Below are 201,923 nucleotides of genomic sequence, written 5' to 3' on the forward strand. Positions count from 1 at the left end.
AAAACAACCAAAATGTATCCTCTTACATTTCTGGAGGCCAGAAGTCTGAGATCAAGGTGTTGGCAGGGCCATGCTCCCTCTGAAGCCTCTGGGGAAGGATTCTTTCTTGCCTCTTGCAGCTTCTGGTGGCTCCTGGCAATCCTTGGCATTCCTTGATTTCATCTCACCAATCTCTATCTCCATCTTTACATGGCCTTCTCCTCTGTATATGTGTCTGTGTGTCCCTTCTCATAAGGACACCAGTCACTGGATTTAGAGCCCACTCTAATCCAGTATTATCTCATCTTGATCCTTACCTTAATTACTTCTGCAAAGACCCTATTTCCAAAATAAGGCCACATGCTAAGGTTCCAGGCAGATATGAATTTTGGGGGGACATTATTCAACCCACTACAGACCCTTCCCACTCTAACTCGAAATAAAAACTCAGGCTGAAAAGGGCCCTCGATGTTCCCATAGAAAATGTGGGGCAGGGAGATCTGACCTCGGATCAGTTATAGAGATCACTCAGCAACCCAACAAACCAAAGGAGAATGAACATAACAACCCTGCCTCTAGTACTTCCACAAAGCCCTGGGCTAGACCTACCTAAGGCTGTTCCTATTGATTTTTCAGAAACCAACCAAAGAACCATTTATTTAGGCTTTCACAGAAAAGCAGAAGAAAGTAGTAATTCAAGAAGCTCCCGGATCATCAGGGCCACCTGCAAAGCAAGGAAACTACAAGCTGTGGGGTCCTGTACACCTAGACTTGTTCCTTCTGGAAGCCATAGGGAGGGTGATAACAGGAATCACATGTATCATTGCAGCTTATCACTGTGCACTGAACAGTGTACACATATCCCTTCGCTTGCTCACATCAGCTGGATAAGGCAGATGCTATTACTCCTTCCACTTTCCAGATGAGGAAGTGGCAGTAAGTCCATTGCCTACGGTCCCATGGATGGTTAGCGGTAGTCATCATTCATCCCTTCCTCTCTCGTCTAGCCTCAATAGTCCTTTCTTGTCCCAGCATTTAAATACATCTTTCCCATCTTAAAAAACCAAACACAAACAAAAACCCTCCATCCCATCTTCCCTTGCAGCTGTCACCTTTGCTTACTTCTTTAGAATTGACCATAGTCTTGCTATCTCCATTTTCCTGATCTCCGGATCCCTCCTGAATCTATTTTCACCTGCGAAGTTTTTGTCTCTCCTTGCAACTGACCCCTTTCATGAGGAATGCAACCATTTGGTGACACCCCGTTGGTGCACTTCAGCCTAGCTGAAGTGTGTGCTGCCCTAGCTCTGCAGCATGTGATACAGACATACATATGATTGACTGTCATGATGCTCCATTCTCTGGGTGTAATTCCCGCTGCTCAAGAGGACCTCCCTCCAGTCTCCCTGAACTCTTCCTCGTCCTCAGGGCCTGGCTCTCTGCATTTTGCTCTTTTCTCTCTCCTGATCTCATCCACTCCTTGAACATCTTGGATGGCCATCCATACTCTGATACTTCTCCAATTCTCTCTTCAGCCTAGACCTTTCTCCTAAGCTCAGATGCATTTCTCCAACTGCTTTCTGAGGATCTCCACTTGAATCCAGAGAAGGCACATCTACTAGAATGCATCCAAAACCAGGTATTGGCCAACTACAGCTTGAGGGCCAAATTCCACCTGCCTTCTGTTTTTGTAAATGAAGTTTTATTGGAACACAGTCACGATCATTCATTCATGTATCATCTATGGCTGATTTTATGCTACAAAAGCAGAGTGTTTTTGTGACTGGGAACATATGGCCCACAAATCCTAAAATATTTACTCTCAGGCCCTTTAAGAAAAGGTGACCAAGCCTTGTCCTAAATGGCGCTCAGCTTCTCCTGTGTTTTTCATCTCAGGAACGGATACTGCTGGGTTGCCCAAGGTTATCCTAAGACTTGTCCTTCACTCCTTGCATCAGGTCAATTGCCAATTCTTTAGCTTCTATCTCCTCAGTTTCTCTAGAATCTGGCCGCATCCCCAGGGTACCACCATCATCTTTTGCTTGGTCAGCTGCAGTAGTTTCTTAACTGGCCTCCTTAGCACTGGTCTCTCTCTCCTTAATTCATTCTTCACACACCAGTCAGGTGATTTTCTGAATAATACAAATCTAATTGTCATTCCCCTCTTTAAGACTGTTTCCACGGCTGAGGATGAAATCCATGTTCTTCCATGTGGTTTAAAAGTCCTCTCTGACCTGGCCCCTTGTCCATCCTGGGCCTCATCTCACCTGCTCTCCTGGACCCCTCTTTACGCGGGGGCCACTGAAGGCTTCTCTGCATTCTTTGCTTCTTCCTGCCATGCTCTCTGCTGGCGCCTCTCCTGGTCTTTCACACCAGGAAAGGGTTATTCCCTCTGCCAAGAACTTCTCAGATCCCCTGCCAGCCCTTCTCCTCATTGTCTTCTGTCTAGTCTACCCATGTGTCTCTCTGAAGCCAAAATGATCTTCTTAAAGGGCAGATCTCACCAGGTGTGTTGCTCCCCAGCTTACCACTCTCCTGTGGCTTCCCACTGTCCTCGGAGGAAAGTCTAGGGTCTCAGGTCTGGTTTCCAAAGCCTGTTGGCCCTTCCCCTCCCTTCTCATGCCCCCTCAAGCTTTGCACCTTTGTTCATGCCAACACTTAAGGGAACAGAAGACAAACTGGGCAGGAGCAGTCAGGGAGGGAGAAGGGAAACCAGGCAGAGTGAAGTATCAAGGGAAGTGTATTCCGTAGTATCCAAATACCCAGAGGTCTTGGGACTTTAAGGGCTTTATTTAAAATGCCCAAGCATTTTGTAATAGGATGTGGTTGGTATGAGCAGTTTCAGCAAAGCCTTTGTAAGGCAGCCAGATGCATCATTCAGCATCCTATTGGAGGTGGATAGGGATCATCACCCTCATTTGGCAAATGGGGAAACAGGCTCAGAGAGGGGAGGTGATTAGCTCAAAGTCACACAGCACGTAAGTGGTGGAGCAGAGGCCTTGGGCTGCCTGAGGAACAGAGTCAGCCAGGCCTCGGTGTTTATTTCACATCTAATCCCAGCAGCTGTGATGCTGAGCTGAGATGGACAGAGGTCCATGGCCATGGCAGCAGCAGCCAAGCCTCTTATAAACCTTTGCGTTCTCAGTGGCCGGATGGCTCTGAGCTGCGGGGGCTCAACAGCTCAACTCATCTACAGCTGGAGAAGCAGCAGTTCCAAACGTGCCCGAGGCCACCCACAGGGCAGCTGGGCGAGCATCATGGACAAAACACTCAGGAAAGCCAGCTTGAGGGACAAATGTCAGGTCATGTTTCCACTAGGAATGTGCTAATTCTACTGGCTAATGCAGCACTTGGCAGGGCTTAGGGAGCACAGAGATTCCTGTCTGAGTGTCACTTGCATTTTCACGGAGGAGACAGAGCAAAGAGGAGGGAGGGGAGGACTCTTTGCCAGTGTTAAATTGGAACCAAACTCAGAGATCAGCGGGAGTAGCGAAGGGGAAAGCAATCTAGAAAGTGACTAGGGGCGGCAGCTTGGAGCCAGACTGTCTGGGTTAAAATCCCCACTGGGCTCCCCTGTGGGAGCCTCTGTGCACCTCCACGTCCATACCTGTAACATGCAGAGAACACAGGAGGAAGTGACAGGAAAACAGAACAATGCACATAGCAACATCACTTATGATCAGCAAAGTCTGAAGGTAGAAGATGTGAGATCTGAAGGCTGTGCAAGCCTGCAGATCGTGGAGGGCCTGGGCTAGACCATCAGACAGATCCGGGTCCTACCCTCTGAACAGACACTGCTGTGAGGCAAAAAGTTCATGCAACTCAATGTCAGCTGAAGCCCCAAGATTTCCACCCCTTCCCCAGGGCTTCCGCTCCAACGATCGCAATGGACCCTAACTGCCCGCCCCCCTGCACACGTCCCTCACTAGTCCCTTCCCAGACCAGCCCCTCCCCCTCCTCCCACCAAGTCCAACATGGAGCTTGGGCCCCACTTTTCTACTCACTGCAGAAACCAGGCTGCACAAGGCCCCAGGATGTGAAGCCAACCTTTTAGAATGTTGATGGAGGTGGGAGGGAGTTTCCATCACAGCTCTCCAAACAAGTGAAAATCGAACAGTAGTTTCCTGTTTTCACCAGCTCTGCCACCTGCCACCACGTCGCTCTCCTCTGTCCTCAGTCCCTTCACCCTAAACTCCCCTCCTGTTTTATTAGAACAATTCTGCTCCCTCTGGCCTTTGTGGGCACCTCAACTCCAGGAGCCTTTTCATGCTGAGAGAGAGCTCCCTCCCTCCAACCCCACCGGAATCTGCAGGGAAAGGGAGAGTACAGAGATTTTTTTCTCTACTGATAACAGACACGTGGCTCTGTGCTCTCCCTGCCACGTGAAAAGCAGCCCCATCAGGTTTGGGTTGTGATGAATAATTGCTGCTTTCCTCTGACTCCCTAGGGAAAGCGGTAAGCCCAGAGGCTGTGGGGACATGGAAAGGGCACCTTAACAGAGTCTGGGGTCAGGGAAGACTTCCTGAGGAGGGACACATCTCAGCAACAAGACACTGGCAAGGACAGGCGCAGGGGAAGGTGAAGCTGGGGGTGACGCGGGTGCAGGAGAGGGACTCTTTGCATTAGAATCATTTTGGTTATAAGTGACCAAAACTAAAGCCAAACAGGCAAAAAATAAAGAAGGCATGTCCTGGCTCCAGGCTAGGATGTCCCAAGATCAGGGTAGCATTGGGTCCAGGGGTTCAAACAACATCACCTGAACTTGGTGTCTCTCTCTGCCTCTCCACCCTGCCACCTTTGTCCTGGTTCTGTCCCCTGGAAGTCACGTTGTGTTGTGTGGGCTATAGCCACAGCTTACTTTCTCCTAGAGGAACAATCAGTGGTTCCAACAAAAATCCCAGCGTGGAGTCTCCCGTGCCCAGCCCTGGGTCACTTGCTGGGCCAGAGGGGTGCAGTTTTCTGCCTAGCTGTGCTGGAGTCCTCAGACCGACCCTGAGGCCTCTTGTGCCAGAATAGGAGAGAATGGATTTGGGGCAGTTAAAAACAAGTGTCCACTGCCTTTCAAAGAATAAGAAACAAGATTTCAGAGATGGGCAGGGACTTGCCTGAGGTCATACAATGAGCCTACTTGAAAGCCAGGACAGAATTCAAACCCCACAGACTGGTTCAGTGCTCCGAAGCCCCTTCTCTCTCTCTGACACCCAGCCCCATCTCCACGGGAAGATCTCCAAGCCTACCCAAAAGGCATGGAGCAGGAGCTCAGACTACAGTCTCCTGTGGGTCCCTTGACTTGGGTCACTCAAGAGCTGTTTGTTCAGGTTCCAACAGCAACTGTTTACTCATGTGAACCACAACCCAGCAGTGTTTGTGGAAGCATATCCCTGAGCTTGCCCCGCTCAACAATTTAAATTTTTTTTTTTTTTTTTACTATGAAATAGTTTTGAACTTATAGAAGAGTTGTAATTAAAACAGTACAAAGAGGGCCGGCCTGTGGCTCACTCGGGAGAGTGTGGTGCTGATAACACCAAGGCCACGGGTTCGGATCCCATATAGGGATGGCCGGTTTGCTCACTGGGTGAGCGTGGTGCTGACAACACCAAATCAAGGGTTAAGATCCCCTTACCGGTCATCTTTGAAAAAAAAAAAAAAAAAAAAAAACAGTAAAAGAATTCTTTCCACTCAGATTCACTGATTGTTAGCAGTTTGCTACATCTTCTTGATCACTCCCTCTCTACATGCCTGTTTGTTTTTTTCCAGAATGATCTTAGTTGCAGACATACTGTCACTTTACCCTTAAAACCTTCAGCACGTATTAAAGTACAAGAGCATTCCCTTTCATAATTACAGAACAGTTATCAAATCCCATTGATAAAATACAATTAGCTGGTACTCGTCTTAGCAATGTCCCAATATTTTCCATCAGGGCAATTCTATTCTCCTCCATCCAGGAAAGAGGCCTCTTGTCTGAGCTGCCTGCAGAGAGTCCCAGAGTCCTGCTGCTATCAGCGAAGCAGAAAGGCACGGCTGGGCCCAGGTCTTGCTCATTGGGGTCCCCCACACCTGGCTTGCACCTGATACCCAGTACAGGCTCAGTAAGAACTGGACTTGGGGGCTATGTACACCAAGGCTCCCAGGCCCGCTGTGCCACTGAGTGATGTGGGCATGGCTTAACCTGGCCAGCCTCATTTTCCCCATCCATAAACCTCTGTGTGGGAGTGGAGAGTGGGTTGGACTAGTTGGCCTTTAATGTCCCTTGTAGCTTTGAAGCTCAGTTGTTGACCCTCAAAAAGTTTAGGCCAAGACCCCTTTCCTCCCACTCTGGGAGCTGGATTGGATGTCTTAGGCCTTGTAAATCAATCACTCGCTTATCAAATATTTATGGATCATCTACAAGCAGAAACTTCAACTTGCTTCTAACTAATGCAATATGACAATGATGATGGGAGGACCCTCCCTTGAGTAGGTGACTTTATGAGTCTAAGGCTCACTCTTAGCAGACGGGAAAGAGATTCTCCTCACTGGATGAATTAAGCCGGCTTTATGAGGAAGCTGAGCGGGCAGGGAACTAACTGTGGGCTACTGCAGCTGATGGCCAGTGGGGCCACAGTCATTTAGCCTCAAGAAAATGAATTCAGCGCACACCTTAACGAGCTTGGAAGTGGGTTCTGCCCCAGTCAAGCCTCCACATGTGAACACAGCTCACTGGACATCCTGATTGCACCCTTGTGACTCCCTGGAATAAAGGAACCAGCTAAGCCAAATGCAGACTTCTGAGTCACAGAAACTGGGAGGTTATAATTGCATGTAGTTGGTGGTAATTTGTTACACAGCAAAAGAAAACTAACACAATCTATGAATACTTTAAGCCAGACCCTAGGTCCTGGGGATACACTAGTGCATTAAAAATTGGACCGTCCCTGCCTTCATGAACCTCACTTCTCCGTTGGGGGAAAAAATTGAATAACTACGCACATACATATCCAATGTTAAACTGTGATTATTCTTTTTTACATGTTCTGAAGGAAAAGTATACTCTTTGATACCCCAAAGAGTGGAGTTAGGGCTGATGTTGAAAAGTGGGGGCATTTGCCTAGTTTAGGGACAGAAGAGGGGGTGGGAGGAAGTTTCTCGGAGATAAACAATGTTTGAGCTAGGACCTGAGTGACGAGGGGAGAATTAACTAGGTAAAGGTAAGTGCAGAAAACCACCGTAACAACTAATATCTGCAGAAGTACCAGGCCCTTTGGGTCCTTCTGTAAGTGTGTCACTTGTAGTAGCTCACACGAGACATAAAATATGTCATGAGGGAGGTGGTCTTATTATCCCTACTTATAGGTGAGGAAAGAGGCATCAAATACTTAATTCATCCCAGGTCACAGCACCAGTGAGCAGTCGGGGAGAGATTCAAACCCAGGCCTCTGACTTCAGAGCCTGTGTTCTCAGCCACACCAGGCCATCCAGTCCCAGGGACACCATGTACGGGGCTCCGCTGCAGAAACCAAGAAGCCGAAAGAAGTGGTGGGAGCCAGGTCGGTGGTGGGGGGTGGGGAAGGGGAGGACTTAGCAGGGGTCAGGCCTCAGCCCAAGTGCAAGACCTCAGCGGCCTCCCTACACACAGAAGCAAAATAGGGATTCTACTGTACAACAGGGATTTCTTTACCAAAATTTCTTTCCTGGTTCCCAGACACACCAGACTCAGGGGCTGCTGCCCACACCAAGGGCAGAGGCCCCATAGTCCGTGGGTGGATTTGTCTGCACTGGCTGGGACATCAGAAACTCTGTGAAGGGGAGAAAGGGTGGGTTGTGGGAGAGGGGTGCCCCTGTGCCCAGGCCCTGCACCTGGGAGAGTTTATGGGTAGAGGTGGGAGAGGCCTTCATGTGGAGCTGCCTGAGGCAGAAGGAAGCGATAGCACCAAGTGAGTCCCGAGATGTTCCCTGCCAGCTCTGGCGTCCCCCACCCCTGTGATGCTCCTGGCTGGTTCACCACCTCGCTGTGGAACGAGGAGCCAGGCAGCCAGTTACTCACAGCATTTGCTCCAAGCATGACCTTTCCCACCCTGCAGTGGATTTCCCCCTTGTTCCTCCTCTGTGCCCTAAGCTTTCCACTTCCAAAGCCTTCCTTCCCCCAACATGTGAATTCTCTTCATCTTGCAGAGGAAAGTTCTAGCTCCCGATCCTCTGGCTTGGGATTTTCTAAGCCCCATGGTCTACACACCTGGGAAATGAAGGGTTTTCCCTTTCCTGCTAGTTCTATGATCCGATGACTCTGTCCCAAAGGCAACATGGTTTCCTCCTATTCCAACCTGAGCTGTTCCCAAGGGCTGCCAACCTCCCAGGGAGAGGCCAGAACTCTCCTGGGAAGGAGATTCACCACTCTGCTCTGGAAGTATTAATTCAAATAGGCAAATGGGATCAGTCTTCTCTGCCTCCCTCTCCAGTTAGACAAGGCGGACGCTATCATCATCACAGCAGCTGGGACGCTGGCCAGCGAGTCTAACAGCCTGAAGTAGAGCCATGCAGGAGAGTGCACAATGGGCACCACACCAACCTCTGGCTTGCAGGACAGTGAGCTGGGGTTACCGCTCTTGCCCCATCCCCAGAGCCAACATGTAACCTGTCTCAATCCACAGACCAAACGAAAGTGAGGGGTACTGGAATATGTCACTGCAAAATATGGCTCTTTGATATATGGATTATTTTGAGCTGAAGGCTATTAAGAAATGGCAGATGCAGGAAGGACTCTCCAACCTCCTGCATCTCCCCTGAGGAAGGTCATGAGACCCTCATGTGAAGAGGTGCCCCCTCTATACTGGGAAGAAAGGAGCATTCTTATCTCCAAGGGAGGATGGAGGGATGCCTGGAAGGAATCCAGCCAAACAGGCCTGGTGAAGTTTCCCCCTGTTTACCCTTCTTAGTTCATACCCTTTATTCCTATTACATTTTTCCATGACTTTCCACTCTTCATCAAACCTACTGTAGAAACGCTCAGGCTTAACCATTTCTTCAGGTCATTTCCTTATGAAGGCTCCTGTGTCATATAAAACTTACATTAAATAAATGTGTATACTTTTCTCTTGTTAATGTGTCTGTCAGTTTAAGGCCCAGCCAGGGACTCTAAGACGGTGGAGGAAAATTTCTTCTCCTGCTCCCAACAAAGGCCACAGCAGGTCAGTGGTGAGCAGAGGCAGAAGGGGACTTCTGAGCCATGATTCATCCTTTGCCCACAGGAAGCAGCTAGAAACCTGGGTAGAGAAATCCCAAAGCCTGATCCTCCTCCTGGTCAGGGGAACAGAGGGGGTTAAGTGAAGGCCTTCCAGAGTCAGCTCCCAGAGATCAGGCCTACCTTGGCCTCTGCTATGGAGAGGGCTGCTTTCACTAATCCGTCATCTCCAAACCGCCTTTCAAGATGGGCAACGCACAAAGATAAATGCAAAGCCATATTTCTAACCCCAATCTCAAACTAACAAAACCTCCTTACCCTGCTTCTAAAAGGGCATGGTGGCAGCTCGACCTTTCTGCAAAATTTTGCTACCAAGAGAGATGTTTTGTAAAAGCTTGCCAAAGGTCTTTAAGAGCTTTTAACGTTGAACTTTAAAAAACCTGTTTAAAAAAACCAGCACTTCATCAAGAAGCAATTTACTCAAGTCTTTTCTAGGTCTTTTCAAATTCTTTCCGGGGGTGGAGGTGGTGGTGGGGGTTGCAATGGTGGTCTCAGGAGAAGGGCTTCACAACTGAATCTGTGAAAGAAATATTTTCTGAACTGGCTCATTCAAAAAACATGCTTAGCTGTGATACAAGAGAGCAGGCAAAGTGGATTTCTTTCACAAGGAGACAGAGATCCCAGGATTTTTCTAACCGAAGGGTTAGAAAACCGAAGGGTTTCTGTGGTTGCCGTATTTGCTCCACACATGATTATAGGCTGGAACTAAGGCTGGAAACTCAGACTGTGCTGACCACGAAGGGCCAATGGTCTGGTCACCTGCTTGGGGTGCACGTTAAGTCCAAAAGGCCTCTAAGATGTCAGACCGATTGGCTCTCCACATGTTATATTTTCAGAAGGGGTGAGAAATTGAGGGACCCAAAATGAAAGAAGACCGAACTGGACTGGTTCATAATCCCTCCCCACAAACAGATAAAACCACTCACTTGGGAAACTCAAAATTAGATGCTTGCTTGTAAAATTTATTGACAACTGTTTGGTCCCAACACACAAAACAGCACTTGAACCACAAAAAAAGTGTTCAAACAAAGTAGACAAGAAAAACATCTCTTCCCCCAAGCCCCATCCAAAACAAACAGTGCAAGATAGGAAAGGGTTTTTGGTGATAACTTTTGTGTTGTTTTTTTTAAAACAGATAAATCTAATCTGGTACATCTTTCCAGCCAGAAATAACGAATTCCATCGTCTTAATGCTCATACATCATTTTGTCACATCATTTAATTAAGCCTCTGGGTAAAAAAAGACAGCAGTTGGACTGGCCATGGTGGAGGACATCACAAACACCATGTGCTTTCGCTGCACTCTCACATTTTTAAACAGCGGTTGTTAGAGTCACACACACATCCCAAACTTGCACCTCCAGTGAATGGCACGAAGACACATTCACGTGATAGCGCAGAACTTGTTTCTTCTTTATCTGTTGCCCAAAGAACCCGTTCTTTGAGACAGTCCCAAGTGACTTGTAAGGATACCTCTTCCATGTTTAAAGTCCACAATTCTTTACATGCCAGCAAAACTGACGTCCAAGTGTGCAAAGTCAGCCTTATGAAATCTCAGAATGAGGCAACTGATGCTCTCAACACCAACTTCATTTTAAAAAGCTTCTTAAAAAAAAGTGCACATTTGCATTTTACTTCCTGTAACACTATGTCTGCAGAGGAAATGCCTTCAGAAGGATTCACAGAGTGCCATAATACTTAGAAGGTTTTCCCAGTGTTGTGCCATCTTGATTGGGCCATGTGTTGAGAACTGGGAATCACTGGCTTCATTTAAAAGATTTGGGGAACAAAAATCTAACTTGTAGAAATCTCTCTCTAGCCCTTATTTTGTGGCATTTTATCAAAATGCTGGCTATGAAATCAGAGCCCATTTTCTGGCTTTCTAGAAATAAAATATAAACATTTCCCCAAAAGAAACCAACTAACTAGTGGAAGACCGTGAGCCAACAGGTTCTTTCTGCTCTATGAATGACTCTGCCTTTTTGCCCAACAAATACAATCCATTGTAAATGTCAGGTTTCTCTAGGAGGGGTGAGAGGCCACCCATCAGCGGACACCTCAGGCACCTAGAGAGGAAGGCCATTCCACAGGGCAGTGCCTTCAAAGGCTGGCTTTTCCCAAATGCCAACATCAGACACCACAAAAAATCCAAACATGCTTCCATAAGTGAGAAGTAACAATAGTAAAAACAGACGCTATTAAAAGATGCTGAGCTAACATACACACATATATACTCACATGTAAAGCTTCCCAGCTACCCAAACCAGCTTTAAAATTACAAAAAGAAGGTTAAGTTGATCACCCTTGGCCTTCATATGTACAGATAGAATTCCTGTCTCTTCCTAAAGGAAACAACAATATCGCTCCTGTTAAAGCACCTCACCACTCAGCTGATTTGTAATTTATGCATTTGATGCATATTTTAGAAAATCAGACTCTCTTCCCAATATTGCCTCTCAACACACAATAATGTGTGCTGTAATACAAACGCTGACTTTAAATTCATGACTACAAGACCATCTCCTTTTCCTTAACCTAATCTGTATCAAACTGGAACTCAACATAGAAGGGAAGCTTAAAACATCCTCAACTTTCTAGAAAGCTCCTAAATGGAACCCTGAAGTGGAAACATTTAAAAAAAATTTGTGATGAAGCCACATTTGTCAACTACAGACATAGTCAATAAAAAACAAGGCACGCTTACAAGTCACATGGAAGTCAGGAACCTTCATATTCTGACCTGAAAATATGCCCTCAACTCCTCGCCTACCCTTCTCCTTCAGTGTGTGTGACCTGTGGGCTCGTGGAACAGGCTTTGTTTCAGAGACACATCATGTGTTTGATTAATACCATCAGGAACTTATCAGTAAGCAAAGGCTGAGGGACTGCGTTATGCTACATGTAGGATTAACACCAACGACGTGGCTCAATGGAAGTGGAACTACTTCCTGCTAGCTGCGTTCTCATTGCTTTCTCCTTCTGGAACACCCCATATTTCGTAATAGTTAAGAAAAATTTGGTAAAATATATTAAGGATTCTTTAACAAGTGCCAGAAGTTCTTTCAAATATTTGGGAAAAAGAATGAATGAATGAAAAACTTCAGCTCAAAGCTGTGTTAAATGTGAAAGAAACAAAAACATTATGGGATACACATCTAAAGATGAAATAAGTTGAAGTAAGTGGCTTCTGGGGGTTTTCATAAAAACAGAAAAGGATGTTTTTAAACCTACTTTTGTGTGCAGAATCAGACAGTTTTTCCCATCCTACTTCTATGTTCACATGGGAGTTAAAGCTTGGTTACAGGTGCGAAGGAAAAGTTGGCTGCCAATTTTACTCTGTTTTTGGGCTGCTTTTTGGCTGGGCTTTCCACAGGGTCCTTGATGAGCAGTGACTCTGGGGCTTCCGAGGAGGGGCCGGGAGGCACTGGGACAGCTGTTGAGATGCAAGATGATCGGGGATCACAGGTCAGTTTTTCCTTCTTCACTGGTACTGGAATTTCAATTTTTTCTTCTTGGTTTAAAATCATAATTTCTGTAAACACATAAAAGCAAACAGTTTCAGTTCCAGGACCTGCAAGAAGTGTTGGTTTTAAGTTTCTTGCTTGTATTTTCTCAAAAAGAAAAAAACTTTAAAAATAATGTCCAAATGTCACTCCCATGCTACAATTAACATATTAGCTGTGTGACCAATATTATGTATCACATAAATCAAATGTTTATAAACTGCATCCTACCTCTTGCCTGGACTTTAAAATTTTAGAGATCTCCATTTTTGTTTGTTTTTAAAAGATGACGGGTAAGGGGATCCCGACCCTTGACTTGGTGCTGTCAGCACCACACTCTCCCAAGTGAGCTAACTGGTCATCCCTATATAGGGATATGAACCCATGGCCTTGGTGTTACCAGCACCACACTCTCCCACATGAGCCACGGGCTGGCCCAAGATCTCCATTTTGGGCTTCAAATCAATGGGCAATGGCTTAAAAAATTTTTTTTCCACTTTGGATTCTCTGCCTACTCACTCTCTGTCAGGTAGTCAAGGACTCAAAAGCCACATGTGACTTTAAGACTATCTGAGTCAGGAGGGGCCCTAGTGTCAGGGAGGCCCTGGCCCATTCCATTTTCAAAGGACCCACACTCTGCATGGATCTAATAGCATGGGGCTGGGGGGTAGTGGGCAAGAGAAGAATTACACAGAGTTAAAATTGCCCTTAAAAATCTAGGAAGTCAAACACAGCCAGTTTTCCTGCAGTGTTTGTAGACTGCTATTTCTCTAAGCTACAATTTACCTGCTGTATATACAGAGCCATGTTGCTTAAAAAAGATGCATCATTATACCTTAGATTCCCACTGCATAAGACTACCCCTGGCACATAAGAGATAAGAGTGACAGAAGGGACAGCAGAGTCCCAGCTCCCCTCTCAGGCTGACATCCACTGAGAATGGGAGACAGAACTGCCCACACTATTCAAATTATTTTCCTTGTCACATGCATATGGTTGAAACTGTGTATACTAAATGTACAAAAGCCACAACACCACAGAAGAGTCAATATCGATCTGCCACCAACTCTAGTTATAAGTTCCAGAGGAACAACTGTAGGTCTACCCTGCTCTCAAGGGCTAGTTCTTCCTGTTATCAGGATTCAGTGACATGTTCCCCTGCCTCCTGTTGTTCAGGTAAATAACCTCGGTTCATTCACTGAGCAACAGCGCCAAGGGCTGCCAAAGACTAAGGATGGTGAAAACCCACCAGTGCTTGGTAGGCTGTCCCTGGCCATCTCCTAGAAAACAAAGTCAGCAGAGTGAGGAGGAACTGGCTTACAGCAGATGAAGAAAGGAAAGGAGGGAACACCTCCACAAAGCAGGCCGGGCTCCTCTCCGGAGGCCAGGTGACAGCAGAAAGACAACAAGCCTTAGGCTCAAATCCTGGCTCTGCCGCTTCCTGGCCACGTAACCCGGGGCCAGTTGCGTCTCTGGTCACGGCACAAGCTATGGCTTAGTCACCTAACCTGTACAGTGGGCCGACTCCAGAGTTGTGGTGAGAACTGTGATCGTCAGCCCCGAGTACAAGGTTGGCACACAGTGAGAATTATGTGGCACCTAACACAATGCCAGCACTAAGTCAGGCCTCAGTGTGATCAGCTTCCTCTCCCTTCTCAGATCACTGGGCAGAGTCTGGGGTTCAAGTCACAGCTGCCTTCCTCCTCTATTCATACTCTCATAAAGCCCCTGTGCCCTCTGGAGCCATTCAACTCTGGGCCTGGACTGGAAGGGATGTTTCTGCTTGGTGACAGGTGTGCCCAAGAGTAGCTGGACATTTGAAAAGGCGGGCAGCCCAGAAGCCTGGAGGGCACTTCACATTCTCCTCCATGGGCTCTCCACAGTCAGTGACACTGTTCCTCAAGACCCACATTGTCCCCAAGCATCCTCAGGCTAAAAATCCAATCAAAACAGGAGTCTTGACAGGGAAAAAGGGTACTGAATAATCCGCTCAGGTACTTTTATACCTGAAAAGTTATAGTCTCACCACACCTCCATCAGACATTTAATATACTGGTATCAAGGTTTTATTTTTTTAAACCCACAATGAAAACCCCCACAATACCACAGTGTATCCTACCAGAAGGCTCTTGAGGGTGTTCCTCAAACTGAATGAGATCAGCAGATTGGAGGATGACAGGATCTGGCCTCAGCTGAGGGGATGGCAAGCACGAAGGGACAGGTGCACACAGGAGGTCAACAGGGGAGTCGTTGGTCAGGCGGAGAAGCTCCTGCTCCGTGTGACTGGACCCTGGACAGAGAAGGCAGGCTGTGACTCTAATCAGTCTCTACAGCAGTCTACCACAGGTGTAAACACGGAGTCTGTGCCTAGTGTTTTCTTTCTAAGCATTAAAGATTAAAGAGGTTAGGAAGTACTTAAGTACTCAAGGTTAGGAAAAAAAAAAGCCATTAACAGAAAGACCCTTGGTAAATGAAATGCCACAAGCCAGTATCTCCCAAAGATGTGTGTTCTTAGGAACACCAATCCCTCAAGAGGCCCCAATCCAGAAAAAGGGTTCTGTTGTCAGTTTCCAAAGAGGAGAAGGGGTATGCTGGTTCTGTCACTTCCTAGCTGAGAGATCTTGGGTAAACTATTTCACCTTCGAGAATTTGTTCTTCAGTTGTAAACACACGGAACTACTGCTAAAGGCTGTGGGGACAACTTGAGATGATTTGTAACAAGATGCTTTGTACAGTATAAAATGCTGTATTACTGAGTTATCCTATGAACACACAGTACAGCAACACTTCTAACTATCTTGAAGAATAGTACAAAGATAAAATTCTCATATGTAACAGTGGATTCAAAAACCCTTCAGTAAAGTTAAAATAAAATTCAAGAGTTGATTTCTATCTACTACAGAGATAGTTTTACATAAAATCCATGTGACTCAACATTATTTGGAGTAATATTTATGACAGTAAATATTTATGTACTATCAAGTCCTTCCTAGGAGCAGCCTGTGTCAAAGACTCCTTAACTGAGCATTAGTGAAGCTCCACTGAGCCCTCTTTTCCACTAGGCCTTGACCTTGGCCTTCTGGGTCCATTCTGTTCTTAACAAGTCCAGTCTTAGCAAGAATCCCCCCAGTCTTGAGGTCTCCTTTTAGTAATTTTCCATCCACTGATCCCCTCACTCTGCATCTTGGCTATAAATCCCCACTTGTTCTTGTGGTGTTCAGAGTGGAGCTCTCTCTCACGTAGCAATAAAGTTGACCTTTATTGCAACAGTCTTGCATTACCATTTTAACAAGTGTCAGAATGATTTTTTTCTTTAACACCTGAAGTGAGTTGACATATTGTCATTATGGGGACTCCATCCTTTGAGGACCTTAACTAGTCAACCTGCAATTCTACCATCCGCAGGCTAGTTTTTCTCTCTGTTCACTAAACACTACAACTGCTTTGAAAAATGCATGAATATTTAACTTTAATGAGAAGGACCTGCTGTAGCCCTTTCCTCCACTCACCCCCTCCGCCCCCTGAGCCATTTCTCCCATAATTTCACGAGGTTTACTTCATGCGCTTTTCCTCTCTTACCACCGCCACCTGCTCCAGGCTTGAGTTCAGAGGCTGTGCAAGATTCAGGCACCTCCAGGATCCGCTCACTATCTGAAGGCTGGTTTTCATGACTGGCAGGAGAAAGACTGAATGAACTCAAACAACCTGGAGGACAAAGAGCACCCGTCAGAGAGAAAAGTCAGTGAGGGAACAGTGATTTTTTAAGTGGGGAGGGGATGGGTGCTTACTTACTTTTCATGTCATTTTTTAACACTACAATTCTCTTATGACCATGTCCTTTTATCCAGACCACCTGCACACAAGACATACTATGGGTTAAGCAGTGGAAAAGGAGGGGACATAAGTCCTAACATTCAGGAACAGTGTGACCTATTGTGCCTGCCTTAAACATACTGGAATTTAGAAACTGAATTAATGCCAAGGACAATTTTTCTGTACTTTTCCTTTAGGTTATGAAGCAATAGAAGACAACAGAAATATGCCCCTTATAAAAAGTTGAGTGGTCAAAAAATCATGAGACACAGCTTTAAAATATTCCTTACGACTCTTAAAAAGACTGTCTTCTGAACACCAGCTTTAGTATGTAAATTAATATAGCTCTCACATAAGACTCTTGCCATTTTTTCCATAAACTAAATTCAACTTAAAAGAACTAATAGCAATCTCCTAGACCCCTAAGCTAAGCTCATGATCAAAATCCTACAACAACGTCCTCTACCTATTGGTGCTGTTGTCCCCCCCCACCACCAAGTCACAGTGCTGATGTGCTGATCCTTGGCTCCCAGGGCTCCCCCACAGACAATCTGTCACCAAGTCTCTGGTCTCAGCTCCTAAGCACTCTTGCCTGTGTCCTCACTACTCTCTCTCTATTACTTCCACTCTGGCTCAATCCCTTCATCCATCACTGACCCAGACCTCTGCAGTGGCCAAGATCCTAGCCAAGTGCCTTCCTCCACTCCTATTTCTCTCAAACCTACTATGGACAGTTGTCACTGTGATGCTTTTCAAGTGCAAACCTGGGGCTCCTCCAGGCGTTCTCTATGGCATAAGCCATGCTCTTTACCTGGAGGAGCCAAGCCCTCTGTAACTGAGCTCTTACTTCACTGTCAGTCTCCAGCACAGTTTTCAACGCCCTCGACACTCCATGCTACTTCTCACTGTTCTGTGTTTGCTCACACTGTCCCCTTTATCCTGACTGCCTTTTCCCCTCTGTGTCACATGGTGAACTTGTACACACCCTTGACCACTCAGCTCTGGGACAACCCCCCCCCCACGCCTGGAAGGGGACCTCACCACCCATGGCACTCCTCGGTGTGCCTGCTGAGCACGGAAGGCTCACTGCTGCTGCTGCACTGACCACACTGACTAACCACCTGCTCAGGTGTCCTTACCCTCCCACTACCTAATAGCTTCCTGAGGGCACAGTATGGTTCTTACTCACCTGACATATAGGAATTTAATAAAGGTTTGCAGAATGAATGTGAAATGCTGAAATCATTTATGAATGCCAACAGTACGTTTTCAAAGAATCAGTTCGAAATGCTTGACATTTTATCATTCTGGCAATGTTTTATTTTCTGTTCAGGAGAGTAAGCCTGTGGCTCTTCAGGAAGACACTCTGCAAGAAGCTCAGAAGAACACCCACCTGTGGGATTGCTCCCAAGAGCTCCTCCACACTATTGTAGCCATATGTCTTGGGCTGCAGTGTTTCTCCAACATACTTGGTATAGGCCATGGAAAATTCATGAAGGAAAATCTGATGGTAATGATACGTATGAAGTAAAGACCGCACATTCTTTGCAAACAAATACAGACTTGTGAGTTTCACACATTCTTCTGTGTTATCATTAGTGAAAACCTAGTCCAAAAGAAAAAGCAGTGTTAGAAACTTCATGAGTGACTGGCCCTACCCTCTCAGAAGGGAGGGCATCTAGATGAGAGTGAAAAGGCCCAAAGTCAATTTGAAAATGGGCAATACCCTGAGGAGGAGGAGCAGGAGGAGAAGATGATCTACTCAAGTATCTCCTCCTCCTATGAACATTAGTTCTATTTGCAAGTCTAAGCCTGAAGAGGAAGAAATAGTGTGAGTAGGGAAGGAAACTGGGTAACCTGAGGTCTCAAACAAAGGTGGCAGCGAAGAGGGGAGGCAAAGCCCGGTGGAGACAGCTGCAGACACAGCAGTGGGGACTGAGGCCATCATACCTCATCGCCTAAACTGGTTTTCCAAGAAACACTGGGAAGCAGGACGGCATCAGCATTCTTTAAAAACCCAACAAAAGCAAAAAGTAACAAACTAACAAACACAAAACCCTTACGTCTTAGGGGTAAGTAAGCAAGCAGATTAAGCAAGTAATTAAACAGATTTCCTTACCGTAAACCTTTTCAGAGTTTTTAATATGCACTGGAATCTCTTAAGAGAAGGGATATTTCCCAGCCTTAGCTGGCCATGGAAAGTCTTTTGTCCTGGAACATCCATTAGCATTATCTAGAACTAGTGTTCATAGAACTGATAATTAACAGACTTTGGAAGATGGTGGATTTGCTATCTTTTCATTATTTCGTTTTCCATCACATAGTTACATGATAACAGTGGAATATCATTCTTTTCTTACACTGCAGGATTTTACTTGTTAATATCTTATTTAGAATACTTTTCTTTTAAGGGACCATGTTAGTTTTTTGGTATTAAAGTTATTTTGGCTTCATAAAAATAAGCAGTAAGTTTTCCATTTCTTTCTTTCTTTTTTTGTTTTTTTAGTGGCCTGCAATGGCTTTCAAAAAGTCAGAGTGATAGGCTGGCCAGTTAGCTCAGGTGGTTAGATCGTGGTACTGGTAACACCAAGGTCCAGGGTTCAATCTCTGTTTTTGGCCAACCGCCCAAAAACCAAAAACGTTGGAGTCATCTGTTCCTTAAGGGTTAGTTAAAACTCACTTGTTAATCCATTAGGTCCTGGTGCCTTTTTCAGAGGTAAAATTTCAATGATCTTTATGGTCTCTTTTATAGTAACTGGTTTAATTTTTAACAACTTGAGTCAATTCTCATTATTTTTTCTAAGATCTCTTCTGTTTGCTCTAGGTTTTTATATTTGTTGCCCAAGAATTGCATGTAATATTTTCCTAAGATTCTCCTAATCTTGAAGTGAGATTTTTGAAAGGCTGCCTTCCTTTCTGACCCTTATCTCTCTGATAAGTCACTGAAAGCCATGACATAAACCATCTAATCCAGAAATATCTAACAGTGGCAAAATACAGCTGGAGCAGGACCCAGTCCAAGTATCAGGAGGCCGAGGCTTTTGTGCTGACTTTGGCACTCATTGAGGCAGGGTTCCTTTACCTCCTCTGCCTCAGTTTGTTCATCTATAAAATGACAAATCTCGGAGTTCTTCAGGTTACTTTCCAGCTCTACACACACTCATGTAGACAAATAGGTAGTTGAGAAATACCCAATTCACCAATTTCAATATGATGGTTCTAAGGAATCAATACACGTACCTCAACTAAGTATGGCAGACTCTTCAGAAGTTCAGTCAAGGTCACGAATCCATATTCACAGGGGTTAAGAGAAGTACTGTGGGTAGTTTCATAATGTCTCTTTAGTTCATCAACAGAAAGATAGGTGGTTCCTTCCCAAGACATCAACAATACCAGCAACTGGGCAGTCAGAGATCGTAGAGACTTCCGGTTGATCAGCTGAATCTGTTTCCCAGATTCCATATCGGCAACCTGAGGAAAATGAGAATTCAAACTTTTCAGAACTTGAGAGAGATAACTTTGGTCATATCCAACTCAGCTAATTTCATTTTGGTTAAGGAGACTAATAGAGGAAAAATCTCTAATTTTTTCTCTTAAACTGAAATAAAGTGAGTGGGTCTGTCTTTAGTCTCTTTGGAACACCAGACCAACACTTTACATGAGACTGGTGCAAAATTGTTCTCTCCCTCTGCTGGTCCGTAACCCAACACTTCCATCATTACCATCCCTCTCGGGCAACAGGGGGGGAAGCAACTGCTACTGTTCTCTTTATTCTTCATCATTCTTTCCATTCCCCCCATGGGGGCTTCTCAGCCACTCCATTGTGGCCTCTGTCCCCATATCACAGTGACGCTGCCATTGCTCTGACCAGCAACACCAACTTTCTTCACTTAGCTTGACCCAAAGGTCAAGTCAGTCCCTATCTGACTTGGCCTCCCTGTAGCACGTGATGCTGCCGGACTTTTCTCCTCCTCGGCTTTGGGATATTCCACCTCTCCTAGTATGCCTCCTATTTTCTAGCAGCTCCTTCTCTGTCTCCTGTGAGGGTTCTTCCTCCTCCTCTAACAGACCACTAATAACCAGACTCCTTCTGGACCTGTGACTGGGGGTGCACCCCTTCAGGTCTCCATTTCCATTTCTTCCTCCTTGTAGTGAATTCTCCTGGTCCTGTTGGGGAGAAGACCAGTAAACTGTCAGCTGCTCTGCCTATGACTGGCCTCCCAGTCAGTCCAGGGCAGGGAAGAGGAGGAAGTTGCCCTCTCTGATACAGCTTTGCTAGCTACAAAGGCAATTTTGAGCCCTTGCTCCTAAATCTTCTCCTAAGTGAATCAGAATCTGGTGGGGAGAACAGATATATAAGTACAGTTGCCCAAAAACGTTGGAGACAAAGGTATGTCTGGAAGGATTCAACTACAGATCAGCAGCGCTGAGACTGATGTACCTGAGAATAAATACCTCATCAGTTCAAAAAGGCATTACTGGTTTCAGTAAAGATGGTGGAATAGACGGTCCCCAGCATCACTCTCTCCCACAAATCAACTAATTTACAACTATAAAAATGTAACATCAGCCAAGCTGGGGCTGCTGGAGCTCAGGGGAAGAGGAGGAGAGACCTATGGAGTTCATGAAAGCGGGAGAAACTACGATGAGAGAAAGAAAAAACTGCTCGGAGTGTTTTGTGCTGTAGCCGCTTTAATGCTGGAGTTGCTGAGTGCATGGAGCAGGAGCCAGCAGAAGCCGCAGCTGTGCCCTTCGGATGGAGTTACCTGGATGCCGAGGGGAGAAGAGGGCCTTGGTGGCCCCCAGGACAGCAAGACGACTAACAGGGTTCCCGTGGACCCATGCAGGAGCAAGGAGCCAGAACAGCTGACAAAGGGGAGCTATTCAGAGGCTGGTGAGTCACTCCAAGGGACCGGTGCAGGGCTTGTCTCATGGGAAGTGTTTGGAGCATGGGTGGTGGGGGAGACAGGTCCACCGGGAGAACACTAGGACACAGCAAGGACAGCCAATCCGCTCCCCAATCAGCACAGGACCACTCAGAGGAGACTGGTCGGGAATGCAGAATTGCATGGGGTGCAGTTTGATGAAAAACTCAGGCCCAGATCAGAGTTTCTACACAACGCTGGTGCATTGGTTCTCTGGAGAGCCAGAAGTACCTATAAGGTCAACCATTTAAACCCTGAGCTGCACGAAAGCCTTCCCTAGGGAAACAGCAGCAAAGCAGCAATTTAGCTAAACCACACAGCTCCAGTACTGGTTCCCACAGGAAGTTTCCCAGTTTTAGAAGTAAGCAAAGGACAAAAAATTAGCTCTGGCCCAGGCATACTGCCAGCACCTTGGGTCCCACCAGGGGAACTGAGGCATGGAGTCAGGGACCAGACTCCTGCCCACAACCAGGCATACTGCCAGTGCCTCAGGGCCCCACCTGGGGGCCGGACACCCCAGCCCACAACCACACACATCACCAGTGCCAAGGAGCATGCCAAAAATATCACCTCCATGTGGGTGGCCCACCACAGCCACCACAGTAATCACGGCTGCTGCGAGTGGCTAGACGTCACAACCACCATGCAGATGGTCCACCAGCCACTGGAGTGCATCGACACAGCAGAGACCAAAGAAAAGAGGATGTCTCTCTCCATAAAGCCCATTCTAGAGTGACAGAAGAAGCATCTGCTCTATGATAATATTGTAGGACCTGATCACACCTCTCAGCATTGGACAGATCATCTAGGCAACAAATCAGCAGAGTAACCATTACTCTTTCAGAGGGAGAGAAGAAATCTAGGGTTATCAGTGGTGGGAGGGGGGAAGGAGAGGGGGATGTGGAGAGACTGGACAAGAGGTATAAAGAGTAAGTACAATTTGTAACAATATACATACTAGTAATATTGATTTGATCAACATATGTCAACATTGAACCCCCCAAATATGTATAATCAATTATGATTCAATTAAAAAAAAAAAAAAAAAAAAAGACCAAAAAGGCATTACTTTGGCAAGGTCATTAATAAACACACAACAGGAAGATGAAAAATCTAAACTATCGAACCAAGTTATGTCCTATTTCCTAATACGGTATTAATTACACAGAAAGCAAGTTGTGGAGTAACAATAAGTAAGTAGTATAAGGTGCAAATATAGAAATGCTAAAGGACATATAAATGCCACAGTGAGGATCATGCCATCACAAGTTTTATTCCATGAAAAGAAAATCTGTTTACCTTTACAACATGGCAGAGTTTCTGTGTTAAAGCTGAAATTGAACTGACATCATAGTCTTGGAGATGAAATGTGTAACCAAAAGTTTTAGCATATTCTGTCAGTAGATCTGTCATCATAAGGCAGTTATCTTTTTGAGATCGAAGGAGTTTAACAAACTGGGCAGCTAGAGCTTTGAACCGTTCTACCTCTGTCAAAGTAAGGATCTTTTCTTCTCCACATTCCAATACCTTGGAAAACACACAGGAAAGAGGAAAGGAAGATTGAGCAAATCATGATTGTTCATGAAATTAAATGGCATGAAAATATATACAACTAGTAACTAAAAAGCATGTCAGTGTTGTTTAATAGATATAGAGTTTCGGTTTTGCAAGATGAAAAAATTCTGGAGATTGGCTGCATAACAGTGTAAATGTACTTATTAACACTACTGAACTGTATACTTAAAAATGGTTAAGACGGTAAATTCTATGTTATGTTTATTTTACAACCACAATAAAAAATTTTTTAAAAGCATGTTAGGAGTCAAAAATAACATCAATAAAATCAACAGAACTATGGTTTAACTTAGCAACAGCTTAATAGCTTAGCACTGATATTACCTCATGTATTCATCCCCACCTCCAACATACGGAATTTGAAAAGTATGGAGCCAATGAAAGAACATTCAGTTTAAGAAATCAAGCCATATTGTCCTTTTTTCAATAACTACCCTAAACCAAGTTTGGAGAATAATTCTTTATTTAAGGGGAAAAACCACATTTACCTAAAAATATTAATGAGTCAACAACATAGCTTCTCTGATTGGAACATTTCAGATTTTCATCCTCTTTTGTAACTACTTACTTCCCAGGAAAATAGGTCCTGAAAATGAAAAAATTTTCCCTATACATTGTTCAGGAAAATACTTATGTAATTAGAATTTCTTCACTCACTTGTAAAATATCAGGTATGGCTTCGAAAAGTTCAAGTAGTTTGGTAAACCCATAGTATGCGAGTTTGCACTGCCGGCCAAAGTGGTGATGGTAAGAGGGGATGAACTTATTGAAGGGCATCCGGAAGTGGGGTTGGTGACGCAGCAAATCAACAACATCCTTGGAGAACTGTTTTGTCCTTTCTATTTCATCCTGAGTACGTTCTTTAAAAAACAAAACAAAACAAAACATAAATCATGATTTTTTCCTACCCACTTGTGTTTTGCATTCACGCTGCAGTAAGTCCTATTCAGAGTTTACAAGAGATATCATCTTTGCCTTACAAACACACACAACTTAAGCCAAACACATATACTCTTCCCTCTTTGCCAGTGGTTCTCAAGCATGTTCAAGGGCAGAAGGCCAGGAAGTCATGATACCATTATGATATACTACAGAATACATATATGCTCATCTTCTAAGTGAGAACAATTTTCTAGCCACCACTCCTCTCCCACCCCGTATACATAAACATGACACATATACAGGTCTCTGTACTTAAAAAAGTAATCTAGAAATTATTTCTACAAAACCACACTTCTGAAAATTCACATGCTTTGTGTTTATTCATTTAATCTTCAATGAAAACTTGCTAGCGGAAAAGAGTATCAGGCATCAAAATTTAACAAAAATAAACAAGAGAAAAAGATTAAACTTAGATTTTTGTTTCTATTAATTTTAAAATTACAATCGGAAAGACTGACATTACTAACTTTAGCTCAGGAATACCATAATTTCATAGACATCAATGTTCCATAGGAGCACAATTTAAGAACGCTGATTAGTAACAGTGGGAGAACATGACAATATGTAGACTTACTTTTCACTATCATATCTCCCAGACCCCAACTGAAAACTGCTAAAATTTGAAAGACAAAATAAAACATTCATTCAAATTTTCTTCTCTTCTCAAGTGTGCATGGTAAAGTAGCTCAGAGTTAAAAAGAAGGGACAAACAACTGCCATGGTTAATGGATTTTCAACTGGACAACCATGGCTTAAATGGCCACAGACAAGCTGAAAGTGCTGGTTATGCCCTTTTCCCCACTTAGAGTGAATTCTAAAAAACTAGCATGGTTTTCTTCTTGACAAGCGCCTTTACCTACTCTGAAGAACACAGGATCCATTGTGTACAAATAGTAATTTTCAAACTGCACTTTCCATGATATCCTCAGGAACCATGGGAGGGGGAGGGAAAAACACATCCCCTATACAAGGGTACTTCAAAAAGTTCATGGAAAGATTCCTATTATCTTCTAATTCCATTTTCCCACAAACTTTTTGAAGTACCCTCCATTTTAAAATAACAACGGAGATAGCATTTTCCCAGCAAAAGTAAGTCACATACCTCTTTTGGGGATACAAATCACCATTTCATTATTTTGTTGGGACAAGCAGATGGTTGTGTCTGGAATCTCTGACACAATATCAATTAACTCACAAACACCATATTTGGTGACATCCCAGTCCTTTGAGAAACACCTAGATTTTAACAATGGAAATGGGTGAAGAATGAGTAATATTGCTAAAATAAACAACAAGTTTTCCAAAAATATGCTTCATAGAAAAGTTAGACAACTGTTTAATATTTGGGGGAAGAAAAAGTATTTTAAAATATTTACTTTTTTTTCTTCTCGACTCACCAATGATAGGCCTGTGAGAACTCTCTTGCAATAACCTGCTTGCTGGCCTGGGATTTGAGGAGCTTCAGTAAGTCTTGAGTAAAGCGCTTCACCTGGGCCCTGTGGGTAAGCGTCAGCAAACGTTTGGAGCCCATTCCGAGAATCTGCAAATCAAACATTTAAATTATTCATACTCTAAGACCTCAACAGATACTGACTTTCTTGCTGGCTCTCTTCTGTTACTACCCTCAGAGAATAACTCCCTCTACATATGATACCTGCAATTTGAACACATGTAAATCAACAAAATGTAGATAGTCAAAAGGAACAGATGCCCAACTGCCTGGGACCCTTTTCTGGCCCTGCACACCCTCTCCCAAATAGTTGTGAGTACAGAAATGAAAAGTGTATCATCAGTCCAGACAACTAACTTTATTAAAGTTTTTCAAGCCATTTTTACAAGTAGGCAGCTATTATAACACTGTAAGTTGGTAGACAAATCCTTGATAGGATCCACTGCTATGCTCCAGCCCAGTAGCTCATCTCCAACTCATTCATAAGAGAGGTTAAACCCTTGACTCTCATGTAGGCACCAACATACAAGCATGTGGATGTTCAGGCAGCACCTTTATAACAACGAACAATTCTGGAGAGAATGATGCTAGATGGAAAAAGGTCAGTCTATAGAGATTAGAGGTAAAATACTCCTCAGCCCTCTAAAGAGCTCCTTTAAGTTGGAAACTTGAGGCCTTCTGAAAAACTGAGAAGCCACCTTGTCTAGATTCCCTACAATATGAAGAAAGCCTCTACAGGATGTTTTGTTCAGAACTCATTTCTTAGGAATTAGGTTACTACTGTCCTGTTTCTTTGGCTGAGCAGCCAAAGCCATGGAGGAGTATTCCTATCTTTAAACAAATAATCCCTCAGCATTCCTTACCTGCAACACATGAGGCACTGCTTCTAATAATTCAATCAGCTTGGAATATCCGTAGTCTGATACTCGGCACTGCTTTGCAAAATGATGGTGATAGGATGGGATGAAATTACTAATTGGTATGACACAAGATGGCTGGCTCTTCAACAAGTCGATCACTTCTCTACTGAACTGGATCAGCTGGGGGTTACCTACAGGGCTTTTGGAACGCAGAAGCCAAGGGTCTAGAGAGAAAAAACAAAAAACCAAAAAAACATGCCTAAGACATAAAGCATATTTCACCAGCTGAAAGAAAGGTAGGTAGGTACTAACCTTGTAGTCCCTAGCCTGAGTTCAATCATGGGTAGACGAAACCACATAGCTGCTTAACATCTCAGCTTCTACATTCAGGTCCTCAGGTCCCATATAATCAACTGGCTAGTCCATCTTATTTATGGGCTGGCAAATGCTTTCCCACTAATTCTCGAAGTAGCCAAAGTAAGAGCACAGTTCACTGTAGTGTTAATTACAGTAAAAGTGAAAATACACAGGAAGTTTCCAGTGCAGAAACTGGCTGTATTTCAAAGATCCCTTTGTAACTTGGTCATGTGGAACACACTTCCCCACAGAAAAGAAGGTATGAATGGTCATTAGGCGGGTAGCCCAGAAGACCGTAATTAACCCATAGTAGAGCTGAAAATGTTACCCAGAAAACCATGGAAATCAATTAATGTTATGAAACGAGCATGACATAAAACTGAGCAAGAAGCAGGTTTTTGCATTATCTTAAATGCTCATACTTAACAAAATTAAATTAATTTAAAAAGTATAAGAAAACCAGATAGAAAACTTATAGAAAGGTGGAAGAGGTTTGTGGGCTCATGGCACAGAAGAGAGCAAGGAGGGCACAGCACAATGTGTGGGCCCCTGCGGAGTCTAAGTCTAGGGGGAAAGGAAGGAGGGGCTTGGTAAGAGGTTTTGGTACAACTATGGTATAACTATGGTATAATTTGGAATAATTAAATTTTATTCAATCATGTTTCAAATAAATAAATAAACAAACAAACAAACAGAAAGTAACTTCAGTACAAATATTTCTCTTCTAAGGGCCACCCGACTCAGGCACAGCTCCCTGCTTATCCTTACCTTTTTTCCTGTAGGGTACGGGGATGTGAGAGGAGAAGGTGAGGAAGTGTTGGGGGCCAAAGAGAAGAAAGTGTGTGTGTATATATATTAGGGGTCTTCAAAAAGCTCGTGGAAAGATTCATATTACCTTTTCATTGTATTTTTCCACAAACTTTTTGAAGTGCCCTCGTACAGGAGGCAACAATTTAAAGTGCTGTTCACAGGTAGCAGCATTAAACACTTGCAACCTGAGGCATGCCCATAACTCAGAAACACCCAAATCTAGGTCTAAATTCTCCAGTCCTTTACATTTAAAGTTAAGTTTATTTTCACATTTATCAAAGTCAGAAACGTTGACCAAAATGAATCTGCACTGAGCTATTCCCTTTAAATTCTTGAAACTTTTTAAAAGGCTAGTCAACTGACAAGCCAAAAGCATCACAAAATTAGATAGCTAAAGAGATTTGTAACTGTGAAACTTGGGTTTTAAGTTTTTTACATAAATCATGCTGGTACTTTCAAAAAGTCTAGTTCTGCCAAACCCTCAGCATTTTACACAGAGTTTTTAAAAGATCAAAGGAGACACCCATGGTGCTTTCACACTTGACAAATAGTGCTACTGTTTAAGATGAAAGCCAACAGTCTCCTCTGAGTCTCACAGTAGACAGGAGGGAACTGAGGAGGACTAAACACCTGACACCTACCTGTGTTGGGAGGTGGGGGCTTGTTGTGAATCCATTTAACTACCTTGATGCCATTCTGAGCAGTGGCAATGTTTACACCTGGAACGCAGGTGATGACGTGTTCTAAGGGAACACCCCCTTGGTTTTCCTCCACTACTTCTAGATCACCAAACTCTGCAGCATAACAATCTGGAAAGCTGAAGTGCGGGGGGGAAAAAAAGGTTAAATTAAAGTAATGGAAAAGCAAAGCACCTGCTAAACAGAAGGCTTTAATGTATCTGTTAATAATTTCTGCTTCAATGCCCACAATCTAGGTTTGAAAGTTAAAATTAAGCTCCCGGAAAGGCAATCACCATGGCATTGGTCTCTTTGAGATGTTCTGATGGTACTAGAAATTCCTGGGCAGTTTTCCAGATGTTGTTAAAAATAAGGCTGGATTCCAAGTCAGTTACTCATCTGCTTTAACGTATCAGGGGAATTAAGGCCACTTATTCCTGTGTTGGCCTTTGCACTGTCTACCATCATGGCCCACAGAATGGTTAAATGGACTTTTGAAGAATATTTTTCTCTCTCAGGTCTTGAAATTTACAAGTCTTTGAGGTTGTGTGCACTCTTGTAGCACTCGTCCAGATTTCTATTATAGCACTTATATCTTTTCTTTGTGGAAAAGAAACTGTTCTATTCATGTTTATGTTTTTAAAATTTAGCACAAACTTTCTTGTTGAAATATTGATTGAATAGATGCTATTTCAGATATACTTTCACTGCAAGGTTAAAACATTAGGAAGAATTCCACAATACTTGTTTAGGTAGAGATGTGGGCAGAGAGGGCAGACTTTCTATAAAAAGGGGAACTAAGGCATTATATTTCGAGTGGCTTTGATATGGTTCACCTTAATAAAGGCACAGTGCCCTCATGGGTCTGGAGAAGACTGTGAACCTGGGGCGCAAATGTCTTCAAAGAGAGAATCACAAAAGGAATCTTGTAAGAGTCTGGATCAAATTCGTGTTCACTGCAAAAAAGAGAATGAACAGTCAGCTGACATTCCTTGGGGGCCTAAAACGTTCACAAGGTAATTCTAACAGCTGCTCCAGGATCTTACACAAAAGGGTTATTGCTAAAGGAAAACAGGTGGCATACCTGAAATCCTTATCAGAACAATGCTGTCTGCAGACAGGCTCGTGATATTCTAACTCTTCAAATATAATTGGGCTGCAATTTGTGGAGGAGCCATCATGTGACTGGGAAGACCCCAAGGGGCTCTGGCGGGCTTGACTGCTGGGTAAGAGACGCACCAGCCGTCCATTTCCTTGTTCACGGATTGTGACCGTGTCTGTTAATTTATATAGATCTGACACATTCAGCTTGTGTCCAAACCTAAAAGCAAGAGGAGAGAGAGAGAGATGCTGACTTAGAATGTTTTCCTTGGATTATACAGAAACGCCTGTCCTGTTTAAATGAAGGGCTATAACCAAGAACAATTCCTCCATCTCTTCAAAAGTAAAACTAGAATAATTCTACCACAAATTCATTCACTACCAAACCAGTGGTGCTTAGTACTCCTGTGAGTCACCTCTGGCCCACTGCCGATTACAATGATTATATCATTTGGAAGCCACCCCACACCCTTGCCCAGTTTCTGTAAGTGACCTAGTTTCCTGAGATGGACAGCTATCTGATATGACCTCTCTCAACTTGGATCTCCCCCACTTCCAAATCCCTCTGCATGACCTGTCACCATCCCTGCTCTCCACCCTCAGAAGTGTACTCCTTTCCAGTCACCTTCTCACCGCCCCTGTGCCTCAACTGCATGACCCACACATCCTCGGAGACAGACTTCCTCATTCATCCCACTGATTGGTAGTTTTCACACTCAGAGCAGGCTCTGGAGGCAGATAGATGCGAGTTCACATCCTGACTCAACTTCAACCTGTATGACCTTAGTCAACTTACACAACAAATCTGGTCCTCAGTTTTTCCATCTGTAAAATGGGATGATGATAATATCTATCTCATAGGGTTGATGTGAGGAATAAATTTAATTAAGTATGGACAGGATGTTGGCTTATAGTAAGTGCTCAACAAATATTACCTGCTCATCTTACTGTCTGCCCAGTGGTTCCATCTCAATGCCCTACATGCATGCTCAGACTCCCCTCTACCAAAACCAGTCTCCGTGCTGTCCCTGCACTGTGTCCATTCTCCCTTGTGCCCTCATCTCAGCCCTGCTCTCCTGCCTCCCCTATAAGGCAGACAGCTGGGCTCTCAGGAGCTGCTTCTGCTGCTTTGCCCCAGTCTCTCAGCCCTTTCCCTCCTGTGTTGTACCCACAGGACTCTGTGGCGATGGCTGTAGTGTCACAGCAGTCTCCACCTCATCCCCAAACCTCCCACCATTTCCTCAGTCCCCTTGAATCCCCACACTCCTGATGTGCTCTTTCCACACATCATTGAATAACACCCTCACCTCTGAGTTCTTGCCCACTTCCCTGGCCTGGTGGGATTCCATCCATTCCGTCCTTCTCTGTTTCTCCTCTGATCTTATCTGCTCCTACGTCTTTCACCATCACCTGTAGGCAAATAACTGCCTTATCTTCAGAGCTGACTTCCCTCCAGAGGGAGTCTCCAAATGTGCAGAAGACCATGAGAACTCTCTACTCTGCTACTCCAATGGCCCCCTAAAACTTGTATGTCCAAAAGAATGATCAAATACTCACTGTACCTCCTAATCACACTTTATTTCCCTATTTCCAGTTTAACTATGCAACCATCCTCCCAGTCATCCAAGGAAAAAACAACTCACAATCAAACTGACTTCTACTTTTTACCTTGCCTGCTACTGAAAATAGTTACCCAGTCCTGTTTCACTGACATCCGAAGTGTCTGTGGCATCCAGCTGTTCCAAGAGCATCTGCTTAGAACCAGGACTGGAGCAGCACTGTCCCTTCTTCATCTCCTTCCCTCTGCTGTTCATGCCATCTCAGACACTACTGCCACCAGAGGGTCTTTCTGAAGCGCTGTTCCCTTCACCACACCTCTCGCCCCACCATTCACCCATCAGTGGCTCCCATTATTCATGGAATAACAATCCAACTCCTCATCCTTCCCCTCCTCTGTCTCCTCAAAGCCTCTTCTCCTCCCTGTCCCTCCTTTTCAATGAGTTTTCTTCCTTTTATAAGAATCTGTGAGCACCTTCTCTTCCCTTCTAGACATAAACTCCTAAGAACGAGGGCTGTGTCTTGCCCAGCTTTGTACTCCCCACAGTGCCTCAGTCTTTCATTCTGCTAATACCTGTTGCACACCTACTATGTGCTGGGTACTGAGGATACACTGTTAGGTCAGATCCAGTCCCTACCAACCTGGAGCTTACAGTCTAGAAGGTGCTCAAAAATGTTCACTCAATGAGTAATAAAACTAATCAGTCAACTGGGGTGGGGGGGTGGGGTGTGTGTGTGTGTGTGTGTGTGTGTGTGTGTGTGTGTGTGTGTGTGTGTGTGTGTGTGTGTGTGTGTGTGTGTGTGTGTGTGTGTGTGTGTGTGTGTGTGTGTGTGTGTGTGTGTGTGTGTGTGTAAATACAGCTTTGGGGACTGAAGGTCTAAGTCTGTTAAAAATGAAAGAAGTTTTAAAAATTTGTTAAACTCAAAATCTAAATCTGAACACCACAGTCTGTCTCATTTCCTTTACCAGGCTGGAAGTTCCTTAACAGTAGCTACCATGGTTTTGTGCATGGAAATCACTAATCAGTACTGACTGTATCAATGAAAAATAAACCTAACTTACTTCTTTTCATAGATATCTGTAAATTTAAAAAGAGGCAGACAGCAGGCAGGAGCATCCTGAAGAATAGATATTGTTTCTGCACTGTAAGACAAAGTTTCAATTAATTAGAAACATACCATTTCTTCTACATTAGTTATATTTTCAAAAATGAGTTCATAACATTAACACAATGTGTATACAAAATAAATTTACTGGTTTCTGATATGTCAGAATTTATTTTCCAGAAAAATTTAAAGAAAGGATTTTAGGGACAAGCCAATGAAAGATATTAAGTCACACACTAGGATTTTTCTCAGACTCAATCATAGGGCTTTCCACAGTTGTGTAGCAAAAAGACACTTTTAGTTCAGAGCAAAAGGCAGAATAGCTTGAATATCTCCTGCCGTACTGTGCTTAATATGTTAAATATGTGTGACTGGAACTCTGGTAGTTGAGGATACACAACTCAATAGAATATAATCTCAACTATGGTTTTAAAAAACAAAAAGGCACCAAAAACACTTAAAGGGGGAAAAAACCCACAAAACAAATAGCCAAACTGTTATAAGTGATTAGCTTTGAACCACAGGATTATAAATTTTTCCCCTGCTTCTTTTATGTTTCTGAACTTTCCAAATTTTCTTCAATGAATATTATTTTTATGCTGAGAAAAACACCATAATTTAAAATAATGGAGAAATACAGGTTAAAGAAAAGATCTTTGATCATCCAAACATTCAGAAGAGAGTCTTGTTTTACTTGTTCTCCCCAAAACAGGGAGAGCAAAAGAAGAATCAAATCTTATTATGAATAAAATCATTACCAGATTCCTAATACTGATGTAGCTGTAATGTAGACTTATGAGGCTGGGTGTCTATTTGACATTAAGGCTGTATCTGCAAGCTGAGAGCTCGGAGCTTTGCAGATCTAGTCTCTGTGGACAAATCTACCTTCTACTAAGACTTGAAGGGAATGTTTTAGACTTTTTTAGGCTTATAAACTTTTACTATAGAGGTCTACTATTTTTAGAACCTGTTCTGGATGTGGCATATTATTTTATTCCCAAGTGCCTGTCAAGTTTAAGCTGTACTTCACCTTTAAGGGCTTGAACAGGAGTCAAATGGCTTATTTCTAACTCTATCAATTGAGAATAAATATTATCGTATATGTAATCATCACAAGAGGGCTGGGAATGTGATAAAATCTATTTTTATTATTTCTAAAGTTGTTTCCAGGTTAAATGTTATTTCTTGGAATAAATGGCGTGTTTTTTTTACCTCAGTAAAGACAGTGATTTATTAGCAGCTCCTGTGGCAAGTGAGACCAGGATCTTCTTGCTACCAATTTTATATCTGTGGAGGCTATTCACTGCACTGATTGCTTCTTGTAAGTTTTCCATCTGAACAACAGCCTTGAGCTGATAATCTGTATGGGGGCTGAGATCAACACTCCTCACCTACAATAGTAAAAAAGGAAAAGAGAATGTGATGTGTACCCAGAATTGTGTCATCTTAAAACTGAAGGTGAATCATTACGGACCACGCTTGTAGATTTCAGTGCTTTCATGAGGGAACTTGTCTGAACTCTGCACTTCTGCCAACCAGAACATAAGTAAACTAGCGTAAGGTGATATTTGGAGACATGAAACCGGCCTGGTCTGCCTCTGTGCTCTGGCATGCACAGGTCTCCAAGGCAGAGTTGGAGGACAACACATGGGAGGAGTCTTCGGGGTCTTTTCCAGACCCTGCAAAAAAAACCTGGGGCATAGCCATTTTAAGAATCTATAAAAGGTGCATTTTTAGCCAACTGCACCTAAAAACTGAGTCAGATACAATAAGATATAAACAAAACCACCAACATTTAAAAATTCTATTCTGTATTGTAGCAGGCAAAGCTAACTAAAACCCATCAATGTTTTTTTTCTCAAAGTGCCATTTAAACCCGTACTTATAACAAATGTTTCTCCCTGCTAGGTTTCTTGCTCTCTGGGGCTATATCCTAAAAACCGGATTTGTAGCACGACCCCAAGCAGACCAGAGGGAAAAGGAAAGAGTTCAAACCCACTTGAGTCACCCTAATATCCTGGCTGTGGTTATGTGTGTCAAATTAAGTTCCTTTGACATGAAATTCCAAAGGGTAAAACAAAAGGAAGAACAAGAGGGAAGAGGATACCTTGCCATGCCTAGAAAATGCTTCATGCACGAGCTGCTGCAGCTCCTTCCGGGATAATCTGTAGTCTATGTTGCTGACCTGAATGTCAGCACCATTTGCATATGGGTCTAGGCAGTCGGCTCCGCTGCTCGAGCTTGCAACGTTGAAAGCAAGTGGTGAGGCTCTGTTTAAAAGGTTTGGAGACACGCTCCTGCTAAAAACACATGTATTGAGGTTATTTTTAAAAAACTGTTCTGTGTATTTAGGTTTTATCATTTAGGCTCTGTTTGAAGCTATATAAAGAAACAGAGCTTTCCCACAATGCAACCAAACTAAACATCCGGTTTCCAAATGTGTTTTTAATCTTAAATATACAACTGACATAGATTTATTGCCAAAAGTACTATCTGTTGACCCCTTATAATAACCAATAAATTATTTAATGTCAGATACTCTTGCATTAGATTATTTAAAGCTAAAGGTGGAAATTACAGGCAGCCCTGATGAATTAACTTTCTGCTCTGGGCATCTATTCTTAGGAAATTAACCTATAATACCAACTTAAGTCATTTAACCTCCCTTGTGGCTCTGAAAAAGCTATATATTCTTGCTCATATGCTGCAGTCCTTCTGCACATGAGGAAAACTTTTATATGAATTTTTAGATGTAATTTTTCAGGTCCACAGTCACTTTCTATAGTGATTCTTCACTGAGTCAGCAAAACAAATGCAAAGTGAGAAGGAGCTCACGGCAATGCAACAAGGCTTATGGCTCCTCTGTCTCCCGAGCCTAAATAATTAGCTAGCATGAGCTTACAAAGCTTGGATAAGGTAAGTGACAGATAATTACAGTAGTTTACAGAGAACCCAGCTTCTCAAACAGCTTCCTATAAAGTATCATATTAATAAGAATAACCAATCTGTGCCTAGTGTGGGCTTTTCCCTCAACCTGATGAATGTAAGGACATCTGAACATGCCTCCCATCACCGGCCAGGTACTCCAGGACAGGCTTCTCTCCCTGACTTCTGCTTACCAAGATTTCCATATGGAGGAGGGAAAAATGGTGAGAAGCACTGCCCCTAAATGTTAGCTATGATAACCTGCAGAAAAGGGGATTGGTGGAGGAGAGATGTAAGGGATGAAGACTTAATCTTTTACTCTGTGCATTTCTGTATTGTTTGAACTCTTTTCAACAACCATACTATTTTGTAATCCTTCCTACTGCAGGTAACCACTCCCATGGGTCAAGAAGATGGACTTACCTAGAAGACCAAGACTGAGATGTGAGCAGAGGACTGACTTGCCTTGATGCAATCAACCTGCTGAAAGCAGATGGGTAACTCACTTGGAATACAGTCTCTTTATCTTTTTTCTCTACTGGAGAACTGGTAACACTTCGAGCACTGAGGTTCTCTTTACTAACAGAAGAGAAAAATTGAAGGGCAAAGGTCATATGTCTGCCTTCACATTAAAGAAGCAACTATGAGAAAGAGCAACGTAACATACTTCTGATTGGTTTTGTAAACTGATTCTGCCATCCCCGAGTTTTTAGACGTCAGCACTGCAGCATTTGAGTTACTGTGAGGAGATGCTACCGGCCTCATGCCTCCTTGCTGGTGCTCACTGGTTCTATTACCTGCCTTTGACTCCATGCGGCACAGCTCCTTAAAAGACACAAGTGCAGTGGGGTTTAAAATTTAAGTACTCAAGATGTGTTACATCCTGTACAGAAAATAACTGCCTTTAAGTATCATCAAAAACTGAAATAAAAAAAAGGACATACCCAAAGCAAGCAGGCACATAAAACAGAAACAAAGAAACCAAACCCGCCGTAAACTTCAGAAAGTAAGAGGTATCAAAATTACCTGTAAACTTTTAACACTTGTACTTCTTGCAGTAGATCCAGAATTTGCCTGCAACCCTTTTCCAGGCATGGCTTTGGCACTGGAAGATTGTTCATTTGTATCTTTGATGAGGCACAGTTTTGAATTCTTAAGTTTTTTGGGGGACTTCACTTTATCAGCAATTGCACTTGAACTCTTTGTTTCACAGAGTTCTCTATTTTTTGGAGTAAATGACACGATGATCCGATTACCAAAGACATCTTCATTTTCCATTCGCTTCTGAGCCCGTTCTGCACTGTCTTGGTTTATGAAGCGGAGAATTGCACTGCAGCCCGTGATACTCAGCACTTTTCCACCACAGTTATCAGATAGGCGTCTGAGCCTGTTGCTGATGCTCTTGCCGTCTTTATTTGCTGGTAGATTATAGACATAGAGCAGAGTGTGGCACTGCTAATACAGAGGGAAAAAATGTTACATCCGGTTAACCCAAGGGCAGACATTCAATCTCAAAATAAGAACAGTGAGTGATCTCTAAACTTCAGCTAACACCCTTGGAGGGGAGTGATAGTGATTTAGTTGGGAGAGGGTAAACTTATCTAGTGTTGACAAAGGAACAATGTTGTTTTGAGGAATATGCTAAGCATGGAAGTCTGCATATTGTATGATTCCATTTCTATGAAACAGCCAGAAAAGAAAAATATGCAGAGACAGAAAGATTAAAAGCTTCCAGGGGGTAGGAATGGGGATTAACTATAAACTAGCATAAGAGACCTCACTGAGGTGATGGAACTATTCTAAAACTGGTTGCACAACTTAGTAAACTTACTAAAAAGAAATGAATTTTATACTTAAGAGGTGAATATTGTTAAGCATAAATCATATCTCAATAAAGTTGCTTTTAAGAAGTCTATTTTATTTATTCAGCAGGGCTGTTGAATATATAAAGTTAGAGCCTGTCCAGCTACAATAGCAGGTTGCCAGTAGTCAGCCTGGAAGTTCTATTTGGCAGTGGGTGTTCAAAACCCTTCCAGATGAATTGAAATCTATGTATTAAGAAATAGAACCATTAAAGTACCACAAGAAAAGATAATTATAGAAAGGGTTAAATCCAGAAGCCATAAAAGAAATCACTAAAAATGGGCAAAGGATGTGAATAATTTACAGGAGAAATATCAAGAGCCAATAACGACAATAATAAAAGGATATATTACACCTTGCTAATGATTAATAAAATGGCCATTTTTCACCTATCGGACTGGCAAATATTTAAAATAGACATTCTCATTTATTGTTGATAAGTATAAATTAGTACCACCTTCCTGGAGGACAACTTGGATCTTGTTAGTAAAACTCTTACCCAGAACTTTCACCCCTTGGAACTTACCCTGTGGACTATTACCCCAGGAACCCATATTGATATGGAAAGACATCTAAGCTATGACATTAAGTAAAAAAGAAGTCATACAATCCTGAATATGTGACACTTTTTTTTTTTTTAACTACATTTAAAAAATTTATCACATTTTTAAAATTTGGAGGACAATACCAAACTGTTAAGACCGGTTACCTCTGGAGGGTTGGATAGTGGAGTTTTCACCTTCCGCATTTCTGAATATTGTTTTTTGTTTTTGTTTTTACAATGAATACATTACTCTTCTAATCAGAGGCTTTTCTTTTTATTTGAAGGGTGCTGACAAACCATCAAAAAAATCTACACTCTTCCTATTATACCTGGGATTTAAAACCCAGGCAGTATTAATATGTTTAATTTATTAAAATTAAATGGACAGACTAAAGAACATAAAAGAAAAAGAAACGTATCTTACTTTAGTGAATGGGAAAAAAACATCCAGCAAGACTGAATGTTTTGAATAATCTTTTTATTTATTTTGTCACCATAAGGAATAAGAATCTCCAAAGTGGACAAGCTCTCACCTAAAATACTGCATTTGACTTAAAGGCCTTCAGGTTAGAAAAGTTAGTGCCAAACAAAAACAGGAGGGAGGAAATATAGCTGTAGCCAAAAGACTAAAAACAATGAATAACAACAAAGGCGAGTTAGGCAAGAGGCTCAAATGACTGAGGTAGAGCCTGTGTATGTTACTCCTTGGGCAAGACTCTGGTATTCCCAACTGTGGATTGTCCATAGCACGTGTTTCATTGTGGCCCAGAGTCTGGGCTTGCTGGGTATCAGGTAATATAGTGGGACTAGCTGGGCAAGTGCTTAACTCAGAGACCAGGGGTCAGGGTGCCGCTCTGCTGCAATTGCTAATGACTTGCTTACTTTTTCTAAGCACTGACTTCTTCCTCCTTTACTTAAGGATGTTGGATGAATAATTTCTAAGGTACTTCTGTAACTCTAAAATTATTAAATTATACCTTAAAACTGCATTTAATGTATAGGATTGCCCATTCTTCTCGACCACCCACACGATAGTTCCTCTCCACTATTATTACTATTTCTGTAAGAGTTCTCCCAACAGCTTAAACACAACTCAGCAATACAGCAAACATTCTTATCCCAAATCATCCTCTTATGCTCACATTCTCCTAGCACGTGGCTATGTTTAGCAGTAACCACTAGTCCTAATTGTTCATGTGCATGACACAGAATGCAAGTATAAAAAGCATAAGTTCAGAAGCCTGTTGGAGCTTAAGTATTAAATGCCTAAAAACTGCACAAAATTCTGACACCAACCACACGAGTATGTACAAGACCTCACCATATTCTCTACCATAATACTTGGATGCAAAAAGAGTAATGACTTTTTCTTATTCCATTATTTCCATCCATTTGGCACGAAATACTGCTAGCTTTGGAAATACTGGCAAGTGGCTGTTGGTAAGGTAAATCTACAAGTCAATTTTCTATGATATTTTGAAAAAAATAAAAGCAAAATCTATATGTATCAATTCTCTGTATATTTGTTAAAAAAAAAAAAAAAAAAAAAAAAACCTGAAGGTTTCCAAGTTTTATGTCAAAATTTGACCAGCCTCCTACAAAGAACAACCCCTCCTGGGAGTGGCAACCCCCTGGCTAAGGGCTGTCTTTCAGCCTACGTAATCTAATACTGGAAAATGGCAAAAATAATGCAAACCCACTTACTGGCATTTTTAGTGGTAACCTGGGGGGCAAGTCAGAAATGAACTCTTCAAATCGGATCAGCTCATTAGCATGATGCAGCAGTGCTTCTGAGGCTTGGTTTTTATGGACCAAAATTATGTGGAAACCATGCCTGTGTCTCAGGTCACTAAGTTCCAATGCAAAATTGACATCAGCTGAAAGAAAAGGTACAGACCAACCCCATTCCCAAATATTAGAAACACTTGACAGACGACTCTATTGACACCCCCTGAAAAGTAAAAAAAAAAAAAAAAAAAAAAAAAAAAAAAATGGCTGGATTATATTCAAAGCTGCTTCCCCCCACTTTTAGAACAAGAACACATTTCATATCAGAGGAATTAACATGGTAAGACAATTCTACCACATACTTATATTAAATTCCAAGACACATGTTATTTCCAGTATTAAAAGGGAGCATATATTAATATGTTGGGGAGACTCAAATTTGGAAATTTTGAATTTTTCAAATTAGTAACAGTGGGTCCAGGGTTAAAAAAAAACAAAAAACCCCCACATTTTCTTTCATAAACCTGGCTCCACAAGAACTCAAGTTCCGAACAGAAAATACAGAAATCCACATAGACCCAATTTTTTTCCTAAATAGTTCTCAACAATAAACTTAAAATGCCCCGTGTGTTTCAGACTTTTTAGGGGCACACTTTATGTTTCTGGCTTCTATCATAATTCCCACAAAATGAGTTTAGCTGAGATTAGCAGACGCTTCTACACTTACTTGACACAAGAACCACAGTGGCTGGAGCAGTGTGAGTATTTGCAAACCTTCGGAGACTCTGTCGGAGTTTATCATCAGCAGCGTTCTTTGCAGTAGCATTGATGTGGGCGACGGTTACCTGCATTAAATTATAAAAAAGGTGAAGAGAAATAGCTGAGGTTAGAAAACTGCCACATATTCAGTCCTAGATAATTCTGGAGGAAAGAAACTCTTTTATTATTGTTATTATTAGGAATGGAAAGAAATTACAACCAGATCTCAATAATTTCAGAACTGGTTCTCCACATGAATTAACTGGGTCTGTTGTTACCTCTACTTTCATCTACAATCTTCTGCTTTTGCACTTCATTTATCCCCTTTTCAGGAATAAGTAGAAAAAAAGTGATATTTGAAGTCATTAAGTTTGCTCTAATAGCTTTTGCCAACAATTTGGAGGTGGTAGAGATTAGATAAAGGACTAAAGAAAGGTTTGGGGTTGTATTTTATGGTACTTGTCTATGCTACCCATTGTCTGTGGCTTTCAGGATTTGGAGTCAGGTGGTAGAGAGAGGAGGGGGTATGCCCCTAAGGGAGCTAAGATGCATTTATTCCTGTTAAAAACTACCAGGCTCACATATAACTGTCTCTAAAGCAAGGAAGGATGTATTTTGGGAGGTGCCTCAACCACATGCAATACACAACAGGAATGTATCAGTTTTTGTAAAGAACATAAATATATAATTTTAGACAGCCATATGGAATTAACTGTCTAAGAGTCAAAAGACCTGGATTCTAGTTCCCGTTTAAGAACACAGACTTTGGGGTCAGACAACAAGTAGTTAAATCCTAGCTCTTCCACTTACTAGCCATGTGATCTTAAAGCTGCATCACTCTTAGGGTCTTAGTTTATTTGTAAATTGCAAATACTAAATCCTATGTGCCTGGTTCACAGAGCAGTTATGATAATCAAAGAAAACAGCAGATATGTCATTATTATGCTAGTATAGAACTAAAGTATAAGTAGCATTATGGAAAGATCAAACATGATTAAATGATTTCTAGTACTTTAGAAATAATGTTTTGTTAATTTTTACTTGAAAACTCAGCTTAATTGCAGTATCATTAATCAAATTTTGAATCAGAATTCTTTAAAACAAACGTGCTTATTCTTCTACCATGGCTTAAAATTCTTTAAATTTTTTTTTTTTTACCTGGCAATTATTCAGCTCTTGAATAACTTCTTTGTTTTCTTTACTGATGTCACACACACAGATGAATTCTGCTTCTCTGTGGCCCTTAAAAAACTTCTCACGGATTCTTTGTACAACAGCAGTAGCTGACCGGCCAGAGGGGACTGAGCAGTTTTCAATATCCCAAAAAACTCCAATGGGGGGTAAATTTTCTAGCACCTGTCCAGCTACTGCAACTTCTGGTGACCCTTAAGAAATGTTAATACTTTCAATTACATACAGTAAAAAAGAAATGACAAGTTAAAATAATAGGCAGCTAGTTATCACTCTTAGGGGCAGAAAAACTAAATTACTGATCAATGTTAAGTTTAAGGATACGAACCTCACAGGTTGACCTAATAAACAACCAAGTTGCCACTGTATCACTCTAAGACATTATTCCTGTGTTTTAGGAGTGAACAAATCTGAAGGTCAAGTAACTTAAAGCACATAATAAATTCATCTCAAACATGAGCCATTCTCATGTTGAACAGTGAGTCTTCTCTGAGCACTAACATATAACTAAATAGATGCAGAAGCTCCAGGACCTGATTTTCATGCTCACCCATGGAAGAACAGTGAAGAGATAACACAGGGTGAAGCTGTTACTGTTGCTGATTTTAAATTATTCTTAACACTGCATTAATATCTGACTTAACACTTTTTAAATGTTTTCAAAAGATAAAACATCACATTAACTACCTTTGGGGAAAATGATTGTAATTGAGAACTCTTAGCTTTCCAAATCAGCCTTTACTAAATCGTTCTAAATACTAAATGCATCCTTCTAGGGAGTATACAATCAACACGTGTGATTATGAACCTAATTTGACCCCAAGTCTCTTCCAGCACTTTATTTCTCCTAATATAGTCCTGATTTTTATATAAACAGCTTTTGATCTCAAACAGCTTCAGTCCAACATAAAGGACAAATTACCTACTGATCTATAACAAAAAGATTTTTACCAAGGGATGGAAAATGGTAGCTTCAGAACCACAGGGAATCTTTTAAAGGTGATTAAAATGCAATGTTAGTACCAGATAGTGAAAACTATTTAAATATGCACATTTTAGGCCATACTGTCATTTACCAAATTTCGAAGCCGCTTTGCCTAGACTGGTCGCCAATAACAACGCGGTCTCCTTCCCTGTTCCTTTGGTTCCACAGCCATTACACAGAGGGATAGCAAGAGGTGCTGGTTGAGTATTTGGAGGTGGTATATTTGGCCAGACTTTAGCAGCATCAATTACACTATTTCTTGCCGGCTGTTTTAAAATTTTTTCAAAAAAGGAGGAGGTTTCAGATACATCATTTCAGAACTTAGAGTTATACACAACTGAAAACACATTCTAAGTGTTTCACCTTTCCACCTGCTAACCTCTGATAAATGTATTTCCAAATAATCTTTCCCAGAACTATTAGCTATCAATTCATAAACTCCTTCCAAGAAGTGACTTGAAATGAACAGGGAAGACATTCGCATAATCAGACCTTTATATTCTGGGGCATATGTCTATCTGCTGCAATGGAGACCTCACCCACACTCTGCATAAAGGGTAGTAAGGGCTTTGCTTGAACACTAGAGTGAATGAAGCCAAGTTTCAAGGTCCCCATATTATTACAAAAAGACAACATGCAGTTACATGAATGAACCCATGTATAAGTTGAACCTAAGTTATAAAATTGCGCTTTAGCCTTTAAAGATAAAAATAAAACATTGAGGCTTTGTCAAACAGGTTTACATCTAGGAAATAGATTTATTGTAAAAAAAAAAAAAAAAGGCTCTAAAAGCATAAACTACATAAATAATTACTCTGTACTTTTTTTGAATGGTCTCCCATTTTATTTTACCCTTTGCTTCTTTCAGGACCAGAAGTTATGCTGATGGGGAGAGACCTACACCACAGAAGGATCAGCCCCATGCACAATAAAGACTTTTCAAGATAAACCAACTTCAAAAAAGTCATTCCTCAAACCTCAGCTTCATCCAACATAAAATATGAAAAGATACAAACCTTGTTTAGACAGTCTTCGCAGTAAAGTGAGCCCTTTAAACAAACCGGAGGTACCACATTTAGGTGCAAAGAGTTGTTGCACAAGTGAGGCGTGAGCTCCGACTGTGAAATGTGCTCTTCCAAATGCCCCGGAGCCCCACTTGTGAAATCAGAACAGGGGAAATAGCCAGCGGAGGTGCAGCCCTGGAGAGTCGGAAACTGATGCAGCTTGTGCATGTTACCATGACATGACTGGAAATGGAGTTTTCCACAACAGGGCAGGTGTTTGTAGGAAGACAGATTACTCTCTAGACACATGCTGGGAAAGTCACTTGCAATGCCTGCCAAACTGTTTCTAGCTGAGGCATTCTGGAGTGAAGATGCAGACTGGAAAGCAAACCCTGACCCTACCTGACATGTGATTGTCCTGGTGCTTTGCGAGTCTAACAGTGTGCCCGTGTGAATCAAGCTACTAGTACCTCCACTAACACCACCACCACCACCACCACCACCAAGATGCATTGGCGAAGTGGAGGGTTCATTAGGGCAATGAGCACAGCAGCTTACTTTGGGGACAGTTAAAAGCTGTATTTTAGGTTGCTGAAGAGAATGAATATCAGGAAGTGGGACTGCTGGAAAAAGTTTAGAGCCAGCATGAAGGGGAGATGGTACGTCCTTTAATTCCACAGCAACTTTCTTGTTCTCCATGTACTCTTTCTGAGAAAAGAAAATCAGAACACAAGTTAATTTTATGAGGCCAGTGATTTTTGGTTACTCATATCCTAGTGCATTAAAAAACAGAAATAGTATTCAATTCCGTTTATATCACTCAATCATAACTGAACGAAATGGAATAGCAGCTAGCTAAAACCAGCGGCATTCTTCAGAGAGGTCTGCAGGAAGTGCACAGTGAAACACACAACTAAAATAAAAACTGTGTTCTTCCTGAATCTTCAGAGACTGGGGGGGGGGGGGCTGTTTACATCTTCAGCAAGCCAGGTTAACCATCTATGCCTTAGTGATTTCTCTTTGAAAACTTCCCCTTGCCTGACAGGACCTTCTAAAGACAAAACAGGTGAAATGTAAATAACAGTCACAAACAGGATTCAATAAAGATAGCTTATTGGCAAAGTAGTTTAAAGAAAACACTTAACAGTTCCTGCAGTCAGTCCACAAGAGGTTTCAGTAAGGTCCCCCAAAGAAGAGTTAAGATTCCAAATATGATGTATGAAATCAACCATCTACCCAAATGGCCCATCCGTGTTGCTGATGACATTTAGCAAACCCTAGCATATCACGACCTAAAGCCAAGAATAGTAATTATATTGTAGCCAGTGAAAAGAATTACAGCAATTAGAAAACTATCTGGGAAAAAGATATAAGACAAATAGTTTGTCACATGACTCCAAGAAAGACACAGGAGGCCGGTATATTACAAAGGTTACAAGCATGGCATTATTGTCAGAGACCTGGGTTTGAATGTGATGCTCAATAGCTGTATCACCTGGGGTACGCTGCTTAACCTCTCTATGCTTTGGTTTCCTCATCCATAAATCAGGAATGATAGAATGCACATCCTACAGCTGTTAAAATGATAAAAGTAGATAAAACACAAAAAGCACTTAGCACAGTACCTGGCCACTGAAAAGGGATCTAACTAATCAATAGCCTTATGGACTGACTGCAAGAACCATTAAGACAAAGAGGGTGCCCTGACACAGTACAGAAACATGATCATTCCTTAGAGCATAAAAGGGTGCATATGACTGCTACAATTTCATTCCTTTTGCTGTGATTCCACACTCACCTGGGAAAAATCTGGATTTTCATTCAGACCTTTCCTAAAAGAGAGGTAATGACAATGGGCTGACCAGCCAATGAGCAGTGTGTTCTGCCCTCTTGGTAATTACAGTACAGACTAGAAATTAATATACTGGCATTCTGATTTATATATTTCAGGCTTTTATGGGGATGGTTATGGTGAGCTGGTCCCCTGAACCGACCCCATTCTGCATGCCACTGACAAAATTGAGTTTCAAGATCTGTAAAGGTGAGAGTGCAATTCTGAACTGTGTGATTCCATGAAGACCAGCTAGATCCATCATCCTATCCCGGGAAGCTCTGCTTGAGATGCCAACCCTCACTGTCTACTATCCCTAAAGTAAAACACTTCCAAAACGACCCAAATTACTTGATGCCTTCCAACAAAGACAACTATATAGTAAAACCTAGAGAAGACAGAGAATTAAATTGATTTTTAAAAACTTTATTAATACCCTTATAAAAAATTATAGTAAAGTCTCATTTGAATCCCAAGTATAATACAAAAAAAGAAACAGAAAGGTAGTAACATGAGTGCATGAAACGAAATCAGAAAATGTCAAAATCACTATGAAAAGGTAAAGCAAGAAGTTAGAGATGTATTTAAATATTCAAGAGAAACCTTGAACAAAAAAGAGACTGTCAAGAAAGTCTTGTCAATCTTTCCTACATTATAATACTGAAAACTCAGAAGGCTACTGTAAAGTACAATTTATTTTTGCACTTTTCTCTGATTTTATTATACAACATGGATTTTTATCTTTGGAATCTGTGACTTTAACGAGAAACAAATCTTCCTCAAATTGTAACATTAAGTATTTAAAGCATCTACCATACTTAGAGTGGAATACAGTAGGTAAAAAGTTATTCTCTCACTGAGTTAGGAATCATAATATACTCCAAGGGGCAATACAAGCAGGATATACAGGAAAACCTGGCAAAGACTCAAGGGAGAGAGACTGTGTCCCATACCAAATGAACCTCTCATCTATTTGCATAAGGAATTTGCTGTCCTTAGTCTTGTACATAGTTACCGTTTGGGGACTAAGTGGCAACGTCTGCTCAGAACGAGAAAAGCAATTTGAAAATTTCCAAAGCCATGGCTTAGCATCATTATCTTGTTGAAGCCATCCAAGTGTTCTACTGCAGGAGTTCTCAGTTCTGTTTCCTTCCATCATACAGCCAAACAAAGTGGTTCAACATTCTTTCATCTCTCTTTTCTTTCATTCTTCCACCCTGTTAAAACGAATGAGATTTTAATGTTGTTTCTTTGCATAAGAACAAATTTTATATTATATCAAAATGTGAGACTGTAACTATATTTATAGTGCAATGTCTCCCAACAATTCAAATCTTAAGGAACAAAAGGATGGATAATAGAACATATTACAGATTACTAAAATCTGGTAAACTTGGTTGCCTCAATTTATGATTAAAATCTAACTCTATCAATCTGATTTTTCTTTTTTCATCTATAATTTTCCATTCCTCACATTCCACAGCTCTTCAAATGAACTCTGGACGAGTCCGATTTCCTTGCTATACACAGCCATGCTTGAGAAGCAGTCAAATCTTGGACACCATATCCCTGAGTGACATTTCTCCTCCTCACTTGGCTGGAGTCAACTTCCTTGGGCTCTAAGTAGGCTTTTTTTAAAAAAATTTTTTTTTACAGTTTTTTTTTTAATTAGTCTCAGCGATCTCTCTCTAAAGACTGCTTAGCAGAGTCAAAAAAAGAGAGCATTTAATCTCAATAAAAGAACAGACACTATATCCTCATTGCCAATTACACAAGATTTTAAAATTGATTTAAGAGCAACCTATCCCACTGTGTCTTTGATATGAGTATGGAAGGTCCAAAACAAGGGCCTCTATGAACTTTGAGTTTGATTTTTGCTACAGAACAAATTGAACCATTTTCTTAGTTTACTTATGATGAAAGTGCAATCTGATATACCATCAAAAATCTAACAATTAGAGAAATCTCAAGCCACAGATGTGCTATATCTACTCCAGTGCAACAATACTCCTACCAGTCTTAAACAGCAAAGGCAGATCAAATCAATCCATACCCACTGGGCACGGAGGCAGGTGGCCAATGATGAGGAACACTGAATCTCATTTCCAAGTCCTTGCCACAATATCCCAACCACCACGTAACTCTTACCTACAGTGGCCACTATAAAATCATTAATTTTATTATCTCTCAGAAATTTCATCTGGGCATAGGAAAGGATTTATTTTAGCTATATCTCTGATAAGATGCTCTTTTCAAGAGATTTTTTTTAAACATCTACAAGGCAGGGGGAGGGGAGAGATGATTATACATATACTGCATCTAACTTATAGAAGAACTAATCACATAAAGCAGGGGCAAACTATGGCCTACCAGCCGAAACCAGTCCAATGCCTCTGTTTAAATGGCCTGCTAACTAATCATGTATTTTACATTTTTAAATTCTTGAAAAAAAATCAAAAGAATAGTTTGTGACACATAAAATTATATGAAATTCAAATTTCAGTGTCCAAAATAAGACTGTATTGGGACACAGCTACGCTCATTCACTTAAATACTCTCTATGGCTGCTTCTGCACTGCAACTGAAGAGTTATGTGGAGTATACATAAAGCAAATGTATTTCACAGGGCCTAGTTTTCCAAAGCCTTGCAGTTTCAAAAGTTAACCTTGCAAAGGACAGGAAATTTTCCCCAGGCTATAGTCTCTGTTGTAAGATAAAGAATTGTAACATAGCAAGGTTGCTGGCTCAAAGACAGACAGGTTACTGATTGATATGTAAAGATACTGGGACATTGCTGTAAGAAGAGAATGTTTGCTAAGATCAAGCTTTTGTTGGTGGATCAACTTAACTTCTTGCAAATTGCATTATGGAATGCCACCTTGCTTGTTGTAATGAATGTTACCAGCTTCTATTGTTAAACTTGTTGAACTACACTTAGCAAAACCCCCACCTATGTTCTCTTGCTGTAACTTCCTGGTCTGGAGAATAAATGCAGGAAGAGAACTCCAATTCGTGGTTAATTTCCCAAATGGAAGGAATGCCTCTATCTTGAGGGTTTTGGGAGATTAATCCCTTTTCAGGGCTTCTCACTGCTCAGAAGAGATGGGCTTTGAGTAATCTTTGGACTCTGTCACCCAGGGTAAAAGGGGTGACAAATCCGTGGGAGGCAAAGCAACAAATGGTGACCCCAACGTGATGAACTCTGGGTCCACGGATCGGAGACCGACCTGCCAAGCCTTGGAAAGGAAAGGAAAAAGACTTCTGCCACTCGTCTTCACAAAAGGGGGAAAAGAAAAAGGACATCTGCCACTCATCCTGACAAAAGGGAGGCCCTGACAAAAGGGGGGGAAAAGAAAAAGGATGTCTGCCACTCATCCAGACAAAAGGGAGGCCCCGACAAAAGGGGGGGGGGAGAAAAAGGATGCCCAGAAAAACGAAGAGGACGTCTACTCATCCCATCAAGAGGGAAATCCCGGTAAGGGGGACTCATGCCGGTAAAGGGGATCACAGAGATGGCTTTTGATTAAGCAATTGCACGCCTGTGGTAGTGTCTAGCTAGGGCTTTGCCTGGAAGGTTTGCTTTTCTTACTCTCTCAATTCTCTATCTGTTCTTGCAGTTATGGGTAGTTTACTGCCTAAGAGAGAAGTTCAACATAATCCACTGCTTCTACATCTCCTTAAGGCAATAGGTTATAAAGTAACTAACTGTCATCTAACTAAATTATTATTGATTATAGTAGTTTGGAAATTTTGTCGAATTGCTTTAAAAATTATTCAGAATCATGGGCCGCGCCCGTGGCGCACTGAGGAGAGTGAGGCGCTGGGAGCGCAGCGACGGTCCCGCCGCGGGTTCAGATCCTATATGGGAATGGCTGGTGCACTCACTGGCTGAGCACCGGTCATGAAAAAGACAAAAAAAAAAAAAAAAAAAAAAATTTTCAGAATCTTAACAAAAGGATAAAACGTGTTTATGCCATTAAAGAGAATGAAAAACAATCCTCGCCTCCTCCTCCTCTCCCCCCCACCTCTGCCTTTGGAGACAAATAACTCATTTATTCCCTTGATACAGTCCTGTCTTAAAGAAGGGATAATACAGGAGTTGATGCTCATCATGTCTTTCCCACTGTAAGAACTGGGACTGAGTTGAGACATGAAAACCTCCCATTCTCCTTGTTTGAAAGGTTTAAAAAGAGCATAACAGAAAATGGCTTACATAGTATTTCTACTAAGGAATACTTAGAATCAATTGCTAATGGGTATAATATGACCCCTTGGGATTGGAAAACACTTGGAAAAACTGTTTTAACTCCTGCTCAATATACTGTATGGCTACAAGAATATCAGGAAGCCTTACACGCTATTTCACTCAAAAATTTACGAAATGAGGTTTAAATTAGCATGGACATGTTACTTGACCAAACAACTAGAGCAGCCATAAGGGCTTGTAACAAAATTCCTGAAACAAAATCTAAAGTTCAACCTCTTGCTTCCCCTGATGTGTTTTTAATATACATATAAGACTCAGCCACTGTTGACATTATCTGTTGAACAAAAATCACAGATTCGGGGGCTGATCTTACCATAATTGCTAAAAAGGATTGGACTTCATCATGGAAAATAACTTCTTCACCAGTTACACTTACTGGATTAGGCAGGTTCAAAATCCCTTATCAAAGTAAAAATCCTTTGTTGTGTACCGGTCCCAAGGGACAAACTGCCTCCATTATGTCTTATGTTCCAGATCTCCCTTGAACAATATGAGGCCAAGACCTCCTTGCTCAATGGGATATTTATAATATTGGGACATCTTCAAAATTTATCATGATGGCGATGGCCACATTCCCACCATTCAAGTTACAATGGACCCCTGGTCCTCTGGTTCAGGTGGAACAGTGGCCTCTTAAGGGGGAGAAATTAAGTCAAGCTACTTTACTTGTTAAACAACAGTTACAAATGGGACATTTAGAGCCATTGCATAGTCCCTGGAATGCTCCCACTAAATCTTTTGCTACTGTTAGACAGGCACCGACTGAGCCTTATATAGATTTTTATTAATCATCTTCAAGATACTATATAACTAGACAAATTGACAATGCTCATGACAATCCAGAACTGCTATCACAAGTTTATTTACATTTAGTCAAACAAGTTAATAACGCTGGTTTACAAATAGCTCCAGATAAATTTTTTTTTAAAAAGGAGCCTTGGAAATACCTTGGTTTTTTAATCACTCAGAAAAATATAAGGCCACAAAATATATCTTTCCATATTCAGGAGCCTGTTACTCTAAATGATTTACAAAAATTACTTGGCCACATTAACCAGCTCCGCCCTTCTATGGGTATCCTACTTATCAATTACAACATTTGTTTAATACTCTAAAGGGAGACCCTGATCTGTCCTCCCCTCATTACTTATCTGAAGAAGCAAAATTAGAATTAAAACAGATTGAATCCTTTTTACATTCCAGACAATTAACATGTATTATTAAATCTCAAGTCATTCATTTCATTATTTTAAACACCCTACATAGTCCCACAGGTTTGCTTTGCCAATTTCTTCCTCAAATAGGAGTCACTGAATGGATTTTCTTAACCCATCAGCAAAAAAAGAAATTAAATACTAAATTAGAACAACATATGCATTTACTCACTAGAAGAAGACACTGTTGTCAAGTACTCACTGGGTATGATCCTGATATTATTAATCCTGGTCTTTCTAAAACTGATTTTTACACTGCCTTTGAACAATCAGAGTCTTTACAGATAACTATGGCTGATTTTGTTGGTAAGATACAATTCTCATTACCCCATGATAAAATTTTATAAGGACTCCAAATACTGCCCATATAATTAAAATCCTGTTTATCCCCTATTCCCGTCCCTCAAGCACTAACTGTGTTTATCAACCTTTCTGGCCGATCAGGAAAGGGATCTATAACATGGCAGGAACAGGGAATCTGGAAACATTTTGTTACTATCCATCATAAGTCCACTCAAAGAGCTTAATTGGCAGCTGCCATTGCAGCTTTACAACATTTTTACAATCAGCCACTTAATTTAGTAGCTGACTCTGCCTACGTAGTTGGAGTCTTACAGGTAATTCAAGATGAATCTATCCATGAGGGAAATGATTTTCTGTTATTTGAAATGTTTTGACATTTACAAAAACTTATTCAAAAAAGACATCATCCTTTCTATGTAACTCTCATGTGTTCTCATTTTGGCTTCCTTGCCCTTTATCAATTGGAAATGATATGGCTGATTACTTTGTTATGCATAATAATGTTTTACAAAAAGCTATTATTCTCATCAGCTTTTTCATCAGGGTGCACGAGCTTCGGCTAACATGCATCAGATCTCTTACAGGCAAGCTCAAGATGTTGTTCGTGCTTGTCCTGATTGTCAGAGGTTTTCTAAACCTAATTTCCCTGGAGGAGTTAATCCTCAGGGAATAAAAGGTAATGAAATTTTGCATATGGAAGTCACTCATTATTCCACTTTTGGACATCTTAAATATTTACATGTTACTGTTGGTACTTACTCTGGTCTTATTCATGCCACTGCCCAAACAGGAGAAACTGCTAAACATGTTAAAAAACACTGTCTTTCTGCCTTTCCTGCCATGGGGATTCCAAATCAAATTATGACAGATAATGGACTGGCATACACCTCCAAAGTCTTTCAAGTATTCTGTGACAACTGGAACATTAAACATGTCACAGGAATCCCATTTATCCCCACTGGCCAGGCAATTGTTGAAAGAGCGGCCTTCTTAAATCTCAAATAAGTAAACAAAGGAGAGGTAATATAGATATGGGACTGACCCCTCATGAACAGGTCTTTAAAGCTCTGTTTACACTGAATTTTTAAAATTGTAATTCCCCAAAATTAACGGCCACAGAACAACACTTTATACCTCCTAAAAATAGACTTAGACCCTTGGTTTTATTCCGCCACCTGCTGATGGGACCACAGTTGTTGGGACCTGTTGAATTGTTAACATGGGGGAGAGGGTATGCATCTGTTTTCTCACCCACAGGCCCGCTATGGATTCCTGCTAAGGCTGTTAAACCTTATGTGGAAACCCGAACCAGACAAGGAATTGAATCTAATCCCAAAATCTCAACACCTTGCCATCACACCTCAATCCATCTCACCAGGGATGGTACACATCAGACCACCAGTAATGAAAATAATGACAACAAGCTCCAAATTGACCCAGGGTAAATTAAAAAACTTCAACAGTCAAATAGCTTTCAATAGCTCAGGCCTTGAGCTCAGTAACTATTTGAGAAACCAAAACTAAACTAAAACCTACCTGTTTAACTATTAACTAGATGGTCTCAAATTTTCTGGTATCCAGCTGATTATCTTAAACAGACTTCTAAATTCTCTTCTAGTCTCATCTATGTATTTCTTCACAAAATCCTATGACAGAATTCTATGCTCTTTTTTAAAAGGAAGAAAATCCTCTCTGCATCTTCTTGAAAAGGCTTGCATACTTTGCTTTACAAGGTAAATTTGTTACCTTGCTTTCTTTAAAACAGGGTGAGGCCTCACTGGTAAGTCTTTTAAAAAAACAATCTAAACCTGACTGTCCTTTTTACTAGTGAGCTTTTTTTTTACATCTTGAAAACCTATAAGATCCTTGTTTGTTCTTGTTGTTTATGTCTGCATACATGCATGTGTAAGCTCTATGTTATGTCTATATCTTCATGTCTGTATGTGTAATTGCGTTGTCTGCAAGGTACCAAATTGGCTTATAATTAATGCATGCTCATTAAATAACTAAGTATAATTTTCAAGTTCACATGACTTACATTTTCTAAAGTTTTGATAAATATATTTTCAAAATTTGATTTAAACCTTTTACCTAAATTTGTCTCTAGGTCAATATGTCTCCTTGTTATCTCAGCTCTGCCTCCTGGCCATGCTGGGAGAAACAATATCTTTTAGACATTATCTTTGTGAATACTGCCCTCTGCCTCTCTGGATTCCACTCGGCTCTAAATGCCACATGGAAACCTGGGACCCAAAATGCCTAGTGACAGGAGACCTATGCCCAATATCGCATAGGCCCTAGTTAACATTAACTGATAAGGGTATAGACCTAATACACCAAGTTTTTGGCTGGGAAACCATAAATATGTATTTGGTAAAAACAGCTAAAACTCAAACTGGGCTTTGTATAATTTGCTCTGATAAATGGACACCTATTTGCTAACCTAAATGTATAAAAATGTTCTTACCAGCACACATCATTGCCTGGGTTTACTAATGAAACAGAATTACTAGAGGTCTTTTCACTTGACGGCTCTTAATACAAAATTGTAAAAGGTTTTCTTTGTCCCTTAGATAATGTGTTTAAGAAACTTATTTCATGATAATTTCTTGTGCTCTCTGCGTTTGAAACCCTTTGTCACTTTGGTTTTATTTTTGTAATAATTTGTGATTTTATTCAAATATTTTAAGCCTTTTGTTATTTGACAAAGCTTTCCAAAACTAAATTCTAAAAGCTCAACCTTTTGGTTTAAACTAACTTTGAGGAGTTCCAAGGGCCCTGGAGCTTCTCAAAGGATATATAAAAAATGTATCAAAACTAATTGGCTTATTTAATAAATTAGACTATATGGGAAAGCATTATCAGTACTGAAGGTGTTATGGATGTGTTCCAAAATCTTGTAAGGTTCTTGAAAATCTGGGTCTTGATATAAATGCTACCGTTCATAATCTTGGCTCAATTATAATTTTAAAATGTTATGTCCTCAAATATTTCATGAAAAAACTCTGATAGGTACAGTTTCCTGACAAACTTTGAGTCCATAGCTTTAAACTAAAGTTCCAAAATCCTAATGAAGAAACTGATGAGTTTGTGAAATTGTTCACAAAGGTCAAAACAACAAAAGTTAATTAGTGAACTAATTAAAAAAAATTATGGGTTTTTACAATTTCCTTATTTTAAACACTGCTGGTTCTCCTAATGTTTTTCCAAATGTATGAAAACTCTCCCTCTCTCTTAAGCTATCTATAACTAACAACAGTTTGGTAAAATGTCATTTAAAACAGAAGTAAAAGCATTTGTTTTCTCCCTATTTGATCCCCCCAAAACTTAATAACTTTAAGTATCTTCATGATTATTATGGCAATGTGGCTATTTTTATAAGTTCAATGAAAATTAACTCTCTCTCTTTATAACAGGATGTAATTTAAAACTTTGGATATAAGATAGCATGTCTCACTTCTAGGTTCCGACCCCTCTTTCATGTTGCCTTAATTTGGCCTAACTGCTGCTTCATCTTGCTGTTCATCTTTCCCCCTTCGACGTGGGACAGAACACAACCTGGAGATGAGCCTTCCCAGCACAGTGGGATTTATACAAAGAAAAGTAAGACCTTTTCAATCAAGATATCGATCATCAATGCTTTTATGAGGAATGCCTTCATCATAAAGGGGGAAATAACATCTTCTCTACAAAAGCAGTTCTCTAAATTTTCCTGGCCTTGAAGAGGGTGTTTGTAACTTGGATGAGACATCCTGTTCTTAAACAAAAGATTTATAATTGATCAAAAAATTTTACAAAGACTAGATGCTTTGAAAGCAGTGATATCCTGGACAGTTTAGCATCAACAAACTCTCTGGACTCAAAATCAACTACTATATGGAGCAGAATCCCATTCTGGAGTTTCCACAACTGGTAATTACACCCAATTCACAGCACCTGGAATGATGCCAATGCAGCCATTCCAACGATGACATCATCACCCCTCACCTGAAGTAAATTAAAAGGACTTGCTATGCTAAATGATACTAACTTTGCTTTAAATGCTTTTGTCTTAACTGTGAAAACCTGATCTATAGCTTTTGCTTTTTCTTTTAAATAAATAAAATGGGGGAGAGATGTGGAGTATGCATAAAGCAAATGTACTTCACAGTGCCTGGAAGTTTTAAATACTGACCTTGCAAAGGACAGGAAATTCTCCCCAGGCTATAGTCTCTGTTGTAAGATAAAGAATTGTAACATAGCAAGGTTGCTGGCTCAAAGACAGACAGGTTACTGATTGATATGTAAAGATACTGGGACATTGCTGTAAGAAGAGAATGTTTGCTAAGATCAAGCTTTTGTTGGAGGATCAACTTAACTTCTGGCAAATTGCATTATGGAATGTCACCTTGCTTCTTGTAATGAATGTTACCAGCTTCTATTGTTAAACTACACTTAGCAAAACTCCCACCTATGTTCTCTTGCTGTAACTTCCTGGTCTGGAGAATAAATGCAGGAAGAGAACCCCAATTCATGCTTAATTTCCCAAATGGAAGGAATGCCTCTATCTTGAGAGTTCCGGGAGATTAACCCCTTTTGGGGGCTTCTCACTGCTCAAAAGAGATGGGCTTTGAGAAATCTTTGGCAGCTCAGTCACCCAGGGTAAAAGGGGTGACAAATCCGTGGGAGGCAAAGCAACAGAGTTAAATCTCTGCAAGAGACTGTACCGCACACAGAGCCTAAAATATTTACCATTTGGCCACTTTGTTGAAGCCACAAAACTTCTTTCAGTTTCTGTTTCCTCTTTCATAAAGTGTGGCTAATTTCTCCAGTCTACCTCAGGCATTACAGAAGAAGAAATTAAACAGACCATACTGTTTATTCTCAACAATGTATCTCTTGTGCCAATCACAGCGCCTGCTACACAGTATATACAAGGTAAATATTTGTTGAACAAAATTAATAAAGTACACCATTTACCTACTATAAACTATTGAGAGTGGCTAACTCAGAGATGGAGTTAACTGCCATCCCTGAGAGTAAATTACATGTACTTGTTTTTCCTATTATATATGGGTCTTAGGTCCACAAACAAGCTCCTCCCTAGATCATAAGAATTTGTAATAGTCATGGTATACACAATTTCAACACACTTTCTCAAATCTCTTCAAGGCCAAATCTTAAAAGTGATTTAACACTCCTATAAAATGGTTTACAAAGCATTTTCATTTTTTCATTTAACATTACTTCCCCATTCTGCAAATATTTACTGAGTATCTACTATGTAGCAGTCTTTTGCTTGGCTCAAGGGATACAATGATGGGGGAAAAAATAGACAAAGGGATCCATGTAATTTTTTTTTCTTAATAATTCTGCGAGGTAGAAAAGGGAGAAATTAGCCACATTTTGCAGAGGGGGAAACAGAAGCTTAATGAAGTTTTGTACCTTGCCAAAATTCACACAATTAGAAACTGGGCAAGACTAATTTTGCCTACCTCTTTCCACCACATCAAAGTGCCTACAACATTGCTCAATAAAATCAATTAAAAGCAAAAATTCAGCCTGGCCTGTTAGCTTGACCACAGTTCACTTGGTTAAAGTGCCAAACTGATAACAACAAGGTCGAGGGTTCAGATTCCCACCATACTGGCCCCCCAAAAAGTAAAAACTTGTTAGTGATCTGCACCCTGAAATTTTCCCAAATATTCCTGGGAATGCCGCTAAACATGTTCTGTTTGATTTGAGTGGGAGTTTCCCTTCTGCCACTCTCTCTCAGAGTCAGAAAGTGGTTGAGAACTCAGGCTCTGATGTCAGACTGTCTGCTTATTAATCCCCCAATCTACTACTTCCTATCTGTGCAGCACTGGACAACTCAAAACCACTCTGAACTTCATATCCCATCTCTAAAACTGGTATGATGATAACGGTAACCCCCTAATAGGACTGTTGTTTGGATTAAATGAGATAACCCATGCAGAGCACTTAGCAAACGGCATTCTCTTAACACCCAATCTAGTCCTTAGCCCCCACTGGACCCCATCACACTACCTTTTTCAAAAATAGCTCTTTCACCTAAAATAATCTCATTTGCTTGCTTTTTTTTTTTTTTTTTTTTTTTTTTATCTATCTCCCCTACTAGAATATAAACTCCATGATAGCAGAGACCACGTTTTCTTATTCACTATTGTATCTCTTGCAACTCACAGTGCCTGGAACATATCAATAAATAACTGTTGAAGGAATGAAGAGCTCACTCAGTAAATGTCTAGTAAGACCGTTTAGGTTTCAATTTCCCGGTATACAAACCAGAAGAATATTTACAGTTCAGAGATGCTGGGAAGTCCAAAAGATACAAATGTAACTGGAAAGCTCTTGGTAATACCAGAAAGATGCTTGGGAAACTCTAAAGGGTGTATCACGAGGTCGCGTTACAATTAGTAGCGGGAATAGTTGAAGCCCTAAGATAGCTGAAAAAGTTCATGGAAAAATAGAATTAAAAGAATATAAATCTTTCCATGAAGTACCCTCGTATCTGTCAAGGCTGAAGCTACACTCTGGGTTGCTGAAAGACCAGGGAGAATGCAAGACGCACAGGGGGGTTGCTCCCCACACCTGGAGGGCCCATAAAGAACAGAGACAGGTAAGGGCGGGGAGCCAAATACCTCCAAAGGGGACAGCGGCGCAATAGTGACAGCAGCGAATAGACCTGAAACTGAGACAAGCCTGCTCTTTACTGGGGGCCCGACCGGCTGGTCCCAGTCCTTCTTGGACTAGCCCCCCCCCCCCCCCCCCCGCGCCCCACCGCAGCAATAGGCGGGGGGAAGGGAGGCACTGTCTCCCGTCCAGCTACGGAGGCTGCAGAAGAGTGGGCCCGTCAGGGTCTAGTCCCAGCGCTGACAGCAAACTCACCTCAGCCGTCACCTCCACCTCGCCTCACATTCCGGCCCCGCCGCCTTCCCCCCACCCCCCCAAACCCTTTGTTTTGATTCCCGACTCCACAGCTCCCGCCGCCGCCGCCAAGCGCACCCTCCACTTCCGCTTCCGCACCACACCGCCCCTGTCGCAAAACCGACGCCCTTCTCTCCCCCCTAGCCCTGCCCCTCCCCCGCCGCCCGTCCTCCTCGCGCGGGGCATGCTGGGAACCCGGGGGGGGCGGGGCCTCGCGGCCCTGCAGCCTCGTCAGGCTCAGTCCCCTCCCGATAAACCCCTAAATGGGCACCTTCCCGGAGGGCGACCCTGGCTTTTTTGGCGAAAACCCGCAGTTGAAAGAGGCCTTCCCCTAGGCGTAACTTTGCGAAGTCGGAAGGAACCTCTAAGCGGAAAATGAGGGAGCTTGTTAGATGGACCCGAGGAAAAACCTGCTAAGCGGGATTTAATACAATTCAGCTCTTTGGGTCTTTCGAGGGAAGGTGACTTAGACGGGATATCAATGAAAAACCCGATTGCTTCGGGTTTTTTTCTTTTTTTCTCTCGTCACGTGATGGTCCTACTTTGTTGTAAAAAATTAAATGACGCATATTCCTCAGCATCTTAATATAGTGCAACCTAGTGGCGAGTGGAGAAAAAAATAACTTGTCAACTGGGCTTCCTGTGGGACCTCCGTGCTTCTCGTAGTTACGAGCCAGCTGGTAAATTAAGTGTGTGCAAAGACTAAGCTGGATATTGTCACCAACAGTTAAGAGATCCTCAGTGACATTAGTAAGAAAACGTAATTTTTAAAAGTCCTGGTCCAGAGCTTGTTACAAATGAATATAACTTCTCTAGTGACAGGTTGAGCGAGTGAAAAGGAGCCCTTGTAGTTGCAAAAGCTTTGTGAAGCCAGTAACATTTTGTGCTTTAGGTGGATAGATAGACCACGAGTTTGGCTTTTTTTTTTTTTTTTTTTTTTTTTTTTATAGCGCCTCACAAATCTTCACTTTTACCTGAAATATTTTTTTTTAAGACTCTGTATGCAAAATGGTGATTTCTGAAACTGCCAGCTGCTCACTATTTCCTGTTGCGAATTAGGAGAAAGACAAAGCACATATCTAAATCTAGACAGTTTAACTCGGTAGAGTGCGGTGCTGATAAATCTAGACAGTTTAGGATGCGCTAGCTGAATATTACTTTAAAAGTTTATTTTTAAAGTTTGCCAAGAAACAAATTAACTTTGCAAAAGAACCAGTAAGTAGAAGTTGCCAAACAGGAACATCTTTTTTTCTCTGAAGTCTCTGGTATGAGGTGATTTTATTAGGCAATCTGCGTTAAGTGGTCATTAATACATCTCTGTAAACATCCTTGTAGGCATGCATGATAGGGGGCAAGATCAAACATGTAGCCGAAAAATCCTTTGTGCCTGCATTTAATTTTCCGGAAGGCAGATGACAACTACACATTATCTGCCTGCTTAGGTATTTATTATTGCCAAATAAATCTTCATTGTGTTTGTGTGTGGGTAGTATTTTCTAAGTGGGAATTACAGCAGATGAAAAACAACCCTGTTTCTTTTTGTGTTTTTCATATTACCAAATATGCTACTCTTTATGGGTGTCTTTTTCTTTCTCCTTTTTGTTCTGGTTGGGTATCTCTGAACACAGACCATATTAACTGAAAATACAAAAAAGGAAACAAAGTAATTGTGGGTTTTTAATTGATTTTTTAAAAAAAGGTTTTGGCCACAAAACATAACGAGAGCAGAAACATTTTGTGTGACTTTGCTTGGCATTCTTTCAAGTTCAAAACTGTGCCTAGTTTCAACAGGTAAATGCAGTGAATAAAAATGAACCAGTCATACTAAATGGAAGGGCAATGAAAGTCTGAACTATACATACTTTTAAAAGAAATGCAATTTGATTGCTTTCTTAGAAAACTAGCCTAAGCAGAGTACACCAGCCTTTAGAAGACAATTTTATATTTGTGAAAGAGTGCTTTAAGATTTCTCTTAAGAATTCTCATAAGTCTCCTGCGAAAAAAGAAAAAAAATCTTAAAATATGTTTTCTTAAGTATAGTTTCTGTTAGCTTTATTTCTATTTCTCTGCCGGGCAAACTCTTATCAGAGAGTAAAAGTAACTTCCAGTTTTTTCCTTGTTCAAATCATAATCTTCACATTTACGAAACCAGTATGAAGATTTATTTTTGTGCTATTTAAGTGGCTACTTTACATTTGATTCAGCTCCTCAATTAACCAAGCCGCTACTGAGGGAGTTTCTCCCCAGCAACTTCTCTTCTGCCTATGTTAGGTTCAGTATTCTGAATTGATAAATTATAATGGAAGGACCTAAGGAAGAGAAAGCAAGCTCTGCTCAGTCATATTGCAAAGCTACAAGGAAAACAAATTGAATACAAAGAGAGAGGAAAAGTTTTAAAGTACACCAAAAATTTCCTTTCGTTTTCAAGATTTTACCCAATGACAAACCCAGTTACCTAAACTGTCGTTCTTGTGAATAAGACTTTAATTATAATCATTTCAATGCTTTCCCCCTTTTCTTTATGGAATATTTGAGAAACTAGAACCAACTAGTTTAAATGACTTCATCGATGCTATTTAGGCAGGACCAATACCTCAAGTTTCAGTTTATTTGTAAACTGGGATCATTACTCCTTGCCCAGAGGGGCAAGGGTCAAATAAAAGGGTAAAAGCATCAGACCAAGTAAAATGTCAAGCAGGATGCAAATGATTTATTAGAGTCTGGGACCAGAACAGAAGTTTCCTGGAAGACATTTTGGACAAATGGAAGACATTTAAGACTTTCCTTAACCCTGTTGATACAAGTGGTGGGGTTCCCTTTTATGTGTCTGAGCTTTTCTAGGAACTAGCAAAGAGTCAAAACAAAGTAGAATTAAAGAGAAAGGTCAGTCTAACCATCGCAGGGAGGCAGGGGAGATCCTATGAGTATGATGGGAGGCCTCCAGGTAGCTCAGATCTCTTTGCCTCTAGCATAGTGCTGTAGAACAGGGGTATGGTGGTCAAACAGAGTCAGCTTTGAAGCCTGGTTTATTTTCCAATTGTAAGACCTTGGGCAACTCATTTAACTTCCTGAACATTTGTTTTCTCACCTTTAAAACGGGTACAGTAAAAGTGCTTTCCTGTGGTTCTCATCATCTGGGGCTCAGCTGCGTTGTCATCTCCTTAAAGTGGCCTCCCTGACCATTCTATCTGAAGCGACCCCTCCCCAGATCCTTTCTATCACATGTGCTTGCTTTAGTCATACAGCTTAAGAACATCTGCAATTATTTTGCTTTTTCTGCTTTTTGGTTTAGTATCTCTCTTTCAATATTATAAGCCCTTTGAGGACAGGTACTTTGACTTATTCACGGTGCTGTAAGAGTGCTTTATACGGAAGAGTGCCCAATAAATATTTGTTGGTACACAATTAGGTTGCTGTGAGAATAAAATGAAAAAACCCATACTCTTGTGCTCTAAATCCTCCACTCTCTGAAGATGATGATGTTGAAGATTCTGTTTTGGGTATAAAGGAGTGGGAAGGACATGGGGCACTGGCAGCCTCAGCGGGCCTGGATCTTTGTCCTTCCCGCTGATTGGGGGAGAGTGCAAAAACGAGAAAATGCAATCGGCGTGAAAGAGACGCCAGCGTTAGTTTCCTAAAGAGCATGGCCCGCAAGCCCAAGCCCGTTCCTGGGTGTCCAGGGAGCAGCATCCCCAAGGCCGGCCAGTCCCGGCCCAGCAGCCAGAGCCTCCCAGGACCTCCTCGCCCCCGCGCTCAGGGCGGCAGCGGCCGCCGCGTGGCCCTGCCACGCCCAGGCCTGGGAAAAAAGTTTCCAAACGGCGCTGCTCGGCGCTGATTGGCCGACGCGGACGCGGTCCCTCGCCGCGGCAGCCAATGGGCGGCGCCTGCCGGGAGCGCCCGGCAGGGGGGGCGGGCGCCGAAAGTCCGGGCCGCGCCGCCCCTCGCAGCCGCGCCGCTACTGCCTTGTCCTCGCCGCCCGAGCCGGGTAAGTGCGGGGCTGTAGCCGGGCCGGGCGTGGTGGCCACCCCGGCACCACCGCCGGGACACCCTTCTGCCCCGCCCTGGCGCCCGCCTTCGCTCTCGGAGTCCCCCGCCCCTCGCCTTGCAGGGACCCTGCGCGCCCCTCGCTGGCGCGTCGTTTCCCGGGCACTGGGCTCGAAAATCGCGCCTCCCTGGAGCCTCGCCTCCTAACTTTGTGCCTCTCCACCCTGGCGCCCGGCTCCTCGCCCTTGCCAACTTTCTCTTTCTGCCCTGGTCTCTTGCACACCCGGCTGCCCTCTCCTCCCTTCTGCACTTCCTGGGTCGTTGTGCCGTCCTTGTCCCCAGACCCCGCTGCCCGGCTCCGTCCTCCTTCCTCCGTGCCCTCCCTCCTTCATCTCCCCTCCTGGGCGCCCCTCTTTTCTCTCTCTCTCTTTTCTGCCCCCCTATCTCGCCACCCCTTCTTTCCAGCGCCCCCTTTCCTCCTGTCGCCCCCCATCCCATGTCCCTTCATTCTTTTGCTGCCTGCGCTGCCCCGGCCTTCATGCCCACTTCCCCACCCCAAGTACAGGCCTCTTTCCAAAAACCTCCCCTGCCTTTGCACCGCCCTCACTTCGGGAACGTGTTTGGAGCAGTCTGCTTTTCTCAGATCTCTGCTGCAGGACGGTTTAGATTTCTCCTGACAGCACTTTGGGGCAGGACTGGATACAGGATGGAAACGCTCATTATACAGCTTGAGTGTTGGCTGGCCGTATCCGCCTCTGAGGTCATGGGAAACCCCGCCATCACGTTGACACCGCTTTGGGGGGAGCTGCTTTATCTAGTGCAAGTCATCTCAGGTTTTCTGCCTCCTGAGGGCTTGAGCTTCCCTGGTTTCTTTGTCCAGGGTTTGTACCAGGTTGTGTCTCTTTCTTTCTACTTTTAGCCTGAGGCCGCTTTGAACTTCCTTTCTAAAGAAATGGCCTTTGCAGCGTGTGCTGGGCCAAGGTTTGCCTTTTCCATGCTAGTTTTGTTTCATTGTATTCTAGGATGGCATTTAGGACATAGGTAGGGTGCTTTGCAGGGTAATTGGATCCCAGATATACCCAGAGCTTCTTGTTACCTGACCTCCACCCCCCACCCCCGCATTGATAGTTAACCAATTGTGAAACTTAAGTCTTTCCTTTTATTGTGGCTTTTGTGTAGGATTAGATGCAGATGATCTACGCCCCTGACTCCTGTATATTTTATCCCATTTTGGAACATAGTTTCCTAACTTGGCTTATTCCGTTAGGATGTTATTTTTATTTCGTTTGCCATAGGACGTGTGAGCCCAGAGAGATTACATTCTCTTTCTTTGGTAGATAATTTGCTAAAATGAGCGTGCCTCTGTTCAGAAGTGTGTGCCTGCGGCTAGTACTATGTTTGCATTCAGTACTACGGATGTAGGTGCTTTGTGTCTGCCTCTCCCAGCAGTGCACTTAGTAGGGGTTTGAGAAATGTTTGAAAAGAGATGGAGGAGAGGGAAACCACAGTAGGAAAATTCTTTCTCTGGCATCTTGGTTCAATAGAATAAAATTATCCTGGATCAATATCTACTCTATTTTTTTGTCCAAGTTTATGCTTTTTAAAATTTCAAAAGCAACATATGCTTAAAGTAAAAGAAGAAATGCCTACTGTAAGGAAGTGTGTTGAATGAGTACTCATGTCAGTGTCTGCTTTTCCTCCACTCTGCTCCATTCTTCCAGACCTTTTTTGTGTATGCAGAGGGAGGGAGGTAAACAAAAATGGCACCCTTTCTTAGCAGTACCATGAACTTTCTTCCATATTAGTACACACAGTTCTTAACAACTGTGTAGTTCTCCAGTCAGTCCTTTGTTGACATTTAGGTTTCTCCAGTTTTCTACATTAGCAAATGAGAGTGCATTCTTGAGCATATGTGCTTGCATGCCTAAGCATTTGGGGAGGAAGATCATTATAGACTTGGAAAGCACAAAGACAGAAGCCAGGCTTGCTGACTCTTGACTGATTTTGCCCCAGTGATGTCACTTCTGCAAAATGCAAAGCCTGCATCACAAGTAGAAGCTGCTGGAGCATGTACTGACATTTGGCAACTTCTTTCTCTTCCCTCTCTTTCCCTTCACTCTTCCATTTGTTTTGATTGTGAAGGATGTGGAGTTGGGTGGAGAAGGGTGTTAACTCATGATGATTTGTAAGTGTGTATTGCTTCTGACCAGCTGTGCTGGTTTTCTTCATTCAGAAGAAAGTGGACAGAGATTGCTTTGTTTATTCTAGAGTTTTGAAATCAGGTGTGTGTTTCAAGTGTGTTTTCTGTAAGGCTTAATCATGCAAAACATGCAAAAAAGAAAAAGAAAAAAGCATGTTGAAACATTTTTGTAGGAGGCAAAGATCTAAGTTGTGCAAAATAGATACTTTTTGTACCACTGGATCCCAGTTTGTTCTTCTTACATGCTGTACCATATATATTTGAGGCTCCCATCAGATTTGTCCACAGAGCTTCGGGGGCATGATGGCCTGGTGGTGTATTGAGAATGCAAGTTAGTGGCATACAGATGAGATAAATGCAGTATAGTATCTATTATTAAGATAGCAGGTACAAAGTTGTGTATATTGTGACCAGGCGTTGACACCTGCCTATTGTAGTGCCTTTTTAAAAAACTGTGTGGGCCAAATGAAAGGAATGACTCTGACCTCCAGTTAGTCTGTTTGCAATTCCTGGGAGACCTTGGACTTGAATTCAAACACGCCTTGTACTTGGATCTGGTTTGCCTCTGCTGCTCACTTGTGCATTTAGAGATGGCCAAGGCATACAGTGTTTTTGCTCCAGCGTCTGCTTCTGAGAAACAGAGCGAGTGCCTTGCCTACTACCTCTTAGAGTAGAATGGCTTAAAGAAGATGATGTTTGAAAAGAATGTATTAAATGCCCAGCACACAACAAATAGAAGGTGATTCAGTAAAATAATTCAGTAAAATTCAGTAAATAATCCTGGAAGAGGAAAACCTTTGCAAGTTACCTTGACTGCTTTCTGCTTCAGAGAGTAGTGCAATAGAACTTTCTGAGACATATTCAAATGGCAAAAGAAAAAAATCTTATTTTTAAGATTTCTGTTTCATAACAAAGTGTAGTGCAGCTGTTACTTCTCTCTTTGCCTGTAGTATATTTTTTCTCTTCCCTAAAGAGTGTTTTTCAAATGCAAGCATTTTTGGTTAAAATGCCATTCCTGTGTTTTTTGTCCTATAGTTGGAGTAAAAGATTGTGCAGACTGTGATATAAGACCAGGTCTCTGCTTAGTTTCTGTTTAGTTTCTAAAGTTCACAACCAGATCCTTCCTGTCAGCCAGCTTGTAGTTAGAGTCTCCCCCACAATGGAAGCACCTCCTAAAACATCTCAGATTCATTTCTTTCCTGAGAATTAAGTTTTAAGCCTTACTGGCCAAGATAACAGTGTTTTAAGAAGCCCTTTTCAAAAATTCATCTTTTTTTTTTTTTTTTTTTTTTTTGTCTTTTTCGTGACCGGCACTCAGCCAGTGAGTACACCGGCCATTCCTATATAGGATCCGAACCCGCGGCGGGAGCGTCGCTGCGCTCCCAGCGCCGCACTCTCCCGAGTGTGCCACGGGCTCGGCCCAAAAATTCATCTTCTTAAGTGTGCAGGATGAGGGTCATTAAACTTTATTAACTGTATCAGATACGCCTATCATTCATGTAAACCAGGGGGGATAGTCTCCAACAGGGTGTCCTCTCCCCCGACCCTACCCTTTAACATCACTAAGGTGCTGGGAGAGAGTTAGGTTTTTCCCATCAGTTCCCTCTCATAAGCTTCTTAAGGACTTACAGCTTTCAGAGGGTCTCTTTCCCCGTTGCTTCCTGCCTTTCCTTGACTTCGCATCCCCTTTCAGCTAGTGATCAATCTCTGTCTTTCCCTATTTTCATTCATTGAATGCCTTTTATATGCCAAGCACTGTTTAGGCATTGGAGATACAAAAGCAAGGAGGGAAGATCCCTATACTCAGAAACTGGCTTTCTAATGGGGAAGATGAACAAAAGCGAAACTCAGAAAGTGATGAAATAAGACAAAGCAGAGGTGAATATGATAGGGAAAGCTGGAGGGGGTATTAATGGGATATCCAAATAAGGTCCTTTTGGGGAGGACATTTCAGCTGAGATCTGAATGGTGAGAAGACAGCCTTCTGGGCAGAGACGAGATGGAAAAGCATTCCAGGCCAAGAGAACAGCAAGTGCAAAGGCCCTGGGGTGGGAGTGAGCTTGGTGCATTTAAGGAAGAGAAAGAAGGCGGCGGGGCAAGGGCATAAGCGGGTGAGAGGTAGAGGGGTAGGAAGTGTGTAGAGAAGTAGGCAGAGGCTGATTACATTGGATCTTGTACATGATCTTTTCCCAAACTGCAGGAAAAGTCAGTCTACATTCGTTGTTCCTAGTTCCTCACTTCCCCACCCTCTCATGTGGAATTCCTTCGGTGCCGTGCAACTGAGACTGTCCTTAATAATATCAACAATGTCTTAATGGCCACACCGTGCTCATTTTATATATAAGACATGGGCTCAGGGCTCTTGACACTATAGAATTGGTTAGGTGACTACATATTAGATGAGATCTGGGCTTGTTAGTACTTCTGGCTTGAGCAGGAAGTACTAGGCTTAGATTTACCCCTTCTCCTTGCCATGTTAATTACTGTTATCAACACTATCCGTTTTACTTTCAGCAAATAAGATCATTCAGTCCATATATTAATCAGGACTCGCTTGTGGCAGAAATCCAACCCTAACTGGAATAATCAAGACAGGAAATTGATTCTCTCATAACGTTAAGTCATGTATGACTTGACCTAGGTGTTCGAATGATACTGTCAGGACCCAGTCTCTCCATCTCTTTGTCCTATTTTCCTCTGTTTTGGCTCCATCCTCAGGCAGGCACTCCCCTAGTGATAGCAAGATGACCACTGGCAGTTCTAGGCTTCCTTCTTACACCTTACCAACCCTGATGGAAAGAGAGTTTCTGTTTTGATATCTGCAAAAGGCCTGTACCTGGACACTCATTGGCTTGCCTTTCTTAAATCGGCTCAGTGTGGGTTAGACCCATCCCTGTCGTTGGCCCAGCATGGGTTTGGCCTGACTCCAGAGCCAGTCATTAGCTCAGCTCAGGTTGGATCCATCTCTGTCATTGGCTCAGTGTGAGTTAGGCCCATCCCTGCTATTGGCTCAGTGTGGGTTGGGCCTACCCTTGTTATTGATACAGCTTTAGTTAGGCTCACCCCAGAGCCAGTCACTGATGCTAGAGGCAAGAGTAGGCATTTACCGTCTCCTGGATGCAGAAAATCCACCTGAACCATATGAGATGAGAGTAGGGTTGGTTTCCCCTGGGGAATAGTGGGGTTCTGTCACAGAAAGATGGAAGAATGAATACAGGACTGGAAAAAAATCTACAAATCAGGAGCTTTCTACTACATCTAGCTTCTGTGCCTTGATGAAGCTTTCAGAGAAACTGTTCCCCAGAAGGGCGTGGTGGGTGGGGAAATGGGAAGTTTTCTCTGAATTAGGGAAGGGAAAAAAATTAGGAGGGAGAGAAGATGTGAATATGGGTATTAACAAATGTAGAGTTATCAATAAGTTCTATGCTGGAATATAGGTATGTATAATTGTGCATTTCCCATCAAAGATCCAGAACCTGGTGATTGTGTCTATGTGGACACTGATATATTTAGCCTATCAATGTATCACTTAATACTGATATATTTATATTTGTATTTTTAACCCAAAGTACAGCTTATTGGTTATTTCTTGCAAAGTGATGGGATTTGTTCATTCTTTTGTCCCCAAGGACACACACCAGCCTGTGAGCTCCCTTGAGGGAAGGAAGGAAGTTTAGAGACATGTTATTTGGATTCCTAATGACCTTTTGACAAGCTCAGAGCCTCAAATAAACTCAGAAACTGTGCTCTTACATCAGAGCTCTTACATCAGCTCTCGCTTTACATCAGAGAGGCTGTAGCAGCAGGGAGTCTACAAACTGTTAGCCCAACTGTTAATGGAAATTTGCTTCCCTGGTCTCTGTTCTGAAGTCTCAAAATTCACAGAGCCAAGGCCCTTAACCACTCACACCCTCTAGTTACTGGCTAATTTGTCTTCTCATACATACTTCTCCAAAATTCCATCTGCTTCCTCTTCTTCACCTCCAAGTTACTCCTCCACAGTGTTGAAACTCTTGCTGACACCACCAGTGACCGACGTTTCGCTTAGTCTTGTGCATCTTTTCCTGTCCTTATCTCACCAGCTTCTCCATTGCATCCTCGTTACTGTGAAATATTTCCTTGTTTCCCTGGTTTCCACTCCCAGTACAGCTCCCTCTTCCTGGTTCTCATTACTCTCACCTTTTCATCTCTGTCTCCTTCAGTTATTGTGTCTTTTTCTGCTCACCTTTCAAATATTGGCGTTTCCCCAGAGTTCCATGAGATTCTCTAGTCGTTCTATCCCAGGAAAGAGGGAAGAACCAACTACAGATGCATGCCTCTCAAGTTTATATCATTGGCTCGGACTCTACCCCTGAGTGTCAGATCCAGGGTTGCATCTAGATGTGTCACAGAAATGTCAGATTAAAAATGTTCAAAATTGGGTTTATCTCCCTCAACCCGCCCACCTAGGAGTTTTCCTTCTGGTATGCTTTATCTCTTGTGTTGGAGATGGTAGTGGCACCCGGTTGCCTAAGCTAGAGCCCCAGGAGATGTCCCCACTCTGTTTTTTCCTCCCCCACTCCCAAATGTAATAAATCATCAAATCTTTGTGGGTTTGCATTCTAAATATTTTTGGAATCCATTTCTCTCTCCTCCACCTTCATTCCTATGTCCTTATTCAGGCCCTCTTCCTTTCTCTTCTGGATTGCTACAACAGCTCCCCATCTTAGGCCTTGTCTCTCCGCAGCTCATTCATAGCCAACAGGATGAGCAGCAGCAGCAGAAGAGCCCAGCATGCCATTCTCCTCCTCAAAATCCTCCAGTGGCTCCCTATTGCCCTTAAGTTTCTTAACATGTTTTAAAAGCCCTCTGTGATTTAGCCCCTCTGTTATTTTAATCTGCTCAGATTCCCCTCCTATCCCCAACTTTCAACCCAGGCTTACTAGACTTCCTCCAGCTTTCCGTGCAACCCGGGCTGTTTCTCCAGTTTCCCGCGTTTTTCATCATCCTTCTTCTCCTCAGTTCGCCTGCCAGTGCCTTCCTATTCTTTCATATTCTTCCCGTGTACCTCGTGCCTCACCTCTTCCAGGAAGCCTTCCATTGACTCAGATTTGCGACTTCCTAAATATCCTGTGCACTGATAGAAATGTTTATTATCTCGATTGTGGTGATGGTTTCTCAGGTGCATACATATGCCAAAACGCACCAAAGTGTCTACTCTAAATATACGCAGTTTATGTATGTCAATATCCTGTGTGTATTTCTGTCGCTGCACTCACCAGAGTTTTATAATAATTTACATGTGATTCCATCTCTTTGCCCCACAAGACTGTGAGGCCCCTTGAAGGAAAACAGGAATCTTGGAGACTTCTTATTTGGATACTTGGGTCCTATAATACTTGCTCCATAAATATTCATGGGGTGATATACATGGTCCTTGATATTAATCTGTGAAATGTAACAGGTGGGTGGGCTGCCTTTTGTTTGGGTTTAGTTAAAGTTCTTGGTAGTATTTTATCATTTAAATCCATCATAAAGTTCATGGATTTTTTTTTTCTACCCAGTTTAAAATCAGCTGTTTCACCAGATGGGGGTAATAATTTTAAAACCTCTCTCCTAGACGCCATGCCCCGAGAAGAGTGATCTCTTCCCCTGTTTTCACAATGGAGGACTCGGGAAAGACTTTCAGCTCTGAGGAGGAAGAAGCTACCTATTGGAAAGATCTGGCAATGACCTACAAGCAGAGGTCAGTCCTCCAAAGTTCACCTGCTTTGTCTTCCTGTAAGAATCACAGCAACTGTTTATTGCAGGCCTCTTATGTGCCAGGCACTGTGAAGGGCTTAACTTACACTATCTCAAAACTGCCCCATGAAGAAACTGTTATCATCCTATTTTACAGATGAAGAAACTGAATCTCAGGGAAGGTAAATAACCTAACCAAAGTCACACAACCCATAGGTAGCAGAGCTCAAATTTGTACTGCAGTCCTAACCATCATGCTGTGCTACTTTCCATCTTACTTTCTGGAAGGGTTTTTATTGGTTCCTAGATACCGTATCTGGTCAGTTCTTTGTGACGGGGGAGGGAATTTCGCCCTATGCCTAGCAAAATATGTTGTTGCAGAATTTTAAAATCTGAAACCAGTGTTTTAGTGCCCGTATGTGGAAGCAGTGGTTGTGTGTGTGTGTTTGTTTGTGGTTCAGCTTTTGTTTCTTTTTATTTCTCCTGAACTCCTACAGTCTCCACATGGAGGTCCTATCCCAGTTCCTCTAGTTTCTTTATTCTTGCTTTGACTTAAGGATAATTCAGGCTTGGTATTAAAAAAAAAAAAAAAAAAAGTCCTTTGAATTTTAAAGATTGAGAAGCCAGAAATGGGTGTTTTGGATGGGGCAGGGACAGATTATAGTGGCAGGTTAAAAGAACATTTATAGTATGTCCAATACTATAGTATTGATAGTATTCATAGTATGTGTTTCTGTAGACACATAAATATATCTGCAAAGGGTACAAAGTATATTTACTACATGTTGGGCTCAAAAAATCTATGTTGAATGAATGAGTGAGTAATGAATCAGTTAAGAGATGGTTTTGGAGTCAGGCATACCCGGGTTCAGGTCCAAGTTCTGACTTCTTGTGTGACCTTTAGACAAGTCACTCAGCTTGTCTATGAAATGGGAATAATGATAGTTTCTGCCTCAAAAGGCAGAATAAAGAGTTTAGCTGAATAAAGAGATGTTCCATGTACGACGCTCAGTGGTGCAATGCCCTGCACATTTGAAGCACCCAGTAAATTGCTTGACATTTGGGAATTCTGCTGTAGGGCAGAGAATACACAAGAGGAGCTCCGAGAATTCCAGGAGGGAAGCCGAGAATATGAAGCTGAGTTGGAGACTCAGCTGCAGCAGATTGAAACCAGGAACAGGGACCTTCTGTCGGAAAATAACCGCCTTCGCATGGAGCTGGAGACCATCAAGGTGAGGGGCTCAGAGGAGATGTGTGTGGATATAGCTAGGCTTCCGACATGGACATGGCCTGTGTGACCAGCAGAAGGCACTCTGCAGAGTGAGGGGCTGAGGCCCTAGGCCCACTCCCACCTCCAGGCCTGGTGGGTGATGCGGTTGTGGAACTCTTTATGTCCCTGATGAGTGGAGCTCTGTGAGAAGCAAGTCACATATGTGTCCCCACAGCCTTTCTTGGTCGCCTAGAACAATTTCACGGGGTGCATGGCAGGGTTGCTATAATTGCTGATCATTATCAAGTCCAGAGGTATATTATTCTGTATGGTAGCCCCTAGCTACTTTTGGCGATTGAAATCCAAGTTAATTAAAAAAAAAATGCAGTTCCTCAGTCACAGTAGCCACATTTCAACTGCTCAGTAAACATGTGTGGCTAGTGGGTACTGTTAGTAGACAGGGGCTATAGAATGTTTCCATCATTACAGAAAGTTCTGTTGGAACTTTCTAGAATGCTAGTCTAGAGCAGGTTTCTCACCGTGGGCACTGTTGATGTTTCAGGCTGGTTGACTCTGTAGTGACGGGGCTGTTTTGCACATTAGGATGTTTAGCAGCATGCCTGGCCTCCGTCCACTAGATACTAGTAGCACCCCCTATCCCAAGTTGTGACAACTAAAAATATCTCCAGACATTACCAAGTGTCTGGAGAACCACTGCTCCAAAGGGCAGAGATTGTGCCTTTTGCACTTTCTATAGGGTTCAGCAGATGATCATTAAGTAAACACTGTGCCCCAGAGACTGGCTATCAGCCCTTGCTGCCATTCAGGGTTACAGGGCCAGCTTCATAAACATCAGACAGGCCTAAACCCATTCTCCCATTCCTACCCCCACCCCCTGCTCTGAGATTCCATTTCTCAGTACGTCCGGGTGGGGCCCTGGCATGTCTGCATGGCTTCTAGCTCCCTGTGTAAATTTTGATGAGCTGTGAGGGGAAGGAGCTGAAGCCCTATAGTGGCTACCCAGAGCTAGGTGTGATGGACAGTGAAAGGAGATGTCCTCCTTGCTCTCTGGAAGCTCCGTTGGGAAGACAAACCTAATGCGATGAAACATTTAGGGAAATAGTGCTTAGACACAGTTCTGATAAGAGAGGCTTCCAAAAGAGAGAGATCTGCATAGTTGGAGATGGCTTCATGGAGGAGCTGAGAGGGCCTGGAGTTGGTGTTTGAAGGGGTGTATGTATCTGCAGCCAGAAGCTTGGTGCTTGGGGGCTGGGGGTTTGGATCTGTCACGGACATGAATAAGAATGAGTGTTCAGTAGACCTTGGAAGCCCAGCTTTACTAGTGCATGGGAAAAAGAAGTGGGACCGATAAATGGATTCAGAACCAGGGAGAGGAAAGGTCCCAAAGACCTTGGAAGCTGAGTGGTGAAGTTCAAGCTGTAAGTTATAGACCAGACAGCCCAAGTGGCCCATCCACAGGTCAGTCTGGCCCATACATGTTGTTTGCTTAGCTTTTAGTGGTTTTTATTCAGTGTTTTACCATGAAAAAAGAATTTTCCGGTGAACAATTCTGTCTCCACCACCTGGGCTTTACTAATAAGATTTGCCATACTTGCCTTTTATTATACATATTTCCATCCATCAGTCTGTCTTATTTGCCAGTGCATTTCAAAGTAAACTGCAGACATCCATACACTTCCCCCAACTACTTCACCCTGTTTATCATTAACTAAGTTCAGAGTTTGTTTACAGTTTCTTCTTTCAATAGTAAACTTGATATCTTTAGTTTTTTTAAAAAAATGTTTAATGTCAACATCTAAATTGTGTAAGACTTCCTGTAAAAATCTAGATCTATGGGCCGAGCCCGTGGCGCACTTGGTAGAGTGCTGCGCTGGGAGCGCGGCGACTCTCCCGCCGCAGGTTCGGATCCTATATAGGAATGACCAGTGCACTCACTGGCTGAGTGCCGGTCACGAAAAAAAAAAAAAAAAAAACGACAAAAAAAAAAAAAAAATCTAGATCTATGACTTGTCTTCTAGTTGGAAGATCTGGCCACACCAGGCCCGCATTTGTCCACAGGTGCAGAAAGCTCTGGTGGGGTTGCTTAGACAGAACACACATTCTCCAGTTCGTCCCCATCCCCACATCCCTGACACTGTAGTCTCATCTTGCACCTTGCCTACTTCACTCATTTGTTAAGTGTGACCCTGCAAGCTATAGTATTTGACCCCTGCCACAGGCAATGAGGAATCATTGTAGTTCTTAAACTGCAGGGGACTTGGGATAAACAGCTGTGCAGAAGGAAGATAAGAGTGTGAAAATAGTTTGGAGAAGGTAAGAGACCCTCTATGGGTGCTGAGCAAAGGTCAAGCAATTACTAAGTAATTAACTGTTTCAGGTCTGAGCCCTTGAACCTGCAGGAGATCTCTTCATTACAACCACATGACAGGTGCATGAGACTAAGAGCACAGAGCACAGAATACAAATACCTTAGAATAATGAATACACTGCCACTAGCAAATATTTGTCAGTCACCTAAGAGAAAGGCATTCAGCTGAGATGGACTTCTTGACAACCGGCTTATTCATCACGGGTTGAATAAAAAGCCTGTCAGGGGTCAAACAGACCACTTATTGATGCCTCCATCAGCTGACAACTTATTATAATTAGCCCCAAATGAAAGCATAGCATTTCAGCAATAGCTTTTCATGTCCACAGGTTCCAGGGTGATCATTTGAATCTCCACGCAGGTGGAGGAGCCCGCTCACTGCAACGTCTTGGAGCCTGTGTTTGAATTTAGGCTAATGATCTAGGAGCCTGTTTTATTTGGAGATGATTCCAAGTAAAGGGTGTGAGGCGATCAGAGCCACACCTGGGAATTGGCCTGTGCATGGGACCTGGTCTGCCCGGGCTTGCCTGAGTACAGACACTTCCCTTCTGCTCACAGCCAGGAAACAGGAGCATGAGAAGGGACCGAGTGGCTGGAGGATGTGGAATGGCCTCCCTGTCGTCACCTTGTAAATAATCTGCTTGTTCTTTGGCAGTCTTCTTGCACAGTGGCTCTTGCCACACCCCTCCGGCCTAGGCACCATTATATCACCCTCCCCAGCCCATCAACTGCTTCTAGCAACAGCTATGTTTACTGGATCAAGTAAAGGAGTTTGCCCTTTTTTTTTTAAACTTTCAAATTAGCCATTGGACCTTTCTTGTGGGAAGTGAGTGTTTTCTTTCATGTTTGTAGAATCTAGGATGGGTGCTTGATGAAGAAAAGGAATTTGAAAGAGGAACAGGAGCAGAGTTGAGAAAGAGAGAGAGAATATGTTCATTACCTACGTGGCGTGGATTGAAATGGGTTAGGGCCATTTAGTGTAGTTGTTTTAAGAGCACCAGCTCAGGTGGCCTGGCTTTGACCTTGCCTCAGTCATTGGCTGCCAGTTGACTTTGGGTTAGTTAAGTATCTGAGCCTCAGTTCCCACATTTCTGAAGTGGGGTTAAATGAGACCACATATGTAGTGTACTTAGGCGAGAGGCTGGCACAGAATAAGCTTGTGGTAAATGTTAGCTGCTCCATCTGGGCAGCAGCGAATCATCGAAAAGTCATCTGGATTATTCCTTGTCTTTGGAAAGAACTAGACGAATCACAGTAAGCTTCCTTGGGTGATTAACTACCATGCTGCAGAGGAGTGTCCTGGATCAAAAAGTCAGAACAGTTGTCAAACTGAGTACATGCTGCCCTCCTCTTATTGTGGGCACAGGCAAGCAAAGTCAGTGTGATTCCTGACATTCTCTTTGTAATGCAGTGACAACATATGAAGTAGGTCCATATTGTCTTCACAGGAGAGGCTTGAAGAGGTTAATGTGGATTTCTTTGGCCATGGACACCTTGAGCAAGATGATTTGTTTGCAGATCATTGGGGGCTGTAGGGACCAGGTTTGGGAGAGGACAGGATACAAGGTGCTCAGGAGGTACTTGGAATGGTTGGTCAAGGCATGCCTGCTTTGAATGACCATGACCTGTTCCCACCATCTTCCATCACTTGCTTAAGGTTCCAAGTCTTTAGAGAGGAAGTCTGTAGCCTCCTCAGGGAGTGCGCTGGGAGGAGCAGTCCCATAAAGAATATAATGAGGGAATGATAAATCCCCTAAAGAAATCAAGAGTGCTGGCGGGATGTGTGACTGGGGAGGAATGAACAGCTAAAAATGACAAATGTCCACTACCTGGAGAGCATATGTTCCAGGATTAACCTTCAGTATTTTTAAGGAGATGACAAAGAAGAGAAATAAATGTAGCTTATCAGAAGTCTTCAATCATTCACTCAGTGTCTATTTTGTCCTTCAGGAGAAGTTTGAAATGCAGCACTCTGAAGGCTACCGACAGATCTCAGCCTTAGAGGATGACCTTGCACAGACTAAAGCAATTAAAGATCAATTGCAGAAATATATCAGAGAGCTGGAGCAAGCAAACGATGACTTGGAAAGGGCAAAACGGTACGTTGGGAAGGAGGAAACAGGCTTGGCTGTAGACACTTTGAGCCAAATGGTTTATTTGAAGATTGTTGGGGACTGTAAGGACCAGGTTTTGTCTCTGCTTTTTGTCCCTGGCAATGAGGTACGAGGCACTGTGTTGAGTACAGAGAACTCAGTGGTGAGCAAAACAGAGCCAGTGCCCCATGCACCTTAGTCTCATGGGGGAAATGGACAACAGGCAGATGAGAGCAATTTAACCACAGCAGTAAGTGCTGGAAGTCCAGGGTGCTCTGGGGGCAGGTAATAGAATGTATTAATTTGGCTGTTGGTGGAAAAATGTCAGGCAAGGTTTCCCAGAGGAAATGCCACTCTAGTCGAAGACCAAGGGATGGATAGCCATTATCCAGGGAAAAAGTAGAGGGTAAGTGAATTCTAGACAGATGAACAAGTATGGGCTAAGGCCCTAAGTTAGGAAGGAAAGACGGATGTTCAAAGAACAGTATTTCCTAAACTGATATTCTGTGGTTTAGCAGAATAATAACAGTAACTAACATTTATGAAATAATTTTATTCCGAGCCAGGCACTTTTTTTTTTTTTTTTAAAGAAAACACTTGTTTTTTAAAATTTGACATACAAATTACACAGTGAAATGCGCAGATCTGAAGTGTACAGCTCTATCAGTCTTGACAAATGCATGCACTCATGGAACCCACACTCCTATTGTGTTCCTATATGGGACCATTAATTTTATTGTCCCCAAAGTTACTTGCATTATTTTTTTTTTAGTGGTTGTTTTAGGGATTACAATACACATCTTCATCTTTTCAGTCTACTTAATATCGTATCACTTCCTGCAAAATGTAACAACTTTGCAATCTTATAGTTTCATTTGCCATCCTCCTACTTTATGCTATAGTTGTAATATCTATTATATCTACAAGTGCTATGGATTCCACAATACGTTGTTATAATTTTTGCTTTAAAAAGACATATATATTTTAAAGAAATTAAGAGGGTAGGTAAATAGCCTTTTATATTTATCCGCATATTTGCCATTTCTGGTGCTCTTTGTTCCTTCCTGAAGATCTCTTTTCATCAGATATCATGTCCCTTCAGCTTAAAAAACTCCTCTTAGGATTTCTTATAGTGTAGATCTACTGGCAATGAATTCTCCTAGTTTTTTTCTTTTTTTAATCTAAAAATATCCCTATTTTGCTTTCATTTTTGAAGCAATTCTAGGTTGATAGGTTTTTTGTTTTTGTTTTTTTCCTTTCAGCACTTTAAAGATGATGTTCTGCCGGGCCGGCCCGTGGCTCACTCGGGAGAGTGTGGTGCTGATAACACCAAGGCCGTGGGTTCGGATCCCATATAGGGATGGCCGGTTAGCTCATTGGGTGAGCGTGGTGCTGACAACACCAAATCAAGGGTTAAGATCCCCTTACCGGTCATCTTTTTAAAAAAAAAAAAAAAAGAAAAGAAAAAAAGAAAGAAAAAGATGATGTTCTGCCAATTTCTGGTCTCCATGTTTCTGATCAGAAGTGAGTGGTCATCTGAATAGTCACTTCTCTGCATGTAATGTGCTGTTTCTTCTCGCTGTTCTCAGATTCTTTGTTTTCGGTTTTCAGAAGTTTGATGACGGTGTCATGCCTAGATGTGTTTTTATTTGTATTTATCCTCATAGGGGTTTGCTGATCTTCTTTAGTCTGGGAATTTGTCTTTTGCCAAATTTAATTTTGGTCCTTATTTCCTCAAAGATTTTTTGTCTCCCTATTGCTTCTCTCCTGTACTTCTGGGACATCAACTATACACATGTCCTTCTGATATTGTTGGACAAGTCTCTGAGGCTCTGTTCATTTTTTTTTCTTTCCCTATGTTTTTTTTTTGTTTTTTTTTTTTTCTCTTGGTTCCTCAAATTGAATAATTTCTATTGGTCTAGTTTCAAGTTCACAGAGTTCCTCTTCTCTCTTCTCCAGTCTGCTCTTAAACTGGATCAAATCTTTAATTTTAGATGTATTTTCAGGTTTAACATTCGTATTTGGTTCTTTTTTTTATAATCTCCTCTACTGAGATTTCTTTCTTTATGTCCTTGAGCATAATTGTAATAACTACTTTAAAATGCGTTTCTGCTATTTCTAACACCTGGGTTATCTCAGGGTTGATTTCCGGTGACTGCCTTTTCTCTTGAGTTTGGATCACGTTTTCCTTGGTGGCTTTACCAGTCCAGTAATTTGGGGTTGTATTGTGGACATTGTGAATGATGTGTTGCAGGGACTGTGAATTCTGTTATGTTGTTGATTTTTTGTTTGTTTTTTGGGGCAGTTAACTCTGGTGAATTCATCCTCCAAACTCTGTCTCCCCTGTGATGGGTAGTAGCTGAAATCTGTTTGGTTCTTTTAGGCTTAAATGGGCAGCTTGGAGTCTGCCATATGCATGCAAGGTTTGGGGGTAAGCCGGAGATGTAGAAAGAGTTTATATGCAGAATTTGGGGCTCCTCCATGGTGCTGGATTTCTTTCACTGGAGCCTCAGGCAAAAAGCTTGTAAAGATGCAAAATTCACCTGTTGCTGTTTTCTTCTTCCAGGCAATGACTCCTTTCCAGTTTCTGCCAGTGCCTTCAGATAATTGTTTTTCACAAATTACCCACAATTTATAGTTGTAATCTATAGGAGGTTTGGTCTTTTACAAGCTACCTTATCATTACCAGAAGTGGAACCTCCTTTTTTGTCAATTTGTAAGAGTTCTTCGTATATTTCTGCTATTAATCTTTTGTCCTGCATTGAAAATATTTTTCCAGAATAACCTTTTGTGTATTGACTTTGTCTATGGTGTCATTTCCCATACAAATATTTCCCATTTTTATGTCGATTATGTCTCCTTTTATAGCTTCTAGATTTCCAGAATTCACAAAGGGAGTCTCCTTTATCCTTTGATTGCCCATGTATTTTCCCCCTTTTTTTGTAAGATTTTTTATTGTTTGTTTTACATTTAAGCCTTGATTGTCTGAAATTCATTTGTATATCTAGTGTAAGATGTGGGTCCAATTTTATGGTCTTCAGGTGGATAGCCAGTTATGCCAGCACTATTTATTAAACTTTTTTTTTTTGGTCCTGAATTGAACTCAACTGTCATATGTTAACCTTTCATGTATCCTGGGATCTAACTCTGGATTCTCTATTTTGGTCCAATATACAGTTTGTGAATTACTATACCAATACTATTATAACTCAATTACGGTGGCTTTATAGTATGTAAAGCCACATTCTGATTTCTGGCAAGCCATGGCATGCCATCGTGTCTATTCATATATCATTGATCAAATCAAGTCACATGGCCAACCTAAGTCACAGGGTGGGAAAGTACTTTCCACCCACAGTGAGGCCATGGCAAAGGCGTGGATGCAGGGAGGGGTGAAGAATCGGGTCCAATAATGCAGTCTACCAAAAAGAGGCAGTACATTCACACAGTTCAAAAACGATATACAAAAGGGCAGAGTTTTTTTAATGCCAATTTAAGCAAATAAAAATTCTTATTATCCCTCCCATTTTCCCCCCAAAAGGGCATTCTGTACACAGTGTCATACGTCTTGCTCTTTCACATAACAATAGATCTTGGAGAAGGATCATTGTATGTTAGGACACAGAGCATTCCTTGTTCTTTTTTTCCCCAATACATAATATTCTATTGTATGGTTGGTATTGTATTGTATGATATCATTATTTATCCGGTCCCCTGTGGGTGGATATCTGTTACATGTTCGTTCTTTTGCAGTCATAAGCATTGCTGTGATGAATAACCTTGCACAAATGTCTATCTGTAGAATTCCCAGAAGTGAAATTGCTGGGTATGCATATGTGACTCTGACACATATTGCTTAGTTGTTCTTTATCTGGTTGCACCAGTTTCCATTCCCAATGCTGTGTATGTGCTTCCCTGTTTTCCAAATAGCTTCGCTGACAGAGTAGTTTCAAACTTTGGATTTCGACCAATAGCAAAGGTGAAAAATGCTCATAGGTGTATTTCTGAATTATGAGCAACCTAAGTTCCTTATCATAAGCTTAAGAGCTGTCTTCTTTCCTTCTCTGTGAACTCTCTTTTTATCTTTGCCTATTTTTAAGTTGGATTGTTGGGTTTGTGTTTTTTAATAATTTCTAGGAGATTTTTACATATTTGTCTGTGATATGAATTGAAAGTATGTGGAGTCTGTCATTTGTCTTCTAGCTTTGTCTATTGTATGTTGTACTGTGCGGAAGTTACTTGATTTTTATGTAGTCAGGTTCATCAGTCATTCATAGAAGGGCCTTCTGTACACCAGGGTTTATAAAGCTCTTAGCCTATGTTTTCTTCTAATATTTTTATTGTTTTTTTTTTTCTTTTCTTTTCTCTCTCCCTCTATTAACTAAAGATACATTGAGTTACATTTCACATTTTGGTGAAATGCTGAAAATTTGAGTGTTAAAGTCAGATGAGAAAGCAGTCCAAATCACCATTACAGAATGAGTAAACTTCTAGAATGTGAAAGTTTTATTTTTAAAAAAACTTTAGGGCCAGCCTGTGGCTCACTCGGGAGAGTGTGGTGCTGATAATACCAAGGCCACAGGTTCAGATCCCGTATAGGGATGGCCGGTTAGCTCACTGGGTGAGTGTGGTGCTGACAACACCAAGTCAAGGGTTAAGATCCCCTTACCGGTCATCTTTTAAAAAAACAAAAAAAAAAAAACTTTAAAATATAATACTTTTATTATGAAAATTTAATAGTTATGTTTGAAAAATTTAACATTCTACTGCAAGAACAATGATTTCTCAGCACTGTTTGATGTTCTCACTGTCCTTACAGCATACATCAGTAAAATTAAATGACCCACTTTTAATTGGAGGATGTTAGGCGAGGATATCCTTGAAAGACTCAGAGCCTAATTAGAAGTAACTAAAAATTAAGTATATTCCTTAAAGATTATTTTGTTTAACATACGAGTGCTAAGACAGCAAAAAGTTTTACAGAGATCAAAATTGATTTAATCTGATTTTACCTTCCTTGTGTTGTTATTTTTTTTTTTTTTTTGTCATTTTTTTTTTTTTTTTCGTGACCGGCACTCAGCCAGTGAGTGCACCGGTCATTCCTATATAGGATCCGAACCTGCGGCGGGAGCGTCGCCGCGCTCCCAGCGCAGCACTCTACCGAGTGCGCCACGGGCTCGGCCCCCCTGTGTTGTTATTGGCTCAAAAAAGATAGATTCTTAGTTGTCTCACAGATGTATCTCTTAATATTCATATTTACTGGAAATCTGTTTCTCTATTTAACACAAATTCTGAATAACTGTACATGAGATTAACAGCTTTCACAGTCATTAATTATTGCAGCATTTTATTCTTATAATAAATATGCTTTTATACGTCAGTTAACAGATAGAGTTTCAACGTATAAAGTACATAAAGCGATTTTCACTCAGGTTACAGCAAGGATGCTGACTTTTATTTGAAAGCAAATATTCAGTAGTAACAATAAATCTCACTGATACCCCTTACTGGTATTACTGATACACTCACATGATCATTGATCCACACAGGTTCAGAAGTACCACTAAAGTCGGTCTTCAGTTCTCTGGAATTCCAAAGCCAAATAATAGATTTTGACCAAACACTGAGTTTGTTTAAATTTCTGATCCAGTTGGAGTTTATCTTGGGGTGCAGTATGAGGTATGAATCCAACATTACTTTTCTGGGTGACTATCCAGTGGTCCCCAAACCAGAATTGAACCTGCCATCTTTTTACCAATGATTTGTGCTGCCACCTTTACTATTAATTTACTTTAAATGTATCTGTGTCTATTTCTGGACCTTTGGTTTCCCTGGTCTGTCTGTTCTTATAATCAGTACCATGCTATTATTCATGATTGAGGCTATCTAATAGTATTTTCTAGTATGTTCTTTGTATCTAGTGTAGCATATATTTATATTTAGAGTATATTAATAGAGCCTAGTTCCCCACTGACTTCAGAGATTTCCTGGCCATTCTCGTTTCCTCATCACGTGATCTTTCAGATCAGTTTCTTTGTGCCTCCTTCCCCCAATAAAAACAAATTCATATTTTTGTTAGGATGGTGTTAAATTTATCATTAATTTCTGGAGGATTGATTTCTTTTTGATATTGGGTCTTCCACTTCATAAAGACAGTAGGTCTGCATTTCTGCAAATGCCCTGCAGTAAAGCCTTATGTATTTGTTGTTACATGAATTCCTGCATATTTTATCTTTTTTGTTGTTTGACATGCCAGCCTTAGGGTCATTTTAACTGATTCTTGTATTGTACTCCTAAATATTACCCCTTTATTGTTTCTAATTAGGCACTTTTGGTAAATTTATCCTATTCACTACTTCTAAAGACCTTTTGAGGATAGGTGCTAACATGAGTCAATCTAGACATGGTTGAATAAATAAGTGAATGAATTAATATTCATTTTGTAGTTGAAGGACCTGAGGATGAAAGAGTAAGTTGCCCAAAGATACCCAGTTAGTCTTAGGTGGAGGAGCTGGGTGTTAACGCCCGGGTTCCACTTCAAACATGTCTCTAACCATTGTGAGATACAAATAGCAGGACGTTAAATGTCTTCTGGGGACAAACGCAGGGTCAGTAATAAAAACTGCTGACATTTACTGAGCACTGAAGCATGGAACATGTGTTGTGTGCTTTGTATATTTCTTTATTTGCCACCTAAGTAAACCACCCTCTGTGGAGGTAGTATTACTATCGTTGCTTTACATATGAGTAAACTGAGGCACAGAGAATGTAGTTTGCTCAGAGTTAAACAGATTTCTTTATTATAGCACTTCTGTGCCTTTATCACTGTGTTCTGGTGAAAGTTCTACACTGTTCAGAAGAAGTGGCTCTTACCAGGGCAGCTGGGCTGGTGCTGGGCATTTTGGACTTTTTTTTAACTTCAAAGTAACTGGGTGAAAAATAGTCTCTTCAACCTGTTTAAATGCCTGTTATTAAATTGTGCATGCATTTTAGTAGGCTGTTCTGATCACTAGTTTGCCTTATGAGATTCCAAGAGGAAATAGAGCATGCTGTTCTTCTCAAACCACTGGCCGCAACATGCGGTCCTGATAAATAAGGCCTGGCTCATTACTAAGTGCTATATGGACATGATTTTATGTAATTCTGAGGACAACCTTGTGCGCCTCATGAGCTATGATGATTCCCTTTCTGCAGGTGAAGAGCCCAGGTCCCAGATGTTAAGGGACTTGCCCAGGTCTGTGGCATCTAGGAAGTCCAGTGCTGGGACTTGTGCCCAGGTATATCCGACCTTTCACATCTCCTGGGTCTGTGGGCACTGGATGGATGCCACTGTTTGCTCTTTTGGATGACTTTGCTTTTCTCTTACCCAGAGCCACGATCATGTCTCTGGAAGACTTTGAGCAGCGCTTGAATCAAGCCATTGAAAGAAATGCCTTCCTGGAAAGTGAACTTGATGAGAAGGAGAATCTCCTGGAATCTGTTCAGCGACTGAAGGATGAAGCTAGAGGTCAGGAGGCCTTGGCCTTATTCTGTCCGTCATCACCAGTGTTGTCCCCTCTCCTTACCTGAGAACATCTTGTCCCACAGTCTTCCCCAGCATTGACTTCTACTGGCGATCTGCACCCTGCTCTGCACACAGGCCTTCTAGTTCTACATGTGGGACCACACCAGACAGGCTCTTGCCTTGGTCCCTGCCCCATGCTAAGAATTTTCAGATGTCCAACCCCATGAAGACCCCTCATGGGTGTTTACAAAAATAGCTTTGGGGTTCACAGATTAAGCCCTTGTTTGGGGTTCTGCCTCTGGATAGCAGATTTCATTTCAGGAAAGATTCTTCCTGGTCTGTAATTCACAAGCACACCAAATGAGCTTGATGCTCAGGAGGACAAGAGTTTTGTGGGGAGAAATTTCTGTTGGTGGAATTGCTAGCTAGTCTATTATTTTTGTGATTTGATGGCAGCATTTGGCCCGGAATTCTGAAACCTTATCAGCATTTGCTCTTTAGAGATTGGCCATCACAGAGCTTCCAAACTGTAAGGAGCCATTCATTAGTGAATCATCCAAGCTGGGTGCATAAGAGGTCTTTTTTAAAGTTCTAATTAATTGTTAATAACAATAACTTGGTTTCTCATGTGTAGCCAGTAGATAGGTGATTAAGAAGAAAAACTCCTAAGTTTGAAAAGTAGTTGTTCCTAAATGCCCATCAGTAATGAAGTGGTTAAATAAATTACATAGACTGATTTTGTGAAATGTTAAACAGTTGTTAAAATGAACAAGGTATAGATAGAAATGTAGTCACAGAAGGATTGCTAAGACATACCATCGAAGGGGGGGAATAAGGCAGAGACAGGAGGTGTTGTATGCTTCCCTCTATGCTTAATAAAAATTATTCACATTTTATGCTCAGGAGATATACACATACAAATAAATGGCATGTATAAAAATGCAGAGAAAAAGAATTGAAAAGATCTCCCACATGTTGTAGTGATTGTTTATTAGCAAGGAGGGGCATTTGGGGATAGGTTGGGAAAACATTCTTTCACTTAGTATTCTATATACACTGCTACATTTGAGTGTTTTAAAACAATAAAAGCATTAGTGTGTTACTGCCATTTTTTTTTAAAAAAATGTTAAACCTTGTTTTTGACTGAAAAGAAAAATTTGTGTAGTTTTGCCCGCCTGCTTGGCAGGGTCCTATGGGTTTCACTTCCTTTGGAGTTTCCACCAGAGTTTTTCACCCTGGTCATTCTTTTTTCCTGACCAGCATCTACTGTTGAACCTCCCCCCGCCCATCCCATCAAAGCAAGGACTTACACATCTGAATTCTTTCCATGGCACAGACTTGCGGCAGGAATTGGCTGTGCAGCAGAAACAAGAGAAACCCAGGACCCCCATGCCCAGCTCGGAAGCTGAAAGGACTGACACAGCTGTGCAGGCCACTGGCTCCATGCCATCTACGCCTGTAGCTCATCGAGGAACCAGCTCTAGTTTAAACACTCCAGGGACTTTCAGACGCGGTAAGGGGATTGGGAATCAGGATTTTCTTTGTTCCACAGTGCTTTCCTGGGTGAGTACCTGGGTGGGTCCTACGTGAGATGATTTGGACCAGGCTGTATAGCATGGAGCAAACTGGGGTGCTTACAGCAGCAGAGCATTGAGATAAATGAAAGGAGAGTCTTGGGCGTGAGGCAATAGGGAGTAGAGCGGAGTCTGCGGTAAAGTGGAAAATGTAATTCCATCCAGAGGAGGCAGCTGCCACTCTGCTCTACCACAAAGAATGTGGACCCAGCATTAGCAGAGTTTTCCATTCTTACCAGAAGCCAGAAATCCTCTTTTTGAGTATGAAATCTCCTCAGACTGAAATTTTAGTAACCAAATGAAAAAATTTAAAAAGCATTTTAGAGGTCCATCATACATCCATTTAGAACTGGACCCAGTGTGGCCTGTGTTGTGTGGTAAAAACCAGGAAATTTGAGTTCTCACCCAGCCCCTCTGCTGATTGCTGAACTGTGAGGCTCTGGCCACTTTGAGCAGATACCACTAATAGGTAATTACCGAGTGCTCTGTATGTGCTGGCCACCCTGCTAAAAGTGCTCTGCATATATGACTTCACTGAATTGTCACTTCAGACCCATGATACAATTGTTGTTCTCATTGGATGGGTGTGAAGACTGAGGCCCTGAGTTAAGGAGCTTGGCTAAGTCACACAGCTAGTTAATGGCAGAGTTGGGATTCTAACCCAGACAGGCTGGCTGCAGGGCTTGGACTACCATATCCTGCCTTATCCCTTAGCTTGTATTCTAGGGATGAAGCGACTGGTGAGATTTCTAGAATCCCAGTCTACAGCAGTTTTCCACACTATAATGTGCACATGGACTCACCTGGGGAATCTTGTTAAAATTCACCTCACAGTCAGTGGGGCTGGGGCAGGGCCTGAGATTCTGCATGTCTGTCAAGTGCCCAGGTGATGCTGGTGCCACTGGTCTGCAGACCCCACTTGAAGGAGAGAGACTCTGTAGAGTAGACCCTTGTAGATGGGTGTTGCTCTCTCTACATGAATTGCATTTATCACAGTTGCCATTAACGTTAATTAACTATATGGAATTCCCAGAATTTCAAGGGGACATGTTTTGGTTTTGTTTAAAAAGACTAACATGTAAAAATAAATGTTTGATATAGTCATCATAAGGACTTATCAAATGGTCCCCAGGTGTGTTAGTACAGTTAACTACTGAAAGAAATAGGGCAGGATCCAGACTCAAAGGGAAGACGTCAGCCTCCCTCCCCTGCCCATGTGGTTTCAAATGTACAGCTGTTAGTACACAGACTTATGATGGCAGGTGCATGTGTCACGTGTGCTTCTCTTTGCACACCCAGGGCTGGAAGACTCCACTGGTGGGACGCCCCTCACACCTGCCGCCCGGATATCGGCCCTCAACATTGTGGGAGACCTGCTGCGCAAAGTCGGGGTAAAACTGCGCCGTCCTGGGGTTTGGTGTGCCTTCTTGCCTGTCTTTCAGGGTATTTGAGAGGGTTAATCTTACCAGGTCCTTTCCTTTTTAGTAGAGACTGTAAGTTTTAGGTGAGGTGGTTCTTTAGCGTCCCCGAGCGGAGTCAGTAGATCTTCCAGTGGGAGGTGTTGCTGCAAACACCCTGAGCTCTGGACCTCATTTTTCTCTTTGATCCCTCGTGCCATTTTTCCTGCAGGCAATTTGGGAAATTAGGGTGGTGTCAATGGTTTATTCTTCATTTGAAAAAAACCAAGGGGCATTTAAAAATTGCCTTCTCTCTTTTTTTTTTTTTTTTTTGGTTTCTCATTGAGTTTAAGAGAAAATATTGACAGGCGAGGGCAAAGAACTTGACCTTACAGGTTTTATGTGCATTACAGGGAGGGATTCTTTTGTGCTTAAACAATAATGTAGGTGTCCTTTATAGCTGTTTCTTTTATTAGGTATTCTTTGTAATTGTTTCTTTTATTTTTAAAAATGACACCTGGAAGGGCACATGATTGGAATCCTGCCAAGCTTGTCATCAAGTAGGACATATGTATATGCATAGCTATAACTCAATAGAATGTTGAAGTTCATTTCTTATGTTTTCGCTTTTGGTTGTCTGGTTTTCTGTTACATAAACAGGTCTCTATTTTAATGTTTAGCACAGTTAAAATGTAGAGAAGCCTGGGGCCGGCCCGTAGCTCACTCGGGAGAGTGTGGTGCTTATAACACTAAGGCCACGGGTTCGGATCCCATATAGGGATGGCCGGTTAGCTCACTGGGTCAGCATGGTGCTGACAACACCAAGTCAAGGGTTAAGATCCCCTTACCGGTCATCCTTAAAAAAAAAAAAAAAAATGTAGAGAAGCCTGGGGTGGTCTCAGTGCCCTTTTGGTTTCCTCGGGATCTTTTTACCGAAAGGCCAAGTCCTTGTTTGAACCACCTTCCTCTCTGTGCATATTTAACAAGGTAAACAAAAGAGTGAACGATTCCAAAAGCTGACTTCCTCTTTCCCATAGGCAGAGTTGGATAATAGGTAGGGTTAGTGATTTTTCCCAGGAAACTCCCAAGTATTTTATAGGAGAGTGGTTCTAAGACTTGGATATACGTTGGATTCCTCCAGGGCTCCACCTTGGAATTCCATCACACAACAGTCTGAGAACCCCTGTTTTAGGTTATTTTCTCTGTAGGGGCTCCAGTGAGACAGAGAAGAATTCTTGTCTTGAATCGAGAGATGAAAGCATATTTCTCTCCAGGCGCTGGAATCCAAACTTGCATCCTGCCGGAACTTGGTGTATGATCAGTCCCCAAACCGAACAAGTGGCCCAGCCTCAGGGCGGGGAAGCAGGAACAGAGAGGGCAGCGACAGACGGCCGAGCAGCACCAGTGTGCCTTTGGGTGATAAAGGGTCAGTACCTTTTGATACACTACTCAGTAGCGAGCAGAACCGATCTACTCCAGGACGGAGATGCTAATCCCCAACCCATAGCCTTTTGTTTTTTTTAAAACTGTGGGATTGTTTCAGCAAGCCTATTCTATTCTCCCCTCCCTTGAGACAGAATTGGGTGGTGGTGTCTTCTGGTTTGGGTGAATAGCCAAGGAGAGGGTTGTTTTTATCATTTACTCCTGCGTGACCTGCGCTCATGCTGTGAGAACGTCCTGTATAAATCCCTCTTAGGGGAGTTGAGCTTCAAACACTGCTCTGCTTGCCCCAGAAGATTTTCTGTTTTTATCTTCAAATCTGGTTGAATCTTTCAGGAAACTGGCACTAAATTCTAGCCAGACTAGATTCCTGAAACCAGTTGCCCGATTGGAAAATACAGATCTGACCTCTGACAGCTTCATTTCCTTGCCTAAAGAAAAATCAGTGCAGCTTCCTGATTCAGGAATTCTCTAAGACGTGCCACCACCTCCCTGGACCAAGTCATATACATTTGATGGGTCTGTGGCCAGACACATGGCAGGAAATTAAGAATCGTTTTCCATGGCATGCGCATAACTTCCGGACCTCGAGAAGTGGATTTTTTTTTTTTTTTTTTAAATTTTATTTTGTCGATATACATTGTAGCTGATTAATGCTCCCCATCACCAAAACCTCCCTCCCTCCCCCCTCCCCGAGAAGTGGATTTTTAAAAATTTTAATTTTAAAAAAATTTTAATTAACAAATAAGAAGTGGATGTCTTTAGAGGGTCTTCCGAGACTGGGTTTTTGGCACGACCTTGGGGATCTGAGAGCAGACAGCCAGTGTCCTTTGCTTCATTTCACAGGAAGGAGAGAAAATTGAGACCCTGAGACCCTGCTCCTGACTTATTCACTCCTGTAACTTTGTGTGCCCTGATGCTAGCCAGTTTGTCACAGCTGTAATGTCAGCTTAATTTGGTTTGCTCTGTCTGAAGGTTGGGAAAACGCCTGGAATTTGGGAAGCCGTCTTCACATGTATCCTCTCCGTCGCTGCCGTCAGCCCAGGGTGTAGTCAAGATGTTGCTTTAGGAAAAAAAGCACGGAAGCTGAAGCCCTTGGTGTTTGTGCAGGAGTTGTTATCTCTTTCCCTCTTTATGCTAAGTTTTCAGTGTATTTTTGTTTTTTTTTAAGTTAGCTTGAGATATAAGAGCCAGTAGTCACCATAGTTCACTTTGTGTTTTGTGGCCCAAGCCAAGACTGAGGCCGTTACCTGTGGCCCCTGGAGTCTGTCCCCATGAGATGACATCTCATCACCCCTAGCCTCACTGTAGGTGTGTGCATTGCAGAGACAGAGACAGGCTGGGCTGTCCGGAAAAGGCTCTATCGTGTGGGTGAGGAGGCTACCCCTCATTTGAGCTAACCCAAGAGTCTTGGTTGGTCTCAAGAGGTTTTTTTTAATGTCTGGAGTCTCCTTAAAAATGAGATCCGAGCCCACTCAGCTTGAGTTATCTTTCAGAATAGAATCTCCCAATGTTTTAACCGTGTGCTGAAATCATGCATAGGAGTATAGAACAGAATAGGCTCATGCCTTTTTTTTAAACTGTCGTAGTGTATCTCTGAGACTTTTTAATCTGCCTCTAATTGAAGTTTTTAGAAATGTGTTTGAGTTGGAGTAATTCCCAGGTCGATCAGGGTCAGTGGAAAATCTGCATCCTCTTTAGGTAAATCCTGACTATTAGTTTTTCTGAGTCCCCCACCTTGGTAGGGGGGTGATTTCTGCTCTAGGACTCCAGGGGTCACTGGGGTAGAGTGGCCTTGGTAATGCAACCCTTAAGAACAATATTTCATTCAAAGCCATGATGAAATAACCGGGGTGACCTTCAAATAAGATTCAAGCATGAGATTGTTTCTAGAAGTTTCTTTGTCAGACGAAAAAACCAACACAGAATTTTCAACACTCAACGACGCCTCTGTTCGTCACTGCTTGCTATGAACTGCTGTCTCACGCTTTCGGACACAAGTGAAAACAGCACACTAATTTCAGGAACACGCATGCAGCTTAACAACCTTCATTTCATTACTAAGTTATTTCCTGGAAGAATGGCAAAAATATCCCCGAGTTGGAAACAGAACTCTTCAAGTGCTACTTAAATTCAGCAGAGAAGTAGGCTGCAGTGGTGGGTTTGTCACCACAGAAACATTCAACCTAGATTGGTAAAAGACGTACTTTTATTTTTTTACAAGAATAATAAAATCAAGAGAAACTATTGTTCAACTCGTTCGTGGTGGTGGTAAATAGATGCTTCTTTGTATGTTTGTATTTCTCTGTTTGCTCATGGGTTGGTGGAAAACTTTTGTTTTTTAACCAAGTAACAACATATGAAAAAAATCTGCTTTTTAAAAATTTCTATGCAAGTCAGCTTTTCAGAAGCATATCTGGGATATATTTGTGCATTGCTCAAGGTATATTAATGTTTGGTTGTATGTGTGAGTCTTTTTAGTTTCCCTGTTTCCTCTCTTCTCCAATCTGTTTTATCCCTGAGTTGGTATGTGGAGTAGTTGGGGTTGAATAGAATCTTTGCAAGGCATCTGTCCGAAGCACTCAAGCTGAAGAAGGAAAGGTCCCTGCTGTGGTCTGAATGTCTGTCCCCTCCAAAGCTCATGTGGAAGCTTGATCTCAATGTGGCAGTGTTGAGAGGTGGGGACTTTAGAAGGTGATTGGATCACGAAAGCTCCGCCCTCATGAATGGGTTACTTCACACTTAGATGAATGGTTTCCTAGATGAGTGGGTTATCACGGGGGTGGCACTAGCTGATTTATAAGGACAGAAAGTAGCACATTGGTGGGTTCTCAGCCCTCTTGCCATGGGATAGATATCCTGTGCCATCTCAAAACTGCAGAGAGTCCCCACCAAGAACAAGGCCCTCACCAGATGTGTCTCCAAAACTGTAAGAAATAAATTTCTTTTCTTTATAAATTACTCAGTTTCAGGTATTCTGTTATAAGTGACAGAAAATGGACTAATACAGGCCTATAGCCTGTTTTTGTACAGTCCTCACACTAAGAATTTTTTTTTAATGTTTTTCAGGATTGTTAAAAAAAAAAATAAAGATGGATGTGCTACAGAGACCCTATGTAGCCTGCAAAAGCTAAGCTATTTACTATCCGGCCCTTGTAGAAAGTTTGCTTATTAGTCTTCCCTACTGGGCAAAACCTTGTGTTTTAACTTAAAAAAATCAAGGAAATCTTGTATTTCCCATATTCTGTATGCATCGATTTTGATTGATAAAGATGTTCTTCTGAGTCATGTTCAAGGGCAGGGGGCAGTGCTTTGCCAACCACACGTACCTTACTCCCCATCAACCCTTGAGCTGCCTGTGCCTGGGGTGAAGAAGCCCCCCTCAAACAGTCCCACTCTGCGTCTCTGCTTTTACAATTTTTTTTAGGCAATTTATTTGACCTCCCTAGTCCTGTTTCCCCATTTGTGAAATAACAGCTCTGACTTCATAGGGTCATTGGGAGGACTGAGTGAGAACCCGACTCTCCTCCCCGCCCCCGCCCCCGCCCCTTTCCTTTGTAGAAAACAGCTCAACAGAAAAGCTGACTGCGTTCTAGCAATTTATAACCTTTTATTAGTGTAGGTGTCCTGAAGTACAATCAGGGTGCATATAAAACAGTGTAACATTCCTGCTCGTAGTTGTTGGAGCAGTGTCTCCTTTTTCATTCGTGACTACAGAAGGCACTTGGTCTTGGTGAACTATGAGTGTCTGAGGTGTGGAAACAGGAGAGGGGGAAAAGAATTCTCAAACAAGGATTTCCTTACTCAAGAAGTTGGAAGGGTACAATGGTTAGGGAATGATTTGGGAGTGGGGGCCAGTGGCACCCATTTTGGTGACTTTCTCCACATTTCATGTAAACGAAGTTGCCAGTGATGGGTTACCATGGATGTATTTTCCTAAAAACTCAACATCTCTGCACAGTTCATTGATAGAGCAAGAGGGTGTGTGTGTGTGTTTTCTGTTGGGTTTTTCTCATCTGGTAGGTACATCATAAAAACTTAAAATTTATACCCTGAATACAGGGTCGTGTTTTTTATATTCATCGTGAAGGGTGTCTGTGATGTTTGAAATTTGAAAACGGATTTAGACAATGCTAAGTAGAGTCTGCTGGGTTCTGTTCTGTTTTTTGTTTTTTTTTTTTTTTCTTGCTGTGGTGCAAAACTCTAGAAAGTTCTTTATTCACTGGCTTTGGTTCCATTGAAGTCTGCATCTCGAGTGTCCATTTCCTCCTCAGAACCATCCGCGTTTTCAATAACTCTACGTCCTCCAGACCTTCTAGAAGGAACAAAAGTGGTCTCGTTTCCTCGCCTGTGGGTTTTAATAAGAAAACACATGTTTCTTTAGTGAAGAAATTTCCCTTGAGATGGAACAGATTTTATAAGAGGCAGAAAACAAACATGAACACACTCAACACAGATATTCAGGTAGAAGTCAACAAATCCTGGCCATTCTTGAGATATGGACGGTAACCTTAGAGCAGCTGAAATGGGGGGAAGAATAGGTTTTTTTCAAAGCTAGACTAGCTGCTTTAAAAAAAAAGTCTGGGCTTAGTCATTTGGTCACACACAGGATTCTGGTCTGCTGTGGTTTCTGACAGAATAGCAGAAAAATGGCAGTGGCAGGGTCACGTGTTCCCATGTGTTTGGGTTATTTTTGAGGGGGGGCGGCTAGCTGGCCATTGGGAGGATCCAAACCCTTGACCTTGGTGTTATCAACACTGAGCTCTAACCAACTGAGTAACCAGCCAGCCTCCCTGTTTTTATCTGAGGTGGGGCAGATTTGAAGGAAAGAGAACATGTGTTCTCCTACATCCCTCTCCCCCTTAGGAAGGAAAAAGAGGGTAGGGTTTTAGGTTTTCAATTGGAAGGTGAACATATGATCAAAGACAGCCTTCAGGGGGAAGGCCACAGATTAAAGGGTGAGACACCGCCCGCTGGTGGGGTGGAGCTTTCTGGACTGAGTTCCCCCATGGCAGGGATTACATCTGGTTTTTGCTCACTGTGGTACACACCGTGCAGGGCATAAAATAGGTACTCAATGAATATTTGGTAGAAAAGTAAGTATGTGTTAATCCAAGGTGGATTTTAGCTCCAGCTGTTAGGACACCCTTCTCTCTGTCCTTACTGTTCCCATCTCCTCTCTGACCTATCCCTTGATTTCACACGAAGTGCTGATCACATGAAGTGAGACTTTTGAGTGGAAAAGAGGGGTGGGCAGAAGGAGGAAAAAATCAGATCTACCTGCAGCTGAACTCCACTGTTTGGAAGAAACACTTAACTGTATTATCAGCAATAACAACAAATAATCGTGGTGGGCTCTGGCCAACTGGACCTGTTTGACCTGAATTGGAGGATGGGTCTTAACTCATTTTAAGACATCAAAGAAGAAAGCAGATTTTTTTAACAAGCCACCTGCTCACCACACAAAGGCTAGACACAGAAGTCACAAGGGTCACGGTTACCAATTCCTCAGTCAGAAGGAACAACTCAGACGGGTAAGACTAAAGGCATAAGCAGGGCCCAGAGATTCATGATCGCTGAGAAGGGAAATCCCAGCCTGACCCTTTTGGTGTCAGAGGGTGGGAGAAACCTGGGCTGGGAAAACCCAGTTGGGGTTTGGAGGATGGGGTTTCCCGGGGGTGCAGCGATCAGGAATAAATACTTAAAGTTGTAGCCACTCCCAACTAAAGACTCCTAGGCCAGCTTTACTCCTTTCAGAGGGAAGCTTCTAGGCTTCCAGCTCCCTTGGAATAAATCTCCCATCCCTGTCTCCCTAGAAGTGACCTTTAAAAGTTTTTCTTCTTTAGCACTGTATTTTCCAAGAACTTGAGTCAGGGAGAAGGGTCCCGAAGCATAGGGTGGAAAGAGTAGCATCTGCAGCATTTGCACTGTTGACCGTACGTCTCTATATGGCTCTCCTTCCAGCTCTGCCCTCCAGGTTCACAATGTGATGGGCTGGTCTGGGGCTGCGAAATGGGACCTAACCCATGCCAAGGCAAGCCTCTAGGTACTTTCCTTTTGGAAGAGTCTGTATTTGTTAACTAGAAGAGTTGAATGGATAAATTTGCTCCCTTGACCTAAGAAGTACCTTGTGCCTTGGGTCACTATAAGCTCCCTGCTTGGCCCTCATCCTGCGGGGCAGTCTGTTCAGACTCAGATGCCTTTGAACTGGTTTCAAATCCCAGACAAAGATTGATACCAAGGGTATCTGTATAGGAAGGAAGGAACCCCTCTAAAGATTTTCTTAAAGGTTCTGATCCTGGAGAATCTGGATTCTGTTCATGGACTCAAAGAACTTATCCAAGGCATTGTTGGCACCCCAGGAATCAGCACAGGAGGGTAAGCCCCTTGCTACTTTGCAAGGACTCAGTTTCTCACTGATTGGTAGGTCCTAAACTCCAGGCAACCCTAGAATTCGATTTATCCTGTGATTCCAGTGAGTCAGCAGGAAGCTGCTCCAGATGTTCTGGAGGTTGATTAGCTGCTCCCCCATGAAATGAACGTGACAGCTCTTGCCAAGACCTCACCCAGCTTTAAGTATTTGAGTAGTGACAGCAAAGCTGAGATTCTGCAAAAGAGAAGATGGATACAAGCCAGGGCTTGTTTGGCCTCTCAGTGGGGGTGAGAGAGAAATCAGGCCCCCATTGCCCGATTTCACATATGAAAAAGTTGTTAAAATCCAGGAGAACTGGAGGCCTCCTAGGAAAGGCCCCCTGTACTTCAAGTCTTGAGTGTCCATTCCCCTGTCCTTGAACATGTACGTGCCTGTGAGTCCTCCTGAAAAGGCTCTGCCAGGACCACGCTTGGCTTTGCAGTGGCTGGTGTCCACCCTCGTGCAAACGAAAATGCAGTTAGCAGCTAGACCTTGCCCAAGCTACGTGCAGCCCCGGCATTCGTAAGACATCACAGTGAGAGCTCATTTCCTTTGCAGACAAGTTGGTGAAAGCTTAATTGTGGGAGGGCAAGTTGCTGGGCTATGGTTACCATGAACCTGTGCTTTGTTATTTCTCATTTGTGAGCCAGACCAGCCAGATCGAAGCCAAGTACATTCTCTAGGAATGTACCCAGGTTGTGGAACTGTTGTCATTTGGTGGGGGGGTCTTAACTGTTTGGGGGAGGACGGCACTGCTGGGGGTCCTAGCAGTGTAAGAGAGGCCCTCAGCACACAGGTAAGAAAAATCCAAGCAACATACACACAGCCTCTAAGATCTCATCAAGACGCAGTGACAAGGGGACATTGTTGGGTGTCATGTCATAGGCCAGAAGGAAGGGAAATGGGTCAAGAGATGAGGTCTGCCTGTTGTGTTGATCTTGGTTTTGGTAAAATTAGTTTTGAACTAAGATATCCAAGCCTTCAGATTTTGCAGGAATCTCATGGAAATTTGCGAGGGCTAAAAAATGGGGGCGGGGGGCGCTGGGCAGAAAGGAGATGGAAACCGAGCGTGACACACAGGAGCTGCGAAGCTGAATTCATGATACCTGGTGAGTCATTGCGAAGTTTCCTGTGGGGGGGCCCCTCTGAAACAGAGAGAGAGAGTCCCTGGTGGTTACCGTCGGCATACAGGAAGGAGCCTGGTTAAGTACGTTTTTAATCATTAAAGGCATTTGCTTCAATTAAATAATTAAAGGCACTTCTAAGTAAACCTTGCAGCAAAGCACCTGAAGCCAAGAGCTCTTGGAGAGACTGGTACACACAAAGAGAAGCAGCTTTTTAAATTAAAAAGAAAACTTCTGTGCTTTGGAGCTTCTTTTAAGAACCTCCTACAAATCCTATCCTCATGTGCCTGTTCAGGAACGTGAAGGCATTTGAGGGAGCCCAAAAGATCCACGTTGGCAACAGAAGCTGAAAAATCCGGGCAAGGAACCTGCAGCCGCATCTCACTCGATTATTAATATTGGTCTTCATTACCTTTTATGCCTCTTGCAAGAAGGTAGAGGTGGGTACCTTCTGCAGCTCATGTTGGAGGTGACTGGCAATGTGGCAAATGACAGGTACATTGGTCAGGCTCTAGGGAGGGCTTGTGTTGAGATCTGTCTAGCTGATAAAACTGTGAGAGACTCACTTTGCGGTTCCTTGTTGGCTGAGGAACTGGCTAGGCTTGCCAACCTCATGCAAAGCTCTAGTGCCCAGTTTTATGTTTTTGTGCACCTAGAAGTCTCAGAGAGGCAGGAGAGGTATGACATGTCCTTAACCTGCTTTATGAGTGTGTTCATACTGGGACTGGCATAAATGGTTTGTTCCATACTGGCCTGGACTTCTTGAGAAGGGTCAGATGTCTGGGGCAGACACATAGGGGATGTTCAGTACAAGTATGTGCTAAGAATCATTGGGCCCCAAAAAAGGGAGTAGAGACAGCAAAGGGGTAGAGAGCTGGAGTGGCCATGTCCCCACCACTCAGCCCAGCCATTCAGGAGGGGCAGGGCATCCAGTCACCAGAAGAGTGCATTTTAGGGGTCTTTGTGGTGAGAACAGGTCTCCTCCACTGACCCCGCAAGCCTGGGAGCTGTCCTGGGCCCCTACTGTACCCTCAGAAGTTAGGTCTGATTTCCATCTCATGAAGTGGGGACCTCCCACCGTGCAGGGACTACTCTTTCTCAAAGCCTTGGCACCCTGAACCAGCCACTCTTCCCCTTCTCAGAGGGGTTTGGGCTTTCGCTTATCTCCTACAGTACTCCCAAAGTCTGGAGTCAGTGCTCCAGGTAATTTCAGATGGCTCTTAGGCACATCAGTGAATTGCACAGTGAAAATTGCACAGTCATTCTCTTTCCACCTGTTTTTTAAATATGTCTGATTATGTCAGAGTATTTGGTGCTTGTGCCTGTTGTCACCCCTTTTTAACTGAGAAGTAGTCTTCAGGTCATGGCAACCAGTTTGTGGCCACAATAGCGAGAACTTGATATGGTTTTGTTTTCACTGTTTTTAATTACGTTGTGCCCCATTGATACAGGTGACGCTGGTTTAAAAATAGAGGGATGGTAAGCTTTATTTGTAACTAGATGTATGTATGACTAAAACCGTTAATTCCAAAGCGAAGATCGAGTCAATAGCACAGGTGGTAAGAGGCCAGGGCAAAATGGCAAAGGTGGTACGAGAATGACTGAAGTCAGAGGAATGTTGTCTAGGACTCAGTGAGTGAAGGTTTACTGCGTGCCCAGCACTGTCTTAGACACTGGGGATGAATGAACAGACAGAAACCTCTGTGCTTGTGGGGCACGCACACCTAGAGGGAGACAGACTGTAAATGAGATGAATAAATAAGCAGATTACAGGGCGACATGTGGGTAAGAAAGAGGGGAATTGGAGGGAGGGAGGAAGCCAGCTATGCAGAGAGCTGGGGAGAGACATTCCACGGAGAGGGAACAGGCAGTGCAAAGGCCCCAAGGAGAAGAGATCGAGGGGTCATTTGGGGGGTAGTGGACAAAGATCACAGGGCCTAGTGGCCAGCCATTGAAAAGACATTGCTTTGGCTCTGAGTGACATGGAAACCATTGCAGAGTTCTAAGCAAAGGAAGGATGTGACTCGACTTCATTTAAACAGAACAGGGGCTGGTGTGGAAGCAGAAGGCCCTGAGGATGCTGGGAAAGCTATTCATGAGACAGACAGTTGAGAGGTGATGGTGGCTTAGACCAGGGTGGCAAGAAGTGGTTGCATTCCGGTTGTCCCATACAGTATTTTTAAGGGAAAGTTGACCAGATTGTTCAACAGGTTGGATGTGGGGTATAAAGGAAAGAGGAAAATAGTGACCACGAGGTTTGTGGTCTAAGTTCATGGCAACTTCATCATTCCAGTGGCTGAGCTGCCTGTAAGACATCCCAGTGGGAATGTCAAGTGGGTCTGGAGTCCCGGGAAGAAGTCTGGGCTGGAGATATAAACTGAGAAGTCATTAGCTATAGATGGAGACTGGTTGAGACCACGGAGGCAGTGAGCAGAGACAGATGAAGAAACCAAGGTGGCGCTGGGGCAGTCCAATGGCCCCAGAGGAACCAGCAAAGGAGATGGAGACAGCCAGAAAGAGGGGAGGGAAACCAGGTGAGGGCGGAGTCTGGGAAGCCTAGTGAAGAAAGTGTACTGAGTAAGAGAAGTGAGGACTGAGGACTGACCTCTGCGTGTAGCCATGGCAAGGCCCTGGCGGAATGAATGAGGCCACCAACAACTTTTCTCAAAGAATTTTATGGTACAGGGTGGCAGGTAAGTGGGGCTGGGAGGTTCCACTGATGGAATAGATAACGAGAGGGAAAACACCGCAAAGCAGAAAGGTAAGAATTTCTGGAGCCTTGTGCTTGAGTAAATGAGAGCGGTGGGTCTAGTGGAGGCGTTGGCTTTTGTCGATGCTGGACGGTTTAGCATGGAAATGGGGAAAAAGTAGGAGAAATGAGCACAAAGGCAGGGAGGTGGAAGATGGGGCCGTGGGAGCCTATGTGTGCTTCATGATCACTTCTGGTTTTCAGTTGAATAGGAAGTAAGGTCATCTGCCGAGAGGATGGGGAAAGGGACAAGTTTAAGGAGGAAGTGAATAGCAGTTCTCTAACAGTGAGACAAGGAAGGGCATGGGATGGGGTCTTGGAGTACCAAGGAGGCCCGCCGGCCGCAGCCCCCGAGCGCTGGAGCGGGGAGTGGCACCGTGCCTGCTTGTCTTTCTCCAGCCACTTTTTGCACTGTGGCTGTGGAGAAGGTAGAAAGGTGGGCTTAACTTGGGTTGTGCTTTAACCAAGTGAGTAGAACAAAGCAGGACGGGGCACTGGGAATTTGGGGATGTGTGAACGGCGTGACCGTGTGACAGATCATGGCCTTGAAGCTGGGTCAGGGACTGGTGGGGGCTACCGAAGCAGTAGAGCGTCGAGGGGGTGAAGACCCCTGTGGAGACAGAGCTAAAGGAAAGTGGCAGTGGGCAGAGGAAGAGATGCTTGATGGTCAAGTCGTGAGGTCACGCCCGTAGGAGTGGCATGACCACAGAGAAGGTCAGGGAACTGAGAGGCTGGATTGCCCACCTGGATTCTGAAATCGCAGAGCAGAACAAATTATGGTGTGGGAGAGAGACAAGAAGCCCAGAGCAAAGTCCTCCAGGGAGCCAAGAGGGACAGATGGGTGTGTTAGTAGAAATGGCCCCGAGCTATGAGGAGTGTGGGAGAGAAAAGATCCCACTCCAGGGCTTCTGAAATGTGGCCGACTCTATGGCCGGGGACCTTCTGGCAATGTCTGGAGCCATTTTGGTTGTCACAATGTGGGGTGGGGAGATGCTACTGCATCTGGTGAGGAGAGGGCTGGGATGCTGCTCGGCATCCTACAGTGCAGCCCGGACAGCGGAGAATGACCCTGCCCAAAGTGCAGGTCATACTGAGGCTGAGAAACCCTGAGGCAGAGAAAGGAGGTGCCTGGTGCACGCTGGCTTAGTGATTACTAAAGAGCAGGAAGAACCCCTGGGGGCAGCCAGGGCTGCATTCGCAGCAATTCGTTGATTCAAGGAGAGCGCTGGAGGCCCAGCCCAGGGCTTCCCTCGGGCCTGAGAGACGAGGCCCTCCCATGCCGTTGATTCCTCACCTGAGCTTGCTCTTGAGTGCGTTCACCTCACGGCCCATGGCCTCATTGCTCTCCGTGGCCTCGTCCAGCTCCCGCTGCAGCTTCCTGCGGTTGGCATTGATGCGCTGGGACTCCTCCTCTGCCTCCTCCAGCTGCCTCTTGAGTTGCTTGACCCTGGCGTTTCCTTTCTCTGCCTGTCCAGGAGAGGGTGGGGGGTCAGGAAGGCCGCGTGGGGGTCCGGGGGGCTAGGGGGCCCGGGTGGCGGGGGCTACCTGCTCCTTGTACTGTTCTGCCATCTTGCGCTCATCCTCCACCTGCAGCAGCACCTCCTTCAGCTTCTTGTCCTTCTGCTTCAGTGACTTGGTGGCTGCCTGCTTCTCCCTGCATGTGGTGGGGGAAAGGGAGACGGTTCCAGATATGGAGGGCTCCCCTTGCGGCTGCTGTGCCAGCCAGACGCAGCATCTCGCCCTCTGAGAATTTGCCCCAAGCCCCAGGTCTGGATTCCTCCCAAGGAGCAGTCAGAGGATGGAGTAGGATCCAGCCACGAATGAAGTACCAGTTCCTTTTACAGTGTACATGAACCTGAAAACCTTTGTTGAGGGAGAGAAGCCAGACACCACCGGCCCCCTACCGTGTGATTCCATCTACATGAAATGTCCAGAACAGGCAAATCCATAGAGACAGAAAGGGCTGCAGGATGAAGAAATGGGGTGGCTAAAGGACACAGGGTTTCTTTTTGAGGTGATAAAAAGGTTCTAAAATTGATTGTGGTGACTGTTTTGCATGTCTGCGAATATACTAAAAGCCATTGAACATAAGTGGGTGAACTTTAGGGTATATGAATTATCAATAAAGCTGCTACAAAAAAAAAAAAAAAAAGAAATGGGTCAGAATCCTTGCAATCCGATGACCACAGACGTGCTGTGACCCATAGTTAAGCTGAGACGCCTTCTCGTGTTTGTGTGCTGAATGGACTGATTAGACTTTTTGTGTATCTAGTAGCATGATATCGCTGCAGACGCAGGTTAGGAGAAGCCACGTGTGCTCCTAGGGAGGCTGGCAATGTCAGGAGGACAGTCCTCACACTGCTGCTGTGTTATGTGCTTGCTCTAGGCCCAGCATAGGCCCACACTTCAGTGTTTCCGTGCCGTTCTCACAACACACCTGCAGCATGGGAACTGCTGCGCTTATTTTTCACAAGCAAGAACGGATGCTTGGGGAAGTTCCCTGACTTCCCCCACGTACCTGGCCTCCTGCTCCACCTGCTCCTCCAGCTGCGCAATCTTGGCCTCCAGCGCCGCAATGGTGGACTTGAACTTGGACTTGACCGCCCCCTCCATCTCCTGGAGCTTGCTCCGGAGCTCCTTGTTCTGCCGCTCCAGCTGCTGCCGTGCGCTCTCATTCTTCTGGGCCGTGCTGCGCTCCGTAGCCAGCTCGTTGCTGAGCTGCTCTGCCTGGGGAGGAGGGGGAAGGCAAAGGAGCCCAGGGCAGTGTGCTGAAACAACGAATCTTCTCGGGCCCTGTCCAGACTTGGCCAGCCCCTGCACGAGGCCGTGGCTCTAGGGCACTCCACCTGCCCCCCTCCCTTTCCTCCATCCCACTGACTCCTGGTCATCCTTTAAGGTTTGGCTCAGCAGCCATCTCTTGGAGAAGCATCACAGTGCCACCCAGGCTGAGTGAGGGCCGTCCTGTGCTGCCCTCCCTGTCCTCTAGTCTGGTGTGTGCCCGTTCTTCACCTGAGACTGTCTGAGACTTCAAGGCACACAGTAGTCCCCAGCACCCATTACAGAGCAGAGCTCAGTGAGCATTTTCATGCAGTAATGTCAAATAGGGCGCACTGTCATAAGGCAGAGGAAAGAGCAGTGAAGGACAATGACCAGGCCTTTACTCCAGGTGCCTTCTAGTGGAGGCACCCAAACGCGCACTGGCCAACGGATGAGATGCCACAGTCTGGAGTAGGGTGTCCAAAGACAGCAGGCAGGGAGCTGCATGGTGCCCTAGGTCCCTACTCTCAGGTCTCACCGTCATCCTTCCCTGCAAACAGGGCCTGCATGCAGCAGGCCTGCGATGCATGCTCCTGAACCAGGGCCGGACTCCTGGACAAAACAGGAAACAGCCAGGGCAGTGCACATGCCCCTCACCTGCTGGGTGGCCTTGCGGACCCGGTCATTCATGGCCTCCATGTTGCCCTGCTCCTCCTCCAGCTCTTCCTCCAGCTGGGCAATCCGGGCCTCCAGGCGGCGCTTCTCATCCTGGAGTGTGTTCCTGAGGGAAGCACAGCTGCACTGGGGGCCTCTGCCCTCACCCTGGCTTAGGAAGTGTGCCCCCCCCCACCCATGGAGGAACCATGCCTTGGGATTGCCCTCCTTCTCTAAGTGAGGAAACTGAGGCTCAGCAAGGATCAGAGACTCACTCACAGTCACACAGGTAGGAAGTGGGGAGCCAGGCCTGCGATGGGGACCAGCTCTTTTGCCCTGATGCTCCCCAGCCTTTCCTGTCCTCACCATGCTGTTCATTTAGAATGAATGAAATTGGCAGCCCCAAACAGGGACATGAAAATTGGGAAAAACAAAAACCTTTCCCCACCATGGATCTGTCCCTGTCACAAGCTCAGGTGAGCACTCTGTCATCGTCAGCAGTGACATGGGAGTCCAGGACACTCCTTCCCGTGCAGCTCCTTACCTTCCCGACACGCTGCTGGCTAGCTCCTCGGCCAGCTCCTCCTTCTCCAGGTCTGCCTGTTTACGAGCCCTCTCAGCCGCAGCTAGATCCTGGAGGGGCAGGAGGGAAGGAGGAAACCTGTTGTCTGCCGGGGAAGGGCCAAGCCCCACCCGAGAATCCACCTCCTCCTGCCACTGGACCCCCAAGGTGTCTACAGCCACGCTTTAAAATGCTTGGTCCTCCTCTGAGCTTGGAGGAGGCCCCACCAGTACATCAGGAGAAAGGCAGGTGTCTTTCCATGTTTTTCCTATGGGGGTGCGCCAGCTTGGAGTTGGATGGGGGAAGACTGTGGGTGCACAGACCTGGGCTGCCAAGTGTTGCTCTCTGAGTCTCACCTCCTGTAGCTGCATGAGGTCTGCTTCTAAGCTCTTGGCTTTCTTCTCATTCTCTTTGGCTGTGGCAAAGATCTCATCTCTGGAGGCACGGGCATCTTCCAGCTCTCTCTGGAAGTCCTTCATCTGAGCCTGCGAGAGCAAGCAGGAAGGACCAGCTAAGATATCCTTATTCTCCCAGGTTCTGCTGCCCACCTTATCTTTGCATGCCAATCCCTTTGATTTTCCGCAGTTAACCAGAGAAGTCTGTGTTGCGGGGTCACTGCCCTCAGCCTCAGGTGGCCGGTGGCAGTTCTGGATGGGCTCAGCAGACCTGTCTAAGAAGCCAAGCCCCGGTATGATCAGTGGCCAAATTCCTGATGAGGGTGTCCCACCCAGGGCAGGGAACCACCTCTGAAAGCTAAATGGAGATGGAAAAACACCAACTGAACTGACACCATTGCTGCTGACTTGCCTGAGGGGGAGCTGTCCTCTCCCTCCACCTCTGCCCTGAACTCAGGGTGTCACCCACCTGCAGTTTTCGAAGTTGCTTGATGGCTTCCTCCCTCCCCTTGATGGCTGAGTCGGCCTGAAGCTCTAGGTCTTTCAGGTCTCCTTCCAGCTTTTTCTTGGCGGCAGCCGCCAGGGCACGTTGCTTCCGCTCGTCTTCCAGTTCCGTCTCGTACTCGTGAAGCTAAGCAGGAAGAGAGAGGTGCTGCTGGGTGGCCCCATGGAGGTCCTTTACCCTGTCCCCCGCCTTGGCGATCCACTGAGCTCCCAGGTGTACAATCACCTGCCAGGTGGGCTTCTCATGCCCACGTGGCAGATGAGAAAACCGAGTCTTCATGCAGCCCGTAGGTGGTGGGGGTAGGAAGGAAACGGGCCGCCCCACCTTCCCCTGACATGGCTCACCTGCCTCTGGAGCTGCCGCCTCTTTTCTTCGTTCTGCTCATCCCGGGCTTGGAGATCTCTCTCAAACTGGCCCTTGAGGGCCTGCATGTTGACCTCTAGCCGCAGCTTGGCGTCTTCGGTCGCCTGCAGCTCATCCTCCAGCTCTTCCAGCTGAGTCTTCATCTCTTCCATCTGGGTCTCCAGGGCCCGCTTGGACTTCTCCAGCTCGTGAACCTGGTAGGCAGAGCCGGCAGCACTTTTATGTGAAGCTTGACTTCACCGACATCCTCAAGAGTCCCACAATGAGACGTGTGACCAGGACCCAAGGTGGCCCTTGACTCAGACCCCACCTCAGTGTTGCTCCCAACCCTTCCCCATCTTTGCACCAGCCTGAGGAACTGCCTTCCATTCCTGATCATCGCTTAGTATGACAGAGGCACCAAGCCAGCCCCCTACAGGCTGGTAGGCAGCAGGGAGGGTGGGTTGGTGAAGTGGCCGAGCAGAGACAATAAAAAACCACTTACGTTCTTGCCCACGTCATCCTTGGAGCTGACCAGATCTTCCATTTCAGCCTTGAGCATTTTGTTGGTCCTCTCAAGTTCCTCTTTGGCTTCCAAGGCCTCTTCGAGGGCCCGAGCCAGGGACAAGGCCTTGGTTTCCTTTTCTCTGGCTTCTGCCTCGGCTCTGTCCCTTTCATCCGCGTATTTGGAAGAGATGTTTTTCTCCTCGGCTAACAACTGCAACACAGCAGAAGACTCAGAGGTGATTTCTGGGCATATTGGAGGTTTGGTTTCATTGAATCACAAGTATGGGGAAGAAGCCTTGAGTCCCACTGGATTTATCCAGGTGCACTTTCTGACTTGTAGATCTACCCTTTGTGGAGCCAGAAATCAGCTGGATCCTTGTGCTTTGAAACCACTAAAGCTGCCATGTCGCTCAGAACATACTGCTTCTGGGGTCACAGTGACATTTAATCCTGCCAGAGGCCAGTTGTTCTGCTGTAGTGTTATGGCCACAGGTAGCCCAAGTAGGGAAATGGTAAGTGTGGATGGACCTGCGCCCACTTATCTCTCTGCTTGGAGAAGCACCTCAAGGAACATTCCATACTGACGTTAGTTAATCTTATCTTCAGAGAGAGTGTGCAGGATATACTAAATTGTAACATCCCAAAACCAGACCTCCAGAATTCAGCAAAGACGGGAAAGCAACAGGGACCTCCAAACAGCACAGTCAGCACAAAAACCCTACACTGTATGTGGGAGGGAAATAATATCCTCAGGCCCTCGGCTAGATAATGAAACAATGAAGACAAGGTGACAGCCCAGAGAAGGGCTGGCTAAAAGGAAGAACTGGTATGTCATAAAAAAAGCCTGGCACTCTGAGGCTGGTTGGGGAAGGTCAGTGAGCCTCCATGCCTCTGGCATTGGGCCTCCTGGCACAATCTCAAAATTGATTTTTTAGAATAACCCTGAGTCACTTGGAAGTTAAATCATCTTTACTAAATATGGATAACATATAGAAAGCTTGTATTTAGGGATTTGAGTCATAGAGGTGGATGCATTTTTCAGAACTCAGTAAATATACACTTAAGATTTGTACATTTCATCGTTATGTAAATTTTACCTCAAAAGAAGCAAAATTATTTTTAAAAATGAACTCTAGTTAATATGCAATGCTGAGGTGTTGAGGGGGAAGTATACAGATGTCTGTACTTTGCTTTGAAATGCACTCCAAAGATAAGACATGATTGATAGATATGATTTATCCTTATAAATAAATATGTGATAAAGTACAAATAGTAAAATGTTAATGATCAAATTCAGATGGTGGGAATATAGGATCTCACTGTACAATTTCATCTTTGCTGTGTGCTTGAAGTTTTCATAATGAAATTGTTAAGGAAATGTGGTAAAGGATAGAAACTTCTAATTACTTGGAATACTCAGTAGGTACTCAATAAATAAATTCATTGAATAAAATAAATTAACCTCATGCCTTATCCGGGCTAGAAACTAAGGCATCACTGTGTTTGCAGATGGCACACATTGGTGGGGATACCTCGAAAAGTCACAGTCACTGAGGCTTCTGCTTGCTCTGATCTGGTAGCCCTCATATTTTACGGTCACCCAAAGCAAGATAAGATAGACTCCTACTGCTTCCAACAAAGCGGGCTGGGATGCTGACACACAGCAGCCACCCCTGATGCAGTGCACACCTGACTGCCCCAGTCCTACCTGATCGAACTTCTTCTGCTTCTTTTCCAGGTTGGACACCAGTTGCCGCTGGTTGTCCAAATCGACGACCAGGTCATCCAGCTCCTGCTGAAGCCTGTTCTTGGTCTTTTCCAGTTTATCATAAGCGGCTGCCTTCTCTTCATATTGCTGGGTGAGGTTTTCGATTTCCTTCTGGAACCTCTTCTTACCCTCTTCCATGGATTCCACAGTACTGGCAAAGTCCTGCAGCTTCTTCTTGGAGTCAGAGAGCTGAAATGGCAGTGGCCGGGGTGGAGTGAGAGGAAGGCCATGAGTGACCCCCATCCCTGACCCCAGACCCTGAGAAGGGAGGACCACCTTCTCCTCACTGAAGAAATTCAACAGCAGAGGGGAGCTGGCGAGCCAAACAAGATGGCTAACCACAAACCAAGCTTCAGAGCCCCCGTTCACACTCCCAGGCTATAGACCCAGGAAAACAGCAGAGAGGGCCCACGACTGGAGCAAAGACACACAGCTGGCACCTGGATGTTCAGGGTGGAGATGTGGCGCTCCAGGTTCTGCTTGGCTTCCATCTCCTCGTCCAGCTGATCTTGCAAACTGTTCCGTTCCTCCTCCAGCTGGCGCAGCTTGGTGGACACGTTGAGCTTCTGCCGGGTTTCTTCTTGAAGCAGCTCCTGTGAGAAGGACACACGGAGATCCCAGGGACCCACCCCGAGGAGGGTCTCTCCCCAGGGCTTGAAGTTACCCTGTAATGATGTGGCAGGGTACGTACCTGGGTGTCCTGGAGCTGGGATCCAAGGGACGCCACGTCCTTGGCGAGTTTGATGGCCTTCCCCTCTGCCTCGTTGAGCATCCCTGTGACACTCTCCACTTCATTCTGAGGGTGCCGAGAGACTGGTTAGTTGAAACCTCTAGAACAGGCTCCTCATGAAGAGGATCCCTTTCACTCAGAACACTGCATACACCCTCATGGGATAGGACTTGTGGTGTGCACTGATTGAGAAAATACTCATGAGGTATTGGACTCTGATTATAATAACTCTATGGCCCCCAAGGGAAGTCTGTCACCTGCAAGCTGGGATCCCTGGCCCTGAACTCTGTGGTTCTAAGAACTTGTTAGAGCCCCCACTGTATTGACTGAGCCCTGATTCCACTAAATGGATCCTGGATCCCTGCCAAGGTTGGCAAAGATGAAGCAGCAGGTCTGCAAGTCCACACGCTGAGAGATGCTTGGTCTGGTCCTCTCCGTGGAGCTGGAGAGGTGAATGCAGGATGGCACTTGAACATCCAAGGGGTCCTGTCCTCACCCTCTCCCCCTTTTTCACCCCTACTCTTTGCCCTTTCCCTGACTGCCTTGGCCAAAACCAAAGATGCAGACCCTAAAGGTAAAAAGCCTTCTAGTGCATTCTCTGCTTTTTACTCCAGCCCTTGATGTCTTGAGACATCAGCTCTCATCCATCTCTTATTTACAGTGAGGATACAGATAATCTTGACTGTCCCAGGACATTGCCTATATCAGGGTAGTGAAATCCCTGCTCTTAACTGCATGTGGGGTAAAAAGCATACTTAATGCTTCCCCTGCCCCAGGCTGTGAGCTCATTTAATAGTTGTCAAAAACAACTATTTGGCCATATACCGTGAATAGAAAGGCCAAATGTCTATTTACAGAGAAATATGACCAAAGATAAACAGACATGTCATTCATCAGCTTAAATCCCTGTGATGGCTTTGCATCACTAGGAATAAAGCAACATATGTACAATAGGCCCTCGAAGGCCCTGCATCATCTGGCCACAACCTGCCTCTCTAGTCCGACTCAACCATGTTTTTCCTCCCAACTTGGCACTCCAGCTCTACTGGCCGCCTCTGATTTCTTTAATTTTCCCACTTACCATTGGGCTCTTGCACCTGCTGTTTCCTCTGCCCTGGTAGATTTCTACGTATCCAGCAGATTATACATCTTCTTAGGGGAGCCTTTTCTCGCTCCTCCTCCTCCAAGCCAGGCCCCCTTGTTATTTACACTTGTGACATTATGTGCCCCCTGCTTTCTCGCATAATTTAACATTCATTTGTGTGACTATTACTGTCTTTCCCTCCCACTAGGCTGGAGTTCTGTTGGGGTGGGGACAGCATCTGTCTTATTCCATGCTGTTGTATCTCAGGATTAAGCACAGTGCCTAGCATATGGCAGGTGCTCAAAAATATTTGTTGAATAAGCAGATAAAGGTTTTTGAAGATTAAGTTGAACAGGGGGACCATCTCATCCCCTTGAGGACCGTAACTAGAGGGAACCAACTTGCTTTGCAGCAAGAAAGACTCGGTTAGCTGGGAAGAGTCTCCCCTGTGCACCTGCCATGCTGCCTCCTCACCTGCAGCTTGTGGACCTTGTCATTGAGCTCTGCCCGGGCCCGCTCTCCATCACTGCACTTGGATTGCAGATCCTGCAACTGCACCTCCAGCTTCTTCTTCTTGTGCTCAACCTCCTGCTTGGCCTGGCTCAGGACCCGCAGCTCACCAGCCAGGTCTGCGTTCTCCTTCTCCAGCGTCTGCTTGTTCTTGTCTAGGTTTGCCTTGGCCTGGCCACATAAGCAGAGGGGAGGCTTGTCAGTGGTGGCCAGGAGAGGGTTTTCAGGCAAAAAGCTACATTAGCAGTGAATCTTCCTCTTTCCTTTCCACTCCCTCACGTAGGTCCAGGGACCTGTGCTCATTACCTCAGGAGAAGGACATGCAGGGTTGGGGGCACAGAATCACCAGCAAGGGTTTTTAGATTCCATTTTCCCAAAGCTTGAGGATTGCACACTGGCACCCATGAGCTGCATCCAGCCTGCAGTCATGTCCTGTTTGACCCATTCAGTACTTTTAAAAAAATTAGTTGCCAACCTTTTAATAAATTTCATATAAAAATCTGGATTCCCAGCTTCTCTTTTTAAAAAATCCAATGTTCTATATCATGACTATGGTGGTGGTTACGCAAATATATATATTTGTCAAAATTCATTGAACTGTATACTTAAAATTGGTGAATTTTATTGCATATACCTCAATCATTTGGACTTTCAAAAATTCTGAGATCTGGCAACAGGGGTCTTGCCTTCATCCAAGGCAACAATCAGCCAGATCTAAGTAGTGGCTTGCTCTGTAGATGGAGTAGTCATATTCCACCTGGCCCCAGTCCCCACCACTCCCTATTGTCCCTCACATGCAGCATCAGATTTACATTGCTATTTCTGTGATAGTTAAAGGAACATTATTTTATCAAACCAGCTCCTGTAGGCATGTGAGTTGTCCTAAGAAAAAAGTGCTGGGCAAAGGCAGGAGAGAGGAGGGGGATTCTCCCAGGGTTACAGGGAGGAGTAAGGAAGTAAGAGAGAAATATGTGGATCCCAGGAGCAGAGGAAACACCACTCAGCTTTCCCACAGCCCCATGGGAGGTGCTGTGCAGCTCAGAAGAGACAGCTCAGAAGACATTCCTCTGCCCCAAGCATGGCTAAGAGCTGGCTCACCCCAGATGGGGACAAGGTGCCTCTTAGTGGTAACAGTACAAGTTGACTGACAAAAAAGGACCCTGGGGACCTTAGAAAACCTGGGCTCCCCAAAACAGCCCAGCCTATGACCCCAGAACTGTGACAAAACTTCACGTGTGTAAGGGGAACCCGGGTAGAACTGATATTAAAAGTTTCCCCCATGAACAGATGGAAGCAGGATTCCAAGTCAGAACTAAAGTTGTTGGAGGTAAAATACAGATACTCCTCTTTTTCCCTGGGCCTGAGCTGGGCAGAGGGTCACAGCCTCTACCTGCTCCATGCAGGTCAGGAATGGACATGTCGTCTGTTGGTGGCATTAACAGCTGAGTCTTTTCAAAGAGGTCTGGCTGCTAATGCAGGGCTTAGCTTCCAGCCCCCACTCACAGCTAATGACTATCCTACTTGAGGATTGTCACTGACCTTGTCTGGGGCCCCACTCTTCCAACCATAAAGTCAAAAGGCATACGTAGGCCTCACTATTGCCTTGACGGCCGGTTGTTTGAGAAGGCGGGAATAGCCCAGATGGGTTCAAATCATATAAAAATAACTTTTGAACATAAAAAAGGAAGATCATTGAAAGGGATGTATGTTGTAGCTATAACTAGCAAAATCATATTTATTCCCAACACACGAAGAATTGACAGAATGTTTAAGGTTAGTATTTGGATCCCACTTGACAAAAAAGTGACGTGAATGAGAATCTATTTATTCATTTGGAGGGGGAGGGTGATCCCAGTCTTGCATGGTGTTTTTCAAACCCTCTCCCAAGTCCACTCCATCAGGGTCAAGAGTAGGCCTTGAAATTTGCATTTTTACAAGGGCCACAGGTGAAATTAAATGAGTTAGCATTTGTAAAATACTTAGAACAGTGTCTGGTGCATAAATGCTATGTAAGGGATTATTACGATCATTTTAACATCCAGTAAAGTTTGAGATTCCAGGAGAACAGTTGGTGAACCAGTTCTAGAAAGGTACTCAGGAAACCACCTCTTGGAAGAATATTCACCTTAACCAGTGATAGAGCCAAACGCAAACTCCAACAATTTTTAGGTAACGCTAACCCATTTAATCTAGCTAAACCAAAATACTGCATTCTAGGGGTGTGGAAAGCTGTAACACTGAGGGTGATATAATTCAGACTTTCAGGGAAGCAACCTGACAAGCTAAAAAACAACCTTGAGAACAAAGCACAAGGAAATACTCCCAAGGGAGAGAAAAGTACCCACTATAAGGCATTCAGAGTAGTGCTGTTTAACAGCCCCAATCCTATACACCCTGAATAGCCCAACAACAGGAGAATGATTAGATCTAGTCGTTCTCAAACTATACCAGAGCGCTGTTTTGCCACTGAAATCAAATGCCAGTTTTCCTCCATCTTCAGAGAATTTAAGATGGACAGAATGTTCTCAATTTTAAGTTATCCTCCCAGAAGTTTCCTTCAACCTTTGGTTGTCTCTGAGGGGCAGTATATTGCAGACCCTACCCTTAGAGGTAGGTCTAGAGCCAGCCTGCTCAGGTGCAAATCACAGCTGTGTCACTTCCTAGCTGTGTGACCTTGGCTAAGTCTCTGCACCTTTAGCCACTCTGGACCTCAGTTTGTTCGTGTGTAAAATGGGTTGAATAGTACCTATCTCATAGGGTGGCTGTGAAGATTAATTGATATAATGTATGCGAAGTGTTTAATAAACGTGAGCTGCTATGGTTGTCAGCAGAATCTTGTATAACTTGTATATTCATCTTTGTACTGACCCTGACTTGTAGTTACTGAAGCTGCTGACACACTGCTCTTTTATGTTGCCACAAAAATGCATATCAACGTACCCTCTTGAACTGCTCAAGCTGCTCAGTGAGCTCCTCCACCGCCTGTGTGTGTTTCTGCCTCATTTCCTGGACCTGGGCCTCGTGGGACCGGGTCTCCTCATCCAGGGCCTTCTTCAGCACCGTCACCTCCTGTTCCCTCTTGGCCCTTGACAGGAAGAACACAGTGATGGCAATTGCATGGAGACAGAGGGTCACCTCAGACAGTGCTGTGCAAAGGAAAGAGAGCTCTCCCAGGACCCAGAGCTGATGTCCCCATCACTACTGCTCCCTAGTTGTGTGCCCTTGGGTCACTCACCTAACCTCTCTGAATTTCCTCAGCTAGAATAACCTAGAATTTCCTCAGCTGCAAAATGTGGAGCATATTACCTGCCCAGAATCACTCAGGACTGGCCAACAAATACACAAAATAATATGATGAAAAGAATGTCTTGAACTGCAAAATGTTCCTCAAATATTAATATTGACTCATTTATTGAGCACTTACTATATGCCAGGCCCTGAGCTACGTTCTTTATATCTATCATCTAGTTCCCAGAGTGACCCTAAGAGTCAGGCATGTTGTTATTTCTGTTTTATAGATGAGGAAACTAAGCCTGAGGGAGGGTAGGCAGCTTACCCACGGTGTCACAACAATTGTGTGACAGAGCCAGAATTTGAAGCCGAACAGTCTGACTTTCAGCCTGTGCTTTTAACCACGGCACTGGGCTTTTCGGTACTGTTGGCCAGGGAGAAGGGGAGCAGAATGTTTGCTGGCCTCTAGGTGCACGTAAAGATGGAGTACAAAACCCAAAGTCTGGGGAATAAACCTCGGGGTGTGTAATGTTAGCACAGCACCTGACACAGGATGCACTCAAAATACATTTGTATGTTTGTTGAATGAATAAATGAACTAGTTTCATAAGAGTCAGCATTCATTATCTGGCACATGATCTGTTTTTGTCATTGTTTATTTGAAGTGAATCTTAAATGGAAGGCCAATCTGATGAATATTATTTAAAAAATTTAACACAAAACTTACACCCACACACTTGGAGATTGGCGCGTGGAGATTTACTAACACACACACTCATATATATACACAGAAAAAGACAGGAAAGAAATACCCAAAAATGTTCACTGTGGTGGGACTAAGGGTGATTTTTTTTTTGGTGTGTACTTTAATATAGTTTTCCAATTTTTCTCTAATTGAGTATATACTTTTATTGTGACACAAAATAAAGTTAAAAATAATCATGCTTCTATTAGTTAAAGCAAAATGCAACCAGGAATGTAAATGTATAGGGCCTGAGAAATCCTGTGATTCAGGATTTGCTTTGGGTTTGGGCCCTTTTCTACCCCCTCCTGCCAACGGGGAGGGACAGCAGGAGCTGCGGGATCAGCAGGTCCCCCTCTCACCTGAGCTCCTGCTGGGTGGCTGTGCTGTCCAGTGTGTCCTCCAGCTCTGTCTTCAGGGCCTCCAGCTCCTCGCCCAGGTCCCGCTTCTGCTTCTCAGCCTTGTTCCGCGCAGCTCGCTCTGAGTCTAGGTCCTCCTGAAGGTCTGAGATGTGGCCCTCTAGCTCCCGGATCTTCTTCAGGGCGTTGTTCTTCTGAGCAATTTCATCGTCCAGCCTGCCAGGGATGGACCGACAGAATTGAGATTCCTGACCCCCACTCTCTCAGCATGGCCAAAAACCGTTTTCTGGGACCAGCCCTTTGTGTTCCGTAGGTAACAAGACACAGAGGATTGCTTCTTGCTGTGTGGGACTGCTTGGAGATTTACTCAGGATGTGTGTGTCAAGGTCTGATATAAAAAACACGTGTGCATGTGTGTGCATGCGTGTGTGTATGTGTGAATGCAAAACATTCCTCCCAGACAAGAAAAGTGCCTGGTTCACAGTGGGGACTTAATAGATGCTTCCTGATACTGAACAGTTATTCTTCCCTTGCAATTATTATTATTATTATTTATTATTATTATTATTATTTGGTGGCTGGCCAGTACAGGAATTGAACCCTGGACCTTGGTGTTATCAGCACCATGCTCTAACCAATTGAGTGAACCAGCCAGCCCTGACTATTTGTTCCTTTGTTTGCTCAGTGACTGAGTCCACTGCATGCAAAGCCCTTGGCCAGATGCCACTTGGGGGCTCTCGAAACCAGGGCCTCCTGATTGGTGGAGGTGGTGACATGGATCGAGGTGGGATGTGAGACACATTGTTCAAATGGCAGAGCACTTTAGGAGTTGCATGGAAGGAGAGCTCCCTCCTTCTGCGCAATGAAACTGACATCTGGTCTTGACCTTGGTGGATGGAAAAGAGCAGGACGGCAGAAGGCCCAGGGGCCAGGGAGAGGTGAGCACTTTGGTTCTACTGCACTTGTACATGGACAGCCACAAAAGACAGAAAGAGAGTGGTTGCATTAGGGTCAGACTGCAGAGGTGGGTATGATTCAGGAAGGCCCATGGAGCCCGGTAAGCCAGCAAAGTCTTTTGAGCAGGTTCACACCCCAGAGCGATGTTTTTCATTGATCCCCCTAGTACTGTCATGCAGCACAAATTGGAAGAGAAAGAGCTGGGTCAAGGGATCAATCAGAAAGCTCTGGGGCTCCAATCCCAGCTCTGCCTCTTGAAAGCAATATGACATGCACCTGCTCCTACACCTCCTGGGAGCTCAGCTCCCTCCTCGGGGGCATGAAGATGACAGCCGTGCACCTGGCCAGGTGTCTACAAAGACACCACCTGAAAAGAGCTTGGCACAGAGTGAATGATCGCGAGTTGCTGCTACTGCAATATTCCCTGTGTGGGGCCATTCGTGTGAAGCCAGCCAAGAGCCAGGAAAAGGAAAAAAACAGAGGGGATGGAGAGGGGCAAATTTCAAAAGACTGCGGGTGGGAAGAGAAGGGTGGGCAAATGTAAGGAGGAGATTGGCATTTACGAAAAGGGGGACCTCAGAGGGAGGAGGTTAAGGGAAGAAGGTCATCCTAGTGCTAGATGTGTGGCATTTGAGATGACAATGGAAATGGCTCTGTGGACAACTGGGAATTCAGAACTGGGGTGCAGATAGGAAAGGCCTGGGCATCCTGGGCAGCAACGGTATGGGAGTAAGGAGACTGCAAAGAGAGGCTATGTTTGCAGGGAAGGCAAGAAGATCAGAGAGAGGTCCTGGGGGTGTGAGCAGGGTTGGGGTGTGAGCAGGAGCCTGGCCTGGGGGACGCAGTCCACGCCAAGGGCCTGGGGCCACCTTGACCAAGGTGTGGATGGGCTGGGGCTCACAGGACACATGAACACACAGCAACTTGCCCCGCGCCAGCCCTGCTACCTGGCCAGGGCCGCCTGCAGCTCCTCCTCCTTCTTGGCCAGTTGCATCTTGAGCTCCGCGATCTGTGCCTGGAGGTCGGCGATCTGCTCATGGAGGTCGCTGGCCTCACCATCCAGCTTCCGTTTCAGCTTCTCCAGCTCCTGCCGGCTCTTCTCCTCCTTCTTCAGCCGCACTATGACAAAGCCAAAGGGCTCTTCAGGTGGTGGAACCCATCAGAAAGACACCTGGAAGCGAGCCTTTCTGCTCAGGTGCTTTACACGGAGGAAATTCACATACATGTGTGCACATGCCCCCAGCAGTAATCAACATGGCCTAGACCATGATCTCGTAGAAAGTCAGTCCTGACGAAAAGCACCTTTTATTACTAATGTGTATGTTGACTGAGGGTGGTTTGGGGAGCTTGGAATAATCTGCCAATCTCAAATTTGCTCTCTGATATTCCTGCTTTTAAAAATACCCATTCGAAACCTCTTTGGGTAGATGCTTTACCTTCCAGTTCTGAAATCATAGATTCATGCTTGTTTTTCAGCTTGGTAAGATTCTTGGCCTTTTCTTCCTCTTCTGCAAGATTTGTCGTTAAGTCACTGATCCTCTCTTCTAGGAGTTTTCGCTCCTTTTGCAGGAAAGAGAAAGAAAACTCGTTAGCTTTTTTCTTTTCTCCAGGATCTGTGTTTTACTTTTTGTAGTTTTCATATAAATAGTTGAAAGAAAAACCCATATTATAACCAAATGCAACATAGAGTTTGAAATGGTAAAGATCCTTATAATTTCCAAAATTGGCCACTTCTCATCTCATGCCGGTCTGTCCCTCATACTTCATGTTCAGCTTAAGGGGCCCTCTTTCCATTCTTCCCTGCCACAGCGCCTTTGCACAGTGGGCCCACCGACTGGGATGCTCTTCCACTCCCCTCTAAATGCTCCTCACTTTCCACTTAAATGCCTCCTCCTCCAGGAAGCCTTCATCCCCTAGCACTCCACTCTTATAATAAGCTGAACGTTTCCTTCAGATCACAATGGCAATTAATGGTTATTCGCTGTCTCAATAGAATAGAAGCCCCATGAGAGCAGAGTCCTCCTTGATCATGCATGCCCCGCCCCTCACACAGAGCCTGGCTCACAGTTGGGGCCCAGCCGATATTCAGCTCAAAGAACTGCAGGGAGCCCACCCTCAGTGAAGCTGGTTAGTGACTGCTGACTAGGGCGACCAACTCATCCCGGTTTGCCCAGGGCTTTTCTGCTCTTGGTACTGAAAGTCCTCCATCCTGGAAATCCCTCAGTCCCCGGTGAGCCTGTTTTCAATGCAGAAGCTGGACGCCGCTCACTTTTGACAGTTTGTTGTTCTGATCGTCCATGACCAGAATCTCATCCTCCAGTTTCTTGATCTTTGCCTCAGCTGTGACCTTCTCCAGCTGTAGCTTCTGCCTTGCGGCTTCCTCCTCCTCCAGCTGTTCTTCCAGGTCCTTTGTTGGGGAGAGGAAAGAATTACAGCCTTGCTGAAAACAAAGTCACTCTCATGGGGATCTGGGGACTAACAAATATGGAGGCTGGGCCTGATGACACTCAGCATTCAGCAGTCTCCTTCTAAAAGGAGGAAATAGAAAGCTTGGGTAAGCTACTTGGCTTTGTGAAGCCTCAGTCTCCTCATCTGTAAAATGGGGATAGTAGGCATCATGGTGGTTTTAAAATATGTCTGCAAATTCTTTGATACTCTTGCCTTCAAAAGGTGGAGACTAATTCCCCTCTCATGGAGTGTGGCCTGGACTTAATGACTTGCTTCTAACAAATAAAATCAGGAGGAAGTGATGGAAGGTAACTTCAGAGATTTGGCTGCAAAAGGTCTTCCTCTTCTCCTCTGTTCTGGATCACTCCTTCTGGGGGAAGCCCACTGCCATATTGTGAGGACACTCAAGCAGCCCAGTGGAGAGGCCCACATGGCAAGGAACTGAGGCCTCCAGCCAACAACCATGTGCATGGGCCTCCAGCCAACAACCATGTGCATGAGCCACATGGAAGTGGGTCCCCAGCCTCAATCAAACCTTCATATGACAGCAACTCCTGCAACATCCTGACTGTAACCTCATGGGAGACCCTGAGCCAGAACCACCTAGCTAAGCCACTCCAAAATTCTTGAGTATGGAAGCTAAATATTCATTATTCCAAACTGCTAAGTTTGAGGTGTTTTGTTACATAGCAATAGCTAACTAATACAATTACTCTTCATGCAGCACTGCTATTAGGAAGAAAAGTGTTAGCACATGAAAGTCAGGGTGGGAGAACAGAGTGCACTGTCAAGGAGACGTGTATTCAAATCCCAGCTCTAGCTCTGTGGCCTCAGGCAGATGGCCATCTCTCTCCAAGCCTTTGCCTCTTTGTCTGTCCAGCTGGGACATGCATCACCAGACGAACCTCACAGCGAGGGTCAAGTGATCTGCCGCCCCTCGTGGGCAGCCCTTGCAACACCTTACCAGCATCTGCTGGGCCATCTTCTTCCGTTCAGCCTGCAGCTGCTGGCCCCTGTCTTCCTCCTCCTCCAGGCGGGCCTCCATCTCGTGCAGGATCTCCTCCAACTCCTGCTTCTTGGCCGCCAGCCGGACTCGCATCTCCTCAGCCTCAGCATACAGCTCCGTCTCTGCCTGCAGCTGCTCCTGCAGCAGGTTCTTCTCCTCGGCCAACTGCACATGAGGGGTGGGGAGGAGGCCAGTGAGGCACACAGGAACACGCATCCTGCCCACTGCCCAGGGCATGGCACTCCCTCCGTGGCCCCAGCCGTGCTCCAGGTCTGGGCACCTGCGTGTGCTTCTGCTCCAGCTCTTTGAGCTCGCTCTCTGCCTTTAGCTGCCGCTCCCTTGTCTTCTGCAGCTCATCCTCCTTGGCCTGCATCTCCTCCTCCTGCCGTGTCACCTGCAGCAGTGGCTTCACCTGCACACACATGGTCAGCCATCATTCGTTGTTGAGGCAAAGGGGATTCACTCTCGGAATAAATTAGATCGGGGGGTCTAAGCCGAGGACAATCCCCCCCCCAACCTCCACCCAGGGGACATTGGGCAGTGTCTAGAGGCACATTGTTGGTTGTCACAAGCAGGGTGGGGATTGCTACTGGCATCTTGTGGGTACAGGCCAGGGATGCTGCTAAACATTCTAGAATCCACAGGATGGCCCCCACAACACCCAAAATACCAACAGTGGTAAGGTTGGGGAACTCCAAATCAGAACAGAAAAAGATACAAAATGAAAGGAGAAATTCTCCCCTTCCCTGCCTCAGAACCATCCCAGGGGAGAACTATGGCCAACAAATTGAGACGTTTTCTTCCAAGGAGAAAATGGAAAAAATCCTTCACACCCTTCCTCCCCCTATCAAAGTCATTATTAAGACTGTTTGCATTTCCTTCAAGTCTTTTCCTCTGCTTAAAAAAATACACTTCAGATCATACTGCCTAGCTTTATTTGCTGCTTTTATTATTTAAAATTTCAAGATATGTATTACCCCACGCCGTTGCATCATTTTTACAACTTTAGATAGCCATTTTTTTTCTTTTTTGGGGGGGGGCTGGTATGGGGATCTGAACTTATGACCTTGGTGTCGTAAGGCTGCACTCCACACCATCATTTTTAATAGATGAAAAATATTCCATTGATGGGCAAACCATTATTGAACTAATCAGTCTGCTAGGACTGGACCTTGCAATTTTGCTATTGTAAATAAGGCCATGATGAATGCTCTTAGTTCCTGGTTTTCTTTATTAGAGATGGTTTTCTTAGGACAGTTGATTAAAAGTTGGTTCAATGGGGATGAACATTTCCAAAAAGCAGCTTCCCCACACCCATTCTGCACCAGGCTGACTCCTAAGTTCTCATTCCCAAGCCCTTGCCTGGCACCAGGAGTTCCCTGCTATGCACACGTGTGGCTTCCTCTGTGCACGTATCACAGTTTGCCAGCATGCATTTGTTTCCATGATCATCTGTCTATTGTCTACTCCCTAGTCAACTAGAATATTCGTGAGGCCAGGGACCATGATGTCTGTCATGGCTGTGTCCCCTGCATCGAGAACATGTCTGGCACACAGTAGACACTCAAATAGTGCTCCATGAAAAAGGTTTGTGCCAATTGACACAATCAAGGGCACCTAAGAGGAAGCCCAGCCAATTGCAACATGGTGTGTTTTTGGTACGTTGCAACCAGTGACACTGCAGGAACCAGTTGTGCCCAGCCTCTACCAGCAATAAAGAAGAATGAACTAGAGATACAGGTAACAATCTGCCCAGAGAATCATTCTGAGTGAAAACAGCCAATTCTAAAAGGTGGCATACTAAATGACTCCATTTATATAACATTCTTGAAATGACAAAATTAGAAAAAAAGAGAACAGATCAGAGTTAGGGGCTACAGAGAGAGGTGACTGTGGCTATAAAAGAGCAACATGAGGGTCCTGGGATGATGGAGATGCTCTGTGTGAAGGTCATGGCCTCCTGCAGAATCACCTGCAAGCAAGGTTTGAGTTGGAGCCCTCCGTTCCACACCCACTTTGCACCATCTCCAGTCCCACGTCTGGAGTGTTGTGTGGCTTCTGAGAAGGGAGGGCCACACACTCACCTTGGTAAACAGCCTCCACCACTGCCAGTTGCGCAGCTTGAGGTAAGCAGCACAGTTCCTCTGGATCACCTTCATGGCTGTCAGCTGCTGCTGCCTCTTGGCAAAGGCCCTGGGGAGAGGGGAGGGGAGAGGGGAGCCATGAGGCCTCATCCTGTCATGTACAGCTCCCTGTCCTGCAGCATCCTGAACCTGCACAGGGACGCCCCCCATTCTCTCCAGCTCAGATTCTTCCGCAAGATCTGGGCATTAGCACTGGTGTATTGCCTGGGTGCAGACCACTCAAATAATCTGAAAACAAGAGCTGTTCTTGGTGGGCAAGGATGCCTGGACTCAGAGCTGTGATCCAAACCCCACCTGGGAAACAAATCCCTGCTCTGTCCTCCCTGCGGGGATCTCTCACACCCCAGCTGTGCCAGCTGCGTTTCTGACAAACTCTTCTTCCCTCAGTTGTATTTTAGACACCTCCAACCTTGACACCGAACCAGCACTCTTTCTGTTTAAGGGCCATTGGGTGTGGAAAAACCACAGAACCGTGAACATAACCCTCTTTTCACTGCTCAGCTGCCAGCTTGAATGTGGGTGAACTTTTAAGAATATATAAAATCGCCCCCATTATTTTGGAGGTGCGAGGGATGGCAATGGAGAATTAAGTTACGAAACGTAACAAGTTAGTTTGCTAACAAGTTGGTCTGTCGCTGGACCAAGAGCCCCCCAGATCTGGCCTTCACCATCTTGAGTCCATGTGGCAATGAATCAGCTTGACACTCTCAGGTGTCTGCAGGTGACGGTGTGAACTATACCCGACCACACGTGTTCTGGACGGAGAGCTGCTCCACCAGCCCCTGCAGTCCTCCCTGGGGTGTGACTTTCATCGAGGAATTTGAGCCCTCACCCAGCCCTCCAGGCTTCACAAAACAGACGGGGAATCACAGCTTCCAGTGCCCTGCCTTAGCATCCCATTAGGACATGGGGATGCAGATAGACCCAGACACTCTTCCCTCCGATACTTTATCATATTCTAACATTTCTGAAATGATAATGAGGCACTGTTCTAATCCCTTTCCATGTATCCTCTTATTGGCTCCTCATGAACAACTCCGTGAGGCAGGAATGATTACACTAGCTTTCCAGTGGAGAGACCTGAGGCTCAGAGAAGTAGAGTGACCTGCCTGGGGGTTGTCAGCAAATGAGGGGGGGCAGCTAGAATGAGAACCCAGGTCTGAAATTCCACAGGCCATGGTCTTAATTTCTTCCCTGCCCTGCACTCATAACTGATACATATATTTAAAATAGATTTATATTATATCATATATATTACACATAAAGTGCAAATACATTTCTTTCCCCTCAAGAAAAAGCTGTCTTTCGATCCATGATGCAACTTAAAACAGGGGGCCTTAGAATCAGGGAATCTTAGAATCAGGGAATCAGAACATGAGACCAGAAAGCCTCTGAACATTGGTGTTTCTGTCTGTGTTTGTGGGAACCCATCTTTACTTCCTGGCCAGGTAGCCGCGACACATCGCCTGGAAGGCCATGATGACATCGGTGATCTTCAAGTCCCGTTCCTCCTCCAGGTGGGCCAGGACTCCAGTTCGGAAGAAGATTTTGCTCTGCCCAATCCTGTAGAGGTTGGGGTCAAGTTCCAGGGCTTTGATCTGCAGAAAGAAGGAAGAGAAGAGCTCTTGTTGCCCGTGGTGCCCTCTGGCCCGCAGTGGAGCATGTTTAAGAGGGGTGCCACCGGCAGCGGCTCCAGCAGAACAACAGAGGCTGGGAGGCTGCGGTGGGTCTCTGGGCTCACCATGAGAATGCAGGCCTGCTTCCCGTCCATGAAGCCTTTGGGGATGGCATTGGCTGCCAGGATCTCGTAGCTTGAAACACAACGCAGAAGTCATCAAGCATGTCCCCCTCACCCACCCCTCCACCCAGCCCTATTCACCCAGTGCCACCCCCTGTGCTGGCCCCAGCAGGCTCACCGTTGGCGGAACTCCTGGAAGACAATTCTGTTGGGGAAGCCCTGACGGCAGATTCGGATGCCTTCCAACACCCCATTGCACCGCAGCTGCTCCAGCACCAGAAATGCATCCAGCTTGCCGGACTGCAAAGGCAGAACAGGGCAGTCGGTCACTGGGGCTGAGACCGGGAGCAGCAAGCCTCACACCTCAGGTCTGGATGAGCCACCTTGCCAGGACATGGGGATGCTAATGAAAGCACCAGGTGAGGGCTCAGCCGAGGGAAAAGGTGCAAGGTGGTGCACTCTCTCTGGTGTTCATCCCCCTTCTCTGCCACTGTGTGTCCCACAATCTCTAGCATCCCCTGGCTAGAAACAGGGGCGTCCTCCTCATCCCGCCTCCCTCATTTCCTGTCCATCACCAGTTCTATAGCTTCTCTCCCAAATATCTCTCAATCCACCCATTTTTCTCCATCACCACTGTCTCTACCAACCACTCGTCCCGATCTTCTCCTGCCTGGACAATGACAGTAAACTGCCTCCTGGTCTTGCTCCTCCAGTCCTGCCTCTCCCCTCCCACCCCTCATTCACTCTCTAAAATGTAGATCTGATCATAACATACCCCTGCTTAAACACCCCCAATGGCATCCTATAGAAAGAAGGCTCTGGTCAGCATGCAAGGAACTCCACGATCTAGCCCCTGCCTACTGTGTACTGCGTCTCTCTCCAATCCCTGCCTCACACCATCACAAGTCGACAATATGAAATGACCTATCCAACGTTTTCTTGCCTAGCCCTTCATTTCTCACCTCCACACTTTTGCTTATCCTGGGCACTCTACCCACCCTCCCCACCCTGCCCCCCACTTTGCCAGGCTGATGACCACTCATTCTTAAAGATCACATCCTCCAAGAAGCTTTCTCTGAGCCCCGAGGCTGGTGTAGGAGCCCTGGCTCTTTGGGGGTTTCCTAATTTACCACATCCCATTGTGGTTATCAGCTTGTGTGCTACGTCTCCCCCTGGGTCTCACACAACCTCAGCAATCCTGACATCGTGGGCTGGATCACTCTGTGTTGTTGGGGGCTGTCCAGAACACTGAAGAGTGTTTAGCAACATCCCTGGTCCCCACCCACTAGATCCCAGTAGCAGTCCCCTCCCAGTTGTGACTACCCAAAATGTCTCCAGACATGAGCGAATGTCCCTTGGAGGACACAATCACCCCCAGCTGAGAACTTTGCACTAGATTATGAGAAACCTATAGGCAAGGACTACAATTTATCTGACACTGTATCCAGAGCACCCAGTACAGGGAAGAGCTTGGTAAGTAATTTTTGGAATAATGAATGAACGTGTGGCTTCATGTCCTCTACAGCAAATCTGTGGCTGAGTAGCCTCTGGATACATTCTCCCTACCTCCCTTGACTTCTTTTGCCTCCAGGGATGAGGAATGGGCCCCAAATTCAGATGACCTTCCACCCATGGCAGATGGTGCCCTGGAGGGGGTGGTGGGTGAGGTCAGGTTTCTCCTCCTGCCCCTCAACCTGGTCTTGCCTCAGTGTCTCCCTGGTCCCTGGGGGGTCACTCTGACACTCTAGATGTCCTGGGCCAGGAGCCACTGGGCGGGCCTCACCCTCTTCTCGTGGTTGGGGATGATGCAGCGCACAAAGTTGGGCGTGGTGTTGCGCAGCGTGGTCATCAGTTTCCCCAGCTGCTCCTTGTACAGCTGCCCCACCGTGCGGAACATGCCCTTCTTGGTCTTGGAGGCGCTGGGCAGCGAGCTCTCCGTCATCTTGGCCATCTGGTCCAGCCCCACGATGCGGTCCACTGTGGGGCATAGGAATGGTGGCATCAACCTCTGGCCCACCCTGGACCCCCACCCCTACAACAGGCCAGAGGATCAGACCCAGAGGGTGGCGGGTGAGGGGGGACTCCTGTGCAGAGAAGACTCTCTGGGAGTCCCCAGGTCCCTTGGTGGGACTTGACCTCCAGCAGCAGGTAAGGAGAGGCGTGGGGGGCATATGTTTCCGAGGATTGTCTATCTGAGAAATCCTGAGAGTGCCTGAGTGGCGGAAAGAACAAATTCCCTCTGAGGTTGTCACAGAGACCTGGGAATCAATCCTGCTCTTGCCATTGCCTTGGCCTGGTGCCATTTTGTGCCTCAGTTTCTCCTTCTACAAAATAGAGGTAGTAACAGCATCTGTCTCCTAGGGCAGGAATAAGGCATGTAAGGGGCTTGCCTGCCTGCCAACCTCCAAGCCTTCATCCACCAGCAAGTGCTTATTGAGAGCCTCCTGTGTGAACAGAACAAAGTCCCTGAGTCCCCAGCTCACATCCTGTGGCCATCTAACGGAAGGAGACAGACAACGATCACATACATAAGTATATAACATTTCGGTGGTGAGGTGTGCTTAGAAAAATAAAGCAGTGTAAAGGGGAGAGAGAGTTCTTTTGCCTTAATTTTGCTCTTAGGGTGTTGTGGGGGGGGGGGGGCTGTCTGATAAGTTAATGTTTGAGTAGGGACCAGAAAGAAATGAGTGAGTCACCACATAGTTATCCAGGGAACGAAAGTTTCAGGCAGAAGCTACAGCAAACACTCGGCACATTAGTAAGTGCTCAGCAAAGAGTAGGTGGTATTATTATTATTATTATTATTAAGGGATTCTTTTTCTTTCAGTATGGAATGGGAGACTTCCGCCAGCCCAGCAGCTGCTGTGAGAGCCAAGCCTAACCCTCTGGCCTGGGTCTGCACCATTTCTGCACCTCGTACTCAATTAGGTTCCATGTAATAATCTCTTTGCTTGTCTGTCTCTCCCACAAGCCTGTGGGCTCCTTGTGGGGAGGGCCTGGCTGGCTTTCTTATGAGTCCCAGGGGTGGAAGGACCCAGGGTGAGATGCTGATATCCAAGTCCAGGGTTTGGCACATAGCTGGCACTCAATGAACATGGGCACAGCCATCCTGTCCCTGGAGCATTTTCTACCAGGCCTAAAACAAGGAAGGCCAGTCCCATGAGCTGAAATCTGCTGTGGGTGCTGAGGGCCAGCGACAAAAATAGCAAACCCCACCACCCCTAATAATCGCTATAGCACCCCTCACATGGACTGCCTATTTGCTGGTTCTCAAAGGGAACCAGAGTGTGACCGCAGCATCAGTATTGCTGGGACACTTGTTAGAAATGCAAATTCTCAGGCCCCACCCAGACCTACAGAATCAGAATCTCCAGGGGGAGGGCTCAGCGATCGGGGTTTTAACAAGCCCTCCCCATGACCTGGATGCATGCTCAAGTTTGAGCACCACTGGTCTAATTCAACCCTCCCAATAATTCTAGGAGAGGCAGAAACTATGGCTGTTTTCCAGGTTGTACTAATGATGACAGAGAATTGTAACAAAGTTAAGTGACTTGTCCAAGACCACGCAGCTAGTACATGGCAGAGGCAAGACTAAAGTCCTTCTGACTCCAGATGGGGACAGACTAACTCACCACACCTGGTGAGCTGTTTCTTCCATCTATTGCCTGTGCCCTGACCTCAGGACCTTCTTCCTGGGGCCCAGGGATAGGGTTGAGGGGCCAATTTTCACCATTCAGCAGGTGTTTGAACATTTCAACAAGACGTCACTAGCACAGGCTAACACTGTCCTCTCCCACAACCCCCCGCACAGGGCCTTTCCTCCTGGGGCAGCTGTGAGACTCAGAGGCAGCTGGAAGAGGTAAAGGACTTGGGTGTTCAATCCTCCAGCTCAAAGCAGCCTCCAGAGCAGGGAGGGCCTTACCGTCCTTCCACAGGTCAGCCACAAACTTGTCTGAGGAGGCATTGAGGAGGGAAGTCACGTTGTCATTCAGCGGGTCCATGTTCTTAGTCAGCCAGGCATTTGCATTATAGTCCACCTGCCAAAGACCACCCCGCTGGTCAGATGACTTCTCTTCAGTTAAAAAGGAAAGCCAGGGCCTGAGTCTTCCCCCGTTCCCCTCCAGGATCTTCCCAGGTTAGCGAGGAAATGACATTTGTGGCTGCCATGATGTCGCTCCACAAAAACCAAGGAAGAGACCAAAAGATCAGTGCTTGAAAGGGCCCTGTGCACAGTAGGGCATCAACAAATGGCAGCCACTGCAGGGAAGGCCTCTTTTCTATTCCACACATTCCCCTGGCAGCCCTCCTTGGGCAGCCCCTTTCTCCTGAGTCCAGCACGATACCTGGGAGTCATGAAGAGTCAGTGGATTTGATGTGGCAAGTACCCCCCTACATCCAAAATTCTCCCCTCATCCAGAGAAGGTTTGACAACAATCCTGGTTTTTAAATTAAGTGTGGGGTCCTCTTTCCCACTCCCTGATGGATAATTTTTGTAACTTGGAGATTTTGATATATGGATTTACAGAAAAAGAACAATGAAGGTCTTTAAATTCCTGACTTGAACACTGACAGTGGTCAAAGCCTTAATTTTATTATTGTGACTATGACATGAAAGGAACTGAAAATTTGGTTCTAGTAGGTTATTACAGGATGTGGGTTGTTATGGTGATGGCTAGGCCTGATCTGAGAAGAGACTGAAAAAAATATAAAGTAGGGAAAAGGAATGTGTGACTTCTATATGCTTCAAGAAATATATTCTCCCTTGAGTATAGGGTAGGAGTTGGGAAACTTTCAGTAAAGGATCCGGATAGTAAATATTTTTCACTTGGCAAGTCACACAATCCCTGTCACAACTATTCATTCTTGCCATCATAGTATAAAAGCAGCCATAGACATTATGTAAATAAATGGACATGGCTGTGTTCTAATAAAACTTTATTTACAAAACAGACTGTGGGCCAGATTTGGCCATGGACTGTACTTTGCCAAACCCGGTATAGGGCATTATCTGTTCCCATGATGCAATGGGGATACTGGAGAGTCAATAAAATAACCTAATTCTAAAAGCCAGAGTAAGCTATGCCTTTTCTGTATTGTCCAGGATGCTTGGGAGCCACTGGGCAAGGTCCTGTACAGTGACAGCCAAGATATGATGATGATGATTACCATGGTGATGATGATAATGACAACAGTGCTGAAGATGACGACTATCATAGATTTCCCCAGCCAGAACAGGCTGGCAATGGAAAACCAAAGACCATGATAAGGGACATTTTTATTGAACCCAAGAGTGGGTTTATTGGTCACCCCATTCCAGTTGGCCCTTCCTGTTGGGTTTAACTTGTAGCAGAAAGGATTTAGAGTCTGTATAAGAAGGAACAGCCTGGACACCATGGTTGGAATATAGTAGAGTCTAAATCTCATCCCTTACAGGTGCTTAGACAAATCATATGTAGGAATTGGTAGGAATTTGATTTATATCAGATGGATTTGGAGTTTCTAGCCAGCCCAAGGGTTCTGCCATTCCCAAATTATTCCTGCTCTGAGTGTCCTCCTGGGCTCCCCTGGGACCGAGATAGCTCTGGGACCTGCGGCTGGTACCTTCCCAGCATAATGGATGATGGAGAACTCAGTTTTGTCCTTGAGCTGCTTAGGCTTCTGGAACTTGGGGTGGCTGCCCTGCTCAGTGCAAAGCTTCTCCACGAAGGACTTGTCTGTGGCTTTGGGGAACCAGCACTCCTCATCCAGCAGGGCCAGCACACCTGGAGGGTTGTTCTGTGGAATACAAGGAGGGCAGGGTCAGAGCCAGGCAGGAGGGCACCTAAGCCTCAAGTTAGATGGACCAGCTTTTACTGGGGATGGAAGGCAGGCATGAACAGAACATAATGCGTGTTGCTGCCCCCTAGTGGGCAACACACATCACCAAGAGTTCGCAATTCCTGCAAACGAAATTTGTTGCTTTTCTTATAAATTCACCTAGGGTTTCTGTTAGTTAAGCACTTTCTTGTGACTAAGACCATCTACATTAAGGTCTCAAGAGCACCATCAAATCTGAACATGCCATTCTCTCTGCCGGAATAGGCTTCAGTTTTCGGACTCAGCCTCAGAGAAGCGTGTCCTGACCATGTTCTGTCCAAAGCAGTCCTCCTTAAATCATTCTGCATGTTGGCCCTATCAGAAGTTTTTGTTGCTTTATTTGTTTATGTGGCTTTGTTGTCTATTCCTCCGGGAGGGCAGGGACCATGCCTGTCTCATTCACAGTTAGATCCCTAGCCTCCAAGAGGAAGCCCAGCACATAGGAGGTGCTTAGTAAATATTCATTCAACAATAATTTATTGTTCACCTATTATGTGCATGGTTTTAGGGGGCTGGTATACATCAGTGAACAGAACATAGACTGCTGCCTCTGGGAACGAATGAATGGGAGAGAGGGGAATGGGAAGGCAGGAAGGGAGAAATAAAAAATACCTTTGATATTAAAACGTGGCTTAATGGAAATTATGTTTTAGTTCACAAAGATTCAGTCTGCAGCGTTTTGGGATGTGGTGATGGGGGAAGCCGTGCACATGGAGAGAGTGAGGGATCCATGTGTCAGTGTGCAAGCATGACGTGAGCCCTGGCTGCCCGCGTGTCCCTCATGCAGGATGGTCCCTCACCGGCCGCTCGATGAGCTCGATGCAGGGCTGCAGGTCCAGCCCAAAGTCAATGAAGTTCCACTCGATGCCCTCACGCTGGTACTCCTCCTGCTCCAGGATGAACATGGTGTGGTTGAAGAGCTGCTGCAGCTTCTCGTTGGTGTAGTTGATGCAGAGCTGCTCAAAGGAGTTCACCTGAGCACATGACGTGGGGTGTCAGTGAGCATCTTGGTATGAAATCTGAGAACAGGGAGTCCAGGAAAGCTCCACCCTGGAGAGAGCCCCATGGCCTGGACATCCTTTCCACAAGAGCCCATTCTACCAGCTCAGCACCCAGAGACGGCTTAGGCCCCAACAAAGGCTGCCTAGAGTTCACCGGGGCTGGTGAAATTGACCTGTTGCCACCTCCCATGGCCCTCCCACACCTTATTTTAAGGATGCTTATCTCCTCCATCTGCATAATGATCTACAGATGGAATAACCTTGTAGGGCTTGTTACCACCCCCATTTTACAGATGCAAAAACTGAGGCTCAGAGAGGAAATAACTGTAGTGAACAACTTTTGGGATATCTGTCAATTTCAAGACTCGCTTTTTGTGGGAACTTTCCTCCAACCCATGGGGATGGAATCCAGTATTCGTGTCTATACTACAAGATCTTGAAAACAGTGCTTGGCTCAGAGGTGACCATGTGGCCCAACTCAGGTGGGTAGGAGACAATGAGACTCAATTCTAAGATTCTGGTTGGAACTGTTGGAAAAGAGATGTGCTGTTTTCTGCTAGGGTTGCTGAGAGGCAGTCTGGAGCTGTGGCAGCCATCCTATCACCATGAGGGGAGAGCTCTCTTGAGAATGGAGCCAATGTGCAGGAAGGCAAAGAGAGGTAGCAGGAGATCAGGTCCTGCCTGTTGGACCCAGCTGTACCTATGACCTTCTCAGCTTCACAAACCAGAACGTTCTCTGTTGGATTTCTATCTCTTATACCCTCAAGGGTCTAACCTTTACTAGATAGCTTCCCACCCTATAATAGCCATCTGCATGCCCTTCTCAAAATAATTATTTCTCCAAGGGGAAGTCTCATCCCAGAGGATCAAGACCCTGGCTCTTATGTTCCCACCAAACTGTACCTCAAAGATCTCAAATCCAGCGATATCCAGGATCCCCAGGAAAGAAGCCCCTTGCCGATGGGTCTTGTCCAGGGCTTTGTTAACACGAGTGAGAATCCAGCGGAAAAGGCGCTCATAGGTGGCCTTGGCCAAAGCCTCTATGGCAAAGTCAGCCTGTGAGGGGTGGTAAGGGGAACACGGTTATTACCAATGGACTGCGTTTTCACACGAGCCAGGGTAGTAGTTCAGATTTTTATTCTCACCCTATCCATCTATAATAAATCCTTAAAAAAATAAACAAATGAACAAAGGAAATTATATAATCTCTACAACCAGAAAGAAATTAGCAGTAAGAGATAGAGTGGTCAGACCTAGGGAATGACTGTTTAGATCATTAAACCCTTCCCGTCAGAGGGACTGCAGAACATGTTCTGTCCTGGGGGTCATTTAGAGGTATTCAGTCGTGCCTCCAGAAAAGGTACACAGTCATGTCCACAGATAAGTCTCTTAGGTCAGATCTCGTATCTACAACTGAGATCAAGATAAGGTCATAAGTGAGGGACTCTGCTGCTCGTGTTTAGCAGTGTGTCCTCAAAATCTGACATGGGACTTCGAATATTTTAGTGTTGGACAGATAAGGATAGGATGTATGGATAGGATGGGTGGATAGGTGGATGAGTGGGTAGGTGGATGGGTGAATAGCTAGGTGAGTGGATGGGTGGATGGGTAGGTGGATGGGCGAGTGGATGGGTGGATGGATGAGTGGGTAGGTGGGTGGGTGAATAGGTAGGTAGGTGGATGGGTGGATGGGAGCATGGATGAGTGGGTAGGTGGATGAGTGGGTATGTGGGTGGGTGAACAGGTAGGTAAGTAGATGGATGGGTAGATGGATGAGTGGATAGGTGGATGAGTGGATAGGTGGATGGGTGGGTGGGTAGGTGGGTGGGTAGGTGGATGGGTGGGTGGGTAGGTGGATGGGTGGATGGATGAGTTCGTAGGCGGATGAGCGGGTAGGCGGATGAGCGGGCAGGTGGATGAGCAGGCAGGTGGATGAGCGGGCAGGTGGATGAGCGGGCAGGTAGATGAGTGGGCAGGTGGATGAGCGGGCAGGTGGATGAATGGGTGAATGAGTAATAAATGGAGGATTCTGTAGGAATAAATGGCGAGTGTGTCATTACCTGTTCTTTTGTCTGAGCTTTCTGTACCACATCTCTTCCAACTTTGATACGTGGGGTCAGGATGGATCTGGTGAAATCGGTCACATTTATTCCCATGAGGTGGCAAACTTTCTGAGCAGCTGGATGGAGACAAGAGGCATCCTGAGTGCATCATGAAAGAGAAGGCTTGGGAAGGAAAGCACATCACATGGGATATATGTGATCTGGCTTCTCTCGGAGAAGTGGAACCTGATAGTAGTGAACACAGCATGAAAGAGTCTGAAAAATTGCTGTCATTAGCAAAACAACAGCGGTGAGGTGACTAAGAGGTAATGATGAGGATGGGCTGAAGGTGTGCCCCCTTTGGGGGCTTAGGGTCAGACAATTCTAGGTTCAAGTCCTTGCCCCTTTCCCATGTGTAAGTCATGTGATTTTGGACAAGCTATTTAGCCTCCCAGAGGCTTGCTTTTCTCAGCTTTAAAAAGAGCCCTCTACTGGGTACCTTGTTGGGTTGTCAACAGGATTGAATGAAGTACGGTATGTGAAGTGCTTCACATACAGTAAAATATTCAATAAATATTTGTTCCTCTGTTCTAGGATGTGTCACAGCATTGTTTGTAAAAGCTAAATACCAGAAACAACCCACATGTCCATTAACATGGGAGTGGACAAATGCTTCGTGGTATTTTCATAAGATGGAATGCCAAATAGGGCTTAAAAGAATAAGTTCTCTCTCTCTTGACCAGTGATTCTCAGCTGGGGATGATTCTGCTCCAGGGGACATTTGGCAATGTGTGTGGACATTTTTGGTTGCTGTATTAGGGGAGTTCTGCTGTTGACAAATGATCTAGACAACGTTGAGTATTAACTACGAAAAAACGAGTTGCAGAATGATGCCTACAGTATGATATGATTTATGTAAATTAAAAAGACACTTACAAAGCAACACTATATATTGTTCAGATACATGTGTGTGAAAGTATAAAAGTAGACTGGAAGGGTCTGTCATAAAGTACAATTGTCGTTACCAGGAAGTGCAGGTACAGGCAGGAGAACGGGACAAACTCGAGAGAACAAGAGGACCTCAATGATAGCTATACTGTTTTATTTCAAAGACAAAGAAATACTATAATTATTCACAAACATCAATTCTGAATAGTGAGCATGTGGATTACTATATGATTGTGTATATTTCTGCATTTAAAACTTTTTCTCAAAAAAACATCTACCATTAGCTGCTTCCTTAGTGGGAAGACTGGTGTTGCATGGTAGTTTATGCCTGCAAGGTGGGCAGTAAATAGAGGGATTTTAGGATTTTCCCCTCATCTCTTTGCACAGATGCTTTTTTGTTTCTCTTTTGCTAAGATCTCTTCTTGGAATATGAATTCTGTTAATTTGTCATATTTGAAGTGTTACAAGGAACAATCGGTAGGTCTCATAGGGCTGAGCTCTAGGAAGCTGGGAAAAGTAACACAGTATATTGCCTGGGGCACGGTTGCTCAGGCAGGAGGCGGACGAGAGCCTGCAAATTGGAAACCTACGTTTTCCTCCCAGCCCAGCCACCAACAAGCACGGCGCTAGCCAGTAGCCAGGCGATCTTCTCAAAACACAAAATACTGCTTATTTATGGGTAGGCTTGCCAGGTTTGGGGTCGGGGAGAGACAGGATGCTCAGTTAAACCTGAATTTCAGATAAACAAGATCACTTTTTTAGTATAATTATGTTCCAAGTTTCACATGGGACGTATAATTAAAAGTGTTCGTTGTATCTGAAATTCAAATTTAACCAGACATTCTGTATTTTATCAGGCACCCCTAATTTGCAGGGAAACTTGAGGTCTGTCTCCCCAATAAGACCATATGTGCCATAAGAAGGCCTATTTCTGTCGTTTCCTGTTGTATCCAATGATTAGCATACAGTAGGTGCTCAAGAAATATTTGTTTAACAAAACAAATGAATGCAGGGTTTTAGAAGAGATGATTCCTAAGGACCCTGTCTGATCTAAAACATTTTAAGTTCCCCATCACACATACACTCTGATTTGAGAACTTTCCATCGTAGTGTCTGCAGCAGTGAAAAGAGAGAAATGAGTGATAATAACCTAATCCAGCTGTTGTAAAATATCTCAGATACCCTCACCCAGAAAAATAACCAGCAACTGACTGTGGTCCCCCCTCTCATCCCCAAGGCATCAGTTGTTGGGAAAGGTGGTAAGTACCTGTGTTATCCGGCATGGATGCCTGGTCTGTGTTTCTTTCCTTCTTGAAGACAATATTTCCTAGCTGTAGGACGGATGACACCACCTTCAGTATGGCTGAGCGGGGGAGAGAAGAGCAGATCAGACACACATCAACACCAACGGGGGCCAGAGGTTTGGAGTCTAAAAGTCATCAGGGACCGAGAGCCAGCCTGCATCATTCCTCTGAAGAGACTCAGTTCTGAGCTCCCAAGTCTAAGAGAGATCCCAACTGCCTAATTTCCTGCTAACAGGGGCTAAAACCTGGACAGGGGGGAACTGAATATTTTCAGATGGTTGCTAAAAAACCTTGTACTGCAATGGAATGCTGTGCAGCAGGATTCAAATCTGGCCCACTGCCTGCTATTATAAATAAAGTTTTATTGGAACACAGCAGTACTCATTTACATATTGTGTTGTCTATAGGTGTTTGTATGCTACAGTGGCAGAGTTGAACAACTGCAACAGAGATTGCATGGCCCACAAAGGCTAAAATATTTACCATCTGGCCCTTAGAGAATGTTTGTCAACTCCTGCTATAGAGCAATATGAATGAATGATCTACAACTACAGACAACAGAGTTGACATATCTCACAGAAACAAATGCTGAACAGAAGACAGCAGGTGCAAACAAGAACATACTGTTTAAGTTCATTTATGAAAAGTTCCAGAACAGGAAAACTAATCTATGTTGTTAGAATTTAAGATAACAGTTATCCTTGATTGGAGGAAGCTCTGGAAGGGGTACAAAGAAGCTTCTGGGGAGACTGATTGTGTTCTCTTACTTAAAACAGGTGCTAGTTACATAGGTGTGTTCAGCTTATAAAAATTCATTGAACTGTATACTTGTGACATACACAATTTTCTAAATATAAATCTTATGTCAATAAAAGTATTTTTAAAAAACACTGTGTTTCTTAACATATACTGCTGAGTGTACAAGATGCTCATGTTAAAATGAAGGAGGTAGAAATTTTTTCTACTTGTTGTTCAGGTGTCTCCAGACAAAAACACTGTATTCCCAGAATACTTGGAACCCTTCTGACTCCATACTCAGCCCATGTTACTGTTGAAATGATTTCTGTGTCTGAAATCCCCACAAGATCATGATTTTCTGGAGAGTGGGGGCCTGCCCTAATTATCTTTGAATTCCCAAAGCCTAGTCCAGGGTCCAGACACATGTGGAGAGATAGGAAGGAAGGGAGATATTGACTGTGGAGAGTCAAAGGGGCCAAAGCCCCACCCATAGGGGGCAGCAGCTACTCCACTGTCACAGGGGCGATAAGCCCAGTGTTGCCAGAACTTCTGGTTTTTCCAAAGATGATGAAAACCCAGATTTTTATGTGAAATCTATCTATATTTAAATGTTTGGAGCCGATGTAAAAAATGTTTTGAAGGCTGTAGTGGCCAAACATTCTCTCCTATGGGCTCAGGAGCCACCAGTTTGCACTTTCTGGTATAGATCATGTGATCACAGAAATGACAAAAGAGCTGCCACTCCCGGACCATAAGAGATGACCAATGGAAAGAGCGAGTGGATGGCAAAGTGGTGACTGGAAAGGGCTGGAAATAGTGAGGGCAGCGATGGCTGGCAGTCTGGGGCAGAGTTGACAAGCATGTGCTCCAGAGTTAGACAGTCCTGGGTTCAAACCCCAGCTTCACCTCACCGAGCCTCAGTTTCCCTATCTCAAAAATGGAGATGTTAACAATAAACTACTTCATGAAGTTTATGTCAGAAGAGATGATGTAAGCAAGGAGTCTGCCCCCGTAGGTGCTAAATAGTGGTCCCCGTCTGTAAGGGTTGAATGGTGGTCTCCCAAAGATATGCCCACCTGGAGCCTGTGAATGCGACCTTCTTTGGAATACAGGTCTTTGTAAATCTAATCAAGTAAAGGATCTGAAGATGAGATTATCTCAGATTAACCTGACGGGCCCTAAATCCAATGACAAATGTCCTTAAGACAGAGAGAAGAAGAGAAAACACAGAGTAAAGGCCATGTGAAGGAGGCAGAGATTGGAGCCATGTGTTGTAAGTCAAGGAAAGCCAAGAAGAACCGGAGTCCGCAGAAGCCAGGAGAGAAGTAAGGGGCAGATTCTTGGAGCCTCCAGAAGGAACCAACCCTGACCAGACCTTGATTTCAGACCTCTGGCCTCCAGAACTGTGAGAGAATAAATTCCTGTTGTTTTAAGACACCAAGTTTGCAGCAATTTATTATAGTGGCCTTAGGAAACTAATACACCTATTTTATTACTGGGGAATAAGAGACAGGGATTCCCAGGACGAGGCACATGTACCACCGGTGTTACACAGGATGAATGGTTTTAGGTGGGATGTGAAACTTTACCTCCTATTTTAATAGTTAGGTATTCATTCAAATACATTAGAAACAATATAACCAGGGCATAACATTAGAGAGTTTATAGGAATTACTCTTTAGGACAATGCCTAGTGTGGACGGGATTGTAGGAATCTACCCTGCACGTAAACTATTCAGCCAACAGTAATACAGATGGGACCTGGAGGTGGCATCAGTTGCAAATGTCTGAAGTCTGGGACAGGGATCTAGACAACCCCTGGGAGGGACTGAGAGTGCGGGTGCTGGAGCCAGTTGCAGGGCTCACATCTTGGCCCCGTTCTTAGCAGCTGTTTGACTTCAAGTCAGGTATTAGCCTCTCTGGGCCTCTGTTTTGCCATCTGAAGACACATCAAGACACCTACCTCATAGGATGGTCATGAGGATTATATAACCTAGCACCCAAAAATGGTTGGTGCTCAATAAACATTAGTCGCTATTATGTCATTGTTATTGCAATCCTGTACTGTGACTAGCTGGCTGCATGACCTGGGATTTGAGTCCCCTTCCCTCACTGAGCGCTGGGAAACAGAGGGGACTGCACGGACAATCTCTGAGGTCTTTTCTGGCTATTTCTCTCTTGGATTTTGGTGGCTCTGCGGCTGCTCTGTGAGAATAGACCCAACCATGGCAGGGGAAATCCTGGCCTCTCTTGGTCATCTGGAGACACAATGAAGCTCCAGCCTTAGGCCTGACTCAGTCCCTGCTCCCTCGGCCCTCTGGGGAAGGGTTGGCAACATTTCTGATTTATAACCCAGGTTGGTACATGCTGGTCTAAGTCTGCTCCCACGGGCACTGGTCATTTGCACACAGTGATCTCAATGCTTGCTCTATCTGCATACCCTCTGTTCCATTATTGACTTAACTTTTTCTTGTAACGTACTTTACTTCTCTTCCCTTAAACTTATTTTAATAGGATACTTTCTCTTAAGTGAAAAATCAGCTTCACCTGCTAGAAATAGATGGCAACTATGAAAATACATCTAAAGAAAACAAATAATATTATCAAATTCTAGTTAGATGCTGGGGCCTGCCTAAGGTGCTGGGCCTGGGGTCTACTCTGTGGTTCAAAGGAAGATTAGCAAGGGCCAAAGAGGAGCTGAAGACCTACTAAGTGCCAAATTTCCACTCTCTCTTTGAAAGTCATCAGAATAACTGAAAGGGAGTAGAGAAGGGAATGATGGATGGGATTCTGCATTATTTAATGCCCAGCAGTGTGAGTCCACACTTAGAACACATCAGGCTGCTTCTAGCCTCAGTTTCCACCTGGGCCCTGATACAAATTTTTAAAGGACAAAAACTCCCTTCTAATAGACAAAGGCAGGGGCTTGGGAGTCCATGAGACCCAAGAGTGAGTCCCAGCTCCACCAGCAACTTGCTGTGTATCCTCAGGTAAGTTCCTTTACTTCTCTGTGCCTCAGTCTCCCCATCTGAAAATCAGGGATAACAACAGCTACTGTATAGGGTTGTTGTGATATTAAATAATGCATATAAAGCACTTAGCATATAGCTTTGTCACATGTCTTCACTTTAAATATATTATAAGCATTTCCACATAAGTCAATGTTTTCCTAAAGCACAATTTAAATGGCCCCATTGTTTTCTTTTGCAAGGGTGATAATTTCATAAATCCTCTATTGATCAACAGTTTAGTTTGTTCCAGTTTTTTGTGATTTACATAAAACTGCACTAAACATCCAGTATGTTAAGGAGGAGAAAAAGGATTCAGCAAATGTCCAGCACACAGCAAGTGCTTAATCGTTATTTGTTTAGTGTTTTAAAACAAGATTAGAAGCAAAACTGACTTATATCTCAAATAAAATGAATCATTCTCGGAGAGCCCATGTCATTCAGACAGGGAGCTATGAGCATTGGATTCTGAGTGGGACACTGGCCAAAACCCACAACCACCACCATTTGTCTACTGACCTCAGAGCCTTCTTTTTCTGGACCCCAAGTTATCTCCGGAGGAGCTGCCCCTCCCTCTACGCTGCATTTCGGAAACCTTAGTGCTATTCTGGGGATCCAAAGGGGTGTGAGCTTGGGAAGGACTGGAAATTTTCCACAACTTGCCCTAGTGTTCCCAGAAGAGATTAACCTTGATTGTTGGGGCATGTCTAACCCAGAAGGAAAAGTGTTTCCTGAAGCAAAATGTCAAAACCAAGGATATCTCTTTGAGCTGTCCTGTTCTCAAGACCAAATGTGTTTCTTGGCCACTGCTTGAATGATATTGATCAATATTGATCTATCACCAGAGCTGCCTTTATAGGAAGAGCCCAAATAAACTCTCCACATCAATCCCCTCCTCTTCCCTCCCCTTTTTCTGATGAGGTTGACATCTCTACCTCCAGCTCTAAGAATCCATTCTTAGAGACCATAACCTAAACCACCAGGGCTTTCCACAACCCTGGCTATAATGAGCAACTCAGGAATGCACACATCAGCCTAGACCAACCAGCCAGATTCAGTGAGACTCCTCTCAGGGCCTCAGGCAGGAAATCTATTCTGCTCTTTGCCCCAAGAATGTAAGGGCTGGAACCCAGCCACGTTGCTGTCAAGAAACTGTGGCCTATGTGGAGACAATGTTGTTGAGAGATGGAGGATAAGAAACCAAGATTTAGAGAAATCTTTTGAGCCCCTAGATCCCACTGTACCTGAAACCCACATCCCTGAACTTTTCAGCATTTTGAGCCAATCTTTTCCCTTCTGCTTAAGCCAACTTAGGCCACTTGCAACTGAAAGAGCCCTAATTTCACAGCCACTTTTCTAGAGCCACCTAGAATAAAATCTATTTTCCTCCTCCCTTTTTTGTTTTTTTTTAAGGAGGTGGTGAATTCAGAGAACAGAAAGCTATCCTGACCAGAGAAGAGTCCCTAACTGCTTCTACTGGTACCCACAGCGTGAATCTACGTCTCTCCACCACTCCCAGACTCTGGGTGTGACAACTTACACAGCTGTTCCTCTTCACTGAAGCCCATGATTGACATGGCCTCCAGCGTCTCCTCGAACATCTCATCATCCTGGGCAGCTGGGATGGGCACAAAGCCATTGGAGAGGAATGTGTAGTTGCTAAAGCCCTCCAAAAGCAAGTCGTCTAGAAGGAGAGGAAAAGAGAACAGGGGTCAAGAAGACATGCTTCTACTTTCAACATGAGATGGGGACCTGGCCAAGGGTCCAGGACATCAGGATTTCTTTCTCTTTCTCAAGGCCTGGACAGTTTAAACCCTGCCTCCTGCATCATCATGCAGATGGCCTCACCAGCCATCACCACCCTTGCACAGTGGTGCAGGTTGTGCACTGCACCAGGTGTCTGGTGGCTGAAATGCAGCCGAGGCTCTGCTTGCTAAGCCACAATCCCCAACACAGAGCTAATAGTATATATATCAGTATACATATACATTATAACATGTAGGCCATTTATATTATATATAATAGGCTATTTCTGGGTATGTCAAATTCAGATATTATCTATTGACTTCCTTCTACAGTAAATGTAAGTTTAGCTTTCTTACATCACCTTCTTCCCCCCACCCCCACTATTTCTAGTTGAATCAATAGATAAGGCTGGGCTGGCCTGGTGCTGATGATACCAAGGTCAAAGCTTTGGATCACAATACAGGCCAGCCACCACCACAAAAAAAAAATCAATCAATACATTTTTTTTAAAAAGATGAAGCTTATATTAGGGGTTGGCAAATCTGGCCCACTGTTGTTTTCATCCACAAAGTTTTATAGAAACAGTCACTCCCATTTCCTTGTCTATTTTCTACAACTGCTTTCTTGCTACAACAACAAAATTGAATAGTTGCAACAGAAAACATAGTCCTCAAAGTCTAAAATATTTACTATTTGGCCCTTTAGTGAAAATATTTGCCAACTCCTTGCTTGTATTACTACATCTATTAAATGTTCTCCGTAAACGCATATTCTGTAGCTACATTTCCTTTGGTGCTGTTCAGTGCTCTTGTTCCCCAAATTTATAATTGCTTTTCTTTTTCTTGTACTACATGCTTTTATTAATCCCCCAACATATTAAGTATCCTCTTCAAGACCAATCTTTAATTAGGCTGGATTACACTTTTGGAGAGATGTCAGCGAGATACTTTTCTTTTTAAACAAAGGTCTTTTATGGATCAAGTCACTTGGAAGCTACTTGATAAACTTGAGCTTAAATTGACCCAAGACACCAGTTAAGTCAAGCTTTTGGATTAACTGAAATACCTGATTGAAGTCAGAAGGATTTGGATCTTTGCCAAGAATTCATTATCCAAAGTAGGGATAATTTTAGTAATATTTGATTCTCTCTAAAAGCCTAACCTTTTCCCAGTTCAATCATCAAGAATACAAATGGCCCCCAGGAATTATAGTTTTGAGCCTTACATTTGCCCAATTTCTGGAAGACTAGTGGCAGAGCACAAAACTGGGACCCAAGTCACCAGACAACAAAGCTGTGGACTTTGGTGCCAAATAGAGAGAGGGGGATATAAACATTTTGCCTTGGGCCACCCCATTATGTCCTGCACTGTAACTTCTAATTTCCCATATTTGCCCATGTATGACATCCATCCAGCATTCTCTCTTTTATCCAAAATCGCTCCACCTCATACCATATGCTCTTGCAGTCCAAGCTTGTAGATTTAAATAATAGATAATGCCACCCCCTAGTGGCAGAGCTCTGTAATACACCCCATCACAGCAAAGGTGCCAGCTCACACACATCCTTTTGGTAAATGTCCTAACCCAAATCACTAACCCTGGGCCACAAAACTGATGGGAAGCAAAGTTTATATTGTTCCCATAAAACTATAGATTCAAAATTATTACTAAAATGTAGACTCTACTATACACCTATATTCACTGATGCATTCCTTTTTCAGTATGTGATTTGTACATTCTTTTAAGAGTTGGTAGATTACTGCATGTCCAGAGCTTATAAGTTCCTACTGGAATCTGGTATACAGTATATTGTATTTACATGAAAAAATATTTTTCCTACAGCAGAGATCAGCAAACTTCGGCCCACGGTCTGTTTTTGTAAATAAAGTTTTATTGTAATACAGCTATGTCCATTGGTTTATATATTACCTGTGGCTACTTTTTGCAATACAGTAGCAGAGTTAGTAGTTGTAACAGAAACCACGTGGTCTGCAAAACCTGAAAGATTTATCTGGCCTTTTACAGAAAAAATTTGTTGACCCCTGTCCTATGAAGGCTGCTGCAAAGTCACTTTAAAAACATATATAATGTAAAGTACTTAGTTTCACTGCCCCTGCAAATTGCTTATAAAATCAGAACACATCATATACACTTGCAAGTTTTATAAATTGGCAAATAGGTCTTTCTCCCTTCCTTGAAGGCACAGATTGTATCTAATTGGACTTGATGTCTTCCAGCCTAAATAGACATGATTAATTAATGACCTAAAGTTTGGCTGGTTAGCTCAGCTGTTTAGAGCACAGTGTTTATAACACCAAGGTCAAGGGTTCAGATCCCCATACCAGCCAGCCACCAGAAAAAAAAAAAAATTAATGATCTAATGTGTAATTGAAGTTGCTGTCTACTATGTCACATTGTAGCTGCTCAGCACGTGAGAATTGTGGAATAAAAGCCACACTCACCAGAAGGCGATGAAGAAATACTCGTCTTTGGCAGGATCTCAGCTGTTTTAATAGCCAATCACTTAACCCTGGATCCTGATCACAGGGAGGGCTAAAGCCTCCCAATCACACACCACTGCTAGTCACTTACTCTTCATCTTCTCCTTGGCTCCGGCAATCACATAGTAAAAGATGTGGAATGTCCTCTCGTCTCTGGCTTGGCGAATAGCCCGTGATTTTTCCAGCAGATCTGGGTTGGGAGCAGTTAAGGATTCTGGGGATACTTCAGGTGTTCCCCTCACAGAAATGTAACCTTTCTCCCCATCCCTGTCCTACCACCTGCTGGAGGAGAAATCCCTAGGACCTGGAGGGTTCTGAAGAGCCTTAGAGCCAGGGCAGAGTCAGCCAAACCTGTCTGATTCACAGGGGCTGACCATTCGGCACTGACCCAGGGATCAGCAACCTCTGACTTTGACCCCTGTGGACAAACAGGACCAGTGGGTGCTGCTGCTAGACCCCAGGCCCAAAAAGAGGTGAGGGGAACTGAGTGAAAAGGAAAAGCATAGAGAAACCAAGACTCAGAGAGGTAAAGTCATTTCTCAAGACCGCACAGCTAGAAAGGGGCAAAGGCATCCTCCATGTGCTCAATTCCAAAAGTGGAGGTCTGACGGAAGTGAGGGGAAAGAGACTATAAACATGCCCCACTAATTAGTCTAAGGAGATCTGCTGTGCCACGGGGGTGGGGGAAGGCAGATGGGAGGCTGGTTTGTTGCACCAGGTGGATTTCCTCAGCGTTAAGTGAGATATCGGGGTGCGGGGCCAACTTTGTCCTCTTCAAGCCCTAACAGTGGCTAGCAGGGCCATGGCCATCCTAGCCCACTTCCACCCTGCTTAGCAGTGGTTCTCAGACTTCCCCGTGGTGCTGCCGCAATCCCTGCAGGGCCTTTTTTAAAACCCAGATTGCTGGGCTCCACTCTCAGAGTTTCTGATGCAGCTAGTCTGGGGTGGAGCCTGAGATGTGTGTTTCTTTTGTGTCGTTTTTTTTTTTTCGTGACCGGCACTCAGCCAGTGAGTGCACCGGTCAGTCCTATATAGGATCCGAACCCGCGGCGGGAGCGTCGCCGCGCTCCCAGCGCAGCACTCTACCAAGTGCGCCACGGGCTCAGCCCTGAGATGTGTGTTTCTAATGAGCTCACAGGTGCTCCTGCTGCTTTTCCAGGGGATACACTTTGAGGATCACTGATCTAAAAGGAAGGCTGAGGTCAGAGGGGCAGGCTATGCTTGGGGCTTGCCCTAAACACAGGACATGAACAGCGGAGAAGTGTGTGCACGGGTCGCAGGACAAGAGGGCCCCAGCTTTGGACTTGGTTGCAGCCTGGCAGCCCTCTCAGCTGCAGGACAGGAATTCTGGCTGGGTGGGCCAGCTGTGCAGCCCCAGGACAGCAGGGCTGTCACTGACAAAGGGCACTTGGTCTCAAAGGGTATCTGGGACTAGTCTGAGGCCAGGGGCCTGCTTCCCACAAAGAAAACAAGAACCTGTTCCTATAAGTCTCAAGTTTCAGAATTCTGCTTGTCCACACATCCCCCAATGCAGGCTGTTTGGCGTTCAAACCCAGGGTCCACATTTGTATAACCATATACCACAATGCCTGCTGTTAAGGAAAAACAATCACAAGGAAGATTTGTTCTGGAAGGAACCACAAGAGCCCGTGGTTCTTGTGCCTTTCTTGGGTCCCCTCAGCCTCTAGGAAGGAGGTTGGTGATAGTGGTGGTGAGGGTCCCCATGGGGCCCAGGCTCAAAGGATACACGTCTCGATGTTGGCTCCCACAATGTAACCGGTGACGTCAAAGTTGATGCGGATGAATTTGCCCTGCCAACAGGAAAACACAGTTCATGGTCTGCAGCCCGGCCTCAGCCCCTCTACCCCACACTGCAGGTAGTTGGGGAGGGAGATGTCAGCATTAGCAAGAGAAAAAAAAAGATTCGTGCAAACACTCAGAGCCTCACAGGTCAGCTCATCAGAGGGAACCAACATCTGCTGAGCTGGGATAATCCAAGGCCTTCCAGTGACAGAGAATCCTGTCAAACACTTTCACAAATCAATTTCATTGATTTGGCTCTTGTGATGACTGTAAGTCCATAACATCTATCCCCATTTTAAAGATGGGAAAACTGAGGCTGAAAGAGATTGAGTGACTTGCCCAATGTGACATTGTTCCCAAGAGGCAGAGCCATGAGTAGAAGGCAGGTTTGTCTTCACATAGCGGCTGGAAGGCTCCCCACCTCCCAGCCCCCGCCCTGCCAAAACATGCCACTCCCAACCCATTATCCACTGCGGATTAAACCTTCTCTGTGGGACAGGTGAGCACGCCTAGTGGCTCCACTGAGCCACAATGTCCAAGCAGGCCCTGTGCAGGATGTCCCATAGGCAGGACTGGGCATCAGATATCTCCTGTTGGAGAGGATGGCCCAGTCCACCTGCCTGTGCCTCAGCTGAGCCATACAACAAAGGGCAGGTCCCAGTCCTGCGTCCTGCAGCTCAGACGCTCTTCCTACTTTCTCAATTGCTGATAGAGTGTCCCATCCTTTCCCCACACTATTACATAGTGGGAAGTGTTCACTTGTGTGGACATAATCCCCTAGGCTTGCTCAGGCCTTGACAAAGCCTTCAAAATTTCCCCATCAGGAAAGAAGACAGGAGAAGGATTAGGGACGACCACATCATCGCTACTGCAACAGGGAGACTGCTGGTCATGGGTGAGACTGGTCATGAGGCACCATCCCTCTCTCTGCTTTTCAAGGCTATAGGGGGCACCCGTGAGTGGAGGAGGTTTTTAGGAGTTCATCTTAAATTCGCTCTTGTTTGAGTGCTGGAGACTTTGTGCTGGATCGCAGCAGACCAGCAGCGCTTCTCAGTGGAGGTGGCACATCCACCACAGGGATTTTGGAAATCATGGGAAGTGACTATTTCACTCGTCACATGCTCTTAGTGAACAAGGGACAAGGACACTTTGGAGAGTCCCCAACACCAGGCACTGTCCATCTCCCCTGTGACTTTCAAATGTTCCACTTGACATACAGGGAGGTGAAAAATCTCTTTGTAATTAGCTGAGACTAGAACCAAACCCTGTTTTAGATGAAAGCAGAGAAAAAAAATTTTTTAATGTTGCTCTATTATAAGAATGTCACATTTGTGTAATTCTAGAGAAGAGCGTTCCTTGGTTCAGAGCTTTACCAAGAATCAGTTACCGTTTTGGAAAATCCCACCCCAACAGCATCAGTCCCAAGACCCCCCCGACCCTTCTACTCCACCCTCCCACATTCTGTATTTATAGCTATCACAAGTCACAGTGATTCTGGGTGTAGATGTGAGTGTCCAACTCTTACCATGTCTTCTGGCCTGAGCATTGATGTGTTAACATGTACATTTTTATTATAAATTTTCTTATTTTATTTCTCCTTCATATTACAGTTAGGCATTACAGTTAGGGCTGATTTGTATTAATCTCATATGTGATTGTACACAGTAGCTGCTTAATAAATATTTGTGACATTATTTATGACTAATTTCAGGCAAGGAAGGGGAACATTCTAATTGTTTATTGTAAAAAAATGGGCCTGGGGTATGCAGGGTTGGAGACCACTGTTTGAATGGTTTCTGCAAAGGGTTTTTCATGGGACCCCATCCCAATGAGTGACAGTCCTGAGACCCCCACTACAGAACACGGATGCATTCTGTCCTCATTAAAATATCTTTCTGAGTCTCCTACAGAGGCTATGTCCTCTTTTGTACAATTAAGCAATTTTTGCCTACATGCCATCAACCACCCACTTTCAGAGTTCTCCTGCCCCTATTAGGTCTGAGAAAGAAAGGGGAGACCCCTGGAGTCTGGGAAAGAGTGCATGGGAAGGTGGCGCCTCCTGTCTCATTGACTGCTGGCCCCCAACTAGACCACAAGCTTCATGAAGGCTAGAAGCACATCTGAATTGTTCACTGAGATCCTGTAAGCCTACTTCAGTGTCTGGTATACAGTCGGTGCATAATAAAATTAACTCAGCAAACGGGGGGAAAGAGAATGTACATGTAAAAATGCCTACCAGAATGATTGTACACAGTAGGAACTTAATAAATATTTGTGGAAGGACGTATGTGCCTAGTATGTAGTACAAGATCAATCACGTTTTGCTGAATAAATCAATGAGTGTTGGATGTAAGTGTCTAGCACACACTAAGTGCTCAGTAAATACTTATTGAATGAATTGTGAATGTCATATATCTAACAGAGGACCTAATACGAGGGCCCTTCAAAAGGTTCATGGAACAATGGAATTAAAAGATAATCCAAGTCCTTCCACGAACTTTTTGAAGGATCCTAACACACAACAGATGCTCAACGAATATTTGTTGAATGAATAAGTAAATGAATTAATGAATGAATGAGTGCCAGGAGCCCTTGCAAGATTGGAAGGTCAATACAGGACTGAAGACAGAGTGAAATGCTATAGAGACATTCATGTCTACCCCTTCAAGTTCAGATCCCCCTGCTTGCATATACTCTGCACTCTCAGGCAGAAGAGGACATCCTGGGACCCGTGCCTTTTCCAGAAAACCCACATGGATTTGCTACTTACGAATCGTGAGGAGTTGTCGTTCTTGACTGTTTTGGCATTGCCAAAAGCCTCCAGAATTGGATTTGCTTGTAGAAGCTGCTTTTCCAGCTCTCCCTAAAATTCATTCACATCTAGTTATTGGAGAAAGCAACCCAGGTCCTGACATTTCTGCCCTGGATGGATGTTGTCACAAAACTCTGCCCCTAACCCACAGGTTCTCTCCTATCTTCTACCTTTTCTTAAAACCCGGCGCTAACATCCAGATTTACTAGAGGATTTTAGGAGAGAAGCAACCGGCTGAGCTCTCTGATAGCTAGGACATCTGCTCCCTAGGAAGGCCAGTTTTTCCAAGACCAGAGCATGCTCATCTATGCAATGTCACTGCCACTCAAAACCACCACACTTTACAATGCCAGGGACCTCATGTACATCCTAGTGAATGGTGCCCCATGGAGTTGTGCAGTGCACAACCTGCCCTGCTGTACATGGTGTTCTTGCTGCTGCTCACGTTTAGCAAGCAGCCTTCTTCAAGCTAAACCACTACAATCCTTCTTTCTATTGTTCAAATGCAATTTTTAAAAGTTACAATTTTTCCTTTCTTGGGACTGGTTTTCTGAAGTCTCCTATGGAAGACAGGTAAGGAATGTGCAAAACCCACCAAGAATCCTTTCAACCAACTGCAGAACAAAGCTGCAAAGCAGGTTGCCTGAGCTCCATTCATCAGGTTAAATGCAGCTGAGACTGTACACAGCCCACCGGCCCCCTCTGCACAAATGCGGTCACGTGATTAATCATGGCAGGAAAGGGCCAACGAGGTAAGTCATGCCAGGAAAGTGAATGAGCTGCTCTTTGCCTAGCCCCAAACATGGCAGCTCTGGGAAGCGCTGGCCCCTGAGGGTCTACTCCTTGTTCTCCCTACTGCCTTCCCTTTCTTTTTCTTTCCAGGAAGCAGGGCTGGGCTAAACAGAAGCCAGGAAAGCATCTAGAGGAGAAAAGGGCAGGCCTGGCTTTCTCGTTTTTCCCCTGTACACCAGGAGGGCATTGTGGGTAGCTATCACTAAAGGGACAAAGTCAGAAGCTACTATTTATTTGTTTTTATGTATTCACATGTCCTCCTCCTTTGCAGCTCCCAGAGAACGATGAAGCAAAAGCCTCATCCCCATGCAAAGCCGAGCCACGAGTGGAATCGCCCCAATTGAGACCTGAGGAAATTTATAATGTGAGCCAGGGGCTTTCCTTGGCTCATGGGAAGTAGACTAGAGGAATCACTTCTGTCAACACAAACTTGGGGTCCAATATCCCCCCAAAAAAGTCTTGTCTAGAATGGGGATTCCAGCAGGTGGGGTTGAAAGGTCCTCTCAAGAGAGCTTTAAACATGGGGACCTGGTTCAAACCCCTCATTCAGTGGATGATGAGACTGGGGCCCAGAGAAGTTAAATGACTCGGCCAAGGTCACGCAGGAGCAAATCCCAAATAAGAATTCTGATCCTTGTTCTGATCCACAACCCTTTCGCTCAGGGTCTAACTAAGGTACTTTGAGTGTGATCTCTCTAGGAGCCATGGAAGAACCCCCGAGGGTCTCCTCCAGGCTGAAACTCATATGCCAGCCCTCCAAGCTCTGCATTACAGATGAGTTTACATATGCAGAGATCCAAGCAGGACCAGGTCACGTGTCGCATAGCTGAGGACTTACCGCGCCACCAAAGCTAGTGCATTGTTAACCCGAGACTATTTCTGGAGTCTTGGGTCAAGCAACTGGCATGCAGAAGACAGACACACACCGCACACGCATGCATGAGGACACACAGGTGTGCTGGGGACAGGGCTGGGGGAGAAATTTAGGGTTGATGGCAGGGAGAGGGGAGGGAGGCATGCCAGAGCCATGCCATCGACTGACTGTCAGTCAAGCCACTGAAGCTTTAGGGTCTGACAGTCCTAAAACACTCGACCAGACAGGACTGATGTCTCTTGGTTGTTCCAGTTAAGGGTACCAGTGGTGGACATGTTGGCAGGATGGGTGAGGGGATTCATTCTGATTTGGGGAAATCCATTCCAGGCTGGAGCACAACCCTGGGGATTCCAATGGGTGTCCTGCGGGTGGCAAGTGCACCCCTACACCCCGCCTGGCATCAGACACCCGCAGGACAGCACATTGGTGTGTTTGTTGATTTGGGGATGTGAAACTCAGGGGCCTACCCCCTTCTACCATCAGCTACGGGACTCAGGGGGTGCAATAGGAGCATGCAGATCTAAACACACTCCGTGGTCCTGCACACACCAGGAAAACACTCTCAGTTACTCACGTAGGCAAAAGATGGGCCTTGCTGTGGTTGAACGATACAGTATAAAACAAACGTCAGTGTTATTTCTGTTGCACGTACATCAGGGTCTGGAGGACATATGACTTCAATCCCCCCAAACAGCCTGGATTCCCCAAGAGAACTAGGACAGTAGCTCCTTTTCCTTTCTCTCTGCTCAGCCCCCTCCCGCTGCTAATTTCCAGGCATTTCAAAGCTTTTTGTAATTTCTGGGGTCGCGGTGAGCTCTTTAAAACGGTATCCAGTGAGACATATCTGAGATGTGTTCGCAGAGGCAGGAGGAAAAGTGTTTGGCACATAGTAGGTCCTTGATAAAGATTAGTCATTAATATTAAGTATTATCATTTCTTACTTTTACTATTACAGAGAAAGGACAGGCAATGGAAAGCTGTATTGTCACCGCCACGCAATCTTTGGGGCCATCTGCTCCTACACACTGTAGCTACAAACCAATGTATCAGAGACAGTCTGACATGCCAGGCTTTGGGTTTCCTGCATTTGTTTGAGGAAAGAAAGTTCTCTGAAGCTAGCACCTACACCCATCTCAGATCTCCGAAGGCCTCTGGACAAGCTTCCTACTGTGACTGCTCCATGGTCGCCTCTGAGGGCCTGAAACAAGACCTGGAGGGACACCCCACACCACTGTCACACCTCCATTCTCCCACCTTCCTGTGCCCAAACCTTCAGAGGCGCTGGCCAGTCCTCGCAGCCCCACTGCTTGTCCCCTCCTCTGGGACAGATGATGCAGGGCTAAAATGTAGGAGGAGGAAGAAAAGGACGGACCCAAGAAGGGATGACTCTGGAAACCTGCTCTTGTTTTCTTTCCAAGCCCTTAATCATACTGCTATCATCTGGTTATTTGTGGGATGGTACAGCAGCTTTCTCTCTTACCCTTGTGTGGAAGCTCAGGGGACAGAATGACAGCATCTCTCAGACTCATCGCTGGATTCCCATCCCAGTGGTGCCTGGCACTTAGTAGGTGCTCAATCAATAGTCATTGTATAGCACTGGACCAAAGCCCACATACAGAGTGATACCAACATCTCCATCTCTGTAGGGGGTGACTGTGCCCACCCAGGGGACATCTGACAACGTCTGCAGATATTTTGGGTTGTCATAACTGAAAGGGGGGGTATGCTATCGGCATCTAGGGGGCAGAGGCCAGGGATGCTGCTAAGCATCCTACAGTGCATGGGACAGCCCCCCATAACAGAAAACTATGTGGTCCAAAATGACAATAGTGCCACTACTGAGATGCCCTGATGGGAAGCACTGTGGAGAGGGCTTACTCCCCTTTCACAAAACAGGCCCCTGTAGGAGGATGCTTCCAGCCTAGACAAGGAATCACCCAGACCCAACAGGCCTGCCTCGTGGAAAAACAATCCCCACTGTGAGCTGTTGGGGGAGGGGATGGCTAGACATGGGGCCCAAGTTCTTATGATGTGATCTGTTAGTATGTTGGTCAGGCTGCGAGCTGGAGACCTCTCTGCTAAGGCATGGATGTTGATTGGGAACCCACCACTCACCGTGATGCTTGTGTCCTTCTTGCCCTTGTGGGAGGAGGCCACCACGGCCAGGTACTGGATGACTTTCTTGGTGTTTTCTGTTTTCCCTGCTCCAGACTCGCCTCTGAAAGACACAGGAACAGTGACCCAGATGGAATAACCTATGTGGGTGTTCCATGGATACCTTTCTACAGCTCCATGAGCAAAGAAAGACAATGATGGTCATTGCTGCCAGTTCCCAGATGGGGAAACTGAGGCTCCCAGAGGAATGTAACTCGCCCAAGGTCACATGGATGGTAGGGGGCTGAACTGCACCTCAAACCCAGGTCCAATACCCAATCTCCTCCTCCTGAGAGGATGCTGGAAAGGATTCAGATGAAAAGAATGAAAAAGAAAAACTGAGTTTTCCTACAGAGGCCCAACTTAGGTTTATTTGGAATTGTCTACTTTTAAGACTTTATTAGCCGTGTTAGAAATGGAAGGACCAGGCAAGAGGCAGCCTTCAAGGAAGGACATAAGTCCCTCTCAGAGTACGAGGACCAAAAGTAAAAGTTTCAGAAGCTCTCCTATGGAAAAAAGAACTCATTATCCCATTGGCCACTGGGCAGATGCTAGCCCCTTCATCCTCTGGGGAATCCCACCCTGGGTATCAGGTGGCTAGCTAATGAACTCAGTCAAGTATCAAAGGATAAAGCTGGTTGAAGTAATTCATACTATGGTGTACATGACTAATAGGTTTTAATCAACAGAGCATTGTTTGTCATCAAAAGAGTACTCCTAGAATATGAGGGGTTGACTTTCTACCAAATGACCTTCTTAAGCCAGCTGCCTCTCAGGGCCATCAGAGATCATCATGGTGGGATTGTTTCATCCAAGCATTCCAGATACCACCTCTGGCTCCCATCACTTCTAGTGAGAGGGAAGGACAGAGCCTCTACCAAAACCTTCTCCTTTCTCGTGCTCTCTTGTTTTTTTGGTTTTGTTTTGTTTTTTGTTTTTCCTTTCTCTGCCTAGATGCTCTCATTTTCTGAGCTCACTTAATACTCTAAAATATGAGAGAGGTTTTTTTTTTTAAGTCTGGAAAAGAATTTATCCACCCTTAGGTCAGCTCAAGGTTCTCTGTACTGAACCAGTGCCACTGACACTACTGCAGTCTCTGCTGTTCTTCCTAATTAGGAAATAAAGAAATTAATTTTCTCTGCCAAGGGCCTGTTAATAACTTTGCTCATGGCTAAAAAAATTTTTTTAAAAAGAAAAGAAAAAAGTAATCATGAAACACGTGCTGGGCCCAATTCTATGGTTCCCACTGTCCAGAAATCAAGTGTCTGATGGCCAGGAATGATGAAAGCTTTTACATGGGCATTAATGCTGTCCCCTCCCTTCCCAGGGGTCTTTATTCTCAATGGCAATGTTATTTCACATGGCCTAGAGGCAGTTTGTGAAATGGGAACCACGGAGGCATCATCCTCATTTTCCCGAAAGGGAAACCTAAGGCCAAGACTTTTTGTTTTAATTTTAAAGAGGAGAACTGACCTTTTTATGGAGGGGTGGGGGTGTAGAGGGAGGGGCTCTTTGCTAATTGTTTCATAAGCATTATTTTCTTTACCTTCTTCCTGCCCACAATTCCTGAAGGTACAACTGGTCACCTCCATGTTATTAAAGAAGAGAACGTCTGGCCCAGAGTGGGTAAGCAACTTGTCCTAGGTCACACAGCGAGGTGGGAGCACAGCCAGAATTAGAAGTTGGGTCTCTGACTCAAATGCAACCAGATCACTTTTCACTACATTTCACCCAGTCATTCCATGACACAGACCCAACTTTCCACACCTTGCTTTCTAAGGCTGGAGGAAGGGAAAGGGAAGAAGAATTAATATTTGTTGAAGGCTTACTGTGTGCTACTCATTGGGCCCACAAATCTTTTCATTGAATCCTCCCAGCAACCCAATGAAGGAGTTATTGATTATCCCTATCACACTCCTGGGGAAACTGAGGCTCAGAGAGGTTGAAATAAATTGCTCCAGATCACATTTGCTCCTGCTATCATACATATAGGAAATGGAGAAATAGCAGGATTTGAACTCAGGTCCATTTGATACCAGAGCCCCTGTTCTGCCTTTGACCCTTTAATTTTGATAAATGAGAAAAGAGGAAAGACAAACTGAAGTCGCAGCCCACTCCATCAGAGTTCTTCCATAGATTCTAGGAGTCTTCACTTGCCTTAAGAGGCTGTTTGAAAATGTAACCAGGGATCAATGAATCAATCTATCAGTCATTTACACCTAGTATAAATTACTTCAATCAGGCTAATGTCAGAACATTTGGTAGACTTCACCCCAAACTGAAGGGGCTGGGTCCTGATCAGAGCAAGAGGAAGAAGAGAAAATTCTGACTGTAGGAAACCACTTATGTAGGAGGTTCTGAGCCTATTCAGATCCGAGATAAGACTTAGCACAGTAGTATACATAAATAACGTGTGCAGGACATACTCAACAAACCAGTGTCCTGAGATCGCTACCACCCACCTCTCCTTTCCCACTACAATATCCTCTCTTTCCACCCTTGCCTTCAGCGTCCCCTCTTCCTCTTTTGTACAACAAAGTGTTAGTGGCCCTGATCTTCCACTTTGCTGGGGGTGGGGGATGGGGGTTGGAGTAGGACCCAAACCTTGGGAATCTGCTCCTCTCCTTGTGGACTGCTTGGCCCAACAGTTTCCAAGTTTTATTGATAAAAATAAATTGTCCTAGGAGGTTCTGCCAAAGACAACACCCCAAGCTCCAGGCTCATGGGCGTCTGAAGGTTGATGTGCTCAGGTCTGGTCCAGAAATATTAATATCTTTGCTTTTCTGACCCTTGAACTCTGGGGGTAAAGACGCCTTCCTGGTCTGAGTACTCTAAACCCCTGTCTTGTTTCTTAGGGAATGTGGTTCCCCGCTTCCTCTTCCTGGAGGAGGACTTGGACCCATGACCATGTGCAGCTTCCTGGCCTTGTCATAACCCCAGCTCCAAGTCCTTTTAATCAGTGCAGCCCCAGCAACAGGGCCGGCTTTATAGGTGTGTGACCTGTATGGTCTCACAGGGACCATCCCGAGGATGGTCCCGTGCTTGATTTAATCCTCTGATGCTGCCATCTGGAAACGCTTAGTAGTTTTTGAACAAGAGACTCTGCATTTTCATTTTGCATCATTTTACAAATTATGTAGCTGGTCCTGGTTCCCAGGGTTGAACACCATTTGTAAGTTCATTGCAGCCTGTGGTCTGCACTTGGTAGGAAAGCCAAATTGGTTCTGATGAACCTCAGAGCTAGTCAGTCTCTGGTCCTCATGTGACTCCCACCCCTGCTGCTAGCAAGGCCCTCTGGCATTTGTGCTACCCAACTCCTATGTGTCCTGCAAAGCCCAGTTAGGCACTGCCTCTATTCTGAAGACAGTCTCTGGCTTCCCTGGGCAGAAGCAATGCCTCCCTCCCCTACAGCATCAATCAGCAGAATAGCACAATGTTCCCCAGGGACAGACTGCCCAAATTCAAATCCCTGCTCTGCCAGTTACCTGTGTGACCTTAGGCAAGTCATTTAACCACTATATGCCTCAGTTTCGTCATCTATAAAATGGGTATAATAAAAACTCTTACCTACCATGATTATTATGAGGATTAAATAAGTTAATATACATAAAATGCTTAGAACAATACCTAGCACACAAAAATGTTAGTTATTGTTACTTTTATAACCACTTCTCCCTTAGTGCTTATAAATTCTGTTCATACCATAATCTTCCACATTCATCCTAACATTAAAATATAAATCATATCACATTTCAGCACTGTTTAAGCCACGAGTCAGCAAACTATTTCTGTAAAGGGCCAGATAGTAAATATTTTAGGCTTTGAGAGTCACACATGCTCTGTCACAACTGCTCAGCTCTGCTACTGTAGCACAAAATCAAATGTGTGAATGATTGAGTGTGGCTGTGTTCCAATAAAACTTTATTTACAAAAAACCAGACAGGGGCCACATTTGGCCCGCTGCTCATAGCTTAAGTCCTTCAGCACTTTCCCATCCACTTTAAAGTTTAAACTCCTCCCAGAGCCAAGAAGGCCTCGCTACCTCTCTCTGGTCTCATGTCTCAGCACTCCCAGTCGTCTCTTAATTAAGCCCCTTGAACATACACTGATCTTTCTCAGGCCAGAGCCTCCGCACATACCAGTCCCTCTGCCCAGGGTGTCCACTTTGTTCACACTGGATGAACTACATGCTAGACAAAATATAACTTGTATCTAAAAACTACATTCATTCAGTTTTCAGTTTCTTGGCTGCATAATCACCTGTAGCCAATTGTGGGTCCCAACCAGGCTTCTCTTGACCACTAAGTATTCCTAAAAGCTCATACCCTGCTATAAACTTGTAGGTCCTCAGGTCACTTTGGCTGATTTTAACAACAGCCAGAATACAATTTAATAAGGAAAGTTAAGCTGTTGGTGGTTCAGGAGTGACTGGATACATTATCAAGTAAAATTGAATAGTTTGGGGATTTTTCCCTTATTCCCTTATAACAATGTCTACTACCTGCTTATTGAGCATCGGCTATGTGTGGGCCACGTGCTAGGGGATGAGGACACTGTCCCCATCCTTGCTAACCCTGCATTCCAGGAGAAAGAGACTGACAATAGCCAAGTAAACAAATAAGTAATTAAGATAATTTGAGGTGGAGATAATATTGCTGTATCGGGGTGACCTTATTGAGAAGACGGGGGGGGCAGGTGGAGATGCAGCGTCAGGGGGGCTGCTGAGCCCTGAAAGATGCAAAGGAGCCGTATGGGAAGAACTGAGGGAAGGGTGTGGCAGGCGGAGGAACAGCCAGTGCAAAGGTCTTCTGTAGGGAAATGCTGGGCACATGCAAAGGACAGATCGAAACCTATTGTGGCTGGAGGCCCTGAAGGAGGAGACAGCAGTATATGATGAGGGGAGAAAGGCAGAGCCAGATCATGGCAATCTTCCAAGCCATACTAAGGAGTTTGGATTTTATTCTCATAGGTATAGGAAACCACTTCGGTAGGGGAATGGGGCTTTAGAACCGAGGGGAAAAATTGAAACTGCAAGATAGAGACTGGATTGCAGGAGGGATACAAAAAATAGTGATTGTTGTTATAGCAGCTGAGCTTTACTGAGTGCTTACTAAGAGGAGATGGCTTTGTCATCAGTCCTTCACATGAAGTAACTTGTTTAATCCCTCCAACAACCCACTGAGGCACTTAGTGTCCCCATTTTACAGACGTGGATACTGAGGCTCTGAGAAAGTTAAGGGACCTGTTTCTGAGAGCATACAACTACCTGGTGATGGCACTGGAATTCAAGCCCAGGAGGTTTGGCCCTGAAATCCATGCTTTACTACACCATACTATTCCTTATAGTATTTATTGAATGGGCTGGCCAGTCCGCTCAGCTGGTTAGACTGCAGCCTTATAACCCTAAGGTCACTGGTTCAGATCCCTGTACTGGCCAGCTGGAAAAAAAAAAAAAAATTGGAAATGAATGAATGAAGCATGGTCACCAGGGGGAGCAGGGAGCTTAGTGAGGAGTCTGTCCAGGAGAGAGGTGACATGGCACTGAACTAGGGAGGGACCATGGAGTCAGAGGGGTGGACGGAAGTGAGAAATATTTCAGAAGCATGGTACTGGTTGGCTGCTTCTGGTTCTCACAGCCTCTCCATAAGCTCAGCTCAGAGAGGTTAAGTGACCTGTACAGAGTCACACAGTTAGGAAGCTAGCACATTCTTCCTTGCTCCCCGCTGTGACTGCACTGAATTCATTCACTCAACAGACATTAGTCCAGCAACACTATTCTGGCACCTTGGAAATAACATGAAGCTCATACACAGGCCTGGCCAACAGGAGCTCAAAGGGCCTGTGGTCAGCTGATCAATGGCCTCCGTTACAAAGATGCCCTCCTCTTAATCCCCACAACCTGTGAATATATCAGCTTACATGGCAAAAAGGGACTCTGCAGATGTGATTAAGTTAAGTGTCTTGAGTTTGGGAGACTGTCTTGGATCAGCTGGGTGGACCTAATATAATCACAAGGATTCTGATCGTGTAAAGATATATATACAGTCGATCCTCATTATTCACAGATTCTATATTTGCAAATTCACCAACGTGCTAAAATTTATTTGTAACCCCCAAATCAATGTTCATGGTGGTACTTCTGTGGTCATTCACAGATATGTGCAGAGCAGGGAACATTTGGGTTGTCCAAAGCTAATGTTCTCAGCCGAGATTGAACAAGGTGACTCTGTGGCTTCTGGTTTCTGCTTACATGCTGTAAACAAGCATCCTTTTCATGGTACATTTAGTGCCCTGTTTTTGCATTTTTTGTGGTTTTTTGATAGTGATTTTGCTGTTTAAAATGTCCGCCAAGCATAGTACTGAAGTGCCTGCTAAGAGTCTCTAAGCACAGAAGGCTGTGATCTCCATTACGCAGAAAATACCCATGTTAGGTAAATTTCATTCAGGTATGAGTTACAGAGCTGTTGGCTGTGAGCTCTATGTTAATGAACCAACAATATATATTGTTATATATATAATGATTCTAAATTGAGTTAATATCTTCTGACAAGGTATCCAGGTCTTCAAAGAAACAGTGACACCAACCACTAAATATGGCAAAAATGTGGTTAGTGGCTTGCAAATGTGAAATTTTAAAGTGATAGTTTAACACAATCCTCTTATTAACAGAGATGCCACCTACCTCCACAGAGCTGTTATGCAATTAGATGAGATTCTACATGTAAAATGTTTAGTTTAGTCCTGGCATACAGTAAGTGCTCAATAAATGTTGGTGTTTAAAAAGGGGGCAGAGATGCAGAACAAAATGCCACCAGGTATCATTAAGAGGTTAGTTTTGCCTGCCTCAGCATGAGAATATTTATCACACATGTTTAGTGAGCATCTACGCTGTGCCAGGTATGAATCGAGGCATTGGAACAGTGACTAATCAAAGACCCCTGCTCTTGTGGATCTTGTTCTTTAATAGGTTGGATCTTGACTCCAGAAGAACAGAGTGAAAAGCAGCTCCACTTACGTGCACAGAATGGACTGGTCTTCCCGATCTGCAAACAGAAAGAAAGAGCCGTGATTTAGAATTATCTCTGAACAAAGGGTATGGACTTGGCTCCTCCTGGGCCTTCCCCTTCTAAAGCTCCTGCATGCCGGCCCCACTGGTGGTGGCAAGGAGCCAGCTGGACTCACATTTCCCAGGGCACATGGGGCAAGACCACAGTCAACAAGGCAGCCCCAAAGTCCCAGAGGCAGCCCCGGAAAGATGCTGGAGCCTCACTCCCCCAGGAGTCAGAGAGCAGCCAGCCACACCAGCTCTGGGGGGTCCCTGGAGACCCACCCTGCCCAGATTAGGTTATGGACAGAACACAGACTTTGGATCCAGACAGACTGCGGTCCCACTTGACCACTTCTCAGCTCTGTGGCCTTGGACAAATATTTTAAACTTTCTCCATGCCTTAGTTCCTTCATCTGTAATATGGTGGATGTTTTTGTTTGTTGAAAACCCAGCATCCATTCCCTCTTCTTCCAGGCAGAGCATCCTTGCTCCTTTAGATTTGCCCCCTGTCTCTCCCCTGCCATCAGGTACAGTCTTGGTGGGGCTGCTCCAGAAGGTCCCCAGGTCCCCAGCGAAGAGGTAAAGACGTACCCTGGGCTGCATCGGTCAGATTCTCGGGCCTCAAACTCCAAGCTCAGTCAAGGACAGGGAAATTAGCCCTGTGGGGTCTCACTTCCCGTCCCCAGAGCCCGAGCAGCCTCAGTTTCTGTCATTTTCCAAGCCTGGCTCCCCAGCCTTCCCACCCATCTGCGAGCTCCTCCATACTCCCCCCTAAAGTCCTTTCCTATATAAGAGGCAAAGTCAGTCTCTGTTGCTTACCACCAGAGAAACCTGGCAGATGCAGAGAGCACTGTGAGATCAAACATGGTTACAGGCCTTACTAGCCACTTTCTACTCTTAAAGTGGCTCAGAGTGGAGCCAGGTTCTGGAGCCCATTTCCTCCCATGTGAGGAACATGGGAACAGTGAGCAACACCTTCAACCGTCAGCCAGGAACGGAGAAATCAGAGCTCATATTCACTGACGGACAGTGCCCATGTGGCAGGCATTTCTTACATCCACTCCCGGGCTCTGTCCCTGTCATCACAGTGCTCAGCCCCTCATGAGCTTCACTTCATCAGAGATCTCCTGGGGTTTGTCTAACATTGTGTCTCCAGTACCTGCAGATAGTAGGAGCCCAATTATATTTTTGGATGGATGAATGGACAAATGAAGAGGATGATAGATGGATAGATGGATGGATGGATAGAAGAATGGAAGAATGAAGAGAAGAATGGATGGGTAGAAGGATGGGTATATAGAAGGATGGATGGATGGATGGATGGATGGATGGATGGATGGATGGATGGATGGATGGATGGATGGGAAGGACTGAGGAAGGCCATGCCTCTGTATCACTGGGGGCCAGAGAAAATAGCAGCAACCATATACAGAGGTGGGGAGATTTACATCACATAAAGAAGATCTGGCGCACCCCAGGGCAAGATGAAAGAGACAACTGGGCAAACTCCATGGACCCTATACCCACTTCCAACCACCTCTCTCTCTTCCCTCAGTTTACAGATGGACAGTCAGTGGCCTGGTTGAGCCAAATCCTCAGGATAAAGAGCAGAGGAACCAAACAGATATTTAATTCCTCTTTCTCGCTCTCACTTTTTCCATGTTAAAGTGGTAGCATGGGCCAGAGCTGCCTGCAGGGGTTGTGTTCAGGGGGTGGGGGAAGTCTCTCACTCAGGCAAGTCTGACCTCTGAGCTGGGTGCCAAGCGGAGGCCTGTGCAGGAAGAGAGGCCACAGGACTGTACAGGGCAGAAAGAGGCATCAGGACTCACTGCCCCATCTTCCAGTCCAGCTGTGTTGATTCCCTTCAGGCCTACAAGCCCCAACTCCTGCTAGGATTCCTGGGCTGCTTGACAGCCCTTCCAGAATGCATCAGAAACCCCTGAGCATGGGCCCAGACAGACACACAAGTTGTTCACTGCCACAGTGTCTGAAACAGCAAAAGACTAGAAACAAGCCAGTTAACCAGTCCATCAACTGAAGACTAGTTAAATCAATTCCAGAGTTTAAATTCTGGGATGGCCATATAATGACACATTAGGCAGCCATGAAAAAGAACCTGGCAGGTCTTTATGGACTGATGCAAAATAATCTCCAAGATATATTATGTGAAAAACTAAAATGCTAGGTAGCATGGTATTATACCTTTTGTGTTTTAAAAAGAGGAATATAATATATACACACACATATATACATACACATAGATACATGAATATATATACACACACACATACATACCCACTCCCTTACATACTTGTAAATGCATCGAGTGTATTGTAAAGCTAGTCAGGACACTGCCAACTGGACACTGGTTGACTCTGATGAACAGGTCTAAGGACTGAGAATCTATTCCTATTCTGGTTATGTTTGTGCCATGAACACATATAACCATCTCCACATCTTACCAAAAATAGTCAGTGAAAAAACAGTCTGTATTGTCCTTGATGAAACCATCATGACCACAAAGCTCAGAAAAGAGTGAACAGAAACAGCCGCCCTCCTGCCATCCCACTAGCAACTCCCATCCCCCGAGTGCTCACCACACCATGGCCCATGTTGAGTCCTTCTGTGATGATGTGACCCACTTAATTCTCCTGGCAGCCCCCAAGGTGGGCATAAGCATCACCTCCATTTTACAGATAGGGAGAGTGAAGCTCAGAATTGAGGTGACTTGCCTGATGGAGTTTGGATGTGTTGTCCCACCAAACCTCATGTGGAAATTTTATCCCCAATGTGGCAGTGTTGGAAACTAATTGAGTCATGGAGGTGGATCCCTCGTGAATGGATTAATGCTCTCCCTGGGGAGGGGGGAGTGATGAGTGAGTTCTTGCTTTATTAGTTCCCGCGAGAGCTCGTTACTTAAAAGGACCCCTGGCACCTTCTCTCTCTCTCTCTCTCTCCCCCTCCCCCCCCCTCTCTCTCTCCTCTCTCTCTCTCTCTCTCTCTCCCCCCCCTCTCTCTCCCCCCCCCCCTCTCTCTCACCATGTGATCTGCTTGTACCCACCGGCTGCCTGCTGCTTTCTGCCATGAGTAGAAGCAGCCTGAGGCCCACACCAGGTGCAGTTGTCCCAGAATCGTAAGCCAAATAAACCTCTTTTCCTATATAAATTACCCAGTCTCAGGTATTTCTGTTACAGCAACACAAACAGACTAATGCAGAAAATTGGTACCAGGAGTGGATGATAGATCTTAAACATAACCAGTGCCATTTTAGGCAAGGTCAAGCACAAAATGAACCCCAACCCCTCCCCGCTCCCCTTTATGAGAAACCTCATGACTTCTGCAAAATAGAAACTCTTTTTGGGGGCCGGACTGTGGCTCACTCAGGAGAGTGTGGTGCTGATAACACCAAGGCCATGGGTTCGGATCCCATATAGGGATGGCCGGTTAGCTCACTGGGTGAGCTTGGTGCTAACAACACCAAGTCAAGGGTTAAGTTCCCCTTACCGGTCATCTTTAAAAAAGAAAAAAGAAACTTTTTGCTTTCGCACAGGTGCAATGCCCCTCCCTCACAATGCCCCTCCTTGATTGCTTCAGCCAGCCCTTGATGCCCTACAGTCCATATAAGCCCTCCCACCCCCACACCTGGTGCTGCCCTCCATTTTGAGGGCAGCCTGGCAGATTCTTTTCCTTTAATAAAGCTTGATTAGTACTTGGCATTTTGACTCACTTTCTTTCAGTGGGGTGTTGCTATACAGATACCTGAAAATGTGGATGCAGCTTTGGAACTGGGTGTTAGGCAAAGGCTGGAGGAGTTTGGAGGACTTAGAAAAAGAGAAAAAGATGAGAGAATGTTTGGAACATTTTAGAGACTGGTTAAATGGTTGTGACCAGAATGCTCATAGAAATGTGGACAGTAAAGGCCATGCAGATGATGAAGTCTCAGATAGAAATGAAGAATTTATTGGGAATTGGACAAAAGATAACCCTTGCTACACCATAGCAAGGAACTTAGCTGCGTTGTGTCCATGCCCTTGGACTTTGCAAAAGGTGGGACTGAAGAGCTGTGAACCAGAATGCTTGGCAGAAGAAATTTCTAAGCAGCAAAGCATTAAGGAAAGTGCATGGTTATTTTAACATCCTACTCTGAGTTATGGCAGCAAAAGCATGATGTAAAGCCAGAATTTAAAAGGGAAGCAGAGTGTAAAGATTTGGAAAATTTGCAGCCTGACCATGAGATAGAGAAGTGGAGAGCAGGAGAAAAATGCAAGGGTGAAGAAGATAAACTGTTTGCTAAAGACATTACCTTGGCAGTGAGGCAGCCCAATGCTAATAACCAGGACAATAGAAAACAAGCCTTGAAGGCATTTGAGAATTCTTGAAGGGTGCCCCACCCATCACAGGCCCTGAGGCCTAGAAGGACTGAGTTGTCCTAGAGGACAGACCTGGAGCGCAGCTGCGCTCAGGAACCTGCTCCCTGCATCCCAGCTGCTCCAGCTGGAACTGCCCCAAGTGTGGTTCATGCAGCAGCCCTGGAGAGTAGAGGCCTAAAACCCCAGTGGCATCCACATTGTGTTAAGTCTGCAGGCCAGCAGGATGTGAGAACAGTGGAGGCGTGGCAGCATCCACCCAGATTCCAGAGGTTGTATGGAAAAGCCTGGGGGCCCAGACAGAGACCTGCCACAGGGGCGGAGCCACTGCAGAGGCCGTCTACTAGACCAATGCCAATCAAAAAAGTGGGGTCGGAGCCCCCACAGAGAGCCTCCACCAGGGAAATGTCTAGTACAGCCAAGGCAGCGGGGCTGCCTCCAGGACCCTGAAACTGCAGGGCTACTGGTAGCATACAACACAGGCCTGGAAAAGCCACAGGCCCCAGCGCAGCCCACTGGACTGCACCTGGCAGAGCTGTGGGAATGAGGCTGCCTGATGCTTTGGGGGTCCAGATGCCCAATTGTGCCCAAGATGCTGGACTTGGAGTCAAAGATGATTATTTTGGAGCTTTAAGACATAATGTCTGCCCTGCTGGGTTTCGGACTTGTTTGGGGCCTGTTTCTCCCTTCTTTTGGCCTATTCCTCCCTTTTGGAATGGGAATGTATACCCAATGTCTATTCCACCATTGTACCTTGGCAGTGGATAAATATGGTTTTGTTTTTCAGGTTCACAGCTGGAAGGACTTTTGCTTTTGATCTCAGATGAGACTTTGAACTTTTAAGTTGGTGCTGGAGCAAGCTAAGACTTTTGGGACTTTTGGGATGGAATGATTGTATTTTGTATGTGAGAGGGACATGAATTTTGGGGGGCCAGGGGTGGAATGATGGAGTTTGGATGTATTGTCCCCCTCCAAAACTCATGTGGAAATTTGATCCCCAATGTGGCAGTGTTGGAAACTGATTGAGTCATGGGGGCAGATCCCTGATGAATGGATTAATGCCCTCCCTGGGGGAGGGGGAGTAATGAGTGAGTTCTTGCTTTATTAGTTCCCATGAGAGATGGTTGTTTAAAAAGACCCTGGCACCTTCTCTCTCTCTCTCTCTTGCTTCCTCTTGTCATGTGATCTGCTTGTACCCGCCGGCTGCCTGCCACTTTCCACCATGAGTAGAAGCAGCCTGAAGCCCGTGCCAGATGCAGCTGTCCCAGAATCATAAGCCAAATAAACCTCTTTTCCTTTATAAATTACCCATTCTCAGGTATTTCTGTTATAGCAACATGAACGGACTAATACACTTGCCCAAGGTCATTGTGGTGGGTAGAATTGTGGCCCCCAAAAGATATGTCCACTCGGAACCTCACAATGTGACGTTATTTAGAATAAGGGTCTTGCAGATGTCATTCAGTTTCAGATCTTGAAATGAGATCATCCTGGGTTAAGGTGGGACCTAAATCAATGACTGATATCCTTATTTATAAGAAAAGGGAGTGGGAGATTAGAGACATAGGGTAGAATGTCATGTGAAGAAGGAGGCATAGATTGGAGTGACTGATCTGCAAGGCAAGGACACCAGGATTGCTGGCAGCCACCAGGAGGTAGGAATTGGCATTGGACAGATTTTCCCTAGAGCCTCCATGAGGACCAGCCCTGCCAACACCTTGATTTCAGACCTCTGGCCTCCAGAACTGTAAGAGAATAGATTCCTGTTGTTTTAAGCCACCATGTTATCAGTCATTTGTTACAGCAGTCACAGGAAACTAATACAGTCACATGGCTTGTAAGTGGCAGGCTGGGACTTGAACCTGGGGTCTGCCTGACTTCAAACACCTTGCTTTTTGCCACTGTGTTATTTTGCCTTCCTCGGATAACATGTACTGATGTGCTGATGGCACTTCCTTCCAGGATAAAAACAGGAAGAAAACAAAACTTTAATCATCCCAATACACTCTGGGGAGAGACACAAGTCAGCAACCCCCCCTTGTGTATGGGAGCTCTGCAGAAGGGGGCGTCCTGCATCGGCACAACCACCAGCTCCTATCCTGGAATCAAGGGAACATGGACCCTGTGCCTGCAACTTCCACTCAGAGAGAGAATCTACTTGAGAACAGAGCAAAATGGGATACAGGATAAAAACTGCTTCAGGCAGGACAGGGTAGGAGGGTGAGGGGGATCCCCATCCCAGGCACCCTGTGATATGACCCCCAGCAAAAAAGAGAACCTCCTGGGGCCGGGCCAGACATCCTCTACTATTTTAAGAAAGGATTCTGAGACTGATGAACGACAGGCTATCTTGATCCATCTGCTTTGGGGAGAGAGGCATGTTTCCCAGCAATCTTGCAAAGCCAGGGCCTAGAGCAGGAGAGATTGATAGGGTGAGATGCTCACAGGACCCCCAGGAGAGGGAGTAGGCTCCAAGGGAAGGTTCGGGAGCTGCAGGGGTGGCTCTGTGCTGGGGCTGCTGGGAGACCTCTGGCCTGGAGCATTCCCATCGGAAACACCGCCTGCAAGCGTGGGAAGCTCACAGAGCGCTGGTTATGGGCAGAAGAAGGGCTCCGCGTGGAGTGCAGGGAACTGTGATATCCTGGAGCCTTCTATCTGATTCCTTCCCCAATCCTAAGCTTGTGTCTGATTCAAGAGCAGAGCTCTCTGATTTGGGAAGCAGTTTTTTCATTGAGGTGAAATTCATATAACATAAAAATAACCATTTAAAAGTGAATAATTCAGTGGCATTTCATACTTTCACAATGTTGTGCAAGCAACATCTCTATCATGTCCCAAAACATTCTGTCACTCTCTAGAACCCTGTACCTATTTAGCAGTCTCTCCCCACTCCTCCCTCCCCACAACCCCTAGCAACCACGAGTCTACATTCGGTCTCTGTGGATTTACCTATTCTAGATATTGCACATAAATGGCATCAGAGAACGTGTGGTCTTTTATATCTGGCTTTTTTCACTTAACATAATGTTTTTGAGGTTCATCCATGTTGTAGCATGAGTTTGTGCTTCATTCCTTTTCATGGCCGAATAACATTCCATCAAATGGATAGACCACATTTTGTTTATCCGTTCATCCATTGATGGAAATTTGGGTTGTTTCCACCTTTTGGCTATTGTGAGTAGTGCTGCTATGAACACTCATGGACGAATTTTTGTTTGAGTACCCTGTTTTCAATTCTTTGGGTATATACTCTAATCCATTCTTGAAACATCATTTTGGGAGCCACCTCCTCCATCATCCTTTCTCTGACTCCACACCTGTCTAGAGCTGAGTAGGGGGCCTTTTCACTGTACCCCCCACCTACAGGGCTGCCAAGGACAGTGGTGCAAGTTGCACACTGCATAACTCCAGGGGGAGTTATTCACGTTGGTCATTGTAGATGTGTGTGTTTATTATACCAATCTTCAAGCAGATGGAGGAAAAATGTCTCGAAAACAGTATGCCTTTTTCTGATTCTATAAAGGTGCCATATAACCTAGTGGTGACCCTGGCTCCCATAGTCCAGTTTCTCTCTATTGTAGCAATTAACCTCACTGTGATTATTATTTAACCTGTCTACTTCTCAATACTTTTGGAAGGGAAAGGTATAGATTTATATAATGGTAACGTGCCATCTATCCATGAGATTGCACACAGAGTTTTTATTTTTCTTTTCTATACTGGTAAAAAATTATGCTACTTTACATTATTTACAATAGCTAATGAGTAGAAACAACCAAAATGTCCATCAACTGGTAAATGAATAAACATAATGTGATATATTCATATAGTGGGATATTATTCAGCCGTAAAAATGGAAAGAAGTACTGATACATGCTACAACATTGATGGACCTTGAAAACATTATACTAAAGTGAAAGAGGCTAGACGCAAAAGGTCACATATCATATGAAGACATTTATATGAAATGTCCAGAACAGGCAAATCTATAGAGACAGATTAATTGTTGCCTGAAGCGGGGGGTGGGAATGCAGAGTGACTGTTAATGGGCACAGGTTTCTTTTAGGGATGATGGAAATATAAAATTAGATTGCAATGATGGGTGTATGAACCTGTAAATTCACCAATAATGAGAGAATTGCATGCTAAAAATAGCTTAATTTATGGTTTATAAATTACACCACAATAAAGCTTTTAAAAAAGTGATGTTAATTTTATACTACCTCTGAATGGTAAGAGATTTGACCTCTTACACTTCACGCAGGACTATTAGATTTCCAACAATTGTAAACTGTTTCTATCATTTTTCCCACTAGCCCATGAGTCCCTGAAGATCAAAGGCTGTGCCTGATCTCGGGTGCCAGGAACAACGCTTGGCACATACTAGGTGCTTAGGAAATGTTTGTTGATTTCTTTAAGGAATGCGTGCTCGCTCGTGCTCTGTCTCAGAGGCACTTGAGGCAGAATCAATGGTAAACGCATATTCACGTGTCACGTATTCATTCAGCAAATGAGTCCTGAGCACCCAAACTGCTAAGAACGTGGAGTTTGGCTCTGATGCTTCCTGAGAGAGACAGGATGCCAGGACGCCTTCTCTGCTGAGGTGACACTCAAGCAGCTGCAGGAAGGATGTGGATGAGGAGGCCTGAGACAGAAGCTCAGCGGCAGGAAAGAACACCGCAGCGACCTACGTGCAGATTTGCGGGGCTGGAGCCTGGCAGCAGTGGCCAGCCTGGCCTTCCCCTGGCTGGGCTCCCAACCCCGAGACCTGGGGTCCCTGTGACCTCACACCCCATGCTTACACGTGCCTCTCTCCCCTCCTCCTCGCTGGCCTCGGGGTCTGGCCTTGGATGTGCAAGCCTCCGGGGGTGTTCTGTGAGGAGACGGAGGGCTTCAGTGGTCCCTCCCCCACAGAGGCCTGAGGACTCTCAGGAGGTGCCCAGCTCCCCACAGACCGGCTATTTCGGCTCAATCCCAAACACATGCTCATGGTTTCTGGCTGGGGAGCCAGAGGCCCTCAGGCTGACCATAAAAGGAGAAAACTGAGCTGGGACTGAGAACAGACCAAGGCTTGCAGCTCCTCTCCCTTCCTTCTTGTGCCAGGCTGCTGTGGGACTTGGAGAGAGGGAGGTGGCCAAGCCCATGTCCCTGCAGGGTCACCCATACCTCTGGGCCAGTGAGGGATGAAGGATACAGCCTCCACTGTGTGCAGAAAGTGCCTCCTGACCTAACATCCCCCATGAAGGTAGATGCCAGATGGTTCCAGACCCCTGTGAGGTGAACACGAACATGTACAGTGTGTGGCCCTCAGCAGACTGTTAACAGCTAATGCTTGTTGGATGTGTCCTGACCAGGCACCATGCTCCCATGCCCTGTCCAGATGAACCCTCACAACAACTGGAGTAGACACAGTTATCATCCTCATGGGACAAATGAGGAAACTGAGGCACAGAACAATGGCACTGGCAGAGCTGGGATTGGAACCCAGCTCCAGAGCCCATGCCCTAAACCACTCCTCTGTGGGTCAGGGACCTTCTCTTGTTCCAGCCTTCCTCTCCCAACCCTTCTCCCCCAACAGAGCTGGGGAAGAAGGGACACTCTGGGGGCTGTGCTAGACCCCAGAAGGTATTTTGCAAACCTACATAGAGCCCCACAATTTAAAAGCAGAACTGGGGCTGAGCCCGTGGCACGCTCGGGAGAGTGCGGTGCTGGGAGCGCAGCGACGCTCCCGCCGCGGGTTTGGATCCTATATAGGAATGGCCGGTGCACTCACTGGCTGAGTGCCGGTCACGAAAAAGACAAAAAAAATAAAAAATAAACAAATAAACAAACAAATAAACAAACAAATAAATAAATAAAAGCAGAACTGGCTAACTGATGGGTGTAGGGTACAGAAAGACCAATCCACTTCTGGTAGCCTCTTGGGCCTCACCTCCCACTATCCACCTTCTCTTGGCCTCAGCCTCACCAGCCCCATGGATCCCATATCAAGTTCCCTAGTTAAGTTCACATGTCAACTCCTAATGAGGCCTCCCTGCCCTCCCAGCCTAGGACAGGCCCCCAGGGGGTACATCTCGCAGCTCCGTGGACCTCCTTCCCCTGCACATTTATTTGTGGGATGATTTGATTAATACCCACCCCCACTAGACTATGCTGAGTGCAGTGCCTGGCACATAGTAGGTGCTTCTTCTACTCAATATTTACTATTTTGCTTTTTAAAATTACTTTTCCTTTGCTTTCCCCTGTCCCTCTAAAACAACAAAGGCACCAGAGAATGTGAGCTTTGCATGATAAATCAGAGTGCTGTTATAGTCTAAACGTTTGTGTCCCCCCAAAATCCACATGTGAAAACATAATCACTAAGGTGACATATTAGAGGGTGAGGTCTTTTGAAGGGGATTAGGTCATGGGGGCTATACAAATCCGCATAAATGGGATTAGTGCTCTTATAAAAGAGAACCCAAAGAGCTAGCTAGTCCCTTCCACCATGTGAGAACATAGCTAGAAGGCACCATCTACAAGGAACAAGCCCTTACCAGGACCTGACCATGCTAGCACCCCCACCTGGGACTTCTCAGCCTCTAGAACTATGAGAAATACATTTCTGTTGCTTATCAGCCACTCAGTTTATGGCATTTATTTATAGCAGTCTGAATGGACTAATACATAAGGCCTAAGCTCGTCCCTTGGCCTTTGGGGGCCTAAGTTTCCTCTTCTGTTATATGGGGGGGTGACGGTACTGCACTACTTGCCACACTGCCTTGGAGGGAAGATGAAACATTCCCAGGGCCACAGAAGGCAGAGTACCTGGGTCTGACTCTCAGTTCTGGGGCCAAGTCACTTGATGACTTGAGCCTCAGTTTCTCTAATCTGTCAAACGGGGAGGCTGCTCCCCGCCCTGTAGGGCACTGGCAAAGGCTGAGCGATGGGGGATTACAGGGCAGTGAGCCCAGGACTTGACCTTTCACAGGGCCCTCAGGAACCTCAGCCCTTCCTCTATCTGCCTGGTTGATGGAGAAGCCTCTGCGGAGTTGGGTGAGCACCGGCCAGCCCCCCCAGGGCCTGCCACCCTGGGACAGAGGGCTGCAGCCCAGTGTGGGAATTTGCAAAGTCAAGAATACAGTTTGGATCACCCTACTACCCAGACTTGTCTTCAGCTTGGAGAGGGCTCAACTGGGAGCTCCGAGCTGGTAAAAGCTGGCTGTTGTTTCTTTTTCAATACCCTGAGAGTGGCCACTTGGTGCTAATGAGGTAAAGACAAAGTGGCTCTCTTGCAGGGCAAGTGTAGACAATCCTGAGGGTTCCTCTTAGCAGGTCAGAATGAAATCTTATCTGTCTGTCATGGCTCTGCTCCACTCCAGGGGACCCATGGAGGGCAGGAGGAAGATCAGAGCAGTTCTTGTCTGGAAAGCTTTAGTGGTGCTTCCTCACATCCATCACATCAATTTACTGACCTCAACTCCAGCCTCCCAAGCTCTGAGCCTTCCACACCCTGAGATGTAAGAAGATAGACCTGCAGGAGCAAGCAGCCTTCCAGGGACACAGGGGGATCCCTGCAGCAGCTCGGTGCCACTGACTCACTGGGCATGGCTTAGGCTTTGGAGTCAGACAGACCAAGTTCAAGTCTAGCTCTGACTCTATCTGACCTTCAGCAAGTTCCTCACTTCTCTGAGACTGAGTTTCCCCAGCTATCAAAGGCAGCTAATAATAGCACCTGCCCCTAGCTTAGGGCGCATGTGCATGAGCACAACAATGAAGGAAGAATTTGACATTTGCTATTTTATCAAAACCATCAAGGTAAACATTATGGGAAAAAATTACAACTTTATTGGCCTTCCTTACTTTGTGATTTAGTATTGTTTTTATTTTGAATGACATATGCAGGCACCATAATACTTTCAGGACTTAATTTTAAAGGTGCTAATCTGGTCTTGTCCACTTTGTATGTTTGTGGTTAATGATTAATTCAGAATACACACACACACACACACACACACACACACACACATACACCACATATGTATTTTTTGGTGGCTGGCCAGTACAGGGATCAAACTCTAGACCTTGGTGTTATGAGCACTGCACTCTAACTAACAGAACCAGCCATCCCTAATAAAGAATATTTTTGCAAAGACCTGAGCATATAGGATGAAAAAAACAAAAAACAGACAAAACAAAACAAAACAAAAAGCCAACTACTATCATCATTATCACTTCTTTGGAAAAGAAGATATGCAAGAATTTCCACAGAGGATGGTTGGTTGAACACATGCATTTAGTGCTCTCTCTTCCCCAAAACTTACTAAAATGACATTAAAAGGATTTTTTCAAAAACATGTGAATCAGTTCAAAAAGAACTGGATAGGAGAGAACAGGAATACCACCTTGCAAGCCAGAAAACAGGACAAGCAACGATAGTTTCAAGAAAGAAGAATTCTATCTTGGCAGTGGAGAGAACTGAGAAGCAACCTAATTTTACTACTGTTCCTCCCCCAAACCTCAGTAACTGGCAGCACCAGAGGCCTCTGGAAGAGGAAGCAAAGGAGATAAAGACACAAGGAGTGGGTGAACATCTGTTTGAGAAGCTGCTATACACTCCAGATACCTTCTATACTCTCTGGAGCCAACTGACAGCTTTTCCCACACACCACAGAAGGTGGTGGACTTATTCTTTGGAGAGGGTTAAACAGAGGGTCTCTGTCCTGGGGGATACCTGGGACCATATTGAAAGAAGGAAGATAATGTACAAATTTCATCCTGAATTTAGAAATCCTCAGCCTCTTTGCGACTAGACCCTCAAAATGATGCTAGACAGACCTTTGACCTCCATGCAGAAGATTGTGTAAGCCTCTTCTAACAAGTAGGATCAACCCAAGAAAGAAAGAAAGATATATCAGAAGTGTGCTGAGGGGAGGCCCAGTTTCTTCATATGGTAACCAAATTCATCATTGGCAAGCCCCTTCTACAAGCATGGAGCTTCCACCAACTGTTTGGTACCCCATGCACTAAAGCATCCCAGGTTTACGGACAGCTGAGAATCATCAGACATCTAAAGAAAGTCACTAATCTGACAGAAAGGATTTAAAACAAATAAATAGAGAGAAACAGAGACTATGTACGAACTGTCCTCCAAGAAACAGGATATCATATTCATGGAAAAAGAATGCTATAAGAAAGAAACATTCAGAAGGCAAAATAAGAGATCTTGGAAATTAAAAAAAAAAAAACAAAAAACAAAAAAAACCCACTTATGCCAGAAATTAAAAATTCAGTGTAAGGGTTGGAAGATAAAGCTGAGACAATTTCCCAGAAAGTAGAATAAAAAACAAAAGGAGATGAAAAGGACAAGAGAAAGAAATAAAAATCATAGGACTAGTCCAAGAGTTCCATTATGAAACTAAGAACACTTCTAGAAAAAGAACAGAGAATACAGAAAGAAATTCACAAAAATTTCCTGGAATTCAGGGACATGAGTTAACAGATTAAGAAGGCCCACTAAATGTCCAGCGCAATGGATGAAAACAGACCCATGGCAAGTCCCATCATCATGATAAAGAAAAGTCTAAAAGCTTCCAGAGAAGGAAACAAAGCAAAACTAGTCATACACAGATGATCAAGAATCAGACTGGGTTTTACCTTTTCAATCACAAAGCTGAAGCTAGAAGACAAAGAAGTAATGCATTAAAAATCCTGAAAGAAAATTATTTCTCACCTAAAAATTTAAAACTAGGTAAACTATCTTTAAGTATTAGTGTATCATCAAGTCTCTCAGATATGCAAAATCTCATTTTATCTCACATACATCTTTTCTTGAGAAGCTACTGGATATGGTGTTCCACTTAAACAGGAAAGTAAATCAAGGAAAAGGAAGACATGGAAACTAGGAAACAAGGAATCTACCATGAGAGCACTGAAGGGAATTTCAAAGATGATAAGGAAAATCCCAAGTGACAGCTACCAATCACAGAAAGGGCCAGAGCAGGTCAGAAGGCTCCAGCACAGATCACCTTCAAGGAGAGGCTGTTAATAGGATCCCAAATACATGTCTGGACATATTAAGAGGAAACTAACACATTTAGAAGGAGAATTGGGGATAAAATTAGTGATTAAGTATACAGGAAACCAGGTTGGAAATAAAAGGCAATTGCTAACTCCAGGAAAAGAAAAGTCAGCACAAGACAGCGCAAAGCACAGCTTTGAATGACATCTACATAATTACATTACAGTGTGAACTCTGAGTACTGACTTCATCAAAATTAAGATAAAACTACATTGGGAATGTACGAGATGAGGAATTTCTGTTGGGATGAAGCGGTAGGGGCAAATCAAAGGGGTGAATGAGCCAAATCTTCATCTTGCATGGTGAAAAGGCATGTGATGCCTAAAATTGAAGAAAAGAAAAATCAAGATATCAGCAATATAATCAAGTTTTATAGAGAAATGGAGTTAAATACAAGATCAATTAAAGGGATTGATAATGGTTTCCCCTGGAGAAGAAGCAGAAGAGGGCTATTTTTCTTAAAAAGACTTGAGGAATTATTTGATTCTAAACCGTCTGCATGCATACGTTTAATAAAAATAAAAACTAATTTTTAAAAAAGGGAACAAGGAATTTCTATATGCACTAACATGTCACATTCTCTAGCAAAATGTAGAACAGTATATATGAGGGTACTTCAAAAAGTTCATGGAAAAATAGAATTAAAAGATAATACGAATCTTTTTTTTTTTTTTTTTTTAAAGATGACCGGTAAGGGGCTATTAACCCTTGACTTGGTGTTGTCAGCACCACGCTCTCCAAGTGAGCTAACCGGCCATCCCTATATAGGATCTGAACCCATGGCCTTTGTTATCAGCACCAGACTCTCCCGAGTGAGCCACGGGCCAGCCCCAATACAAATCTTTCCATAAACTTTTTGAACTACTCACACATGGGATGCTACCATTCATAGGGAAAATGTTGGGAAGAAAAAAGATACGTATCTGCTTACATGTGTAAAAAATATCTCCAGAAGAAAACCTGGTAAACTAGAAACGAGGATTGTCTCTGGGGAGGCGAGCTAGAGGTCTTATGCACAAGGACTGAAGGGAGAAGTTTACCTTTTGAAGTTGAATGTATCGATTTTCTAAAAACAAAAAAAGCAGGGGAAACGTAAAAAATAAACATGACATAATTTACACATATCTAAGATATATCTTTTAAATGTCTACTTCTCTTGCCCCCTCCCTCCAAAGGGCCTGGCTTCCTTTAGGGAGGGGGCAGTGTTGTAAACTGTCTTAGAAAGTCCCTCCCATGTTCCCAACTCCCCTGAGTCAACAAAGGGCTGAGGCCGGAGCTCTGAGCTTCCCACGACGGTGTCCTGGTCAGTCCCTCTAGGCTGGCTCCTCCCATCCCACACCCATGCTTTTACTATTCTCAGCTGGAATGCCATGGAATGTCATCCCCATTCTCCTTCTCTCACCTTAGTAAATCATCCTTCAGGGCTTACGAAGCCCCACCCCTACCAGACAACCCAACCATTTCATCCTGACCCTGCTCAGTTCTTTTCTTTAAACAACTCTAATAGGCCCACAACCAGGCTAGCAATGGAGCCAGCCACCTGGGGTCCTGAGATGGGAGCTGAGGGCCAGTCCTGGGTACCCCCCCACCCCCCCACCCCCATAACAACATCTTAGAATGTACTTATTAGCCATATGTGTTTCTTTGAGGTGTGTGACTTATCTGCTCATGTCCTGCACCAAATTTCTGCGTAGATTTTTCTAATTCATTTTTAAGAGTTCTTTTTGCATTAAGTGTTAATCTTTGCATGTTAAATTTGTTTCCTTATCAATTGACTTAAAATTTAATCTGTAATGTTTTCACCCTTTTCTATGCTGAGAAAATGATTTTCTATCTAAAGATTAAATTAAAAAAAATAAACTAATAGTTTTTCAATCATTCATTCATTCATTCATTCAGCAGATACTCACTGAGCAGCTACTACACGCCAGGCATCGGTAAATGTGCTGCAGGTGCAATGATGGACACGTAGACAAAGACGGAGCTTATGGGTCCTCGGGAACTTGGTGTGCATGCAACAGAACTGAAATGATTCAGTCTATATTCTGCATGTGTGTTGTCCATCCCTCCCCAGTTCCACCTTTTCACACCCTATCTTGTTCTATGACGGACTCAAGGAGGAAGCCACATCTGCTAGCTTTGCCTCTCCAACTAGACAGTAATCTGGGTGTAGATCCTAGCACATTGACTTAACAGCATGAGACAGCAACATTCATCAATGGAGTCACAAACTAGGCCTACACATTCCTTCACAAAAACCAAATTTCCATGTTACAGAGACAAAAATTAAGTGGATGAACAGAATTCTTCATTTTTCTCTATGATTTTTTTTTTTTTGAGATGTGTGTGCGTGCATGTGTGTGTGTGTGGAGTTCACCCTCAATGATTTGCCAGAAAGCACCAGGTAATACCAAAATGAATGAGTATGTAGCAGCTGATTAACATTTAAACTAAATAAATAGCTTATCTTTTATGGATGTGAATGATTACGGCTGTCGTTTTCTATTGGGGCTTAGAACATGTCAACTGAACATTCTAAGTCATTTTAGAGAGCTGACTACATAATTTGTGTTAAAACATGGAGCCCAGGAGGAATGAGATGTACTACACAGCATCCTTATTATTGAACCTAACATTGCCCCATGGTTAGGAGGTTGTCTAGGGAAGCAAAAGTTATCACAACACAAAGCTATTCTTCAATGAGTTGACTCCATGGGAAATCAGTCCTTACTGGAACACCTTGCTCTGGTCTGCACCACGGCCACCCACTGCCTCAACAGCTTCACCTTGCCAACTATCGGGTGTCAACATCCACCATCATGACACAAACAGAAAACAAAGTGGCAGCTCTGAGAAGCAAGGTGCAAGGTTTCACAATGTCAATAGCCTTGGAAGGGCCACAAAAAAGGAGTCAGGTCAATTCACAACTGGATGTCAGAGAATCATCACAAACGATGAGACAACAGCAGCTTTAAGAGACTGCACTAAACACCAAAGTAAGAGAAGCCTTAGGAGAACTGGTGACCCCTGAAATAAGGCTACAAGGATGATTCTCTTTAGCCCATGCTGTAGAAGTCAGGCATGACACAAAAAATGTTGCATTATGCTCTTGCATGATTTTTGCCCCCCACTTTCCAAAAGTAAGTTAAGGCAAAAGAAAATTGACCCTTAATTCATTTTACATTCAATCTAAGAATTAGCATCTAGTTGCAATTACAACCAAATTGCTATTACACATAATAAAATAAGCCTATTTTCATAATTTACAATATCATTGTTCAAGCCCAGTCAAACCTTTTTGTCCCCACACCCCTTACTATCTACAGTGAAACTTTGGTCCCTGTTTTAAGTGATCTTTTTCTGGAACCCATTATTTTCCGATAGTCAAAACCTCCTTCATTTTGCACCATTTGGCTCAGTATATGAAAGCTTGCATAGCAAAATGTTAATGGTGGTGATCTCTGGATGACAGGATTATAGGTGCTGGTATGTTCTCGTTTGCTTAAATATGTTTAAATTTTTCTAGAAAGTACACATTGAAGATTTTTTAGGTTACAAATATATATTTTTGGAGCACTGTAGCAATGTTTACCCTTGTCACTCCCTCCTTCTCCTTTGCTAATGGGATTTTATTCCATTCTGATATTTAGATAAAATGTGCTTAGCAGGACTTCCCTCAGCTCCAAAAAAGAGCCAGGAATGAACCAAACCAATCATAAACATCCCAGTCCCCTCTGCCAGTGGTTTGTTTAGGGGCTGGCATGCAGCCAAGCTCCTCCCTGACAAAAAAGAGACATAGGAAGAGAATCTAACCCTCCACTTTCTTCATGCTTTTGGATATTATCACAAGAGGATGTGATGTGATGTCTGGAGCTATGCCTGCCACATTGTGACCCTGAGGAAGAAGCCTACTTTTGAGCTGCTGAATTAAATAACCCTGAAATCATCAACCTCTAGACTTCTTGTTATGTGAGATGATTAACTCCTATTGTTTAAGTCAATTTAGTTGATTGTTACTTGCAACCAAAAGCACAGCAAATAATATGAACACCGTAACTTTGTGATGTCCAGCTTCCCAAAGAAGCGCGTGAACCATGTTTTTAATACTCTTCCATTAAGGGAGACTACAAAGGAGATATACAAGGGGTCTTCAAAAAGTTCATGGATTTGTATTATTTTTTAATTCGATTTTTCCATGAACTTTTTGAAGTACTGTCATATAAGAGTGTGTGTGTGTGTGTGTGTGCACTTGTGTTTGTGTGTGTGCGTACTTATTTATTTATTTAAATACAAAGACACCTACCCCCAGGAGCCATCACCTGACCACCTAAGATTGCATCTCTATGACCACTCTTGCGAGGCTCCTTCTGCAGGTCTTTTGAGGTAAAGGAAGTCCCATGTGTGGAGTGATCCAGCTCAGGTCATACCTGTGGAATCTGGCTAACTCTGTCAGTAACTTGGGATTTCTACCTGAGCCCCTCTTCCTTGGGGAGAGGAATGTATTTCCTGAGTGCCTCTGGATTCCTGCCCTCAGGAACTTCCAGAACTGGGCTCCTCTCAATTCCTAACTCAGATGCCTGTGTTCCCACCTGTCAGCCACCCCTTAAGACAGGGTGTGTGTTTACTGGTTCCCCATAGTTCTCACCTGGCTGGTGCACTTGTTTGTATTAACTGCCAGGTTCCTTTGTTTGACTTGTGGGTGGCTATTCCAGAGGACCCAAAGTGCTATCCAAAATAGAAGATGGGAAGAAGCCCCACAATAACAAACTTCTGCTTTTCAACGTTTTGCCACATTGGGTAGTGCACGAAGTACAGCAAATACCCTAATTCCATGTACCCTAAAGTATGGTAAATGGGGTGGTTTTAGGTGCCACCCAGATTAATAATTTTTTAATAATTATGTATTCTTTTCAAAGTGCATTGGAAAAAAATATATAACTGGCATGTCCAACTTCTGGCTTCATGCACATGATGATAGTCATAGTTTATTCTTACCAAATAGTATAGACACAGTAGTTCATTTAATCTCCACATCAGCCCTATGAGGTACATCATGGTTATTATAATCCTCTTTCACAGATGAGGAAACATAAGTCCAGAGAGGATAAGTAGCTTGCCCCAAGTCACACAGCCGGTGAGTAGCAGAGCTGGGATTTGTTCTAGAATTTATGCTCTTAACTAATATACTATACTGCTGGGTTTTGCTTAGTTTGAAGTAGTTTGGGGAAGGGGAAGGAGCTTATAAGAAAAATCATAAGTAAATAATATTATTAGGATGTCATTTATATGAGGTTCAAGAACAGGTAAAACTAATTGATGATGACAGAAGTCAGAAAAGCAGTTACCTTTACTGGGGTATAGAGGAGGTACTGACTGGGAAGAGCCTTGAGGGAACTTTCTGGAAATATTTCATAACTTAGTGTGGGTGGTGATTATACCACTGTAAACCTATGTAAAATTTAATTTTAAGCTGAATACTTTAAATCAGCACACTTGGGCTGGCTGGTTAGCTCACTTGGGAGAGCATGGTGCTGTTAATGCCAAGGTCACGGGTTCAGATCCCTGTATTGGCCAGCTGCCCTAAATAAATAAATAAGCACACTTTAGGCACTCTACTGTATATATGTACTGTTTTACCTTAACAAATAGTTTAATTCTAGCATAATAATAATAATAATAATAATACATAAACATAAAGGTAATATGTAAAAGTCTTAAGTTTAGAAAAGCCAGCATTAGCAATCTTTACAGCAACCTGCAAGATGGATGCTATTACCCCATTTTTGCAGATGAGGAAACTGAGGCTGGAGAGGAAAAGACAGTCATCCACAGTCTCAAGGGAGTGAGGGGCAGGTAGGTGCAAACCTGGGTCCCACTGGCTCATCCCCAGGGCTGTCACGCATGTTTCCAAAGTGACGGGCATCACCCCATTTTCCAGACAGCCAGCCTGGCCAGGGTCCTTGGGCAGCCAGAGGGATCAAGAGCTGGGGAGCGGGCCCATGCCCATATTTGCCCAAGCTGTCTGCACTCCCTCGGCCTCCCAGGCTGCAAACACAGATGCTCGCTTGCTTTTTCCCTTTTTCAGTCACAGCCCTCCTGTTTCCAAGCACCACCTGCCAAATGCCACATTCCTGGCAAGAACTGCAGGCAGGCAGGATAGGAGGGGCCTAGGCAGAGCAAGAGGCCCTCCATAGGTGGCCCCAAGCAGCCCTCGGTGGGCTCCCCATGCCCAGCATGGAGCCTTGACCCCCACGGCCCACTCACCTTGCAGCATGCTCCGGTAGGCCGTGTCGGCGATGGCGTAGATGTGGGGCGGCATCTCGTGTCTCTTCTTGCCCTTGTACATGTCGACGATCTTCTCCGAGTAGATGGGCAGTTGCTTGTAGGGGTTGACCACCACACAGAAGAGGCCAGAGTATGTCTGCAAGTAGAGCACCGAGCTTACTTCCAGACCTCGACAGCGAGGGCAGATCAGACAGGTGTACTCCCATTTCATAGATGGGAAAACTGAGGCTCAGAGTCATAATGGGAATCTCTCGGCATCACTGATGGGGGACAAGGAGCCAGAGGCAAGACTGGATTTCAAGGCTGCCTGTGTTATATTTGATGACCATGTGGTTTTAATCAATTCTGGGTTCAAATCTCAGCTCTACTCCTACCAGCTGGTGCTTCACCTCCATGAGCCTCATGGCTTAACTAAGAGCCACCATTAATTGAGCATTTACTATGTGTCAGGCCCTGAACTAAGCACCATACAGGCATCTTCTTCTTGACTCTTCGTAACTACCCTAGAACCATGATACTATGATTTCCCTGCTGCCCATTTGATAGGAGAGGAAACTGAGGCTTGGCGAGGTTGTCACCAGGTCATGCAGCTGGAGGGAAACTGGGAACTGGAAATCCCCACTGTTTACCCCAGAGCTCATGCTCTTGACCATTAACAAAATACTTCTTCATCTGTAAAACAGGGATAAATACAGCTGTCCTTACAAAGGAACAAAGTCTTGATTCATGCTACAACACGGATGAACTTTTACCACATTATGTTTAGTGAAAAAAGCCAGACACAAAAGGCCACATGTTGTATGATTCCACTTAAACAAAATGTCCACAATAGACAAATCCATAGACATTTGTGGTTTTCAGGGGCTGGAAAGAGGGGGAAATGGGGAGTGACTGCTAATGGGTACAGGGTTTCTTCTTGGGGTTATAAAAATGTTCTGGAACCAGATAGTGGTGATAGTTGTACAACGTTGTGAATGCATGAAATGCCATTGAATTGTATCCTTTAAAATGTTTTAATGGCGAATTTTAGGTTATATGTATTTTTACCACGATCAAAAAAAAAAAAAAAAAAATAGTGGTCCTGCCCTACCAGGTGAATAGGAGCATCTAAAAATAATCAAAGCAGGGAAAAGAGAGCAAAGACACAAAGCAAACCCCACCATGCTGTGCACGTGTGAGGCAGTATCATTGTTATTACTGTATGCCAGATTTTCCCATGGGTTGAGGTCACAGTTCAGGAGACAGCCTCCAACCTGTCCCATAGGAATCGCTTTCCCCAAACGATAAACATCAGTACTGCCCAAGGCTCTGATGGCCACAAATTGTGTCTTCCTCTCCTCCCACAAGAACTGGCCAAGGGAGGAGGAGCAGAGATTCCATTTCTAGATTACACTCAGGGCAAAGCAAACAACAGAGAGGTTAAGCGACATGACTAAAGTCACCAGACAAGACCATAGCAACACCAATCCCAGCTTGGCCCACTCCCAGGTGTGACATGGTCCATTACGCTATCCAACCTATGCCTGTCCTACAGAAACAGAAACAGTCAATCAATTCTTGTTCATTCATTCATGCATTCAATGCGAATGTCCTAGACACCGTGCGAGGTGCTGGGACCACAGTAGAGCACACAGAAAAACACAAGGTCCCTGCCCTCAAGGGGCTTTCAGGCAAGGGCTGGAGCTGGTTAAAGAGTGGGAGGGTCCTTTGAGAGCTCAATCTGCTAAGGAACAATGCTGTGTGATGGGGGAGGAAGGTCGGGGGAGGGGCAATGGTCAAGGAGGGGATGGTGAGCGGGGAAGGAATAATCTACCAGATTCTCACTATTCCCCTAAAAGGAGATGAATGTGGCCAACCTAAGGCCTGTCTAAATATCTATCAATCATTTATTGAGCACCTACTATATACCAGGTGTGTCAGAGGCTGCAGATAAATAAATCAATGACAGCCACTGCCCTCAAAGAACTTACAAATCAGAAGAGGAGACAAAGACGTTAAAAAATAACAGTATAAGAACAGGAATTATAAGAACAAAGGAGATTAGGCCCTAACCCATATGGGGGATGGTCAGAAAATCTTCTGGGGAGAGGTGCTCCCTGCACTATTTTTTTTCTTTATTTTTTTCTTTTTTTTGACAGCTGGCTGGTATGAGGATGCAAACCCTTGACCTTGGCATTTTCAGCACCATGCTCTTTGGCCAGCCCATCCCTACACTATCTTAAAGATCTAGAAGGAGTTTACCAGCTCAGGAGGTAGGAAAGACACACAGGCAGGGGGGCAGAGACAGAAAGGCAGGAGAACGGGACATGGGGTGCGTGGGGGTAAACTATGAGCAGTTTGGTACTGCTGGAGTTTAAAGCAGGAGAAAAGCAAGGGTGAGAGGGATCAGGATCTTGCATAGGTAAGCAGGGGCCAGGACCTGCGGCCAGCCTGATGGGGCTTGATGTCTACCTGGATGCCTCTCCTCCACCACTTGATCACCTAAGCCCCTTGTATCCATCCTGCAAACACCAGCTGCAAGTTCCCTGTGGGCAGGGAACCTCCTCTTGCTCTTCAGCCCCAGCACAAGCCTTGACACACAGTAGATGCTAACTAAATGCTTGCTAAATGAATACCTGAGGGGTAAATTAATAATAAAGCTTCCCTAGAGCAGGGGCAGCCTGCCTTCATCTCTGCAACCCAGGGGGCCCTGCACTGCACAAAGTAGGTGCTCAGTAGACATTTGTTGAGCCAGAGTAGGGGCTGTGTCCTGTTCATCTGTGTCCCCACCTACAGCACAGGCCTCCCAAAGAATAACTGCCCAATCAATGATCATTTGAATGAAGGTCAACCATTCTTCAGGTCACACCTCCACCTCCAGTGCCTCTGGGGCCACACCTATAGCCATACCCCTTTCAGAATGTAGTGTCATTTACAGCCCAAACCAACCCCACCCAAGCCCTTGACCTGGAGGCAAGTAAAAGGCAATGGTTAAAAGGACAGACTTGGGTACTGGGGACTTGGATTTGAACCCTCACTCTGCTGCTTCCTAGCTGTGTGACCCTGGGCAAGTCCCTTAACCTCTCTGAACCTCAATTATCCTCCTCTGCAGAACAGGGGGACACAACAGCAATTTCTTCATAGGTTTGCTGTGAGATAACACTCATAAAGCATTTAGCACGGTGCCTGGTCTGCAGTCGGTGCTCAATCAATGTTAGTGACTAATAAACCTCACAATCTTGGGGCCTTCACATCTGCTGTTTCCTCTATCTGGAACACTTTCTCCCTGATCTTCCCAGAGCTGTTTCCACCTCCCCTTTCTGGACTCAGCCTAAACACCATCTCCTAGACAGTGAGCTGTACAGTACTGTATCTCTGCACTTAGTATTTGCTGAATAAAATGAATAAGAGAAAGAAGGAATGCATAGCCATCCCAACTCCATCACCAGTTTCTAAAGGAAGAATATTACTTTCCTCCTGTTTGCTTAGAACACCTCTCCTGGGGCCATGCACACAGCAAGCACTCAATCCATGCTTCCAGGCAGATCTGAATCTCTGTTCAGTTCAGCAAACCCTTCCTGAGCAAGCCGGGGTAGAACAACCAGAAAGGAAGATCTGGGCAGGCAGTGGCATGTCTCCTGTAGGGCGCCTGGGCTTCCAATCTGCTGTTCCTTCTCCACTGTTCAGCCTCAATCCACCCTCACCCTGACCCACCCCATCTGTAGCTGGCTGTGTTTCTGCCTCCCCATCCCCACAAGCCCCTTTCCAGCTGGTTAAGTTCAGAGGTTTCAACATCCCTGCCTCCTGTGTCCCAGCCGGCATCTCACAGGCCCTGTGCCACCAGCAGGTCCCAGCCTCGGGCCCAGGATTTCCCTCTTGTGACCGTATTAGGAAGCAGCTTCAGTTTTTCCCCCAACACTTTATATGGTCAGCCACAGAGCCCTGCACAGGGGGCTGCTCCCACAGCCTTGGGCAGAAACAAGGAACAGGAGGGAAGGTGGAAGGAACACGGGCTTTAAGAAACACAGGCCTGGGTGGAATATCTCAGCTTTGCCTCGTTACCTGCCTGACTTGTGCATGTGGCCCAACGCAAGCCTCCTCTTCCTCCTCTACAAAATGATAGTCATATCTTCTTGGCAAGGTTGTAGTGCAATGTCACGGCTTTCTGAATATCTATCCTAGAAACAGACACAATCCACCAAGAATGTGCTTTTGCTACAGCTTTGATTTTAATGGCAAAGAGACTAGAAACAACATAAATGCCCATCATCAGAGGACAGGCTCAGTAATTACAGTTCACTCCTGTAGCAGAAAACTGTGCTGCCATTAAAAAGAGCATGAGTGCCTTATCTCTACTACCACGGGTGGATAGCCAAAACACTCAGTTAGATGCAAAGAGCTAGCTGCACAACCGCACATGGCCTGCGCTGCCATTTTTGGGAGGTGCAGGAGGGGCTCTACATATGCCTGTGTATGTATAAAATATTGCCGGAGGGCTACATAAGAGACTGGTGGCCACAGTTTCTAAGGAGCAGAACTGGAAGGTTGAGGAATGAGAACAAACAGGAAAGTTCTCTGTACTCTTCTATACTATTTTATCTAATATTTGCATGTATTGCCTATTCAAAAAGAGGTTTTCAGTATGACTAGATAGTTATGAATGGACACAGGAAAGAGCTACAAGATATGGTTAAGTGCAAAATGCAGGCTGCAAAACATACGTAGAGTTGTTTTTCACTGTATTTGCTATGTATGCATATATGCATACATGACCCTGTAAATCATGTTTGCCCCCAGGGAAGTGGGTTGGGGGCTAAAGAGGGGGGACTTTTGCTTTTTATGATGTTTACTTATTTTTAAATCTTCTCTTGTGGTCTTTGCATAGATATCCTTGCATTATTGGAGGAGGTTCTTCAAAGCAACGACCACTTGAAAGTTCTGAAGGGCTAATTCACGTGGTTCAACAAAAGGCAGACTCCAGCTGTATTTTCTTTCCACCCTTCAGGGCCCAGCACAGTGACTGGCACCCAGAAGGCCTCTGCTACCTGTATCCCTGTGTGGACGTTCCTCTGGAGAAGGCTAAGATTGCTGAGTCAGGTCTCTAAGATGAAAAAATTAGCATCTGCTGGAGTTTGGAAGGAAGACCTCTCATGACCCCCTGGTCTTCCTAGACTGAAATTATACCAGGAGAAAAGTCCTTTTGGGTTCATGGGTTGGGGATTTGGGTTTGGGGACCCAATGAACAGCAGGGTCCATCCACCTTTGCTCTGGATCATGTCATTCTCAACCCTGGGGGCTTCATGCAGGGATGGAAGGTCCCACTATCTACAGGGATCAAGCAGGTAAGGCATGCGAGAAATGGGGGGAAAATAGAGGTACAGTGGTCAATAGCTATCAGCCTCACGGTCAGAGAGACAATAGGGAATGGCAGGGCCTGTGGAAAAGCGGAGAGTATTCAGCCCATATAACAGGGACTGTTACTTTGCATCCTAGGTCCAGGAGTGCCAGGTCCTTTGCTTTTTCAAGAAATGCCAGAAACTGAGGTTTTTTTCCTTTCTTTTCCTTTTCCTTTCCTTTTCTTTTTTTGATATATCACATTAACTCAATTTTTAAAAAATCACTCACTCTGGGCCAGAAGATTGCAATCTCTAATCTAGCACCTAGTAGGTACTTAGGAAATCATAATAAAAGGTTGGACTCCTTCCTTCTGTGCACTTAAAACTTGTCCAACTCAAAGTTAATGATGCCCAAAGCACTGTCCTCACCTGTCCCAGCCCACACCCATCACCTCCTGCTCTAAGACCCCTGTTACCAACCCTAAGAGCCCATTTCCATCATGGGTAGTCACCTCGGCCCTGGACTCACACAGACCTTGTCTGAACCCCAGCTCTGCCCACTTACCAGCGATGGGACTGAGCACATCTGAGCCTCACTGTTCTCATCTCTAAAATGGGGTAACAGCATCTGTCTCACAGTGTCATGGGAAGCATTAAACGAGTTTGCAGTTAAAAGTGCGGGTCCTGGGACCAGCCTTCCTAACTTTGAGACCCACCTCTGTTTCTCATCAAGTTATTTAACTTTTCTAAGCTGCAATTTTTTGATCGGTAAAAATGGACATAAATAATAGTAAAGCTCCCCTACATAAAAAAAATTGCAGTAGTGGCAATAACTATGTTAGCATAAACTCTTGACACAGTAAATTTGAATGAATAGTAGCTGTTATCATTGTCATGAGGGTAACAGGCACCTTTGAGAGTCTAATGAAAGCTAAAACCCTCTACCCAGAAAAAATATACATATGCACAAACTTTCCCCCAAATCAAGAGGCTTACAGACACCCCAGTGCTCATTCACAGGTACTGAGTTTAGGACCCAAGTGTTAGAATCTGTCACAGATCTGCATCTAGCTTAGATGTGTCTTATCTTCCTCCACTTTATTATAAAGCAACTTCAGGACAATGATAGGGCGCCCTGACTCAGTATCCCTCAGAGAAGTGGGAGAGCGAAGAAAACATACATTTTACAGTCAGACAAGACCAGACTCTGAAGCTAAGCACTTCCCTAAGTGTGTCTCCTCAGAGATCCTTCCTGAGCATGTGTTAGCCCTCTGCCTCGGTCACTTCATCTGCAGGGTGGGCTATCAGCTTTGTCATCACTAGTGTCATAAAGGACAAATGTAGACTGGGGAGGACTTGGGACAGTACCTGGCATAGAGAAGACCCACACCGGTTGGGTTCCCTCCTCCTGAATCCCTTTTCCCCATCTCCTAGCAAAACAGCAGGGACAGAGCTAACTGCTTAAGTGGCCCATGAAAAATTCCAGGCAAGGGAACTCAGCCTTGGAAGAACAAGGGAGCCTTGGACCAGGGATCTGAATGATCTGCAGCAACTCAGGTAGGTCACTGGACATTGCTGAGCCCAGAACCTGCACTGCCAAGATAAGGAGACCGCTCTTCTGGCTTCTGCAGACACTTCTAGATTCAAGAGGACAGGTAGTCTGCAAGGACCTTCTCAAAGTCCCATCTTTTGGGGTGAGACTCTTAGAATGCAGGGAAAAGTTCTCTCCATCACCAAGCAAAGTTGGTCATGCCATGGGCCCGGTGTCACCTTGCTACCCAGCTATTAACAAGAGTCATGCATTCTGTTATTATGGGCTGGGAGAGTAACATTCTGTGCTCCCCCACCCCAACCCCCTGTCCTTTATCTTCTCCGTCACAAGCAATGGTTTCTATTAAGCGATTCGATTGACCGAAAAGAAACAAGATAGGAACAGGTGCACTGTCACGAGGCTAAAAGGGTTCTAATCTAATCTGTCTAGAGAAGCATAGCAGGAATTTGAAGCTTTGATTCATTTTTTAATCTGCTGTCAGAAGATAGTCTGGGTCTTGGGACCTTCATGAGCCCCTCATTTTTTCTGATTTCTATTTTGAGCTTGAACGCTGTGTCAGAGGACAGCAGGTAAAACAGATACGTAAGCCTTTCCTCAGTCTCCCTGCATGGAGATGACACATCCTGATAGGAGACCTGGGCTCACAAGGAGCCCGTTTTCCTTCCAGCTCCCTGCAGACTGGCGTCCTTAGAAATATCCAAGGTACCAGGTCAATAAAATTTCCATACAAGGAATGTCATGGACAAAAGGGACTTAGGGAAGTAAGAAAAGGGCTTCAGCAATCTGACCCTCAACTTCCTCGCCTGTAAAAGGGGACAAGCGTACTTAACTCAATGGATGCTGTGTTGATTAAATGAGATAGAGTGTGTCAAGGTACAGAACCTGGATTAGAGGAGCTATTTACTGGGTATGAGTTGCTCCCTCTTCCCCTTTGGCTTTTAGAAAAGCCATTAATATAAAGGGCTGGTGAAGTTCAGTTGGTTAGAGCGTGGTGCTGATAATACCAAAGTCCGGGGTTCAATCCCTGTACCAGCCAGCTGCCAGAAAAAAAAAAAAAAAAAGCCACTGTAACTCCTTCTGAGATACCCATAAGAAGAATGGATAATGGTACATCCACATGACAAATGCTGTAGCCCTTAAAAGGGTATCTTTGGGACTGACTAAGATGTAGAAAAATACTCAGCATTAACTTGTATATAGAAAAAAGAACAAGTCATAAACCATGTGCATAATAAGCTCTTAAACAAGTAAGCATGTACCATTCTCACAGAGACAAAGAATACACCTCATCTCTGGGTGAGGACTGATTTTTGTGTTTGCTAGGCTTTTCTGAATGTTCCAAGTCTTCAACAGTGAATGTGTCTTATTTTCCTAATTAGGACAAAAATTTGCAGGACACTTTGAGACAACAAGGGGCTTCTAGTAATTTTCACATGGCAAAATGTAAAGGGCAGGAACAAAAAGACATAATGATGGAAGTGACTGTTTCCGTGATTTTGCAAAGGACCCAAGAACATCTGACCAGTGATAACAAAAATGATCATAGCAACAACAAAAACCAGTAATAATAACCCCTAATATTTTGAGTGCCTACTATGTGTCAGGAAGTGTGTTAAGTGTTTCTTTTCAGAATAAATCACTCTAGAAGGCTGGTAGTATTCTTGTGTCCATTTTACAGAGAAGGAAACAAAGATTCAGAGAAATTAGGTAACTTTCCCAAAGGATCATCAATACCCTCGCAGAGGAGACAGATACAGGCTGGGCAGACGTCCCCCTGCCCACCAGTCTGGCATCACGGGGACAACTATGTCTCTCTTGTTCTGGTGAGTTGGTGCCCCCCAGAGTCACCCCTCCCCCATCATCTATTCCAGGCTGTCCAACAGAACATTCTGTGATGACGGAAATGTTCTAGACCTATGCTATCCAACACGGTAGCCACTAGCCACAGGTGGCTGTTGAGGCCTTGTCATGTGCCCAGTACTAAATAAACGAATTGTTAAGTATTTGCCTTTAACTAATTTAAATCTAAATTTAGTTAGCCACGTGTGATGAGTGGCTACCATATTGGACGTTACATCTCTAGTCCACTTCGATTTGCACAGTTGACCCAGAGGAGTCCCGGGTCCAACCAATCTGGGCATTCCCATCTGTGATGGAGAAGGCCTCCGTGAAACCTAGACAGATTTTCATGTCTTCTACCCACCTGGCCACCAGGATAGACCAGCCTCTCTGAGAAGGTTATGAGCTCTTCTTTATTGCCAAGATAGAAAAAGGGCAGGGAACAACATCGCTGAAATCTGCTGAGTGTTTATCATGTGCCTGGGCACTTTGCATGTGCGGTCACCTGGAATCTTCACCCCTCTTTATGTGGTGACAGTGATTATTCCCACTTTACAGAGAGGAAAACAGAGGCTTCAGGAGGTGAAATAACCCATTCGATGTCACAGAATGGTGTAGGGCAGGACTGAGATGTGAACCCATAGCTGAACAATTCTACCTCATCATGCGATCTCCCTCAGTCAAACTTGCAGCCTTCCAACGTGAACTCCAAACATGTCTCTAAATACCTCCTTTCCTTACTGGTGTAAGAGGCCAGGAAGAAGTAACTGTCTGCCCCAAGATACTCACGTATATGAGTCCTGAGAAGTACCGTTCCCTCAGGTTGTGTAGCACGGAGGCTTCGTTGAGGCATGTCAGCTCCGCCATGTCCTCCACCTTGGAGAACTTGGGCGGATTCATCTTCTGGATGTCATCTTTGCCGACTGTGACCTTTTTGCCATTCTCCACCAGCTCCACGATCACCTCATCCCCCTTCTCCTCCTTGATGCTGGCCGCCTCGAAGCCCTGCTTCTCTGAAGGGACCCAGACCAGCCTTTTGGCGGCCCAGTCGGCCTGGGCCACTGGGCTGTTGATGATATTTTTGTCCACAAAAAGGAACTTCTCATCATCACTGAGTTGGCCCTTCTGTGCCATGATGCCTGGTGGTTGGTCCCCTGTGGAATAAGGTGACAGGTCAGAATTGGGTCAGAACCAAGCCCTAAAGACAGATAAACCTCTCTCCTCACCATGACTAGGGACACGGTGTGCAGAAACATCCCACAATGTACAAAGATGCTCCTGTAGTATTGTTTATGTTGTCCAAGAATAGAAACATAGGTCCTTGAGAAGAGGATTTGCATCATTGCCCACAATAGCAAAAAAATCAAGGAACAACCCAAATATCCATCAACATGGGATGGATATGTAAACCATGGCATTTTCATACAATGTGATTCTATCCAGTGGCTAAGGAGCAAGAAGTATGTCTATATGTGCCGACATGGAAAGATATCCAAGTCTTACTGTTTACTGCAAAAATAAAAAGAGAGTCCTCAAGAGGTTAAACGTAGAACTACCGTATGGTGTAGCAATTCCATTCCCAGGTACGTACCCAAGAGAAATGAAAACATACATCCATGCAAAACTTGTAAGTGAATGTTCATAGCAGCGTTATTTATAATCACCAAAATGTAGAAACAACTCGAATGTCCATGAACAGATGAATGAATAAAACATGGTATGTCATACAATGTTATTGAGCCATGAAAAGGAATGAAGAACTGGTACATGCTAGAACACAGCTGAACCTTGAAAACATTATATGTGAAGAAGCCAGTCACAAAGGACCATTAATGTATGATTTCTTTTATATAAAATGTCCAGAATAGGCAAATCCATAGAAACAGAAAGTAGATTAGTGGTTGCCCAGAGCTGGGAGAGAATTTGAGGGTGACACCCTAAGGGATGCAGGGTTCCTTTCTGGGGCAATGAAAGTGTTCTAGAGTTTATTGTAGTAATGGATACTCAACTTCAAATATACAAAAAGCTTTTGGATTATACGGTTCTAAACAGGTATTAAGCTCTTAAAAAATAAAGAAGGGGGTATTGTAAAACAGTAGATATAACAGCCCATTTTTGATTTAAAAATATTTAGAATCTATGCAGGCAAAACAACTGAAGAAATATTCACTTATTGAGTGCAGTTGTAAGGGGAATTTTAAATTTTTTTTCCAATTTTTGAAATTATGGTAAAATACACATTAAATAAAATCTACCATCTTAACCATTGTTAAGCATACAGTTCTGTGTGGCATTAGTAACATTCACAATGTTGTGCAATCATCACCACAATCCATCTCCAAAACCCGTTTCATCTTGTAAACTGAAACTCTACACCCTTTAAACAATAACTCCCTATTTACCCCTTCCCCCAGCCCCTGAAAACCACCATTCTACTTTCTGTCTCTCTGAGTTTGACTACTCTAAAGACGTTGTGTAAGTGGGATCCTACAGTATGTCTTTTTGTTACTGGCTTATTTCACTTAGCATAATGTTCTCAAGGTTCAACCATGTTGTAGCATCTGCCAGAATTTCCTTCCTTTTTAAGGCTGAATAATATTCCATTACGTGGATATACCACATTTTGTTTATCCATTCATCCATTGATGGACACTTGGATAACTCACATTTTAGCTATTGTGAATAACACTGCTATGAACATGGGTGTACTTTCTACTTTGTATTTTTGTCCTATTTGTCCTTTTATAACTTTTTATTAATTTATGACCAACAAAAATAGACATTTTTACAAAGTCTTCAAATAGCCAATGCACATAAAAAAAAAGATGTTTGGGTATATATACACAATGGAAAACTATTCAGCCATAAAGAAGAATGAAATCCTGTCATTTGCAGCAACATGGATGAGCCTGGAGAAAATTATATTAAGTGAAATAAGTCAGACATAGAAAGATAAATACTGCATGTTCTCACCCATATGTGGAAGTTAAAAAAAAGTCGATTGCATAGAAGTAGAGAGTAGAACTGTGGTTACCAGAGGCTGGGGAGGTTAGAGAGAAAAGAGGATGGTTAAGTGATGGAAAGTTATAGTCGGACTGGAGAAATAACTTCTAGTGTTCTATGGCACTATAGGGTGACTATTGTTAACAATAACTTGTATTTTTTCCGATAGCCAGAAGAGAGATTTTGGGAACTAGCAAAAAGAAATGTTTGAGGTGATAAATATGCTAATTACCCTGATTTGATCATTACACATTGTATACATGTATGAAATATCACTGCACCCCACGAATATGTATAATTACTATGTGTCAATTAAAATAAGAAGAAAAAGATGTTCAATCTCACTAGTAATTGAAGAAATGTAAGTTAAAGCAATGAGGTGTTGATTTTCACCTTAGCAGTTTGGCTAAGATGAAAACCATCGATAATATCCAGTGTTGTCAAAAGTGTAGGGGACACACCTCCGCATACTCCACCTTTATGGATGGAAGAACCTTAAAAACTATTCATACCCCTTGACCTGAGGTTCCATTTCTTGGAATTTAGCCTCCAGAAGCAGACAAGTGCTAACAGATGTACAGAATGTGCAGTGCAATGATGCTTGGAACAGCAAAACCTGTGAGCAACCTTAATGGCCTTCAGCAGGTACCTTGTTAAATTGCAGAACATCTATTTGATAGGATGCTATGATTCTGCTAAATATTTAAGATGTGTACTTTTGTTTATGCCACACAAAGATTTTTCTATTTTAACATATTTATTAAAATATAATTTACATGCCATAAAATTCTTCTATTGTAAATGTGCGTCCAGTGATTTTGTAAATTCAATAATTTTTAGTAAATTTATAGAGTAAATTACTCTGTAGTAGTGCATCCATCCTTATGACAAATTTTGGAGCATTTCCATCACCCCAAAAAAAGTTCCTTCATGCCACTCTGTAATCAGTCTCCATCCCACACCTCCAGCCCCTGGCAACCACTTATCTACTTTCTGCCTCTATAAATTTGACTTTTCTGGACATTTTATATAAATGGAATCATGTAATGAGTGACCTTTGACTATGCAAATATGCTTATGGTGTGTTTTTACGTTAAAAATATGTATAAATGGAATACTACTCAATAATAAAAAGGAGAAAACCAATGTATTAAAATAGATGAGTCTCAAAGGCATTATGCTAAGTGAAAGAAACCAGACCCAAAAGACCACATGTTGTATTATTCCATTGATATGAAAGTCTGGAAAAGGCACAAATATGATAATAGCAAATCCGTAGTTGCCAGAGGCAGGGAAAAGAACTGGCTGCCAAGGGCCAGAAAAGAGCTTTTGGGGTGATAAAAAATATTCCGTATCATAATTAATGGTAGTGATTATGGGACATTATACACGTGTCAAAACTCATTGAGCTGTATGCTTAAAAATCAGTGAATTAAAAAAATTGGTGGGTTTTATTATATGTAGATTATAGCTAAATAAAGCTGATTAAAATATTTATAATAAAATCTCAAAATTTATATGTATGTGTGTACATTTTTAAAAGTCTAGAAAACTATATACTAAAACATTAAACTATGGTTCTATCTGGTCAAATATGGGACAGTTTGAACATCAGTAAGAAAAATAACTACAGTAGTCGAAAGACAAATATGTTTAAATCCATGTGTTCCTAATGATTAAAAAAAATTTTGTCATTTTTTTGTAAGATGCTGAAGAACTCATGCATTATTTTGAAAACTAAAGGGAGAAAAATCAAAATATCGATTCTGTCTTTCCTATACAATGGTTCCTCAGGGAAACTAAATAATTGAAAATAAATCTTTCTTTATGTGAGACTGAGTCATTAAATGTCCTGTCAATATGGGTAGACCACTTGCAATAGATTCATATTATCTGTCCTGTTATCCAAATGTGTCCATGAGAAGTGCTCAGGCAATGAGCCCGTATGGGCATGTGCAGTCACCGGTTCCAGACCCTCTGACTGTATCTGCAGGAGATGTCCCGGTCACACTGGCTCCCATCCAGCTCCTGTAACCTGCTGTTGCTGTCCTCCAAAGAACTAAGGCGCTGGCTGAATTAGGATGGGCGGCCACTAGGACCTACTGTGTGGTTGCCTACCTACTTTATCAGAGAATTCATGGCTGCTTCGAATTCACTAAGATAATCCCCAAGCTCAGTCTCCAAATCCCATAGAGATGGAATAAATCCTGTATCCCATGACTGGACCCCCAGAACCAAGCAGCCAGCTCCTGAAACAGGAACCTCTTGGGAGAGGCAGATTTGGCAATACAAAATAGGAGGGGCAGATATTCCAATATCTACTTTTCTCTTTCAGGGGTGAAAATAACAATAATAACAACGAGAAGCTGATTTGCTCAGAGGGGAAGGTTATTTCTCCTGGGAGATCTGACCTAGTAGCTGATGAAAGAAAAGATGGAGAAGTAAGTAAATCATTCCCTAAATCTGAATAATCACTTTAGTTATGTAAAAAGTGAAATAAAGAACTGTAGAGAACACACATTGCCCTGGGCCTAACAATCACACTTTCTGCAAAATTGTCATTGAATTTTGGTTGGGACATCATAAGCCCAACAGCATCCTTCCCCACTCCACTTACACTGTCTTAAATACTCCCTTCTACTTGGAAGAATTCCAGCTAATAAATGTAAAAAAATAATAATAAAACTGGAATGTAACCATTTTTGTAAGCCCTAATAAAATAATGGGTCTTTGCAAAGACTATCAGGAGCTGCTAAAACCATTAGACTAGTGGTTCTCATACTGCCTCATGCATCAACTTCTAAGTCTGTAGGTCTGGGGCCCAAGAATTTGCTTTTTTTGGGGGGGGGGGTGCCTGGCTGGAATGGGGACCCTTGACCTTGGTGTTGAATTTGCATTTTTAACAAGTTCCCAGGTGATGCTGGTCCATAGTCCACACTTTAAGACTGGCTGCACCAGTATTAGATCAGGGTGGAGGACTATAAGACATGGTACCACCTAATCCTACTAATTAATCTTAGCATCAAAAAAGAAAGAGGAAGTCCCACTACCATTAATGAAACATTCTTGCAAAAAGAAAAGGGGGTGGGGATGGGGGCAGGGGACTGAAGCGATAAAGCCTCCAGATCTAAACCCTGTTTACAGGAAATGCAACAGAGTTGGAAAGGTGGGAAACTATAGAACCAAGGACTGGGTCTCTTTAACTCACAAAGTACAAATGAAAAGGAGGAGATCCTATAGATAAAAGAGACTTGAAAGAAAAGAAAACGCAAATGGGGAATGGACATATTTCAAAAATAGGGGGCCTCTTAATTAACTTAAAAGATCTTTCTGAGCCTAAATAAAGTGCATGTTTATTGATGCTGATAAGGTTTAAATTGCTCCCTCTTCTGGAGAGGCAACATAACCTGCAGTCATGGAAAGAGATCCTGACTTTGGAATCTGACCCCGAGTTCAAATCTGATTCTGCCACTGCAGAAGGTGTGCTTCTGGCCACTTTATGTAAATTTCTGAGACTTAGATTTCTCATGCTTTAATATTGGAGAAATAATGGATACCTCACAAGGCTGTCAAGAGGATTAAACAGGGTATGCCAGGTGCTTTCCTGTTTCTCGTGCTTTCCTGTTTCTCGGCCTTTCCCACTTCTAAGCACTCTCACCCACTTCACTCCTTGCTGATAGAAAGCATTTATTCCTCTTGCATGTTTCAATTGTGTTTATTTCTGAGCAGCCAGAGCCACAGAAGTGGCTCAATATGTATGTGCGTTCTTTAATAGTGTAACCAAAGTTAGTTTAATCAGATAGGAAACAGTAGGAAATGTGGCAAATTCTTCAATACCTTGTTTCTTAGGAGATGCTGCAGTAGATTTTGCCACTTTGTTGGGAGAGGGGGAGAGAGAGAGAGAGAGAGAGAGACTGAGGTGAAGACACACAAGAGGAATAGGAAGGGTGGCAGGGATGGTGCAGAAACAAAGATTGACCTCAAGTGTTGATAATTGCCAAAGTTGAGTAACTGTTCTACGTTTGCACATTTCAACTTTTTTGTAATGAAAAACCATAACAGCTGCAATGAAAGATAAACACTGATAGAACCAGAGAAAGAACCCCTCTCCCTTCAACACACACACATTCTTACAGGGCAAATCAGAAATAAAGATATATTTTGCATTTTTTATACAGCCACCCCTTAAATGGAAAACTTTAAGAAATTGAATGTTGTTGTTTTAAAAAATTTTATTTGAAAGCTCTCCCCTCAAAAAAAAGAAAAATTTATGAGATAAGCAGGAAAATGTGAACATTGGTGTGACATGTTATATTAGGTAATTTGTTAAATTATTTGGTGTGAAAATGGGATTGAGATTTTGTATATTTAGAGGGTCCTTACCTTTTAGAGACATTGTGAAGTATTTAGAGATGATATAACTGGGGCTTGTCTCAAAATAATCAGGGCGGGGGGGAAATGAATGGGGTGCAGAGGAAACAAGATCAAGGCATGTGCTGATAATGGCTGAGGAATGAGTATCTGGGGGTGTGTGACACTGTTCTTTCTACCTTTGTGTATATTTGACATTTTCCTTAAAAATGGAAAAATATTACTATATAAACTTTATAAAACTACCTTCTACTTGGAAGCAATGTAGATATTGCCCTATTTCGCATTGGGTCTCTATGTCATACACAGGGCCGAGTTTTCTGAACACTAACAGTAATAGTTAACAACCATGGACCCCTTACAGCCCCTGGGCTAAAGCCTTCATGCGCAATGTCATCAAATAATATCCGTGCAGCCTTAAGAGTCGGACTGTACAGTCAACTACACCTTGCAGACATGGAAACTGAGGCTCAGAGAGGTGAAGGAATCTGCCTGAGGTCAAACAGCTAAGAAGTAGCAGAGCTGGGATCTGAACTCAGGTCTGATGCCAGAGCCTGAGCTCTTCTGCCTCCCATACAAGCTTGAAGGGCTCGTCAGAAGCTCAGCAGAGTACTTAATGAGTGAACCAGTCCTTTAAGACACCTGGCACATAATAAAATCCAAAATGGGACCAGAATCAGATTAAGGGAACTACAACTCCATGCCACAAAGAAAACACACTCTTGAGCAAAAGGTGGCAGATACAAGAGGAACACTCTCTAGGATTCCATTTAAATGAGGTCCACAACCAGGCAAAATGAATCTATGGCAAAAGAAGTCAGATAAGGAATTACCCCTGGCGATGCAGTGACCATAAGACACAAGGGAGCTGGCCAGTACAGAGATCCAAACCCTTGACCTTGGTGTGACAAGGCTGCACTCTAACCACCCCAGCTAACTGGCCAGCCCCTGATATTCTTCTGTTCCTTGATCTGAGTGCCAATCATGAATGTGGGCACTTTGTGAAATCCATCAAGCTGCCTACCCACTCAAAAGTATGAGTACTTTTCTGGATGTAAAGCACACTTCATTTTTCTTATCTTTAATTGTGGCGAAACACACAAAACATAAAATTTACTACCTTACCCATTTAAGTGAACAGCTCAGTAATGTTGAATATATTTATATTACTGCGCAGCCAATAAAGAGGGTTTTTAAATTTTTACTTTGTACTTAATTTATTATTATTATTATTATTATTATTATTGGCAGCTGGCTGATATGAGGATCCAAACCCTTAACTTTGGTGTTATCAGCACTGCACTCTAAGGAGGATTTTTTTTAGCAGTGACCAATTACACCCGAGAGGGCCGAAGAGTATTTTCCTTATTCTGAGCAGTGTGGCAAGTAAGTGCACTCTTTCTAATTGCCATGTTGATGAGCTATCTTAAAAGTCAGAAAAAATGGCAAAAAATTCAACAGAAAAATAAAAGGACACACAAATCCCCATTGCCAGGAACTCTGTCTAATCTAAGACTCAAAAACAAGATCAAGTGCAAAGATTTAGTCTCTGTCCAAAAAAGGAGAGAGAGCAGCTGGCTTGCTTCGCCTGTCTTTGATGCCTCTGACAGTTATGATGTGCAAAATCTGCTTTGGTCAAAGGAAAGCAGTACGGGGGACGAGAAGCTCAGGCTTAAGCTAGAAACTAGAATGGCGTTTCCCAGAATATGCTCATTGGAACCCCAGTCACCTGAAATATTTGGGACAGGATGGGATCAGGGAGGTTAAAAAGCTCTTCAAACATGATTTTGCAGTGAAATCCATTTGGAAGGTGCTACACCCTCCCTGCCCCTCACTGAGATACAGAGCACGCATCAGGACATCCAAGTCCTTGGAAGATCCCGAAATCTGAAAGCTACTTCACCCTTTTGAACCCAGGGCCCCCAAAACAACATTTGGCCACAGATCTGCCCTTGAGAAAATCCAGTGAGCCTAGCAAGTTAATAATACTAATATTAGTAATCATAGCTACTGACAGATATGATCTCGTTTAATCCCCGCAAAAACCCTGGAAGAGACACCATTACCCCTGCTTTACAAGTAAGGAAACTGAGGCACAGAGAGGTCAAGTCACTTGCCCATCATTTTATGGCTAGTTATGGTGGAATCTGAATAAAGATATATTTTCAGAGAACTTTTATGCTTTGTCCACCTTCTTTGTAACAGGCAGAACTCTTGAGGATAGAAGGAAACTTAGGCATGCATGCACAGGACACATCTCGAATTGGTCTTGGCAACTCGAAGGCTCCAGATAATCTGATTTTATTGTTATAAGGACTTGGCTCGGCATGCACCCAGACCCTTGAGTTTTCAAACTTGGAGTGGTGACGATCAGGCAAAAAGTGTCAGGTCATGCATTAGCTAGGCTGATTAAAGCTGAGGGCAGTTGTCACCTGGCATGCCAACTGCAGAAGGTCACACAGGTAGAGTGGACCACGGGGTGGTCCAGCCTCAAGGAGACTCTGCAGCCACCTTGTTCTGCCTCCCCCAAGCCCTTGTCCTCTTCCACCTTCTTCCACATCCAATGTCCTGCATCATCTCAAGGGCTCAAAGGACAGCTTCAAGATTATTACACAGAACTGATGGACACTAAGCACAGTGCACTCATCAAGGGCTGCTCTTGGACGTTGTGATGAAAGAGAAAGACTCTGTCACTACTGGTGTCAGCAATGTTTGACACATCGGAGTGTCAGACGTGGTCACAGTCCTGGCTTCCTTACCAACAACTCACTGCTTCGTTCTGTGAGCTCATACCAGCCACTCATTAACCTCTGGAAGACTACAGAGCCTTGATGTACAAGACCCAGTTTTGTTACTGGGTGGCAGTTCCAGGTTCTTGGTCTAACCATGAAAGAAAAAATCTTTCACAGGACCAGTGAAAGGAAAGAGAGAAGGACAGAGAAATGGAACGTAATTGGGCTTTCTTACAAACCAAATGTACGCACAGTGCACACGTGCCCCCGGATTCTTGGGAGGGGTGTTATATGTTGCTCTGGGACGGGGGTTTCTCTATCATAATAAGGAGAAGAATATTTAGCTGTGGGGGAGGATCTAAGTTAATTAAGGCCTAATAGGCCGCTGTGAGGTTGTGTCAGCTTCTGGTGAAGCATCTGAGTTTCTGAAGTTACTGCTCACTCTCTTAACTTTGGCTGATCCAGTCTGAGTATTTATGAGTGGCCTCCCTGGGGCGTGTCCCTATTCTGTCCTGCCTCAGCTCTGCCCCAAACTCGCTGGGTGACTCTGGGCAAGTCACTCTCCCTCTCTGGGCCTTTTGTTCTTATTTGGAAAAAAACAAGGGTGGGTTGACCTAGCTCTGTCATTTTATGGTACCTGTGATTCCAGATCAAAGGGTTGACACTGGACCAATTGGGAAGGTTCAGCTGCTTTTGTTCGTTTAACCATCAGTTTTATTTTCCCCAGAGGAAGTCAGGGGTCAAAGATCTTGCCCCTTCTGCTTCAGCATTAATGACAAATGAATTAAATATTCCAGAGCCCAGTCAAAGAGTGCAGGATTGCACATCATTAGGCCAGGTCAGCAGCTTCCCTCAGGATTTTACTGCCAAGCCACCAGCTCAAGATTTTGGATGAGAAACACAAACCCACATGTCATCAGGGGTCAGGTAAGCAATATAGAGAGACCCAGGCCAGAGGTTAAATTATTGCTCATATTTTCAATGCCACGCAGGCAAAGTGAAAGTTCTCTGTGTCTGACCTGCAACATGTCACACCAGCCGGAAGGACCTCCCCAGTGGAGATACTAGTTCAAGGCCTGGCCCAGGAATAGGCAGATACCACATGTGCAGCAGGGAGGAGGAGGAAGAATGGGGCACTCTAAATAAAGCAGTTCTCTGGGCCCTAAACTGTCCCCAGGAGGCAATTTGAACTCCAAATCTGTGATTAATAATAAGCACTGGATGAGGTGAGCATTATTTATTCCTATTTTCCTGCTAAGACTACTGAGGTTCTGAAAGGTAAATCAATGGCCCTCACTTATAATAGCTGGACCCAGGATCTGAACCCAGATTTAACACCCAATTTACTCTTAGCAGAAAATCTTTCTTGCTCCCTGGCCCTGCCCCCCAGTGCCACCTCCGACCACCACCATTCACCCACACCCCCCTCCCAAGGGCATGGTCCCTAGGAAACCCTGTGTCATCTTAACAGGAAGAATGAATGGTGAGCCTGCCAGTTCTTTGTCGCCTTAGGACATTTGCCTAATTGTTTGATTTTCACCTGATCAATTGATTTTAAACTAACTCCGGAAGGAAGTTCTTTTAATTAGCAAAACTAAATTATTTTTTCCTAACAACCGAAAGAACTTGATCAGTAAGAGTTACATCCTGCAGAGGATGCTTTTGGAAGAGAGAGAACAGGTCACTTCTGACCCTAAAACCTCCATTGTGTTTTCTATTTTACAATTCTGGCATAGCCCAGTTAAAAATAAATGTATAGTCTCATCTATGACTGTTAGAAGTTGAATGTCTTTAGAGGGTCATTTAGTAATATCTATCAATTTTAGATGTGTATGCCCTTTAACTTAGAAATTGCATTGCTGGGAATTTATCCTACAGATAAACTCATATAATTAGATAAAAAATAGATACACAAGAATATTTCCTGAAGCACTGTTTATAAGAAAAGTGGTGTGAATCTGTATGTTTCAATAAAGGATTACGTAAGTAAGGTGCTAAAGTTCCATATAATAGGATATTATGCAGCAGATAAAAAGAAAAATGCTGAAATATGCTGATGTAGAAAGATATTGAAGATATGTAATTAAGTGGGGGGAAAAGACTAGTTTACAGAATGTCAATACTGTGTTTATTTTTTAAATAAAGGAGATTCGGCTTAGAAGAGTTTTGGAAACATACACAAGAATACAATAACTGTGATTACATCTGGAAATGGGGGAGAATGAAGGTGAGAGAATCAGGGAGAAAGATATTCTATCTGGAGACAGGGGAGTGGCTATAATGACACCTGGTGGTCTCAGACATTGGCCCCTTTTGAGATTCTATATCATTTGCTGCCTGCGTCACCAGGAGAAGGGAGGACAGGTATAGTCCACAAGGCGAGTTCCAGTGTGCATGAGTCAGCTGGCAAGTCCTATGGCCCTTTCTTAGCAATTTGATGAGGGCTGTTGCCCGAGATCCCTGGATCCCTGATACAAGTCAGAGATGCCCGACCTCCCATTTGGGAACTCCAGGCAACTTCTGCCTCCATCCTCTGATTACACACGAAAGTTCCTACAAATCCTTGCCTGGCTTTCTCCAAACTCAGTCTTTCCTCCATCATGTAGCCGTGGTTAAATGTGTTTAAAGGTCAGGGATGGCGGGAGGGGACCCAGATAGCAAAAGGGGAACTGCGAAAGCCAGACAGGCTCCTCCTGGGCACAGGTGATCTCTTACAGGATACTACCGAGACCCTAAATGAATCACAACAGGCTAATATAAGTGGAGTTTGTACCATTCCTGACACAGGTAAGGAAGTGTGACTATAATAAAGTAGAAGTTTCTAATAATCACTACTTTTAGCCCAGATAGGAATTGAGTTTATAAAAAGAGACTACATAAAAGGAAAATTAAGGACAAGTTTCTCCTTTACGGAAAGGCCACACAAGAGGTTTACTTGTTCTGCCAAGAACTAGCTTTGCCATACTGAGCAAGTTCCTTAACATCTCTGGTCAGGTTTGCTATAAATAACCATTTACTGAAGTTTACCAGGGGCCAGGCACTGTGCCAAACCCTTCATTCAAATGATCTCATCTAATCCTCCCATTAGCGAGGCTCTGGAGTTAGAAGATTTTGGTCTGTAGAATCCTGTCTTCCTCGTTGCTTAGTTGAGCTATCTTGTGCAAGTTATTCAGACTCTCTGTTTGTAAAATGGGCCAATAATAACAGTATCTACTCAAATGGTCGTTGTGAAGACTTAGTAAGATAATGCCCATAAAGGCTTCGGCATGTTACCTGGCAAAAGTGCTCAACAAACATTAGCTTTCTCATTAGCTCCATTTTACAGATGGGAAAACTGAGTTTTGGGGATGCCAATATAGAGGACTGCTAAATTTGCTTGTGACCTTCTATGATTCTAATGGATTTAAAATTGCACTTGGTTTTCTAGAAAAAATCTAATGTATATCCAGTTTAGGATTATTATATAGTTGTGCCTAAAGCATAAAATCCACCTGTTTGGATTCAACGCACTGCAGAAAGGAGACAATTCCCCCCCAAAAATAAAACTTCCAAATAAGAAGAGGTAGGAAAAAATAATCCCCCTTTTGTCCCAAATGTCTTCTCCTCCAGTCTCCTCCACTGATTCCCTGAGGGGAAGGACAGGGCAGAGAAATCTCCAGAGCCAGGACGAAGAAGGCTGCAGTGCAAGGCTGGGTAATTGACCAGGGGGCCAGGGATGGCCTCATGGAAAATGCTTCCATAAATGGGCATGTTTGCCTCAATCTCAGCCCTCCCACAGAAAAGTAATGATAACAAATCCATAACAAATACCTTGTACGGAATAACACATCTATTTCAGACATGATAATAAAAAAACATAGTGTTTACAAGGCGAGCCCTGCAGACTTCTCAAAGAAAACCCAGCTAGTGTTTTAGACTTTGGGGATGGCAGCTCACCTAAGGCCATCAGCTCCAACTAGAACACCAGCCCACCAGGGGACAAACAGTGCATTTTATTTTAAATTTGCAAAAGGTCAGTTTATGTTTTCTTTAAAGAGATGATGATAAACATTGGCTTTGCTGGAACTATTTGGTCCCACCCAAAACCTGCCTCCAACAAGAGGCGTTTGTTCATGGTAAAGAAAAAAGATGGTGGGGTCAAGGGTATAATCTTAGCATGTGACAGACCCAGGAAGGGGTTCTACTGCTTACTAGCTGTGTGACACGGGGCAAGTTACTTAACCTCTCTGAGCCTCAGCTGCTGTATATAGTAAACAGGCATCTTAACATATCTCTCATGAGATTGTTGTAATAATCAAATGAAGTTAAATGCTGCTTGCACATAAGTGTTCCATCAACAGTAGCTATCTCCACTGGAAGTCACCATAGAAAGACTGCTTTTCCTTCCAACGAAACTCAGTATCTTATTTTACGCCCTGTCATCTAATGACTTTCATTTCTGCATCTTCAAGCTCCCTCTCTTTTAACAATTCTAAAATAGTGTTTTTAAGTAAACCAAACAAATGAAGAAAACTGCACCAAAGAAAACAAAACTATGGCAGCCTGCTTTCCCTTTGCCAAACCCTGGCCAGTTTACAATTTCATTTATCAGTCCTTGATATTGCAACTAAACGCTCCCCACCTTGGGTTTCTAAATATTTTCTTTACCTTCTTGACAAGCATGGCTTTTACAGTGCCTTTCCTCAAGTGGCAAAATCCCTATCAGCTCTCTGTGCTGGGAGAAAACTTGCAACAGGCAGTAGCCACACTTTCTGTCATTTGGCCGGCTTGGTACATTTGTACTGGCAGCTCTGCAAGAAATCCCAGCGCAATCTTACCTAATGCACCTGCAGGTCATGGATTCAAATGCGGGCTATGGCGTCCACCTGCGTATCTGGGGCCCCCTGAGGTCAACCTGGATGATTTTTGGGGGGTGGGGATGGGGGTGAGGAGGGTCCAGGTCTGGAAGAAAACTGGGCTGATAAGCAAACTGGATCATAACCAGCCTTATCTCCCTAGGATTATCAATGTGCACATCCCCTAGACTGATGAAAAACACTCCCCTTGACCCATTATCAGCAGAGCTAAGCGATGCTTCCAAATCCACTTGGAGTCTCACTTTGCCTGCCTGTGTGATGGCAAATGACTTTACCGTGAACTTCAGCTGCATTTTTTTTTTGTGCCTAGAATAACAGTGAGAAGCCTGATTGTCAAAGCTGGACCTCTGAGATTTCTAAGGGTGCGTATCTCCTAGACTTGCCTCATAACAAGAATCATCTGAGACTCTTGACTTTTTTTTTTAATTACAGTTTTTCTGGAGATTCTAGCGGAACTGGAGTTGGGCTTAGGCACTACTATCTTTAATAAGCACCCCCAAGGTGGTACTTCTCACTGGCAACCTCGGGAAATGCTGGTTTGGGGAAAATCTAGGATGATCTAGGATGATAGAGCTGAGAAAATTGAAAATCGCCAAGCCCACCTCCCTCACCACAATCCTCAAACAATGATACCAGAGACTCCTCAGCTCTCCCCAAACCCCTGTAGACTGCCCTATGGGACCCTCAAATCCCCCACCAATCTGTCCCCAGGAGGAGCATCACTACTTACAGATCTCCAACTGGGGGTTAGCCAAGAGGAAGATGGAGCGAGAGCTCAGATCTGGCACACCTCCCAGGCCGGGGCGTCCAAATCTCCCTGCGAGCCTCGAACGCCTCTCTTTATAGACCGGGAGCTGCCCGCGGGTGGGAAAGGGGAGGTGGCCGAGGGGGGCGGAGGGGGGAGGGCGCCCTCGCAGCGCCCCCTGCAGGCCCTTGGGCGCACCTGGGGGCTGCGTTTGGACAGGGAGCGCACACCGGACAGGGGCGCACCACGCAGTCACCCAGACTCAGGGTCCCTAGAGAAAGGGGTCGAGCAAGCAGCGTCTTTACGCGATGCTTGAGAATTTCTTCCCTGAGTCGGTTCCAGCTGCACAGGCTTTAACCTCTTCCTCCCCATGCTGGGGACAGTGGTGGATGTGACTTGACACCTCCCTCCCCACTCCCCACTTTATTAGCCTCCTACTGTCTAGAAAGGGGGACAGCCGTACTGCGTAAACGGTAGAGAAAGGGGATTTTTTGAACTTTGCAAACTGTTTAAGGCAGGAATCTCCCACCCCTCTCCGACTGCTGGGCATTGTGCAGGAAAGGGAAGGTTTTACTTTTCCCAACACCCACATCACCACAACCAAAATAAAAATGAGAATAATCCAGCTGTTGCGACTTCAGCCCCCGGGTGTGCCACTCGCTAGCTGCGTGACCTTGGGCAAGTCATTCCGCTTCTCTGAGCCTCAGTGTCCACAGCTGCAAAATGTGGGTGGGGTGGAGGTGGGGATGGTGATAATTGTGTAATTTGCAAGGTGCATGTCCAGATCCGAAAAGAATGGGCGTCACTGGCGCTTGCAGGTTCATCTGTGCTCTCCCCTCCCTGAGGAATCCCTGCAGACCAAGAAGCGGCGGAAAACTCCTGTCCCTGTCTCTCTCCTCTCCTTACCATTCACTCCCTTTTGCCCTGTGTCGATTCGTATGTCTGACTCTCTCCATCACTGTCTCTCTTGCTCTGTCTCGCTCTGTCTTTTTTTCTGTCTGTCTCTCTCCATCTGTATGTCTCTCTGTCTCTCCCGCACGTCTCGCTCTGTCTCTGGTCTCTGTCTCTCTAGCCCTGGCTCTCCGACTTCTCCCAGTCTCTCTCCCCTCTGTCACACGCAACGCACACACAGGCCATAAAAGGAAGTCGAGGCGGTGGGCTGGCCCCGCGCCAGGCCGGGGACCCGCGGGCAGCCCGGGCCCTCCGCTCCCCGCGCGGGCCCCGGCTCCGAGGTTCCCGGGCCGGGCCGGGCCGGGCCGGGCCGGTCCTTCCTCCCCGGGAGCGGCGGGCGGGGGGCGCTGGGCGGGAGACAACCCAAAAAGGGCAGGCGCGGGCTCCTTCCTGCAGGAATTCCCAGCGCCGCATACCAGCCCGGGGCTGCCCGCTCCCCCTGACTAAATATGGTGCCGAGCGGCCTCCCGGCGCGGCGCGCGCGGAGGAGGGGACCTTCGCTCGGCGGCCAGCCGCAGCCGCCCCAGGGGGTGGAAAGGGGACCCCTCTGGTTGGGACAGGGCCGGAAGTGGGCACGCCCCCAATCCCACGTGGGTCCCAGCTGCTTCAAGCCAGAGGATTTGGGGAGAGGGTTAAGGGAGTTAGGAAGACCCTTGCCAGGCTCTGAACTTGGCACTCACCCTATTCAAAAACCCCGCCCCTTGCGACCAAGGTGTGTGTGTTGTCTTTATTAATACCCCCATTTTGCAGGTGAGAAAACTGAGTTCCTAGAGGGATGCATTGGGACAGTCATGGATTAGTGCTGGGACTGGAGCCCTCTTTTTCATGCCATTCATTCGCTTCCAGAGAGGAGACATTAAAGGGAAATGCCCAGGCGAATTGGCCTTGAGGCCAAGGGCAGGTCTCTGAGATTGAAGCTGCCAGTGCCACTTCCTAGCTGTTTGACCGTGGGCAAGTGATTTCACCACTTTGTGCCTCACTTTCCCTACCTGTAAAATGGGAAGTACGTCAGCTAGTTCCTGGCTTTTTAAAGAGGTTCTTGAGATGATCCATGTGAAATGAACAAACGTATTATGATTGCTTCATGTTAGCTGCTATTATTCTCAACAAATCCAAAACCAAGTACAGTTGGACCAGGCCTGGGGGAAAGAGCCTGCCCTAACTAGTGTTTGCCTGTAGGCTCCCAGTCCCCTCTGCAGAGCTTTGCATCTTAGACCCTCTTTGTTTCTTTTTTATCCTCTAACATCAAGTTCACCCGGTTTTCACCCTTGAAAACACCTGAGCCCAGCGCACCCCCACCCCCACCCCCGGCGCCTGCCATGGGCCTAAATCCCAGTCAAGAACAGCCAGTATTCAGCTGGCTGGGGAAGTTAGGGGTAAAGCTCTTTGGAGAATGATGAATGAGCTGCTTCCCTGCATGCCTTTTAACATCTACACTGTAAAAGGAATGGAAATTGTCCCTGTGCTAGTACAGAAATTATGTGGAGCAGAGAAATAATGAAAGGGGGAAAACTGAAGTCCATCATCACTTTCCCATCCTGGAAAGATAATCCAGTGCAGGCTGTTG

The 201,923-nt window shown here is 44.4% G+C and overlaps 3 protein-coding genes across 10 annotated transcripts; 1 reads left to right on the forward strand and 2 right to left on the reverse strand.

The window, feature by feature from the left end:
- Positions 1-10,152: 10,152 nt before the first annotated feature.
- Positions 10,153-57,412, reverse strand: MARF1 (meiosis regulator and mRNA stability factor 1). Of its 4 annotated transcripts, none has more exons than XM_063099687.1 (27): positions 57,379-57,412; positions 45,722-45,923; positions 42,888-43,583; positions 41,963-42,137; positions 40,854-41,080; positions 39,664-39,781; positions 38,913-39,085; positions 35,828-36,253; positions 35,469-35,626; positions 35,225-35,380; positions 33,984-34,173; positions 33,089-33,267; positions 31,833-31,913; positions 29,196-29,432; positions 28,948-29,067; positions 28,076-28,251; positions 26,271-26,491; positions 25,355-25,497; positions 25,060-25,193; positions 23,673-23,875; positions 22,740-22,967; positions 19,756-19,986; positions 17,909-18,121; positions 16,495-16,555; positions 16,282-16,407; positions 14,822-14,992; positions 10,153-12,731 (listed from the first exon to the last, which is right to left on the reverse strand). In XM_063099687.1, exons 2-27 carry the CDS (start codon positions 45,863-45,865, stop codon positions 12,487-12,489), a joined length of 5,232 nt encoding a protein of 1,743 aa, XP_062955757.1. In that variant the 5' UTR covers positions 45,866-45,923; positions 57,379-57,412; the 3' UTR covers positions 10,153-12,486. The 4 variants fall into 4 exon arrangements, with proteins under 4 accessions (XP_062955757.1, XP_062955756.1, XP_062955755.1 ...); XM_063099686.1 differs by having other exon boundaries at positions 33,984-34,176; XM_063099685.1 differs by having other exon boundaries at positions 35,828-36,256.
- A 3,932-nt stretch (positions 57,413-61,344) lies between these two features.
- NDE1 (nudE neurodevelopment protein 1) lies at positions 61,345-89,396 on the forward strand. 2 transcript variants are annotated; one of them, XM_063100606.1, is made up of 9 exons: positions 61,345-61,402; positions 69,201-69,326; positions 70,401-70,554; positions 74,872-75,020; positions 82,385-82,521; positions 83,855-84,031; positions 85,392-85,483; positions 86,764-86,915; positions 87,905-89,396. In XM_063100606.1, the coding sequence occupies exons 2-9, from the start codon at positions 69,244-69,246 to the stop codon at positions 87,996-87,998; spliced, it is 1,038 nt and encodes a 345-aa protein (XP_062956676.1). In that variant the 5' UTR covers positions 61,345-61,402; positions 69,201-69,243; the 3' UTR covers positions 87,999-89,396. The 2 variants fall into 2 exon arrangements, with proteins under 2 accessions (XP_062956676.1, XP_062956677.1); XM_063100607.1 differs by lacking the exon at positions 87,905-89,396 and adding an exon at positions 87,776-87,857.
- A 1,156-nt stretch (positions 89,397-90,552) lies between these two features.
- Positions 90,553-199,457, reverse strand: MYH11 (myosin heavy chain 11). Of its 4 annotated transcripts, XM_063100604.1 has the most exons (43): positions 199,391-199,457; positions 184,488-184,852; positions 174,972-175,128; positions 154,248-154,275; positions 147,194-147,296; positions 145,653-145,673; positions 143,371-143,463; positions 140,545-140,608; positions 138,889-138,987; positions 136,091-136,234; positions 130,768-130,863; positions 128,571-128,689; positions 127,414-127,566; positions 126,310-126,483; positions 125,255-125,428; positions 123,576-123,690; positions 121,437-121,630; positions 119,832-119,953; positions 119,657-119,726; positions 119,353-119,513; positions 117,856-117,964; positions 116,052-116,183; positions 115,730-115,936; positions 114,587-114,724; positions 113,754-113,877; positions 113,265-113,436; positions 111,364-111,576; positions 109,969-110,113; positions 106,993-107,199; positions 105,396-105,500; positions 105,145-105,297; positions 104,645-104,893; positions 102,935-103,147; positions 102,432-102,644; positions 102,052-102,213; positions 101,544-101,672; positions 101,170-101,258; positions 100,629-100,752; positions 99,733-99,941; positions 98,760-98,868; positions 98,509-98,681; positions 94,448-94,486; positions 91,201-91,277 (listed from the first exon to the last, which is right to left on the reverse strand). In XM_063100604.1, the coding sequence occupies exons 2-42, from the start codon at positions 184,830-184,832 to the stop codon at positions 94,456-94,458; spliced, it is 5,838 nt and encodes a 1,945-aa protein (XP_062956674.1). In that variant the 5' UTR covers positions 184,833-184,852; positions 199,391-199,457; the 3' UTR covers positions 91,201-91,277; positions 94,448-94,455. The 4 variants fall into 4 exon arrangements, with proteins under 4 accessions (XP_062956672.1, XP_062956673.1, XP_062956674.1 ...); XM_063100602.1 differs by lacking the exon at positions 94,448-94,486 and having other exon boundaries at positions 90,553-91,277; XM_063100605.1 differs by lacking the exon at positions 145,653-145,673.
- Between the last annotated feature and the right edge of the window lie 2,466 nt (positions 199,458-201,923).

The sequence above is a fragment of the Cynocephalus volans genome, chromosome 6, assembly GCF_027409185.1.
Source record: "Cynocephalus volans isolate mCynVol1 chromosome 6, mCynVol1.pri, whole genome shotgun sequence".
Lineage (NCBI taxonomy): Eukaryota > Metazoa > Chordata > Mammalia > Dermoptera > Cynocephalidae > Cynocephalus > Cynocephalus volans.

Excerpts from the sequence above, each read along its gene's own strand:
- MYH11 (XM_063100602.1), bottom strand. The coding sequence starts at position 184,832 with ATGGCACAGAAGGGCCAACTCAGTGATGATGAGAAGTTCCTTTTTGTG. Across the intron at positions 175,129-184,487 it reads ACTTCTCAGGACTCATATAC|ACATACTCTGGCCTCTTCTG; the intron begins GTGAGTATCTTG and ends CTCTACTTGCAG. Across the intron at positions 111,577-113,264 it reads CTGCAGGCGGCCCTGGCCAG|GCTGGACGATGAAATTGCTC; the intron begins GTAGCAGGGCTG and ends CATCCCTGGCAG.
- NDE1 (XM_063100606.1), top strand. The coding sequence starts at position 69,244 with ATGGAGGACTCGGGAAAGACTTTCAGCTCTGAGGAGGAAGAAGCTACC. Across the intron at positions 75,021-82,384 it reads GACTTGGAAAGGGCAAAACG|AGCCACGATCATGTCTCTGG; the intron begins GTACGTTGGGAA and ends TCTCTTACCCAG. Across the intron at positions 86,916-87,904 it reads GTGCCTTTGGGTGATAAAGG|GTTGGGAAAACGCCTGGAAT; the intron begins GTCAGTACCTTT and ends CTCTGTCTGAAG.
- MARF1 (XM_063099683.1), bottom strand. The coding sequence starts at position 45,865 with ATGATGGAAGGAAACAGAACTGAGAACTCCTGCAGTAGAACACTTGGA. Across the intron at positions 35,627-35,827 it reads CAAGTGTTAAAAGTTTACAG|GAGCTGTGCCGCATGGAGTC; the intron begins GTAATTTTGATA and ends GTGTCTTTTAAG. Across the intron at positions 16,408-16,494 it reads GTTAAAAAATGACATGAAAA|GTTGTTTGAGTTCATTCAGT; the intron begins GTAAGTAAGCAC and ends TTTGTCCTCCAG.